The sequence below is a fragment of the Parasteatoda tepidariorum genome, chromosome 4 (assembly GCF_982258835.1).
Source record: "Parasteatoda tepidariorum strain Cologne lab strain chromosome 4, Ptep-v5.0, whole genome shotgun sequence".
Classification (NCBI taxonomy): Eukaryota; Metazoa; Arthropoda; class Arachnida; order Araneae; family Theridiidae; genus Parasteatoda; species Parasteatoda tepidariorum.
This window is the reverse complement of record NC_141758.1, coordinates 36,708,466-36,996,823: the sequence shown is the minus strand read 5'-3', so window position 1 is coordinate 36,996,823 and position 288,358 is coordinate 36,708,466. Positions and strand designations below refer to the sequence as shown.

The 288,358-nt window shown below is 29.4% G+C and overlaps 6 protein-coding genes across 6 annotated transcripts; 3 read left to right on the top strand and 3 right to left on the bottom strand.

Annotated features, from left to right (window-relative positions):
• Window positions 1–3,235: 3,235 nt before the first annotated feature.
• On the top strand, window positions 3,236–28,506 carry eIF3k (eukaryotic translation initiation factor 3 subunit k). The gene is made up of 8 exons (XM_043048176.2): window positions 3,236–3,480; window positions 7,424–7,522; window positions 10,823–10,943; window positions 15,895–15,969; window positions 16,607–16,679; window positions 21,314–21,391; window positions 26,230–26,352; window positions 28,430–28,506. Exons 1-8 carry the CDS (start codon window positions 3,428–3,430, stop codon window positions 28,459–28,461), a joined length of 654 nt encoding a protein of 217 aa, XP_042904110.1. The 5' UTR covers window positions 3,236–3,427; the 3' UTR covers window positions 28,462–28,506.
• A 206-nt stretch (window positions 28,507–28,712) lies between these two features.
• LOC107448325 (acylphosphatase-2) lies at window positions 28,713–36,614 on the bottom strand. Its single transcript, XM_016063475.5, has 4 exons — window positions 36,374–36,614; window positions 31,447–31,463; window positions 30,459–30,568; window positions 28,713–28,879 (listed from the first exon to the last, which is right to left on the bottom strand). The coding sequence occupies exons 1-4, from the start codon at window positions 36,474–36,476 to the stop codon at window positions 28,765–28,767; spliced, it is 345 nt and encodes a 114-aa protein (XP_015918961.1). The 5' UTR covers window positions 36,477–36,614; the 3' UTR covers window positions 28,713–28,764.
• Window positions 36,615–103,929: 67,315 nt separating this feature from the next.
• On the top strand, window positions 103,930–231,798 carry sd (TEA domain transcription factor 1 homolog scalloped). The gene is made up of 13 exons (XM_087162143.1): window positions 103,930–103,937; window positions 104,567–104,618; window positions 154,515–154,605; window positions 194,705–195,001; window positions 214,289–214,422; window positions 218,612–218,842; window positions 220,050–220,090; window positions 221,073–221,253; window positions 221,346–221,408; window positions 223,504–223,670; window positions 226,936–227,017; window positions 229,411–229,563; window positions 231,388–231,798. Exons 1-13 carry the CDS (start codon window positions 103,930–103,932, stop codon window positions 231,502–231,504), a joined length of 1,617 nt encoding a protein of 538 aa, XP_087018269.1. The 3' UTR covers window positions 231,505–231,798.
• LOC122272620 (uncharacterized) lies at window positions 122,883–126,251 on the bottom strand. The gene is made up of 2 exons (XM_043056493.3): window positions 126,001–126,251; window positions 122,883–125,545 (listed from the first exon to the last, which is right to left on the bottom strand). Exons 1-2 carry the CDS (start codon window positions 126,151–126,153, stop codon window positions 124,352–124,354), a joined length of 1,347 nt encoding a protein of 448 aa, XP_042912427.3. The 5' UTR covers window positions 126,154–126,251; the 3' UTR covers window positions 122,883–124,351.
• On the top strand, window positions 189,288–190,874 carry LOC147810894 (THAP domain-containing protein 2-like). Its single transcript, XM_087160926.1, has 2 exons — window positions 189,288–189,491; window positions 190,584–190,874. The coding sequence occupies exons 1-2, from the start codon at window positions 189,421–189,423 to the stop codon at window positions 190,777–190,779; spliced, it is 267 nt and encodes an 88-aa protein (XP_087017052.1). The 5' UTR covers window positions 189,288–189,420; the 3' UTR covers window positions 190,780–190,874.
• Window positions 231,799–265,177: 33,379 nt separating the features above from the next.
• LOC107448346 (beta-1,3-glucosyltransferase) lies at window positions 265,178–286,058 on the bottom strand. Its single transcript, XM_016063507.4, has 13 exons — window positions 285,912–286,058; window positions 285,348–285,413; window positions 282,127–282,224; window positions 281,833–281,912; window positions 279,062–279,167; window positions 277,665–277,798; window positions 275,276–275,327; window positions 272,395–272,505; window positions 271,399–271,468; window positions 268,667–268,877; window positions 267,599–267,721; window positions 266,339–266,480; window positions 265,178–265,577 (listed from the first exon to the last, which is right to left on the bottom strand). The coding sequence occupies exons 1-13, from the start codon at window positions 285,943–285,945 to the stop codon at window positions 265,437–265,439; spliced, it is 1,368 nt and encodes a 455-aa protein (XP_015918993.1). The 5' UTR covers window positions 285,946–286,058; the 3' UTR covers window positions 265,178–265,436.
• Window positions 286,059–288,358: the final 2,300 nt, after the last annotated feature.

The following is a 288,358-nucleotide window of genomic DNA, read 5'->3' as shown; positions in this document are numbered from 1 at the left end:
GAGTTGAACATTGGTAGACGTAAACCCAAAAATTAGGTCGGTTGTTCAACGATGGTTATAAATTGAAAAATAAGAAAAATATTTTTAAAAAATCTACTAGCGCAAAGCCACCTGAAAGGGCAATAAATACAAAACTGAAAATATTTTAGTTTCATTAATTGTGTTGCTATATATCTTTCAGTTTTGTGTATAATTTCCTAATGCTAATCAGTGCTGTGGAGTCACTAGTTAAAATATTTGAATCCCAACTCCGACTCCTAACTTCCCTAAGAATTCAACTTCGATTTATATTAAACTAAAGCTCTCTCCGAATCCCAGGAAATGTTAATTGTACACGGAGAAAACAATTCTGGAATAATAACCGTGCTGCATTGTAATGATAATTCTGGTCACATAAAATGAAAATAAAATTTTAAAAAAACAATATAATTCTGCTTAATAAAACCAAAATATGCGGTAATTAAAACATTTTTTTTTCTCCAATGCCCACGTGTGTTAACATCCATCAAGTCAGGCATATACAGGACGATTTTGTTGGCCTCTCTTTCAGAGGTACCATATTAGGTGGGCCAACGTCGCTCCCACAGTGAGGACAGATAGTACAGAGAAGGAAGGAACATCCATGCCTTGTCCGGGATTCGAACCCAGAACCTTTCTGATGCAAAGACAGTTCCCTGTCCCCTACACAGGCCGGTTGACGTATTAAAAACATTCCTTTAGTAAATTTTCCATCCACATAGTAACGGTTTACAGTAAATTCTGGTTTTGAAAATTATAGCTCTTATTATCCCACATTTAATAAAAAATACAAAAGCGAAAAGCAAAATTTAACCGAGCAAATGGTTTTTATGCCATGATCTTAAGTATCATGATAAAGTTTCAAATTTTCCAACCTTTGCCAAATTATATCACTTATTATAAAATTATATAGTGTTAATTTTAAAAAAATCATTATCAAAGAACTTCGGTTAAAATTATCGAGCTTTTTGGTTTTCCCAAAGAGCCAGAAATGGATGGTGTTTTCTACTCTAGGGAACGCAGCAAGCTCGGTGCCACCTAAATTTCCGGGTTACTGTTTCCGTTGTATTTTAAAGCCATTTTGCATCATTGTGTTTTGAGATTCTTGCAAACTTACTTACTATTATTACTTGTGTTTACAATGCTAACAATACTTGAGTTTACAATGCTAAAAGTATTAACACTAACGTAAGATGGTGCACAGCTTGCAACAAGAAAAAACAGTAATAAACTTATGGAAAGAAGCCAAATCAAAACTGCCAAAAAAGCGAGTTATTCAAAATCTAGCAAACCATGTCACCTTTTTTAACAATATATCTCTAAATAACTAAAACAAATTTTCGCTTTAAACTCACCAAAATTACTTAATAATATTAATATCTTATGAAATACGGCAGATTTGAGTTCAGAAATTATCTAATTTATTTCTTTTATTGAAAACAAAATTATCCGTTTGAAAATATCGCCTCGCAGAATAACATGTAGTAAGCAGCTGCAAACTTTCTAACCGGAACTAGAGCAGGCATACAGCTCGAGATTGTTATTGTTTACATTTTCACTGAAAACACTATCCATATGGTAAATTTTATTATATTCTTGTAATTTTAACGATGCTTTTTTTTCAGTGAATAAATATCATATTTTATGTATCGTAATTAAAATGATTATTTTATTTCCATGCTATTCCAATACTAAAAAATATCTATTCAATTTCAATAAGACAAATTCCATCCTTGATAATCGAAGATAACTTGACAAGTTTCACTTTTTAAAGAAGCTTCTCTATTTATGGGTGAGAGCGTTTCCAAAAATTTTAATGCCTATTCTTTCATACATTATATAATACTTTTTAAAATAGAAACACGGGGGGGGGGCGCCAAAAATTTCCAAAACTTTTCATGTTTTTCCCATGAATGTCGGTTTGTTTCTTAAGAACATCAATCCGTATTGTTTATAAATTTTGTACCGTGCTAATTTAAGGTAACATTAGTCCACATATCGTAAGACACGATTCTCAGTAGATCACCAAAGTAAAGCATCACTGGCAGCTTTCAGTGAGTTAGTGGAAAACCAATTCGATCAGGTTGCGAAAGGACCGAGGTTGTGTGAAATCGGTCTTCGTTAAGACCCATTTTCACTGCATATGATTTACACTCGTCCGATGGCCTCATATAGAAATGAAAAATCTGTTTGGTGAGTTCTCCGCTGAGGAATATATTTCCCCTATCAGGCACTCATTCTCTCTTGACGGTTATGCTAATGCGATTCGCGCATTTGCAAGCAGTTCATCTTGCATGTAGTTACTAAACATTCGCTGGCGCGTTTAGTGCAAACGAAGACTATGCGAATACTTCCTAAAGTTCTCAACTTTGCTCGCATGTCGCCAGGAAGCCATTCCCTCTACAGAAGTCAAAATTGGGATGAAATGTTTTCGGACCAATAATCCATTTTGCAGCCATTGTGAAGGGACATTTACATGATGCCAAAAAATTGCGTATGTGAATTTGAATACCTGTGGACTACAGCCCTGATGGTATAGGAGCCTTACTGTGAACGAATACCTGATTGGAGAGTTATACTTGGGTCAACATATTTCACATTCAATAAAGTTCTCTGCCGCATCACCGAATTCGCAAACGCGAAATTTTTGCATCCAATGCAAAATAAACAATGAACGGTGTTTTCAGTAGAAATGTAAACAATAACAATCTCGAGCTGTATGCCTGCTCTAGTTCCGATTAGAAAGTTTGCATCTGCTTACTGCATGTTATTCTGCGAGGCGATATTTTCAAACGGATAATTTTGTTTTCAATAAAAGAAATAAATTAGATAATTTCTGAGCTCAAATCTGTCGTATTTCATAAGATATTAATGTTATTATGTAATTCTGGTGAGTTTGAAGTGAAAATTTGTTTTAGTTATTTAGAGATATATTGTTAAAAAAAGTGAAATGGTAGCTAGATTTTGAATAACTCGCTTTTTTGACAGTCTTGATATGGCCTCTTACCATAAGTTTATTACTGTTTGTTCTTGTTGCAAGCTGTGCACCATCTTACGTTAGTGTTATAACTTTTAGCATTGTAAACACGAGTAATAAGTAATCAAATAGTAAGTAAGTTTGCAAGAATCTCAAAACACAATGATGCCAAATGGCTTTAAAATACAACGGAAACAGTAGCGCGGAAATTTAGGCGGTACCGAGCTTGCAGCGTTCCCTAGTGTAGAAAACGCCATCTTTGCTGCGATTATATTAGCGTCCTCTACAAATTTTTTTTGCCTCTGTTTTGTCTGTGAAAGCTGTAAGCAAGTCTTTGGCAAAGTTCATCACCCGAATTTCCCACCAGTAAACGTCGGTAATCAATAGAAATTTTTGCTTAATAAAAATTTTTACTCAACAAAACACACCGAAATGGCTGAAGCAATGAAAGCGACAATCTCTTCTATGCTTAAAGGAATAGACAGGTTATATTTCGCTCATTCTTTTTAATATAAATGTCAATTTCAATCAATATTTTTCCTACGTAGGTTTTATAAATGTGTTACAAGGCTCTAATGTGTAACACGTTTCATGTATTCATGGAATTAATTGTTTTACCAAAATTTCACATAATTGTATAATAAATTTAAGAGTTCAAAAATTCATAATAATTGGTTTTGGGGGTAACATCAAGCTTATTTTGAGATAGCCTTTAAACTAGACTATTAAATTCATTTTAATGAATCTTATGATGCATCTGATGTACATTTAATTTATGTACATTAAATATGAAGCATAATTACGTCATTTTGTTGAGATATTTTCTCATAGTAATACATTTACATGATCATATTTTGGTAGTTCTAAATTATTAGGAAAGTGGGGTAGTTCGAGACTTATTTCATTTATGTAAAACATTACAATTAGTAGTCATGGGCTTCTTACCCTTTCTAACTGATATAGAATGTTTTAGTTTTCTTATTGGGTTAAGTACTTTTTAGGAAAATGCTTTGTTTTCTGTGAAATTACAGCTAATGTGGGATATAAACTTGTGTAAAAACTCATCGATATCTTAAAAAATGAGGATAAAATTGCATCATTATATATTTTGTATTAAATGGGAAGCTTGCAATAATACTTTTTTTCCTACGATTTTCCTCTTTCTAATCTACATTTGTGATATGAAATTCAAAGCTAACTTAAGTTTCAGATTTACAACTACTACTAAGATTTATCAGATGGTTTAAAATATTATAACAAATAAAAAAATTAGTATAATGTCATTTATTAATTTTTCTTTATCTAAAGCAACTTTTCCCTTGGTATTAGAGTTTTAAGGCTTTTCGAAAGTTATGGCGTAAATAAGCCAGAGCTCATACTAAGCTGGGTTTGCAGGTTGAGTTACCCCGTTTGCCTTTTGAACCTGATAATACGCCCAAATATACTGGAGGAGAAAAAAAATTCGGTACTTTTACATGATTTTTCAAATTACGATATGTTTTTATCTAATGTTATTACGACGTTTGAAACTGAATTTGAGTTATCGTTACTTGATGCATTTGATTTGTTACAATTTTGTCACAATTTCTCATTGTTTTGTACTAAGTAATAGCATTTATTTAATATTTTATCAGCCCTTTTCGCATGGTCTTTCTTATTCTGATGATTTTAATCATCAGAATATTACATTATTGCAGTTATTACTAGAGCCCGGAAGTTCAGGCAAAATGCCATAAATGCCCTTTTCTGCCTTTTTTAAACGTTTTCTTCTGAAAATGCCTTTTTCTTTCCTTTTGTTCATAAATGCCTATTTCTGTCTAATTAAAAAATTTTCTGCAAAGCTTTTTGTGCTTTTGACCGAACATAAACGCAAAATGAAGAAATTTTGAAGTATAGAAATGGTTGACTGTCATCCGACGTATTGTAATGCATTTATAGAGATTAGGACTTATTCCTTTGGTCTTATTAATATTTCCTCTCCGTCTCTTCGTGGCGTCAGAAAACGTGGCGTCACCTTCGCCCGATGCGCTTTGCGAGGAGAGAGAGAAAGGGAGTGAAAAGATTGGAGTTATTTTTACTCACAGTCAATAGGAGTTATTTTTACTTACAACCAATAGAATTTATTCTTACTTACGGCCCATATAGCCTACACCATCGAATAGCTCGTATGCTCTCTTATCTACAAAACGAATTCACCAAGCTGGGTGAGCACATTGTAGCAGGAGCACGAAAAAGTTTTCTAGTACTAGTTATTTCAAAAATGCCTAAATTAAAAGCCTGCACGAGCAAAAAACTGGACAGTTTTGTGAAAGAGTTTAAGTCGAATGTGTTTTCTAATGATGAGAGCATTCTATTTTGTAAGGCATGTTAGAAGTCAGTAAATTTTGAAAAGAAGCATTTTATATCTCAGCACTTGGAGACATCTAAGCATAAAACAGCAAAAAAGCTGAGAAAACACCGACTCTGATTCCCACCTGTTTTCAATTATCTTCTCGCAAATCGGAATTTGTGATGTATTTATGCAGGTCATTTGTAGATGCCGGCATTCCACTGTGGAAACCTGAAAATAAAAGCATACGAGCTTTTTTGCAAAAATATACGAATCAAAGTGTGCCCTGTGAATCAACTTAAAGGAAAACTTATTTAGATGACTGTTACACCGAAGTTCTTAAAACTATTCAAAATGAAATCGGAACGAAAAACATATGGCTATCTATAGATGAAACGACAGATGTAACTGGACGATATGTTGCGAATGTTATTGTTGGTGTTATGGACTAATTTGAAAAACATAAAGTCTTTTTGTTGACATCTGAACAGTTGCAAAAGACTAACAGTACTACAATTGCACAGTTGTTCACTAATGCACTGGCTTTACTTTGGCCAAATGGTACTGAGCATGAAAGAGTGCTATTATTTCTTACAGATGCAGCCTCCTACATGAAAAAAGCTGGAAATGCCTTAAAAGTTTTATTTCCTAATATGATCCATTTAACGTGTCTTGCTCATGCATTGCACAGGATAGCAGAGGAAGTAAGAGGTCTCTATCCTGAGGTAGACTCGCTTGTTTCTAGTGTGAAAAAAGTATTTGTGAAAGCCCCTTCAAGAGTTAAAGTGCTCAAAGAAATTGCACTAGACATTCAATTACCTCCTAAACCGATCCTTACGAGATGGGGAACATGGATTTCAGCAGTCTCATACTACTCTGCACAAATTTTGAGGAAGTTACTCGAGTCCTTACCAGCTTTTCGGATGAAGAGGCAATATCCATAAGAAAAAGTAAAAATCTGCTTAGCAGTTCTAAAATAAAAAATGAACTGACTTTTATTTCAACTTATTTTGGGAAGCTCCCTGAAGCTATTGAACACATGGAAAAAAGAAATATGTCTTTGTCCGAGTCACTAAAAATTTTCGACAATACTATTGAAGAACTAATGTCTGTGCCTGGACCAGCTGGTGACAGAATAAGGAAGAAATGTGAAAATGTCATCCCTGCAAATACAGACTTTGAATGCATCAGGGACACTGCAAAAGTACTTTCTGGTGATACTACAGCTGAACTTACCATATCTCCTACCATGGCAAGTTGTTTTAGGTACGCACCCATAACCTCTGTCGAAGTAGAAAGATCCTTCTCTTTGTTTAAAACTATATTGACTGACAGGAGACAAATTTTCTCTTTTGAAAATTTGAAAAAGCATCTAGTTGTGATGTGCAACAACAACCAATCATCAGAATAAATCTGCATACAATATTATTGTAAGTACGAGTTTTCAATTTTTATTTCACACCTACGCAGTTGAGGGGTTTTTTTTGTGCAATTATGTCCACTTCTTTTGTACTATTGCTACGACAGTCGAGTGAAATGAATATGTAGGTATACCGGATACTTCTAGCAACTTTTTTTATACCTTGGATACCCATATGGGCTTTTAGGCATTACCAACTACCATTTTGCTCCAATTTTAAGTGCCTATTTCAAGATTTTTAAATGCCTTTTTGCCTGCCTATTTTTGCATTTTTTATTGCCTGAAATTCCGGGCTTTAGTTATTACATTGTTTGATTTGCGATGATTCCACTGTAATTTCACATTGTCTAATAATATTGGGTCATTCGAAAAATTCCGGTTGTTTTTACAATGTGAGATAATGAATGTAACGGTACAAACTTTCTGGATGACCGAATAGTTTTTTTTTCGGTAGTTATTTATCATTTTTTGGCCCTTTGCACATGGTATTTGTATTTTTTTTAATACATATTTTACTCCCTAGAAATTAAAAAGGCAGGGTACTTGCACTCATTTAACACCATAAAAAATTATTAAAATGTGTAATATTATAACGATACTACATTATATGTTAGTGGTGTAAGCTTTGTAATTAGTGCACAGTTTTTCTAAATTTCTGACTGATTTTTTTTTATTTCAGATATAATCCTGAAAATCTTACAGCATTGGAGAAGTATGTTGAAATTCAAGCAAGAGATAATGCATATGATTTGGAAGCAAATTTGGCTGTCTTAAAATTGTAACTATCTTCTTTTTTTAAAAAAAAAAAAACAAAAAACTTGTTTTTTAAAATTTAGTTTAATTTATTAATGCATATTATACCAATCAGGGGTCTGTTTATAAGAAATTGGGGTCCATTAACGGACCCTTCACAAGATAATTTATCTTTTAATCGGACCCTTCACATATTTGTTTATCTTCATTATTGTTTTGTTAATTGAATAAACCCTTCTCGGGGGGGGGGGGAGAAAAAAGACGGTTCGAAACGAACTAAGTTTTCCAAGTTTCCCTAAATTTAAATTCAAAATGTAGGGTTCCAAGAAAATATTTCTACTTTTACAAACATCATGTCCACATTCTTATTGATATTAAATTCTTTCAATTTAATATCAGTAATTCAATTTTTCAAATAAAGTATTATAAATTTAGGAATTGTTTAAGTTTACTTAATGCATAACACATTAAAAGTGATAGATAACTAAGTTGTGTTATTTTAAATATGTCAATTGAAATTATTAAAAATGTGAGTGATTTTGTTTCCATTATTCGTCCGAAATGAACATTCTGCTTTCAGCAGTATAGGCTAAATACCAAATATTTGCATGTTGCATCTCTAATTTAGTAGCAGCAATTGTTGAGCATAATCTTGTATCTATTTACAATTTAAAAACTTCTTGAAAAGTTTTTTAGCAATTTTTGCAATAACAAGACCCTATTTACACAAATTCACAAAAGCGGGACCCTGGTTGAAGGAATGTGACATTACGCTTATTTTATATTCTCAAATTATGAGTAGTTTTTTCACAATTTTACTAAAACAGGACCTTTCATAAAATGTCTGGACAGACCCCTGCCAATGTAATATTATGGCTGTGAACTGTTTGGTTTTAGCTCAAGGAATGTTTTTAGTGTCAAAATGCCTTGTAATTTATTTTTAAATTCCATTAGAATTTGTTCAAAACAACATTAGATAACTGAAAACATATGAAATGCTTTGTTAGTTGCTTTTTGTGCATCGTTCTTAGCATTTCTTCCCGAAGTAACCTATTTTATCCTAGACTTTGTAAAAAACTGTTAATAAATAGGAAAAACTAAAAACAAACCACTTGAATTTGGCAATGAAAAAATCTCATCGAAAAATTGGTGGCAGTATAGTTACAAATCAACTCCAAATTTACATTAAACCAGTTCAACTGTATCAATTTTTATTTTGCTTATTTTATTGTTAGAGCCTGTCTGAATCGGTTTGCATCATTGACTCGTGTATTATTTGGGTTCATGATATTGATCACCAAATGTTCTACAAATGTCGTTAAAATCATACGCATGCAACAAGGCGACAAATTTGTCTCCTTGAAGTATGTTGCAAATTTACTAAATAGTACAAAACAATAGTTTTTCGCATTGAATTCCATGCATTAAAAAAAAGAATTTCTAACTATATTGTTCAGTTTAATTGGTATGGAATTCTGATGTATTCAAAGGAATTTAACTGAATGTGTCTGGTACAAAAAAATTTTATTATATTGTAAAATTTCAAATTTACATGTTGTGTTATGCATTCATGCACTGATAGTATAGTTTTTCATCAATAAAATATTTTGATCTTTTAGAATTGACTTAATTTAAAATTTTATTAATTTTAGATAATTTAATTTTCTAGCAATATATTGTTAGTTCTTACCTTCTTTGTTTTCCTCTTTTATTAATTTATTTGGTCTCATTTCTTTAATCTCTTTGTTGAATCTATGTACAATCTTTAATTTAGCTTTTTTTTTCTGTATTTAATTAAATACTTTCAATAGGAGATAAATCACCTCATTGGTTTTTAAGTGTTATAGATGGCGATGAATAATTTTTGATGTGTAACATAACATGAATTATGTAGTCGTAAAATTCAATTTTCCCCCCCTTTAATTTTATATACCACATTAAGTTTTTCGACCACTAAATGACTACCTAGGTGGTCTTATTGGGCTACTAATTTTTTATTGCTGGTGTGAATTCTATGTTTTATGAATATGATCGTTTTTATAGCGTAATAGACAAATAAACCGGTAAAAATAATTACTACAAATTCAAATGAGATTTTGTTAAAATTGGTTCATTTCTGAAAAAAACATTAGGAATATATTTAAAAATTAAATATAAACACTTGAAAATGATTAATGATATAAAATTTATCAGAAAAACCTTTTATAATTAATAAAGAAAATAATTATCAAAAGTTCAGCTACTCAAGTATTATTTCTCAGTTAAATACTCGAGTATTATTTCTTTGTTAAAGTTTTCATTCATAAAAATCAGTGTGACACAAAATATGGAGTAAAAGTTAGAAAAATAGATGGTAGCAGATTTCAGGAATATTTCTATATTGCTAAGTTAATGATGCATGGAATGACATTTTAGAACCATTTTTCTGTGTTTAACTGCTTCTCAGCAATATGGAAAGTTAAGTAAAATTATAATGCTAAATAATTCTATTACTATCCAAGTCTTCTCTTGGTTATTCCCAAAATTAAAACCGGTATAAGATAGTTACAGAAAATATAACATATATTATTATGCCGTCGAAACTGATGCAAAATGATATTACGGCAAATGCTAAATAATATTTTAAATAGAATCTAACATTATATAATGTAGAGAAAACAATGAACTCCTATATATATCTGATATTTGAAAGTTGTGTAAAATAATGTTATATTTTTCTGATGTTATCTAATGATAAGTGCTTCTAGGTACAGAAATACTTTCAGTTACAAAACAATAATTATACTTTTGAAAAACAATTAGCATTAAAGATTCACAACTTTGTTAAAAACCATATTTCAGAAGTTTATGCGATCACTGTAAGGTCGTTATTATTATGAATAAAATTATAGTTGAACTTGCATAAGTATGGTTAAAGCATAATCTAGAACATTTTGTTTGTGGATATGAACTATTCTCTTTTAATCTAATTTATTGTTAAGTTTTCTTCAGCTTTTCATTGTCCATGTGAGAAAAAAATTTACATGCAGAAATTTGAAAACATGCACTTTTACATTTCCATGCTTATAACAGCTCCCACACTTGATATTTCATTTGTTTGCAAACATAATAAAAGATTGTTTTTTTTTTTTTTGTTTTTTTTTTGCTGTGTGAAACAAATATGTAGATAGATTTGTAAAGTAATAAGTATTCCGTTGCTTAAATTAAAAGGAGAAAAGAAAGGATTCAATGGATTGTTTTAATGTTTTATTTATGTATATAACATATATTTTTTTCAATAAAATGTTTTCTTAAGAACTCATTATATTCATTGAAACATTTTCAGGTATCAATTTAATCCAGCACAATACACACTTGATATTGTTCGGTTGATACTGATGAAAGCTCTTACTAACTTGCCTCACACAGATTTTGTTCTTTGCAAGTGTTTGATTGATCAACAAAATGTATCCTTTGCTATTTTACTTTTTATATTATTTTTACCATTCTTCTACTGAATTTTTCGATATTTATCAATCAACTATACCTCTTTATCAAGAAATTCATTGTGAATGATGAACAGTTTTACTTTTGAAAAATAATTTTAAATTTTGAAAATATGAATTTAATTTTTGATGTTTTTTAATTTAATTTGTTATAAGTTTGCCAAAAGGAAACCTGTTCTTTTAATATTGCATAGCTATCAACTATCAGTGTAAAAAATACCTGCGTTCTTTGTATTTTGAATAAATGTCGCAAATTTATACATTTTAGATTTAATTTTCAAATTTAGTGTAGATTAGGATTTTTCTTAAAAGTCTTACAAAATTGTATATATTTAAGACTCAAGTAGGTTCTAGTTGTTTGAACCTACTTACTTATACTAACATAGGTCAATTTGTTATTTACTAAGATGAAAATCATTCAATTAAAAACATTAATTATTGATGAAATCATTGATTTTTAGTTCTTTTCATTTGAGAGTGGTTTTAACCATAAATTAGCAATTCTGTTTATAATTTCAAGTATTTTCTATAGTCACAATTTGTTGCTATGAAACTAACTACTAAACTATTGAAATTTTGCCAGAAATGTACGTTTTTAATGCTAATATTTATTGGGTTTTGAGAAAATTCTTCTAGAATGTTTATTACACAATACAAACTCTTTTGATATTGTTTTTTCTGTTTATGAAAAATGTGGGGTTCTTTCTCTGTTTTGTATTTAGTTGTGATGTGAAGCTGTGTTCTTTTTCATGCTGTGTACTCATGTTCTAACAATTTAAACAGTTTAGAACTTTATATATCATAATTATTAATTGATATAAGCTCAATGTTTATTTGATTTTCAAGAGCATGAAAAATGCTTGCTAGCTTGGCAGATTCAGTATTTTTGCATGTTAATTTAAACAGAGTAAGTTTTTTCTTCTTTTAAATAAAAAATCCTGGAAGAAATAATTTTCTTTAAGAAAGGGGGGAAACGTAAAAAAGAAAAAAAAATTTTTTAAATACTAGTATGGAACTCTGTGCACATAGTTTTATATTTTAAGTATCACTGTTAAACAGCGCGTCTTTATGTGATAACTAATTTTTTAAAAGTTGGTGCAGTACAGAACCCGTTATCCGAAAATCAGAAAACCAAAAAACCGGAACGAAATTCGATACATTTTCCTGTCATTTTTTTTTTTTTTTTAATGTTTTTTTCCTTATAAGATTTCAAAATTTTTCTTTCTTTTTTGAAAGATGTTTACCCTACCATCATTTTGGAAACAATCATTAGTGTATTACTTCATCGTTTTTTCTTTTTCAGATTATTTCCAAATATATTTTTTTTTAGTTGAGTTTGACAATAAAAAAAACGACTTTTTGTAGCGATTCAGAAACCCGGAAAATTTAGTTATCCGGAATAGCGATGGTCCCAATCGTTCCGGATAATCGGTTCCCTACTGTATTAGTTAATCTCTTTCTTGAATGTTTTAGAAAAAAAGTGTTCTTAAAATTGTTTTGCAAGAAATGCATAAAATTTATGGTATTTAATTTGAATAACATAATAACTCTTTGTTTTGTCAAAAATGAGGTATGAAAATTTTATTAAAGTATTACTTTAAAAAAAAATATTGTCTGTGAGAATTAACTTTGTGTCATTGTTTAAAGCTGAACAGTGTGAAATATGCACAAATAATACTGCACGAACAGTTTTCTCTTTATGTGGTATTATTTTTTTTCTTCACATTGTTTAGTTTTATTGAAAATATTAAATAATTTTAAATTACATCTTTAGGCTTTGTATAAATGTACACATTTCGTTTTATTATGTGATATAACTTGAATGAACTTTTTTGTGTCCTTTCATTTCATCACTTTTTTAAGAGAAATAAGTGCCTTTAAATTGATACCTAACTTAGAACTTCAATTACTTTAATGCAGTGTCTTTCCTGATTATATTTAGATATACAAATTTTTTAAAGCCAATGTACTAAAATCTATAGCCCTTATGATTTTTTAAATTAAAGATATGTATATATTATTCTCAGAACTAGTGCTAAGACAAATCATGGTTATAAGATTGAAAACTATGTTAACCAGGCTGGATTTTTGTTAGGTCCTCTAGATCAGTATTCCCCAACCCCCGGTTCGTGGATCAAATGGTACTGGTCTGCCCATTTCTTTGGAACTAAATTTAAATTCCTAGGTTTATAACCCAAATTAAAAATATCTGTGTTCCATTAAAGTTTTATTTATTTTAAAAAAGGGGCCTCTGAAGGTAGTGACATAAATTTTTTAATGTTTGTAATGTATCATTTACTCCGATAGAACCATCTCATTGCAAAGAAACAAGCTCAGAGTTCTCATTGATTTAACGTTCTAGTAAGTTAAAATGTTAAATTACTTTATATTTATTTTTTGGTGTAACTCTATTTTATTTTGAAGGTATGTTTAAACACAATTAAATTAAAATTAATAAATAAAAATAATCTAAAATGTTAGCAATCAACGTCCCCGAGTAGGCCGCGGTAAAATTATCAAACTGACAGGTCCGCTGTGATAAAAAGGTTGGTGAACACTGCTCTAGATTTTTAAAGTGAGGAAGAAAACAAGCTAAATAAATTATAATAGTTTTTTATATTGTTGTTTACTCACTCAACTACAAATTGAAATTGTTTAAACTATTTCAAATTTGTATTTACAAGTGTAATGTAGATTTTATTTCCGTATATTATTATCCAAGTTTCCTATATGTGGAATATTTGGTACTCTTCCATTAAACGTGACTATTGGTCATGGTTAAATTTTTTTACTTAACTTAATAATCAGTTGATGATAATCGTTTATTATTTTTAATGATATGAGTGTAACTGACAGGTGTAATGATCAAACTGACAGGTCTGCTGTGATAAAAAGGTTGGTGAACACTGCTCTAGATTTTTAAAGTGAGGGAAAAAACAAGTTAAATAAATTATAATAGTTTTTTATATTGTTGTTAACTCACTCAACTACAAATTGAAATTGTTTAAACTATTTCAAATTTGTATTTACAAGTGTAATGTAGACTTTATTTAATTTCCGTATATTATTATCCAAGTTTCCTATATGTGGAATATGTGGTACTCTTCCATTAAACGTGACTATTGGTCATGGTTAAGTTTTTTTACTAAGCTTAATAATCAGTTGATGATAATCGTTGTTTATTATTTTTAATGATATGAGTAATTGATGGATGTGAGTATCATTGTCTGGTATGCAAGTGCCTCTGCCCTGTATACCTTACTCTGATTTATTTATTTTTTTAATTAATTACTAGTGCCCCCTGTAACCGTCTTTGGTTCCAAATTCGAGTCACAGTGGTTTTGATGTATATATTTTTCTTACAGTCTCTTTAATGGAACAGTAATGAATCTCTATATGACTTAAGTTGATTTGTAGTTTTTATATTTTAAAAATTATTTAACATTAAAAAACTGCAAAAATAAGTATGTATCAATGGATATGTACTGTAGGCTCCTTTTTAATTCATGCATAAAGGGAAGAAAGTTTGAATTAATAAAAATTATAAATTTTCCAAACTTAAAAGATAAGCACTTATTTAAAAAAAAATAATAATAAATATTGTAACATAGAATCACGTTAAAAAATCTTACCTTTAAGCAATATTTAACAAAATGATACATTTTCTTTAAAATCTTTTTAAATTTTAGTCATGTCTTACAAGTTGTGCATTTATGATAAATTTTATTATAAATTTGGAATTCTTCAACTCACAATTGAGGTGCACAATCTGGAATATCTTTTAATGGTTTCATTTAAAATATTTTGTTATGAGAGTGAAAAACCTTGAATTCTCGTGAAAATAAAATATAGTAAATTTATATTTTTCCTAGATACTATGTTGTTTTAAATAATATTGATGTGAGTGTATGTATGAAAAACTTTCTCTCGGCATTGAAAATATATTGTGATGCTATTATTGCTCATTTAAATATTTACAGATGAATTAAATTTTAATCTGTTAAATAATTTTCATATTTATTTACTCCATATTTGACTGGTTTTGGGTAGAAATGTATATGTGTTTCACATTTTATTATAACCCATACAGTTGAAAAGCTGAATGAAAGAAATAGTTTAATTTTTTTTATTCTGTTTCACCTATCAAAAGAATACTTGTAGATTCTTTGATTTATTCTTTTGTAACGTGTGAGGATGCGGGCTGTCTTTTTAGATCTTGGAATCATGAAAGCGTGAGTGGTAAAGTAGTTAAAGGTGGAAGGAAAAGCAATTGGCATTCTATTAGCTTCAAAAAACAAGTCATTCTGCTTTTTAAAAAAAATGAGTTTTCAACAAAAGTTAGCTATGTGTAATCGGAAAAAATTAGCATTGAATTTATCATCAGCACTAGAAAAAATCGAGCTAAAGGAGTGCTTGAGTTATCGTACTTTGAGTCACTGGGAATTGATTGTAATTTGTACTTTGTCTTTTCATTTTTAACACAAAGTGATATTGTTTTTATTAAACTAAACAATAATTAAGTTGTTAATTATCATAAGAATTAAATACAGTGTAATATTTGAAACGCAAATTATTTTTCACCTTTATCCTTTCTCCAAAGAAAGTGTACCATTTTATCATAAAGTGTTGAGTTTTACGTTTATTTTCGTCAGTCACTTAGTTGCGTGAAAACTTCTTTTTTTTTCTTCCAGAGTTTCAACATTGTGATTTCATCCAGAGTTTCAACAAATTGTTACAAACTTATAACGTGTTGAAAACATAAGGTGCATCAATTTAAGTTGCCCAATATTTATTTTTTGCTTTTCAACTGGCTAAATGATAAGTCTCTTTTTATTTCAGAATAACAGTGAATTCTTTGCCCTCATTTAATAATTTTTACTCTATTGTTCAGTATTCTTTAACCTTTACCTAGTTAGCAAATGAGAAGATTCACCAAATAGTATACTTACATGATCTCCTTGAAACATGCCAGTTTTCAGCATTTTGGGTGAGTATTTATTATTTTTAATTGCTTGCTTCCTTTACTAAAGGCTTGTTTAGACGATCCAAGTTCTGATTGATATTGATGGAAACTTGTTTTGCTTTGAACTTGGATGGTGTAAACGATCATCCAAGTACTTAGCCCAAGTTTTTTCTCCCTTAACCAATCAGCGTCTTAGGATTTGTGACATCAACAAGCAGGCATCAGATTATGTCATTTTGTTGTCTGTTTTCATATATTTTTGTCCGAATAAATTGATCTGTTACGCTCTACTTTGATGGAACGTATCCTACGCTTTAAGCGGGGTCTTACTGTATGTGATTTCACTAGACTTCTGAATCGACTAGTTTTTAGGATTCATGACTTCCAAATTTCTGGGTTCTTATTTACTCGAAACAGGTCTATATTTTTAAAAATACAAATCTCCCATTTAAATATATTGCACAGTAATAATTTAGCAAGGAATTAAAAATCAAAGTTATGCATTAACTGTCCTTAAACAATCCTTAGTAGATTGCAAGTCATGTGTGAATAATCTATTATAATATTGGCATAAATCTATTTTATGATAGAAACAGTTATTTCTCTCTGCATTCTCTTATTTCAGTGCTGAAATGTGTATCTTTTTCTTTTATAATTGCAGAGCCGATTGAACGATCCAAAGGACCCTCTTCCAGTAGCTCCAATAACAGGATTTGAAGATTCAATTAGGAAGTGTAAGTATAATTATACAAGATCATAAATTTTACATATTATATTTATTGGGGGTACAATTGACATTTGTAATATGAGTTAAAGTTTTCTTAATTTGCTTGATTCTTTACTTATCTTTATAAATTTGCTATAATCAATAATATTAGTCTTGTTTTAATGTTTCAGTTGAATATGATTTTATAAAAAACTTTTATTTAAATTTTAAAAAAATACACTCAATAACATTTTCAAATAATAGTTAAATCATTATATTTTTGAATTAATTTTATTTTTGAATTAAAATTTGTTTGCTTGAGTAAATAAAGTAATTATCAATTTGAAAAATAGAATGAACCACTCAATATTGAATATATTTGAAATTGTATATAAATTGTTTTTATGGTTGCTAGTATAATCAAGAGAAGAACTCTTTGTCAGTAACTACTTATTTTACAATTTGTGAACTGTAAAATTGTAGTGTTTTTGCTTTTAAACTAATCCCTTGTTCTGATCGCCGCAATGGCGCTTACTGTGATTATTGTGCAGAAGTAGTTTTTAGTAGCTTTTTATTTTAAAATACCATTCCAATAGCTGTTACTGATCATTTCACTAAATTGAATCTTAAACAGCTATTATTGTTTTTTAAAAAATGTATTGTAGTATTTAAACACTTGCATCAGAAATATTTGTTTATGATTTAGTTTAATATTTACCTGTGTTTTATAATTTGGAGAAGAATAATTATATATTAATAGGTTATGGTTGTTTTTAAACTATTATACCGTTATTCCTAATTATAAAATAGTAATATTATAAATTTCCCAGGAAAGATATTGTGTATAATTTAGTTTTACTAATTTACATACGGTATTTAAATATATGTCTTAATGTTATTATTTAATAATTACATTTTTGTCTTACTCTCATAATTAGTGCATATAATTTTTTTGCATATAGTGTTCCTAATTTTTGATTCCTAAGGTTGGCAACTATGCATTTACTTTCTTGCAGTTGTAGTTAACTATAACTATTTATTTTTAAAAAATGTTGTGATTTCAAACTACTTTCAAAATGCATTTACTGCTTAAATACTTCAAGAAGACTAATTTTGTTGGAGAATATGTTTTTCACTCTTGTTCAGAATTAAAAGCTAAGTTGATTATTAAAAAGAAAAAAAAAGATTTAGAATTGTAAATGAGTTGCTTTTTCTTTTCTTTTTTTTTTTCTCAATTAAAATTTTTATGCTTTTCTTGGCACTGAATATTTATTTTAAGAAATGCTTAAAGTTATCAAGTATTTGCTATCTTAAGTGCTTAAATTTGTTATGATTTTTTTCCAGTTAAGCTTATTATCTTAAAAAACTGAAGCTTTAAACTCATTAAAACTGAAAAAAAAAAAAAATAAGTACATTGGAGGCTTTTTCATTGAATCGACTGATGAACTCTCGAAAGATTTAAAGAAATGAGGTCTGAAAAATGTTTATAATTGTATCTTATACTGTTACTAAACTTACATTAAAAGTAGTTAATAATTCTAAACTTTTTTTTCTGCTTTTTTCAAAATGTAGCATATAAGTTCCAACTGCTGAGAGCGTGTAAACTGGTGAATTGCTTATTGTGCAGATTTATCGACAGGGTGCATAGCTTTTTTAAAAAGTGCTTAAAGGTACTTATTTTTTATTTACGCTTTTTAAAAGCCCTTAAAGGTGTTTTTTTTTGGGGGGGGGACTTGTAAAATGTACTTAATTTTCTATCCTTTAAAAAGAGATTTTTTCTCTGCGATATTTATCAGAAACTAGTTATTTTATCACAATTATGTAAAGTTTTTGAAAATGTTTTTGCGTTTTATTGATTTTATGTTCATAAATTAAGAACTTTAAACAATAGAAGGAAATAATTTTTATTACTGCACGGATCCTAATTATGATTTATTTTTGGAAAAGGTTAAAAATATTTTTTCAGTGCTTGAAAAGTACTTAAAAGGTGCTTGTTTTTTGTTGAAGAATCTGGCAACGCACCCTGATTGATGTTTGTGCTAATCTTTTTTTTTCATTCTAGTCTATGTAATGAACTTTTTTTTCTTTGTTATCTATGTATCAGGGATGCTACGCCTGCGCCATTTGCGACAAACTGAGACAAAACGGCATAACTGCGCCATTTTGCGACATTCAGCTCAGTTTCTGCCAAAGCTGCGCCATTCTGAGACAAAACGTCCAAAATTTGGCAAACCTGAATTCAGTTTCAAATATTAATCCGCATTGCCGTGAGTCATTGGAGATCATTTTGCCGTTCACGTCTCCAAGGGATGAAAGACTTCCACGAAAAAGCGGAAATCCGCTTTTTTCTCCCAATTTTTAAAATTTTCGACCATGTTCCAAAAACTAAAATTTTTAGGGAGTCCAATTAGAGAAACCCAAGCCGCCGGAACGATAGTCGGATTCCCGCGACTTCCGCTATAGAGTGGAAAGGAGTCTAAGTGTTTCGTTTCGACCACCGATATATGATTTTTTTTTTTTTCTTCGTTTGGCTGATTTTCGGAATTTTAAATATTAGGAATTGCGCTGGAATATGCTAAAATCGCGATTTTTAATCAGACGATTTTAATATCAATCATCGATTTTCGTATTTAACTTATTTAAAACTTATGTGTTGCGACTTTTTTTACGCTGTTTATAAATCGTACTAGCAATTCCTATTCACTCAATTTAAAAATTCAATATCGCGATCTGTATTCCCGCGAGTTTAAAATCCAATGTCGCGATTCGTATTCACGCATTTTTAAATCCAATATTGCGATTCGTTATCACGCAGTTGTAATATCAGATCCCGTTTTTCGTATTTGTACGCTATTTAAAAATTACTCATTGCGATTCGTATTCACGTGGTCTAAAAATTATTCATCGTGATTCTTATTTACGCAATTTAAAAATTCAATATCGCTATTTGTATTTTCGTGTTTTTAAAATCCAACAGCGCTATTCTTATTCACGTGATTTTAAAATTCAAAATCGTGATTCATATTCACGCGATTTTAAAATCCGAAATAGTGATTCATATTGACGCGATTTTAAAATCCAATATCGTGATTTGTGTTTTTTAAATCCAGCTGCGCGATTCATATTCACGTGATTCATATTCACGCGATTTTAAAATCCAATATCGTGATTTGTATTTTCGTGTTTTTAAAATCCAACAGCGTGATTCATATTCACATGATTTTATAATCCAAAATCGCGATTCATATTCACGCGATTTTAAAATCCAACCGCACGATTCATATTCACGTGATTTTAAAATCCGATATCGTGATTCATATTCACTTGATTTTAAAATCAAAAATCGCGATTCATGTTCACTCGATTTTAAAATCCAATATCGTGATTCATATTCACGCGATTTTGAAATCCAATATCGCGATTCATATTCACACGATTTTGTAATTCAATATCGCGATTCATATTCACGCGATTTTAAAACCCAAAATCGCAATTCATATTCACGCAATTTTAAAATCCAGTTTCACGAGTCTAGAAAGAAGTAGAATTAAGTTTTTTCTTGAATTAGTTACTGTAAAGATGTGATATATTTTTCTACAGTTGTTGCATTTAAACAATTACTAAGTGCATTCATAATCACATTTTATGATTGTATATTTAGCTATACAAATTAAAAGAACATAGTCAACTAACTAATCTTGTGAATGCAAGTACAATCTACTAGTACAATCTACTAGTCTTCTACTAGTACAATCTACTAGTAGAAGTACAATCTACTAGTCAATGCCAATAAACTAAAAAGTTTACTTTTATACTCAATAAAGGATGCAAGTCATTTTAGAAAGAAAATTATATTTATATGTGTCTTTTTAAATTGTTTATAATAGTTTTTAAATATTTCTGTTTTGATATAAAAATGTATATATGCTAATTTTTGGCTATTAAGTGCTCCCTAAAATTTTCTTGAAAAATTCCGACCTGAAATATTTCAAAATTTCACTGCACCTCCTGAATTCTATCAAAGAGTGTTTTTTTTTTGTGTTATTTGCATTTTCTTAAACACTCATTATTTAATTGCTGAATTTCTCTTTTAATTATTGAAATCTGTAGACATTTCATTGTAACTGAATAGTTATATATTTTGAGATGAAATTTGAGCTCAAAATGAAATGGGTATTTTCCCTTTTGAATTACTGAAACTAAATAGATATTTCTTTTTAGAAAGTTAACACCATTATATTTTAAAAAATAAGAAAGTTAAAATTTACTTTGTAAAATTCTGGAACAGATACTATTCATTGGCATAAATGATAAATGCAATATATATGAAAACAACAGAGTCCATAAAACAATTTTGTGGACTCTTATAATCAATCATATGCAGGTTTTTTAAAATCCTAGCAATAGTGAATGTATGTATAATTGTAGTACTCCTAGTATGCTATTAATGGTTTTATGGATCCTGAAAATTATCTTTATATTGTTATCAAACTGATTAATAATCATTTTAGCTGAGATAAACTGAGTGAAAAAAATAATTTTAGCTGAGACAAACTGAGCCAAAAAGAGATTTTAACTGAGACGAAATGCAATTTCTGGTGAGACAATTTGATATTTTGCGAGTAGCATCCCTGATGTATCAAACTTTTTTTTTCCTTGTAGTCATTTGTCATGTTGTAAACATCACTTATCAAACTATTGAAAAAGAAACTCTCATGTCATTTTTGGGTGGAGTATCTGGTAAGTCTTTTATTATCCCTTCCTCAGCCATTATAAATATGCTTTATGTAGCTATCCTATTGCGTCATAAATGCTGTGTTTATATTTTATTATTTACATTAAAAACAGTATTGTTAAACAAATTAATTCAGAATTTAGAAGTAAATTCTGTTTTATCAGTTACATCTCTTTATTGAAAAGAAATAGGACAGCACTAGCATATTTTTCACTGTCAAATCAACTCTGCTGTTAAACTTTTATGTAATTTTGGATGTTTAGCTGGGTGCTTAAAGGTGCTAATTTCCGATTTTTGAAAGCCCTAAGGTGCTTTTTTCATCGGCTGTTTTTAAAAGGTGCTTAATTTTCCCTTTTCTAAAGTGAGATTTTTCCTTTACCATGTTGATTTTCTCTACGAATTAGGCAGAAAGACGCTGTTCCTGTTGTTTTATTCAACGTTTTCACAATTAATTCAACCCCATTCTATTTCGGCTTATCGTCAGTCCGTAGCGTACGAAAAAGTCATTCGATTTACATTATTCAAAAATTTTGACAATCGTCCCAAACAGTGCCGAAAGTTGTTTTTTTTTTTTTTTTTTTTTTTACGTGACGGTTAAAACCAGATAAAACAGACAATTGTCAAAAACTTTCCAATCCTACCTAATGGTGTTTTTTAAGTGCTTAAAGGGTGCTTATTTTTTGTTGATTAATTTGGCTACACACCCTGTTTAAGTTCATACATATTGTGAAAAATAAAATAACTGTCCACATCTGTAGTTTTTAGAACTTGTGGATGCACCGTTAATTTTTTAAGCTACTAAGACTTATCATTACTAATTTATTTTTATAATATTATATAAAGTAATAAGAATTGTCTCCTTATTTTCAGTTTTATTACATTTGAAATATTAACTTTATTTTTTTTATCTTATATTCCATTGTGTAATTCTTCAAACATCTTTTCTTTTAAAAAAAATAATAAATTATTATTACAAATTTTGTCCAATCTTTGAGCAATGTCAATTACTGATCTGTCTGTAACATATTGTGATAGAATGTATTTATTTTGTACAAAGTATCTTGTATCTTATACAGCGTTAAAAACTTAATGAATTAAAATCACCTCTTAGTACAGATTTAATAAGATTGCAATTAGAATATTTTGAAATGATATTGTACAAGCAATACTGTTACATTTATTTTTAAAAAAAATTAAGATAACAAAAGTGTTAAGTAAATAAGAACTGTCTGATTTGACACTTTTGCAGGAGTTGCATTCTTGGAAAGATTTGCACATTTCCCTCGGTTACTTAAAAGTTTAGTCCAAGAGAAAAACAACTTTTAAATTTAGGGGAAAATGTGGACAAATATTTAAACTGTAACTCATCACAAAATTAATATAAAACTTTTAAATACTTTTAATTCTAACTAATAGATATATCAGTCTGTTTCTATTTTTGGCAAGAGTGCATGCTATATGAGTGTCAAGCAAACTGCAGTTCAATTTTTTTATAATTTGCATATTCAAGCTATGTTAATGGAGTGACTAAGTTCTCAATTCTTAGTAAATTTTACAGTTCAATGCGTGTTTCCTGTTATGAAGCCTACTATATACAAGAAATATGTCAGGGGTCTGTCCCGGCCAAATTTACTACCGTTAAGCGGTACCTTCACAAATTCAACTTTAGGAAATTTCACAAAATACTTTTTCTTCAAATTTTATTTTTGCATCCCGTAGCAAACAATATAATTTTTAATTTTCATAAAATAGGTACCTCTCAGAAAAACCTAGACAGACCACTGTATCAAATAAGTAACCCAAAATCAAATAAGTAAATAAATCATGAATAAATATTGTAAATATTTATTTAATATTTGTAAATATTTATTTCTTTTCCACCTACTTGAGCAGATTTATTTGAAAGCATATTAACGAATTATGTTCCTATAACTCTAATTTCAATTTTATTTTAAATTTAAATTATGTAAAAAATTATAAACAAAAATATTAGATTTTTAGTAAAATGATTAGAATATTTCATGTATTATTTTTTACTTAAATTCTTGAATGTTTTACAGAAATAAACTTTTGTCTTTTTTTTTTCTTCCTAAAATTTTAATATATGTTTCTCTGGTAAATTATTTTTGTGCCAACTTCAATACCTTTAATATAATTGTTAAAATACTAATTTTTAAACTTATTGGAAATAATTTAAATTATCTCATAATAAATGTTGAAAAAAAAAATTCACAAAAAAAATAAAGAAAGAATCTAGATAATATGGTTGTTACAATAAAAATAAAGTTTTTATACATTTAAAAGGAAAGTTTCAAATTAATAAGTTAACAAAAATATTTGTAACTTAAACTTGTTACCCAGACAAATTCATGAACAAAAAGTTGACAATTAAGTAAATTATTTAATTTTATTGAATGTGGGAAAAGGTCGGTTCTTTTTCTGAAGCTGAGTCGTATAACACATTAATTGGTGGTTAATCAACCGTGTGGGGAAAACTTTACAATCGATTTGCTGTTCATTAATGTTTACTTTAATTGTCAATTTTTTAGGATAAGTTAAATTCTGATATCATTCTGCTGTGTGTCATAGACAATGTCATATCTCCTTTCTAGTATTTTTTTTCTAAATGATCAACCTGTTATAAGTGCCAACTTATATTTCTCCTTTTAAGTAAATTTTTTATTTTTTACAAAATAATAGTTAGCATGCTCTAGCTATTCTTATTTCTCCTTTAAACATGGTGCGTAGCATTTTTAAAAAGTGGTTAAAGGTGCTTATTTTTTATTTTCGTTTTTTAAAAGCCCTTAACGGTACTTTTTTCATGGGGTGTTTTTAAAAAGTGCTTAATTTTCCCTTTTTGGAAATGAGATTTTTTTTTCTTCGTCATGTTGATTTTCGTCGCGTATTGTGCAAAAGCGTGCTTTTCACATTGTTCTATTCTACGTTATTCACAATTCATTCAACTTCATCGTAACGTTGATCCATATCGTATAAAAATGCCAATCATTTTACATATTTGATTAAATACTTGCGAGTCCGCATACTGAGCTGGGTTCAGTTAGATTCTAGCACTCTCGTGTGCAGCTCTGCTGCATTTTCCAAGATATTCTCAATTTTTTACTTCATTTTCCACCTTCTAAAATCAAACCGAAAAATATCTTGGATCTTTTTTATGGTGGCTAATGTAATTAAAAAAAGTTCTTTGTCAGAAACTAGTTATTTTATCATGATCATGTAAAGTCTTTGAAAATTATTTTACATGTTGTTAATGTATATAGTGCTTAAAAGGTGCTTATTTTTGGTTGAAAGATTTGGCTACGCACCCTGTTAAATTTTGCACCTGATAATTTTAATTTTTTAAAACAGTTATTAAAACAGTATAAATAAAACAGTATTTATTAGTTGGCATGTCAAAAGTGTCTATTCATATTTCTCCTTTTGGGGAAATTTTTGATTTAAAGAAAAACAACAAAAAAAAGGAAAGAAAGCAATTTGCCCTTATGGCATGCAATATAATCTTGATTATCCAAACTTGTTTTTATTCTTGCTAAGACTGAAGTTTGTGAAGTTTCTTAAAACACATTCGAGAATTAAATATTAAGATAGAAACCTTTCAAATAATAGGCATGAGGTTTTTCCAACTTTTTAAACTTAATTATTTCATTCCCTTTAATTATGATATGTGTATTAAATTTTAATAGTTTGTTATATTCTCAACATATGCATATAGTAAAAAAAAACTTAAGAGAATAAAAATTAATTGAAATGTTTTCTTTTTGTGGAAAACATTTTCTCAGGATATGAGTTGAAAGGTATTTTAAGACTTTGTTTTTTTTCCCACTCTCATGAATGATATAAGAGTTAGAAACATACTAATTATGTTTTAATCATTTGTTTACATATTGCAAATTTCTGCTAAATTTAAAAAAATTTCTGAAAAAAATAAATTTTGATCTCATAAAGAGGAAGTGACCTCAAATAAGCTAATTAATTAGTGTAGACGATATTTTTATAAAACCAAAGCAGGGGCACAAAATATAAATATACTTTTTTTTTCTTTCTTTCAAGAAGTATTTGTATTTCTAACTCTCAAAATATATAGGGCAGCCACAGTGTAGGAAACAAGCAATTCAAAGTTTGAACCCCCTTATGCTAATTTTGGTTTTTGTGTATTTCCCTATATCTTGTAGCCTTTTTGTACACAATTGTTAAATGTGTTTATCGTAAGATAATTTCATGTAAAAATAATTTTTATAACTTATTTATTATTCTATTTAATGATAGTTGAAAAAATTTTTCAATTGCAAAAATACAAAATTTGAGAAAAATTGGTTGAATAGTTGATTATTAAGCCTTATGTAGAAATTTAATTTTTTAAATATGATTTTTTTTAATAATTTCTCAAAAACTATTTGCCCAACTTTGTCCTTTTAGCCAAACTATTATGACTATATTTCGAGAACCAGAAACTCACAATCTGTCAAAAAAGATGTTTATTTTGAGAATATATATTTTTTTAGTTTGTTTTTGTAACTTTAAACATTGTCTCCCCTAATTAATGAGCATATTTGAGGTCACCTTGTCAAACTATTAAGTTTTGAGCCCTAGTACGTGCAAATCAAATTATTAAATTAAAAGTTATTTAGGTTGTTTTGTGAGTGTTTGGGTACAGTGCAGTTTATTTTTACGTGTAATTTTTTCGCGCTGAAGTCTCCCCTTTTTTTTATTTTGAGGTATTGGCAGATATTGTTATAAATAAAAAAAATTCTGAAATTTAATTGGGAAAGAAAAAGGCTAATTTTCTGTAAAATGTATGTTTGATTTGTTTATTTTTTTGTTTTAGAATATCAGTTGAAAAGTTGGATGCACAAATATGGTTGGCGAGAAGATAATAAATTGGTTTGCATCAGTAATCAAGAAGAGAGCATAAAAACAAAGAACATCACAGAAAAGATTGATTTTGATAGTAAGAGTTTAATATTTTTTATCTTGTAGGAATAAATCTATTTTATTTTTTCAATAACATTGATCTTAAAAGAAAAATGCTTGTGGTACTCACTAAATGCAAGCAACCCAGTGTTATTTAAAGAAAGCATTTTGTAACATGCCTGAACATCTGGTTGCATTAGTTTTTTCATACTTATTGTTCAAAAATATGCTTTAAAAAAAACTTGATTTTTCAGTATTTTGCCTAAATTAAGCAGGTAATTTTAAGTTTCTTTTTCTATTATCTTTGTCAATTTTTATTAATTCGTAAAATATATGTTTCTAAAATTATATAAAAAAGTTCCACGTTTTGTAATTTTGCATTAAACTACACAAATGTAAAAAAGTGGTCAGCCCTTTCCTTTTTTTTTTATTTATTTAATTTTTTTTTTTTTAATATAATCTACGGAAACTCAAATCTACTGTTGTTCGAAAGTACTTTTCGATATTGAGAAAATTTTGCATTTCTGTATCTAAATGTTATTCAAGAAATGTTACAATTTTCAAAATCATAAATTTAGGAATGTAATGATTATTCAATTTTTATTAATTCAAAAATATATTACAGTACAGAACCCGTTATCCGGAAATCAGAAAACCAGAACAAATTCAATAAATTTTCCCGCCATTTTTTAAAAAAAAAATTTTTTTATTTTTTTTCCTCATAAGATTTTTCTTTCTTTCTGGAAATAATCATTAGTGTATTACTTCGTTTTTTCTTCTTTTTAAGATTATTTCCAAATATTATTTTTTTTAGTTTGGTTTAACAATAAAAAAAAGGCTTTTTGTTGCGATTCAGAAAACCGGAAAAATCAGTTATCCGGAATAGCGATGGTCCCGATCGTTCCGGATAATTGTTTCCCTACTGTACTACTATCGAAATTGACTTTAATATATTTTGCAATATTCCATTTAATTTTATTTGTAAAGGAAAATATTTTGGGAATTTAAATGTGTAATTGTTGGTCTAATATTGTTTTTGCATTTTAATTCCTATTTTTAGGCATTAAAAATATGTGCAATACTCTACATACTGTGCAAAACTTGCCTAGAAAGTTGACAGTACAGTGCACACAAAAATTAAACACCCTGAATAACTCGATCTAATAATTAGATCTTCTCATTCTAGGACTCAATCTTAATAGTAGGTAGAGGGGAGGACCGCTAATATGCTAATTAATTAGTGCAGGCGATATTTTAAGTTATGAAATCAGGCACAAAAACGTAATTTCTCCGAATAAACATACCTTTCTTTTCAACCGATTAGAATTTCTGCCCTCTTAAATATGGGGGTAGTCGCAATCTGGAAAATATGGTAGTAATAGTTTGGTCAGGAAGTCTACCCCTCGATCTTAATTTTTTGTATATTTCATTATATTTTGGAAACTTTTTATGCTAATCAAAACCTTTTTGCTTTCGTTTATCTCAAGATAATTCCTTGAAAATTATTTCATTTTATATGACAAAATATAAAATTTCATGTTTCGGAAACTATTCAACTGATTTCATTCAAATTTTGTATTTTGATATTTAAAATGATGTAAAAAATTTTATACCTTCCAGTTCAAAATTTTTTTTGATTAAATATTATTAGAATGGAATTGTCTTTAGATAAACAAATTTTATTATTGTGTGCATAAAAGTATTTGATTAGCTTAGAAGGTTCACCAGATACGGTGAAATATGCAAAAAGTAAAAATACCATTAAGGGATCCAAAAACTGCGAACAACTCTCCTTTCCAAACTATTAGGATCATTGTTCCAAAATTGTCATTACCCCTTATATTTTGGGGGGGTCAGAAATCTGAATCTCTCCTAAAAAGGTATATGTTTCTACCGAGAAAGTGTCTCCCCCCCCCCCCCCATTTTATAACTTAAGATATCCTCTGTGCTAATTAATCAGCATATCTTAAACCATTGAGTCCTGGTGGGTAGGTTTTATCATTGGCTCAAAAATTATTCAGGGTGTTTTTTTTTTTTTTAAGCATAGTATGTTTCATTGTGCTAAAACTAGTTTTTGACATTAATGTCTGATAATCATTCTTTTTTTTTTTTAGGTGTTGCTGCTATTATGTCTCTGGCAAGATAATCAGCTGTATACTTCAATAAATGTAATAAAATATTTCTCCTCTTATATTTCGTTTTGATTATTCTTAAATCCTATGTTGTAAAACAACTCAAGTTCCCGAGTAATAAGGAATTTTTTGACTTTAAAGCAAGAAAAATAGTTTTAATCAATATTACTGAATATAATCCCAGATTATGGTTTTCTTTGAAAATTCAAAACTTATTTAAAGAATTAATCCATTTAAACACTAAAGTCAAGAATTTGTTAACTCCTTTTGAGGTCAAACTTTTTATGCAACGTTTTTTGATTGTACAAATAGGTAAATTATACTCGAGCATTAAAATTTCTGTATTCAAATCCATCTGTCACTTTCCAATTTTGATAGTCCACTGTGTATATTCGACTTCTAGGACAGCCTGTATGCCTCAACCATAGAGCCCTGAAGAAAATCAAAAAACATTTATTAAAAAATATCAATGGAATCTTTTTTTTTTCTTTTCTCTGAGATTGGGGTAAGGTTCTTTTCTGAAATGCAGATTACTTTGAATTTTTTATTATTCCTACAGATTTTGCAAACTATAAGAAAATTGCATTTCCTGGTACTTATTGATTATGGGGAACTTGTGTTATCAACTGCTTTTCCAAATTGTTGCCAACATAAACATTGATTCCTGTAACTGTAAAATACAACTTTTAATAACGATATGTATTGTCAAGATATAACAATTTCTATTTTAATGAAGGTTTGTGCCAGTATGGCGACATGGCAAAACTAGCTAAATGTTCTACAAATTTGTCACCTGGAAATATGCTTGGAATTTTCAGAATATTACCAAAAAAAGTTTTTTTTTTCCAGCATTTTAGTTTCTATGTTGAATCTATTTACTTATTTTAGATTTTTTTAACTTAATTTCAGTAAATACTAATCTTCAATTATTTTATGATTATGAACTTACTTTCTAAGTAGTATAGATGACATCTGATAGTTTTTGACGAGTACCGTAACATGAATTGTAACGGTCGATTTTTTCCCCCTCAAGCTTGTCTTCCATGTTAACTTTTTAAACCACTAAATTTTCATTGGTGTGAACCTTAATAGTATTAACCTACTTATATTTTTACATTGGTCAATATTTTTGTTATACGAATAAAATTTATCAACATTTACAGTAATATTGTATTCAATCAATAATTATATGTAATAAACATATTGTGCATAAAGTGGTTTTTAATCGCTGATAAGATATATGCCTGCGTATGAGGCTAAATTTTTCTGTTTTCTATTCATGTTAAGCTTTTCTCAAAATCTTATGTTTAACTTATTTTCTATCAAAAAGTGGTAAATTTCTGTGAATTACAAAAATGTGGTCTTCGTGGAAAAGATTGGTTGTATGAAGCTAAGTTCACCAACACGTAAGAATTACCTCAAGTTCTGGTTTATGCAAGCAGCTAGCTACTAAAAATGTACATATAGCTGTATCATATACAACTATATTACGATCTTTATTTATAAAAATGAATGTTGAATATGAAAATATCACTCTCATTATTGATAACTATAATTATAGAATGAGATATAGTCCGATGTAAAAGCAATATAAGTTAGCTGAGTTCGAAAAGTATCACAATGTACTGTTTAAAATCGATATTTTTTGACAATGCATCTCAATACTAAAACTTGGCACTATTTGGTTATAGGATCATAGTCTATTGGTTCGGCACTAATGGGTTATATTTGTCTTAGCAGCAACTCAGAAAAATAGTCGCCAACATATGGTCCATCTATCTGTAAAATATCCCAGAAAGTAGAATTTTATTTCAAAATTAAGTGGAAACTCTAAATGATAACTTGTGCTGTCTGGCTTTGTACAAATATTTAAAGCCAATTCAGCCTTCTTATTAAGCATGTATGTTTTGGGAAGTAAAATCTTTTAATAATCAATTCCACTTGACCGATAGGTAACATTTTTGAAATAAACTTTCAAAAGAAAAAAATTAATGAACATTTTATAGCTTACATTTCATCTACGTGTTCCTTCTCTCCTTGTATTTGTCCTATTGCTGAGCCATAAGGTGTCAGTTTAATGAATCCTTTGACACCAAGCCTATCGGCTATGTCCTTGGCATGCTGTACCGTGCAAAATATGTAAAATTACAGTCAGGGAGAAAAATATCATTGAAAATCAAAAATTCAAATAATATTTATTATTTTTGATGAAAATACTTAAGGATGTATGTTTATATATTTTTTTAAATACCATGAAACATTATCTTGAATTTCTGAAAATGAAATTTATAAGCTTAAATATGTGCGAATAGTTTTTAGCTTTTGCTTTTAAATGTTTTTGTACAGTTTAGAAAATTTGTAAACTTTTTAAAAAAAAAAACATTTAGGACAAGAAACACATTTTCAACTGCCATAGAAATCTGCAGCAGCTGCTGCTGTGTTTTTGCTAATGTATATGTTATCTCCCAAACAGTTGACCAAAATATATTGTTACAGTCTCTATAAATGTTTTTAGGATAAGCAACTTAAAGATGTGAACATTTTCCTAGTTCTGAATTAATTGGTTAATACGGAATGTGTTTCACTCAATCCATTTTTTTTCTATCCATCCAAATCCATAGCCATTAAGGGAAAAAATTGAATATGTTATTATGATATTAGTAATCTATAAATTCTTAGTAATAATTAATGTAAAGCAACTAAAAAATAGACTTTATGCATATATAAGAAATCACATATCTATTTTTTTTATTGTTACTTCTGTCCCTATATAATGTAAATATAACAAAATATACTGCACATTAGTAGCTTAGATACAAAACCTGTTAACTGCATTATTAGAAGAACTAAGAGAATACGGTTATAATTGAAAAAGTCAGTCTAGGTGTTTTGTGTCATGCATTTCCTATGTGATCATTTATTTACCAAATTTCATCTAAAAAATAATTAGAAGATTTGACATCTGATTTACAGAAAGTATTGGAAAAAATTTTACATACCGTAACAAAATTCACACCTGAAAGATAAATAATAAAATTAATCATTTAACTCAACAAAACTAAATAAAATATTATCTAAACATCAAATAAAAACTATGTATAAAAGACAAACACGATATTTGACAAAAAAGGAGATTTGTGTAAAATAACAATAAAAAAACTTTTAAAATACAGTAGAGAACCAATTATCCGGGATGCTCGGGACCATCGCTATCCCGGATATCTGAATTTCCCGGTTTTCTGGATCGACCGAAAAGTGTCGTTAATCGATGTTTTATCGAACCCGAAGTACAAGGAAAAAGTGTAATGCATAAAGTAAGAGAAAAAAGAAAGGTACTCCTAACTTTAAAAAGAAAAAAAAAATGGTAGATATATAACATTTAAAAGAATTAAAAAAAAAAATTGCAAGTTTAGACAAGAAAATCAAGTTTAAAAAATACAAAATTCTAATATTTATTTTTTTAAAATAATTACAATTCCTAAATTAAATAATATAAACAAAACCAATGATTAAATAACGCAATATATATCATACCTAATTATACGGGAGGAAACGATAAAAGAAAAGGAAAACTTATTAATCTAAATAAAAACACTTGAAAATTATCGAACCAAAACGATAGTTAAAAAAGGCACTAGCATAAATATTAAAACCCGGAACAAGGCAAAATCAACGGAATTCAAAAAAAAAAAAAAAACCTAATGATAAAATTTATGAATAAAAAGAATTAATTTATTGAGTGCGAAGTTTATCGCGAAAAGAAAAAAAAATCAAACGTAGTGGAATCAGAAAAACAAAACTGCAATCTGCTTCATAAAATAATCCTATGTTTAGATTAATAAACAATTCTCCTTTTATTTTATTTTTTTGTTGATAAAAACAAGATTTTTTATTACAGCAGATGTGATTCCACACCAAGAAAAACTTGCAATTGATACCACACTTCCAAAGAATGAGAATTTATTCAAAAGAAAAAGATTTTATTTTTATTAGTCGATGTCAAATAAATATATTTTTCTTTTTCTGTTCACTGATATGCATGCAATGCATTTCCCCCCCCCCTCGTAAATCAAGCAGAAAACGAAATCAGCATGCCACACCCTTGAGTTTGATTGACGGCCTAAAGGAAAAAATAAAACAATCCTCTCTTCCCTGCCTTCAAGGTCACGGAGGAGATGACGTTTCTCTGGGTAAACGGGGAAAATTTTTTTCCCCTTCCTTACATTTTCCTCTCTTCAACTTCAAGGATGAGTTCAATTTCCGCTTTTTTCATTCTAGTTCAAAATGGCGGAAAAATCGAGCAAAATTTTTCCCGGTTTTCTGGATACCGGATAAATGGTTCTCTACTGTATCAGCAAATTTAGCAAGCAGTATAATATTTCATTTGTGCCATTTTATTAACTCATCATAAAGAAATTTTTAAAGAGAAAACAAACGACAGTTTACAAATTAGAAGAAATACTAAATATGTTGGAATAATTTTTTTACTTTATTTGTTATATATTGTACCAGCTTTGGTGACTTAAGTTTTTCTTTTCGGCACAAAAAAGAAACAAGCAGCAATAATTCTACTGTATTTAATTGACAAATTTATTTAATAGACAAAATGTAATTAATTAAAATTTAAATAAAAAAATTAACAGAAATGGAATATTTATTTTTAAAAAATTAAAGAGAAACTGAAAAATGGAAGTGGAAACTAAATGTCCAGTTCCGATGGTGTCGTCCTGCGTACTGAAGCGTTCATCGGGTGTCTCAAACAGTTTCGGTTTAAGTTACGTTCGTTACTATATATATACACACACCATATGTAAAGTATATGTGTATATAAATACATATACCCTAGTAACAATTTTACATTAGCCCTAGTCGGGCTCAATATGGGTCCTATTTGAACATGTACCAAGGGACCAATATTGAGATGTTTAGATTTTTCAATGGTGGTCCTATATGGGGCTAATATCGGCCTATATATACATTCAATACAGGGCCTATATTGGCTGCATAGTGAATATGAAATATCGGGTCATTGTGAGGACCTCTATACAGGGCCGATATGGGTTGTAAAGTGACTTTATAATATGTATGGGTGAATCAAACAATTCTATATAGGGCCCGTATCAGAAAATAACGACCGTTTGAACCCTATTTTGAGCCAAGATTCGTGAATATTGGTCCAATAAGGGCCCAAGTTATTTTGCTGCCAGGGTACATACAATTGTAATAACTGGCAGATGTTGCTATGCAAGCCATCGAATAGATTCTATTTAACCTATTGATGCTTACGCAACATCGTACCTGATAAAATATTTGTAAAAATCAGAATCGGAGTGATTGGGAAGAGACAAACCTTTTGCGTTTCGCATCTGAAGAGATGAAATTTGCCGAAAAAATGCTAACTTTCCAGCAATCAATTTGTGATAATGTATTTAGTATTATGTGTGTCTTGTACGTACAGTACGCCAAATAAAAAAAGTGAGCACTTTTCGGTCAAGTGATCGATGTCTCATTCCATTCAATCTTAAATGTTCGAAAGGGTTACCATTAATATGCTAATTAATTAGTGCAGATGATATTTTAAGTTTTTTAATCAAACGCAAAAATCTGAATAAACATACATTTTTTTCAACAGATTTCAATACCTAACTCTCAAAATATGATCTTAATAGTTTAGACCTGTGATTCCCAAAGTGGTCTATATCGACCCCCAGGGATCGACGACAACCTGCAAGGGTACATGTCAAGTGAAAAAAAAATTGGGGCTCCATGAAATTAAAACGGGGGTCAATGATAGTGGATCTCATATAAGCAGGTCGTGACTTTTAATTTTGGCATTTCATAAATGGAATAATCAACATACACTGATAGTACCTATTTACTTACATTATACTACCTTATAATATATAGACATATATCTATCTACATTCTACATAATTTATAAAAGTAGCTATGAAGTTAAAATTTTAGTTATTAGGATTATTTTTTGATATACTAAAATGAATTATTATAAACTAGCAGTTGCCTGCATACGTTTTTATTTTCTCTGCGTGTAAGATTTCATTTTGTAACAAAAAAGTATTTTTTCGCTGTAAATTGTAGCCTAGCCTGTGTCAACACTTTAGCTAGCTAGACCTCCAATTTTATCTGCGCTCAAGATCACGGAGATTTGTTGCTTAGTTTTTAAGTGAAAACGTAATAAACAGACCGGCAACACACTACTACGGTTTTGGTTTTGTATACAAACTTATTTTTGCAATTATAATATTAGTTTAAGTTTTTCACACTACAGTTAGAAATCTAAATCTCTCACAGTGAGTAGCCCTATAGCCGCTGTCAAAAATACATTTGAAGTTGATGAATTTACAAAAAATCAATATCGGGTAAGCAGGAACCCAAAACTGGAAACATGGCAAAGGGTCTACAAGATAAAAAAAATTCAAGAACCACTGGTTTAGACAGAAGAACAGGCGAAAATTTAAACTCTTTAATGTTGATTTTTTCTCGTATTTCGTTTATCAAAAAATAATTCTGATAAGTCGAAAGTGAATCATTGCAATGTCTGGTTGATTCGAATTCCACACCCGGCTTGCGCCAACCACAGTGCTGACTTAAAATATCCCCAGTGGTCGACGGATCATGGGTTAGAGTCCTCTTGCTGCCGGGCTTAAAATGGGAGGTTTTCGTGGAATTGAAAATTCAATTAACTCAAAAACTATTTTCCCTAAAAATACATTCTTAAAAATTTGTGTTTCTCACAGCTATAAAATTTTTCATCTATCATTAAAAATAAATAAATAAAAAAAGACGTATATTTTAAATTCGATTTCTCAGAAACTATTCAAACGATTTCGCTCAAATTTTATATTATTACTTTAAAATGATGTAAAAAAAAATTATACGTTACAATTCAAAATTTTTTCAACTATTGATAATAAATATGTACAAAAATTTATTTTTTGCATAGAATTATCTTCGAATAAACAAATTTTATAAGTGAGTGCAATTTTTTTTTAATTCACCTAAAAAGTTCTCGAGATATGACGAAATACGCAAAAAGTAAAATTAACATTAAGGGGTCCAAACTTTGAACCGCTCTCCTGACTAAACTATGGTGACCATATTTCCCAGATTGCGGCTGCCCTCTATATTTTGGGGGTCAGAAATCTTAATCCGTCGGGAAAAAAAGTATGCTTATTCAGACAAATTCATAACTTAAAATATCGTTTGCTCTAATTAATGAGCATACATGAGGCCACCCCTTCGAACCATTAAGAATGAGTCTTAGAACGTGAAGAGCTGATCATTGGATCAAAATTTATTTAGTGTGGTCCGTTTTCTTATGTTTTTTTTTCCGCACTGTTCACTTTAGTTTTCATTTTAATTTCAACCAAGTCTGGTTCAGCGAGTAAATTGCCACCAACCCTAGGTTCTATCTGTAAACAAATTCGACTATTCTAATAAAAAGAAGAAAATTAGTTACCAATATTGAAGTTGCACAAAAGTAGAAAATTCTTACATTAAAAAGAACTCACTATAATTGGCTCAGTTCTTTTCCTTTCCTAAAATTATTTTCTAAGAAAATTAATATTTTATTTTAAAAAAATGTCCTTTTGTTATTTACTTTTCATTATTATTAAAATCACCTTAATTTTTTTAGCAACTTTAATATCAAACTTCAAGCAGTTTTTTTAAAAAAATATTTTAAAGAATGCATGTTAAGTTTATTAAATTTAAAACATTATATCAAGAAATGAATGCCAGTTTACGAAAATGGACATAACTCAATATGGCGTATAGATTTTAATAAAATTCCGGAGCATCAACTTCGTCACAAGGGGTAAAAATAAGCTCCCGACTTCAGGAAAACTGAGGCAGAGGTGTTTTTCAAATATAGATACATTTCAGAAAGTATAATTTGCAACAAACCTTGTAGGTCACCGTACACTTCAAAATCCACTTGCACCAGAACTTTAGGGGCTGTCACATAGCTTCTGGGGTATCTCCAGACGATAATTTCGCGTCCTCTCATCGCAATTTCGAAAAGTTTCGGGATACAGAAAGAGAAAATCTTCTAGTTTCGAAGAATGATGAAGGTCGGAAAAAGGCGTAGGCGGGGAATACGGATTCTCTGATGAAAAACAGCCAAGTGGGCCAACATATCCTCTTCCTAATATTGCGGCAAAAAAAAAGATTCCAAATTCTAGAGAAAACGAATAAACGAGCCAAGCTGCTCTTCACATTGTTCCAGTGCTAAAATTAGGAACTTTTTTCCAAAAGCATTGTTTAATGTTGCACAACGAAATCTTTATGTAAACTTTTGTTGATAATAAAAAATATCGCGAAAATATAAACTAACTATTTAAGACCGCAATGTCATTAATACTATCAACGCGCTTTCATGTTTCTTACGATGGAATTTAGCAATCATTTCAATACTTGATGGAACTCCGTGTCCTATGAGCCTATGACTATGCAAGTTTTAATCGCTTTCTGTCTGATTTAAACTAAATTTATTTCTGTCGCATTTATAATTTATCTTACCTAATGCGGATGAAAAGATTACAAATCTGAAATTAGTTTTATCCCGCAAACGGCAGATTTTTTTTAAATGATATTTTTAGCTCTTTCTTGACTGTACAAGTTTATAAATAACTTATAGGTTTGCATATCTATCTATCTATACACAATGTATACATATATAGGGGACGAACTAAGCATTTGCCACCTCGCCAAATGCGATAAAATCGTAAATTTGGCGAATAAAATTGTGTTTTGGTTAAAGTATTGGCGAGTGATTTTTTCCGCTGGAAAGAAATTAAAAATTACATCGAAATAAATTTTTCTAAACAAATCGGCATTTTTTATATCGCGGGAAATATTTCATCAAAACATCAACTACTTCATCATACAGTGTCAAAAGTGAAAACATTACTTTTTAAGCCTAAAAATCTTTGCAACTTATATACTCTACTGTACTTGCATTCAGTTCAGTGTTTTTCTTCTTTTTTTTTAAGGAAAAAAAAATCTTAATAGTATAATTAACATTGTCAGATGCACGAAAGAGTACAAGTCTAACATTCTATTTTTTTATGCATAAAACCATAATAACTTATAAATTATGTGTCTTATTTCTAATATGATTTTGTTTGATTCAGCATACAAAATTAAAATAATGCCTCATTTGTTTAGATAGAAATAATTAAATTATTTCTTCCTTCTATATTTTTGATGATCAAATTTGTACAATTTTTCTTCACTAACTAAAAGGAGGGTACGTATGAGTTTATCTCTGAGTAAAACCTTTCCTAATTCTGGCATAAACCCTATTTTTATTGCAATAATATATTATCAAAGGGAATTTATCATGAAATAAAAAGTTAAATTTAAGTGAAGATACTCAATTTTAAACTTGAGCTATATGAAAACATAATAGCTACAAACAAAATTTATTACAATATTAGAAATGTATATTTATGAAGAAAAAAAATATTTTCTTTAGCAGTTATATTCTGATATTGCCCTAAGCAACATAATTTAAACATAATCTTTGAATAATATGGCAACTCTGCACTTCTATTAACTATCTTATTTATTGAGGCTTTCACGCTCATGAGTTAGTTACCAAATTTCGGCAGCGAAATTAACAATTGAAGAATTTGTTAATGAGATGATGTATCATTTTTATTGCAACTTTGTGGTTTTTATATTTATTTCTGAGGTGTAAGGAAAAATTAAATTTAACAAATGCAATTGATAAAATATTTAATGCTAGTTTTGATCCTCAATCAAAAAAAAAATTTTTTTTGTCTTAAAAATAATTCCGAATAGTAATCATTCAGGCATGCTTGTTTACACAAATGTAAAAAATCGGTAAATTATCAAATTCAGATAAATTGTCATATCTTTCTGAATTTCACTTTTGCCTACGATGCAGTACATGAGGTATATATAAACTAGCTTATAAAAAAATATTTTTACTATTAGATATACAAGAAATTTCATATAATCAGTAATCATTGCTCTAAATATATCAATTTAAAATCAAGCACCTGCACAAATGTGAAACAAATAAAAAACGTACTTATTAAATTATCTTTTTCAGCCATATTTTGTTGGCTGAAAACGTCTGAGGGTTGAAATTTAAATGAATAATTTTTATCAAATTTTGACGATTTATGGGTGATATTAGGGTAATGTGAGATAAAGTCTAATTACTATGAAACAAATAATCCCTAGATAGTTCAGATACCTAAATGCTATTTTATTTGCCGAATGAAAACTGAAACTGTTTTGATTTCTCGCTAGAAAACTCTTTTTAAATTTATCTAGCAAAGAAACTAATCTTTAATGATGGAGTGTCTTTATATGCTATGTTATAAATGGGGAAGGTCCTTTTTTAATAAAACAACACAGAACTTAAGAACGAATGTGATTTGAATTAGTGAAAGTAAATCTTTTTTATTTTGATGGGTGGTTAAATAAGTACGGCTTCCTACTAAAGCCAATGATCACCATATTTCTACGAGGTCAACGCTAGAAAAGAAAAAATTACCAACTAATCACATTGGATGTCGCTGCAAAGAAATATTTTTTTTTAGAGTTTTAGCAATACTTGACCTTTCCATAGCTGTGATAAAAGTCCATTAAAACATTAAATAAAAAATATTACAATAAATGTAATTTTTCTAATTGTTTGCCTGAATATTTTCTTGATTCGAAACTAGCAAAACTCTACACTAGATGGCGCCACAAATATAAATTCTTGTTCGAAGAAGCATTTAATTAGTATTGTAAATAATATTACAATCAAGAAAATAGTAACTTTTCAACTTGGCAAAAAAAAGTTAATTATCCCAAAGATCAGGAATTTCAGTTATTTATTTCTGACATAAATTTATTTAATATGAATATGTACTAATTTTTCAACAAAAAAAAAATATTTTCTTTTTCATATAACTAATAAATATTATATTTAGTACAAAATTTTATAAAAAAATCTGTAACTAAACTATTTTTATTTTATTTTGTGCACAATAAAATATAAACTTTTCATTCTTCTGTTTAATTATTTATCCTGACACTATTTATAGGTTGCAACACCTACAAATTAAAAATGCAACTTTTTTTGATGAAAAAGTAATTCTTAGAATAAAGAATTCTTTTAGAATAATACAACGAAAAAAAAATTTAGTTTTTAAAATAAAAATATAAGTATTATAAATAATTATTTTAAATATTTTTTTATTTCTCACGCAACTTTTTTTTAATTTATATACTTAATGGTTAAGCTAATTATGATCATATGAATTTCTCCCTTTTTTATTTGCATAAAAAATTTATTTTGGAAAAAAAGTGGAAGGTAAAATTAGTATCTACTAATTACTTTAGATGTCGCTACTAAATCCACTGTCTTCTTTCAACAAACATTTTCTTTTTTTTTAATGCTTTTTCCCTGGTTGTGAAATTTGCTTTAACTTAATTATAGAACTAAACAAAAAATCACAGTTCTTAAAATTTCGAGCAAAAAGTTTGTTTATCGTGGGACAATATCTCTTTTCGAAACGGAAATAATTTTTTCTAACGACTGCAAAACCCAATTCAAATTTTGAGTAATTAATAATTTTGAAATGATTTAGTTAAAATCGATAAAAGTAACCATGTTATTTTCAACCATTACTTTCATCATCATGCTACTTATATTTCAGCTTAAAATGAAATTAGTTTTTAAAAATCAGTTTAATTGTTTCATGGAAAAACGTCATACATTTGGTAATTTAAACAATACATGTAATTAGATATGACATTTGACTATGATTGACTAATGGAAAAGATTTGATTGCACAGAAAATAAATTCGAACATAAACATTAAAAAGTCAATTCCTAATAAATTCCCTTCTCTTTCTAGTATCGTTTGGCGACTGATAATTAAAGATTCAGTTGAGGTTTAAAAATATCGATTTTTAACAAAATATCATGATATTTTTCCAATTAAACGGATTTATATTACTTTCACATGGATCAATACTTCAATTACCCAAATAAAGTTTATAGACACTCACAATAATATAGTATTCAATAATTATTGTTAGGTATATTATTCGCGATATCTTTTTGATAAGTATCGTTATCGATATTATCGTATTTGTTACACTTATGTGTATTATCGGTCATCATTGATCCTAAAGTCCACAATTACTTACATTACATAGATTTAATCCCACATTTGACTCCATGGTGGCTATAACCAATTAGGGCTCTTGACTGACATATAGCAAAAAATATTCTCATGAACAACGAAAGATATTTTAAATTTAAAATATACTTAAAATTTTAAAATTAACTTTATTAGATAATCTTTCGATCAATTTTAGATGACTTTTAATCTGATTAATACGAAAAAATAGCGTTTAAAAAATATATAATGACGTCAACAATCATAAACTACCAAAAAGAGTAACTTTTCTTTTTGAAGATCACTCATTTCTTTAGTTTTATTCGAAGTAAAAATAAAGCATTTCTGCAACAGCCCGTTGTGAGCCAGGAAGGGGATTTTTAAAATAGGGAATAATGGGGATTTTTTCCTATTTTTTACCCAATGGTAAAATGGGTCTTGGTTTAGATTTCATGGCGTCCTCACTTTTCAACTACAATAATCAAGAGTAATAGTAAACAGTGCGCATGCGTTTCTATAGCTACCGCAGCTGTTTGATAATTTTTTAGAATTCTTTTTTTCATTTTTAATTTTGTTACGCATTAAGTTGGTGAGTTTATTTTTGAGATATGGGACCAGAGAGATGCCATAAATACTTCTTGAGACAGAGGCTGAAAAAGACTAAGAACGTAGACGGGAATACCTTAAGCGTTACACACAAACGGAAAAACGAAAGGATTCCGTTCACAAACTCAAGCATGAGTCCCGTCCCTCACAAAAGTACCTAAGTGATTGAGAGAATTGAACCCTACCGAAGTGCGAATGGTGACTCTGCGAATCCATTTCATGCAAATACGAGAACTTGGTGTTCTCCACTTAGAGATAAAAAGATTCATTGTCAATGTACCCAATAACTTGCACAAGACCTTAGACTGTCTTCCACGCAATATAAATGATTCATTCACTATTCATGTAAAGATTTTTTTTAAAAACCTAGCTTTCAAATCATATTTCATATATGAAATTGTGAATTCAAAACGGGTGTATGATGCAGCTTACAATCTCCATCAAACACCATTGTACCAATCCGAAAATGCTAATATTGATCTCGATTGGCTGCTCAATGTCTATTCAGTCATCAAAAGAATTTACACAGAATGTGTCTGAGCTGCATTTAAATATGTTTTCGAAATTGTGTACCGAGCAGTTTAGGATTAACAGTTAAAGATGTCCAAGATGAAAACACAATCAAGTTGTTTTTCCAAAAAAAATTAGACAACAACCATTTTGCCATTGGGTAACCTGTGATCGCCTTGAGGCAATCACAATTTTTATCGATTTTTTTTTTTTTTTAAATTTAGGGAATTTCCTAAAATATACCAAAACCAGAATGTTCGCTAAAACCAAGATACCAAAGGGAACTGGCAAAATCCAGTCACATATAAACCCTACTGTCTAAGACATCCAATTCTTACGTAAAAATTTAAAAGAAGCAACGTTTTTTAATACTATTGAAAATTATACTTTTATTTTAATTTTCCGAATGAGACGGAAAGGACACACCTTGAGCCTCAATTACAGTAAAATTTTTATAGTTTAAAAGTTAATATTAACTGGGTAGAATAAAAATTGAGCAAGAGCACTTAAATGCTTAATTACCCTCCAAAAAAAAACTTTCACGAAAGCCATTAAAAATACTCTAAGTATAAAAGATAATGAAGAAACTACGCGAATAAACAACAAAACAGAAAGAATGGGGGGGAAGAACAATTTTCTGCCTGCTTTGTGAATAAAGCTCTTAAGAGCAATAGATATGAAAGAAATATTTGAATTAAGACCCTCGATTGTTTTTCGAGTTTAAGTTTGTTAATAAGCGATACTATGACCGAACTGTTTAAAGATATGAAAATAAAAATATATGCTTAAAATCCGCATGCAAAAATAATAATAAATATGCAGTAAAATTAAAAATTCCTAAGAAAATAGTAGTTAAAGTGATTTTATTCCTAACAATACACAAAAAGAAATTAATAAACACTCAATAAAATTTTTACTATTGATAAGAAAGGTAAGCGATATGATAAAACGGCATTTGAAAATTACCAAACGCGTGTAAATCAAGACACAAAATTTCCACTTGCTAACTCATCATTGGCGACCAAATATTTAGAGCTGGCGAGTAAGTTTCGTCTTATAAAATACAATGTTTCAATAAAATAAAATCATTCTTGAGAGCCGTGGTTGTTCAGGAGTTAGATCATTCGCCTCCCAATATGGTGAATCAGGTTCAAATCCCAGTAGTGGCTGGTTGATACGAATTCTACTCCCTGGTTTCACTTACCACAGCACTGGCGTAAAATATCCTCAGTGGTTTACGAATCATAGGTTAGACTCCCCTTGCCGACGGAGAGTCTCACCCATGATCCGTTTAGTTTAACCATATGAGTTTCTCGAGGTTTTTCTCCCCATGTAACGCAAATGAGGGTTGATGCCTTTAAAAAGTCCTCCAAGAATGAATAGTTTGTCCCAATGCTCATAATATACACATAATAATGGAAATATATGTGTATATTTCCATTAAAGACATAGGTAATAATATACACACATAATGCAGTAAAAATTTTATTTTACAAATTAATTTAACATATGAATATAATTAGTATTAATTTTCTTGTGTAAAATAAATTAATGTTCCAAGAGTTCCCTTGTCTTCTGTGTTAGAGTCAGACTATGAAGTTAATCATTGATAGTCGTAAACTCAGAATTGGATCAGCTATTCTCCGGTTATAAAGCAAAATAAAATATAAAAAATGGGGAGTAATAATTTCAGACTTTATGATGGAGATTAGTTAAATATGCAAAGATGTGCATCACAGATAGACTGCAGTTTGTGCTAACATCTCTGCATGTTTTTGATACCTCGAGTTGATCTTTCAAAGAAACAATTCGTGAATTTAGCATAGAGGATATAAAAGATAAACTCCCCTAAATCCAAATCTATTAAATAAGTGGTTAGTTAGAGTGGGCGAAAGTTTATGTGTGCTTAGACGTTAGAGAAGTTTAAGAGTGAAGATTGTTCAGTGATATTCCCAAATATGCTCCAACTCCAGATTATAACTTTTTGGTGTTCTATTCTACCAGTGGTCACAGTCTACCTGTGAGAAAAGCTTCAGCTCTCACAATGAACTGAAGACAGCTTGCGGAAACTCTTTGAAAATTAACACACTTGATAATTTGCTCAGAATTTCGATACACTGCCCTACTCCCAACAGAGTTTGATGCTAGGCCTAAATCTGACAAATGGTACTTAAGGCATAGAAAGTCAGCGGTATACAAATTTGAAGAGTTTAAAGACGGGGAACATTTCTGATGTTTCAGTTTTCTGATTAATGATATGTGGATAAATGTGATCTGTGTGGATCTGTGTTTTAATGATATGTGGATAACATTGGAACCATTGAAACTTTTTTTAAAGCTCCTTCAGGATCATGATCGCTGTGTGATTGCGCAATTCTTCCTTCACGGCCCACGATGTCATATATGAAACGAATATATGAAAGCTAAAATGTTGAGAAAATATGGAAAATAATAAAAAATAATGACAAGCGAAGAAAAATATTAAAAATATTTCTTAATATCTAAAAAAAAAAATATTTTTAAATCCTGAAAACTAAATAAAGAAAATAATCTCTTCATCAACTCACTCGATTATATCCGCAAAAAAGGGTGCTTTCTAATATTGTATCAATATAGCCAAAGCAAAATATATCAATACAATAGTGTGAGGAGTACTTAAAAAAATTGAAACGAAAATAGAACACATTAAGTAATAATATAAACGAAATGATAAAAAAATATATATAGCACAATAAAGACGAAAAGGATTAAAGAAGAAAAACGAAGAAAATTTAGAAAATTAGTAAGTTTTATTTGTATACGTATAAGTACGGTACGTATAAGTTCATATAAGTATACGATACGTATAAGTTCATTTGAATTCGCTACTCGCTTTATAGATTTCGTTTTGTGTTCTGTTCTATATTTTCTTAAAATTTCATTTTCTGTTTTTTGCTTGATATGTTTTTTTCGTATATATTTTTTACTTAATGTGTTCTAATTTCGCGTCAATTTTTTTAGTGGTCCTCACACTTTAGTATTGATAAATTTTGCTTTGGCTATATTGATACAATATTAGAGAGCCCTCCTTTATGTGTATATAATCGTGTACATACTCTTATAAACTCGTACTACATTCTTACTCATGCATACTCGTACTAGTTCTACATTGTTTTTATGGTTTTTGTTCATTCTTTAAATGTTTATGTAAAAATTATCTATACTACATTTGTTAACATTTGGAAAATTGTTTGTTATTTTTTGTGAAAATAGAGGACAAAAATTTTAGTCTGGCTAAACTGAAATTTCATGCCCTGTTTTATACGCATAAGTTATAACAATTTCTAATTGTGTTTCATTTTCTTTCCTCTTTTAATTTAAGCAAAATGTAATGTTTTAATCAAAATACTTATTAGAAATATCAAAAACAAGAGGAAAATTTCTCTTCTTCAACAGAAAAATAGTAGTTATTTCTATAATTCAACAATGTATTAACCAATTGTTATTTTTCAGTATTGGTATTCCTTGCATTTTGCATATGTAAAGAAAACTCTAAATTTTACTGAACAATGATGGCAACAATATAAAAAAAATTATCTTCTTTAATAATATTTTAATTGTTTTAGCTGACTGTTTCAGTAAAGATAATTTCGATTCACAAATTAAACTGTTATTTCCAGACCAAGTAAAAATACGCAAATTGAGTTTGATATTTCAAATATGAATAGATCTTTAATGACAGAGTTGAGTGAAGAATCTGATATGAAATCATACTGCGATGATAAAAGAGCAAAGGATGGCTTCGCTTCTGTGTTGCAAGATCGAGGAGATTTTAAACATCATAATGCTATGAAATCTAGTATTGCTGATTTTGAAACACCTGTCAGTGTTACGGATTTCTTTCGCAAGGGTTTTTCTGATTCTAGCCAACTATTTGGCAAAGAATCCACTTTTGTTGATCCAGAGTCATCAAGACATGACTCTTATAAACCACATTTACCATCTGATTGTGGGAATGAGTCTCCTGAACCAGAAGCAGAGCTGAGCTCGTCCGATGAGTTTGGTTCCAACTATGAGGGTTTGTTGAAATTGCATCATGTTATCGCATCAATGGAAGGTGTCTTCAATCAATTTCTATCAAAGTCACATAATAATGGCCTTAGTGATGAAGAAGCATCTCAAGAAGATCTTGATGTAGAGGAAACAAGTATTGCCGGTTGGAAAATATCGAATAGTACCACAGATTCTAGCCGAAAGATTCCATCTGATTGCAGTCAAATGACTGATGAAGAATCCAGTGACAGTGAGGAGGAGTTTCTTTCCATCACCTCCTACACTGATTATTTACGGTCACCTAATTACCAACCGGTAGACTTGGCTAAATTTGTCACGAAATCATCGTGTCCTAGCTCTGATATATCATATTCTGCGTCTGATTTCGAGAAAGAGTTGCTAGATCCTGAAGAAATGCTGAGTGCCGACTATGAGCCACTTTACAACCATGAAGGATTCATAGACTTGTATAATATTCTTCTGGAGAAAGAAAATCAAGTTATGATGGAATCAGGGGCCAGTAGTCTTGGAAAGGATGAAGCAACTGTAGCAGCTCACCAAGAAGTAACTCCCAAAATCAGTGAAGAGAAAAAGCTTGTGGAAGATAGCGTGACGAAATCTACACCAAGCGAACCAATAGAGGGATCTCAGAAACGTCGGTCCTACCATATGAGAATATCATCAATTGGAAGAATTGGACAAGCTGTCCGCAATGCAAGCATCCGCTTTCTCAGAATGTTTGCTTGTTGCGGAGGATATTAGGAGTGATTGTTCTCCAACACCTCAACTTGCATTGCATCGTTCTGAAATTGAGTGTTATATAAGATTTTAAATGTCTTTTACGAAATTATGAAGAAAAAATGAAACTGTTTGGTGATTTTGGAAAGATACCAGATTAGTGATTTTTAAGAAGAGCATTTGTGAGGAAAAAAAGAAGGAATATTGACGGAATTCATGCAGAAATGACAGGATTGCAATGCACATATTGGATATATGAAGGGATGAATATTCATAAAAGTTTGATGAAGTAGATTTAAATTTAAAATAGTAAAAGTAATAAGATAAAGCTTTCAGACAAATTTGGCAAAAGCAGATTTAAAATTTTAAATAGTAAAAGAAATAAAATCTTGCACAGAAGTTGAGTTTGATGGATAAGTTGTACAGAAAATAATGAAATTTGGCAAATAGAATTTTTAAAAGTAATAAATTAATAGAAATTTGGCAAAAAATTCTGAAATTCAAAAAATAGTCATAAGATATTGCACAGGAGTTAACTTACGCGTACAGGATGCATAAAAAATGTTTAACAAAATTGGCAAGACAGATTTGAAATTTAACGTTGTAAAACCAACGAAATAAAATATTGTTTTTAATAAGATCTGGCAATAGCAAAATGTTTCCCAAAATGACTAAAAATATTTTGTAAAATTATTTGAAGGAATAGCATAAGAAATTTCTCTCATCGTTCAAACGATTGCACAATCATTGTATTGTAATAACTTCTGTATCCCATTTAAAATTAATTTAATATTTTAGATATTTCTGAAACTTTTTATTCAGAATGACTAATATTTCTATAGAAATCAAAATATTTAAAAATATTTAGTATGCAAGATAATATGCATAGTTAAAAATAATATCTAAAAGTTTTAATTTTAAAATACATATCCTGTATATGTAGAACAGAATTATAAATATATCCTTACAAAACAAAATAATAAAGTGTAATAAAAATTATCTTTCCAAATCATTTCCCTATAAAAACACATATTTCTTTACAATAATTAAGCTGTCTTTATTTAGAATGTTTTTGCTATTGTGATGATTGTGCTGTTGTTTAGATGTTGAAACTTACTGCCAGTTTTTACTTACCTAGAAACTTACTGCCCTCTAAAATAAGAGTTAAAACCAAGTATCAGATCTGACTCTGCATCATTTTCACCATCTATTACGTAAAAATTGAAAAAAAAGTGCAAAAAATTATGAATATTCATCGGTCTGAGTATTTAGCATGGAATGTTTTTGATTGCTGCGACGTTGGATAAAGCGAAAGATTACTGAATGTCAGATGTTGGGCCTAGAGAAATGTTTCCGAATGTAAGATGTTGTGCCAAGAGAGAGCTTTCTGAACATAAGATGTTGGACCAGAAGAATGTACTTAAAGGATGAGATATTAAAAGTTTGTTTGGTAAAAGACTTTTTCGTGCAAGTTGAGGTTTGGCCGTTGTTATGATAAGATATTTAAAAAAATTCTTTCAATATTGTGAATTATCAAATTTAAATCAAAAATTCATCAATTATTTCGTGATATTTAACTAATATTCGGTCAATAAATTCACACATTATTTGGCTTTTGAGAGTTCTTTATTGTTAAAGTACTTAGAATTATATGATGTTATATATTTCAGTGTTTGAGAGTGAAGTTTACTTTATTTAGACATCTGTCTATCTGGCTGTCTATCTAAATCACATCTGTTCACATTTTGAAAATTGCTTATAGTATTTTTTTGAAAATAGTAGAGAGCAAAACTTTTAGTCTGACTAGTGCTTTAGAATTGAAAATTCATACCCTGGTTCTAAGTACCTACCTAAAAATAATACTGAGGATTTGATACATTATTATTTGATGTAAAAGACATTCATCATCGATATATTGCTCCAAACCCTTCATGTACAAAATGTATAGTGAGCAAACAGAAAAATGTTTGTACCTTAAACAACTGCGATCTAGCGATCTCATTGCTCTATAATTGCATAATTAGATCTCTCTCTCTCTGTCTCTCTATCTCTATCCTCTGTACACTTCAAGATTTTTTGAGAGAAATGGGGGGATTCTGAAGGGGAGAAATATTTTTTTTTATTCACAAAAATAAGGCATATTTTCCGATGTGTATTTTTTTTTTTTTTTTTTTTTTTTTTTTTTGCGCGCGCGCTGTACTGAGTAAGACCAATCTCAATACCGCGATCAGATTAATAATTTAGAAGTTATAAGTGTTTTGTGTGCGAGAAGCACAAAGTTGCACTTTTAACGATCTAATCTTGCTATCTAAAATAAGCGAGAAGTATTTTAAGTATTTTCTCACACTGAGTAGAATAAAATTATACGCAAGTCATAAGTTCAAAAATTACAAGTGTTTTTATTAGACCCGAAAATAAACACTCGCCACGTGGCGAGTCATCAAAAAAAAAAAAAAAAAAAATGGCGACTTAAATTAAATAAACAACCAGTCACTTTTTCCCATCGTTTTTGTTCTTTCAAATCGTTTTTTTATGATAAAAGTACATCAATGCCGAAAGACTCTCGAAAACAGAAATTTTCATTAAAATACTCATCTTCTCCATTCAAAATTTTGATTCTTCAGAATCCATCAATCAAATTGAAGATCCATCAATCAGAATCCATCAATCGATATCCATCAATGGAGAGATTGATGTGAAAGGAGAGTTCTCTAACGTATTTCAAAGTTGTAAAGTATACATTAAATGTATTTTGTCTCCTTAAATACGTATTTTTAAATCAAGTTCCTTAAAGTCAGTATGTTAAACTAAATTTTGTCATATATTTATATTATTTTTATTGTTGTATATACTTTTTAAATCCGTAAATTATTTTTCATATGAATTTATCCAATTATCGAAAAAATATAATTTAATCTAAACAAAACGTTTCAAACAGTGGCGGCTATTAAATGAAAAGGACCTATCAATATCGGTCACAGACTCATTAAGTTTGAGGAAAAATTGGCTACGAATTCATTAGAGTCTACCCGCCACTGATTACTAACTGTAAATTTAAATTTTCTGGTCTAGTTTTTTTGTATAAGAAGTACTACTTTTGACATTTTACATTGTTATTTACACACTTGTATGCACTTTACATTGTAATCTAGGCATTTTCTGAACATTTGAATTATATTTTCCGACACAATTTTTCAGGCTGAACAGAAAAATGTTGAGACCATCGGACTAATAGTATGAAATTTGTAAACGTTTTTATGTAGCAAAAGTGCAATTTTGTACTTATTTACAATTATTACTCACAGTTATGCGAACAATTAAAGTATTCTTTCCTATGTATTTTTTCGCATTTAATCGAATGAGACCCAACTTGAATCAAAAGAGCTAATATTACAAATGTTGAAGTAGGATTTTTTGGATAAAAATTGCATTCAACACATATAAGTTATAAATTACTAGCACAGTCCTCTCGAGATTGATGTCCATTAAATCCAGCGTAAATAATTACATCTTAAAATATATTTACATGTTCAAAAAATTTCTGATTAAATATATATCATTAATAGTACTTAGGCCATGGTGGTTCGGGAGATAGGGCTTTCGCCTTCCTATGAGGTGAATTGGTTCGAATCCCAGCGATGGCGGCGAATCCCAGCGATACAAATTCCGCATCAGGCTCTCACCGACCACACTGCTGACAAAAAATATCCTCAGTGGTAGATGGATCATGGGTTAGAGTCCCTTTGCCGTCAGGCTAATAGTGGGAGGGCTTCGTACTTTTCCTCTCCATGTAACGCTAATGCGGCTTTGGTTCTATCAAAAAGTCCTCCACGAAGGCTAGTTTGTCCCAATGCTTGATCCAGGAATTCCCTTGTTTTCTGGAATGGGTTCAAAATTACAAGGCTACGGAATTGAACATTAGTAGTCGTAAATTCAATATTGGGTCGGCTGTTAAACGACTGTTAAAAATAAAAATAATAATATTTAAAAATTCTTACAACTTTTGAACTATTTGATGTTTTATTGACTTTTGTACAACTTGTTATTTTGTATTTTGTATAATATTGAATTCAGCGTGAAAAATTACATAAAAATAATTTCACATTTGCTTATGTACCAATATCAGAAGCGTAAATAGTAATTTGTAATTTTTTGTATAATGACGCCAGAAAACTTTTTGTCAAAAAATGTCATGGATGTTATTTTTCCAGCGAACCACACTTCTTTTTCCTATAATTACTGAACTATATCACCAAGCAGCACACGGAGACTTTTTTTTCCGTTTTAATTTATTATTTAAAGAAAAAAGAAATAAACTTGAACATGATTTGTTCGTTCGTATCAAAGCAGATTTTAACTAAAACGCATTTCTTAATTGTATCAGTTCATAAAATTTATCAGATATGTACCGGGTCCTAAACTTTTGCCTAGTCCGATTCAAGTTTCAAATGCTAAGCCGGTGCCCGGTGGTTATTTTCCAATCCAACGGCGTTTAACGACCAGTTCACCAGTTTGTCATTTAACAAATTTTTAAAGAATTAAAAGCTTGCATTATAATTGCGACTAACCTCAATCAACAGAATAATCTTCAAAGAAAGCGAGTCCTTTAAGGCAGTTGGTTTGTCAATTTGCTAACCGGTGAAAATTGAATCTTTTACACCTCCAGTTCCGGGTACCGGGCAAAAATGTTTTCTGTTACCTGTTCCGGGTACTCGATAAAATTTGGATCTATTACCCGGGAGGGTATTAAAGCATTTATGCAAAACAATATAAATACCGTTATAGTTTTTTATCGAACAAATATTTTCTATATATAGTTTAAGAAAATTTATAATGCGTCTATATAAGTAAAAACTTATGCTTCTTTTTTTAATTTTTAGATTTTATCAAAAAGTTTTAAAAAAAAGTTTCTAAAAGAAGTTTGGATATGGAATGACTAACGTAAAACCTTGGACTAACTTCTTTTTAGGTATCTGCTGATAGTGGACTTTATAATTAATTCAATTTTCAATAGCATTTCGTTAGATTAACTTCTGTTAAATGTATGTTATTTTAAAAATATTTTAACAAAATGACGGTACATGAAAGGAAATGTTTTAACTTTCGAATAATTAATTCTTAATTATTCGATAACTATAAAAGTAATTTATGTGCTATAAGATTTGCCTTAATAGAATTATCTTAAACTTTTAGATATTCGATGATATATTTTACACTTTTATCAATGTTTATTAAAAGGTTCATTTAAAGAATTTGCTATCTTTCACGATCTCCGTTTCCTAGTAGTTATGAATCCCCATAAGACAAAGCAACATCTAGAATAGATCAATGAACAAAATAGGGGATAAATTTGTTCTTTTGGAAAACTTAATCTATGAAACTAATTGATATATTTGCATTATATGGAGGGGAAAAAAAACTCGAAAACCTCCTATGGTTTGATTCAACAGCTAGAGATTTTTAGTAAAATGGTTGAAAATTTAATTTATTGAGTTATAACTAGTAAGAAACACTCTTTCTAATAAAAATTTAGTTTCAAGTTACTGATGCCACATTTATTTTGACATGTTTCTTTTATATATAAATAGAAAACAACTGGTACTAAAAATGTAATATAATGTTTCTAACAAAGTGTTTTTGCTAAATTATGTAAATTTATATATGTTTTTTTTAAAATTTACCTACAAAAGATTTATTTATCAGTTTTCGTTAAAACAATTGGCTTGTTTTCAACATGTGCTTTCATTTACTAGGACATTTATCTCCTTCAAGAATATCTAAATTAATCACTAATCATAAGACTAATTAATATGTCATTCATATGAAAATATTTACGTTTTGTCTGCAGCTGTTGTCCATTTTTCTTCTATGAAATGCTATGCCTGAAAATTGATATAACAAAAATGTATTACTGTATTTAGTCTTAAAATGTATTACTATACAGTACGCAAAGGAAATAAACTGATCACCCAGAATAACTTTTGAATTGGCGATCAAAACTTTACGTTGTGGGATTACATCTTTATGGTCCGAGAATGTAACCACAAATATGCTAATTGATTAGTTCAGGCGATATTTTATGTTACGAAATCAGACACGAAAATTTACTTTCTCTGAATAAACATACCTTTTTTCGACGAATTCGGATTTCTGACCCCCAAAATATAGGGGGTTGTCGCAATCTGGGAAATGTGATCCAAATAGTTCGGCCAGGAGAATTTGGTCCCCTTTATGTTAATTTTACTTTTTGCGTATTTCTTTATACCTCGAAAAAATTTTAATCGCGTTGAAAAAATTTTCACACCATTATAAAATTCGCTTATCCAAAGATAATTTCATGCAAATAATAATTTTAAGTAAGTATTTACAATATTTTTATTATTATATTTAATATTCGAAAAAATTTGAATTATACGGTATACAATTTTTACATCATTTTTAAAAAATATATATTTACATGGAAAAAATTTGAGCAAAATCGGTCGAACAGTTCTTGAGAACTCGAATTTTGAAAAAGTCGTATTTTCAAATTTGATTTCTCAGAAACTATTCGACCAATTTCACTCAAATTTTGTAATTTGTCATTTAATATTGCGTTCCTTAAAATTATGCAAACATTTTTATATCTTACAATACGAAATATTCTCGACTATTTTTAAATAAAATAATAAAAAATATTAAATACATATTAAAAATTTTATTTTACATGGAATTATCTTTAGATAAACAAATTTTACAATTGTGTGCAAAAAATTTTCATTTCGTTTAAAAAGTTCTCTAGATGTGGTGAAATATGCAAAAATTAAAATTAACATTAAGGCATCCAAACTTCGGAGTGTTCTCCTGACCAAACTATTGGGACCATATTTCCCAGATTGCGACTGCCCCCTATATCTTGGGGGTCAGAAATCCAAATCCGTTGAAAAAAGGGTATGTTTATTCAGAGAAAGTATGTTTTTGTGTCTGATTTCGTAACTTAAAATATCGTTTGCACTAATTAATTGCTTATTTGGGGTCACTCCCTCCAACCTTTATGATAGAGTCCTAGAACGTAAAGATCCCATCATTAGATCAAAAGTTATTCAGGGTGGTACTTTTTAATTTTGCGCACTGCACATTATTTTCTGAAATTAAACGTTTATTAACTTTAAATAAATATCAATGCAATTCCCTATTTCTAATTTTGTATTGATTCAAGTATCATATTAATTTAGTAAAAACAGTATTCTGCGTTTAGTTTCTGAATATGCATGTCCTTATCCTAACCTCTCTTTAACGAACCCCTATTTTCTTATTTCAAAGGAGTCCACTACTCTACCACGATTTCTTTCAATCAAAATTCGGTACTCAAAAAAAAAATATGTTGAGCCTTAAATATGTTGAGCCCTTGTTTCAACTTTATTATTAAAAAATTGATGGAATACGTGGATTTTCAAAATTACTATTGTTTTTGTGAATAGATTTAAGATTGCTATAAATCTGAATATGGTTAGTTAGAACATAAACGAGTGTTAAGTTACCGGCACTACATGCCCGGTAAAACTAATACCAGGCCTTTAGTCTAAAAACCCGTACCAGTAAATAATACAACTAAAACCGTTATAACTTTTAAATAGATATAACGGTTAATGTAACTAGATAATATTTATTAACAATGCGGTATTAGGAGTTTTTTAATTCCTATACAAAAATCTTTCCGGCTAGGTTGTAAAACCCCTGACACATTAAAATAGTGTGTTAAGAATTAAGAATAAAATGTGATCGTTTAGATCATTTGTTTTAAATAAGTACAAAAAATAAAAATCTTAACTACTTAGTAATGAAAGCCTGCTAACCAGTTTAGAGCCGTTTACAGTAATCTGTTATAATTTGACTTTATTACAGATAATAATTGCAAAACAATCTTGACTGCAAAAAATCGTAAGTTGCAGCGATAACTAGTGGCCATAATTATTAGAAATCACAGCAGAAATTATTACAAATAGGCATCACATTAGAAGTAAATATAATAGCCATAGTGGAAACCCGCCAGCACGGCAGGGGGCGCTGCAGATTATCAGAGCAACTGCACACGCACCTCAAATTTAAAGAGAAAAAAATAGCAAAAAAAAATCCTAGCACCAAAAAAAAAAAAAAAAAAATGGAGTAAGCCAAAAAAAACTAAAAAAAAATACGAAAAAGGGATGTTTTTTTTATCTTCATTTGTAAAAAATAAGGGATCATTTTCCTTTTTTTAAAAATTAGATGCCGAAAAACGATACTTAACTTTATGTTCATGTTTCTGATGATGGTATTTTATTCGAAAAAACTTAAATATGGAGAGAAAAAAAACAGAACACCATAAATTGCAATTTTGTTAATCATTTCATCATTTAAAATGAAAAGGTTTTTATCATCTATTATATTATCATCTGCGAGTTCACCCTTTCTATCTGATTTCATTAAGCCTTTGTTTTGTCTCCTTTTAAGCAAAGCTAAAAAACGAATGCATAAAATTCAAATTAAATTTAATCTACATGAAGTTTTTGTGAATAACTTTATTGTGTACATGTTTGCAAATTGTGCTAAATGTGTTAGATTTAGCTTAATTTTTACAATAATTATGTGCTTGACAACGTTGAAGTCAGAAAAAGTTGTATTTTTGGAGATAATGCTACAGCTTGATTCAGTAAATTCTGCTATAGGGATCATAATTTAATTTACAAGTAATCATGATGAGCAACAGTCTTTATCTAACTACTAAGAGTAAATGAAACAAGAAATGAACGAGTTAGTTGATCAAAATGTCAATGAAGAAACGAATCAAATTTCAACAAATATAGGAATCAATGAATCAATAAGTCAATGAAGGAGCGAAACAAGGTTTGAACAAATCTATTAAAAATGTTTTTCCGAAACTATTTTGTTAAGCAAAATAAAGAAGCCACAGTTTAACTGCCTTAGACTCGAGGCAAAACTAAAAATTTAAACTTTCCTAACTCGCTCGCTGCAAAAATTTATCGGACAAATTACTTAGATATTTTAAAAGTTGCTATACTTAAAAATAAATAAATAAATAAAAACGTTAATTTGGAGAGATTTTTTTTCACCGTAATGAAAATTATCAAAATCAATGAATATCAATGAATTCTCAATTTTTTTTCAAATTTTTATAACTGTAATTTTCGGTTCATTAAAGTGTTACTTTCATTTTTACAAAATTGACTTATCTTCAAATTAATGATTTGCTCCATTTTCAGAATTAGCAGAGATGGCGCAGGCTGAAGATAAGCTAACTTGATCTAACAATCATGAATAATTGTTGCAATTTCTCCCATTTATATGGTTGTTGCAGAAAATTATCATTCTACTATGGGGATTATATGTAAAAGAAATAAAACCATTGTTAAAATTGTTTATTCTTTACCAGTAAAACAAACATTTTTAACTAAATACTATACCTAGATACTATCTATATCTATCATAAGAAAGTGACATTAGTAAAATCCATAATGTAAAATTATATTTAAATAATTTATAACAGCATTCAAAGAAGCGAATCGAAAATACAGCGAACTGTAAGTATGTGACGTCATAAAACGTGTTGATGAACCGAGGAAGAAACTAACTCGGGAATAGAGTAAGCTTATATTCTATGAGAAACGATAGGCTGGGATTTTAGTGGCGTCATCTGTCGATCCCTAAACTAACTACACAATTAAGTTTGATTGTATCATTGTGTTGTTTGACAATACCAAATTTTAAATCAAAGTTGTTGTTTTTTTGTTAAAAAATTAATTTTAAATGTTAATTAAGAGTAAAACAATAAAAATTTTAAAATGAATTGTTAAAATGTAAATTATAACTAGAGGAATAAAAAGTAATTTTGAAGATCCTGTGCATCCTGGAAGAAATATTTACAAGAACACCATCATTTTTTTTTTTTTTTTGATGGCGTCAAAGCTAGTAACGGGACAATATTACGTTTTGATGGCGTTTACAAGAACACCATCAAAACGTCATCTCGATGTACAGTGCGCAAAAAAAGGAAGGAAAAAAAAAAAAGGACCACACTTAATAACTTTTGATATAATTATCAGATCTTCACGCTGTAGGTCTCATTCTTAATGGCTCGAAAGGGTGACCTTAAATATGCTAATTAATAAGTGCACACGATATTTTAAGTTACAAAATAAGAAACAAAAACATACTTTCTCTGAATAAGCAACCCTTCCCTCCCCCCAACCGATTCGGATTTCTGAGCTAGAAAATATAATGGATATAACCGCAATCTGGGAAATGTAGTCCGAATATTTTGGCCTGGAGAACTGCTCAAAGTTTGAAACTCTGAATGTTAGTTTATGTTTCGTGTATTTTGCCATATCTCAAAAACTTTTTAAGTAAATTGAAAAAGTTTTGCACTCAATTATAAAATTTATTTATCCAAAGATAATTCCATGCAAAAATAAATTTTAGTAAATTATTTTTTATTATTTATTTATTAATAGTCGAAAAATTTTTCAATTGTAAGGTATACAATATGCTTTACATAATTCTAAAGTATGCATGTAATTTTACATAAATTTTAAAAAAGTCTAATTTGAAAATTAAACTATAATTTTAATTTTACGTCTAATTTGATGTTTAAAATTCGATGTCTCAGGAACTATTCAACCAATTTCACTCAAATTTCGTATTTTAGTATGTAACTTTACTTTAAAATTATGTAACTTTACTTTAATTTAATTTAACTAATTAATAACTTTACTTTACTTTAATTTAAATTACTTTAAAATTATGTAACACATTGTAAACCAAATTCAGAATTTTTTCGACTATAATTTAATAAAGTAGCAAAAAAATAATAAATATTTACTAATATATTTTTTTTGGCGGAATTATTTTTGGATGAACAAATTTTATAATTGCGTACAAAATTTTTTTGGTTCGCTTGAAAAGTTCTCGTGATATGGCGAAACTCACAAAAAATAAAATTAACTTTAAGAGGGCCAACCCTTGAACCGCCCTCCAAACCAAACTATTGGGACCATATTTCCCAGATTGCGGCTACCTCCGATATTTTAAATGTCAGAAATCCGAACACGTTAAAAAAAAAAAAAGGTATCTTAATTCAGAAAAAATACGTTTTTGTGTCTGATTTCGTAACTTAAAATATCGTTTGCACTGATTAATTTGAAGTCATCCCCTCGAACCATTAAGATTGAGACCTAGAACGTGTAAATCCGATCATTAGATCAAAAATTAGTCTAAGCTATCCGTAATTTTTTATTTTATTTATTTGAGACCTAGAACGTGGAAGTCCGATCATTAGATCAAAAATTAGTCTAAGCTATCCGTAATTTTTTATTTTATTTATTTGAGACCTAGAACGTGGAAGTCCGATCATTAGATCAAAAATTAGTCTAAGCTATCCGTAATTTTTTTTTTTATTTATTTGAGACCTAGAACGTGGAAATCCGATCATTAGATCAAAAATTAGTCTAAGCTATCCGTAATTTTTTTTTTTATTTATTTGAGACCTAGAACGTGGAAATCCGATCATTAGATCAAAAATTAGTCTAAGCTATCCGTAATTTTTTATTTTATTTACTTGAGACCTAGAACGTGGAAATCCGATCATTAGATCAAAAGTTAGTCTAAGCTATCCGTAAATTTTTATTTTATTTATTTGAGACCTAGAACGTGGAAATCCGATCATTAGATCAAAAATTAGTCTAAGCTATCCGTAATTTTTTATTTTATTTACTTGAGACCTAGAACGTGGAAATCCGATCATTAGATCAAAAGTTAGTCTAAGCTATCCGTAATTTTTTATTTTATTTATTTGAGACCTAGAACGTGGAAATCCGATCATTAGATCAAAAATTAGTCTAAGCTATCCGTAATTTTTTTTTTTTTTTGCGCACTATACATATATATTAAGACCACGGCCAGATAACAATTCAATTGTAGAAAAAAAAAGAAATCTAAAAAAAAAAAAAAAAATTCCTCTTATTATTTTACCTTTATTTATACAGCTAAAGAATAAAGGTTCTCCATTTTTTTCCCCAGAAAAATTTCAGACTCTCATTCTTTCTTATTTATATTGTAAATACAGTTTGAGAGTAATTAATATTTTTCTTAATTCTCAGGGAAAACACTCCAAAAAATCTTATTTATAAAGAACCTAATTATTCACGATGTTATCATAATGATGTTCACTATAAGATAGGGGGGATATATTCTCATTTATGATAAGCATTTTTGTATATTATTAAAATGGCGACAAATTTTAATAACGTCGCCTTATTGGCGAATAAAACAGTATCAGGGAGGGGAGAAAAAAAGTGCTTATCTCTTCATATAAATCGGATATCAGAGGTCGTTTAAGGGGCGACAGAACTATTATTTTTATATATGGAAGGAAGATTTTTCTCAAGCTGTGGTGGTTGAACTCACGGAGCTTAATTAAATTCCTGCCTGTTTTTAAACCTCTTCATTTGGCCGCCACATTCTTGGCGAACTTTTCCCCGCTCTAATGTATACAGAAAATATATTCTGGGGACATTCACAAATTGCTCTGTCTCTTTTTTTTTTTTCACCTCCCCTCTCTAACACATTTAATCTGGCCAAACCCAGACAGTTGTTCTTAGCTCCCTCCTCCTCCAAAAAATAAAAAAAATAAAATCACAATAATAATTGGATTGCCGTTTACTGTTTTTATTATGAGGAAAGTTCATATTAAATGTGAGGATTAATTATTTCATTAATCCTAACTATTAATTAACTTAGAGTCATAAACAAATCGCCATTTTTCTGAAATTTTTTTCAAAAAATTTTATTTTGAAACTTTAAAAGAGAAGTGGATAAAAGAGAATTTTGTCAAAAAATGATGCGCAAAAACCGATTTTAAAGAACTAGAGCATAAAAAGAAAAACTATGAAAATTAATTATCTACAATCTCATAAAAACAATGCAAAAACAAATACGAGAAGTTTTTGATAAACACAAAGATATTCTGAAATTATATAATTCTGTTAGCAGTATTTGTTCATTTTATTTCATTTTATAACCGTCGTTGTAATTATATAATTCTGTTAGCAGTATTTGTTCATTTTATTTCATTTTATAACCGTCGTTGTACAGCCGATCCAATTTTTTTTTTTGGGGGGGGGGTTTACGAATACTAACGTTCAACTCCGTAACCTTGTAATTTTGAACCAAATCCAGAAGACAAGGGAACTCCTGGATCAAGTATTGAGAAAAACTTTGCCTTCGTGGAGGACGTTTTGATGGAACTAACCCGCATTCGCGTTACATATTGAGGAAGACCACGAGAGCCTCCCACGGTTAGCCTGACTGTGAAGGGACTCTAACCCATGATCAGTCTACCACTGAGGATATTTCACGTAAGCACTGTGGTTGGTGCAAGCCGGGTGAGGATTCGTATCAACCAGTTATCGCTGGGATCGAACCCGGGTCACCTCATTGGAAGGTGAACGCTCTATATCCTGAGCCATCGCGGCTCTCTGCTAGCAGTATATGAAATTTGCGTTCAAACCCAAAATTTTCTCAAGACTATTAAGATTGTCTTTACTGAGGATATTAAATATAACTTTGGACAAGGCCAACAAAGAGATCAAGTTTATCAAATTATCGTTATGTAAATACAGATTGCTCCATTATTACTATCTTTAGTATAGTGTTTCAGAATTCTTGTGAAAAAATGAAATATAGATATCGAAATTAAAATCAAAAATTCATATTTCAGCAAGAAAACGAAGACGCTATCAAAATCTAACGAATCACGACAATGGAAGTCGAAGAAACACCAAAACCAGTTTCTGGTGAAGCTCAGAGGGGGGTTTGCTAATAATCACCCCTCGCCTTGTCCTCTGATAATAAAAACGGTATTCTCAAATTCGCTTTCCTCAAATTTCGATAGTAGATTTTTCTCGTTTGCATTTTTATGAATGACCCCCAATGTGTGGATTTTTTAACCCTTTCACGTAGATGGGACACCGGTGTCCCTTTAAATATTTCTTTCTGGTGCTGTAATTTCAAGTAAAAATACATTTTGGTATTTTTTCTTTATTTTATGAGAAACAATCTAATAGTTACTTAAAAAATCGGCTTGATAATCGGAATTATAATTTTACTAAAATACAAAACCTAAAAAAAAGTAGTTTGAAAATTTTTCTTACCATTCATATTCAAAAATGTATCAACAATTGATTTTGTAAATTAAAGTAATAATTTCAATGATGAATAACTGCATCTATTAAATCTAAATAAATGCAAATTCGAAAAATTATTGTTATGAAGTGAGCCGTGTTTGGAAAATTTCACCTTTAACTCCAATAAAAGACACCGGCGTTTCATGCTGTATGTTATGTATTTCATGCATAACAATAAATTATTAAAATGCTAAGTATAATATTTTTCGCTTATTTTGACCTAAATTAATACAAAATAATAAAAAATTTATAAAAAATATCTTTAAAAAAAATTCTGCGTAAAATTGTTATCTACATTTTGCGTAATAATCTACATTCTGCGTAATAATTTTTGCGTAATAATTCTGCGTAAAATTGTTATCTACATTTTGACAAGAATTTTGTTGTATATTAGGGGCAGTCATTAGGGAACACCCTATATGGTACCTTTATTAAGGTGTTTCGCCTCTAATATATATAAGAAATCTTGTTAAAAATGAAATAAAAAATATGTACCTAATAGTACCTACAATAGAGCAAATACCTAATATTGCCTATACTATATTATTTTGCCTCTGATGCCTGATGATGTAAATCATCAGGCTTTTGATGGCTGATGAAGACGAATTCTGCTTCCGGCTCGCACCACCCACTGTAGTGACGTAAAATATTCTCAGTGATAGACGGATCATAAGTTAGAATCCCCTTATCGTCGGGCTTACAGTCGGATTCCAGATTGCCTTTCTCCATGTTACGCAAATGAGAATTAGTTCCCTCAAAAAGTTTCTCCAGAAAAGACAGTTTGTCTCAATACCTGATTCTGCAGTTTCCTTGTCTTCTGAGTTGAGTTCAAAACTACAAGGCAACGGAGTTGAATATTGGTAGTCTCAAACCAAAGAAATATGTGTCGTCTGTTTTACGCCAGTTATAAAATGGTGCCTACATTGTTCTAATTTGAAAATGACCGTAAAGAGCCTTCAAGCAGGTCGCAGTTTGGCCATCCTCGTTATAAAATAAGTCTGACGAAAAAAAGTGGGAAATATAACGAAGGTACCTCGTGAGTAATAATAAAAATTCCACAAGGAATATTTGTTATGATGAGCAAAGTATTAAGGGTTCCGAAAAAATATAAGGAAAAATGAATGAATAATAAAAATTCCACAAGAAATATTTGTAATAATAAGCAAAGTATTTAGGGTTCAGAAAAAAATATAAGGAAAAATGAATGAATAATAAAAATTCCACAAGGAATATTTGTAATAATAAGCAAAGTATTTAGGGCTCAGAAAAAAATAAAAGGAAAAACATTCCATTTTATATTTCAAGCCTGTATTGAACGGTGCAGAAATCTTTTTAAAAAATATATACTCTCTGCGCAAACAATTGTGTTTAATCGTTTTAAAGTAGTATTTGCAAACGATAATCTTCCATTGAAATGAATTTTAAAAAATAAACTTTTTCTTCTATTATCTCTGATAAAAATTGAAAAGTAAAGAATTAATCCGCCAAAAAAAAGTCTCTAGAAAAAGAATTGAGTGGTAATGAATTAAGTCGCTTACGAGTAGTTTCGCTGCGTTAATTAGTGTTTAAGGATCGCTTTATTTTTAACTTCAAGAAAATACTGAGGAGGGGAAAAAATAAAGGATTTTTATAAACGTCGGCGGAGAACTAAAGCCCAATGTGTATTAAAAGAAACAATGGATTTCTTTGTTCTATGAAAGCGATGGAACAAGCGCCATCTTGTGTCCGGACCTCCGTGTTGCCGTGGTAAAGCCTTAAGCTTAAAAATAGTGTCGCTCTGTGTCAACAAATAGTGCTATTTTGTTCCTTTTCATTAATTGCAAATGAAACGCCTTTAGCTGTATCTGCTAAAGATAGCTTGAGTTTAGTTGTCTCTTGTTTAAGAGAATATAAATCTTACATCTGGCGCAAATAGAGACGAACAAAGTATGTTGCGAAAATTATAAAAGATACCTGCTCACTCTTTCTCCTCCGGTGATTAATCTATGTGAACACTTTTTTCGTTGCTTTGATAGTTGGTTGTATTTTAATTAATTTTTGTTTTCAAATATTAAAGAGGAAAAAATTAGATACTGTAGAATATCGATGGGATCTTAACTAGAAAATAAGAGTAAAAAAAATTAACAAACTAAATGCAAAATAAAAATATTTTTAGATTACTAGTTTAGACTATTCCTAAGAAGCCCGATAAAAAAGAATTGTTAACAGATTGCAAATTCAGACGCTGCAAGAAGTTCAGGGCAGAAAAATATTTTCAGATTAATAGTTCAGAATGTTCCAAGAAGTACTATTTAAAAAAAAAAGTTTTGAAATTACAAATGGAGACGTTACGAGAAAAAGAAATTCCATACCGAGTAAATTTTTTCAAATTAACAAATTTGAAAGTTACAAAAAAAAAAAAAAATCCTTACCGAAAATTATTTTCAGATTGCATTTTCAAACTGTTTCGTGAAAAAATAATTTCATATAGAAAAATATTTCCTTTTCACGTATTCTAATTGTTTCGTAAAAAAAGAATTTCATATAGAAAAAATAGTTTCAGATTGCAAGTTAAGACGGTTTCGAGAAAAAGAAATTTCATGACGAAAAGGTGTTTTCAGATTACAAGTTCAGACTGTTTCGAGAAGAAGAAATTTCATGACGAAAAGGTGATTTCAGATTACAAGTTCAGACTGTTTCGAGAAGAAATTTTATGACGAAAAGGTGTTTCCAGATTACAAGTTCAGACTGTTTCGAGATGAAGAAATTTCATGACGAAAAGGTGTTTTCAGATTACAAGTTCAGACTGTTTCGAGAAGAAGAAATCGCATGACGATAAGGTATTTTCAGATTACAAGTTCAGACTGTTTCTAGAAGAAGAAATCGCATGACGATAAGGTATTTTCAGATTGCAAGTTCAGACTGTTTCGAAAAGAAGAAATCGCATGACGATAAGGTATTTTCAGATTACAAGTTCAGACTGTTTCTAGAAGAAGAAATCGCATGACGATATGGTATTTTCAGATTACAAGTTCAGACTGTTTCGAGAAAAAGAAATCGCATGACGAAAAGGTGTTTTCAAATTACAAGTTCAGATTGTTTCGAGAAGAAATCGCATGACTATAAGGTATTTTCAGATTACAAGTTCAGACTGTTTCGAGAAGAAGAAATCGCATGACGATAAGGTATTTTCAGATTACAAGTTCAGACTATTTCGAGGAGAAAAAATTTCATAGAGAAGAAGTGTTGTCAGATAACAAGTTCAGACTGTTTCGAGAAGAAGAAATCGCATGACGATAAGGTATTTTCAGATTACAAGTTCAGACTATTTCGAGGAGAAAAAATTTCATAGAGAAGAAGTGTTGTCAGATAACAAGTTCAGACTGTTTCGAGAAGAAGAAATCGCATGACGATAAGGTATTTTCAGATTACAAGTTCAGACTATTTCGAGGAGAAAAAATTTCATAGAGAAGAAGTGTTGTCAGATAACAAGTTCAGACTGTTTCGAGAAGAAGAAATCGCATGACGATAAGGTATTTTCAGATTACAAGTTCAGACTATTTCGAGGAGAAAAAATTTCATAGAGAAGAAGTGTTGTCAGATAACAAGTTCAGACTGTTTCGAGAAGAAGAAATCGCATGACGATAAGGTATTTTCAGATTACAAGTTCAGACTATTTCGAGGAGAAAAAATTTCATAGAGAAGAAGTGTTGTCAGATAACAAGTTCAGACTGTTTCGAGAAGAAGAAATCGCATGACGATAAGGTATTTTCAGATTACAAGTTCAGACTATTTCGAGGAGAAAAAATTTCATAGAGAAGAAGTGTTGTCAGATAACAAGTTCAGACTGTTTCGAGAAGAAGAAATCGCATGACGATAAGGTATTTTCAGATTACAAGTTCAGACTATTTCGAGGAGAAAAAATTTCATAGAGAAGAAGTGTTGTCAGATAACAAGTTCAGACTGTTTCGAGAAGAAGAAATCGCATGACGATAAGGTATTTTCAGATTACAAGTTCAGACTATTTCGAGGAGAAAAAATTTCATAGAGAAGAAGTGTTGTCAGATAACAAGTTCAGACTGTTTCGAGAAGAAGAAATCGCATGACGATAAGGTATTTTCAGATTACAAGTTCAGACTATTTCGAGGAGAAAAAATTTCATAGAGAAGAAGTGTTGTCAGATAACAAGTTCAGACTGTTTCGAGAAGAAGAAATCGCATGACGATAAGGTATTTTCAGATTACAAGTTCAGACTATTTCGAGGAGAAAAAATTTCATAGAGAAGAAGTGTTGTCAGATAACAAGTTCAGACTGTTTCGAGAAGAAGAAATCGCATGACGATAAGGTATTTTCAGATTACAAGTTCAGACTATTTCGAGGAGAAAAAATTTCATAGAGAAGAAGTGTTGTCAGATAACAAGTTCAGACTGTTTCGAGAAGAAGAAATGTCATAACGAAGTATTTTCAGATAAGTTTATGGCCAGACTGTTTCGAAAAGAAGAAACTTCAAACAGAAAAAAAAAATTTAAGATTATAAATTCAGATAATTCTGTGAAAACGAAATTATATACGGAAACAAAATTACAGAATACAAGCTCAAACTGTTCCAATTTTTTTTAAGTGAAACTTTTATAGATTACTCCGAGCATGACAAGATTTTGAAGCACCGAAGTCAAATTTGCTGCCAGCTGATGATCTACAGGATTCGGCACAAAAACCCAGACAGATAATTTTATAACTTTATTAAAAAAATAAAGCAGTAGAATATAACAAATAATAATAAGAGTTGACTGTTACTAATAAACTTTTCAAAATGGCCGCCTTTTGCAACGATGCAGAAAAACAAACGCTTATGGAAATTTTCAACAAAAGGCCGCAAGTCTCCCACCTCTAATCTATCCCATTCCTGTCGAAGCGATTGCTTTTATAGCTTCCAAACTTTTATATGACAGGCGCTAGGCTCCAAAATGAACCATATATTGGAACTGAAATCTCGCGAGTAGGGTTTTCAATCATGTCCGAAGAGTGCGCCACTCGTGCCTTTTCGGCCGTGTGAGCTAATGTGGAGTCCTCTTGAAACTTCCATTTTACATTGCAGAAGTGCTTTTTGGCCCACGAAAGTACAACAGCCTGCAGAATGTTCCGCTGGTAGACTTCTTAATTTATTTTAACTTTCTCATCCAAAAAAAAGCCAGAAAGTTTTGCTGCTTGCGCTAATTCCGTCGCAGACCATGACCAACTTTGAATTTTGGCAATGTGCAACAATTGCCGAGAGGCTCAGAGCGTTTACTAATCAAATCCTATCGTTCTGGGAGTTTTGAGCTCGTTGGCCGGTAAAGAACTTCTCATCAGTAAAAAGCAATCTCGCCCATCGTTGACTTGCTCATTACTTCAAATTTCTATACGCGTTTGCGACTCTGCCATCGCTGCAAAAGGCAGCCACTTTGAAACAAATTAAATTTATTTATTAATAAAAATATACTCTTATTATTATTTGTAAATTTCTTTTTACTAAAGTTACATTAAAAATTATTCGTCCAAGTTTTATTCGACGAAGTCATAAAGTCATTTCGTCCAGGTCAATAATATAACGAATTTTTACATTTCTCTTAAATGAATTAAGGCCATTTCTTTATTAATTTTGCTTCATAGTACCATACTTAGGGTATATTTATTTTAATTTAAGTTAGCTCTTTTTACCAAAAGTAATTAAGCAATATTGGCGTCAATAATAGTTCCGACTATTTTTTATTCTTCTTCTAACCATTACCATTACCTAAGTACCATTTTTCCATTAATAGTTTTTTAAACGTAGCTCATTTTTAATTTTAGTAGGTGATAATTACTAAAAATAATTAAGCATCAATAGCGTCAATAATAATAATAATATGGCGGTTTTTTACTTTTATTCCTAAACAATTTACTATCATTTCTCAATTAATTTTTACAGATTTTTATGGCATATTTTTGGCATGCTTGTCATAATTTTGGTATGTATAGTATGGCACTTTTTTTTCCATTTCAATTGCTACTTATTTCCAAATTAATCAAGCATCATTGGCGGCGTCAATAACCATGTATTTTTTATTATTCTCTTAAACGAATTAGTACCATTTCTCCATTAATTTGTTTCTCATTTCACACGCAACTTTTTTTTTTTGTTTCAATTTGTGCATATTACCAAAATAAATTAAGCCTCTTTGAAGTCAATAATAGTATGGCAATTTTTCACGCTTCCCCTTAAACGATAAGTACCTTTTCTCCATCTAATATTGCTTACTAGAACATAGCTATTCTTTTGATTAAATTATTACCTAATGATAAATTTAATCGTGCGTCATTGGCGCGACAATACGTAAATTATTATATGCATGAATTACAATTTTCTTTTCTTAAACTACACTTGATTTTAAATTATTTAGTTTATAGATTCCAGTTTTAAAAAGCATAACTATAGACAAAATTAACTTGTGGTTTCAAATAACTTTAGGAATACTAATTTGGTGACATAATTCGCCATTGATAGCATGTTTATGTTGATCATTGATTTTATCTGACATAACGAATAAAAAGTAATTAAATATTAACGAACGTGCAAGAAAGTTATTTTTTAATGAGAGCTATAAGCTAGTAAATATCACTGATGTAATATTTGAAAGAAAGAAAATGGTCTGCAGCTGTCTCATTTTCATTAATGACGAGTTCTAAGCCAATGGAAAAAAAATTTCATTTTTCATGCGGTTGTAACCGAACGAACTAATTGAAAATTTCGTACAATTTTTAGGATTGGAGACTAAATTTGCCCTTTGCAGTCGTTGTCCTAACTTCAAGATTATAGAACAAACGGTTCTTAATTTATAAGAAACACAGACAGATAGGTAGACAAATTCTTCATTTTATTATTACAGATTATTGAAATTCAGGAGCCAATAAAAGAATATTCAGAAGACATTTCAGTTTAAAAAAAAAAAAAAAAACTTTAAACTTAACGTAAAGGCTCCTTTGTAACTTAAATCACGTTTAGAAATCAATTAAATATTAGTTCTCTATTATAAATCAATTTATTTAGGTAAAAATCATTTAGAATCACATGAATCGCAATAAAAATAAATTCTTCTATTTCCAGAAATTTTTTTTATTTACCAGCCTCAGATACTTTTATTAGTATTAAGACAGGCATATGGAAAAGATACCTACACGTGACGTAGAGTGGGTATCCTAATTGGTTATTAAAACGTGGCATTTGTTTACGTTAGCAACTGTTCTTTCCACTCTATTTCAAGTAAGCCAAGCCCGTCATACATCAATTCTCTTAAGTAACACATTCTATATTCTTACAAAAAGATTCTTACACAAAAAAAAATTTCACAAAGATTTCAATTCCTTCACTGTATATTTCTTAACACAAAGACAGGCATGAATCCATGTAGAATATAAATTAAAATTGCATCGAAGTTGCCAGGTACACAAAACAAAAATTTATCACTATTACAGTGAAATACATGAACAAATAATGAATCTTAGTTAAGTGAAAGTCGCAGACGAGAAAGAATTATTTTACAGCAAATTCGATGTGCGATACGGTGCTGTATTTAATTAACTTCACGTTAATTAACATTCTAACTTATGTGGATAATTTAGCTCAACTTTAAAGCGCCATTTTGTACTTAAGCGATCAGCTGGAGCTCACGTCATAGGTCACATGTGTGAGTATCTGTGATCTTCTTCTTGAAATGCAAGTATCCGATTGTCTGCTCGCCACAAACATATCATTTTATTCCAGCGTTATTAATATAAGCAATGTAAATAACCCTTTCAAGAACAGCGAGTTCAAAACAGCCGCTCTTAATTTTGATAATATAAGCCCCTTAAATTATAACAGTTTTTTTTTTCTTATTAGTACTTCAAATTTCGAAAATGAAAGGATAAAGTCAATTCCTGTTTGTTATCAAGCGCACAATGACCATTATTTATAGCATTTATAAATAATAAAAAAAATAAATAAACATTTTTTTTTTATTTTTATAAAAGGTTTTTGCTTCGCATAGGGTTATGGTAAAATCTACGAAATTTGATATTTTAATTCAAATTTTAAAATTAAGTTATTTTCAATTATAATTTCAAAAACTCATTTCTAAGTGTTAAAATTCCAAGTTTAATTCAAAGAGCATTTCTAAGTATTAAAGTAAGCAATTATTATTTTATTACCGGATTGAAAACTTCATTCGCTTCAAAAGCAAAAAAGTTTAGGTAAAGTCTGGTAAAATCTACGAAATTTAATATTTTAATTCAAATTTTAAAATTAAGTTATTTTCAATTATATTTTCAAAAATTCATTTCTAAAAGTTAAAATTCTAAGTTTAATTCAAGGAGCATTTCTAAGTATTAAAATAAGCAATTATTATTTTATTACCTGATTGAAAACTTCATTCGCTTCAAAAGCAATAAAGTTTAGGTAAAGTCTGGTAAAGTCTACGAAATTTAATATTTTAATTCAAATTTTAAAATTAGGTTATTTTCAATTATATTTTCAAAAATTCATTTCTAAGAGTTAAAATTCTAAGTTTAATTCAAGGAGCATTTCTAAGTATTAAAATAAGCAATTATTATTTTATTACCTGATTGAAAACTTCATTCGCTTCAAAAGCAAAAAAGTTTAGGTAAAGTCTGGTAAAATCTACGAAATTTAATATTTTAATTCAAATTTTAAAATTAAGTTATTTTCAATTATATTTTCAAAAATTCATTTCTAAGTGTTAAAATTCTTAAGTTTAATTCAAGGAGCATTTCTAAGTATTAAAGTAAGCAATTATTATTTTATTACCGGATTGAAAACTTCATTCGCTTCAAGAGCAAAGTTTTCAATTATCTAATATTACGGCCTTCAGTTTCTTGGAATTATTTATTTAAAATTATTATTTTATCTTTCTTTTAAATTTTCCAGCATATATGCAATCAAAAAAAAATTCGCAATATGTGAGCTTTTAGAAAAGTTGCCATTTCTTTTTATTTCCTGAAAAGTAGTGCATTCAACTAAAATATCCACACAGACTTCTTTTCTTGATGACATGCCAAATGTTAAAAATGACGAAATTCGGGATAGGGATCATTTCAAAATGAAGGCATTGTTAGTTAGGAGTTTGCAGACTAAACAAGCATCATCAATTTAAAACTCACTTCGTTTGCACATAGCGTACAATGTCGACAGGCTGCACCTTTAAATATTCAAGTAGGAAAAAAAATGTAATAATAACAAAAAAACTATTTATGCATTGGCTCTGATTGAGGCATCAAACGGATACGGATAGACGAATTATTTTATAATTAGTTACCGTCATTCGGGGGCTACTTTGTGCAGGATTTCGCAGTTTTTGAACTTTGACATGTAAAAAAACTATGTTCATTCAAACTTTACTACAATTTATCGATATTATATTCATAACTGGACTCAGACGAGTGAATTTGATCAATATTGGCATTATTTGTATGTAATATTTACGAATAATAAGTCAAAACATACCTTGCACAAAGTAGCCCCCAAATGGGGCTACTTTGTGCAGCGATAGGAATTCAGTTTAATAATCATGTTTTTAGTAAAATATTGATATAAAATTGTTAAAAAAGTTAATTGTTGACATTTTTAAAGACAAAAACATCAAGATATGTAAAGATATTAGTTTGAAAATAATTTTCAGCGTTAAAAAACCATTTTTTTTTGACGAATTTTTTCTTAAAAAGAATGCTTATTTCAGAACATTTGAGTTTAAACAAAAGGAAACCATCTACTTTTTTTAACATTGAAATGGATGATATTTCAAAAATAATAATTATTACATATTCATTAACATTTACAATATTGATGAATTTGAACATAACATGCTTGAATGAACATGACAGAACTTGCTCTTCAGTTTCTGTCAAAATCACCTGATGTCCTATAAAATATTTTTTTATGAGTTAAATCGTTTGATTAATTCATTAGAAAAATCTTTGTAGAAGAAAAATAATAGTTTACCAAGAAGTTTTACGTGTTTCTTGTGAATTTTATTAGAGATAGCATTTCCGTGGATTTTGTACTTCCGAGAAGCTTCTGCAATCGACATACCACCAGCAACTGCTTGCAAACATTGTTGCAGCTTTTCTAAAGTGTAATCACGGTAGTTTCTCGTTCCAGGTATTTTTTTATAACGTCTGAGCAATTTTCTGTCGAAAAAAAAAACGATTGAAACTTTACACAAAGTAGCCCCAAAGTGCATTTTTTTTCATTTTCCGTTTCTTTGTTATTAATTTTCAAATTTTTTTAACGTTAACATGATATAATTGTTTATTAATATATAAATAAAAAATTTTGCACTTACGACAATTGTTTTATCAACGTCTTTGCATTTCACAGCTAAAGTTTCCACGCACACTTTTCGACATCCGACGTTCTCGGAAAGTTGTTGACATTGGATGAACGAAACACACTCTGAGATTGTTTTAAAATTCGAAAAAATGTTTGTAGTAATAGAAAGAAGAGACTTCTATCTTCAAATTCCACACATTTTTAACGTGAAATAAACATAATACTGAATAGCAGCACTTGAAAAATACCAAATTCGAATTTGCACAAAGTAGCCCCCGAATGACGGTACTTTATTATATGTGGAGATTACGTAAAAGCCAGATTAATATATTTTTTTTATTTCTAAAAAACTTTTTTTTTATTAAGAGGACGCTATATCGTGGGAAAAGTCCTTCATTTTAAATTTTCTTTCACCTATATAAGTAATAAAAAATTTAACACTAAACGTACCATAAACGGTCAAATGACCGTTTAAGAACTTTTGCATCGAAAATGCGCTTATCATCTTATCGTTCTGCACATTTGACTTCATGACTTTTTCTAATAATTAAATGCAGTTAATATTCTATTATTATTATTTTTTTAATATTTTGTTTGTTTCGAATAATACTTGTCGTATACCTATTTCTACCACCCGATCGTTTGACCGGGAGAACAATTTATTGTTTTACAAGGTTATCGGATCAGAAATTAAGATGTAATGCGTGTTCAACGTGTCGCATTCGATTAGTTGCACATTTCTGCAAAGACTGTTGCGTAGTTAGTTCAATCAGATTAACTGTTGATTCAAATTTAAAGAAAGTATACCTAAAATTTTAGATTAGCATTTTTGTGTAAGAAAAAGTAACAAAAATTAAAGGTTTTGGTAAGTAGCTTATATTTTATTTTGATAGCTTTACTTCATTTCTAACTAACTGTTTGCTTTTACCCGGAAAAATGTCGAAACAATCAAGACAGCAAAAGTTCTTAGAGGAAACAATATTAATTATAAGAATTATAATTCTTTTATATTCTTATAATTATAAGAATAATCATAAGAATTATAATTCTTATATATTCTTATAATTATAAGAATAATTATAAGAATTATAATTCTTATATATTCTTATAATTATAAGAATAATTATAAGAATTATAATTCTTATATTTTCCTATAATTATAAGAATAATTGTAAGAATTATAATTCTTATATATTCTTATAATTATAAGAATAATCATAAGAATTATAATTCTTATATATTCTTATAATTATAAGAATAATTATAAGAATTATAATTCTTATATATTCTTATAATTATAAGAATTATAATTCGTATATTTTCCTATAATTATAAGAATAATTGTAAGAATTATAATTCTTATATATTCTTATAATTATAAGAATAATTATAAAAATTATAATTCTTATATATTCTTATAATTATAAGAATAATTATAAGAATTATAATTCTTATATATTCTTATAATTATAAGAATAATTATAAGAATTATAATTCTTATATATTCTTATAATTATAAGAATAATTATAAGAATTATAATTCGTATATTTTCCTATAATTATAAGAATAATTGTAAGAATTATAATTCTTATATATTCTTATAATTATAAGAATAATTATAAGAATTATAATTCTTATATATTCTTATAATTATAAGAATAATCATAAGAATTATAATTCTTATATATTCTTATAATTATATGAATAATTGTAAGAATTATAATTCTTACATATTCATATAATTATAAGAATAGTTATAAGAATTATAATTCTTACATATTCTTATAATTATAAGAATAATTATAAAAATTATAATTCTTATATATTCTTATAATTATAAGAATAATTGTAAGAATTATAATTCTTATATATTCTTATAATTATAAGAATAATTATAAGAATTATAATTCTTATATATTCTTATAATTATAAGAATAATCATAAGAATTATAATTCTTATATATTCTTATAATTATATGAATAATTGTAAGAATTATAATTCTTACATATTCATATAATTATAAGAATAGTTATAAGAATTATAATTCTTACATATTCTTATAATTATAAGAATAATTATAAAAATTATAATTCTTATATATTCTTATAATTATAAGAATAATTGTAAGAATTATAATTCTTATATATTCTTATAATTATAAGAATTATAGAAATAATATTAATTGGAAGAAATATGTTTCGGAAAATGTACACTGGAAACACCCTGTAAAAAATGCGCTAAACAATGAATTAAAAATTCTTATTCTTTGTGTTTGTAATACTTAAAAATTGGCAATATACAATTTTGTTTAATTATAACAAAGTTTTTTCAGTTCATTTCCTTCCTAACATCCATATTTCATACATTCAATCAAGAAACATAAAGTCCGGTAATTTGACCGACTATGGAAGAAATAGGTATACATTAAGTGCAGTTATATTTAGTGTTAATGCATAGAAAAAGGGATTCAACGAAAAACTCAAGAGTAATCTATGAAGTTTCAAATGTTAAAAAAATATTTTCAAAATGTAAACAAATTATTGCAGGATTACGCAATAAGAGAGTATTTCTACCGTAATTTCTTAGCATTTTGATATAACAATGAAGGTGACACAGAAGTTGCCAGAAGAAAAAAAACTTCAACGAAAAAGCGTCCTTTTAAGGGTTTAGCAAGTTCCTAAGTGTACGATTACGGAAATATTTAGGGAAATGCTAAAAATTATTTTAAAAGTAGAATTCAGAATTTATTTTATGGTTTTAAAATTTATCGTTGTTGTTCATTTATGTCACACTAGAGCTGCACAATGGGCTATTGGCGACGGTCTGGGAAACATCGCTGAGGATGATCCGAAGACATGCCATCACAATTTTGATCCTCTGCAGAGGGGATGGCACCCCCGCTTCGGTAGCCCGACGACCTGCACGCGAAGTAGAGCACTTTACGGTAGAACAGTTTAACGAGGACCAATATCGCACACCCTCGGTGCCTACGCAGGCTGATCCAAGTGGTCACACAGCCGCACACTGACCGTAGCCAGTGATGCTTGACTTCGGTGATCTGCTGGGAACCGTGTCTTAACGATCAGTCCACTGCGGGACTTTAAAGCTTATAAGGTATTATTTAATAAGTATGCAGTATAAAAAGTATAATTTATATTTATACCTATTTGCGCTTCTAAAATACCAGTCTAGGCAACTGAGGTTTTATTACCTAAGTATATTTTATACTGAATCTAATGTGACCAAAAATATAATTCTACAGGATTAATGATTTTAATAAGCTATTAAAGTTTTTATGAACAAAACTTTTTAAGCTTTTATGAAGTATATTTTATGGTTTTTATGTACCCAGATTTCTTTTATTTCAGCAAACAAAAGTAAACCAAACTTAAAATGTATTCCTTTTGCTGACTAAATTAAGTTTAACTGTATCAGCATCTCGTTTTTCATCCATGAACGCTGAGTTTGCGTTAACATAACTTCGTCTAAAGACGAAATTTGGCCAAATTTCAAGTCTATAGGATCCCAGAACATTTAGAAGGAAAATACCAAAATGCCAAGCTTCGCGTGAGAATCACACAATTACCGTGGCAAAAACAATGTCTGTAAAATAGATAATGTCAAAAAAAAATTATTCTAAATAGCGTGAGCATTATATTTAACAAAAAACCTTAATTTATGAAAAGAAATCTCTTCTGAGAATAAATTCAGAATTATGCAGTATTTTGTATACGAGGAGCATAATTACAAATCGTACGTTATGCATATTAAATTACCAACATCTTTTAAAGAATGAAATATATTCGAATAAAAGCACAAACCAATATTTTGTAAGCACAGCCTGATTAAATTTTTAAATACTTCATATTTTACGGAACAGTAAAGGTAAAAATAATTTCATAAACCTGTCGATATTAAAGAATATAAATTTATACCTATACCATACCCGTAGCTTAAATATTTAAAAAAAAAATAGCACAGAATGCTTAGAAGCTAAAGAATATTCAGAAGCTATTCTAAGATAAAATATGACTGGAAGGTTACTAAAAACCAAAAAAATTACGAAACTTTCTTGCTACAAAAAACATTCATATTAATATTTTAATCAAAAACTTCAAATATAAAATAAATCAACAAATTAAGTTTTTACAACATTAAAAATTGAGTTTATATCTAACATATTTTAATTCACATATTTAAAACTCTAAAAAAAGCAAATTCTAACTAAATTACCTGGTCCATTTTTATTATTCAACTAAGGAATACAACTAATTACTTATTTATCGATCAATTAATAATAAATATTTCTGTTTGATGGACAAAATTTATTCTAAACTAGGATTAAGAATTAAGTCTGCTTGTAAAGATGAAAATATTCCATTATTTTTGGTTTAGATAAATGTTAGAACAAATATATTTCTAAAACACTTACTTAAATGTAAAACCCAATAAAAAAAATCTTAATTGTGAAAAATTGTGCACAATAAAAAAAATCACGATCACACTTACTCTATTTTACCATAACACCAGCTGATCTTCTAAGATTGTTAGTGGTGACGTCACGATCGTTCAGAGACAGTTGATATACGAAGACGTCTGGGAGACGTCATTTGTTTCGTATGTCAAAACAATAATTGACGTGTCTCAGACGTCTTCAACACAGAGATGCCAACTTGCTCCAGACAGAAAATAAATATTTTAAAGTGGTAGTTTATCATTTGTGATTCTTGACTTTAATCCACCACTACTTTTAAATAATTCGTAGGCTTACATAATTCACCACTTTATAGTAGTTATGTCATGCTATACCTTTTAAAAAGCAAACAAAAGTAGTCAAATATTTGCAAAATTTAGTTTGTAGTTTTTTACCGTTTTTTTTATTATTTTGGCGTGTCCGGAGCAGGGGTTAAGTTGGAAATGTATCTCACAATTAGCACAATTAAGTTCAATATTCATATGTACGGCGGGATAGACTGTTTGGTAGGGCACTGGGCCCATGCCGTTCGTGGGTTCGATCCCTGCCGGCCGAAGACTCCCCGTGTAGTAAATGGTGACTGATGCACGTTAAATCTGTCGAGTCGCTAAGTCCTCCATGTTGCCATAACAGATCAATACCATTGAGGTACTGATTCAGGAATTGAATATTGGTACTGAATCTTGAGGCGCTGAATCTTGAAGCAAATTGACGAAAAAGGTACAGTAAAAAGTCCACTGGTGAGGATTAAAGTAAGAAGAAACGTTTTGGGTCTAGTAAATTCAGCAAGAGCTAATCAGCAATAGAAAGGTTTAATCCTGTTAGCAGCAATCGAGCGAGAGCGGAAGGAATTTAAGTTCGTGTTAGTGTAATTAAAATGAACATATCAAAAAGTGTAATTAGAATAAAAGGGTTTGGTATGGTTAAAATACGTCAAAATGTTTACAAACAGAGATAAAAAAATTGATCAGGTTGAGAAGTTTAGTTCCTAGAAAATTTAAAAAAGGTAGAACAAAATTAATTAAAAGTTCATAAATTAATAAATAAATTAAAATTAATAAGTTAATTGAAATTAACAAAATAATTAAAATTAATAAATTAATTAAAATTAATAAAATAATTAAAATTAATAATTTAATTAAAATTAAAAACTAATAAAATTCTTTTATCATGAAGCGTAATTCTCCCTTTTTTTAGATTATACATTTTCGTATATGTATCGCATTATTATTATTTTTTTTTTTTAAATATCCGTCGTTGAACAGCCGACCCAGTTTTGGGTCTGCTGTTCAACTTCGTAGCCTTGTAATTTTGAACGAATCCAGAAGACAAGGGAACTCCTGGATCAGTACCCCCAGAGGTATTGATTTGTTATGGGAACATGGAGGAGTTTGCAATTCGACAGATTTAGCGTGCATCAGTCACCATTTACTACACGGGGAGTCTTCGGCCGGCGGGAATCGAAACCACAAACTCTTGGACATGGGCTCAGTGCCCTACCAGCCAGGTTATCCCGGCCCTGTATTATTACTATTATTCGCTCAGGGGATAGAGCGTTCGCCTTCCAATGCGACGAACCGAGTTCGAATCCCAGTCGATACGAATTCCGCGTGCTGACGTGAAATATCCTCAGTGGTAGATGGAGCATGGGTAAGAGTCCCCTTGCCATCAGGCTAACCGTGGGAGGTTCTCGTGATCTTCCTCTCCATATAACGCAAATGCTGGTTAGCTCCATTGAAAAGTCCTCAACGAAGACAAATTTCTCCCAATACTTGATCCAGGAGTTCCCTTGTCTTCTGGATTGGGTTCAAAATTACAAGGCTACGGAGTTGAACATTAGTAGTCGTAAACCCATGAAATTGGGTCGGCTGTTCGAAGACGGTTATAAAATTAAAAATAAAATACCTTTTTTTCATACTCGTATATATGTTTCTAGAGTTTAATAAATATATTTATATTACCGCAAAAAAAAACGTTAAAGAGCGCATTACCCAGCTATAATCTATACAGATTACATATTTGCTCCGTTGAAGTGCAAAATCAATAGTTTGTCGCATTTTACGTGCAATTTAACGGCTTCCGTATCGTTAAAGTTAAAAAAATTGTCTATCCAATTTTTATCTATTGATTCTATCAACTAATTGGTGGGTTTTTGTTTGATTATATTGTTGTAAAAAAAAAACGTGATTCTCTTTAGGAAAAGGAATTAATTGACATTATGTTAATTTCTTTAAGTGTATTAATATTTTAAGCCTTTCCATTTTGTGTATTGTAGCTTTTTAATTGATTAATTATTGATTCTATGAACCAAAAGTGTGTTACTGTCATTCTGTCGACTCGTTTGTAGATTGTTTTGACTTGATTCTTTAAGTATGGAAAAGTAAATAAATGACTTTATGTTAATTTCCTTTATTGTAATGATATTTTAAACCGTTTGATTCTTAGTGTTACGGCTTTTAAAATTATTCATGAATGATTCTAGCAACTAATGTGTTGATTGTTATTTTGAGGTAACTAACTTGATTTTTTTTTTTTTTTTTTTTTTTTTTTTTTAAATAGCGAAAAATGATAAATAACAATTTAAGCGTACTGAAACGTTTTCACTTTAACGAGTGATTAAAAGGTAATGTGCAGAATAACTGATTCCTGTACTTCAGTAATTTCACATAGAGAAAACGAATCACATAGAGAAAACGAAAAAATAACCCACAGGAAGAAAAAAAAAACAATTCTAAAAATTTTAAAAAATAAAATTTTTTAAAAATTATGTTAATAAAAATCATTTATTTATATCTGCATATACATTTCTACAGTTAATAAATGAAATAAAAATGTAATTATTCAACAGACAGCTATAAAATATCGTAAGATATAAATAAAAACATTTGAAAAAAGTCGTTCTTCCAATCTGCGAATAATGGGTTCGCTTTAGTGGATTGCACGCCGCCTATTGTTGAGAAAGAGAACTATGGTACACTTTTGAAAGTGCTTTTCACTTTGATGTCATAATTTAATAGCCGATGAAAGGACACGCTCTACTTCGCTTCGCATATCATTTCAACAGAGCGTTTTTGATTTATTTGTTTAGTCGGAACTGTTTGTATACAAATAACCGCTGGGTAATTGCATCACCGATTTAAGCGACACGTCATGGTTAGGATTGTGTTCGAATTGAGATAGTTATATGTACCATTACCAAATATCATTGCTTTCCTTTTTTTTTTCTTTATTTACAAAGATTCCCATTTGTATTTTAGTTATATTTATTTTAAACACATATTTGAATTTTTTTCCAGATGTAGATGGAAACAGAAAGGAAGTTCGAATTATCTTTAAAATGTTTACATGAGATGAAATTTACGATTTAAGCTGTAACGTAGAATATAAAATAAAAGGAGTAAAAAAATTCTGTAGCTTATATACACAAAGCGCAAAAAGAAACGTTATATTTTGAATAATAATTAACTTCAAAAAATAAAAATCGGAATTTTACTTATGAAGATTAAATCTTTGCAATGAGTGCAATCTCCATGAATGTAATGAGCTAATTAAGCAGACGATAATTTCAGTTACAAAATTTAGTGTGTTAGTTTAATCGCAGTTTATACGATAATTTAACTTCTGCCTTTTAATGTATTATCACAGTATTAGTTAGAAATTTAGAGTAATCAGTAAAATGAGTAATAAAGCTAGAGTAATCAATGTGAAGTAATTTAGTTTAATCACGGTAAAGACGATGATTTAAATTGTTAAATTTAGTTGCAGGCGATAATTTTAGTTCAACGAAACCAGTCACAAAAATGTTGCATTTATCTACTCATTATTTTACTAGATACCATTTTTTTCTTATTTATAAAGGTTATTTTGAAACACATACTTCATTTCTTTCAGACCTATATTGAATCAAAAATATCCAGATGGTATACATAAATATCGAAGATGATAATTATCATTCCAACTGTAATGCAGAACATAAACAGAGATGCCAACTGCTCCGGACATGCCAAAATAATTATTAAAAAAAAAAAAAGTAAATAACTACAAAGTAAATTTTGCAAATATTTAACTATTTTTGCTTGCTTTTTAAAAGGTATAGCATGACATAAGTACTAACTAACTAACTAACTAATCAACTTTTTTCAGAGTACCTATCCATGTATGGATATCTGCTCTTTCATCTAAATTGGATAATATGTGGTGGAAGGGAAGGGAGGTGCTGCGTTAACATTAAGTTAAATCTCAGAATGAACAATAATTGATAAAATCAAGTCTGAGTCATACATAAAAATAAGTCGCAAGTTGATACATAATAAAGGGAACAAATTGAAGATAAAGATAAAGAAAGAATATTTACACTATTTACAAATAAAAAATTTCCCTCTTGATCAGGTAAATTAATTAGGGAGTATAGTACTCGTGAAAATTTCGTTGTGAGTATGTCGGGATTCGAACTCACAACTTGTCTGGCATGAGATTGTCCGATTAGTCCTCTCGGCTAATCGGACAATCGACATAAGTACTGTAAAGTGGTGAATTATATAAGCCTACGAACTATTTATAAATAGTGGTGGATAAAAATCTACTAAATTGAATTTATTAAACCAAAAATCACAATTGATAAACTACCACTTTAAAATATGTATTTGCTGTCCGGAGTAAGTTGGCATTTCTGCATAAAATAAATGGGCTAGCTAAATTCTGCGTATTTGAGCGCAAAAGAAGAAGGATAAATATAAACGTTACATTTTGAGTAATAATTAGCTTTAAGATATAAAAATCGGAATTTTACTTACAAAGATGCAATCACTATGGACGTAATAAGCTAATTAATCAGACAATAACTTCATTTATAAAATTTAGCGTTTTATTTGTGTTTCTATGATAATGTAACTTACGAAATTAGTGTTTAATCACAATGTTAATTAGGAATATCGAGAGTTAGTTTAATCACAGTGTAGACGAAAATATAAGTTACGATATTTAGTGTGTTAATCAAAGCATTAAAAAGTTTAGATTGCTAGTTTAAACATCCTGAAGATGAAAATTTAAGTTGGGGGTCATCCACAAATGATGTCATGATGAAGTTCGTAAAATCATGACAAGGGGGATGGAGAGGTAAGAAGTAGTGTGACAGTACGGAAAACAAAAATATTACAAATATTTTATTACTTGTTTTCATGTATTTCTTCCATCAAAATAAGTACATATCTAATAGTTATTATTATGCTCCTAAATGACCTTAAATCACACAGCTAAAGTGTATAAATAAAACTTGAAATATGATCTATAGTGATATATTATAGATCTATAAGATTTCAAGTGATATAATAGATCTATAATATTTCAACTGATATATTATAGATTATATTCCTTCATTATAAAGATTAAGTATGCTATACCCATAGCATTCTTGATCTATGGAAGGAAAGTAATGGCTGCAATTTAGAAAAATAGGTATCAATAGAATAAGCAAAAGAACAAAAAATTAATTGCGCAATTTAAAACATATGGAACCTATGAGTGCAACTTATTTCCAGAAAAAAATATTTTCATGCGAAAATTAATGCTCAATAACCACATTTAAAATGTATTTCATTTAATAGTGATCATACAATTTTTTAATTAAAAGGCAAGCAAATTTTCGTATCTTCTTAAACGGGAAGTTTTAAATTTCAACTAAAACGAGATTTGCAAAATGAGAAAATGCAATATTGGAACAAAATCAGTCAAACAATTTCTGACAACAGTATTACAGTATTTATGAAATCTTAAAGTTTGGTAACTGGGTGATTCTCACGAAATAGGACAATTCACAGTCCCTTGCTCCAAGATTTAATACTATAATACTAAAAGAACTTTTTTTTTTTTTAAATAAATTGCATTGCTGATAGCATTTTAAAATGACTTTGCACTAGCATTGACTGTTTCGTATAGTTAAAAAATTTAATTGAACTTCAAAATGGCCGACCGGTCTGTATAGGGGACAGGGAACTATCCTTGCATCAGAAAGGTTCTGGGTTCGAATCCCGGGCAAGGCATGGATGTTTCTTTCTCTCTGTGCTCTAAGTCCTTTCTCCTTTGTGTGTGATTGTGTGAATGTGACCCGCCCTATAAACGGGTTTGTGGTTGTGTGACGTGGGCGACGCTGGTCCACCGCCGTGGCTTCGCCACAGGTGGTGGAGACGAGGGTAGCAGTTCTGACACTCCTGGTCAATGGGACAATACATCCCAAGTGCCCGCCATTAAAAAAAACAACAACTTCAAAATGTCATTTTCCTGGCATGTCCCAAACAATGTTTTCAATAATAACTAGCTTCAAAACTTCCCATACATTTTTCAATATCTAATTTTGTTTATCTCAACCGGTGTAAGCATTTCTAGAATATACGCAGAGGGTATCATTTACAAAAACTTCGCTTAAAATAATTTTTCTGCCAATATTTTTGGTTGTCCCAAGAAAATCTGTCATTTTCCTGGCTACTTTTATTTATTGGTTTATAACCAGAATGGACAGAGCCAGCAATCAATATCTTGTGTTAATAGATTGATTAGATACCCCCCCCCCTATATGAACATTTCTTGTTGCATGAATAAAGAACCAATTTTCTGGTTCAAAATCTATTTCGAAAAATTTTTCAAGATGAGTAGGTTTTTGTGTTGTCATTTTCCTGGCTTCTTGAAATCATTAATAACATAAACTACATAGATTTATATGAGTTATTTTAAGAAATTCTGTTGTTTTCTGCAGAATGTAAAGGTCTTAGGCCAAAATATTAAATTATATATCCAAGTAAAGTTATATGCTATAAAATGGCGAATTTGTCATTATCCTGGCTGTCATTTTCTTGGCTTATGAATTCCAGGACATTGAAGTGTTACCAGAGTTTTTTTTTAATTGCTAATACTGTAAGGAGGAAAAACAAATATTAATATAACACAAAGTTTATGTATGATTGTAATATGGTTGGATGTAATCAAAGTTATTTATTTACTTAATGATTGATTATTATACATAATTTTATTCTGTACATATCAGCAACAAAAAAAAATTGATTATTTCTACAGTGGATAAAAAGAATTAATTTAAGCAATTTATGGTCCATCTAACCTAAAGGCTTAAGTTGAGTTACTTACTATTAACTTAAAATGACTGTTTCTTAAACTTCTAAGCTAATATGTCATTTTCCAGGCATTCAAGATTTGGTGAATTTCTATTTTATTTTTTTTCTCGAGCAAATGTCAATAAACTACACTGCTGTCTGTAAGATATTAATAAATGCGACTAAAGAAGTTTACAAAAAAAAATTTAGATTAATTTGAAGACTTCAAATTTGAATTTTTTGATCCGAATAGTCATGTTTAAAAAGAATCACCCAACTAGTCACTCAATTTAGCTCAAGTTTCCGATTTTTTTTTTTTTCTTAAGTGACATTGAAGTAGTACAAAAGAGTGTAAAAATTATTATACCTTCCAACCTAAACTTTTATCGCTTATAAAATAATATTTAAGAAATTATGATAAAAATTTTAATTATTAATAAAATATATTTATGTATTTTTGTGTGGAAATATCTTTAAGTAAAATAGTTTTACATACGTAAGTGCAATGATTTTTATAATTTTTGTATTTTTTTTTTCTTCCTTCATTTGATTCATGCGTGTTGAAAGGGATGTGGACAACGCAAATGTAAAAATAACATTAAACAACTCAACACATTCTAATTGTTTCATTACTCAACTGTTTGAAATATCGGTTAACTTTTCATGTCAACAGCCCGCAGAAATACAACTACAGGTTGAAATTTGACTAGCTGAAAGGGACATAGCAAATTTGTTCGCTGTAAAGTTATCGTTAGATATTGTTAACGAATGTGATTATTTATTCTAATTGTGTCACAAATTCAGCAATAAGTTTTTTTAAAAAAATAATAAATTTAAGCTTAGTTTCATATTTTCCAAATCCAGGCACATTTCATTACGATTAATATATGAATAAAATGTTTTCATAAAATTATGATTATTATCAATTTTATTACAAAATGATCTTTTGTTTAAAAAAAAATCTACTTTTATGAATGAGGGAGAAGGAGCCTACGTAATTACTTTTATGAATGAGAAAGAATTACGGAGAATGATGAGTGGAGTGAAGAGTTCTAATTTTCGGCGGAGAGTTCTAGTTTTTAAAAAAAATTAGAAAATTGCTAAAATTAGAATGTTTAAAAGATAAATTTATGCATTTTTTTTCTCTTTAATAAATGATAGTATAATGAACTGTCAATTGAGAACCTTTTTTTCTATAAATCAAAATTTGTGAATGAAAAAAAACAACAAAAAAACAGGGTGCGTAGCCAAATTATTCAACAAAAATAAGCACCTTGTAAGCACTCAAAAAATATTTTTAAGCACTTTAAAAAAGTATCATAATTAGGCAGGGTTGTAAAGTTTTTGACAATTGACGGTTTTATCTTGTTTTAACCGTCATGTCAACAAAAAAAAAACAAAAAAAGAACCTTATGGCATTGTTTTTGACAATTATCAAAAATCATGAAATTTTGAATCATGTAAAACGAATGGCATTTTCATACGCTATGGACTGACAATACGCTGAAATAGATTGGGATTGAATTAATTAAGAAAACGTTGAATAAAACAATGCAAATTGTGTCTTTTTGCATAATTCGTAGCGAAAATCAACATAGTAAAGGAAAAATCTCATTTTCAGAAAGGGAAAACTAAGCACTTTTTAAAAACACCCAATGAAAAAGCACCTTTAAGGGGTTTTAAAAAACGAAAATAAGCACCTTTAAGCACTTTTTAAAAACGTTACGCACCCTGAAAAAACTCTTTATAAAAAAAATTCTTTTTAGCAGGAAAAATGCATTTGATGTCTGTATAGGCAACAGAAGACGTATCTAGTTATTTCTTCAAGATATTACTGCAGACCGAATTTAGAAAAATTCTCATTCATCTTCTATTTCTTATCCACAATACAACAGCAAGATTACTCTTTAATTACCTCTTGCTAATTAAAGGTTTCAATGCGATTTCTTTTTGATCGAATACCTTTTTTTTTTTAAAAAAAAAAAAGGAAAGAAAAAAGAAAGTCGAACTGTTTATAAAAATTAAGATCGTCATTTAATGTAAAAGGCGAGAACATATAATTTTTTTTATTTATTTTTTTTATTTTTTTTTTTTTTATTTATTTTTTATCAGCGCCATTTCTGTATTATTCTGTGTCATGTCTGTGTCATTTCGTTCTTGAAATGTTTCTGGAATCTAAAGAGTTTTTTTTTTTTTTTTCTCCTCTCTCTCTTTACCCTGCTTAAACTTTGTTTAAATCGATTCAGTAGATTTCAATAGCAACAATTTTGTTCGACAGTTCTTTTTCTCTTAAAAAAATGAATAATTAAATAAAAATACTTTTATTCTTCGTTTAAAAATCAAATGACTGTAAACAATCCATAGTTTAATAAGTTTCCTGTAATAGTTCCTTTTTTTTATTGATAGATTTATTTTTAAACTACTTAAGAAAAAATACGAAGAACAATTTTCTCAACACGTTTTGTGTATCATATGAAATCAAATGTAAAACCAACTGAAATGGCGTTTAAAGGGCGGTAATGAAATCTAAGTTAGTTTTTATTTTTTTGCTTGCATTTGACTAATGACGGTGCAAGCATTGCCGGACAATTATGTGTTAAGGTTAACGTGTCATATGAGAGCTAAAAATAAACTTTTAAAGCTTAAGGATAACAAAATATATTTAACTCCAGATTGCATTTTTCTTATCTAATATCCTTATAAAAAATTGATGAAATTCGAATGATAAATTTCAGAGCTATAAATAGGAATAAGATAAAAATTTTGTTGTTATATATATATATATATATTTTTTTTTTGAAAACATTGTTAAATTTGGAAGATATAAGTGTGATTGATAGTATCTTAGTATCTTCAAGAAGTTAGAGTTTTGGAAAATCATTTTAATCCACTATTTGGCTTTAATAAAACGGAAAATTTATTAAAATTCAGAGAAAACATCACTGTTAACTTTTTTGTTTAAACCGGGTTCACGGGAGCGTTTTTTACCAAAAAGAAAAAGAAAACTTTAGCGAGATTGCTCATCTCTTGATAAAGACTGAAATTCAGAAAGAAGAAAGGAGAAAAAAGGAAAAAAAGAAATAATTATCTATTGAAAATCAGGAATTTTACTTATTGAGCCGCCACGTTCATAAAATGACATTGCTTGCAGAAGATAATATACATAGATAACTTAATCGTATGTGAAAGTCTTAGTTGATAATAGTTAAGATTAGATAAGGTTATTTTAGGAATTATATTCTTTTCACTATCTTTCTCTTCGGGGCCTCCTGTACGGTCTGACAGTTAGGGACCTGCTCGTAATGCCCCAAAGGGCAAGGGCCCTTCCATAAAATAAACAAATAATATATATATATATATATATATATATATATATATACACACAGAGAGAGAGAGAGAGAGAGAGAGTTAGATATAGATAGATATCGACCTTTATATGTATGTCTAACCTTAAAATCTGCAGTTTTAAATTTTTAATAAAAATATTTTTCAGAAGAAAAAAAAAGGGTGGTTCAGAAAATCTCAACGTGCAAAATTTATCCAAAATTTACATGAACATAACAAGAAGTAACAGTTATATAAATCCTAATCTATTAAATAGATTAAACTTTTTACAAGTGTCTTAAGATGTGACGGGTGCATAAAAATTGTATAAATGAGTACTGCAATCGTGCCGTCCTATACGTTGAGCGTACGATAGAAATGAGACGGGCTCAGCCCCTAAAAAAAGGTTTTTCGGGCTCATGCCAAATTTTTTTAAAATTACTTTTTAACAAACGTTCATTCAGTTATTAAGTATAAATACCTAACGTATATCTCGGCTCTAAGTAATCTTATGTATCTCGGACTTGGGGCTCGGATTAAATTTATTCGGGTTCAGACCTCCTAAAACAATTTCGAACTCATCTTTTGTATTCGATAAGGCTGAGAGAAAATAGCATAGCCTAAATTATGGAAGGGGTCGACCACAAATAAACTCGTGAAATACTGACAGAGGAGGAGAGGAGTAACAAGAAATGCAGCACAACACATCGTATTTAAAAGAAAATCTATAGATTAAATAAATCACGATAAATTATTTTATTTTTATATTTTTTTCACCTTACGTTCATAAAGTAAAGATTTTACGTAAAAGTACAGTACAACTTTAACTGAAATAACTGATTCCAACTGATTTTTATCACTATTGAATATTATAATTTTTGTTGTAAGCCTTATTTTAATTTCATGTTATGCTCGTAGTCACAACCGCCACGAAATAACATCGTTAAACATTAAAAAAAAAAAAAAGTAAAATGAAATATGATCTGTGCGTAACGTAGGGTTTTTTATAAACTGAGAGCATATGCTTTAGCAATACAGCGTGACTATAGCACGATAGGCAGTATGATGAAGTGGAAGAGTGACAAAGAAAGGAGGGAGAAATTGAAAATATATATATATATATATGATATTAATCAACTTAATAATATAAATAATTATGTAAGTCTTAACCTCATACTTATATTAACTCATGGAGTTATTTGGATTATATGGTCGCAGTGAAAACGTCCGTCCCATCTGGAAACAATCCAGTGTATATTAGGTCTTATAAGGCTCTTATTTTTAATTAATTTATTTTTTAAATGCAGAAAAAAAGATAAAATTTCATTTGGAAAAATTTTAAATAACAGCCAAATTTTAAAAAAAAAATTAAATGATTTTCGAAATTTAATCGAATGTATTAAAAAGTGAATTTTTAATGCTATGTTATTTAAATTTAATGCGACAATTCATGAAACTAGAATACTTCAGTAAAAGAAGGGAAAAAAAATCCGCAGTGGGCTGCGAATCTTTTACGTAAGCACATGAGCGTCGTTAAATAACAGCTAAATTTAGAAAAAGAAAAAAAAATTCTAAGATTTTTGAAATTTAATCGAATGTATTAAAAAGAGATTTTTTTTTTATGCTATATTATTTTATTTGAATTTAAGGCTAAAATTCATGAAACTAGAATACTTCAGTAAAAGCAAAAAAAAAATAAAAAATGACAATGGGGAGCGAATTTTTTACGTAAGCACATGGGCGTCATAAAATAACAGGCAAATTTAGAAGAAAAAATTTAAAGGAATATATAAAAAAGAGAATTTTTTTATGCTATGTTATTTAATTTGAAATTAATGCTGAAATTGGAATACTTAAGTAAAAGCTGTAGGAAAAAAAAAAAAAATGAGCGGATCTCTTACGTAAGCACATGGGCCTAATTTTTGAAGGGGACGAAATTAAATCACACAGTCACAATAGTTTTCTAAATTTACCATTTAAGGAAAAAAAAATCTTTAAAGTTTTAAATATCTGCCAAATTATTATTTTTATCTTTTTCTTGTTTATAACTTTAATGATTTTAAATCAATGTTAATCCTCAAAAATTTTCTTTATTTGTCTGAAATATTTAGGGGGACTTCCAGAGATTTCTAATTATAGAGGTGACATATACCTATAGCCGCCCTCGCTAACAACGCCCATGAGTAAGCATGTTGAGGGGCTTGTGATTTGCTTATTTAGCTAACAAGGATGGAGTCTAAATTTGTCAAAAACATGCTTACATAATATTTGAACAACCTATTCTTTCAATTCTTTAATTATTAATTCGGTCTAACTTTATTACAGATCGCTAACAAAAAATAGCAAAACGTGTATAAGAATATATATTTCCACACGTAGAGACTTTTTATCTTTAGAAAGTGAATTCGCAACAAAACTCCACTGTTCGCAATAATTTCCACGTAAATCGGACAAAGTTTAAATACGTAAATTAGGCACGACAAAAAAATAAAAATAATGAAACTAGTTTCCCGCCAAGGACAGTATTTATTCACAAAACAACGTCCTAAAATAACGGCGGTGCCTTGAATAAACAAATTCGAATAGTTTCTCCGAAATATCAACGTCATTATTCCAAGTTTTTCGCTGTAATCCAAAGTCTAAAGTCGTGGTCAATTGACTTTCACCACTGGCTAAATGAGTAATCCCTGTATTTCAAGTTTTCGGATTAATAAATTAAAATGCTCCGAGTAAAAGACATGCTCAGACCAACAACGAAGAGTGACTGGTTGTGAATTTTAACATTACGTTCGATTGCTATCATGGCGCTCTCTTAACTCTCCACCAATAGGAGAACAATGCCATAAGCCATACACGCTTATAGCCGGATGTGACGTTTTCACCAACTAACCTCCGCCCTTGCGCAGCTGGCGATGCGCAACAAATGGAGTTTTAGGGGTTCCTAGAATGAATGAATTTTCGCCCTTGGTTTCGTCTTTATTCTTGGAAAGAGTTTGTTTACATTCCTCATTTCAATTTAAACGTGATTAAGTATTTTTGATTGCTAGACGCGATTAAATCCAAATCTTTTACATGGAATTTTTTTATTATTCTGTTTTATAGATCAGTAAGTTTTTATGCTTGATTTGAGTTAATAAGGAAGGATTTTTATTGTGTTGACGTTTTTAAAAAGAAAAATATTATGAAATGAGCAATTTAATTTTTTTTAGAATAATTTTTAGAAAATTTTAAGTTTTTCATAACTACGACAATGGCTGTGACAATGGCTTTGACTGTTCTCTAGATATTTTTTTTGATTTTAATAAACATTTACCCGTATGCCCTAAATAAGGGCGGGTCGGGGTAAATTCTTCCATAACTACGACAATACGATATCTTCTTAGCTAAACTTTAACGATCTTCCGATTACAGATAAATTTTATTTGGCAATAATACGACGATGCTGCTTGTTACTTGCCAAAAAAGTTTGAAATTAATGAAATCATCCATCACAAAGTTTAGGTTTGAATTTTAGGGTTCTGACTAATCTGAAAACGTTTGGAATTTTAATTGGCTATAAATTTCATTTAGTGATAATAAAGTGATCAATTCTGCTCGCAGTACTCAGAAAACGTTTGAAATTTACGTTGTTATTTAATTTTGAGCTCCAGAAGAAATATAAATGCTCTAGCTAGTTGGAAAGTGGTCGAAATTTCGATTGCAAAGATTCCCCCATTACACACACGAAAGCGAATTAATAAAAACGCTGTAAAAACTAATGAAATGCCTAAATACTCATTTTTGCTATTTTCTTTGAATATCAAGAATACACGAAATTTACATTTGTTAATTTTTCACAGAAATATATTTCTAAAAACTAATAATACAATGAATTGAGGGGAAAAAGTAATTCTGCTTCATTTATGTTATCATTTGTTAATGTATTCTATGATAATTAATTCTGTTAATGTATGTATTTCTTAATAATGTGCCTTAATCTTAATATATTTTATTATACATGCAAATATTTAAAACTAAAGCAAGAATAAAGGGGGGGGGGGAATTTATTTAATTTCAACGAAGAGTTTATTTCTGAATAATAGAAAATAATTCTGAAAACTATATTAAAAGAAAAAAAATAATGAAAAAAAAATCTAAGACTCGTCCCTTTTATAATTAACTTATGTTACCACTGAAAATTTTTTCTATCTGCTTCGAAGTTGATGCCTTCCCTACGTTTTTCGCTTTAAATATGATAAAATTAGAAGAGCTTTCAATATTTTAGACTGTTTAAAATAAACTAAGTTTTTTTTGTTTTTTTTTTTAAATTTTCTATTTCATTTTATTATAAAATGCATTGTTAAATTAGAATAAGAGAACGGAAATCATCGACAAGCTTTATGTTTTGGATATAAATAAAAATGAGAGTTTAAAAAAAATGGATACAGCACAAAATGCAATTTATCATTGTTAAACACAAATTTTCACAGCTAAGCCAGGATTTTTTTTACAGGACGCTTTTAAAATGCGTATTTAAGAAAATCACAGCTCTAAAAATGAATTTAAAATAACGGGCATCGCCCAAAATGCGTATACAAATAAATGGACATGACTCATAATGCGAGTTTAAGAAAATGGACACACCCACAAAAGACGCCTTTTCAATTTAACTCAAAATTTTAACAACTAAACCAGGAATATCTTTTACTTTTTTAAACCCTAAGTCGGTTGGGTATATTACAGATGCAACTTTTCTAGCACATAGCTTAGTACATGTAGATCTCTAAATAACATAGTGGTATTTTTAAAAAAAGACATTCGTATACTTCGTAAATTTATAACCACTATTTATTACCATTTCGTAAATTTATTTCAAATGTATAAAACCAGTAGAAATTTGTGAAAGAAGAGCTGTTATCTTCTCAAAATAAGCTAAGTTTTGAGAAGAAGGAGAAAAAATGCATTAAAGGAATTATGCAAATGTACGACATTATATTGCAAATTTATTTATATTCATTTGTTAATTTGTTTTAAAAAAAAAAGAACAATATGCAGAGCAGTTTGATAAATTGAATCGAATACTAGGTCCATTTTCTTAAACGCATATTTTGAGCTGAGTCCATTTTCTTAAACGCGCATTTGGAGTTGTATTCATTTATTAAATTCTCACTTTGAGCAGTATTCATTTTTTAAACTCGCATTTCGAGCTATGTCCATTTTTAAACGCATACTTTGAGCTGTGTCCATTTTTAAACGCATATTTTGAGCTGTGTCCATTTTTAAAAGCATACTTTGAGCAGTATCCATTTTTACACGCGCATTTTGGGCTATGTCCATTTTTAAAAGCATTCTTTGAGCTGTGTCCAATTTTAAAGGCATACTTTGAGCAGTATCCATTTTCTTAAACACGCATTTTGAGCTGAGTCCATTTCTTAAATGCACATTTTGAGCATGCCAAAAGTAAAAAGCTTACAGCCGAAATGCACAAACTAATCTAAAAACTCACCATTATATCTGCCGGTATAGAATTACACATTTAAAGTTGTTTCATCTAAGTTCATCTGAGCATCTAAGTTCATTTATAAAGCATCTAAGTTCGGCAACGAACTTAGAACTATAATTTAGTTGATTAAGTGATAAAAGTTGCGTATCCTTTTTTTTTAGGAAAAACGGGACATATTGTGTTCGATTCTCTTATAAAAATATTACACTTTCAGAAGTTATTTTCTCCATCGTTTCCTTTATTTTTTACTAATGATTACCCATCCTTCTTACGAGGTGAAAAACAGGAAATAATCAACAAATCAATACAGAATAACCCATCAAAATGATGCCCTAATTTGAAAGACATACACTAACACAGTAAATAAAACTAAAGTAATTTCAATATTTTTTTTTATTTATTATTATGTTGCCTTTCCGTTATTAGAATCCGCTAAAATTGCTCGTTTTTTCCACTGACTAAATTTCAAGACGCTTGCGCAGACGGTTCCGGAGTTATAAAAGAAACACAAACTCTTCGTCTTATTATTACAGAATTCATCAAAAAATTACACGTGAAAAAATTTCAAATTTGGAATAAAAATTTAACTTGGAGAAACAAAAAATTAGGAAATTTTTTTTTTTTTTTTGATGAGTTTTAGTGGTTAACTTTTTCGACCAGAAAAGAAAACACAAAAGATTCCGGAAGAAAATTCTACTCGAAAGTTTATTAAATAAATGAAAACGTAAAATTGGTTTTATGCAAAGTTACATTTTTTACTTGCACTTAATACAAAAATAGTCTAAGTTAAGGCAAAAACCAAGAGGGGGCGTTGCGATTTTCTTACCTAAGCATCGTATTGGGTTTGCTTATCTTTGCTGGCAAAAAGAGAGAAAATTCCGAAGTTGTCAAAGGTATGCTTAGGTAATATTTGACCAGCGCCTAAGGTGCGAAATTGGACCATATTTTCTATCAAGTTAAGCTATAGCATCGTATAATTAAGTTTAAGAGAAATGATAATAAGGTGTAAAATAAGGGAACGGTTAATTTGAACAAGATTGTGGTTTAACGTGCTAATAAATTTCGTACCGTATGGGAAAAGAAATAGTTTAGACTCAATCTCATAGTTTTGCGTTATCTCTATAGATGAACATTATTTACCTCCTGATAATGGACAGCGGTAGCACATTTTGAAATTTCATGATGAAAACTTGTAGAAATGATGTTAGATTCGGATACCTGCTAGTGACGTCTTCCTATTTAAATCGTGGCATTTCAGAAGCCAATCAGGTTCGATACGCATGTACGACGTCACTTACAGGCATCCAATTAAATCTGATTTAAATCACATGATTTGGCATAACCATTTCTCTTTATCTCTAGTTTCAAATACCCAATTCATACAAAATGTTTCACCACTCTTAGAAATTTTGCTTCGTTTTGAACCACAATTTCGCGCAACTTTACTGTTGCTTTCAAAGGCTAGCAAAGACACTCTTTCCAGAAAATTCACCTTCATAAATACTTTAAAGTATTTCTAAGTATTTCATATGTACTTTAAACAGAAACTTTAAGTACTTCAAAGTTTCTAACTTAAAGTTACTCGGGTAAAACTATAGTAAACTTCGAGAAACCATAATTTTTAGATGGTGATTTTTTTAAAAAAAAAAAAAAATGCTAAAATACAAACAAATTATGGTCGGATTACTCAGGATTACGCAATGAGAAAGTAATCCCGCAAAAATTATTTGCATTTTGAACATTTTTGCAGTATTTTTCAAAATTATTAAAAAAAAATTTCAGCATTTGAAACTACCTGTTCCAGGTCTCATTTTTTCCTATACTTAAAATTTTGAAATATTAATGAAGGGGAAGCAAAATTTGACGTGACGAGTTTCTTCTCGTAGTATAGCGTCCTCTTAATACGGATCTATGTTGAACCTTACTGTTGAGCAAATTGAGAAATCTTAAATAAGATACTATATTTAAAAAGAAAGGAAACATTTTACAGTTTAACTCTTTATTAAGGTTGTAGCTAATTCGAACGTTATTAAGGTTCAGAGTAACGATATTATGCTTCAACGTTGAACCGATTTTTCCGAAAATGTAGAAAACGGAAGTTCGATTTCTATCTAAATAACAGCAATTTTAAAATCTTTTGATTTTGTCCAAAATTAACCATTTACTTACAATTCTTTTTAAATAATAAAATAGGACATTTAAGTCTTCAGAAAATGGGACATATTAGCCTAAAATAATGGTTATTAGGTTTATATAATGCAAGCCGGAACTCAGCTTATTAGGCTTACATAATTTAAATCGAACTCAGTAAATCAAATGTGACTGAAAATATGACTGACTTGTAAGTAAATCAAATGTGACTGAAAGCATGAAAAGAATAATTATCTAAATACTTTGTAAATTGATCACTTTTGCTCAAAGAAAATAATAAATTCAATTTTCTTCCAGTGTAAAAAATAGTGGTTGCAAAAAAAATTTTTTTTTTTTTTGGTGTTAGATAAACAAAAAAATTTTAACAGTGCATGTAGCGAAATTTTTTTATTTACTTTTTCACTGAAATTAATCATTTATTTATTCATTTTTTGTGTTTATTTATTAATAAACCATATTTTCATGCTAATTAAAAGCAATTTAAAAGCTTGCGAAAGTATTTCAGCACAAAAGCGTTTGAAAAACAAGCACATTTTTAGTAATAAATTACTAGTTTTTTCAAACAATCGTTATTTTTTCAATTGTATATAATTTTTTGCGCGATTACTACAGTTCGGTACTTAAAAATGTTTTTGTAATTTAAATAGAAAACTGTTACAAATATATGTATTCTTAAATAGACAAATACATTTTTAAGTGCTGAACTGCAGTCATCTCCCAAAAGCAATATTTAAAATTGATAAAATAACAATTGTTTGACAGATTTAGTGCTAATATATTAGTAAAAATGTGCTTGTTTTTAAATGAAATGTTTATGTAATGAAATTATTAAATTGATTCTAATATGTATGAAAATATGTGTTGGCAATAAACAAACAAACACACTCAAACTGAATAAATAAATAAAAAACTATAATAGTGAAAAAGTAAATAAAAAATATGACTACATGCACTGTAAAAAAGTTATGTTCATCTCAACACCGAAAATAGAGGCAACTACTTTTTTTACAATGTGGAACACTTCTTACTTGGATGCCCTAGTATGTATTGATGTGATGAATCAATGTAAAAAGACAATATGTTACAAAATACTCTAGGACTAATATGTATTTCAAGCTGTGTTCTTTCCTTTTCTTGCTTCCCATTTCACCCATAGCAATTTTCAATTGACTACTTGTAAGCGACGTCACGCGTGGATCAGCTAATCAGATTCGACACACACACGCGTGACGTCGGTTACAGGTATCCATTTAAATCAGATTAGAAAATTGATTCAACGTGATAATAAACTCAAACCTTAAAGCTGTAACATTAACACGCCATGCACAACCACGTGAATAGTTGCAAATACCCAATTGCTATCTAGTTGCCGTCAGCTCTAACAAACGAGTCATGGAATAAAAAATACTCCTTTCAGTTTAGAGTTTTGGAGTAGATTTACAACTATATTTTGTTTGAAGCCTAAGCTCTTAAATAAAAATTCAAGACACAAGTCATTGGATGTAGTTGCGATGGTAAACAAATAAAATGAATAGGTTTAAATTTTTGATACTTATAGGGACAGTGTGTTGGTGATTGCTTTTCCAAGTTGTCACCTACACAAACAATGGTAACAATAATCGATAAGTGCTGTATTTTTAAGTATCGAGCTGTATTGTCAAAAATATCGATATTTAACAATATATTGCAAGATTTTTTCCAGTCCAATTAATTTATATTATTTTTAAATTGCTCAATATTTTCGTTCCCTTAATAAAATTTATCGACATTCACATTATCGTATTCAATAACTGGGATAATCGCGGTGCTTAAGTTTTTGATATGTAAAACTACAAATAATGATGGGGACACAATCGTATCAAATAATTATAGTTATTAAAAACGATCGCGATATTTTCGTATTCAATATGCGTTCATTAATGATCATGATATTGACGTATTTCGGTATCGGACCCATCGGTAGCCGGTTGACTTATGTAAACCAGAATTTGGCTTTATTGAAGAACTTCGCTCCAAGGTTCGATAAGTACCAGATTTTACACCAATAGAATCGAAATCTAAATATGTTTCGAGAATAAAAAAGTATGTGATCCTTAAATTGAATAATTTTTGGTTTATAAATTTATTAATTGTCAAGAAGGTAAAATGATTGCGAAGCAATCTTGAGGGTCAGCGAGCGGCAACGAGCAGGAGGACGAATCCTCCTAATAAATAAATCATTCAAACCTGGAGTGTGACAAAAAAACTATCTATATCTTTAGTAAGATGATCACTTTTAGATCAACTTGTTTCGAATGGAAATTTATTCTGCAGTAAGTTCTAATTACCTCTTTGGAGCCGTGGTGGCTCAGGGGATAGAGCTCTCGATTCGTAATGAGGTGGACCGGATTCGAATTTCGCACCCGTTTCGCACCGATCCCAGTGCTGACGTAAAATATCCTCAGTGGTAGACGGATCATGAGTTATAGTCCCCTTGCCGTCAGGCTAACCGAGGGAGGTTTTCGTAATTTTCCTCTCCATGTAACACAAATGCGGGTTAGTTCAATCAAAAAGTCCTCCACAAAGGCAAAATTTCTTCGTTATTTGATCCAGGAGTTCCCTTGTCTTCTGGATTGGATTCAAAATTACGAGGCTACGGAGTTGAATATTGGTAGTCGTGAATCCGAAAATTAGGTCGGCTGTTCAGGGACTGTTATAAAATAAAATAAACTCTTCGAGTCACGATGAATGAATAACACTCTTTGTAATTCAGAATTTCGGTGTGGAATTACAACTAAAAGTATTTGGTGAGCATGAGCTCTTTAATTCGAGCAATAGTGTTGAGAAGTAGTGGTAAAGTTTGTGATGAAATATTTTTAAAAATTTGATGAAAGTAAAGTGCTAAAGATGTTTCAGACGTCGCTCCCCGTTCACTTGAGTCTTCGGATCATCCTCCGGGATGCTTCCCAGACCGTCGCCAATAGCCCATTGTGCAGCTCTAGTGCGACGTAAATTAACAACAACAACAACCCCGTTCACTTGAAATCTCTTAAGGATCAATCAATATTACAGATTCAACAATAGGAATACACTTATAAGATTACGAATCCTCCAATAGGAATGATGCAAACTGAAATTGATTGAATGATACTGTAACACTGATCTAGTTTAGCCTCTGCCTTGAACATCTCTATAGGAAGGTATTTTTATAGATCTTAAAAATAAACACGTAATTGTATAAGAGATTGCAAAAATCTATAAATTTTCCTCTCCATAAGTAGACTGCTTCAGAGCTGGAGAAATTCTATAAAGAAACTGAGAACTATAAAGAAACTGTGTTCAGGTTTACCTCGAGCAAACCACTAAATTTTCAAATGCCGAAAAAAAATTTTTTTTTTCCTTAAAAATATTAAAAAGCAAACAAATTACGGCAGGATTGCTTAGGATTACGCAGTGGGAAAGTAACCCTGCCATAATTTGTTTGCATTTTAATATTTAGAAAATATTTTTTCAGCATTTGAAACTTCATGATTTATTCTATATCTATTCTTCATGATTTATTCTATATTCATGATTAAAATTTAAACTACAGAGAAACTGAGTTCAGGCTAACCTCGAGCAAACATAAAATTTCAAATGGCGAAAAAAAATTTTTTTTTTCGTTAAAAATATTAAAAAACAAACAAATTATGACAGGATTGCTTAGGATTACGCAGTGGGAAAGTAATCTTGCCATAATTTGTTTGTATTTTAATGTCTAGAAAAATTTTTTTTCAGCATTTGAAATTTCATAGTTTATTCTAAGTTAACCTGAACTCATTCTTTTGATAATTTAAATTTTAAATTATTTATGAAGGTGAATGATATTTTGCCATCAAAAACTTCTTCCACGATATAACATCTTCCTAAACCGATTATTTAAACTATTATTCATAAAGAAATATAAAATTTTCAAATTTTTTGCCCTCTGAATGTGTGGTTTGAAATTACAGTTTTATGAAATTTATTTTAAAAAAATAGATAAATAAATAAAAAACTTGAGATGCGTAGATTTAAATACAAAATAATTAACAATATGGATAAATCACGTAGTTTTCTGTTTTGAATAACAGTTTTAAATTTTCCTTCTACCGCATAAAATTAACTAAAAAATAAGGTGTAGCGTAAGGGGGGAGGCACACGTATTTTGCTCATTTATTTTAGGAAAACTGTTTGGTTGTTTTAAATTTTATTTGTACATATATACAATAAAAAAAATACAAAAAAGTAGTCTAATTTCTCTTGCGCTACATCTAAGCTAGTGATGTTGCAAAAGTGATGCTTTTTTTTAAAAAAAAAACGAAGTGATGCTGCAATTTAATACAGCGATAATTTTCAAAAAAAAGTAAATTTCTGAAATGGCTCTGTAAAGGTTAAAAATAATAATGAAAAAATTAATCGTAATAAAAATAATAATAAATTTTAATAAAAAAAAAAACGTGTTCCTAAGTTTTTTTAAAATTATTAGAAAACAAAAAAAATTTTGAGTTTGATAGACTAAATTTTTTTAGAAACGCATCATTATTTTTAACGCATCTAGTTAAATCCATCTTATATAATCCAAAATCTTTATAGTTTCATCAACTAACACAAATGCTTTTTATCGTTTACTTTTCAAAATTGAAATGAAGCAATTGGATTTTGAATTGCGTTTTGCGAATTCTATCTGTTTTAAAATGAAATTTAAATCACAACGTACGAGCAAACAATCATTGTTTGAATTCTATGAATCATCTAAATTTAAAGGAGCATCAAAGGTTTTCTAAGTTCTCTGAATTACTGTCATACCCGTTTTAGTCTAGAACAGGGGTTTCCAGGTTACATGAAGACGGGGGCTACAATTAAAAACACAAATCAAATGGCAGGCCGTAACTTTATGTAAATTTTTTGCAGGACTCTTTTATGTTTGAAAGAACATTAAATATTACTGTCACAGTTTTACCAAGTCGTACAAAACAAAAGTATTGAATTACAAATTTATATTTTTAAAAATCTACTTCTTATTTAAGAAGTAGATTTTTAAAAATATTTAATTGCATATTAAAAAATTCGGGCTACAATAACTTTAATGTGCACCTATGTATTAAACAATTAATTCGCAACAGATATCCAATTGTTAAGATACAAAACTTTAAAAAGGTTGGTATTAAAACTTACATAGTAGCACGCAAAATGTTCAATGACAAAAGTGAGGTTTGTCTGCTGCAACCACCAGAGAACAGATATTTACATTTTAAATTTAAAATTTACAAATGTGTGTGTAAATATTTTCGTCCAAAATAAGCGGTTTCAAAAAGTCAAATCGGAGAATTTCTTCGAGAAAATTTCTTAATAACGATTAAATTAGGTTTTTATTAACGAAAGAAAAGTATTTTAAACCCATATAGAGATTTTACGAAAATTGTCCTCAAAAAAATAACAACTAATATATTTTAGTTTGCGGGCCGGATGCGGTCCCCGGGCCGCCAGTTGGAAACCACTGCTATAGATTATCTAGATCAGTGATCATTTTTTTTTTTTTGTATTTTGTGAATATAATTTAGGACGTGCGTATCAGAAATTTTCTCGAAGAAATTCTCCGATTTAACTTATCGAAACCACTCATTTTGGACGAAATTATTTACATTTGTAAATTTTGCGGCCAGAACTTTTTAATATGCAATTAAATATTTTTAAAAATCTACTTGGTATTTTAAGTTGTAACTCAATACTTTTGTTTTATACAACTTGATAAAAAATCTGACAGTAATATTTAATGCTCCTTCAAACATAAAAGTGTCCTATATAAAATTTTGATAAAGTTGCGGCTCGCCATTTGACTGGTGTTTTTAATTGCGGCCCCCGGTCTCATGTAAGTTGGAAACTCCTGATCTATAGGAATACTGATTTCTACACTTTAACATCCACATATCCGAATTAAAGGTAGTTACAGTAAAATAATAAAAACAATCACGTTTAAAGTATATTAGTTTCAATTCAATCAACAATTAAAATTATTATTTTTTGTTATCCTCATGCAATTTCTAGTAAAATAACGAAAAGTAGCCTTTTTCGAATAATAAAAATGGATTTAAACTTGTTTTCGATTACTATTCTTTCGAATATGAAACAGTGAACTTTTGTTCGGGTATGTGAGAGGGTAAATCGTGTACTTAATAATGAATTCACAGAAATTGCTAAACTTCATTTTTTTGTTTCATCGAAAAAATTAACTTAAATACTTAGAAATAGATAATCGTCACGTTCCTAAGAAATTGAATACGGAAATAAACGGAAAGATCGAATTTGTTTTAAAAATTGTGATTTATTTTATTTATTTATTCATTTAATAACAAAATTTATTTATTTAATTATTTTTTAAGCCCAATCAGAAGTTTGCCTCTTCTCCCGATGTTAACTTTTTGATGCAAAATTTTTATTAAACATATTTTTTATACTTTTTTTAATAATTATTACGCATAAATTTAGGTCAAAATGTGTGAAAATGTTAAATTTAGCATTTTAATAACTTACGATGGTGAAATACAGTATGAAACACCGGTTTCTTTTTCTGTATTAAAGGTAAAATCTTCGAAACAAGGCTCTCTTCCAAATAATAACTTTTCCAATTTGCAGTTGCAGTTATTTAATTAAGAAAAGCAGCTATTCATCATTGAAATTTCCTTATTTTACAAACTCAGTTATTGAGAAATGTTTGAATATGAATGATTTTTTCTAATATGAATATTTTTTTCACAATTTTTTTTTTGGAATTTGTATCTTAGTTCAAATATAATTCTGATAATCTAACATATTTTTTTTAGTAACTATTAGGCTGTTTTTTATTATTAAAAAACATACCAAAAAATATATTTTTGCTTGTAGTTAGAGCATCAGCAAATTCAAAAATAAATACATGCTAAAAAAATATTATCAAATTCATATTTGAAATAATGAAGGGAAATTTATGGGAAAGAAAAAGTTGGAAAAAAAATTCTTCGAGTAGTTTCGGATGGCATGAGCTTTTGACCACAAGGAATGCACAAAATCTCCCAAAAGAAAATTCGTCTTAAAATTTCAAATGACAAATTAAAAAGAAGCTTTTGTTTTCTACTTAGTTACGTCTCTTGTTTAATCCTAAAATTTGATTAATTTAATTTAAGACAAAGCTAAAATGAAAAACACGGGGGATTGTTGCAACTTTCTTACATAAGCATAAGAGAAGATTTGTGATTTGCCTATTTTTTGATCACAAAAAGGTCTAAATTAGCTTTAAAAAAAAAATTAAAAAAAAAAAAAAAAAACTAGTTTGCATTACACGATGAAATCAAAATTAAGTCGATAGATTGAAGTAAATGCTTAATGTATAAAAAGGTACAATTAAAAAATTATCGTCAAGCGTGTAAATAGGTACAAGTCAAAATTTTTTTTCTTTTTACATTATATTACTTATTATACGACAATTTTCATCAGTTCCTAATTAATTGGCTTTCTTTCAGATAAACCTCATTTTATAAAAAAAAGTTTACTAGCAAATGTGAACACACGAACCAAAGTATGGTGACTAATTATATCTCGAAAGCATTTAATCGAAAGAATAATAAAAAATAAAAAAAATAAATTCATAATTTTAACAATATTTAAATTTGGTTTTATGTCAAGTAGTTGAACCTCTAGATCAGACTTTTTTCTTCTGCATAATAAATAAATTATTGTATAATTAAGGGATTTTTAATTGAATCTAAACTCTCGGATCCCTTATGAGCGTTCAACGGAACTGTAGTGTTCCACAGAACGCTTTTTCAGAATCACTGCCTTAATAACTTCTTAACTATTGGTTTTATAGGCATGGATTTGGCATTATTCGATTTAGCGTACAAAAATGCATCGGAATTAATACCTTACTTGTCTAGATCAGGGGTTTCCAACTAGCTGCCGGGGGGCCACATCCGGCCCGCGAAGCCGTTTTTTGTGGCCCGCGAAGTAAAATATATTAGTTGTCATTTTTTTGCGGACAATTTTCGTAAAAAATCTACATGGGTTTAAAATACTTTTCTCGTTAATAAGAGCCTAATTTCTTCGTTTCTGTGTGCAAAGAAATTTATTTTTCAGGTTTTGCATCCAAGAAAATATTTATTCAAGTACAAAAATAATTGTGCATGTTTGCTCTTTTTAATTTAATTTTTTTTTTTTGTATTTTGCGATTATAATTAGCATGTGCGCATCAGAAAATTTCTCGAAGAAATTCTTCGATTTAACTTTTTGAAACCACTCATTTTTGACGAAAATATTTACACACAAATTTGTAAATTTTAAATTTAAAATGTAAATATCTATTCTCTGGTGGTTGCAGCAGACAAACCTCAATTTTCTCATGGAATATTTTGTGTGCTACCATGTAAGTTTTAATGCCTTAACAATTAGACAATTAGTAGCACATTAATTGTTTAATACACAGGTGCACATTAAAGTTATTGTAGCCCGAATTTTTATTATTTATTTAATATTTTTAAAAATATTATTATTAACAATTAAATATTTTTAAAAATCTACTTCTTATTTTAATTTGTAATTCAATACTTTTGTTCTTTACAACTTGGTAAAACTGTGACAGTAATATTTAATGTTCTTTCAAACATAAAAGAGTCCTACAAAAAATTTTGGTAAAGTTGCGGCTCGCCATTTGATTTGTGTTTTTAATTGTGGCCCCCGGCCTCATGTAAGTTGGAAACCGCTGGTCTAGATAGTGAAGTTTAAGCTTATAAATGCCCTCAGTAAATTTAAGATTGCCCCTAAAGTTCATGCATATTTTGCAGATATTCATATTAGTTCTAATCCAAACCTACTCCTAATTATTTTCGCATTAAAATTTATTTTTCGTTTTGATGCTCGAATAGATCTATAGTGACTGAATTTAAAATCAGTGAGTTAAGCTTCGACTAAAAGCGATATGAAATTTAAATTAAATTATAATTAAAGAGATTAAATGCACTATTAAATTACTTATATTTGCTTTTATACCCGACTTTTTAGTTATATATCAACTCCATTACGTTTATTTTACTATTATCACAAACCCTAATTAATTTGTTCAAATAACTTTTAAAATAATTTATCCATTTAACTCATAACCCACATTCTGATCTATTATGATTTAATTTAATTTAAATAAAATTCCCCTTCCTACAGAATTAAAAAAAAAAATTCTATTTGATAAGCTGAGTTTATTTTTCTTCTTTCTTGTAAGTTACAACTCTTTACGCCCTTTCAATTCCACAACAGCTAAAAGAATGAACGAAATATTCAGAAAGAATGCGAAAAATGCAGCTACCTTGGATATCAAGCAACTTGTTGCTATGCTGGACTCGAAACTAACTCCCTTTGGCGAGAAATATTGGCGGTTTCGTTTTCACCCATTGGCAAGTGACGCAAAGAAGCTTGGCGATACCAGGCACGGCAACCCTATTCGACGTTGTACAGATTCTTTGTCTCATACTTGGCATACCAAGGAGCGACTTTGAGTTGGATTTCTGAGTTTCGTTAAAAACGTGCGCGAATATTTGATCAACAATCTTCATTCTCGGCTTTAGTTTGTTTTATTTATTGGTAAGTACCATTTTGAATTGTTATTGATCTTAATAGTTTTGGTATTTGTTGTGAAATAAAATCGGAATATTTGAAAGACCGGTGGATGATGTCCTGTGAGCATTTCGCATCTTTCGCATAGTTGACGTGCTTTGCTTAACTTCCGCTTGAGACGTCAGAGGGAGGTCTCGATTGGGCTACTCGTGCAAAACTCTCGCCACCAGCTTTCATCTTGCTTAACTTTCTTCTAACGACTGGATGAATTGTTTTCGGTTAGGGGGTTTTTAAAGTAAGCGAAATCATATCGGCCGTGCGAAATGGGTTAGCAGATATTTTTGTTAAATTTACGAATTGCACGGAATTTCAGACGATTGCGTAATCTGCTGTGGAATTATGACTCATGTTCTATCATTTGTTTATTCATGCTCCCCTTGTCTTTGTGTTTTTTATTTTGTTATCGTTTATCACTTATATATTTACTTGATCACGTACTTGATTGATTATAATTCTAAATTAGCTTTTTTTTTTGGAAGGTGTGTAAAAAATAATAGGAAGAAGAAAAAAAAGACTCTTGTGTTCAAAAAATTTAGCGAAGGATTGTTGATTTTTTTCCCGATTAATTCTGTTGATGTTATATTTAACGTTTTAGTATTTATTATAATTTTAAGTTAATATAAAATGCATCTTTAGACATTTTATTGGGGATATGTGCGTGTAATTTTGTTTGCAGTATATTTTTTAAAATCTTTTTAGCTTTTAATTTCTGACATGTATAGGTAAATACTTTCGATTATTTTATTTTTCATTTATTTAATTACTTACCCTTCTAAGCTAGCTTCTGTCGTACTATTTTTTAATTATTTATGGAGATCAATCTTTTGTCTAGTGTCACTTATGTATCCATTAATTTTTCATGGTATCTGTTAAAGATTTTCAAAAAAATTTTCGCGCACAAAGCTCTTGTTTACTTGTGGCAACATTCTTCCGATTTTTTTAAAAATTAAAGTAGCATTGAATTCGTGCTTACTTGGCAATTCGTCTGATTTTTATTTTTAGTTGATTAAACTAAAAATTTTTTTTGCTTGACGATATTTTTCTATTTATTTTTTTTGTTTGTTTCAATTTATGAATCTTACTCAAAATTCTTGTTTAGTTAGCAATATTCTTCCGATTTTTTTTAATCAAGAAAATAAGCACTAAATTCTTGCTTACTTGGCAGTATTCTATTTTTTTCAATGTAAAAAAATAACTCAACTTTCTTGTTTACTTGGCAATATTCTTCTGAGTTTAAATTATGCTTTTATTCCTCGTCACCGATTGGGTTGAATTTAAATTTTTCAGTCGTTGGGAGTAACTTGAGTCCCATACAAGTTCAATATCAAATCGCCCTTTGTTGACTAACAAGACCGACGGATGCACCTGGCGTCAGGCCACCGATTGTGTTTGACCTTTTAGGGGTAGGAACCAGTTTAGACATTTTTTTCCTTGCTATTTTTGATCAAGATATTGATCGATGTTTTCGAAACCCCTGAGGGTATAATATTAATTTGAAGTACTCAAAAGTTATAGAATGCTTTTCTGTTATTAGATGTTTTAGGAAATACCATTATGTAGACGATTTTGTTTACCAATTTTATGAGTGGTTCTTAAACATTAACGCAAGCTTATTGGAATAAATTTGATAAAAATTGTTCTGCATTCCTTTTTTTGTTTGTATGTATAATTTTGCCATTAAGACAAGCATCAAGCCTTCTGATGAAAATGTATTTTTTTTTAAAAATCCAATTTCAATTGCATGTAGTGTTGGACTTCGAGTTTTTTTTAAAGGAAATAGTTAATTTCGTCTTATTTTTTTGTCTGCCTTAATTTACGAGTTTTCGAAGAGTATCTTTCTTTAGTAAATGAAAGATCATAAAGCAGTTAAATTGTTGAAGTAAAGAAATTTTTAAAGGGAATTAATTATTTTCAAAGAATCATTTCTAAGGAATCACTATCATTGATTTGTTAAAAGTTTACCTATACATATAGAATTATGACAACGAAATTGAAATAATTTGTGACTTGAAATAATTTATAATTAATTAGTTAATTAGTGCTAACTATAAATTGATTTTCGAAATGAGGCATCCTTTCTTTGAATAATTCTGCCTTTTATCAACTGATTTAGATTTATGGTAAATATTAACTTCCAATTTTTTCCCCATAAGTTTACTTTTTTTATTTTTACAGACCACTCATATATTGTTACAAATTATGAATACCCTTTTGAGCATAATATTGAAATTATCATAATTTGAGAGATTGACCAGTTCATTGCTGAAGATCTGTGAGTTCACATCAATGGGATTGGGATTTTTTTTTTTTTTTGAAATTCCGTGTTACTATTTTTGTAAGAGTGACGGTATGTTGAACTTATCTGATTATTTTCTTTATCAGATTCAAGGGAATGCGTTGACGTTATATGCGAGTAATATTTGTTTATAAATTGATTGGCAAGGTGTGAAGTTAAGTCAAAGAATTTAGAAAGCGACCGTACCACACAGCGCAATTTCTTATTAAGCAGTAATTTTTTTTTTCGAATCTAAAATTTTTTTTATAAAAATTCTATGTTACTTAATTATGTTTTTTAAAATTTTATATTCCCCTTCTCCCTTGTATGCAAAAAGAGGAAAGTAAGAAAAAAATGCCAGTTACATGGCATGCTTACGTATGAAAGTCGCTATCTCCTATCCCCTTTGATTTTCCCTTTAGTTTTGAATTTTATTGTAGTGGTCTAATTTTAAGGTTAAATTCAAATAAAAGATGTAACTTAGTACGAATCAAAATGTACGTTTTATTTTCATTCATTTTATAAAGTTTTGAGCAGAATATTCTTGAGGGAATCTTTCGTGTTTTCCTTCTATTGTGGTCAAAACTCTTGACCTCTTAAATGGTTAGAAAAATATTTTTCCCATTTTTTCTTTCCCTGATTTTAATTTAAAAATTTTCCGATTGTAATTTTTAATTTCAAGTTTCGAGAACAAGAGGATTTTAATGTCGTACGTATGCGTTGTTGATATCTGTTCTCCCTTTTGTCAGTATAACTTAACAAATCACGAACTCCCATTACCGTTAGATGATTGCGTGTAATATTTGAACGACCCCTATATTGTATTGTTTTTGTACTGACGCTTTGTGTAATATTTTATAATTGACAACCGTAAGTAAAAGCATTTAAAAATTGCAATAAATTTTACTGAATTTCTGTTGTTAACGTATATATATATAATATTCACCAGGGATCTGTCCAGACATTTTGTGAAAGGTCCGTTTTTCGTGAAATTGTGAAAAAATTACTCACATTTTTTCAACCACGGTCCGCTTTTATGAATTTGTGCAAATAGGGTCCGTTATTGCAAAAAAAAGAACTTTTTCAAGGAGTTTTTAAATTGTAAAGACATACAAGATTGTGCTCAACGCTGTAAAATTATAATTAAAAAACTTAAATTTTAAAAAATAAACAACAATTGCTGCTTCTAAATTAGAGATGCAACATACAAATATTTGGTATTTAGCCTATACTGCTGAACGCAGAATATTAATTTCGGACGAATAATGGAAGAATCGTCTGCCGATGACAAAACTTAATTCGTTTACATCCATCTTTCTTGTTTTTTGCCCTGGAAAGGGTTTATTCGATTAACAAAATAATAATGAGGATAAACAAATTTGTGAAGGATCCGATTAAAAGAAAAATCATTTTGTGAAGGGTCCGTTTTTAAGTTAAAATATTTTGTGAAGGGTCAGTTTTTAAGTTAAAATATTTTGTGAAGGGTCCGTTTTTATGAAAAGATATTTTGTGAAGGGTCCGTTAACGGACCCAAATTTCTTCTAAACAGACCCCTGGAAAGGCCCGTTTTTTCGTGAAATTGTGAAAAAATTACTCACATTCTTTCAACCAGTGTCCGCTTTTATGAATTTGTGCAAATAGGTTCCGGTTATTGCAAAACACTTTCTCAAGGAGTTTTTAAATTGTAAATAGATACAAGATTATGCTCGGCACTGTAAAATTATAATAAAAAAATTAAATTTTAAAAAATGAACAGCAATTGCTGCTTCTAAATTAGAGATGCAACATACAAATATTTGGTATTTAGCCTATACTGCTGAATGCAGAATATTCATTTCAGACGAATAATGGAAGAATCGTCTGCTGAAGACAAAACTTATATTCGTTTACATCCATATTTCTTGTTTTCTGCCCTGGGAAGGGTTTTACTAAAGTGCCCACATTAAAAGTTAGCTACGCTCGCCTACCTACGGAACTGTTTTGTGACACTTCTTCGAGTTATTTATTCTAACAGAAACTCGTAAGGTGTATAAAAACTAAAATAAAAGATAAAAAAAAAAAAAAACTGACTATGTTAAAATAGAACAAGTAATAAACCTTAATGAGGTTAAAAAACAAAACTGAGGTATAAGGTATAATCATTGTCAACGTATTGCAAGCCTTTGTCTGTTGCTCTCTTGTGTTAAAATATTAAACTGAAAGCTCTAAATTATATCACCTGCGTAAATAAAGAAAAATCAAAATAATAGTTTTAGAAGGTTTCTATTATGAGCAGCCAATCCTTAATCCTTCATTTTTGCGCAACTTACAACTCACTTTTGCCTTTTCATTGATCTTATCACGATTGATTCACGCATTACATAAGTGTCGTGTATTAAATAATGTTAATAAAGATATAAATTATGTAAATCAAAATGTAAATTATGTGAAAGAACTGAATGATTTTAATCAAATGTTGTATTCGAAAATACAATGAGTTGAATTTTCTAAAAAATTTTATTTAGCTATCGTTTATTTATGTATTTTTTTAAGATAAGACTAACTTATTAAAAGTATTGTTAGTGAATCTTTTTTATTTTAAGTGAACCACAAGTTTTTTGCATAGTGTTAAGAAGTATAAATGAATTAGTAAATTTTATCTTTCATTATTGTTATCAAATGGACTCAGTCAAGTATATCTGAGTTTAACTATACAGGAGATGGGGAAAAAAAGTGCAAGCAATAATTTAAATACAGTAGAACCTCGTTAACTCGAACCTCGATTTCACGAATTTTTTTTTCTAATCCCTCGATAACTTGAATTTTCTCTCTCCATAAATAGTGTAGATTTTTCTTCTGAAAATAAAAAACTATTCCAAAAAAAAAAAAAAAAATTTTTTTTAAGAATAGAAAACCAATTCTCATAATGATAAACTTTTTTTTAAAAAATGGACGTAAAGACGTCAGTGGCATGGAATGATGTGTCTTCCTCTACGATAATGAATGGCTTCAAGAAGGCTGGATTCATTAAAGATCACGAAAGTAGTCAAACAATCAATATCGTTAATTCTGCTGAAAACTACACCGAAAATGATTGGGACAGATTGATCGGACTCATGAAACTCGATGACATGGAATTTCATGACTTTGTAAACGTAGATGATGCAGTAACAGTGAGTGGTCAGTGTGATGACAATGATATCATCGCTCAAACGAAAGCTTCTTGTGAACTATCAGAAGAAGAGGATGAGGAAATCGAAGATTTACCACCCAATGTTACTAACAAACAAGCACTTTCTGCAGTGGACACTGTAAGAAGATTTATTGAGAGGCAGCCAAATATGTCAGAGGAGACACTTAAAGCTATAGTCCACTTAGAAAGTGTTACAGACAAACTTCCTTACACATCTCTAAAGCAAACAACAATTGAATTTTTTTTAAAATGAAAGTGTAAAAAGTTTCTTTAGAATAAATATGGAATAGTAAATATGGTATGTACAGAGCATTTTTCTTTATTCTACCATCGATAACATGCGATTTTTGGTAATTCGAATTTTCGGTATCTCGAATTTTTTCTCCTCTCCCTACAAGTTCGAGATATCGAGGTTGGACTGTATTACAATAAAGCAATGTTTATTAGCTACGTGACGTACTTCACTCAAGTTAGAGATAACTTGTTCTGGTCTTCGTTTTTCTCACATTTATTTTGTCTGAGTTACTTAATGTGACACAATTATAAATAATACAAAATTTATAATTTTTATAGATTTTCCGTTTTTTAAGTTGTGAATATTTTTCTTTAAATTTTAATTTCTTTAAGTTTTTCGTTAAAATTTTGATTATGCGTATTAAAAACTAGTATTAAACGAATTCTTTCAAAATGGACCATTTTGGTAATCGATATGAGTATGAGACGACGGTTTTCAAAAATTCGTTTTTACTTTTAGGGCCTATATAGAATTATTCCCCCTATTTTATAAGTAGTCCTTTTTAAAATCGTGTCTTTTTGAATTTTAAGTTTTATTTATGACATAAATCATTCCCGCTACAACCCATTGTAGCCCAGGAGGTTAAGGCTCCACAATTTCATGATCACCGGTGTATTGTGACAATGTAGTCAGCCTTGCTCACAGGCCACCTCTACTTCCCTGATAAGTTAGTACTTGTCGTACTGAAGAAGCTGGAGTGGGATTCAAGTCGTCACTTCACGTTCAGTATCTTAACCACTAATCCATCGCAGCATTTATGATTCATAGTCATATTAATTGAGTGGTCATATTAAAAAAAAAAAAAAAAAAAAAGTACATAAAAACAGCAAATGCTCAGGGGTCTTTGTGAAACATCTGATGAAAACAGGAAATAGACTTCTATTTTTGTAAACATAAAATAGTGGTCTCTTCAGGTATGTGAAATGCCTTGTTTTCAAAATATTTATTCTAAAATCAAGCTTTTTCGTCCAAGGCTCTGTTTTTCTGAATATGCGAAATAATGTTTGAGTGTGTGTGTGTGTGGGGGGGGGGAATGTGTTTTTCGGGAGCTGTAGTTTTACATTTGTGTGGTCAGTTAAGGTTATATATTCTGTGAAGGGTTTGTTTTTACGATAAAATTTTTGTTTTTTAGGGCGGGGGTACAGTTGTTCATCAAAATAACGTACTATCTTCTATGAAAAATGTTTTTACTACATATTTAGTTATTAAATTCGTAATTTCATAAAAATTTTACGGCTCGACGTTTTTTTTTTTCCTGCCTAATAATAGTATTTTTAAAATAATAGTAGTTGTAAATAATAGTAGTTTTATTTTTAGGATTTAAAGTTGCAAATTTATATTTAATTTTGTAAGCTTGATTTAAATATAAATTGTTTTAAAACTACAAAATTTTTTAAAAGTTGGTCGGAAGAAAACTCAATGTTAAAGGAGACGCCTTAATATTACGTAAGCATATTTTTGGTAATTTTTGTCTACTCCCCTTTGTCAGCAAATGAGGGGCAAATTAAAAAAAAAACACACCCATGCTTACGTAGGATAATATCGACAGCCCCACACGAGTTTTAATTAATAACTTTTTTGTAGTAATCTAATTTTATAATTGAATTCAAATATAAAATTTTGAGTATAATATTCTTAAGGAGTCTCTTATTTTTCTTATGTGCTCAAAACTTTTGATCTCTGAAAATCTTCAAAGAAATGTTCTATAATTTTTTCTTACCCCTAATTCTACTTTTATTCCAATTCAAGTGCATTATTTTTGTTTTGTTTTGCATTTTAATAAAATTTTTAATATAAGGGAATTTTAATTTCGTATTGCTCGCACCCCTCCTTCTTGTCAGGCAAAAAAAAAAAAAAAAATGCACAAAGCCCCTTTTCCTGTAGGCGTTTACATAATAATTAGACGATCAAAAAATAATAGAGAAAACGATTTTTTAAATAGCAAAAATTATTTTAATGCGTTATTACATCACTAAAATCTTTTGCATTATACGTATTTTCTTTTCTGGATTAAATTTTAAACTTTTTATTTGTTTTTTATACTAAATTTTGATGTTTTGAAAAAAGTCCATCAAATTCATTAACATTGCTCTCTATCATTTATTCTGCGTAACGCATTTTAAGTTGAAACTCCAAAGAATTCATCACTTGTGTTCCATTTTTCCTTGGTTAATTATCATCAATCGTTTGCGAGAGAGAGGGCGAAAATCGTTTGCATCGGAGACAAGAATTTATTCTCTTTCATTTTTCATTAGTGTGTGGAATTTTACCCAAAGAAACTTTGAATCACCTTGACTGGAGCAATATGCATATTGGATCAAGGGGGTGGGGGTTCTTTCTAATAAGTTCATTGTGTGATAATAGTTGATAAAAAGAAAATCTGCGGTTAACCACAGATTTTATGACTAATGAAGGATTTTCTGGGAAAAAGGTGTACACAACCCATTAAAGGTGGAGGTTATTTATTAGAATGAGCTGTGAAACACACTGTTCATTGTAGCTCAAAACAATGAAGGAACCGGAATTTCCAGTTTTGGAACTGGTCGTCGCATCTGTCCCTCTCTCACGATACCCCAAGACACCCTTTTTCTTTTTTTACTTTTCTTTTCTTTCTTTCTTCACTTTTTCTTCTTCAGTTGAATACACTAAACAGGATGATTCACCTGTCTTTTTCTTCTTTTTTTCTCATCTCATTTATTTTCGCTCTTTATTATTTATCACGGAATCGGAGCAATTGGATTGGAAGATGGAACTGTTTAATATTCTGTTGTAAATATTGTTTATGCGGTATTCTGGTTTCATTAGTTTGCGGTTGTTTTCTAGATTGTGCAGGACTGTAAATTTTGATTAGCTACTTATTTTCATCCAGTTTGACACCATTTAACTAATGTTTACTACCTTTATTATTTAAGTAGTTTTTATTTTATTTTTTAAAGGCCGCTATACCGAGAGAAAAACTTAACATTGCGAATTCTGTTTCACTTCATTTGGTAATTTTAAATGTAGAAAAAAATGAGTTCAGATAAATACAGGGTAAACTATAAAATTTCAAATGCTGATTATATTGAAAAAAAAAATGCAAAATGGCCGGATATTCGAAACTTCCGTGGTTTGAGGTGTACTTTTAGTTCAATTGATTTCACTTTTTTCTATACTTTAAATTGATAATTTGTTATAACAAAATTTGCTATGGAGAGTTTCCTGTGGGTTAACGTCCGTTAAAGGGATGGAGAGTTTCCTGTGGGTTAACGTCCGTTAATATTCTGCTTTCAGCAGTATAGGCTAAATATCAAATACATATTTGTATGTTGCATCTCTAATTTAGAAGCAGCATTTGTTGTTTATTTTTTAAAATTTAATTTTTTTAATTATAATTTTACAGTGTTGAGCATAATCTTGTATGTCTTTACAATTTAAAAACTCCTTGAAAAAGTTTTTTTTGCAATAACGGACCCTATTTGCACGCATTCATAAAAGCGGACCCTGGTTGAAAGAATGTGAGTAATTTTTTCACAATTTCACGAAAAACGGACCTTTCACAAAATGTCTGGACAGACCCCTGTTTTGTCTAGATTAACCCTAACCATTCGCTGTTTTTTATGTACATTTTCAGGATTTTAATAATATTATTTAATTTAAAATGTGGAGCTTTTTGCATTGTAGATTGTTGTGTTTGTTGTTATTCCTGTTTATTTTCGGTTATTATTGTTTTTTTTTTTGCTTAATTCCTTAAATTGAAATGATTTTTAAATTTAAATCCGTTTTGTTTTTATAAAAACTTATAATTTATTCAAGAAAAGGGCTGTTCAAATATTTCACAAGTTTAACTTCTTGACTGAAATATTGGGACTAGATCTAGTTTGTGGCTACCCTCTTTCCCCCACATTTTGAGAGGTAAAAACATTGGCTTCATAGGGGACCAGTTTTTGAGGAAGACGAGATTCAAGGACACGGTTCTAGGAAAAAAAGGTACCGGAAAAAAAGGTACGGAAAAAAAGGTCCCGGAAGAAAAAGGTACCTGGAAAAAAAGGTCCCGGAAAAAAAGGTCCCGGTAAAAAAGGTACCTGTGTAGGGAAAATATTTGAAATGAGAAGATTCGATTGAAGCGCTTTTTGCTGTTCCGTTTTTTTTGGTTTTTTTTTTCGGGTTTTTGGTTTTCTGCATGGTTTTTTTTTTTTTTTTTTTTTTTCGCGTCGAGCGTTTTTAAAGTGTTTTTTATCCAACTTTTGTTTCTTATTTATGCATTTATTCTTAAAAAGTTAATTAAATATGAAAATGTTCAATAAAATTGTTTATTTATTTTCTAAGATCATGATTGTACCGGGAATCTTGTCTATTGAAAAAATGTTATCAGGCTATATGAAACTTTTGGGGGGGGGGGGAGTAAAATTAATGTGTTTCGCTTATAACGCTTCTAATAGAAATTTTTTGACGGGTATTTGCATGTTATTTCTTTCATTTTTCGCTTTTTTTTATTTGGTTAATAAGTTACAATTGATAACATAGCACAGAACCGTAGAAAATAACACATTTTTCACTTAAAAAATTACAAAAAAGAGTAAAACATTATTGAAAAATTTAAATAGTATCTTCCCGCTTTAAAAAATAATCAAAGAATAATAAATAAATGAAATAAAATTTAAAAAAAAAGCGTAGTACAACCAGCCTATAAGTCCCCCCCCCCCCTTACCCTTCTCCTTACCTCAATGATCTAATCTGAATTATTACAAATAAAAAGAATATTCATTGAAACAGCGAGAAGCATTCATGCTGTCCAGAAAGCGAGAGGGGAAATATCCCTACAGATTTTCCCTATAGAGGTACCTTTTTTACCGGGACCTTTTTTTCCAGGGACCCTTTTTTCCGTACCTTTTTTTTCCAGGGACCTTTTTTACCGGGACCTTTTTTTCCGTACCTTTTTTTCCGTCTACCCAACGACACACGATTGCAGTCTCAATAGCTCTCTATATTGCCTGTAAATATTTTAAATTTTTTTTAAAAATCTTTTTCTCGTTATTAACTTAGATGAATTTATATCTGTGACAATTTATAATTTTCTTAAATATTAAGGGGGACTTTAAGAGATTTCTAATTATTAAGGAAGATTTATATCCCCCGTTTCCCTGGCCAATGGCGTCCATAGTCAAAAAGAAGGTTAGTTTGTTCAGAGAGAATATTTTTGTGTCTGCTTTCGTTACTTAAAATATCGTTTGCTGTAATAAATTAGCATGTTTGATCTATTCGCGATCGCAACGAACTATAGGGGGCGTTGTTGTATGAGACACATACCTGCGATTTCTATATGAACCGTCACTCAGTTACTCTGGAGACGTCGTTAATGTAGCGTGTAGCATTGCAACGTTCCTTTTTTAATGTGGCTTATTAAATTTAAAAAAGAAAAATGCTTGATCTTCTTTCTTGTACAAACGAAAACAAAATGGTATCTCTTTTTATTAGAGAAGGAACATCCAAAACACATCGGAAAAATATTTGTACATTAACAGAAAAAAATATGTATATTCTTATAAGAGTTAAAACCTAATGCCCGAAAAATAGTATTACTAAATTTAATGATATAACATGAAAGGCCCATTTAAACTTTACATTCTATAGTTTTAAGAATCATATTAGTTCAAAAATTAAAATGAACAAAAAGTATACATAAGCCTCATAATTTTATGAAATTTAATTTTGTAAACAACGTTTTTTGACAACAATTTTTATCAAAAAATTTCAAGTTTCAATAAAAATCATTATTTAGAAACTAAGAAACGTAAAATAAAGAATGCTGACGAAACAAAAACAAAAAAAAAAGACAATTCTTTTTTGTCGCCAGTTTTAGTGCTACGAATATTCGTCTTTGGGATTTGCCAAAAACAAAACAAGATGCAATTTTATTTTTTCAGGAGGGAAATATTTTACCGAAAAAACGAAAATGTACCAATTCCCACAACATAAAACTTTATCTTGGTAAACGTACGTTTTGGAAATGTTATTTCATTTGGAATCTTATTCATCAGAGTTCATATGGCGATATGTTTGTTTTGAATCTATGCTAAACTCTATATCGGCTCATTTTCCACCGAAATCCGATTAACTATTTTCATTTTAAATAAAGTGTTTTATTTTATGAATTGTCGCAAAAATTTTAAGTGTAGATTAGCGGCTCTTAAAAACCGCCAAATCTGTAGCGGCGGTGGCGTTAATACGTTAGTACCGAATTTTTATTCCATACTTTTCTGAATCATATTACTTCAAACATTGGAATATACAGGAAGTATACATAAACACATAATGTTATACCATTTAATTTTTCAAAAAAAGTATTTTGAGAACAATTTTTATCAAAAAATTATAAACTAAAAAACGGAAAATAAAGAATTCTTAGGATAAAAAAACGATTTTAAGAATTCTTTACATTGAAATAAAAACTTTCATATTGTTTCTTTTTTTATTATTCTTATAGTTCTTAATCAGACGTAAAAACCCATTCTGTAGTGTAGAGAACCATCATCAAATGAAAAAAAAATATTTACAAGCAAATTTTTTATTGTAAAAATCATTGCACTTACCTGATTTATGATTCCCGGAGAATTCCAAAATGATAAGTTCCTTGTTTGAAAACTTTATTCTCAAATAATAGATACATAGTTTATACCTTCATTACTTTTAGATAACATACAACACAGCAAAATTTTATAATTGATATGAATTTGAATATGTAGCTAAAAACAGAATAGCTGAATTCTAGTTGAACTTATTCTTTCAAAATTAAAAAAAACTTACCAAGAAAACAATTTAAATTAATTAAGAATCAGCAGAAATGGCACTATTTCAAGTAACTTGGATAATTTTTTATTGTTGTTTTCCGAATTATATGGATACAGAAATATATACTATTCTATAACTATTACAATTCTGTATGTTCTGAATTCATATTTATTCACTGGAATGACGAAAGCAATGTTGACTTCACTTTAATTCGTAATGAATTGAAGACAGAAGAAATGCATTTTACCTTAATACACACATCTGTAACAGTATCCGAAATCGGAAGTCATCAGTTGCAAGTTTGTTGATAATAGAAATTAAAAATTATTGAAGAATTTTTCTTCAAATGTTTGGCGTGTTCTGTTCCTGAAAGATTTACTAATATTCTGGAGATTTTTTTCAAGTTCTTCGGCCTTTTCCTTAGGGAAATTTTGTTTCCTATTTGCTGCTAAAAAATGGCGTCTGATTCAGTCAATGACTTTGATTGAAAACGTGATAAATTAATGTCCGATATTTACAGGCTCCCGCTAGACGGCGTACTCGAGCGTTGCGATCGCGAATTAAGTTTTGCACGAGATTCATAAAGATCTAGTCATTTAAAAAAATATATATTCAGAGTGATTTTTATTTATTCATTTATTTATTTGTTTTTTTGCTACACTAAGCCTAATCTTATGAAATGATGTGATTGGAGCAAAAACTGAAGAAATTTGAAATCGTCGTCATTTACTGATTTATAACCAAAATATTTTTCAAACACACATTTAGTCTCATCTTTCGAGTATCAGTAATGCTGTTTAAACAATGAAAGAATATATTCGAAATATGATCGACATTTCCGAAATTTGATCATCTGCGATTTTATTAGAAAAAGAAACAGATTATTCTTTCCGAAATGCGAGATTAATTTTTATATGAACTCAGTTAATGGTTTTACTAAAAATCATAGAATGCACATTTATTGTAATTTTTTGCTTTAAAGATGGATAATACAATCGTTATACAGTTGTGAATTTTATGAAAGTTCTATTGCAGCAGATGTATGGAAAGCTTATTCTATATCGTTTTCAATTGAAAACAAATGTTAAAAATGTCCAATATGACAACTTATTTTATATTTGATGTAGAATAAGACATTTTCTAGCATCTGTGTTATATTCTTTTGACGAAAACTGTCGACAAAGAATAAACTGTTTTTTTTCTTTCTTTTTTTTTTCTTTATTAATTCTGAACACACTTAAAAAGTATTAAGCGTATAAAAGAATTGTTAAATTTCATAACTCGAAATTAAAATTGTTAAATGTCGTACTTTTTCTTACAACTATCCACTCCTGTCAATAAATATTCCAGACTTAATTAGGCATGGCATGTTCTTTCTAATTGCTATATATTATAATACTGGCCCTGACTATTTTTGTTCCAATATTTTCAGAGTCCATTTCAAGTGAAAAATAGGTCTGCTACCGGGTTCTTTGTTGCTATCATAAAAACGGACATTTCACAAAACATTTTATCTTTAAAATAACTTTTCACATTATATTTTGTCATTAAAGGGAAGTGGTTGAACAATGTGTTTGGTGATTTGGTGAAAATACGTGGTTTGGTTAAAAACTCGATTTTCATGTTGTTTATTAGAGTTTCTGGAAACGTGTTTAGTACCTATCTAGAAACAGTATTTGGAAAATGTGATGTAAAGATGATCCAATGTGGCTTACTCCCTATTAATACAAGCACTTTTTATGAAATGTGAAAAAAAAATTTCTTCTTATGAGTATATATTTTCTTAAATATATGTATACACATAATTAAACAGGAAAATTTTGTCTATGTTTAATTAAATGTATGTATTAAAATAGGGGAAAAAAGTTATCTTTTCTCTTATCTGAATACATGGATTCATATAAGAGAGTTGTCTTTTTATACTCCTATAAATTTATCTGATAGACTTCTATACTTCAAATAGTAGAGGAATGGTCTTTATATATCATGATATACTTCTCTAAATATATCTTTCAAACAATGTTCTTTATATATCCTATTATACTTACCTGAATATATATATGGAAATAGGATACGAGTTGTCTTTTATCAATCCCGATACCTTTTCCTGTAATATGTATTCAAATAGTAGAGGAATGGTCTTTATATATCCTGATATACTTCCTTAAATATATCTATTCAAACAATGTTATTTATGTATCCTATTATACTTACATGGATATATGTATGGAAATAGGATACGAGTTGTCTTTTATCAATCCCGATACCTTTTCCTGTAATATATGTTCAAATAGTAGAGGAATGGTCTTTATTTGTCCTGATATATTTTCCTGAATATATGCATTCAAATAGCAAAGGAATGGCCCATATTTATCCCGATTTATTTTCCTGATATATGTATTCAAATAGTTGAACTCTATCTTGATATATTTTTATTTTATAACCGTCGTTGAACAGCCGACCCTATTTTTTTTTGGATTTACGCTACTAATGTTCACTCCGTAGCCTTGTAATTTTGAACCCAATCTCAAACAGACAAGATAACTCCTGGATCAAGTATTGGGAGAAATTTGCCTTCGTGCAGGACTTTTTGATGGAACTAACCCGCATTTGCGTTACATGGAGAGTAAGACCACGAGAACCACCCACGGTTAGCTTGACGGCAAAAAGTCTCTAACCCATGATCCGTCTACCACTGAGGATATTTCACGTCCGTACTGTGCGCAAATATATGTATAAATATTTTATTTTATATGCGTCGTTGAACAGGCCGACCCAATTTTGGGTTTACGACTACTAATGTTCAACCTTGTCTTGTAATTTTGAACCAAGAGAAGGAAACTCCTTAATCAGTGCCCCCAGAGGTATTGATTTGTTATGGGAACATGGAGGACTTTGCGACTCGACAGATTTAACGTGCATCAGTCACCATTTACTACACGGGAAGTCTTCGGCCGGCGGGGATTGAACCCACGAACTCTTGGACACGGGCCCAGCGCCCTACCGACCAGGCTGTCCCGGCCTATATATATATATTTTTTATTTTATAACCGTCGTTGAACAGCCGACCCAATTTCATGGGTTTACGACTACTTACGTTCAACTCCGTAGCCTTGTAATTTTGAACCAATCCAGAAGACAAGGAAACTCCTGGATCAGTACCCCCAGAGGTATTGATTTGTTGTGGGAACATGGAGGACTTTGAGACTCGACAGATTTAACGTGCATCAGTCACCATTTACTACACGGAGAGTCTTCGGCCGGCGAGGATCGAACCCACGACCTCTTGGATATGGGGCCAGCGCCCTACCGACCAGGCTATCCCGGCCCCCCTATATATATATTTTATTTTATAACCGTCGTTGAACAGCCGACCCAATTTCATGGGTTTACGACTACTTACGTTCAACTCCGTAGCCTTGTAATTTTGAACCAATCCAGAAAACAAGGAAACTCCTGGATCAGTACCCCCAGAGGTATTGATTTGTTGTGGGAACATGGAGGACTTTGAGACTCGACAGATTTAACGTGCATCAGTCACCATTTACTACACGGGGAGTCTTCGGCCGGCGAGGATCGAACCCACGACCTCTTGGATATGGGCCCAGCGCCCTACCGACCAGGCTATCCCGGCCCCCTATATATATATTAATATATCTAGAAATATAGTGATAAATACGAGTATACATTGTTTAACTTTCTCTCAGTATCTTAGAGGACTGTAGAATTCGGCTCGCCAGTCCCTGATTTTTGTTCCAGAATAGAAAGACATGTCATTTAGCAGAGTTGGCCGTTGATTACAGTAATCGATTACAACTGTAATTGATTACAGATAATTACAGCTATGTAATCAATTACTTGTAATCAGAATTACAAGTAATCAATTACTTGTAATCGTTATTACAACTTTCAAAAAATTTTGATTACAGCTGTAATCATGATTACAATTTTGATTACAGTAATCAATTACTTGTAATCACGATTACAAGTAATCAATTACTTGTAATCGTGATTACAACTTTCAAAAAATTTTGATTGCAGCTGTAATCATGATTACAATTTTGATTACAGTAATCAATTACTTGTAATCATGATTACAAGTAATTGCGATTACAAGTAATCACAGCAAAAACGATTACAAGTAATTATGATTACAAGTAATCAAAATATATGATTACATGTAATCATGATTACATGTAATCATGATTACATGTAATTTGATTACATGTAATTTGATTACATGTAATTGTGATTACATGTAATTGTGATTACTTGTAATCAAACTATACGATTACAAGTTATTACGATTGTATACTATAGTCATATTTTTTATGTAAGTATTCATGTGTTTACATATTTTTATGTACATAGAATGTACGCACGCATGAACGTACAATTTGCGATTCCTATTCATACAATGTATGCACAAACGTTGTTTGTACGTACAATATTCATAATTATATTGTAATATACTTAATGCAATACGCATATGCTTAGTACATATAATTATGCCTTTATGATACATGTACGCATGTATGTTAGTTTGTACAAAAAGGCAATGTTTTGTATCTTTGTATACATAGACAATGTATGTATGAACGTATATGAAAATAATGTTTATGCGTTTGCATGCTTTTATGTACTTAAGTGCATATATTGTATAAATTTACGATAATAGCACGTATATACAATGTACGTTTGTATATAAAATTGTACGGATTTGCGTACAATATGTAAAAATGTTATTTAAAGGTATAATATATGCACATAGTTGCGTAAATAAAATGCGTACATGTATACATGCATATTTATATGTACATCGATATATGCGCACGCAAAGTATGTACTTATGTACAACTTACGTATGTACTTGTATAACTACATACTTTGTTAATACTTATGCGCATGTAATGCATGAATGTACAAAAAATAGTTATATGCACAATGTATGCATGTGCATACAACGTATACATGTACATAATTACAAATAATGTACAAATACGTGCGTACATTTATGTAATTACAATATACACATACATTGTGCATACATTAAAAAAATTTATATGAGTAAAGTTATTAAAATTTGTTTTAAAATTATTCTAAAATTTGTTTTAAAATTAATCTACTCGACCTCATATTTTTTAGAAAGCAAACGATAATTTTATTTGGAATTTCTAAATATTAATTCCACACATAAAATTTACCGTTTTTCTTACCATTTAAAAAATTTCTATGAATCATGCATTATGTTATAAAAAAAATAAATCTGTATTGTCAAACATTTCATGAAAATACCTGAAAATAATTTTTTATTCAGAGAATTTCAAAATGATATAGAACAATTAAAGCTGAAAACTAAATTTAAATATCGTTTGATTTTGTCATTTAACTTGCTTGAGTCATTAAAAGTTAACTTACATGCATTTTATTTATTGCATTGTACACATATTTAGACATAAATGTAATGTACATATGTATACGTGTAATGTATGTACGCATGTACAATGTATGTACATACATTCATGTATTGTACGTGCATATATAGTACATATGGATATGCATACATGGAACATACGTGTATTGTACATGTGTGGATACATTCATTGTACATATATACATTGCACCATATGCATAGATAGGGATAGCATGCATGTACACATGTAAAATTTGTACGAAAGAATTATGCCCAATATATTTATGCACATACGTACTGTATATGTACACACATATGTACATTATATGAACATTATATGTTCATTTCATCATATGTACATTATATGAATATACATCTGTACGCTATATGTATATACATCTGTACGCTATATGTATATACATCTGTACAATATATGCATCTCAAATGTGTGTACGTACGTTATGCATGTCGAATGCATGTATGAATATATGTGAAATATAAATACGCCCAATGTACGTACAATAATTCACAAATGTATTATGCGTATTTGGATACTTACATTGAGCATGAACATATTATGTGCACGTACATAAATACACTGGACATGCATATCATGTACATGTATACATACATATATTGTACATCCAAAAGATATACCTATATTGTACATGCATACATATATTGTACAGTTCATAAATAAATTGCACATACATGCATGGGACATACATTGTACAGACAATGTATGTATGTTCGTACAAACACAAGTACTTGTATATACATGCGTACATGAACATAGATATACATTTTACATACACAAATATTTGCATAAAATGCATATATTCATTGTGTATAAATGTACATGCCTACATTGTTTGCACATGCATACGTAATTATTATCTATATACATACGTACATATATTTTATACCTACAATATAAGTGTATGTACATGTGTGTGATACTAAAATGTCTGAACATAAGCACTAGATAAAATCATATGTACATACATTTCAGTTACATTCATTTGTACGTATACAAATACGTACAAAATGCAGTACATGTTAATACGTGCAAAATGTATCATTATAAAATACATTCTACTATCTACTGTAAAATATAATCATTTATAAGAATACAATAGTCTTGTAATCGTGTAATTAGATTACATGTAATCATGATTACATGTAATCAAATTACATGTAATCAAATTACATGTAATCATATATTTTGATTACTTGTAATCATAATTACTTGTAATCGTTTTTGTTGTGATTACTTGTAATCGCAATTACTTGGAATCATGATTACAAGTAATTGATTACTGTAATCAAAATTGTAATCATGATTACAGCTGTAATCAAAATTTTTTGAAAATTGTAATCATGATTACAAGTAATTGATTACTGTAATCGACTATGTAATCATGATTACAGCTGTAATCAAACTTTGTAATCACGATTACAAGTAATTGATTACTGTAATCAATATTGTAATCATGATTACAGCTGTAATCAAAATTTTTGAAAATTGTAATCATGATTACAAGTAATTGATTACTGTAATCAAAAAATGTAATCGATTACATTTTTGGCCAACTCTGCCATTTAGAATGTGTGTGTGCAGCCAATACCTCCTAGATGGGAGAAAGCCGAAGGACGTAAAACGATGACTCATACAGTTAGGCCCAGATTCGCTGATCACTTCTGACGATGACGGGTTTTTTTTTCTTCCGTTTCTCGACACTTTTTCGTTACTCGTCTACTAATTTTTACTTGCAACAAATTATTATATATTTTTTTTTGTCTATATTAAATGTTCTTAAATTGTGTAAAAATGCTTAATTTATTTGTTTTCAGAAATGATTAACAATAAAAATAAAGCAACTCTAACAAAAATAACTGATGTGTGAATGAAAAAAATATATTTTTAAGCATTAAATACCAGTTTTATTTTATAAATTGGAAAATTTTATCTAGCTTTTTGTTTTAAAATGTATGGATTAAAAACAAAGAAATATATTTTTCAAGGGATTTTGCACATTTATTATTATTATAGTTTTGACATAAAACTAAGAAGGGATCTAATTTTTATAATACGATACTTAAATTTTTAGTAGATGATTATTTCGGATTTTAATGATTATGTTTTGTATGTTATTAGAACTAGAAATTGTATCTAAACAATGACATAAAATGAGCTTAGGAAAATTTAGAAAATCAAATGCAGTCTTCAAACAAGGTTTAGATAGAGAAAAAAAAACATATCAAAAGCATGATTATAATTTGTATTTTTTTCCTGTGGAAGTGTGATTGTTAGAAGTGATAAATTAAAATAAAGTAAGCAACCTTAGATAACAAATATTTTATTAAGTAGCAAATTCAAAAATCATAAATAAAAATGTAAACACAAATTTTACTGAAATATGTTAAACTTTGAGTAACATTTAAAAAAAGTATAATTTTTACCCATCACACTAATAAATTAAAATAAAGTAAGCAACCTTTGACAAATATTTTATTAAGTAGCAAATTCAAAAAATGATTAATAAAATGTAAACACAAATTTTACTGAAATATGTTAAACTTATAGTAACATTTAAAAAAGTATAATTTTTACCCATCACAACCTTAGATAACAAATATTTTATTAAGTAGCAAATTCAAAATATGATAAATAAAATGTAAACACAAATTTTACTGAAATATGTTAAACTTTGAGTAACATTTAAAAAAGTATAATTTTTACCCATCACAACCTTAGATAACAAATATTTTATTAAGTAGCAAATTCAAAAAATGATTAATAAAATGTAAACACAAATTTTACCGAAATATGTTAAACTTAGAGTAACATTTAAAAAAGAATAATTTTTACCCATCACAACCTTACATAACAAATTAAAAAAAAGATAAATAAAATGTAAACACAAATTTTACTGAAATATGTTAAACTTTGAGTAACATTTAAAAAAGTATAATTTTTACCCATCACACTAATAAATTAAAATAAAGTAAGCAACCTTTGACAAATATTTTATTAAGTAGCAAATTCAAAAAATGATTAATAAAATGTAAACACAAATTTTACTGAAATATGTTAAACTTATAGTAACATTTAAAAAAGTATAATTTTTACCCATCACAACCTTAGATAACAAATATTTTATTAAGTAGCAAATTCAAAAAATGATAAATAAAATGTAAACACAAATTTTACTGAAATATGTATGAAAATGTATGAAAACCTATAGTTTCAAGACCAATTAATGTCTTTTTAATAAACTCATAGAGTGCATCAGCATTCACGGTTTTTACTGGCATTATTGCTACAACATCTTTGAAACTTGATTCCACACTCTGCACCATATAAACATAGGCAGAGTTAGCAGCCTCAATAGAATTATATGATGCTCCTAATATATCGCCACCCTTAAAGTCAAAAAAAGGTTTTAAATGGACTTCATCTATCATAACAGTAACGGTTTTATCTGCATCAGTTAAATAATCAAATTTCTGTTTAATGTAAGATAAGAAGTTTTCCTCAGTGGATTCATTTTTAGGACTAATATCATATGACATAATCAATTTTTTTATAGTTGAATGATGCGGTAGAATAACATAACCACTGCTTCTCAAAAAATTATATGCATGAGGAGATATAGATAAAAACAATGAAGAAAAAATGAGAAAGTCTGTAGAGTATCGGTTTTGATTTTTTTGAGTAAAAAGTAAAGATAGCTGCTCTTTTAGAAAGTTAATACCTAATTTTTGATTATCTGAGCTTAAGTTTTCTAATTCTGTAAGTTGGACAGTTATAGAGTTAATAAGATTTGGAATATTATCAAACTTTAGATCATTAGACTTATTTAAATAACATAAAACATTTGAAATTTGCTGAACATTACTGATGATTAGAGGAAATGTTAAATCATGAAGTTTCTTAATCTTTACATTATCAATAAAAACACTTAAAGATAGATTTTGATCAACTATTACAGTAATATATGTGGGAACCTGATCAACAAATTTGATTTTCACAAAAGAAAAACTATTTTCAATACTTACCGGATTAAAAACACCATTTAAATCCACTAAACTAGATTTTTCTATCAGTTCAATTAGAGTATCTACTTTAAATTTTACATTATGCTGTTCATAAAGTTCTAAACTTTCAGCAAGGACGCTTTCCAACTGGCACATTTCTATTCTTTTTCTCTTTGCCTCTGGCTCTTCTCGAATTGGCTCATTTTTGGTCATATATTCTGGACATCCAGGAAATATAGATGGAATAGCCTCCTTTGTTAACCTTGGTTGTTCATAGGGCACAACTGTTTTCTTTCCAGTTTTTTCACAAACAAATTCCACAGCTTTCCTAATGTCATTTTCCTTGAAATGCATCTCACATACCTATAACAAAATGAATACATTATTTATATGTGCATTTAAAATAAATATTATATACTATATTCATGCATGAAAAATTAATAGATTTTTGTAGAAAAATTAAGAGATTTAAATTTCAAAATCAAATAAAAAAAAATTTGCTTTAAGCAGTTACATTATATTACGGTCAAACAAAAATGTTTTAAAGTTTGAGCAAAAATTTAATAAAATACTAAAATTATTAATATTTTTATAAAATAAAACTCTATAAAAATAACTATATATATATATATAAAAAATAGCTATATAGTTATTTTGTCATTATACACAAAATTTATTACAATAGTTTCGATATGATTGATAAGAACAACTTAATTATTACGATTAATTTATCCACAATTTAAAATAATTTACTCTAAGTAAAAATATAATAAAGAATCATAATTACATTTTTAAAAATAAAAACAAATATTACTCACTTTAGAATTCTTTGTAACTTCAAAATCTCTTGGTATGGCGGCCAGCCATTTCTTACGTAATTCTTCATCTTTGGGAAATCCGAAAACAGATACTTTTGTACCATCAACTTTGTAATTTCCTCTACAGTTTGGTACACAGCATTTAAATACCATTATTCATAACACTAAGAATTAAATTAATGCTGTTTATAACATTTGTAGAATAATATAAGTTTTACGAAGAACGTGTACATCAGAACACAGACGGTTGTTTACAAATTCTAATCAAAAATATTCGCCAATTGGCTGAATGCGTACACAGGTTACAATACTTCAGAATATCGCCAATGGCTCGTTTGATCAGATTCGGATTTTTTCGAAAAAATAGCTACCCTGACTGGTTTTCCTCTGGGCCTAACTCTACTACGTCATCATCGCCTATAGTAACCCGTTGTGAGGCTTTATTCCTCTAGGAGGTATTGGTGCAGCTGAGCTAAAAAAGAGTCATCATTGTCTGGGTCGAAGCTCTGAGCACACTTTATCATTCTTCGAAAGAAATGGAGGGGGGGGGGGTAGAAAAGAAGAAAAAAAGAACAAGTTTGCTACTAGTTATCATCTGTATTGGTTATAAAAAGGCAGGTTCTGGGGATATCTGTGAAGAACAGCAAGAGTAAAGTGAGTGGATTGGCCTTGCTGAAAACTGGATTTCGATTCTCCTTATGTATGTGCGTGATCATATCGTTGACCTCAAAGATGCGACTTCTTCTGCCACCCCCTTTCTTTCATACTCACTCTCTTTCATTTTCGTCCCCCCCCCTTTCCTTCTCTGTCATGGCCAGGTGTCGCTGAGGGAGGGAGAGAGAGTGGTTACCCTAGTAACGCAATGTTTACATCTGTGTAAGAAAGAGAGAATAAGGCATATTTGCAATAGTTGGGAATTTTTCTTCTCTCTTCTGTAGTAGGGAAGTCGGCCATTTTGAACACTTGTTGTTACTGTTCCTCTCCATTGACCGCTCTAATTTGCGGATGCTCTTTATGGAGCTGCGGTTTTCTGTTGATTTGAAAGCTAGATTTTGCCTATTCGAAGGTTGAGTCATGTGTTTATTGCATTTGATTTGTAATAACGAGTGGTAGTGTCTTATATAAATTTTTTTTTTCTTCATGCGCGAATGATGTCATACATTTTGCTGGTACTCATGGCTGAGGTTCTGTCGTCTCGTAAAGAAATGTTTTTTTTTTTTTCTTGAATTTTATTTTATTTTCGTAAAGGTTGCGAGTTTGACCTAAGCCTATCTATAGCCAACGCTTTCAATGCTAATTCTGAAAGCGGAAGACGTAAATGTGTGAAAAAGCGACTGTTTAGAAGAAATTTGGGTCCGTTAACGGACCCTTCACAAAATATATTTTCATAAAAACGGACCCTTCACAAAATATTTTAACTTAAAAACGGACCCTTCACAAAATATTTTAACTTAAAAACGGGCCCTTCACAAAATGATTTTTCTTTTAATCGGACCCTTCACAAATTTGTTTATCTTCATTATTATTTTGTTAATCGAATAAACCCTTTCCAGGGCAGAAAACAAGAAAGATGGTTGCAAACGAATTAAGTTTTGTCTTCGGCAGACGATTCTTCCATTATTCGTCCGAAATTAATATTCTGTGTTCAGCAGTATAGGCTAAATACCAAATATTTGTATGTTGCATCTCTAATTTAGAAGCAGCAATTGCTGTTTATTTTTTAAAATTTAATTTTTTCAATTATAATTTTACAGTGTTGAGCATAATCTTGCATGTCTTTACAATTTAAAAACTCCTTGAAAAAGTTTTTTTTGTGTGCAATAAACGGACCCTATTTGCACAAATTCATAAAAGCGGACCCTGGTTGAAAGAATGTGAGTAATTTTTTCACAATTTCACGAAAAACGGACCTTTCACAAAATGTCTGGACAGACCCCTGGTTTTGTGAAAATGAAAAGGGTTTGCGATCTAATTTTTTTTAACAATTAAAAATTCTCTCTAACGTTGCATTATCTGGGCTCATAATGTGCAAATATTGAGAATTATATATTGATTTGGATAATTTTCCTCTTGGTGGACAATTTGGCGATTTATTTTTTATTTTCGTTGTTGAACAGCCGACCGAATTTTGGGTTTACGACTATTTATGTTCAAATCCGTAGCCTTGTAATTTTGAACCAATTCAGAAGACAAGGAAACTGCTGGATCAGTACCCCCAGAGGTATTGATTTGTTATGGGAACATGGAGGACTTTGCGACTCGACAGATTTAACGTGCATCAGTCACCATTTACTACACGGGGAGTCTTCGGTCGGCGGGAATCGAACTCACGAACTCTTGGACATGGCCCCTACCAACCAGGCTATGCCGGCCCCGGCGATTTCTTTGTCATTTTAAGTGTTGAACTATTTTTTTAAATTTATTTTCCTTGGCGAAAGAGCTTTGAAAAACACGTACCATGACGCCAATTTCGCCAACAGATTTTGGTTTACAAAGATCTGCGGCTACCAATAATCCAAAAAGATGTATCAAATACGACAATATCGTGACCATTCACGATAGCAATGCATATTGAATACGAAAATATCGCGATCATTATTGATGATTGTAATTATAAAATTCGATATCGCAATTATTATCGATAACTTAACATATCAAAAAGCATCGCACATAACGATAGTTATTGAATACAATACTATTAGGAGTTTTGATAAATTTTATCTTGTTAACGCATATATCGACCAATGTAAAAATAATATGAATTAGTTTTAGTGGAAAACTCGTCTATAAATAGTTCCAAAAATAAGACTACGAAAAATATTCGTATCTGATATTTCTTTTTTAAAATCCTATTGCATTTGCTGCAGTGAAGGAATTCCATTGATAGTTAGCTTATCTTTTTACTTTATCACAAAGCTAGTTACGTTAAACTGTTATCTTTACTCATTTCTAAGTCCTAAACTATTTTCTTCCAACTATCAAGTAATATTTTTTTCTGATTTCCCATTGAATTTTAAGGTCAAGCTTTATCAATCCATGTTAATTTTGTGCCAATTCCAAAAATATAAGTGTTCCTTTAATTGTTATTTCTGCTCTTTAAAAAAGAAATCCCGTTACATTTGCTGCAGTGAATATGCTACATTTTCAGGTATACCAACGAGGCTTTGCTTTTCTCTTGCTATTTCACGAAACAAGCTACGTTAAACTACTGTTATCTTGACTCATTTGTAAGTCCTAAACTATTTTCTACCAACTATCAAATGTATTTCCAGATTTTCCATTAATAGTTAAAGTCCCGGTCACCTTTCGTCACTCAATGTTAATTTTAAAAGTACTAATTCCAAAATTGTAACTCTTACTTTAAATATCTGTTATTTCCAGGGTTCGCCAAGTGGGCCCACTTTGAAAAAACCCGCCCGGGTTTTATTGGGTGGGCCCACCTTGAAAAAACCCACTTGGAACGATAAGTGGGTTTTTTCAAAAAAAAAAAAAATATTTTTTTTTTTATAAAACTTATTGTTTCACATTTATTTTTATATAATTTATTGTGCAGCATAAATTTGTCAAATAGAGTTGCATGATTTATATGATTAAGTTTTTAATATTAGTAAAGTAAAAGAAACTCAAATATTCATATAATTTTTTTAGTAGGTGCTATTAAAAACTTCAAGTGGGTTTTTTCAAAAAAGTAATATTTTAATGATATTAAATCAAATAAAAATTTAAATAATATAGTCTGAAAAGATCAATTTTTCAACTATAGTTGCATGCTTTATATATTAATAAACAGGTAATATAATACATACAGGTAATATAATAATATAATATATTAAAAAAAATTTAAAAGAAACAATTTTTTTCTTTTTTTACCAAGTGATACATCAACAAATTTAAACAGTTTTATTTTCTAGCTTAAAAAAAAAAAAAGCTAAACTTTTTATAGGAGAACTTTTTAAAATTATTTATCTAAAAATGAAATCCTTTTCCTAGGGTTAATTATTTGAAAACAAATGGGACAAGTAACTGATACTCTTTATAATTATACGTAGTTTTAATTTCACTTTCTATTAATCTTATTATAGAAACATGTAAGACCATTAAATATTTATTTCAGTTTTTTATTTAACTCAAGTCAGATGAAATTTTAGTTTTTACTGATTATAAATATTTACAGATTATAATTTTATAATGGGTAATATCCATATGTTTAATAAATATAGTAAATAAATGTGTGTGAAAACAAAAAGATTAATAAACTTGTTCCTTTTATAGTACTGCATTTATATTTTATAACTCTTGAGTTAAAAAATTATGAAACGTAATGTACTTAAAAATAAAGAAGATTCAAATATGTATTAGTGATAATGCGTTATCTAAACTTAATATAAAATACATATAACCCAACAAAGTGTTCCCCAAGTGGGCACACTTTGAAAAATCCCACGTGGTGGTTTTTTTCACAATTTTTTTCTTTTTTTTTTTTTAAAATTTGGTTCAAAAAGAAGTATCTCCTAATACTATCATTGGACATATCGTTGAAGTTAACAAATATTTTAGAAATGTGCATCAAGCACATGGATGGGCAAATGAAAAAAACTGCTTGATGACCAAATGATACTAGGTGGAATTCATATTGTGAGTGCGTAAAAGCTTTTGCCAATAATTACCATAAATATGAAGAGATTGTTCTTGAACAATTTTATATGTCAAAAAAATTAAATAATGTTGGGCTTTACCAATAAACTATCAATTGGGAAAAACAGATATCAATTGTTTCTGAAGCTTTAAAAAAGCTTCAACCAGAAAACATTTCAATTTCAGAACCTGTTGAAATATGAATTAACTTACTACCGTGTGATGAATTAGAACCCCACACACATTTTGTAAAAAGATTCAATCAGGCTGTTCAGCCACATCATTTATTAGCATATGCATCCTGGATCCCGAAACAAGGGGACAATTTTTAAATGATGAACAAGACCAATTAGCAGAAAGCTGTCTTTCTAAGCATCATCCAGAATTTCTGCCACGTGTTATGGCATCCAAAATTTCCGATCCTGAATACTTTTCAAAATCAATGATGCTTGACACTGTTATTGAACAGTTTTCATCAAAAAATAGTGGAAAATTATGGCAAAAAAAAAAAAAATAAATAAATAAGTAAATAAATAAAATTCCTAGCTTCCACAAAATTTCTGTCAATTCTTTTTTCTTTGCACTCAGCACCAGCATCCTCTGTCTCTATCGAAAGACACTTTTCAACTTTCGGTTTGGTGCAGAGTAAACTTCGAAATAGATTAGGAATAGATAAAGCTACAAAACTCGTAAAAGTGTATTGCCATCTAAGAGAGAAATGTAGACACTCTGAATCTGTTGTATGATAATAATAATAAAGGAAAAAATTGACCTTTTTTTTAAAGTTAACTCTTAACATCTGCTGACAATTTTTAACTATTTGGAGAAAGTTTATCACAATTAAAAAACAGTTAAAAATTAAAATATTACTTTTAAGATTCTTTAAACATTTTTAAGATTTCATTTGAATACAATTTATTTTGTTTCTTTTAATCGTGTTTAAAAATATTGAAAGCAAACAAAAAAAAATTTATTAAGTGATACATTAAACAACAATAAACAAATTTAAAGTTTTATTATCTGATTTTAAAAAAATGAGCTATAACTTTTTATATATGCTTTTTTATAATTTTAAGATTAATTTGTTTTTTGAAACTATAAAGTTAAAATGCATATATTTATCTAAATATTTGAAAAAGGGACAAGTAACTGATACTCTTTATAATTATACATAATTTTAATTTCACTTTCTATTAATCGTATTATAAAAACATTGAAGACCATTAAATATTTATTCCAGTTTAATTTTATTACAGGTAAAAGTCAGATTGAAATTTTAGTGTTTACTTATACAATACTATTTAATAAATAAAAATATTTTCACAGTAAAATTTATGAGCACTAAATGAAAAAACCCAATTTTCCCCGGGTTTTTTCAAATAAAACCCAATTTTCCCCGGGTTTTTTCAATAAAACCCAGGCGGGTTGGGTTTTTTCAAAAATCCCCGGGTTTTTTCAAACCCTGGTTATTTCTGCTTTTTTTTCTCTCAAAAATCCTAATGCATTTGCTACACAGTAATAAATTTTCTGATCTATTGACTTTTCTTTGTCATTTTAGTGAACACTTAAATCCGCTTAATTCGATTAGATTTTAGATTATTTTTTTTATCGCCGTGACCAAAAGATCGTTCGTAATGTTGTGTTTATTCAGATTGAATTCTTTATTAAAAATTGAAAGTAGTCACCGAGAACGAAAAAAAAATCAATGCAAGAGAAATTTTAATTGACTGTTTTGAAGAGAGGAAAAAAAAAAAAAAAAAAAATCCAATACCCGCTCAAATAAATTATTCTATCTGTTGATGCTCCGAATATCCCCATCATTTTTCTAATTTTTCTCCATCTTTAACGAACGATTGGGTTTTGTGGGAATGCTTGGAATTCTTCTCTTTGTTCGGAGTTTTCATAAGTTAGTATTGACTCGCGACAATTCTTTTTTTACTCGCGTTTACTGAGTTTTTTGTTAACAAGATAAAATTTTTGCCCCACATTTTTTCTTCTTCTTTTTTGTTTAAATCATCACTTCTACAGTTTTTTTTTTTTTTTTGCGCGTAATAAATTTTGTCCAACACCACGATTAGTTATTTTATTGCTATACATAGTTTTTGACTTAAATGTTAATTACTCGATACTGTGATAGATTTAAGTGCTTCAACTGTTTTTTAAAGATTCGGACATTATATGGAGTAACCTAAATAAGGAAACTGACAACCTTAAATAACTTTTGATCTAATGAATGAGTTTTCACGTTCTAGTACTCGATCTTCATGGTTTAAAGGGGTGACTGCAAATATGTGCAGACGATATTCTAAGTTACGATATCAGACGCAAAAACGTACTTCCTCTAAATAAACATAGCCGACCCACGAAAATATAGGGGGTAGTCACAATCTGGGAAATATAGTCCCAATAGTTTGGTCAAGAGAGCGCTCCTATGTTTTAACCCCTTCATTCAGCGTTTCCCAATTTTATGACTTTTGTGTACCCTTTCTAAATTTTTTGTAACGCTGTGTACCACTAATAAAAAAAAATGAATGTATTTTTACTATAAAAAAATTGCACAAAAGTTACAAATCACAACTGGCTGTACAGTATATAATTTTATAATATAATAAGCAATAATCGTATAATAAGTTATAAACAGTTAGAATCGTCAGTTATAATAATGATAAAAAATCTAGTGATTTTCGCCTACTTAAGTAATTTAAAATTTAATATTTTTATGGCTGTTGTGAGTTTGTAACAGTTGCTTATGACTGTAAAGTAAAATTTTGACCATCTTTAATTAGTGCCCCTTATGTTTATCATGAAAATGGTGCAAAAGTGGATTCGAAGTAAAGCCGTAGTTTTGTGAAAATGAAAAGCACATTGATTTAATTTGTAAATATTTACGAAGCATGGGTTTGCGGGGAAAAAAAAGCTTATTTCTTCGAAGAAATTGGTTCTTCCAATATCTAGGTTCGCATTACTTTCAAGACGTTGGAAGAAAGTGGAAAAAACGGACAAAATGGTAGAAACTAAAAATGACCAATGCAATAATTGTTATCAGAAAGCTGAAATTTAAACGATTCAGACTGAATTAACAGTTTTTCCACTAATACTCTTTATTTTTTTGTAAAAACTCTTTTCAATTTATTTATTTTACTGTTAAGCGGAATTTTAAACTTTATGTATAATTTAGATTTGGGTTTTAGTATTCATACTTATAACAGTATTTGGTTATAAAAATTAGTTTGCTATTTTTAATTTTAAATTCAATATGTGATATGCAGCCGTCTATATGTTTAGTTTGTGATTTGTTAATTTAGAATCTTTTACAGGATGTGTAGCCAAATTATTCAACAAAAAATAAGCACCTTTTAAGCACTAAAAAAATATTTTTAAGCACTTTAAGAAGATATCATAATTAGGCAGGGTTGGAAAGTTTTTGACAATCAACGATTTTATCTTGTTTTTGACATTTAACATTTTCGACGGTTTTCGCATTGATTTTGTCAAAAATCATGAAATTTTGAATAATGTAAAACGAATGGCGTTTTTATACGCTACGGACTGATAATACGCCGAAATAGATTTGGGTTGAATTAATTGTGAAAACGTTGAATAGAACAATGTGAGCTGTGTCTTTTTGCATAATTCCTAGCAGAAATCGACATGGCAAAGTAGAAGTCTCATTTTGAAAAGGGGAAAATTAAGCACTTTTTAAAAACACCCAATGAAAAAAGCACCTTTAAGGGCTTTTAAAAAACAAAAATCGAAAATAAGCACCTTTAAGAACTTTTAAAAAAACGCTTACTATTAAGAATGTAATTCCAAATATTCATGAGATTCTGCCATTATATAATTAGTATTAACGTTTGGTATGGTATCAGCTATGTTTAGCAGTTTTTTTCTTTCTTCCAATGAAGACCAATTGTTTTTTTGCCTCCTGTTCACCGTTTCCGGGGGATGATCTTGAACAGTTAGGCAACCGATGGTAGATGATTTTCTTGACTTTTGCCGCAGGGGGTGAAGTAGAAACAGGTTTTGAAAAAAAAAGTAAAAATCCTATAATTATCGTCTAATAAATGCCATCAAAGGGATGAGGGGTACTTCATGAAACTGCTGGATATCCGGTGAGTATATAATTAACTTTAGTTACATGTTGGCTCGTTTGAGTGTGGTTTGAAATGTAGTCTTTTAAATGAAATGATATTTTTGGAAACAATTTACGTAAAAATATATTATAAACGGAATTATATTTTTCGCGTTATTCTTCAATTGTTTTGATTGTATTTTTTTTCCTTAATTAGCTTTTAACTTTTAAACTGTTTAAATTTTGAATTTTCCATATTTTTTTTTTTTTTGCAAGTTTTATTTCTTTGTGTTAAAGTGAATATAATGAAGAGTGAAAATAATGAATACAGACTTTTTTATGGAAGACCCTGTTTGGATTAAATGATACTAAAGCAACTCTTAATTTTGTGAATCGATATTTTTGTGCTGAGTACATAAAAATCCTTTTTCAAAATGATGTATTTTGTGAAGAAACCTTTTTTTGAGATAAAATATTTTGTGTTTTTCTAAGGAAATACTCTGGGAAAAGCCCGTTTTATAATAAAACGGAAGACTCCACTTTTAAGATAAAATATTTTGTAAAGAATCCGTTTTTTAAGGTATATTTTACGAAGTGTCCGTTAACGGACGCAAATTTTTCCTGAAACGAAACCTGTAAACGTATAAAAGAAACATAATTTAATTGCGTTTTAAAAAAAAAGTTATGAACATCTGAATGGACAGTGTTACCATTTATGAAATTGATCAATACATACATTAATTTTCTACTCGTAAGTAAACATAATTTAATTGCGCTTTAAAAAAAAAAAAGAAGTTGTAAACATTATCTGAATGGACGGTGTTGCCATTTATGAAATTGATCAATACATGCTTTCATTTTCTACTCGTAAGTAAAAACTCTCGAAGGAAGAACTACTGTAAATTTAATTTCTGTGTGCTTGACTTAAATGTGTTTCCGCTTACCTCATTAAACAGGTAGCTGAATTTGCATTATCCATATTAGTCAGAATTACCAGTTTTGATTAAATCAAAATGTTCCAGAATTCATCGTTATCAAAATAACATCAAATATTGTCATTATTTTTCAATAATCAGACTGATGAAACTGCTGTCTCTGCTAGATCTTTGGAGTTATTCTGATTTCATTAAATTTTATTCTACTTATTTTTATTTTAGAAAATTAACGAAATTTGGAAGAAATTTTTTTTTTAATCACCTTAGATTTTTTTGATTTCTTGACTTTAATGTAATCACAGAATTATATTAAGTATCTCAAACTTCAAACTATTCGAGCGTATTTAAGGTATCTAAGGTAAGAGAATCTATATTTTTCTAAAAATCTATATCATGTTGATGTTATTTATCTTACATATGATTTTCTGATTATGGAATTTGAATGATTAGGCTACTTATAAATATTTAGGGCGAATCGAATATGAATGATAGAAACACGTTTGCGAAGAAATTTATGCAAACGATCTTAATCGTTCTTGATGCAAATGATTTTTTTTTTCTTAATTTATTCTCAATAATAGAACTTCTTTTCTACAGAATCTTTGCACTTAATCCTAATTTAATTATATATTTTAGAAGGTTAATGAAAATTTAAAAGAATTTTTTTTTCTGTAGTTTTAATTAATTATGATTCGTTAAATTCCGAGTAATATCGATCTCAATGTATTTTCAAAATGATGGAGTTTCTCAAACTATTCAAGAGTATTTCAAGCATCCAGAAAAAGAATAATATTTAACCCTACTGTAAAACCTATATCATTGTTGTTTATGTTGCTATCATTTTTTGACTATTAAATAAATATTAAGGTAAATAAATATTAATACGCGTTTCAAATGAAATTATCGTTTGCATTAATTTTCTTTGAAACTCGTTTGCAAATGAAATTAATGCAAACGATATTTTTCTACACAATTTATTGTCGATTATTATAGAAATTGGAAAATTTGGGATGCCGAGAAGGTCTGAATCATTTTCTCCCTTCACGATTTTTGAGATTTCATTGAGCATGATTTGTAGAAAAGTTAGAAAGGCGTATCATTTCATGCGATTAGTTGGAAAAAATGATTGCGACTGAATCATAAAAATGCCCTGAAGGCCGACGGGAACGTTCGTAAAGTAGAGACAACCTATAGAACCCTTGATGCGTGCGTTATTGCCTTTTGCTTTCTAAGAAACACGTTTGTTTTTTGGCTGGGCTGCTTTGAAATGTTTGCATTGTTTCTTTTATGTCAAAAAAAGAAAAAAACAAAAACTCGTCGTATCGCGATACTGTCTCCGGGGCACAGGTAAGAACGATATATTTTCCTCGCATTAATTTATTTTCAGATATATTCCTTTTTTTTAAAAAATTCTATTGAATGTCATGTAGTGAAAGGGAAATACTCGTTAATCTTCCCCCCCCCCTCTTTATAATTTTTATTGATTGGTTGATTGAAAATTGCGCCTGTGTAAGATGCGTTTCTCATCATTTGTGTTTATGATTTAAGATTCGATTCGATAAATCGTAACATCTAAATAATAAAAATTAGAGAGAACAAAATGTAAAGAAACTTAATTCTCATGAAGCTTTTGAACTTTTTCCTAACCTTTTTTGAATCACCGGCCAAGTATTTTTCACAACTCCCCTACAAAGACAAAACAATAACTAATAGTTAGTCCCATTTTGAATCTTAATATTTTGATTTGTAGGGAAAATATTAGAAGAATAGTAAACTACATAACACGTGAAATATTAATTTAAACTCATTTTGTTAGGTAATCTCCAGTGATAGTTTAAGCAGAGTTTAGTTGAAGTTATACGTTAAGTATTTATTTAGAATAATTTTGTATTTCTATAGAAATAAAAACTTATAGTTACGGAGTAATTAGATTTAGTTTTTTTCTTTCTATAAAATATGGCTGTAGAAATTTTAATCATAAGCGGTGTTATGGTGTTGCATACTATCATACTTGTTTCGAGTAATGGTACATGTATATGATATGATACTTCAAGTTATGGCTCCAGAAGTGTGTGAGAAAGTATTACAGCTCGTAATAGGGACATTGGCATGAGTTCTATATCTTATCTCATGACAGAGATTGGAATAATTTTAATATTTCTGCTGCCTATGCTGGAATTTCATCTTACACCAAACAAAAATTTTTGAATTTTAATTTATACTCGATTTTAATGTATACTGTAATCTACTTATTTCATGTACAGTTTGTAAGCAATCCTCTATAATCCTATTTGCCGTCGCCCCTTAAAAATCTCCACCCCCATTGATCGTGATAGCGTCCGATGCGGGAACCTATGCATGCTGTAGAAAATAATCAACGATTATTTTCTGAAATGTAATGGAAGATGCAATTCTGAAAGAGCCAGATGACAAGAATTATCGAAGTGATACATATTCTTTTAATTAAAAATAATTAATGATTATTTTCTTTTATTATCTAAAACGTAATGGAAAATGAAATTCTGAACGAGTCAGGTGACAAGAATTATAGAAGTGATACATATTCGTATAACAGAAAATAATTAATGATTATTTTCTTTTATTATCTGAAACGTAATGGAAGATGCAATTCTGAACGAGTCAGGTGACAAGAATTATAGAAGTGATACATATTCGTATAACAGAAAATAATTAATGATTATTTTCTTTTATTATCTGAAACGTAATGGAAGATGCAATTCTGAACGAGTCAGGTGACAAGAATTATAGAAGTGATACATATTCGCAAAATAGAAAGTAATTAATGATTATTTTCTTTTATTATCTAAAACGTAATGGAAGATGCAATTCTGAACGAGTCAGAATAACAAGACTTATTGAAGTGATACATATTCGTATTTAAAAACTGGCTTACGAAGGTCCACGGTTGACTTCCCCTAGCAAAGTTCTTTTTTTTTTATCTGTGTCTGGTCCAGAGATTGAGTTGAGAGGTGCAATTATGAGGCAGGCAATTTTCAACAATTGTTTTCCTGTCTTTAGTTTAGGAGGTCTCTTGTCATCTTCTGCGCATCGCTTCATCGAACCACGTGTCTTCTTCGTTTTTAATATTCTCCTCATTCTTCTTATGATCATTTTTGTGTCAAGCTGCCTAAAATGGTTTTCATAAATTGGAGTTTTGTAAAGAATTGACTTATAAGACGATTTACGGTTCAAGAATTATTCTCCTCTTGTTTTATTATAAATTATGTTGTGTGGTTTTATCAGAAATTTTCTTAATTATAGTCAAGTCTTGTCATGCGTTATTATACGTTATATTACGTTTTATTTATATGCATTTATTCATACGTTATTATATTCAGACGTCGTTATATACCAGTGGTGAAAGCGAGTGGGAAACGCGAAATAAGTGGTGATAAAATCATTTTACTTATAGCTAGTTTTCCGAAGGACTAAATCTGTTCATTTTTTTTTAAATAAAATATTCAACAATATCTACTTTTTCTCGAGAAAGAAGCAGTTTTGCATGTATGCTATAATTATAGAAAAAAATCTTGGTAAATACAGATATTTTATTTTTCTCGAAAAAAAGACCTTAACAGAATGCTTTTAGTCCCTGTTTTTCTTTTGTTTTTTTATATAGGCTTTCAGACCTGCATTTTACGCTCCTGCGTATAATGACCAAAGACTTGTCTACGTTCTATGGCTTAGGACTTGCCATAATTTTTACATTAATGTATTTTACTCTTGTCATTCAGTAGTTCCTGTGTTTGTCGGGGAACTTGCTTTTTAGAATGCATTGCTGCATTTACTTCTCACATTGTGACGTTTTACTTGCACATTTTATAGTTTTCGTTGTTCCCATGCATTTTTTTCATACATTATGTAGTAGCAGCTGTTATATCGTGTTTGCTTTATGTATAGATTTATTCATACTCTATATTGTTTAATGCGTTCTGTTCTTCTATTATACTTATAGATACGTTTTATTTATACCGACCGGCTGGCACTACACAGGGCAGTTGTATCAGAAAGTTCTGGGTTCGAATCCCGTTCAAGGCATGGATGTTCTTTCATTCTCTGTACAATCTGTCCTTACTGTGGGAGTAACGTTGGCCCACCTAATATGGTGCCCTTGAAAGAGTGACCAACAAATCTGCCCTGTAAATGTCTTAATTGACGAAATGTTAACGTAGCTGGGCATTAGGAATAAAAAATAAACCTATACATGAGATACTGTAGTTTCTTGTTAAATCTCGTTTGTCGAGAGGCTTGCGTCTTTCTATGATGCTTATTGATGCATTCTACTGATACATACAGTAGTCTTTGGTGATATTTCGCTTGCGTTTTGTATTTATCTACTCATTACGTTGTATAATACATTCTTGTATTTTGTTGTTCTATTACTCTTATAGATACATTTTACTCATGCAATGGTCTCTGTAGAGGACAGTGTAATAGTGTGATGTAAGGGTCCATTTAAAAGTGTAATAAGGGTGTGCAATCATTTTGAAAGGAGTCTGCGAAAAATAATCGTCAAATGACCTTTGTCAAATAAGTGTTTAATCAGTTCTATAAAATTCATGAACTGAAATTAAAGACACATTGCATAATTTTACAATAAAAATTAATTATAAATATCCGGAAGTCTTCTAGATTTTGAGTAGTTTGTTTTAATTTATAAATTATGAAGAAAAAAATTATCGTTGCAGAAATATTAAATGTGGCAGTTTTTTGAATAAAGTTAAGAATTCTTTGTTATACTTAGAGCATTTCAACTGAGTTAGAAATAATAATTAAGAATTATTAATCAGGGGTCTGTCCAGACATTTTGTGAAAGGTCCGTTTTTCGTTAAATTGTGAAAAAATTACTCACATTCTTTCAACCAGGGTCCGCTTTTATGAATTTGTGCAAATAGGGTCCGTTATTGCAAAAAAAAAAAAAAAACTTTTTCAAGGAGTTTTTAAATTGTAAAGACATACAAGATTATGCTCAACACTGTAAAATTATAATTAAAAAAATTAAATTTTAAAAAATAAACAACAATTGCTGCTTCTAAATTAGAGATGCAACATACAAATATTTGGTATTTAGCCTATACTGCTGAACGCAGAATATTAATTTCGGACGAATAATGGAAGAAACGTCTGCCGAAGACAAAACTTAATTCGTTCACATCCATCTTTCTTGTTTTCTGCCCTGGGAAAGGGTTTATTCGATTAATAAAATAATAATGAAGATAAACAAATTTGTGAAGGGTCCGATTAAAAGAAAAATCATTTTGTGAAGGGTCCGTTTTTACGAAAAGATATTTTGTGAAGGGTCCGTTAACGGACCCAAATTTCTTCTAAACAGACCCCTGTTAATGCAAATATTTAACAAGAAGGCGAGGACCGCGTACAAACCGTTCTAAAAATAAATTACCAGTGTTTTTTTTTAATTCAACTTTTTATATATTTAATTAAAATGTGTATCAGAATTCTATTAGAGGAATGGACGTTTTAAAACAATTTCTAAGTACAAAAATTTTATTTAATAACGTAGTTCTAAGTAGCATATCAGCTTTAACCCAACATGAGTATTTTAAATTTAAACATTGTTATATTTTCTCTTATGCATCTTAAAGAACTATAAAAAAACAAAAATTAATCATCACCACTTATTCTTTACACGCTCCTCAAATATCAGTGATAAAATGAAGACGATTGGCGACGATTCTGTTTCATATTTTTCCCGCGCATCGGTTGTCGAAGATGTGAGCTATCCCTGGCATGTCTGAAATCTCATAGCAGGGATAACTTCCCGCCCTTACGTCAATACAGTCGTGACGTCAGTTGAAGTGCTGACGTCACCGGGCAGGTGTTCCCAAAGTGTATTTCGTGGAAATAAACATCTTTATAACGTGTATTTATTCCCCGAACTTACGGGTTCGTTTCTGTTTGTTGATATTTACTGAATGCGGGAATAGGTCCTGTTTAAATAACTTATAATTTATTTTTTTCTGTTCCTTTCTTTTTATTTTATTTTAAAATGTTCTGAATAATGCAGTTCTATGAGTATATTTTTATGTATAAACTCGAGCATACCTAACTTGAATTTAATTAATCGTTAATTAACTCTTTTAATCAAATCTTATCTGCTTATACTTTTAACACGCGTCCATCTGGCGTGTTAAAAGTATAGGCAATTTAAAACAGAGAAAGTTAACGAAATTTTAGCTAGGGGTCGTCTGCGAATGATTGTCACGCTTGGAGGGGAGAGGGGCTCGTAAAATTGTGACAGTTGGTGACAAGGCGGAAGTAGGGATTCATAAGAGGTATTATATGTTTATATTAGGTAGCATTTACTTCATACTTTTGTGAGTTTGTAACAGTTATGCATGACTGTTAGTTTAATTTAAGCCTATTTTAGCAAGCACTGTAGTCTATACTAATTATGAAAATGGTGGTTCAAAATGTCGATATGAGGTAAAATTGAAATTTTATGGAAATACAAATCTTTTGAAATCAATTTTTATTTGTTTTTTTAAATTGATGAAAAGTTATTTTTGCATTATCTGGGCTCACAAACATTTACAAAGAAGGAGAACTATTTTTTAATAAGAATTATTTTTATCTTTGTGAAAAAATCTCGCCAAATTGGCAGTTTCCCCTAAAGTTTATAAATAATTTTTTTCAAATATTTCAGCTATTTGCCCGTTTTAAAGTTAATTATTTGCAACAGAATAAATAGTGTTACATATTTAAGAATTAAAGCTTAGCTTTAAGTTTTTGACACAAAAACTGAGTTTTTAATTTTTTGTTTTATTTTCCTTGACGAATAAACATAAATTTATTTTTTTTTAATTTTTTTTTTTACTAACTGGAATGATCTTTGTTTTAAGTTCTGCTTATTATTTGTTATTGTAATAAAAGGAGGAAAATGAATCTACAAAAGGGCGTCAATTTTATTTGTTGCTGGTCATTTCTCAAATCTATCCTATTTTTTTTTCTTGCATCAGAAGGACACAGAGTACTGATGCTTAAAAAGTAAAACGATAATAGTAAACGTTCTATAAATGTTATGTACTCCTATTGTTTCTGTAAGAAATATCTTTCAATTTAGTTTGCTGTTCGATCATGTATTCTTCAGCTAAATGAATTAAAAAGGAAAATAATAGGGAAGAATTTAAATTCACTGTTGATTAAGATTCCAGAAAGAAAGGAATCTAAGGCATTCTTGCTTAATTCCACTCATTTCCAAACGATCTCCTATTAATAAATGCCTTGTTAAAATTCTGTTTATTTCTTTCAATTCTTAGTTAAAAAAAATTTTTTTTTGACTATTTGTAAGGAAAGGATTTGTGCATAATGAAAATTTCATTGTACTACTCATCGCTAAATTTATATATGGCAAATTATGATGTCTTTTTCTTGATTTTATGATTGTATTACTTATTTTTACGTAATCGATCATTTTTTAACGTAATCGATGGCGACAATGTCGTATTCGATACTTATCGTTATCAATATTGATTGTGTTATCGTATTCGATATAAATTATTATTGTTAAGGTATAGTCGTTCTATGTGTATTATCTGCAAGGGATGACCCGTGTAAGCCAGAATTTCCCGTTGTTCTTATATGTTAGCATACTTAGCTTCTTGATCCCTGTAACTGATAAGTAAACTGTGTCTTGATAAAATTCAGCATTTTTAAAACCTGAATTTTACTTTTAATGGTTATAGTTATCTCAAATACGTCGCCTGGAATGAACCTGTACCACCGTTCCTGAGCTATTGGAATAGGTGCAATTCGTTGCCAACGGGCAATTAGCTGAAATAGTAATTGAATTTCAGCGAGTGAGGTAATTACGTGGTACATTGATGTGCAATTTTCGCGCCATTACCTGCTCATGCAGTTAGTGAGGCAGTGGAGTGCGATTTCATGCTTTGCGTGACTGCATTTCATTCTGGAAACTTCTTTTCCGTTACTCAAGAGAAGAAGTGTCGAAGAGAAGGATGACCTTCCCAGGGTTTCTGTTAGCATAATTATGCTGACTACTTTGCAATCTTGTAAGGAAAATAATCGGAAATGGCGATTTCCGTTTCTCTATCCTAAGTATTTGTTAAAAGAAATTGTCACTTCCTGAGCGTTTTCTCCCTCCTAAATGGCTCAATCATTTTATAATGGGGATCTCGTTTCAGAACAAATCTCAAAGCAGAGATGGCCGCTACAAAATGAACTAAGATTATCTTTATCACATGAATTAAACTAGGAAGCCAAGTCATGTTTGTACAGCGTGTTGAAAAGAGGGATTTTTGCGCTCTCAAATTAGTTATTTTATGACTGTGAAGACGATATTTTTAGTTCCGAAATTATTGAGTGCAGACGATATTTTTAGTTCCGAAATTAATGAGTGCAGACGATATTTTTAGTTCCGAAATTAATGAGTGCAGACGATATTTTTAGTTCCGAAATTAATGAGTGCAGACGATATTTTTAGTAACGAAATTGGATGCCCGCAAGCGACGTCATCGGGGGTATCGATCCTGATTGGCCGTTGAAACGTGCCATTTGTTTATCATAGCAACTGTTTTTTTTTCCATTCTATTTCGAGTAAGCTTAGTCCGTCAAATATAAATTCGATATTCGATCTCTTAATTGATTATTGTTTTCGTAACTAATGAATTTTTGTAAATTAATGAAGTATATGATTAATAAATAAAACACAAAAACAAATGAACTATTAATTTTCTTTAAGCGAAAAGAAACCGACAATAAGACAAGCCTAATCGCTGTAACGTTAACACGCCATCTTGTTTATAAATAATCAACTGGCGCTGAGGTTATAGGTCAGGTAATTGTGTATCAGCTGTCTTCTTCTCCAGTTGAGAGTATCCCATTGATGAAGATGATATTTTCAGTGATGAAATTAGACACAAAAATTCACTTTTTTGAGTATTATTTATCTTATGTGTCTTATGGTACATAGCCGTATCCTATATAATATAGTTTATATGGTTTAGTCAAGAAAACGGTTAAAAGTTTTAAGACCCTTAGTATTAGATAAAATTATGTAATTTCAAATGGCAAAATCCTAAATTCACTTAAAATCTGGCAAAAAGTTTCTAAGGAATACGACAAAAAATAAGCTTTTTCTACATTTTCTCGGGTTTTGTGAGTGCAGTCGGCTATTTGGCCGTTTCTTTTCATATTTCGGTGTTTAAATCATTTGAATTTTATAGTTTTTAAATTAAGTTTACGTACTTTAAAATTCAAAAATGTTTAGATTATTATTAAATAAAAGAAATTGATTAAAAATAATTTTTTGAAAGAAAATTAGCTTTAAATAAAATTTTCATGCAAAATATTTTATATTGGCTTTTAATTCAGACGTCTGAAGAAATACTTAAGGAAGTAAAATCAAACTAACTTTTTTATTACTCAACCAACTATATTATACACTTTCCAATTTGCGGCTAAAGTTTTTGCGGTGAAAATTCAAACGCCGGTGAAAAAAAAGGTTATTTATTCGGGGGGAATTTTTTTTTGTTTTCTTTGTTTAAAATATCGTTCTTCAATTTGGCATACTACACAAGTAAAATAAAATATCGCTTGCGCTTAATTAGCACATTCGAAGAATCGAATCTAAAAGTTGAATACTACATACGATTTTTAGTATTGCGACATATACATTTATAGTTAGTTTCAAAGGTTATTCGGTTTTAAGAAAAATTGGAAGAAAAAAAAACATGCCTATGTTCGTAACCATAACTAATTACAGAAAGTTAGTTTCCATAACCTTTGTTGAAGTTACAACCGCAACGACTTCCGGTTACTAATAAATATTAAGAATTCTCTTTTTTTTGGGCAATTTAGTAAATGTGAATGAGTATTTCCTTTTAGTTCTTTTTAGGATATATATTTTTTGACTTTTTGTAGATTCTATTTTCGAACAAATATTTCAATTCTCTCCTGTTTGTGAATAGAATAAAAATTATAGAGTTTACTTCTATTATATTTTAAAATATATCAAACGATATTTTAAGTTATGTTTAGCCCTGGATTATCATGACTTGGAAATATCTTTTGCTTTGAATATTTATGATGTTTTGAAGATAAAACGGATGTATTAAATGCTATTTCTTGTACCACGGCATTTGTTAATAGTTTCGAAGGTTATTTCTCAAAAAAATAACCCTATTTTCTTAAATACTACGTCATTTAAATGATTAAAACTAAAGAAACTATACTATAGACCAGTGTTTCCCAACCTTTTTTGTACCATGCCCCACCTAAGCCTTTCTAAAATTCGTATCCCCCCTTATGTAACATATACATAATTTTTAATATTAGAAAATCGAACTGTTCACTTAAGAAACTTAGGAAACTGTTAGCGAAACAAAATAAGTAAATTTTCAGAACATATAATGAAAAATTCAAATTCGAAATAATTTTAATAAAGATTTTTCTATAATAATTTAATATTTTAATTTTGTGAGATTCTTGCCCTTGATGCTTGCTGCTCGTAGATTTTATCTTAGGTTCCAATTTGGTTAGCTTCAGTCTCAATTCTCCCCGTTGTGTTATATCCAGACGATTTCTTTTTTTTCCCAATAAAATCATTTACAGCACTAAATCCACATTCAGCTAAATATGAAGATGGAATCGATAACAATAGTTTTCCTGCACATTTGATTGAATTTGGGTATTTGTTTTTTGTTTCCTCACGAAGCCATGACATCACTCCTTTCATATTAAATAAAGTTTTAACTGACTAATCATTTTGAATTTCTGCAAGTTCTTGATATATTTGATATATCAGGCAAATCCACTAACATGGACTGCAACATCCATGTTGGAAAATAAATTTGCTTTAAATCAGAATATCTTTCTTTTAAATCAGCCGATAGAATTTTTAATAACAAGTAAACAATAGACAATAACAAGTAAAGCGGTATCATTTACTTCACATTTTTGGAGCCAATGAAACTTTTCAAAGTTTTTGTTATTAATATATTTCTGACATAACTCAATAAGGGTAATGAAGCCAAATATCTTCGCTTTTGCATCAACAAGAGTTTTATTTGCTCCTTGAAGTTTCTTATTTAATATATTCAGTTTTTCAAAGATATTGGCTAAATAACTCACAAATGCTTTACCATCGACTGTAAACAGATACTTCATTTCAGGTTTGTCGCCTTAAAAATCCCTAAGTCACATAATATTTATTGACCGCAATTATTTAAGAATTTGCTTTTTTCTTTCGATTTTGTCACCGAAATCTCGCATTGCATTTAAATGGCCCAGAGCAAAAGGTTTAAACTCATGTTGAGTCCATTTTTGAATTGCCCCCCTTTGCAATCAAATTGCCCCCCGGTGGGGCGTGGGCCCCACGTTGGGAAACACTGCTATAGACCTATAAATAAGTAACATAAATTAAAACTATAGAATGATCCAAATTTCTAAGTCATTGACTATAAATTCTGTGTCTTATTCAATTTTGTATTTTAAAATTGACGGTGTTAAAAAGTTTTTATTTCTAAAATTTCCTAAACATGAGTAGTTTTTAACCGTTTTTTTTCGGGATTTGTGTTGTTTTTTTCATTAATTTATTTATTTAACACTCTAAAATTCATTTTTGAAACAGATACGTGGAAAAAAAATAAATTCGTCAACCAGTCTGAGAGGCTGTTTGCGGAAAAGAAATAGTCTGACCAGAAATGATTCATTGTACTGCCTACGGGAGACAACAGAGAGGGTTGACTGCTGGACAAAGAGAGCTCTGCCGCCGCACCGGTTTGTTCACTTCCGTTGCTCAAAATCTGGTCCTCCGGTTGCGAGGTCACCGCTGTCAGTCGCGTTTTCTAATTTTTTTTTCATTCTTTTTCTTTAGAATCAGCTGCGCTCTATTGTTTTCCCGCAGAAAGGTAGAAGGTGCTATCAAAATGCGATTAAGATTTATTGTTTACAATAAACATATTTATATTAGACCTGAGAAGTTTATATTTAGGTTTTCTATTTCTTTTTTTCTCTCTTTTCTTTCTTTCATTTTTTTTTTTTTTGTAACTTTATTGGGCTGTAAAGTCTGAGGTCATCCAGTTCGTCGCCTTTTTCAGAAGTGTGATAATAATATGGAAGAGGATGAATTAGACGTTTTTAAAATTAAATAATCGTTGTAATCCGTTAAGTACTAAAGTTTTCCGATTTTGAAATTTAAGTTCCGGTGTCTGTATTTCTTAATATTTATTCGATATGAGATATGCTTTAATTTTGATAAGCTAGGGATTACGTAGGAAAAATTCTTAATAGCTTACGTAATATTTGAGCGACACCTATTGACTGCAGCTTAGAGTTGTTTGAGTATTTATTATTTTTTTTAAATTTTCTCCTCCAAACTTTCACTTAACTTTTTTTAAATTTTCATAATTTTGCTTACGAGCGAGATTTAGAATACGATGTGTTTAATTAAATATTTAATGAAAATTTAGTTTTTAAGTTTACTTATACTTAATTCTCATTAAGGTTTTGAATATCGTGAATCGATACAGCGGTAAATATTTTTTTAAAAATATTTTAATTGTGTATATAAATTTTTTAAGTCTCTTATTTAAAAAAAATGAATGATTTTTTTTTTCTATTTTTTTTTTAATGTAAACTATGAAAGAAACTGAATGAATCAAGAATTCTGGTCCAGAGCTCAATTTTTTTAAAAAATATTTTTAAAAGAAATATTTTAATCGTGTATATTTATTTTTTTAAGTCTCTTATTTAAAAAAAGAAAGAAAATGAACTATTTTTTTCTATGTAAACTATGAAAGGGACTAAATAAATCAAGAATTCTGGTCCAGAAGTTTTATTTATTGATCAGATTTATTCGTGATTTTTAACACTTTCATCTTTACGGTCGGATTATTCCGTCTTTCGTGCACCTTCTATGTATGCTTATGCTTATGTATCATCTATTTTCTTAATGTTGCGTAATAATAAGAACGTTTTATCTTGTTTTTCTACGTAACGATTATTATTTATTTATTTTTGACGAAAATTTTAATCGAGGCGAGATATCTCGTTATCTGTGGCTCATTTCAACGTGAGTTTTAATAGGAGCGAAATATATCGCCATCTACATTAGTTTTTTTGTTTTATGTGAAATTTTTTAGGGTGGTTCAGATCAGGGAATTTTATCATCAATATGGAAGAAAACAGGAAATGTTAAGTTTCCCTGATTTTTGCAGTTTGATAAAATTCTCGATTACTTTAGTTAAGTCAAAATGTCCAAAACATCAGGAAATCGATGAATTAAATTTGACTTAAAGGTTAAAGTCCCAATCCCCCCCCCCCAAAAAAAAAAAAATTTTTTTTTACTACCTGAATCCTGAAAGTTTTTTTATGCTTTATTTTGGTTAAATATTAATTTAAATTTATCAATAAGTTATCTATTAATTTTTTTAAAACTTAATTAAATGCATTTATGTATATATTTTAAGTTTATGAAGTTGTATAAAATTTTATCAATTCAATGAAAAATATATTTTTATGCGATATTTTGGTTCAGTATTTGATTAAGCAGTTATCTTCAAATTTTTTTTAAAACTTTATTAAATGCATATATATATATTTTTTTTGTGAGTTTATTAAGTTGCATAAAATTTTATCAATTAAATGAAATGTTTTCCTCAAAAAAATATTGATTCAATATTTATACTAGACTAGACTAAAAAAAAAACAATTGAAAGTGTTTTGATATATTTTAAATAAGACAGATCTAAGATGTTAATAATAAAATTTATGCTATCAGTTTTAAAATTCCGTGAAATTTGATAAAATCGGATAGAGAAAAATCATGCAAAAAAGTAAGATTTTTTTTGGACATCTTATTTTAATGGGAGCGTTCTCAATTATTAGTTTCTAGTCAAGCTCTTTACCTTATTTTAACGTGAATTTTAACAGACGTATAAGACTATAAACTATAGACTATCTTAGTTTACAACACATTATTACGTCTTTTCCAATTTTAACATTAGAGTGTATTAGATCTTCTACCAAAACAAGATTTTTTATTTTTAAATTTTATAAAGTACGCGTTTCCCTATTTTTTTTTTTTCAAATGTGGAATCCTAAATGATCGACCTTCTTTTGGCGGTACCCCGAAACTTAATGAACAAATTTATTTATCAATTGTGAATATTTAAATTAACGAAATACTTAATTATTTTAAAATTAAGTAATACTTAATTATTTTAAAATTAAGTAATACTTAATTATTTTAAAATTAAGTAATGATCTAAATTTTGAGCCGTGGTGGCTCAGGGGATAGAGAGTTCGCCTCCCACTGAGGTGAATCGAGTTCGAATCAAAGCGATGACTGGTCGATACGACTGCACCCGGCTCGTATCGTAGATCAGTTGTAGATGGATCATGTGTTAGTGTCCCCTTGCCGTCGGGCTAACCGTGGAAGGTTTTCGTGGTTCCTCACCATGCAACGCAAATGCGGTTAGTTCCATTTAAGTCCTCCACGAAAGCAACCCAATACTTGATCCAGGAGTCCTCTTGTCTTCTGGAGTAATTTCAAAATTACAAGGCTATGGAGTTGAACATTAGCAGTCGTAAACTAAAAATTGGGTCTTCTGTTTAATACTGTAATAAATTTTTTTTTTAATTTCATTAATTTAAAAAAAAATATTTAGTCAATGAATGAAGAGTAAAATTTTTTCATCCTATCGTTTTGTCAATATTAGTCTTACGTCAGACAGTTGAATTCGCAGGTCTGGTGCGGCATCTACTCGAGTTTTTAATTTGATTTTAACTCATGCATATTTTGAAAGCGAATGAGCTGAAATGCGTTTTCCATTAAAAATAAAAAAGCGATAAAAAAAAAGCACTGAGAATGGTTATCAGAGAAAGTTACTTCTTCATTGTTAAATTAGGTTATCTTTATTCAATGTGAAATACTAACGGATTTTTTTTTTACATAAATGCATATCTTTTTCATAATTCCATTCATTATTTTGGTATTAAAAAAAACAATTGTTGTGAGATTTCTTTTTTCACAATTAAATAATTTCATAAAAATAACGGAAATATTAAATCAATAATTGATTGTTGATTCGATCTAAATTGAATCACAGGTTTTAGATATAAATAATGACTGGTTAAAAGAAGATTCCTAGCCCTCGGAACACCAGGAACCCTTCCGCGGAACCCTTAGGTTTCGTGGTACACCTTTAGAGAACTAATATTTTTTTCTTCTTTTTCTTTTGTTTTTCCCCCCTTCATCTAAAGCAGGGGTTCCTGAACTTTCTTGTCTCGTAAACCCCTTGCCATGTTTTTTGGTTTTGGGTAGACCCCCTGCTTACCTGATATTGATTTTTTTTGTAAATTCATCAATTTCAAATGTAGTTTTGACTGATGTTATAGTGCTATATTATAGTGCTCACTGTAAAAGATTTAAATTTCTAACTGTAGTGAAGTGTAGTGTGAAAAACTTAAGAAAAAAACACATGCTAATTTTATACATTTGTTAATTTTATACATTTGCTAATTAAAACGAAACAAATTAAAATTTAGTATCTGATATATAAAATAACTAAGCAATAAATAAATGCTTTTAGTGGGAAGGATGAACCTGATGCTTTAATAATAAATTATCAACATTTGACATCAATTTCATATATCTGAAAATAAACCTAATATCTTAAATTTTAATAAAATTTTTACTTCATAGCTACTTTTATAAATTATGTAGAATGTAGATAGATATATGTCTCTATATTATAAGCAGGGGTCTGTCCAGACATTTTGTGAAAGGTCCGTTTTTGGTAAAATTGTGAAAAAATTACTCGTAATTTGTGAATATAAAATAAACGTTAAGTTCAACCAGGGTCCGCTTTTGTGAATTTGTGAAAATAGGGTCCGTTATTGCAAAAAAACTTTTTCAAGGAGTTTTTAAATTGTAAAGACAAACAAGATTATGCTCAACACTGTAAAGTTATAATTAAAAAAATGAAATTTTAAAAAATGAACAGCAAATGCAACTACTAAATTAGCGATTCAACATACAAATATTTGTTATTTAGCCTATACTGCTGAACGCAGAATTTACTGCTGAATGCCGAAGACAAAATTTAGTTCGTTTATATCTGCCTTTATTCCCTCACCCCTACCAGGGAAGGGTTTATTCGATTAACAAAACAATAATGAAGATAAACAAATTTGTGAAGGGTCCGATTAAAAGATAAAATATTTTGTGAAGGGTCCGTTTTTAAGTTAAAATATTTTGTGAAGGGTCCGTTTTAAAGTTAAAATGGTTTGTGAAGGGTCCGTTTTTATGAACAGATATTTTGTGAAGGGTCCGTCAACGGACCCAAATTTCTTCTAAACAGACCCCTGATAAGGTAGTATAATGTAAGTAAATAGGTACTATCAGTGTATGTTGATTATTCCATTCATGAAATGCCAAAATTAAACGTCACGACCTGCTTATATGAGACCCACTATCATTGACCCCCGTTTTAATTTCATGGAGCCCCAATTTTTTTTTTCACTTGACATGTACCCCTTGCAGGTTGTCGTCGATCCCTGGAGGTCGATATAGACCACTTTGGGAATCACTGATCTAAAGGATATGAAAATAGTACAACTTGTGTACACATAGGAAATTCTGATTTCTTTCTACTTGAGAGAACAGTTTTCCGATGTCTCGTACTGGGAATAAAAGATGCATGTGGAGGGGCAAGCGCGTAGAAGGATCGAAGGACTGCTGAGTCAGTAGTAGCTGGCTAGCTGTTAAAAATAAAGTGCCAAGGTGCTTTCGTCTTTTCTCCCAGACTTTTTAAGATATCTCTTAAGTAAATATATCCACTACTTTGTTGAACTTAATTTTTTTCTCTCCTTGTTTTCATTGATCATTCAAACCAGTCTGTTTATGAGGTAAACATTTCAGGAATAATTCTAGACTTTTTGTGAAATTGTGAAAAACATTTATTCATTTTGAGCATTCGCAAAAAATAAGGTCAGTTTTCGTGATATGGGATGTCTGTAAGTGACGTAGTGTGTTTATATCGATCCTGATTGGTTGCTGAAACGTAGCATTTGTTTACATTTGCTACTGTTTATTTCCATTCTGTTTCGGGTAAGCCAAGCCCGTCCAATATCAATTCTCTTAAGTGACACATTCTATATTCTCACACAAAGATTCTTTCATTAAGATTATTTCATTACATATTTCTTATCTCAAAGATAGGCATGAAGTCATGTAGAACATAAACAAACTAATTATGGATCGAAGTTGCCAGGTACATAAAACTTAAATATATCACGGTTACGATAAAATACATAAATAATAAATCTAAGTTAAGTAAACGTAGACGAGAAAGATTTGATGTGCGATACTGTACTGTATTTAATCAACCTCACGTTAATTAATATTCTGACTTATGTGGAGGAAACTTAGCTCAGCTTTCAGACGCCATTTTGCTTCTAAACGATCAGCTGGAGCTGACGTCATTGGTCACGTGTGTGCGGGTATTGTCATCTTCGTCTTGAACTGCAAGTATCCAATTGTGAAATAGGAACATTTATTCATTTTGAGAATTCGCAAAAAATAGGGTCAGTTTTTGTGAAAACTGTTACTCATAGTATAATATAATCATACATATAAATACAATTATAGTAAAAACGGATTTTAGTGTCGAAGCAGAAAAATAAATAAACACGCACACGTGTATTTATACTTATCGGTTACTGGGACCATAAAACCAAATTCGCCAACTCGTCCGTACACGTAGGTACAATTTAGTTAATATACTAGTTCACCTACTACCGATAGATACCGATACATAGGCACATTATCGGTGCGAATATATTGTGACCATTAATGAAAAGAATTCATAATAAAGTGGAAAACATCGGGATTATTAGTAACTATAATTATTGAAAACGATAGTATTGCGATTTTTATCAAAGAGATAATATAGGAATGCTTTTAAAATTCAAAAAAATCATTGTTTTGGCATTTGTACATTAAGAGAGATTTTTGTCCGTAAATTGCCTGACCGAAAATTAATTATTAAACTTATTAATTTGTTAAATAAGTGACCGATGTTAAAATGTGTTCCCGAGCTAGAGTTGCAAAAAAAAAAATTTTTTTTTTAAAGATTGCTTTGAATAAGTATTCAAGGCTGGGTGTGTAGCGTTTCTAAAAAGTGCTTAAAGGTGCTTATTTTCGATTTTCGTTTTTTAAAAGCCCTTAAAGGTGCTTTTTCCATTGGGTGTTTTTAAAAAGTGCTTAATTTTCACTTTTCCAAAATGACATTTTTTCTTTACCATGTTGATTTTTGCTACGAACTATGCAATGCTCTATTCAGCGTTTTCACAATTAATTCAACCACAATCTATTTCGGCGTATTGTCAGTCCGTAGCATATGAATACGCCATTCGTTTTACATTATTCAAAATTGCATGATTTTTGACAATTGTCAAAAGTTTTTTTTTTATACATGACGGTTACAATCAGATAAAACCGTCAATTGTCAAAAACTTTCCAACCCTGCCTAACTATAATATTTTTTTAAAGTGCTTAAAAATATTTTTTTAGTGCTTGAATAGTCCTTTAAAGGTGCTTATTTTTTGTTGAATAATTTGGTTACGCACCCTGCAAGGCTTTAAGAGAACTGAACTCTGGTGTACAAACTGACCCTCAGAATTGAATAAATTTATTTTCTAAAATAGTTATTTTTATCTGTATGCTTATTGTTTCCTCACATATGAATGTTTATTATTTTCAGAATATAATGTTTGAAAAAAAATCATTATTTGTTGTTATTTTGATGAAATTAAAAAGATTCTCTAAAAAGAAAAGACTCTCTAAATATTCTTTCTTTTTAATTTAGATCCGGCTGGGAAGAGTGTACAAAGCTTGCAATCATTTCTACTCACGGATTTCAGCGAAATACTCTACCAACTCTGAATTTTTACAAAAAAGTTAGTTTCTTTTAATATTTTCCATTGTAAAATAGAATCATTCCCTCTTTCAAATGGAATACTTTCCACTGTTAAATATAACATTTAATACTGTTAAGTGAAATGTTATTCTTTTTAAAAGGGCAATATTTTTCACTATAGAATGAAATCAATCATTAGTACCTATCCTATGAAACAGATCTAAAGTTTAGAGATTGTTCATTTCTAATTTTCAGTGCAAATCTACAAATTTTAGCTCCGCCTTCTAAGCACTATACTATTTTAACCCTCTGAACCCTGTAATGATTCGAACTATAACTCTCGTGTTTTTCTCATTGCCACACAGTAAAAAATTTCTGCACAACTTAGCCAAGTGGCTTTAAACCTGGGGTCTGTCCAGACATTTTGTGAAAGGTCCGTTTTTGTTAAATTTTGAAAAAAATTACTCGTAATTTGTTAATATAAAATAAACGTTAAGTCACATTCTTTCAACCAGGGTCCGCTTTTGTGAATTTGTGCAAATAGGGTTCGTTATTGCAAAAATATTTTTTAAGGAGTTTTTAATTTGTGAAGACATACAAGATTATGCTCAACACTGTAAAATTATAATCAAAAAAATTTAATTTTAAAAAATAAACAGCAATTGCAGCTACTAAATTAGCGATGCAACGTACTGATATTTGGTATTTAGCCTATATTGCTGAATGCAGAATATTCATTTCGGACGAATAAAGGAAGAAGCGTTTGCCGAAGACAAAATTTAGTTCGTTTACATGTCTTTCTCCCCCCCCCTTCCTGGGAAGGATTTATTCGATTAACAAAACAATAATGAAGACAAACAAATTTGTGAGGGGTCCGATTGAAAGATAAATTATTTTGTGAAGGGTCCGTTTTTATGAAAAGATATTTTGTGAAGGGTCCGTTAACGGACCCAAATTTCTTCTAAACAGACCCCTGCTTTAAACTGAAATGCAATTATTTCCCATTTTGCTGATGAATGTGTCGTTAACACTAGAAAGACTGAAACTTAGTATATACCTATGTAGCCCAAAAGCAGTCAAAATGACTGGATTGTAAAAGAATAAATAATGTTTAAAGAAACTTGTTTAAAATTAATTTTTAATATTTTTTTAAATATTATTTACAGTTATATAACAAGTTATTAGTAAATATTAACAATTAAAAAAAATTATGTGTTGTACAAAAAGTCACAAAATTCTAAGAATTTGTGTCGTTATATACATCATTGTTTTTTCTAATTGAAATTAAAAAGCAGTCAAAATGACTTCCTTAGGCAATCTAGTATTAAATAGAGAAATAGTGGCAAATTATCGATATTTTGTTATGAATTGAAACGCTGATTGAAATGAACACAATGAAAAATCGAACGCTGATTAAAAAGAATAGAATGAAAAATCTAAATTCGAAAAATCAAGTAGATCACAGCAAGTGAGGTGAGGCTATAATAGATGGATGAATTTATCAACAAGTGAATGGGAAAATTCAACAATTGTCCTATAAATCGGGAAGTGGGGGTGGTTGCACGTGTTCTCCCACAATCTAATCCTTCCCCTGAGGGTGGTAGGGGAGAAATTATTAAGCATATTGAGCAATTAGTCGGGCCATTTCGTTTTTTCCCTTCCACTCTAAAGGGAGATCAGTTCAAACTACGCCTTTTGATTATTTTCTTTTTTATCTATTTTCTCCCTGTGGATGCTTCTTTCTTTCTTTCCTTCCTAGGTTAGTTTTTTTTTCTTTTTTTCCTGCAGACTATTGTATTTTGCTTCTGCAATATAAGTAGAACTCTAATAATGATATTTAAGCTGATATACACATTAAAAATTTCGATTTCTTTTTATTGTTGCAGTCAAACCCCGCTATAGTGAATCTTCAAGAGACCAAAAGTTTAGTTCTCTATAACCGGGAGTTCACTATCCCTACTGCAAACAGTTTTAACTAATTTTACCGAACTGCTCCGTTTTATTACACATTATTTAAATAAATGACCAATGAAAAGAATTAAAAAAAAAACAATATGTAGTTAAAAAAATGTGTTAACTTTTATTTTTTATGCATATTTTCCTTCCGATTTTTGCGTATTGATCAGAAAATATGTGATTGTTTTTAAAACAGTTGCTTTGTAACTCTTGAAATCAGTCAGAAAGTAACTATGATTATATTTGCAATGGTTTTATTTTTCTTGACTCTTGCTTATTGGTCAGAAAATAAATGATTATTTTCGGCTCAGTTGCTTCTTGACTCTTGAAATCAGTCCGAAAGTAACAATGGTTATATTTTCAAGACTTTATCTCTCGCTTATTGGTCAGAAAATAAGTGATTGTCTTCGGCTCAGTTGCTTTTTAACTCTTGAAATCAGTCAGAAATTAACAATGATTAGATTTGAAAGAGTTTTTCCCTCCCCCTCCACTCTTGCTTATTGCCAGAAAATTGTTTTCGGGATTGTTACTTTGTGACTCTTGCTATTTGCCGGAAAATAATGATTGGTACATATGCCACAACATTTTCCCTTGACTCTCGTTTATCCGTGATACATATTACCAAAGTTTTCCCCTGACTCTTGCTTATCCATGATATATATTTCTAACATTTTGCCCAGATTCTTGCTTATTCGTGATATTTCCAACAAATCTCTTTACTTTTTCTTATTCGTGATATTTCCCCCTGACTTTTGCTTAGCCGTGATACATATTTCCAACATTTCCCCCTCATTCTAGCATATTCGAGATATTTCCAACGTTTTCCCCCTGACTCTTGCTTATTCATGATATATATTTTCAACAATTTCCCCACTTTCTTATTCGTGATATTTCCAACATTTCCCCTTGACTATTGTTTTTTGCTCAGAAAATATCAATGATTTTTCAGTGATTTTACGATGATTATATTGCAGCATTGCACGCTTTTGCTATTGGTCAGGAAATAGCGATGATTAAATTTGCTACATTGTTTTTCTGGCAGTTTTCTTTTAACTTTTTCAGACAGAAAATAACGATGGCTATTTTTGCAACAGTTTTTTTTTCCTTCAGGCTCTTGCTTATAGATCAGAAAATAATACAATTAATTTTGCAACTCTTACTTCCTTTTATAATCTTATTACTGAATTAAAAGACTAGATACGACAGTGAACTATCATTGTGTAAAATAAATTATTATTTTTCTTTAGACACAAAAAAAAATAGTAGCGTTATAACGGTAATAACTCAGTTTAAGCTATAAGTTTTATAATCTTTTATATCACACAACCCAAACGACTTAATGTTGATTGTTCAATGATTACTCTGCATTCACGATAATTAAGTGCAGAATCCCCCCCAGAAACCGCTGTTTACTTTTCGTATGGGGCTATTGTTGAATCATCGTGTTTAAAGAAGATCTCTTGCAGAGTATATTTCATCTTTTAATGTCTCCCTCCCACGTTCTAATGTGGGCGTCAGTTGAGAATATGGCATTTAATACTCCCACAGTTAGGGGGAAAAAAGTTGACTTTGAGGTGAAGATGTTCTGGGTGATGGAAGAAAAATTGCCTTCATAAAGAACGAATCGTGTGGGAGAGGGTGGGGTTTGGCGTTGCATTTTGAGGTAAAACGCCCTTAGCAAGTGGGTTTTTTACCTCTTGGCAGGTTCCCTAATGGTTGAGACTGATCTTTTTTTACCTTATCATTAGTTTCTTTAATAATAAAATTTCCTTTGTAAATGGGAGAGGGGGATTAATAGCTACTGCTTAATTTGTCAACAGTTACTGTAAGCAATCAATGCATTAGTCGACCATTTTTTTCATTGTTACGCAGGGTACGTAGCGTTTTTAAAAAAGTGCTTAAAGGTGCTTATTTTCGGTTTTCGTTTTTTAAAAGCCCTTAAAGGTGCTTTTTTTAATAGGGTGTTTTTAAAAAGTGCTTAATTTTCCCTTTTCCAAAATGAGATTTTTCCTTTTCCATGTTGATTTTCGCAACGAATTATGCAGAAAGACACTGTTCACATTGTTCTATTCAACGTTTTCACAATTAATTCAACTCCAATCTATTTCGGCGTATCGTCAGTCCGTAACATATGAAAACGCCATTCGATTTACATGATTTAAAAAATTTTGACGATTTTCAAAAACAATGCCGGAAGGATTTTTTTTTTTTTGACATGACAGTTAAAACAAGATAAAACCGTCAACTGTCAAAAACTTTCCAATCCTACCTAATTGTGATTTTTTTTTTTTTTTTTACAGTGCTTAAAAATATTATTTGAGTGCTTGAAAAGTGCTGATTTCTTGTTGAATATTTTGGCTGCTCACCCTGTTACGGTTAGTTTTTTTATTGCATATTGCGCATAACTTTCGTATATTAATTAGGAGTTAGAAATTGAGAAAATTTAGTCACTAGTCCACAGTACTATTAACTCAACAATATTACTAATCCGTTTACAATGCCTGAGGTGACCAAGTTCGAATGCCAACGATGGCTCATCGTTACGAATTCCTTACCCGGATCGTACATACCACAGTGCTGTCGTTAAATTTGCTCAGTGGTAAACGGATGATGGATTAGAGTATCCTTGTCGTCACGCTAACCGGGAGAAGGTTTCCGTGGTTTTCTCCTCCATGTAACGCAAATACGGGTTAGTTGCATCAAAAATTTTCCACGAAGGTAAATGTCTCCCGATACTTGATGCAGGATTGGGTTCAAAATTATAAAGCTACGGAGTTGAACATTAGTAGTGGTAAACTCAAAATTGGGTCAACGGTGATAAAATAAAATCAACTCTGTTTACATGCATTTGTTAGACTTTTTTTTCGAAACGAAGTTAATAAGGTGAGCTTAAATGAAAAATTGCATTGCGGAGAATATCTAATGTTTATAATTATTATGAACTCTGCTATTTTGGTTCACAGACCAAAAAACGATGCTGATAGTCATAAAATCAAAACAGCATTCATTTACATCGATTGCTACTCACTGATAATTATTTTAGGATGATCCGAGTTAAATTTTAGTGGTCCTAGACCGTTAATTTCTTGCTCTGAATTAATTATTGTTACTTAGTGCAAACCATCAGTGGTATAATCAAGAGAATGGTTGAAAATTCTTGCCCCTCAATCAATGTTAATTTTGCTTTCATATTTCGTCCTACATTTGTATCGATTTAAGCGATTGAAATTGCTAACAATTATAAAATTCGTTTATCCAAAGCATCCAAAAAAATGTTTAATCATTTTTATTAATGAATTTCCCCCCAATCTATGTTAATTTAGCTTTCATATTTCGTCATACATTTGGATCAATTTAAGCGATAGAAATTGCTAACAATTATAAAATTCGTTTATCCAAAGCATCCAAAAAAATTTTAAATCATTTTTATTAATTACTTTCCCCCCAATCAATGTTTGCTTTCATATTTCGTCATACATTTGGATCAATTTAAGCGATAGAAATTGCTAACAATTATATAATTCGTTTATCCAAAGCATCCAAAAAAAATTTAATCATTTTTATTAATGAATTTTCCCCCAATCAATGTTAATTTTGCTTTCATATTTCGTCATACATTTGGATTAATCATTTTTATTAATGAATTTCCCCCCGATCAATGTTAATTTTGCTTTCATATTTCGTCAAACATTTAGATCAATTTAAGCGATGGAAATTGCTAACAATTATAAAATTCTTTTATCTAAAGCATCCAAAAAAAAAATTAACCATTTTTATTAATGAATTTCCCCCCAATCAATGTTAATTTTGCTTTCATATTTCGTCATACATTTGGATCAATTTAAGCGATAGAAATTGCTAACAATTATAAAATTCGTTTATCCAAAGCATCCAAAAAAAAATTTAATCATTTTTATTAATGAATTTCTTAAAAAGAGTTCACGAGAAAGGGATAGTTTTTGTCGAATTTAATTAGATAATAAGCCCCGATTTTTTTTTTTTAGTGGTTATTTGCTATTCTCTGCTCTCTAAATGATTGCGCATGTTATTTTTCATTATGCAGCATTTTAAACGAGTTAGGCTCATGCATGTCGTCGGGCTAACCGTGGCTGATTTTCATATTGCAGTAGTAGTTAAATATCTTGCATTTTCTCCCGCATTGTCCATTTTTCTAAAAATAAACAATTATTGTTTTTATTAATGGTTGGTTTTGTTATGGTTTTTTATAATCGTTCATGGTGTCACTGTTTGTTTGATAAAACTAATGCTTTGTTTACCGTTTTATTTGTTGCAGTCACCGTGGCATTTACCATGATATATATACGGTTAAAAAAAAGAAGAAGAAAAAAAGATAAGCGACACGACGATAACGCAAATTGTGAAAACTTGCGAAATTTCCTTAAGTATGCAAAGAATGCTGTTTCCGTTATTGCGGAAATGCTATTGATTCTCCTTTTTCCTTTCTTAATCACGTTTCTGAGTCATTTTATGAAAGAAGAAAAATGATATCGTTTTTATTATTCGTTTAAAAAAAAAATACTTAGTATTTTTTCTGATGTAAACGCGTTTTTCGCGCGTTTCGTTAGTAATAATTTCTTCCAAAATGTTGGATGCAGTTGTCTGATAATAGAAGTCAACAAAAAATGGAAGTGTTTGCTTTTTTTTTTCTTCTTCCACCACAGACATGGCGTTCTGACGTATGTATTCCTAGAACGTCTTATGACGTGTAATGTCACGTGACTGATGCCACACGAGAGATCAACATCTACACACTTCTCTCCTTGTCCCGAAATAAAACTCTTAAAGAAAGTTCTTTGACAGTTGAGCTTTCTCTGTCTATGGTTGAGCTTGAAACAGAGGTGTCTCGTAATTGCCAAAACTTTTTTTATTTTTTCCCTTCCATTTTTTTTTAACCGATACTAGTTTTTTCATTTGTGTATTATTGCACCGTTATTGGAAAATAACACAGACTAATGATTTATGTAAGGTGCTTTTTCGCCAAAGAAAATAAAAAAGTCAAAGTCATTATTTTTTTTTTAAAAAAAAGAAAGATTCATATGCGGACGTAATTTTGTTTAAAAACTTAAAATGGTTTCTGCTTTCAAAAGGGAAAAAATAGATAAATTTTTTTTTTCCGAAAAAATATCAATTTGACTACATTTTTCCACGATAAAAAAAAAATTCAGTATTAGCAAATAACTTAAATATTTTAAATTTTGAATTCGTGATTTTGTTTAAAAACTGAAAATGGTTTCTGCTTTCAAAAGGGAAAAAATAGATAAAATGTTTTCGAAAAAATACCAATTTGGCTACATTTTTCTACGATAAAAAAAAAAAAAAAAAAAAAAAAAATTCAGTATCAGCAAATAACTTAAATATTTTAAATTTTGAATTCGTGATTTTGTTTAAAAACTGAAAATGGTTTCTGCTTTCAAAAGGGAAAAAATAGATAAAATGTTTTCGAAAAAATACCAATTTGGCTACATTTTTCTACGATAAAAAAAAAAAAAAAAAAAAAAAAAAAAATTCAGTATCAGCAAATAACTTAAATATTTTAAATTTTGAATTCGTGATTTTGTTTAAAAACTGAAAATGGTTTCTGCTTTCAAAAGGGAAATAATAGATAAAATGCTTTCGAAAAAATACCAATTTAGTTACATTTTTCCACGACAAAAAAATTTTCAGTATTATTAAACAACTTAAATATTTTAAAAGTTTTTAAATTTCATAAATATAGCGTTTTATGAAAATTTAATATTTAGTTACATTTTTCCACGACAAAAAAATTTTCAGTATTATCAAACAACTTAAATATTTTAAAAGTTATTAAATTTCATAACTGTAGCGTTTTATGAAAATTTTAATATTTTCAAATCGCTGTAATGTTTTCAAAGTCGTTATTGTTCTTGGTAATTTCGAGATAGCTGACCTATCAAGCAATATTCGCGATCGCAACGCTCGAGTACGCCGTCTAGCGGGAGCCTGTAAATATCGGACATTAATTTATCACGTTTTTCATTTAGTTCCATCAAAGTCATTGACTGAATCAGACGCCATTTTTTAGCAGCAAATAAGAAACAAAATTTCCCTAAGGAAAAGGCCGAAGAACTTGAAAAAAATCTCCAGAATATTAGTAAATCTTTCAGGAACAGAACACGCCAAACATTTGAAGAAAAATTCCTCAATAATTTTTAATTTCTATTATCAACAAACTTGCAACTGATGACTTCCGATTTCGGATACTGCTACAGATGTGTGTATTAAGGTAAAATGCATTTCTTCTGTCTTCAATTCATTACGAATTAAAGTGAAGTCAACATTGCTTTCGTCATTCCAGTGAATAAATATGAATTCAGAACATACAGAATTGTAATAGTTATAGCATATTCTTCTTCGTTATAGAATAGTATATATTTCTGTATCCATATAATTCGGAAAACAACAATAAAAAATTATCCAAGTTACTTGAAATAGTGCCATTTGTGCTGATTCTTAATTAATTTAAATCGTTTTCTTGGTAAGTTTTTTTTAATTTTGAAAGAATAAGTTCAACTAGAATTCAGCTATTCTGTTTTTAGCTACATATTCAAATTCATATCAATTATAAAATTTTGCTGTGTAGTATGTTATCTAAAAGTAATGAAGGTATAAACTATGTATCTATTATTTGAGAATAAAGTTTTCAAACAAGGAACTTATCATTTTGGAATTCTCCGGGAATCATAAATCAGGTAAGTGCAATGATTTTTACAATAAAAAATTTGCTTGTAAATATTTTTTTTTCATTTGATGATGGTTCTCTACAGAATGGTTTTTTACGTCTGATTAAGAACTATAAGAATAATAAAAAAAGAAACAATATGAAAGTTTTTATTTCAATGTTAATAATTCTTAAAATCGTTAATAATTCTTTTTATCCTAAGAATTCTTTATTTTCCGTTTTTTAGTTTATAATTTTTTGATAAAAATTGTTCTCAAAATACTTTTGAAAAATTAAATGGTATAACATTATGTGTTTATGTATACTTCTTGTATATTCCAATGTTTGAAATAATATGATTCAGAAAAGTATGGAATAAAAATTCGGTACTTACGATGTATTAACGCCACCGCCGCTACAGATTTGGCGGTTTTTAAGTGCCGCCAATCTACACTTAAAATTTTTGCGACAGTTCATAAAATAAAACACTTTATTTAAAATCAAAATAGTTAATTGGATTTCGGTGGAAAATGAGCCGATATAGAGTTTAGCATAGATTCAAAACAATCATATCGCCATATGAACTCTGATGAATAAGATTCCAAATGAAATAACATTTCCAAAACGTACGTTTGCCAAGATAAAGTTTTATGTTGTGGGAATTGGTACATTTTCGTTTTTTCGGTCAAATATTTCCCTCCTGAAAAAATAAAATTGCATCTTGTTTTGTTTTTGGCAAATCCCAAAGACGAATATTCGTAGCACTAAAAATGGCGACAAAAAAGAATTGTTTTTTTTTTTGTTTTTGTTTCGTCAGCATTCTTTATTTTACGTTTCTTAGTTTCTAAATAATGATTTTTATTGAAACTTGAAATTTTTTGATAAAAATTGTTGTCAAAAAACGTTGTTTACAAAATTAAATTTCATAAAATTATGAGGCTTATGTATACTTTTTGTTCATTTTAATTTTTGAACTAATATGATTCTTAAAACTATAGAATGTAAAGTTTAAATGGGCCTTTCATGTTATATCATTAAATTTAGTAATACTATTTCTCGGGCATTAGGTTTTAACTCTTATAAGAATATACATATTTTTTTCTGTTAATGTACAAATATTTTTCCGATGTGTTTTGGATATTCCTTCTCTAATAAAAAGAGATACCATTTTGTTTTCGGTTGTACAAGAAAGAAGATCAAGCATTTTTCTTTTTTAAATTTAATAAGCCACATTAAAGAAGGAACGTTGCAATGCTACACGCTACATTAACGACGTCTCCAGAGTAACTGAATGACGGTTCATATGGAAATCGCAGGTAAGCGTCTCATACAACAACGCCCCCTATAGTTCGTTGCGATCGCGAATTGGAGCAAAAAAGTTTGCAAGTTAACGTTATGTTAGTATTGTGCTTATGTTAGCTCTTTGGAGCAAAAATAGATGATGAGTCGGCCTGTCTAATTCAGGGGCTCTACTTGTACCGCTGAACTCTATGACGTCTGCTTTTTTTTGCCGTTTTTATTTTTTATACCATTGTTTATTTTTATAAATAATAATTAATTTAATTGTTACTATTTAGTATCCTCTTACAAAAAATTTAATTTGTCGTGGTAAAAGCTGTAACCCCATAGATCGGTGTATCAGAATATACCACTGTTCAATTTTGTTTGTAAGTGTTAAAAAGTTTCGCCAACACTCTTCCATTATATGCAATTAAAAATTTGATGAAATAATTAAATTTTAAAGATATCTATTTTATATAAATATAGATGCAAAACTACAATTGTACAAAACCATTATACTTTCAGTCCTTGACCTATGTATCTAAAACTTAATCGGCCAAAAAAGAAAAGCATTACCTGCCATTTGTGAAAAAAAAGTTTTTGCGACCTAATTTTGGCGAAGTCAAAGAGGGCATTTTTTGCAGAACAAAGGCTGGGATAGCCTGGTTGGTAGTGCACTGGGCCCATGTCCAAGAGTTCGTGGGTTCGATCCCAGTCTGCCGAAGACTCCCCGTGTAGTAAATGGTGACTGATGCTCGTTAAATCTGTGGAGTCGCAATGTCCTCCATGTTCCCTTAACGAATCAATACCTCTGGGGGTACTGATCCAAGAGTTTCCTTGTCTTCTGGATTGGGTTTAAAATTACAAGGCTACGGAGTTGAACATTAGCAGTCGTAAACCCAAAAATTGGGTCGGCTGTTCAACGATGGATTTATATATAAAAAAAGAACTAAATTCAGAAATTTACAAAATTTATAAGAGCATTGATATAATAAACCATGTAAAATTAAGCAAAATGAGATTTGCAGGGCACATTTGACTAGCTAAATACATAAGAACATCAAGCAAAAGCCAATTGATTGTAGATCTAGAGGATGTCGATAACTTCAATAGCTGGGCTCCATTAACTTACATTTCAAAACAGAGAACTGGAGAGATCTGGCGTCAAAGAGAATGGCATGGAGAAATATATTCCGGAGAAGGCCAAGACCCTCCTCTGGCTGTCGTGACAATAAGGATATCCGTTTTCACGTCTTTGTATCCAATTTGCTTGTTGTTGAATAGCTCTCTGCTTCTTGAATTCAGTAAGCATGGGGGGAGATTTTTGCTATTTACTAAATACGTCTGACTATGATATTTATTTTTTCCACGATGCGACGAGTGTGCGAGAAAGAGAGAAAAACTTGGCATGTTCACTGTTACTATTTTTTTTTTAAATGTGACCTCCCATTTCCCCCTTTTTTTTCCTCCTTAACCTCCGACCGTCGAATCTTGTGGTGCGATAAAAATAAACACTTCAACCGTAGATGAGTTTTAATCCTTACCTTCAAGTTTTTGGCACCTTCTGTTCGTTGTGAAAAAGCGTTTCAATTTACGGTGCAACAAACGGGTGTTAATACTTTGAAGCGCCATTTGAAAAGATATTATTAATCAGGGCTTGTTTTAGAAGAAATTTGGGTCCGTTAACTGTCCTGATTTTCCTGATGAAATATATTTTTTTCTGATTTTTAGTTTTTTGTCAAAAATTAATTTTGCGAAAGAAAAAATATCATCAAAAAGGCGCTTAATCGTAAATCATAAAAACGTTTTTTATTTATTTATTTATTTTTCTTTGTTCTCAATTTTTCCCCGTCTTTTTCTTAAAATATTCCATTTGACCTTAAAATATTCCATTTTCAGTTCTTGATTATTATTTTTTTCTGTCAGGCTTTCAGATTCTGTTTGATATTTTATTCTGTTACTCATATGTTTTCAACAGTTTTGAAAAAATGTTAAATTTTTTTTATAATATATTCAATAATAATTCAATATTAATATTCAATATTATATATTTAATAATATATTCAATATTATATATTTAATAATATATTCAATATTATATATTTAATAATATATTCAATATTATATATTTAAATACATATATATATTCAATATATTCAATATTATATATTTAAATACATATATATATATTCAATATATTCAATATTATATATTTAAATACCAGGGGTCTGTCCAGACATTTTGTGAAAGGTCCGTTTTTCGTGAAATTGTGAAAAAATTACTCACATTCTTTCAACCAGGGTCCGCTTTTATGAATTTGTGCAAATAGGGTCCGTTTTTGCAAAAAAAAAAAACTTTTTCAAGGAGTTTTTAAATTGTAAAGACATACAAGATTATGCTCAACACTGTAAAATTATAATTAAAAAAATTAAATTTTAAAAGATAAACAACAATTGCTGCTTCTAAATTAGAGATGCAACATACAAATATTTGGTATTTAGCCTATACTGCTGAACGCAGAATATTAATTTCGGACGAATAATGGAAGAATCGTCTGCCGAAGACAAAACTTAATTCGTTTGCATCCATCTTTCTTGTTTTCTGCCCTGGAAAGGGTTTATTCGATTAACAAAATAATAATGAAGATAAACAAATTTGTGAAGGATCCGATTAAAAGAAAAATTATTTTGTGAAGGGTCCGTTTTTAAGTTAAAATATTTTGTGAAGGGTCCGTTTTTATGAAAAGATATTTTGTGAAGGGTCCGTTAACGGACCCAAATTTCTTCTAGACAGACCCCTGAATACATATATATATTCAATATTATATATTTTAAAAAAATAAACTTATTGAAAAAAGTAACTAAAAAAATTAATTAAAAATTATTAATTAAAAGATTTAACTTAGAGTTACGGTTAAAAAAAAATATAAAAAAATTTTTGAAATAAAAAGAGAATTGGCAAATTTCATAAATACTGCCATGGAAGGTCACTAACGTTAAGGTTAAAAGTTCTTAAAAAGTTTTATTAACCCCTTCTTAATTTGATAATGCGAACCCTGTTAAAAAATACAAATCAATAAGTAGACTTTTGCGAATAAATAAATTGACTCATTGTTCTTTAAATGTTAAGTGACCAAGAAGTCCTACATTTAGATCCTACAAAACACTTTCCAAATAATTTGTTTCTTTCCCGGTCATTTCATGAATGATTACATTTGAAAACGCTGATTAGGCCTTCTTTTTTATGACTTAATAATGACGCATTACTGTGTGTTATATTCACGATTGATGAGTCTTCCTGTTTTACACTCGTTGGATTTTCGATGAAATCATTAAATGAAAAGTAAAAAAACGTTGTTTATTTTTTGTTCTTTGTTTAATGATACTTAATTTTGACTTCAAAATTTTATTTATTTTAGCCGTCCTTGTAAACGAAAAATTTTGAAGAAATATTTTTGCTCAAATTATTATTTAACTTGCCAAAAAAAAAAAGCAGGACAATGCATTGTATGCTTCATTTATGGTGACGGAACCTTACATCTACATACTGATGCATCAGTTAACATTTTCTCTCGCTCTCTCCTGTTTTTTTTTTTTTTTTTTTTTTTTTGTTAAAATTTTTGTTTTTTCTTTCAAATTAGGTTTTTTTTTTCAAAGGAATACTTTTTATGTTTAGACATTTTTTTTTTTTACTCAAATACTCGCTTATGGCGTTTTTAACTTCTTGAACAACGCCATAGCCAAATTATTTCTTGTAAGCTTAATTTTCGCTTTAAAATGAATTGTTCACTGTTTTAGATCTGTGAATGATTAGTTTCGATTAACAAAAACGCCTTCACTAATGAAAGTTATTGACTCATTTGGACCGCATAATTAATAAATGCACATAAGTGCACAGTTTGATTTTGACGAAGTTGAGAATCGCTGCGACATGGCGACATTGTCGTAGAACGTTACGGAGTTCTCGCAGAAGGAATTTTCCTTTAGAATGTAAAATTTTGGTTTTCTTTTCTGCAAAAATTATTGAAATTTGTTTTCTCTTAAATCTATATATAAAAGATGCCTTTTTCGCAAATCGAAAGGGAAAGAAATGTTCGCAATTTTTTGATTTTTAATTGAGAAGAATGAAAATTAAAGAATATTGAAGGAAAAAAAAATATTGTGCAGAAATGTCTGAAAGATTTTTTCCTTCAAAAATATTCCCTCATTGTTGTTTGGCGCTGTTGTTTAGACTTTACCTCAGCCCAATGTTTTGAATGAAAAAAATGGTCAAAAGCTGACCCATTACAGTTTCTCCAGATGGTCAACTCACAAAAGGGTTTAGATTAGCTTTTTACACTACTTCACCAAACAAGTGAAATTTTAACATACATTGCAAAATGACAGAATATTTTCTGAAATTTTTTTTTCTGGTCAACTTATGAAGGTTTTAGAATAGAATTTCGTAATACTCCTAGACAAAATTGACTTATTTCAGTGGTCAACATACAAGATAGACAGATGGTCAAGTTACAAAGGTTTTGCTTCTTTATATATTACGTAGGAAAAATTCCGTTCTTGATAATTCAGGTCAACTTATGCAGGTGCCAACTTACAAGGGTGGTCAACTTGGCAGGTTTCACTGTATTAGTTATTAAAAGTATCTTGTGCAGAAAGATATTAGTGCTAGGGAGGTTTGTCGCAGAAAACCCCCAAAAATTCTGCTACAGGGATTGCTAATTTGATCTACACGAACGTGTAAGAAGCAAAAAGTAAATCCACTTTTACTTGATCACTAAGAGTTTATTATACAAGAATATTTTCTTAATTTTTAAATCTGGAAATACCTAAAATTCTACTTACTTAAACGGAGATCAGCTGATATAACGGAGATCAGCTGATAGCCCTTGTGCAATTTAATTGAAACAAACTCAATAAGTTCAGAAAAATAAGAGAAAATGCTATTTTATTTAAATTTATACAAACTCAAAAATTTTGAGTACATAATATGATCTCCACGACACTTTATTAACATTTGGACACGATTCGGCATGGATTCCATTAATTTTTTACAGTCATTTATAATATTTGTGTCCTTGTACCACACATAAATTAACGCCGTGATTAGCTTCTCCATAGTTGTACAGTCCATATTTAATAGGCGATTCTTGCATATGGCCCAGAGATTCTCAATTGTTTTGATATCCGGAGAGTTCCCTGGCCATTCCAATGTCTCAATTTGATTCTCAGACGTGAATTTCTTGACAATTTTGGACGTATGGCAAGGAGCTAAATCCTGTTGAAAAATCCCTGTTCCTTCAGGGTATCGTTTCTTCAACTCTGGAACAACTTTTTTACCCAGAATAGTAATGTACTGCTCAGAACGCACCATACCGTCCATAGGCTGCAAAGGTCCAACCCCATTGTAACCGAAACAATCCCAAAACATCTTCTTTAAAAAACACGAAAAAAAAGTTTGTTTCAATTAATTTGCACAAGGGTGTATATACCTGTATATTTTGAAATAATTAATTTTATTTAAAATTAGATGTTCAGATTCAAATCTTTATGTGTGGTGAGTCAATAGTTTTTTTTTTCGGTTTAATTATAATTAATATTAATTTTGCAGGTTTCCAAGAAAATACTTTTTGGATTACATTTTTCTGATATTGTACTCTTCAAGTTGGATTCCGTAAGTACTAGTTATATACATTTAGTGCTAATGAGTGCTGGTGAGTTTTTGACAATTGACGGTTTTAGCTGTCATGTCCGAATTCCCTTTTTGACAGCTGTCAAAAACCTAAAATTTTTGTATATTCGTAAGGATAATTATTTGCGATTAAAAATATGATGTATTTATGTATAAATATAAATATTAAATTGCAGGTGAAAAATCAATTATGTTCTTGAATTATTTTGACATTAAATTCTCTTTTGGTTTTGACTAATTACTGTCAAAAACTGAAATTTTTTTTGTAGAAAATATTAAATAATTTTGAATGAAAATGTGTAAAAATGCAATTTAGCCTATCCATCAACTTGTTTAAATATTGAAAATAATAATACAAAAACAATCATCATTTAAAAAAACGCACAACAAGCATGATTAGCTATCACTGTAAAATCACTTATTCATTTATGTAAAACCAATTTTCATTTACTCCCATTTTAACCCTCCCCTCCTTCCTTAAATCAGACAATTCCTCCTCCCCCCGAAAAAAAAGAAGAAATTATATAAAAAAAAAACGTGAATAAGACCGAAATTCGAAACTATTCCTTTGTTTGATTTTGAGCTGTATAAACTAGAATGTAGACTATTATAACATGATAAAATAACATGTAAATAGGAAATTTATTCTAATAACTGTCCTAAATATTGATAGTAACTTAATTAAACCCTTGAATTAATTGATTGAAAAATTTGTTAACTCATTTAAGCAAACATTTATATTTTTTGTAAATTATAAATAATTTACTTGTCAAGGAATGTATTATAGTCATGATTTATTGTGAAATATTCATGTACAAATAAACTGGAGTGCAGGAAATTCTAAAGAATTCGAACTAATAAAGACACAAATTGGCATATAATATTTTTAACGGAGACAATTTTTGCAAATCGGCACATTTTCTGACAAAAAGTTAAGTAAGAATATTTTTTAGACTAAACATTACCTCATGGTTACCTAACTTTTCCGCATAGCCTCGTTTGCGCCATCAGACATTTTGCTCTCCTGCAATAACAACAAATATTTGGAATGAAACAAAAAATTTTATAAGTTGAGATCAGACAATTATTGGCGGCTTCTAAAAAATCTGCCTAAATTGTGTCATAAAAGAATTAAAAATCAACATTTAGATTGATAAATAATTAACAATATTGTTATTACATGTAATATAAACGGAATAGTTGTTTACTGTTAATTTATATTGATCTTGAAATATTAAAAATGCCATGTTTTTGGAAAAACCATTTAAAAGTTTGAATAATTTTGACTATATTTTTTATTTATGCTGAATAACATAAATTATAATTATAGTAGTATGTATTGCAAGTATTGTGCAGGGTTTAATATCTAATAAAATGTCCTCGATAACGAAAAAGAAATCTTGCCCTAGGACCCCTAGGTTTTTGACGTTCTTCCACAGGTTTTTGGCGTGTCCTGTCAAAAACCAGTTTTTGACATTAAAAACCTAACCCAGGTCCTAATGCTCATTTTATGACTAAAAATTCATTATGTTCGATAATGACACGCTTTTTTTCTTTTTTTGTGTTGTTAGACTTGGTTTCTAATCATTGTTTCATTCTGTTGCCTTTACGTAACTTTTTACCTCGAGTTTTACTCACTTAAACTCTTAGAGCTAACTTTAACAAAAAGTAGAATATCATTTGTCTTACGTCAACTGTAACTTTAACCTTATTTAATACCCCATAGTGATTGTTCAAAATTTTTCACGTGTGTGCTATTTTATTTCATATTATAACCATCGTTGAACAGCAGCAGACCCTATATTTTGGGTTTGCGGTTACTAATGTTCAACTCCGTAGCCTTGTAATTTTGAACCAAATCCAGAAGACAAGGGAACTTCTGGGTCAAGTATTGAGAGAAATTCGCCTTCGTGGAGGACTTTTTGATGGAACTAGCCCGAATTTGCGTTACATGTAGAGGAAAACCTACCACTGAGGATATTTTTACGTTAGCAGTATGCTTGGTGCAAGCTCTATGCTGAATTCGTTTTCGACCAGGAGTTTCGAAATTACTGGGCGCATACAACTTTTTCGGGTGAGCAGCTTTGATTCTAGCAATGAATTTTAACTCCACCACAAAATTTATTGGTCACAAATCGCTTGTGGTTGTCCCCTTTTTACATGGTGGACGCTATAGGATGGGGGCTCAGACTCAGACGTCGTGAGCCTTAGGCTGTTTGCGTTATCGAAAAAGCTGTTTACGCGTAGACAAATTGAACCACTCAAACAAATTGAAAAATGCAGTTCCCTACATTCTATAGTGTGGCTTTCAGGAGAACTGCTCCAGACACCCGTCTCGCTTCGTGGCCGGTACTATGGTTGCGAGAAAAGATCACTTCGAATAGGGGTGTGGGGTGAATAGTTTTGTCTTAATCTTAGCGTAGGTCGTCGTGAGTAAACCAAACGACACTTTCTTTCCTCCATATTACCCCCATCAGAAATGTGCTCTCGCTTGTTACCATAGCAGCAGACAGCTTCCAGTCTGTAGGAGTTCTCATCAAAGCCGTACTATATAGTACTTCATAAGTGTATCAATTTATCTTCCTCTCTGACCCTACTGGTGGTCTTCACATGATCCGAACCCCTATCTTGTAGCATCCGCCAGGTAAAAGGGGGCAACCATAAACAATTTGTAGTTTGCTAATTCTGTGGTGGATTACATTTCATTGATGGAAACAGCAGAACTGAAAGTTAGGAGTTTTGATTCGTAATGAAACCTTATCCACCACAATTTTTTTTAAAAATACAAATCGTTTGTGGTCACCCTCCTTTTTCATAGTGGACGCTACAAGACGGGGAACTGGACCATGTGAAGACCACCCGTGGGGTCAGTTGAGAGGGAGATAAGAATTGGTAGATTTATGAAGAATTAGAATGCTGGAAGCCTTATCTTTTAATTTGTTCTTGTGGAATATAAAATTTCTTTCCATTTGTTTTTGTGGGGTTTATTAAAGTTTTATTGACGAACGCTAAACCTGTGTGCCCAAAAATGGGTCGGCAGCGGCACTCCAGCGCCGTTCATCGAATATAAAATAAAATCATCCGTTCGAAATACAGTCATAACGGATACAAGTTGAAAGCGGAAATCGTAATTTTTTGATTAAATGCCTGGACGTAATGGAAACGAGAGCTGTTTTTGAAGTGATATCACTTTCACCTTGTGTTCGGTAAAAGCGTAGATTTTTATCTGTGAGGGAGGGGATAGCACGGGCCGTTAGAGCTACAAGCCTCGCGGCCAATTACCAACCAAAATTGACCTCTAAGCATTTTCCTATGCTTCCACTCTATATGCATTCACAGCTAAGCGAATTTCTAGGTCAAACGGAAATGAAGCGATACCTGCCTGCCTAGAAGCGTGTCACGGACAACCCCCCCTCCACTTCAGCCTATTCTCTCTCTCCCCCCCCCTACCTTTAACTGTCTCTCTCTCTTTTTTTTTAAATATTTATTTATATATATATAAATTTAGCTATATATTTACCTTTTATTCTATCTTTAAGAGAGAAAAAATATTCAACAGGTCGTCATGATGTCGTGACCATTTTTGTCTTTTTATTTTAGTATCTCGAATTTTGTGTGATGGTCTTGTGTCACGCGAAGAGTAAGACGGGTCTTCCTGTCACGCCAGGGGATGGGATCGGTGTCGCCTTTTTCTTGTCTTCCCAACAAAACGTCTCTCTGTCTCTTCATTGAATGGGGAAAGACGGGGCGTGGACTGGGGAAGGTATTCACGTGACTCTCTCGATGGCGATCTGTTGCTTTTATGTATTTCTGAGCAGACGATAGTTGTAATTTTTGCAGTTCTTGAACTCGTCTTCGCCATCTGTCGTTCCGTTTGTTTTCCCCCCCCCCTTCTCTAGCATTTCGAACTGGTTTAACTCTTTAAAGACCGAAGCAGTGGAAATTTTACCACCGTTAACATCCTCAGTTTTTCAGAAGAGAAAATTCACAAATGAACTCACCCTTTTTGTTGGGGGTTCTCTTTAGTCATTTGCTTCTCAGCAGGTCATTTGCTCCCCCACGTCACTAATAAATCAAAGGCGTGCTCTACTTGTCAGTGAAACTTCATGGCATTCAAACTGACAATCCGCTTGCTTATTTTTTCCCCTTGGAACGTTTTTCTGGTTAAGTATTCAAAAGCAGGAATTAAGTAAATAATGAGATTTTTTTTTCCTTATCTTCCTTTTATTTATACATAAATTTTTTGTTATTTTATTTATTTTTTAAATTTGGGGTTATTTTTTCTTAAAACAGATTATCTTCAAATGCCTATATCATGCAAAAATAGAAGAAAAAAATCCTCTTGAAAATGTGTCGAAAATTCAGTAACAAGAACAATTTTTTTAGTTATTTTTTGTTTCAGTTAATATTAACTAAATTCACGCTTTTTTTTTTTTAACTTTATGAGTCAAATAAAGTTCAAATAATATTGAAGTTTGATCATGGAAATGTTTTTGCATTAATTATTAGAGAAATATTTCCTTGAGCTATTTTTCTGATTTAATTGAATACTTGGAAAAATAACAGATAACTTTCAAATGCTGCTTTCAAAACGTTATTTGGGTGTAACTGCAAGAAGAGAAGCTGGAACTGGTTCTTAAAATACTGTTAAAAACTTGCAAATTGAAGAATTTGAGTTTTAAGAAAAAGTGAATTTTTTTAAGGTAAATTTTGAAGGAAAAAGCAAATGCTTATGGGATATGGTAAAAAATTAATTCATTTCTTTTCAATTTATTGTAAAGAAAATTTTTTAGCATATATACAAATGTGTTTTCTTTAGTAACAACGGAAATTACATCTTATGTCTGACTTATCGGATATCTTTTTTTAATTTTATTTATTTAACTTCATCCATCTGTTTTCTCCAACATCAAGTCGGTTGTCAACATCAAGTTTCTACAATTTATCTGTACCTGTCTTCATTCAGTATTTATTTATTTTCATTTGAACGTACACTTTAGTGGTCTTGTAGGCACACTTTAGCTCTGTAAGTAAAATGGGATCAGTTTGGTTCAGATGGACAAAAAATATTTCATTTGTAAAATCTTTTCTATCAAAAAAAAATGTGGAAAATTATCTTTTTCCCTTTTAACTATGAATTTTTTAAAAGGAAATTATTTTATTATTAAAATTAATAGAGGCTGCAATTGCAGTGATATATTTTTTTTAATTATAACATAATTTCATTAATTAATTTCGTTGGATAAAAAGAAAGCATAATTAAATATTTTTAAATCTTCAAAGTCATAAGTTTAAAAAATTTTTATTTTTATTATTATTATCATTAATTTTTAGTTTTTTTTTTTTTTTTAATTTTTTTTTCTTTCAATTTTTTTTCTCTCACATTTAAAGATGCAGATAAACCATCGTAAAAGTAAAGTATGCATCTTCCAAGCATAATTTTAAACACTTTAAAAATCCTTTCTTTTTAAATTCATACAAGCACATTTTTATTTATTGAAACTTAGCTTAACTAATTTTATTAATGAACAAAAAGTTTCTCTGTTGCAGTGAAACTTTATTTTCATAATTATTTCGGATAATACCTAGTTCAATGTGCAGAAATATCACGTAAAAGGTATTTCTGCACATTGAACTATAAGTAAAAGAGCAATAATGCATCAAAATGACATGGGAAAGAAATTATTTTTAGTTTGAATTACAATTTAACAGTTAAAATAAATTACAATTACATTTCCAAATTGGATATTAGCAACTGAGTGCAAATTAAATTTGTTAACTTTGGATTTGCAGTTAGGTAATAAAAGAATTACAAACAATTTTGCGCAAACAAGATAGTTTTGTTCGATTATTCAATTGGCAATCTCAGTTCAACCTCTCAGTTTAGTCACAAAAGGGAAGGGCATTAGTCCCACTTTTTGACAGGAGATAATCTATGCTCATCTTTGAATGAATACTCCTTTGAAATCTTCAATTTATTGTATTCAGACTCCTTTTCACCTGCCTAATGATTTGAAAGGGTATCACATTCTTAGGTTTCTTTTTATCCTTAATAAAAATTAGCATATTTTTTCTTCAGCCGACTATCAGCTGGTTATCCCCCCCCCCTTTTTTTTCTGCAAACCCCAAAATACCGAAAAAAAAGCAACATGATTACACAATGATTACCCATTTTACTATTTAACAAAAGGCTAACACAAGTTTGAATTAAGAAATCATGCATAATCCTTTTACTGTGTACTAGAATCAGGGAAATAGCGATCCCTATGAAAACCCTTATATAAATGCAAAGAAAAAGAATTTATACATAAACATATAATCAAGGAAAAAGAATTAAAAGGATAAATTGGCTATTTATCGAAGAAAATATTTTTTTTTTCTTTTTTTTAGCTTTTTCTGAAGCAGAACTATTGTAGTTGAGATAAGAAAAGCTTTCTTTCCCCACTACAAGGAAAGGTTAGCTACTTCTTTAACACCTCCCTGTACAAAACAATTTAAAATTCTGGTGTTTTCAAAAGAAGAATGAAAAGTAAAATATCCTTTCTATGCATTGCACCTGTTTAGCTGAAAGCGTTTCTTTGAAAGGGACAAAGGAAGCCTTAGTAACCCACCAACTTAAGTCCTAATTATTGAGTGCTATGCAAAGATAATCTATCCTTGATTATTTAGCAAATGTGTTATATAATGACTTAAATAAATAATTATTAACTAAATTTTCTTCCAGTTTTTAAGAACTATATAAATTCCCGTGAAATTGATTTTGTTTACAAATTTTGATATTTCATAGTAAATAAATTTTTCGAAATCTTCTTGATGCACCTATTTTGTATTATACTATTATATCAATTACTATGCATTTTAGTTAGAGAAATTTGTAGCGCGCATTTTACCTTTTGATTTGTTTTAAAACCGTTTGTTAGGCGCAGCATATCTTTTCTCTGAACTTGTGTCAGTAAACCCTGCATTAAATTCAACTCAAAATCTCCTCGTTTCAACGTGTAATATTCAATTATTTAAATGCAATTATCTTTTAGCACCATAGTGTAAACAAAATTAAGAAAATAGTATAAAATAACTAAGCAAAACTATAAACGAGAAAAAATTTACAAGTTAAGTTAGTCACTAGTTTTAAGTATTTTTTAATGAAACTTTAATATTTACTTCCATAGTTCAATATTTAATAAAGGTAAATAACAAATTTCATTTACAAATAATTTAAAACAAATATTAGCACAAAGACTTTGCATTCAGTACTTTCCCCATAAGTTTTTTAAATTTAATATTTTAACTTGCACATCATGTTATTTTCTTACCGTCGTTGAACAGCCGACCAATTTTGGGTTTCCGACAAGTAATGTTCAGCTCCGTAGCCTTACAATTTTATATCCAATCCAGAAGACAAGGGAACTCCTGGATCAAGTTTGCCTTTGTGGAGAACTATTTGAAGGGAACTGATCCCTATGTGCGTCACATGGTAAGGGAAACCGCGAAAACATCCTAAGGTTAGCCTGATTGCGGGGGACTCTAAGTCATGATCCGTTTACCACTGTGGTTATCAGCACTGTGGTCAATGCGAGCCGGATGCGAAATTCGCGTCGACTAGCCATCGCTATAGAATTCGAACTTGGTATACCTCATTGGAAGGCGAATGATCTGTAACCTGGGCCACAACGACTCTACATCGTATTATTAGAGCTAATGAGATTATGACAGCAATTTTGAATGAGGAATATTGTAACGTTAACCAAATATTGTGTAGTAATTTAAATTTTTATCGATAGTTTGAAATAGTAAGAAATTAACTAAAAAAGATGGATTACTTTTCAAATTAATTTTTTTTATTAATTACAGATTTTTGTGTCATTCTATACAGAGTTAGTACTATTTAAATGAAATATTTTAATTCATTGATCAAGCAAATTAAGCCTGCAGCGGAAACAAATAATATTGTTAGTCAAAAAAATTTACTTAAATAGAAAAATTTCTTTTCACAATTATTTTAATATATGCATTTAATTTAAAAAAGAATGAGTTCCTCCATTTATATTAATTTAGAAGTTTATCCGTTTCGCGTAATGAAAATGGAAGTATGTTAGCTATTTCTCTTTATATCATACTCATCAAAGGGGTAAAAATCTACATATTTTTAAATAATTAAGAAGCCTAGATTTCTCTTAGAAATTAATAGATGGTATCTTTGGTATTATTTAATAGTATGGATAAAATATTTTCTTTGAAATGCATATAAATGAAATATATGAATCTGAACCAGTCTGAATTATTTTGAATGATGTCTAGTTTTATCAATAAATATGCTACACCTTCAAAGCTATATTTTGCTCAACATAAAATGTCTGAAACATATTAAAACAAGAAAAAAAAATAATACTTAAACAGTTCTTTATAGTATGAAATTCATATGTAGCTACAAAACTTCCTTTATAAACTTTTCTTTTATAAACAAATTCCTTTTATAAACAAATAAATATCTATTAATTCAGCAATAATAATACTGTTCTTAGAATTCAATAATAATACTGCTTTCAGAAGAGTATCAAATCAAACTCGAAAATTAACGTTTAAAATAAGGTATGGTTCTTTTTAGCTGGTGGGTTAATTTTTATTTTCTTTAAATAGAGATTAACTTTCAAAATTACTATTAAATTAAATAATTTATTTATGTGAATAAACTATTGATGGGGTTAGATTTAGCATTACAAATGAGCGTATTGTCAATTCTATTTAACCACCTGCACTCATTTACAGACTTTACCTACTAATCATATGAGAGTACTACCAAATGGTACAGCAAATAGTTGCGGCGTTTAGTGAATGGAAATAGATTCCAAGTATTTTTCAAAGAAGATAAGTTGCTATTGTCAATGCCTACCTATTAGCTTCCCTTTTCGGCTTTGTCACAAAAGAACTGGATTTACTATCCTTTCCCCGTACGGTGATCAAGGAAAATCGCTTTCAGCAATTGTACTGACTGATGATTTTTTTTTTTTTTTTTTTGGAAATCTTCAATTTGTAGCATTTAAAATCGTTTTTAGCAACAAATGATTTAAAAGGTTCACTATAAAACTTTTCTCTTATAAATCTATTCATTTTGACATTTTCCCCTGTATATATATATATTATTATTATTATAATTATTAAAATAGTTAATGTAATTTGCTCAATTTTTAAGTCAACTAATGTATCTAGCAAACTGACTTAAGTATTTAAATGAGTGAATAGCAATTAAAATTACACCATTAAAAAAATCCAGATAACAGATACTATTATGTATCGTGACTTGAAGATAAATTTTTAATCGGGATGTTTTTTGCTGCTATCTGATGCAGGACACAAATTTATTTTATACAAATTTATTTATTTATTATAAGACTTACTATAAGATTATTCAATTAAATTAAATTCATATCAGCAATGTCATTTAATAACTTTGCATTAGTCATGTTTTGCTATAAAGGACCAAATTAAAACAATAAACAAAACAATAAACTTAATTTTAAGCTGATTTGGAAATTGTAATTGCAGTGAAAAAGTAAATAATGATTAAAAAGCTCTGGTTTACAATTAGAATATATAACTTGCTGCGTAAAGAAAATGTATTCAAATTTAATAAGCTATTTCATAACAATTACCTAAAAACCTTACAGGTGAAATCAGAAAAACCATTTCATTCAGAAAGATCTGCGACATTGTTTGACTATACCTATTGAATTACTTATATACAAAAACTGCATTATCAAAACTGCTTACATATAAGTGAGATGACATTTATAAAAATCCTTTATGTGTGAAAGCAATTTCCTTTAAACAATAATTTTATATAACTTATAATCCTTAAAGATAATTTATATATTAATTGATAGGAAATTAATACCAAAAAGAACGAAATTACTATACCGAAATTATATAATACAATGTAAAAAAATTTAGAAAAAAAAAGCTGGATTATTTTTTTTTAAATATTTGTATAGTATTTAAAATTATGTATAATCATAAATTTAGATATAATGGAATTTAGTTTTCTTTAATAAATCATTAAATAGAAATTTTAATAAGAATTTTAAGATTTAAAAATTTTTTTGTTAAAGTAAAACAAAGTCTAAAATATCTGCACTAGCTCAAGTTTAAAAGATATATCATTAATTTAATGTATTTGAAATTATTTTATCTATCGTCTAACATTCACTAATGAAAAGCACACTGTAATAAAATTGATTACTGAAAAATACCAAACAGGTTAATGGAGAACAAAATGGAAATAAATAAAATATTTGATAAAAAAATACGTATAAAAAGTTTATTAAATGATAAAAATAGTAACTTTTTTTTATTTTATTCAGGGATCAAAATTTCCATGAACGGGTTTAATGATATTTTAATGATACTATTTTAATGATAACATTATCATTAAAATATCAGTGATTAACAGAAAGCATTATACAATGTTGGCTTTATTCAAATTTTTTTCAGTAATTTCGGTATTTATGATAGTGTATTTGTAATTATACAAAAAATTAACGTTTGGTAGTCAACAGTAAGCACATTACAATTTTATTAAAAAGATATTTGTTTTAATGGACTCTGATATTTCAAAAATAAATTCCCAAAAGAACGCCATTCCCGAATTTTTAATAAATGAATAAAATGGTCCAGTTCAAACAACAAACAAATCTGTTACAAATTAAGAGGATTTTGTGTTTCCCTAAAACCACAGGGGGAAGTGTTTCTGAATAAAGCGTGAAGTTCGCACACCTCTTCCTTTTGACTTTCGATGAGTTCCTATACATCACTGTCAAGCAGCTCATCCCCTCCCAATCACTACTACCCATTCACCCTTCAGAGTTCCCCACTGACCCCAGTCGGTCGTTAAGTAGTCCGGACTTCTTCAGGCCACTTGGTCTTTAAAGAGTTAAGGCCTTTTTTTATTTCAAATATAAAATTAAGACCTGTAGTACTTTGACTGAAAATTAGCAAACCCTTTAAATTCTGTATCGCATAAGTTGTATTCAAAAATTATTTATTTTACCGCCATAGCTTGAGAATCGTTGACATGCAGATTAACTTGAGTAAAGTGTAGAATCATGAGCTTTCCGCAAAAGTAATGTCTGCGCATTGACAGTTCCTGTTTCGTCAAAATTTCAAAAGTTTGTTTCTCAAAAATTAAATTTCTTTAATAATGAAATTTTCTTCATGAGATTTTTGTCGAATTTTTATAAGAATGAGATTTTTATAAAATTCATGCCTTTTTAAGAACATCAAGACAATGTGGTGAAAGACAATACACTTTTTTTAATTTTTTTTTATCTAGGAGCACTTCGTTCCTTAATTTTCTTATGCGTCGTATATGTCACCACTAGAAAGCCGTTAATGTGCACATTCCCTAGATAATCTGCAGATTAACTAATTTACTCCGTTAAAGTGCAGAGTTCCTGATCATTCTTAGTTTTCTTTCAAAAAGTGTGAAAACTATCTAGAAAATTGCTTGAAACTTTTTCAATTTTTAAGGTATTTAAATAAAATGTTTCAAAATTTTTTCCTTGCTCGCGCAATATAAAAGAATTACCTTAAATACTTATCTTGCGCAGTTTTTAACGACTTTTTAAAAAAAATTTAAATAATTAATTTGTAATTATTTTTAGATTGGTCCAAAAATATCGTTTAATTCTATTAAGTATTTATAAAGTTATAGCAAAAAAAGTTTAATTAATTTTTTTTATTTTAAATATAAAAATGTCTATATCTCTATAAATATTTAGTCTAGATTTATGAAAATTCATGCAGATATGAAAAATAACAACTAAAGTAATCTATACAAGTTACAAGCTTATTGCTTGATATTCTGACATAGGGTGCTCAAAAATACTTGTCTTCTCTCTTAAATTTATTGTGGGTGTCTCCCAAAACTCTGAAAGCTTTAAATCTTATTGCTAAATATGAAGAAGCGCATGAAGTAAACATCTCTTAAGTTATAAAATAATCATTTACGCATTTCTTGAAAAATTTAAAAAAATGTCAAAACGACAAAGCGTTTCTTCCATTATTGTAGGATTGTTTATTCTTATATTGGGCAACTTAACTTAACATATAACTTATAACATATAACTTAACATATATAGAAAAAAAGCTGTTTTCCACAGTGTTACGAATACCCTGTTTTTTCTCAAGGTTAGGAAAAATCCCATTGTCAAAAAAAAAAAAATTTTTTTTTGAGGAAAAATATTCAGGGAAAGGTGCAATTATTTACAAAAAATATTGAAAATTAACTTTTTAGTTTTCATTTATTTAAAAATGATATTAATTAACTTGAAAATTTCTACTATTATTTAAACTAGATTGTAATTATAAACTGTTTGAAAAACCTTTTTTATATTTGCTGTTTTTTAATGCAAAGGTTGTCCTCCATTCCTTCCATCAGGTTGGAAGAAACTTATCTCTAAGCTAAACCTATCTCTAAGCCCTAACCTATCTGTAAGTAGTTTTTCTATATATATATATTCACTGTGGAAAAAAGGATGCCATCCTTGTATAAGACACATAGCTGCCAACTCTACTGGATTTGGCCAGTTTCTCCTGATCTACTGGTTTAATAAAAATTCCCGTGGTTTTTATACATTTTTGATAATTCCCTAGAATAGAGTAAGTTTCCTAAAAAAAAAAATCCCTATTGAAATAGATTATTGCTTGTTTGAATATTTAAATAAGTATTACTAATATATAATGAAGCGAGCCTCATTTATAGAAATCAAAACTTTTATTTTTCTAGAATATTCAGTTTATTTTTTATTTAGAGAACTCCCTTTTTAAATTAATAAAAAAAAAACTATCTTAACTATCTTTGTTGAATTAAATGCCTTTTACTATTCAAAATTATTAGTAAACATAATACATAACATTTTAAAGTACATTTAATGTCAGCCATACCTGGAAAATATTGCAGTTTTTTCTATTTTGGTGACTATAAAAATCCCTAAAATTCCCTATGTGTAAAATATTTCGTACATTCTGCAACAATTATCATGAAATTTATAATATTTCGTAAAACCTGCTGGATTTTTTCCTCTCCATATTGGCAGCTATGAAGACAAAAAACTGCCGGCACTGATATAAGTGCAGTCTAGAATTTTTATCGCATTTTTCAGGAAAAGTAGAGAATTTTATTTCTGAAATGAAATTGAAAATAAATTATTTTATTTGCTGGCATTCAGTGAAGACATTAATTATTATTATTCATGGGTATGTTGTGAGGTAGCCGTTGGCCAAATGTCTCTGACATAGCAGCAGGTGGTTGTCGAGAGAGGGGAATGGGGTCGAATTGTTGTGCCACCAAGGAATTGGGGGAAAGTGATGGTTCTTCAACCTCCAACATCTGCCTACCTATATAGCTTTTTACCTTGGGTTTCATCATTCTATATCACTGAATTTTTGGTTGGTTTGATTGAGGGGACGTTCGGTATTCACCCCATCTTCAAGTTCGTGACATTCTTTTTCATGTCGGCTCAAAAAATCTTTTGTGGCTTCGGATCCTAACAAGGCCGATCCTGTCTTAAAGTTCACCTCTTGGAACTTTTTCATGCCGAGTTTTTTTACCTATGTTTTATTAAAAATTTTAACAATTCATACGATTGTTAAAATAAACTTACGTTTACCGTCCTTGTTCTGAGTCGTGTGTATAAAACGCTACAGGAAATTTACAAAGGGAATGCTAAATACAATATTTAAGGTTACTTTTCGTAATTTCTGTCAGTTTACAAGGATTATTTCAAGTTAAGCCTATCTTTACCCAGAACTTCTGTCAGTTTACAAGGATTATTTCAAGTTAAGCCTATCTTTACCTAGAACTTCTGTGAATTTGCAACGGTTATTTCAAGTTAAGCCTATCTTTACCCAGAACTTCTGTCAGTTTACAAGGATTATTTCAAGTTAAGCCTATCTTTACCCAGAACTTCTGTGAATTTGCAACGGTTATTTCAAGTTAAACCTATCTTTACCCAGAGCTTCTGTCAGTTTACAAGGATTATTTCAAGTTAAGCCTATCTTTACCTAGAACTTCTGTGAATTTGCAACGGTTATTTCAAGTTAAGACTATCTTTACCCAGAACTTCTGTGAATTTGTAACAGTTATTTCAAGTTAAGCCTATCTTTACCCAGAACTATTGTGAATTTGCAACGGTTATTCCAAGTTAAGCCTATCTTTACCCAGAACTTTTGTGAGTTTGCAACGGTTATTTCAAGTTAAGCCTTTCTTTAGGTAGAGCATTCTATCCTGATTTAGAATGTGCTTCTAAACGTCAATATGAAGAAAAGACACAGGTATGTGAAAATGAAAATAGTTGGTGGTCTAATTTTTTAATATTTAGAAAGTTATCTGGACCAATGAAAGTTTGCAAAAATTAAGAATTATGTATTATTTCCCTTTGGGCAAGTGCTGTAAAAAGTTCTGTCCAACTTCCAACTTAGCTGAATTTTGCTCACCTTACCTAAACTTTTGGATTTTTTCTCCATTTCACGTTGACAACTTAGGTTTTAACTATTTTTTTTTAAAATAACAGTGCGCAAAAACGCGCAAATGGCGCAGTCACAGCAGTCAAAACGCACACACCATCTCACGAGCAAAAGTGCTCATGCCTTAGTCCGGTGTCATGAAACGCTGTTGTTCTAAACTTTTTCTTCGGTTGCAAATGCATTGAAGTGTAAAAATAAAAATCGAAATCGCAACAATGATTTGACTTATCTCAGAGATGAGTCTACATATAGCGTAGAAAATTATGGTAATGAATAATTTAAACGACTCTCTAGACAATCTTAATTTATTCTTAACTTTCACTTAAAAGAAATTTGCAATAGAATATTTTAATTCTCTTTCTAGACCATAAAAAGTGATCCTGGCATCCTTGTGCCTTTCTATGAAATTCCATCTGCTTTTAAAATTTGCCCTGATTTTCGATAGTAAACATTCCATTTCTATTCATGTTAGATCTACCTTTTTGTTCTTCGCGTGTGGAATGTATTCTTCTTTAGGTCTCATCTTCAGTGTTCGAATGCCCTCGAAACTCCATAATCCGTGTGACTCCGTAGTCCGTGACATCGTAATCCTTTCACTTTCTCCGCACACGCCTTTTTTCGATGACATTCTACATCCAGATTGCTCTCGGACCAAGAAATTATCCCGGATATTTCGATCTCACAATCTATTTCACTCCTGTCGATCGAACTTTTTTGTGGAGGTAAGCTTTATCACTTCATTTTTCGGTGAATGTGTCCCAACACTAGAATAGTTAATGCATTTCCTAATTGATCGTTTATAAAAAATTGTTAATGATTCCAAAATTTGTTTTGTGATAGACATTTCGCCTTATGTGTATGGTTCTTTTTCTTTGGATATTTGGCTGCTTTTTTGGTTTCTTTATAGATCTATTTTTTCCTTCTAGTAGTTACCTTAATATTTTTGGGATTGAGATTGATTTATAAAATGAAATTCATTTAGTTTATTACCTAAATTTTTTTTTATTAATTATTTTGGAGGGATGGGGAGTGGGTTTTTTAACAGGGTGCGTAGCGGTTTTAAAAAGTGCTTTTAAAGATGTTTATTTTTGATTTATGGTATTTAAAAGCCCGTAAAGGTGCTTTTTTTTAATTCGCTGTTTGTAAAAAGTGCTTAATTTTCTATCTTTAAAAAAAAAAAAAAAAGATTTTTTTCTTTGCCGTGTCGATTGCTGTTCTCAATTACAAAAGATGCACGATTTTCGCAATTTTCTCTGCAATGTTTATCAGAAACTATATATTTTATCATAATATGTGAAGTTCTTGAAAATGTTTTTGAATTTTATTGATTTTATGTTTATAAATTAAGAACTTCAAAAGATAGAAGGAAAAAAAAAGAATTTTTATTAGTGCACAGATCCTAATTATTATTATTTTATTTTTTTTGGATAGTGATTAAAAATATTTTTAAAGTGCTTAAAAAGTACTTAAAATGTGCTTATTTTTTGTTGAAATATCTGACTACGCACCCTGTTTAAAATTTTACCTACAATAAGAATTGACCATGAAAACGTGAGATTCTGTGCAAATAACCAATTTTATAATTTATTTGGAAGGGGAAAAAAAAAAAATGATCTTTAAAAATGTATGATTTTTTTTTTTTTTTAGTTTGTAAAAACACTTTATTTTATTGCCTCCAGTTTTTTGTTACTTATGGATGAATTATTACTTTTAAAGCTATGTTTCAATGTATTTTAACTAATTCTTATTCTAAACCTTGAATTAATTACCAAGCATATTTTATTATTTAAAAAAAAGCGAAAACTTAATGATAATAAATAATGTTTCTGCAAAACTTGTGGAAAACTATTTTTCCTTATTTATTGTTGCCAGAATTTAATTATTATGAAGAAAATATAGTTCTTCCACTTTGGAAAAACCATTGTTGCTAGTTAGCGTACCTGAATGATATTTCAATTTATCATTATCTTTGTAATTTTATTTTGTATTTGTAAACAGTATTCGAAGGTGCTATGGTAATAAATGATAAAATTCTCACGATTGACTATACTATATATAATTATTTTGTTTCATTTTATAACCAACGCCGTAACACTAACCCAATTCTGAGTTAACGACAATCAATAGTTAACACAGTAGCTTTGTAATTTTGAACCCAACCCAGAAGACAAAAAAGCAGCGTTTTTTAAAAAGTGCTTAATTTTCCCTTTTTCAAAATGAGATTTTTCCTTTACTATGTTGATTTTCGCTTCAAATTATGCAAAAAGACGCAGTTCACATTGTTCTATTCAACGTTTTCACAATTATTTTAAATTGAAATCTATTATGGCGTATTGTCAGTTCGTAGCGTATAAAAACGCCATTCATTATACATGATTCAAAATTTCATGATTTTTGACGATTGTCAAAAACAATGCCAAAAGGTTTTTTTTTTTTTTTTTTTTTTTTGACATGACAAGATAGAACAAGATAGATAAAACCCTCAGTTGTCAAAAACTTTCCAACCCAGCCTAATTATGATAAGTGCTGAAAAATATTTTTTGAGCGCTTAAAAGGTACTTATTTTCTGTTGAATAATTTGGTAACCTGGTTTTTCAGCATCAGTCCGAAGGCTCCGTTTCATTTGCTGTGCCAATATCGAATAATGACGTAATTTATCTTTCTTTTTTTAAATCAACCTTCATATTTTGATCTTGATTTTTCTTTTATTTTTCCTATTTTTTCTTTAAATGCAACATATGTTATTGTATCGGAAACTTTTGCTTCACATTTTTCTGCTTGATACAGTTTGTTAAGAAAACACGAATAATTTATTGCAATCCGGCTGCCATTTTTAGTTCGATTCCATTCACTGGTTCGACTGTCGAAACGTAATTCTGGACATGAATGAAAAAGAAATCAGCCTTATCCTTTTCTATCTGAGAGACTGGGGGGGGGGAAGGGGGGAAAGACACCAACCTCTTAAGGGGGAAAATTGTTAACGTATACTTTGAGTACTAAAAATGTTCGGAATCGGAAGGCATGTCCTTTAAATGGAATCTTTTTTCCCACATTCTACCTTCAGCATAATATTCCTTTCGGAAGGCAAATCAAGGTCAGCCTCACCCATAGAGGACAGGTGGGAAGCCCAGTTACCGGAAGTGAGAGCCCCCTCTTCCCCATCTTTGTTCCAAAGAGGGTGCAGACGACAAAAGGGTCATTCCATTCCCCGGCGTGGCCTTTGCAACTATGCTGAGGTGCAGGTGATCGCTTCAGACGATTCCGTAAAGAGGCATCCCCCAATGCATATTTCGAAATGCTGAAATGTATGCTATTTAAGAATTTTATTTTATTTTTTGGTGATGTATTGAAGGGCAGTGACTGAAGAGAAGTTCAGTTTCAGTTGACTTTTATTCAGTTGTTTATTAACAACGTAGTGGGGGGGAAAATGCAAACGACTTTGTGTTAGTACTAAATCTTTTTTCATTTGTTGCTGTATTTCGAATATTTTCGTTTAGAGCTTTCTGGAACACAATTTAGATAATTTTTTTTTTTTTAAATCTAAGGAAGCATTCTTTTGTATTCTATGTTATTATGTTATTTAATGTGTGAATCATAAATGCTCATAAATATTTTAATCGTTTCATCGAATGAGTTGGCAACTAATATTCATAAGTATTTCAATCGCCATCGTTTAAAAAATATGCAGCAAATGATCACAAATATTTTAATCGTATCATTTAATGAGTACGCACACAAATGCTCTCAAATATTTTAATCGTATTATCTAATGAGTTAGTATACAACCAATGTTCTCAAATATTCTAATCGTATCATTTAATGAGTACACCACGAATGATCACAAATCTTGTACGATTATGAGTGTACAACAAATGTTCACAAATATCTTTTAATTACATCATTTAATGAGCATATGACAAACGCTTGCAAATCTTTTATGTGCCATTCAAAAAAAATTTTTTTTTGATATTTGTAATTTTTTATGTAGTTGAAAATATTAATTTAAAAAAAAAATTATTTTTAATTTTGTTTTGAATAAATTAATTAAAATTTTCTTTTAAATGTTTTAAAGCATAACAGAATTGCTGATTATTGATATTTTGGGGATACATTTTACCTTAGAAATTACCTTGGTTACATTTTATTCTAGAAATTACCCTGTGTACAATTTATCCTAGAAATTACCCTTGATACATTTTACTCTAGAAACTACCCTGTTTACATTTTATCCTGAAATTACTCTGAGTGTATTTTACTTAGAAATTTGGTGATAACTTATGTGATAGCTTATGGCTACATTTCTGTAATACTGTATTTCTAATTATTCATACCAAGCTACCATCAGTCATATTTCCCTTTAAAAAACTGGATCTCCCGTAGGTGTCACTTTAAATAACCAACCCTATCTTTTAGAATGGAAGAAGAATCGGTAATTAAGCGTTACAACTGACTGCGAGTGTAATTAGGAAAAGCCCTCTGGGCCATAGAGTAAAGAGTATAGGTAGAGTTGACATGAGAAAGTAACAGTGAAGCCATCACTGTAACCGGTCGGCCATATTGGTTTATGCAAAACATTTGAATGCTGCTATCTTCTACACGTTGAACTTGCTGATCAATGTTATTTTTATCGTTTTTTTTTTTATTTCTCTTTAACGATTTTCTTTATTTTACCTTTTAAACATTGAATTTAATTATATTTTGCTTGTAAAAATGACGAACTGCGTTGCATATGGCTGTACGAATGGATGGACAAAGAAAATGCCTGGAATTTCATTTCATAGGTAAGTGTAAATTCAATTCTCTTCATCATTTTCTAATTTAGTATTTTTAAATTCTGTTCTTACAGAATGTCAGAAGACTAAAGATTTTTTTTCTTCTTCTTAACTATTAGCTATTCATTTCAAACCTAACCTTGATTCTTATCAATTTTTATTGAAATGAATCAAAATAGAATTTCTAAGTGGCTTATAGAATATCAAAACTATAAAACTAATTGTAAATAAGATAATGTAATTTTGTTTACTTTTATACTGCTTAATTGACAATTATTATGGCATAATTATAGTATCATGTGTTATTCGAATTAGTGGGAATGGTTAAAAGTATTTATTTTATTTGCTACAATATTTTTTGCTTTTATGAAATTTAATCTATCATGAAGAGTTTCTCAAATAATTTTGTGTGTTTTTCTGTTATTTACTGTTATTGATCATTATTCCGTAATCTAAACATTAAAAATCAGCACTGTTGCTTTTTCAATTGTAATTCCAAACTGTTGCTCTGCTATTAAGTGGAATTTAAAAATATGATCGTAATGTCTAGTTTGTCAACAATTTGATTTTTATTCAACCGCTATTTTATTTATGATCACTCTTGCACTGATGAATGACATGAAATTTTTTGAGAGCTTTTAACACACAAACATAATTTAAAAAATCCACCCAAATTGTTACTTTTTTTCACTTTTATAACCTTGGTGGATACCTTTCCATAAATTTTATAATAGAAAATCCAGTGAATTATAGAAACTGGCAAAAATCTGCCATATTCTCATTTTGCGAACTACTTCAGTTCGTGCATTTTATTAATAATCGATATGCATTTGGGTTAATGAAATAAATTAAAAGTTTCAGTTGTGGGTAATCTGTATTGTAGTCGTGGGTTTTAGTTGAGTATAATAGACTGAAAACAGATTATTTGTGCTACTGCATTTATTTTTTTGAACTTATCGACTGGATTAACTGTAATTATCAAAATTTTAATAAAGTAGTTTCTAATTGCTAATTATAAATCTTTTGAGTCGGTTCTTTAAAAAACTTATATAATTAACGAGTTTTTATGTTCATGCTTTTAAGTTGGAATTTTATTTGCAGTTTTCCTAAAGATGAAAAACGTAAACAGTTATGGATCAAAGCTGTGAGACGAGTTAATTGGAAACCTTCTTTGTGTAGTAAATTGTGTAATGAGCATTTCTCAGAAGATATGATTGATAGAACAATAAATCTGCTTGATGGTCTTACAGATTCATTGATTAAAAAAAATTTAGTGAACAGAAACTCTTATTGTTAACTAATTTAAATATTAATTTACTCTAATAATTATTAAACTATTTATCATTTTCAATATTATTGCAAAAACCATTTACAAGATAGTGACAAATTAAAGTATTAATTCAAATTTTTTAACAAATGTATGAAATGTTTTTTACAACTCTTATTAAACAACTATAATTTATGAAGGGAAAGTTTTTCTTCTAAAATTAATAAATTAATGAAAAAATTGTTAACAATAAAGTTACGTTCTTTTAAATTTTTGTTTTTTGTGTACTTTAAAATGTGTGTATAAATAAGTGTATATTTTTAAATTCTTATCACTTGTAATACATTTAATGCAATATTTTACTGTTGAATAACCAACATATATTATTCATATTTGTGAGTGAAGAATTATTAATCTTGACTAATAAACTCTGATAGTATTTACTTAAAAAAAATATGGAAATTGATTGTATATAATGTAAAAATAAATAAAATGATTTCTTTTTCTTTTATGTCTGTGTATTTTTTAAGAATAAAATAAGAAATCCATTTTCATGAACTGAGAAAAAAGAATTTAAAAGTCAGTGTTATTCTACTAAATGAAAGAAATATATAAGATAAACATAATAATACATGAAGTTTTTAATTCAAATTTTTTAATAAATATTAATTTATTTTTTTTACAACTTTTATTAAAGTATTAGAATTTAATTATTTTCTATGATGATTCAATCAACAAAAAATGACTGCTTCAATTGAGGGATATAATTTATGAAAGGGAAAGTTTGTCTTCTAAAATTAATAAATGCATGAAAAAATAACTAACAAAAACTTAAGTTTTTTTTTAATTTTAAATTTTTCTTTTTTAAGCATTAAATAAAAAAATAATAGTTTAAAATAAAAAGCGTTTTAATTTAAACTATTTTTTTTTTCATTTATGTGTCAAAAAATAAATCTACATACATGAAATTTAAGATTATTTGGCCTAAAAATGATTAAATTTAATCTTTAGTTATGTTATTTTTATAAATATTAAATTGTAATAAATGAGGCGCTTTTTTTTCGTGTAACTAAAAGCAATAAAAAAATTAAGTTTTGTTTGACACTTAAAAACTTCCATTTACTAGCCATGCAACCATAGGTTACAATGAATGCTTTGCATAATCCAAGATGGCCGACAGTTACTTCAGTTTCTACTCATAGGAGGGTGGGAAATGCCATCTCTACTTATACTCTTAACTCTATGCTCTGGGCCATCTCTTGTCGGGAGGGTAACAAAATGAGTTGTTTAATCTTTTATTGCAATTTATTTATTTATTAAAGCTCGTGCGTTTATCATTTTTTTTATTTGCTTATTTCAGTGGGATGCTAAAACTAATTATGGCGTAAGTCTATTTCGTGTTGGTTAGAAGTTTTTAGATGATCAAAATTTCTGATTTTAATTTGATTTGAAATCACGTGACTTGTTCCATGACAATTTTTTTTTTTTTTTTTAATCTAAGATTTTTTTTTTTTTTTTTTTTTTTTTGTAATATTTTCTCATATTAACATTGATAATGATGGGCTCTGTGTTACATCAACTTACAACTAACTACATTTTCAAATCTTCTCTGGGGCTCTATGTCTAATGTCAACGTAAGTTACAATCGTTTGATTGCCTAAAGCAGAATGCATCGCCATTTTATTGCGAAATAGAATTTATTGTCAATCAGAATTACATCAACTTACAACTAACTACATTTTCAAATCTTCTCTGGAGCTCTATGTCTAATGTCGATTTAAGTTACAATCGTTTGATTGCCTAAAGCAGAATGCATCGCCATTTTATTGCAAAATAGAATATACTAGGAGGCTTCGCCCCCTGCTCGCTGGCGCTCGCCAACCCCCGGAACTGCTTTCGCAGTTCATTTCCGAATGCTTCGCAATCCGATGCTCGCTCATTGTATGCGTTCTTAACGTCTAGCTTTTGTATACTTTTTTGAACACTGAAGTTCCGAAAACTTTTCACTGTTGAAAAGGCTAAACCTGTGCATTTCAATATTAATTGCAAACAGTTCACATATTTTTCTTAATCACACTATTCTAAATTTCAGTTGTTGAGAAAAGTAACTGTTGTAAGTTTTGTTTTAAAGTCTTTCCCAGAGGGCTAAAACCATGTGTTGTAAAACAATATGAAATAATACTGAGCGCCGGATGTAAAGCATCGGCTTCGATGAAGATAATTTTGTGAGAATTTTTTTGATAATTCAGTGAGAATTCACCGATTAGACATATGATGCTCACTACGTGCTCTTGCGCGCCGAAGCCTATCAATTAAAACGTATTAGTGTTTTATATAACATGGATTAGCCATATGATGCTCACTACGTGCTCTTGCGCGCCGAATCCAATCAATTAAAAATGAAAACTGTTGCCAGCGCGAGAAAAGAAATATCATCGGTTTTATTGATACATACATACGTACGTATTAGCGTTTTATATAATATAGATTGTCAATCAGAATTACATCAACTTACAACTAACTATAATGGAGCTCAAATGGAGCTCTGTGTCTAATGTCAATGCAAGTTACAATCGTTTGATTGCCTAAAGCAGAATGCATCGCCATTTTATTGCAAAATAGAATATATTGTCAATCAGAATTACATCAACTTACAACTAACTACATTTTCAAATCTTCTCTGGAGCTCTGTGTCTAATGTCAATGCAAGTTACAATCGTTTAATGATTGCCCGAAGCAAAATGCATCGCCATTTTATTGCGAAATAGAATATATTGTCAATCAGAATTACATCAACTTACAACTAACTACATTTTCTGGAGCTGTATGTCTGATGTCAATGCAAGATACTATCATTTAATGATCACATATAGCAGGATTTATCATTTTATTGCTAAATTGAATTTATCGTCCATCTTAAGTTCATTTTTAGACTAATTACTTGAGAATGTTGCTTTGGGCCAATCTAAGCTGGAATTGTTTCGTAAGTGACATCAACGAAATTTATTGCTATTTGAAATTTTAACCCCTTTCTCAAACCAACCAACACTTATTAAACTAAAGAAAAGAAAATAATAAATTAAATCTTTCTAAAAATTCATATTTTAAGGAGATCGAAAATGAAGAAACTATGTTTTTCTCAGACCCAAAGCGTTGAGCTCATCAGTTTTATCATATCAAAACTCCCCAGTGCTATCTAACTCTCGAAAGCTCTGCGGTTTACGTTTTGAGGTGGTAAAGAAACAAAAATTCTCTTTTTTGGTATATTTTAAAAACTTGCTTTTTAATTTTTTTTATATGTTTTCAATTATTTGGTATTATGTTTAAATTTTTATGAATTTAGTTGTCTTAATGTCAAATATATTGTTCTTATGAATTTAAAATCCCCCTCCCTCGCTTACGTAAGAAAATCGCAATCTCTTGTTTTTGTTTTAACTTTGAAATTTACAATAGTAATCGAATTTTAGGATTAAATTCAAATAATGTAGCTTTGTATAAACAAAATCTATATTTCAATTCATTTTATAAAATTTAGACTAGAGCATTTTTTAAGAATCTTGACCTTTGTCTTGAAGAAATTATGAAGAAATTATTTGTAACTTTTTTTCCCCTTCAAACGTAACTTTTATTTCAAATTTAAATTTTTTTTCATGTGTAGCTCTTTTCCTAGTTTTTTGTGATATTTTATATATATATTTAACAGAAGATACATTTATTTACGAAAAATTGAAAATAATGTGATTTTAATGCATTGCCCATAATTTTCGTCCCCCCTTTCCTTATCTGCAAAAATAATAAAACCACAAACTGACTCTCCCTGTGAGATGCTTACGTGATACTGAACGACCCCTAAAGTTTTTACTTTTTTTTGCTAATTTTATTATTTGTATATCCCCCCCCCCATGTAATATACAGTACAATACATTTTTCAGTAATGTATCAATTTCCATTCTAGGTTATTCTGCTCCAAATAAGGCCGCCAAAATTTCTTCTTGGATATCAGCAGTGCCCGCCACGGGCCCACTACCGACAGGGCACGTGGCTCCTCCACCCTTAGCTCCTCCAGACCTCAATGGCTCTGAAGACGATGATTCCAAGGACTCTAGTGGAGGTGGTAAAAATGACCTCTCCTCCTCGGACGCTGAGGGTGTGTGGAGCCCCGATATTGAACAGAGTTTCCAAGAAGCTCTGGCCATTTATCCTCCTTGTGGCCGGAGAAAGATTATCCTCTCAGATGAAGGCAAAATGTATGGTAAGTATGGATTGCAATTTACGAAATTAAAGGCACATTTTCTAAGATCAACTTAACACTCTAGCTTAGTCCATTGTAAAAAGGAAATATAGATTCCAGATTCTTTTTCATCTCAATTACTAATTTAAAATTTTTAAGTGTAGAAAAAGTGAGTTCAGACAAACCTAGAGTAGGACATGAAGTTGCAAATGCTGATTTTTTTTTTCATTGTATCAAAATACAAATAAATTATGTCAAGATTCCTTCCTCACTGCGTAATCGTCCCATAATTTGTTTACATTTTTATATTTTGGGAGAAAAAAATTTCAGCAATTGAAACTTCATTACTTACTTTAAATTTAACAGAATTCTTACTTTTCTAAACATTTTTTTTTTCCAATGCCCGCCTGGGGAATGACCTATGTCATACAGGCATCTGAAGGGCAGATTTGTTGGCCACTTTTCCAGGGGCACCCTATTAGGTGAGCCAACGTTGCTCCCACAGTAAGGACAGATAGTACAGAGAGTGGAAGAACATCCATGCCTTGCCCGGAATTCGAACCCAGAACCTTTCTGATGCAAGGCCAATTACCTGACAGGCCGGTCGGCTCTTTTCTAAACATAAAATCTTAGAGCTTGAGAAGTGAATTTGCCATTCAGGCTTTCTAAAGTCTGTTTTTCGAAGGCCCTTTAGTTGCGTGAAATTTTTTGCGAATAAAAAGCTGCTCTAATAAGTGATGTGAGTTTTCAACAGTTAGTCTTGACCGTTACGTTCAAGTTTAGTTTATCTTTCGACAGCTCCCTCTACATCATTTTGAAAATGGCGCGAAATGTCAATATGGAAAAGCCAGTTTTGAAAAAAAATGAAAAGCGTTTGTGGTCTAATTTTTACATATTTCGAAACTTACTTACTGCATTATCGAGGTTTATTAAAGTTTGCAAAAAAAAAAAAAAAAAAAAAAAATGGAAATAAGGGATTGATTTAATAATTTTCATCTAGACCAAAAATATCGCCAAATTTGCGATTTTTAAAAAAAGTTTAATAACTTTTGAAATATTTTAGTTATTTATCCGTTCTAAATCCCAGATAATTCTTTACAGAAAGATGGCATATACAGTTTAAAATTACAGGTTTGCTTCAAGTGTAAGGCCCTTAAACTGTGACTTTTTTTTAATTTTCTTGGGCGAAAAGGTTCGAATAACCTTGTTAAGACTGCGTCACATCGTTTCAGAATTCCTGCCGGCATTTTACTTTAAGTGATGAAATTGCTTGCGATGCATAATTTAAATCCTGCTTATAGACAGTGACTAGGTTTTGGGTACCACAGTTCCGTGTAAAACATGATCTCTCTGCTCTGAAAGTTAAGTTGAAATCGTATATTTATCTTGCTTTGAAATAGTCTTTTTCGTGCATACAGTTCACAAAATTCAAATTGTTTTACTCTATTATATAGCTTTTTTATTCCAATTAATATTATATTTTTAAAATCCTAAACTTATCTCTTTTTACTCTAAATAAGGTATATTTTTAATATCCTAATCTTAAGCCCTTTTACTCTGATTATGAATAACATCCTAAACTTCATATCTTTTACTCCTAATAGTATTGCATTATGAACATCCTTAACTTAACACTTTTTATTCCAAATAGTGATTTTTTTTCCAACTTATAAACATTAACACCTTATACAGCGAATCGTGATCTTATAGCATCGTATTTTCACCATGACGTTATCTTTCCAAATTGCTATTTTCGAGCGAAACTTTTATTACTGTGCATCAGTGCACCTCAAATTGTATCAAACGAAATCAGTTGTTTGAATATTTCGATGTTCGTATTTAAAAGCACAAATAAAAAAGCAAAACATCTCTCTTTTGTGTCCTGGAAAATATTATTAAAATGAGCACATCTTTGGAGATGGGTTGTTCTGTTTCTCACTGCGAGAGTTTCTGGGAAAAGGAGAGAGAAGAAAAAAAAAATGAAAGATGCTTTCCTGAAAGGAAAAAGGAATAAAAAAAAAACTGGAGAAAAGGGATGTTGACATAGTCGGGAACCGAGTCACGCCTTTGGGAACTCGCATTCGAAGATTGGGGGAAAGGGGGATTGGGGGAAATAACGTTCATTCAGACCTGATGCAGACAAAGTGACGACTTTTGCGAAAAATGGCTCTCCTTGTTTCCCCCCAAACCCCATCCCCGTTTCGGGAATGGAATGCCAGGAATGTGCAATTATAGTTCGGACACACACATGTACACATACGTCCTCCCCTCTCTATCCTGGAATATATATAGAGATGGAAGGACCCTCTCCTCCGCATCATCTCTCTCTCCTCTGCGTGCGGGGGAGGATCCTGAAGTGGGGGATGGGGGGTCTTTGCCGAAGAGAGAGAGGGGGATGCTGGCAGAATGAAAAGGCGATCTAGATTTCGATCGCTTCTGGAATAGGCAGGGGGGCAGGAAATAAAAGAAAAATCTCGCAAAATCTCTGGCCCAGGAAGGAAGGCTTTTCTGTATTTATGAGAAAAGAAATTTTCTGAAGTATGGAAAGTGATGTGGACATTGCTTTGAATTTTAATGAAATCGCAGTCCGGTTGCTGGTCATTTAATCGGTATCAGCTCTAATCATCACTTAGATTTTCCGTAATATTAACTTGACTAATTATTACAAGGATTAAGTCAAAATGTTCTTTGTTCCATAATCATTCAACTCATCATTAATAGTAATTTTTTTGTTCAATTATCTGGGAATAATTCCAAAACTATAATTGTTTCACAATACCCATAATTTATACATTGCAAGTCAAAGAGTTCAAAACTCTTTGTTCAATGATAATATGTGGGAGTAGTCCTATAACTATAAAAGTGCATCTTTTTTATAATTATGAACTATAGTGGATCAAAAAAGTGCAACTTTTTTTTTTTTATCCATAATTATAACGTGATTACTAAGCATTTATAACAGTGATGTAATCACTGATTCAATTCACTTATCTTTTTTAAACCTTTTCACTTTTGCAAAAACAATTGTCTTGGTGTAAATTTATCTGTGTTTAAACTACCCCTTGTCTTCATTGCAGGCTTTCTTCTCAAAATTGATAATCCAAAAAAAAATTTGTTTTCCTTTTAGAAAATTTAGGAATCACTAATTTTCATTGAAATTAGAACTATTGCTACATTTGTACATGTACATGTTGCATAAAAACTACAACAGTTTAATTTCTTGTTTTATCTAGGATAAAGCTCTGTTATTTAGCTAGGACATCGCTCCAAAAAAGTCAAAGCTTTAAAAAAAATTCGTATTTTTAAAATTCTTTTTCTCAGAAATCATTCGACCGATTTAGCTCAATTTTTGTATTTTGATGTGTAAAATGATGGTCACATTCTTGAAAATGATGTAAAAATTGTATACCTTACAATTGAATTTTTTTTTTTTTTTTTGACTTATTACTAAATAAAGTAAAATTGAAAGAAAGAAATATTTACTAAAAGGTATTTTTTGCATGGGATTATTTTTGGATAACCGAATTTTTATAATTGTGTTTAAAAAAAATAATTTCTATTCGCTTAAAAACTTCTCGAGATATGGTGAAATACGAAAAAAAAAAAAAAAGAAAGAAAGCTAACATTTGATTCTTTCTCCTGACCAAACTATTGGGACCATATTTCTCACATTGCGGTCACCCCTTATATTTTGGGGGTCACAAAATCCGAAGTTACTTTTCTTTAGCGGAAATACGTTTTTGTGTCAGATTTTGTAATTTAAAATATCGTTTACGCTAAGTAATTAGCATACTTGAGATCACCCCCTAAACCAGGGATGGGCAAACTTTTTGGGTCGTGGGCCAAAAATCTAGAAAAAAAAGTTTGGTGGGCCGAGTAAAAACTTCTGAAATAAAATAAAGTCAATTCATCATTGAGTGCACGTCACTCTACATCAACTTTGCGTTTTTTAGTTGCCATTGTGGGATAAAAAAATGTTTACAAATAACTCAAAAAGGCAGTAGCCATTTTATGCATTTAATAATTTCACCATTATTTACAATGACATTGTATGTGTGCAACTTTTCCATACGCAGTAAATTATGTTAGAACTCGAGCCGGCAGAAAAATCCGTTCGTTGGAACTTAAAACGCGTAGTCAGCCTCATGTGAAGTACAATTCACCTATATTAGATTCCATATGTCTGCTCCTCGAGAAAGACAAATACTAGTTGGAGCTAATCTACAGCTATTCTATAAAGAACTTTTGCTGTCAACATTTTACCAGTTAAAGCTGTTTGTGCTAACTATTTTAATTAATTTATGTTTTGTAGAACAGAAATAGAGAAAGTGAAAAGGTCATCAGTACTTTGTTAAAAAAGAAATCAACAAAAATAGTTTTAAACAAAGTAGATATATTCGCCACTGATCGGCTAGTTAAAATTCTGTCCGCGGGCCGGATAAAATCTTCCGGCGGGCCACAGTTGGCCCGCGGGCCGTAGTTTCCCCATCCCTGCCCTAAACCATTAAGATTGAGTCCTAGATGGTGAGATTCCGATTATTAGATCAAAAGTTATTCAGGGTGGACCGCTAATTTTGCGCTATGTACAGATTATCTAAGTATTTAGCAGATTATCTAAGTAATTTAAAAAATTAACAAATTTTTGTCTGTTTAAATAACTTGCCCTAATTTATCCGCACATTAGTTTGATTATCTGTAATTATTGTGCATCACTCTTGGACGGTAAACTACAGCGCACTGTAAAAAAGTGGATTTTCAAATTTCACGAAACTTTCTTCATTTTTGACGAAACCGTTTCCTGGTACATGCTCCGAACGAACATTTTGCCAAATTGACGAAATAACAATCGTCACTTCTTCGAGGAAACGAATTTCGTCAAGAGAAAAGGAAAATTTTGTCATTCTAGTTTCTATTCGTCATTCTAATTCATTTTTGGTTACATTCCTATTTTAAACAAACATATTCTATCCGTTGCATTGTGTAATATTATTTCCTTTAAATTAAAAAGTTCAAAATAGTGTCTTTGAATGAACTTAAATTGGGAACTAAATAAACGTTACTTTTAGTAATATAACAAAGTAAAATGTTCAAATTTCAAGTAGTAATAAATGCAAATTTAAAAATCGAATAGAATGTTCTAGCAATAATTAAAATATTGAATTTCAAATAAAATATTCAAATCGAGTCAATTGTTAACTTCTAAATTATATAATAAATTTATGGGACGTTTGATTATTCATGTTTCAGTTTTCAAAGGGCATGCTCTTATTTTTTTTATCACGTCCTTGGAATGTTTTCATAATTTTTCCAAGTTTCCACACTTCTTGGAAATTTTCCATATCAATGTCATCAAACCAATGTCATCTGCCTTAAAACTGTCATTATTTTTATCCAGATTCACATTTAATAATTTAAAGGTAGTCTCTCCATTTCTCCTAATATTAGATAATGAGTCTCACGGTACTTAAATTTTTTAATTAACATTTTTTTGTCGTTCATGCAATTTAATTCTTTATAATTGGACAGTCTTTAAAACGATTAATCGACTTCGAAGTAGTTGAGTTGCCCTCAGGCAGAATTTTTTCGAGCTATCTGCGACAAAACTCTCTGGCACTCATATCATTCTGCAAGATACTTTTAATAATAACAAACATATATGTTACTCATTTAAAATAACAAAATCGTTGTGTTTACAACAAAAAAAAAACTGTATAATATTTTTTTGAAATTGGAACATGCAATAAGTTTTTATTCTAATATGATGGGTGATATTCTCGCATTTTGTTGAAGGGGTGGCGCACAAATTATTTCCTTCTTCGCATTTTGTAAATAGTCATCACAATAAAGAAAATAATTAAAAATCATGAAATCCGTAGTAGCAATTGCCAAAAAAAGATCGACGACCAAATCACGCGACTCCTCAAATGCGTGTTTCGTTTCGAGATTAGGTTGTTGTAATAAATAATATCGCATAAAAAATATCGGACTTAAAAACTATGGAGAAATCAACTGCCAAAAACTGATAGAATTATTGCCTTAAAAAGTAAATACTCAAATGCACGATTCGAATTTTCAATATCATTTGAAATATATCAGGATATTTAAAAAACCACGTGAAAATCAATATCAATAACTGCCGAAAATACAGATTTAAATATGATCTGCAAATTGCGGTAGTGAATAAAAGTAAAATTTTTTGCTTTTGAAAAGAAAAATCTTTCTGCAAGAACTCTGTAACGTTCTGCGACAATGTCGCCGTGTCGCTGCAATTTTGCTACGGGGTGAAAAAATAGAAAGAGAAAAAGTGTATGGCTTGCATGTAAATTGGCCTATAATAATTACCTTTGGTAGGGTAGAATAGTATCCTGTAATACAGTGTTCCCCAACCTTTTTATCACTGCGGACCTGTCAACGTTTGAAAATTTTACCGCGGTCCGTTCTCGATATTGACGTTTTACACCATTTTCAAAATAAGCATAGACAGCGCTGGCTTTAGATAGGCTTAACTTCACATAACAGCCATGAGTAACAGTTGCAAACTCATAGCAGTAATAAAAATAGCATATTATTCGCAAAAAAGCATCATTTCATATTAGCCTTTACAAAACAGCCTTAAAAGCGAAGTTTCCTCGCGACTGAACTTACCCGCCAAAGACGTTATGACTAAAGAGAATTTATATATGCTATTATTGCTATTTTTTAAAAAATTTTCAAATAAACTGATGATTTTACTCTTTTCGGTAGTATATTATCAAACTTAATACGAGGCAATCAGAATTCGATATATATTGATTTGAATTATGGTATTGCAGATTATTTATTACCTGCGAAAATGCCGTTCTGCCGTCAGCATTTTTTTTTTAAAAGTAGTTAACCAGAAAACATTTGTATGTTATTAGATTTTGGCAAGTATCTTTTTTTTCGCGTAATTTGCGTTAAAAAATGTTTGGCATAATGAAATCGGTTTTCATTAGGTTACATTGTATTTGTAATAAAATTAAATTTGAGAAAAAATCTGGAAACAGAATAAAGCTACTTACTGAAAACTACAAACCGCATAATTTTATTGCTTTGCAGTTTTAAAAAGAAAAATAATCTGTTGAAATTTCTCCACCACAATTCTAAATTTTAAGAACATGTCAGCTTTTTAAAATAAAATATTTCAAACAAGGCCGCCCAGAAAAAAAAAATACAGACTGCCCTAAAAAATTTTTGATCTAAGGATAGGATTTTCACGTTCTAGGACTCATTATTAATGGTCCAAGGGGGTGACCCAAATATGCTAATTAATTAGTGCAGACGATATTTTAAGTTACGAAATCAGACACCAAAAACATACTTTTTCTGAATAAACATACCTTTTTTTCTATGGATTCGGGTTTCAGACCCCCCAAAATTTTGCTGCAATTTAGGAAATATGGTCCCCATAGTTTGGCCAAGAGAGCGGTTCATTACTTTTTGCGTATTTCAACAGATTTAGAGAACTTTTTTGTAAATTGAAAATGTTCTGCACACACTTATAAAATTCGTTTATCCAAAGATAATTTCGTGCAGAAAAGAAATTTTAGTAAATATTTATTACTTTTTTATTATTTTATTCACTAATAGTCGAAAAAATTTTGAATTGTAAGGTATAAAATTTTTAACATTTTAAAATTTTTGATTTAAAGTTTTGCATGGCAAAATACAAACTTCGAGCGAAATCGGTTGAATAGTTCCTGAGGAATTAAATTTTGAAGAATTCGCATATTTAAAATTCAATTTCTCAGGAACTATATAACCGATTTCTCTTAAATTTTGCCATGTAAAAATACATTCTGTAAAATTTGTGTACCTTACAATTCAAAATTTTTTCGACTGTTATAAAATAAAAATAGTAATAACTCACTAGAAATGTTTTTGCATGGAATTATCTTTGGCTAACTGAATTTTATGATTGTATGCTTAAATATTTTAATTCGCTTAAGGTATCCGACTACCTTAAAAAAGAGGATTTTCACAAAAAATCACTTTTTTATTTTATTGCTTTATAATAATGCCCAATTTTTCTAGTTTTAAAAACTGTTTTGTTTTTGAATGCACGTCAAGCAGAACTTTAGTTATAGCTATTTTAGTAACAGATGACAGCTGTCCAACTTACCGGAAATTACACAAATGAAGCCGGTAGTAGGTAATAGTTTCGGATCCATTTCTATTTGTGTCTTTATTTTTCTTAGATATTTAATTTTTAAAAGCTCTTAAACTCACGGCTAATAATCTGAATTATATTTTAATTAGATTTTACGTTTCGTGGCTACTGTTTGTGGGTAACATGAAAAGTTAGCATATTTTCTGATAGTTTGTTTACATTTGAAGCGTACTTTCTATATCTTGATTTTGATTTGTTTTGAAGAAATTTATTGATTTCTTTCAAAAATTTTTTTTATTTATTTTGATGAATTTATTGAAATGGGTAAAGGACGTACTTCTCGATCTAAGAAACGTAAATATTACGGTAATCAACATGCCACCAAAAGCAATGATTTGAGTAAAGTTGATTATACCATTTATTCAAAATTGTGTAAAACAGATGAATCTATTACTTCAAGCTCTTCAAAATTATCGATTTCTATGGATGTCAATAAAGAACTGAAGCCTTTGGATAAAAACAATCTGTGTGGCAATCGAATAATTGATATTGAGATCCTAATGGTGATATTAGCTTCATTATGTTGTCCGGTTTGCTATGATAACAAATTGCATTTAGAAGAAAATTCTAGATTTGAGCTATTATAAATATTATAAAAAATATTTTTTACTTCTAATTAATAATAAAAACTATATTTAGACATATATATTAAAGTGTGAAAATACAGTAAGATGGTTGTTTAATAAAAAATTGTTCCTGTGTTAAATGCTTTATAAGTAGTAGACTTTTGATGTTATTCACTAAATACTTTAAAATATCGCTAAATAATACGTTAAAATATCGCTACGTTAAATAAAACTAAGAAAATGTGTGAAGGAATGTGCCCCCTATAAAATATAATAACTTCCTACTGACAAACATTCATAGTTTTTAGAAAAAATGTAATTATAAACTTTAATTGTGTTTTTCTCAAAATGACAATTTTGCTGTTTTTTGTCTACGGAAAACAAGATAACTCAACTAATTATAATAAATTTGTCTTCAAACTTTCAGAGATTGTTTCTTGTATTGGTGGTTATGTAACAGACCTCCAGAATTCACATAACTGTATTATTTTTTGTTTTATGAGATATTTTGCAGTAGATAATGTGAAGAAAATGTGGAAAAAAATGGAAAAATATGCTTAACACTCCATAAATTTTTTTAATTTCATGCTATCATTTAAGTTGAGGTTCATAACACTTCAGAGGGTTATACGAAACGGCTCAAAAAGTTTGATAGCTGCATGTACAATAGTTTTTTGTGTAGAGTGTTTTCCGTTAATGAGTTATTTTCATTAAAATTATCTAAAAAATACTCTTTAAACAAAAAATTTCCTGTATATTAAAATTTTCTCTATTAAATATGTTTATTTAAATTAATATACAATATAAATTGCAATAATGTTGTGAAAAATATTTATTTTTCAAAAATTTTGTCCCGAAGGTAGTCGGATACCTTAAAAAGTTCTGGAAATATGGCGAAATACGCAAAAAGTGAAATTAACTTTGAGGGGTTTATATTGTGTACTGCTTTCCTGACCAAACTATTGGGACCATATTTCGGGGGCTCCGAATCCGAATAAAAAGAAAAAATTATGTTCTTCTGAGAAAGTACGTTTTTGTGTCTGATTTTGTATTAAAAGATTATTATCTCTTAAACCATTAAGATTGAGTCATAGACCTTGAGATTCCGATTATTCAGGGTGGTCCGTTTGTTTTTTTGCCCAGTGTACAGACAGATTGTATAATTATATAAATAAGTTAAATAGAAAAATTATCGCTATATATTGTTAAATATTGATATTTTTGACCATGCATCCCTTAATTCAAACTCGTAATTAACGGTTGCAGAAGCAACAAACGGTTATGGAACAACTTGCAAAAGCAGTCTCTATCATATGACCCGAAAAGAACTGTTTAACGTTTAATTATTTTCGTTTGCATTAAATAATAGAATCATAAAATTTAAAATGTGCCTTAAGAGAATTTACATATCTTAATCTCTTTTAATAAATCATCATAATAATAATCATCATTATAATCTTTTAATTTCTATTCGTATTTTCTGAAAGAAATTTTTCGGAATTAATCAGTCTAGTTTTTAACTCCAAACAAGATAAATAAATAATATCGTATGCTTTGTTATTTTGGGATCGAATCGATTCGAACCAAATTTTCCGCCCTTGCATCTCCCGGGAAAAACTCTCCTTTCATCCGTCTCAAAAGTCGTTCTTTTACCGCTTACAAGGAGTGTTGAATTTCGAAAATTCCTTATCGTTCCATTCAAATTCTCACATTACAACGCTCCTATAGAATTTTTTCGTAATTTGAAATTATATACTTTTTTAAATCTTTGATATAAAATTATTAAGAGAGGATTGATTTTTTATTCTCTATGGGAATGTTCGAATATTACGTAAGCACCCAAGAAGGGAGATAAGGTTTAGGATTCGCTTAATTTTGCTAACCATGGGTAGGAGAGCTATGAACAATGCTTACCTTAAGCTCTGATATTTCCTTATTTTAAAATTAAGAAGAAGAAAAAACACGTTCACGCATAAGAAAATGCAGTGCAGAAAAACTTGGAAATCAGCTCTGGATAAATTTTTAATTAACTACTTCTCGAAATGAATGTTTAAATATAGGAAAATCTGTACATAAAATATAGTTATCTGAAGACAGTTATTAAATTTTGCACAACTTCAAAAAGAGCCATTCTTATACAATGTTTGAAACGATTAAAAAAAACATTTCTAGTGAAAGCAAACATATAAAAGGTGGGAGTTTTAAAATTGTTTTCTGAATTGAAATTTAAAAAAAAAAAAAATTGAATGTGGTCAAAAGATAAAATTCGTAGCAAAATCAATCCATTGTTAAAAATTATCTAGAACCGCTGTTGCTGAATTTATCGAGTGAATCTTCAGCACTATCTTCACAAATTCAAATTTGTCTGCCACTTTAACACAGTCACACCGAGTTATTTATTGTAAATTCAGCTTAATCTAATATACATTAAGCAAAATTTGCAAATATAAGGTCCATAAACACTTTATGTTCTTTAAATTTAAATTGAATTACATACAATGCTGTTTGATAAATTCCATACGTCACTATTAAAGTAAGAGAAAGAATTTTTTTTTATGTGTTCTCAATTCAGAGTTTTAATTTTTACTGGGAACAAGTTGCGAGATGTTTTAAAAAGAGAGTTTCTACATTTTTTCCCCTCGTTTGTTTGTTTGCTGTTTAAAAATAAAAAAATACTAGATGCAAAATAATCTGCAGTTGCTTTAATAATTTGCATTTGCCTTGCAAGAAGATTTCTGCTTCTAGGTCTAGAACCATCACCCTATTAAAAATGTAACTAAATATTTTTATAAATGAATTAATGTTTTAAAGTAGGAGCCTGTTTGGGGCTTAGGCGACAGAGCGTTCGCCAGGTTCGAATCTCAGAGATGGCTGTTCGATGCGAATTCCGCAGCCAGTCTGCACCGACTACAGTGCTGACGTAAAATATCCTCAGTAGTGGACTGATCATATGTTAGAGTCCCGTTGCAGTCAGACTTACCGTGGGAGATTTTCGCGGTTTTCTTCTCCATATGCGGGTTAGTTCTCTCTAAAAGTCCTCTACGAAGGCAAAATTTTTTCCAATACTTGATCCTGGAATTCCCTCGTCTTCTGGATTGGGTTCAAAATTACATGGCTACGGCATTGAACATTTATAACCTTAAACTCAAAATTGAATCGACTGTTCAACGACGGTTATAAAATGTTTTAAACTACATATTTGGGTAATAAACAATAAGGGCTGATATAAAGATGTAATAAATACACTTATACCTAAAGATTCAATACCTAAAGAATTCTCCGTTTTCATGATTCAATAAATACACTAATACCTAAGAGACTGAGTTACATTACGACAAGACCAGAATTGAAGAGTCCGTTTTTATGATGAAATATTTTATGAAGGATCCGTTTTCATGATTCAATAATTTGTGAAGGATCTGTTTTTGTAATAAAATATTTTGGGAATGATCCGTTTTCATGATTCAATAATTTGTGAAGGATCTGTTTTTGTAATGAAAAATTTTATGAAGGATCCGTTTTCATGATTCAATAATTCGTGAAGAATCTGTTTTTGTAATAAAATATTTTGGGAATGATCCGTTTTCATGATTCAATAATTTGTGAAGGATCTGTTTTTGTAATAAAACATTTTATGAAGGATCCGTTTTCATGATTCAATAATTTGTGAAGGATCTGTTTTTGTAATAAAATATTTTGGGAATGATCCGTTTTCACGATTCAATGATTTGTGAAGGATCTGTTTTTGTAATAAAACATTTTGTGAAGGATCCGTTTTCATGATTCAATATTTTGTGAAGGATCTGTTTTTGTAATAAAATATTTTGGGAACGATCCGTGATTGAACATTTTGTATTAGGGTCGGTTAACGGACCTAGATTTCTCCTAAAAATAACCACTCTTAATATCATTTTATTTTGCTACCATTTATATACACAAAGTGGAATGTATGCGAAATAATACCTTTAAAAAAAAAACTCTTTCGTTCCTCTTTAACAAATGGTGAATAATTCTCATTTTACTTTAAAACTCTCCCTTTTAAAAAGCATCTTCAAACCTTTTATCAATTGACTAACAGAGTACGAGTCAATACATTATGGTTGATTCCGGGGCTTTTGTCCTCCCTTAAGACGCTAAGATTAACTTTCTGAAGGCAAATATTTCTCGCGTTCCAGGGCGTAATACGTGCTCCATCCCCCATTCTTGCATGTCTCCGCCCTATTCCTTGAACACCCCCCTTCATCTATCGATCCGAGTACGTATATTTATGTGTGCGTGGGGGGAAGGCTCTCAGATCGAAATAAGTGAAGCGCGTACACCTACCAACCGACTCCCAGCAACGCCATCCCAAAGGAATGTCTGGAATGTCCTCTCTCCTGCATCCCTCTTTTGCGACACGGACCTGCGCTTGCGCATCCCTTTGCGTCCTCCTCTGCCGCTTCAGAAATGATTATTCCTTTTCCCCCTACCCCTCTTGGATAGGGGGGGACAGAAAATGAGCAGCAGCTGTTGGGAACCCCTCCCCATCCTGACCAGGTGAGGGCGGGAGAAGGGACTTGATAGCTTGTCAAAATAAATATTCTTTTCTGGTCCCCCCGCCCCTTTCCTCATGCTGCTTTTGTAGGAATAGAGAGCCGAATAATCGTTGACGTTTACTTTTTAATTGCTTAACCCCGTCTACCTCACCCACCACCTCCTTGAAGTTCACTTTGTGAATATCCTTTTCCACAAAATGAAGTGTCGTTTCTGCTCCGGCAGAGATGACAATTTATGGGTTTTGGTGTTCACTTAAGCAGGCATGATTGTCAACTGTATTATAGTTTTCAAAACGAGTTTTGAGTTCTATTTTGTATTATCGTTTGCCCTTATGAAACCTTGCTTCATCAGAAAAATATTTCTCTTCTTAAGAATTCCATATTTTTTTTATTATTATTATTACCATGAGTCTTATTATTGAGGAACAAAGTGAAAACAAATATGTATTAGGCTGTTTTTTAGTGCTCTTTTCTTTTGTCGTATGATACATTGCTTCTAAGCACTTGATTTATTATTTTGATAACTGTTACGAGTTAGTAATTCCTAAGTAGAAGAATAAGTTTTCAGTTCTATTTCGTATTATCGTTTTGCCTTGTGAAACCTTGCTGCATCAGAAAAATATTTCTCTTAAGAATTCCAGATTATTATTATTATCATGAGTCTTATTATTGAGGAACAAAGTGAAAACAAATATGTATTAGGCTGTTTTTTAGTGCTCTTTTCTTTTGTCGTATGATACATTGCTTCTAAGCACTTGATTTATTATTTTGATAACTGTTACGAGTTAGTAATTCCTAAGTAGAAGAATAAGTTTTCAGTTCTATTTCGTATTATCGTTTTGCCTTGTGAAACCTTGCTGCATCAGAAAAATATTTCTCTTAAGAATTCCAGATTATTATTATTACCATGAGTCTTATTATTGAGGAACAAAGTGAAAACAAATATGTATTAGGCTGTTTTTTAGTGCTCTTTTCTTTTGTCGTATGATACATTGCTTCTAAGCACTTGATTTATTATTTTGATAACTGTTACGAGTTAGTAATTCCTAAGTAGAAGAATAAGTTTTCAGTTCTATTTCGTATTATCGTTTTGCCTTGTGAAACCTTGCTGCATCAGAAAAATATTTCTCTTAAGAATTCCAGATTATTATTATTATCATGAGTCTTATTATTGAGGAACAAAGTGAAAACAAATATGTATTAGGCTGTTTTTTCTTAGTGCTCTTTTCTTTTGTCGTATGATATATTGCTTCTAAGCACATGATTTACTATTTTTATTACTGTTACGAGTTAGTTATTCCTAAGTAGAAGGTTAAGTTTTGAGTTCCATTTTGTATTATCGTTTGGCCTTACGAAACCTTGCTTCATCAGAAAAATATTTCTCTTCTTATGAATTCCAGATTTTTTATTATTATTATTATTATGAGTCTTATTATTGAGGAACAAAGTGAAAACAAATATGAATTAGGATGTTTTTTTTTTTAGTGCTCTTTTTCTTTTGTCGTATGGTATAACGCTTAGCGCATGATATGCAATTTTTATAACTGTTTCGAGTTTGTAATATTCTTAAATAGAAGGTTACGTTTAGCTCATCTCAATCTAACGCCCTCTAACTTGTTATGAAAATGGCGTATCATTTGATTTTGAAAATTAGCGACAACGAGTTATGAGTTCTTTTTTTTTTTTTCTATAAATGAGGAACAAAGGGGAAAAAAATGTATTAAGGTGCTTTTTTATATAACTCTTTTCGTTTGCCGTTCGAAATAACGCTTTTTAGCAAATAATATGCTATATCTAATGACTTAATCAGTTTGTAATATTCATAATCATTAGGTTAAGTTTTGATCATCTCTAGCTAGCGCCCTCTATGCTGATTATGAAGATGACATAATTGATTTTGAAAATTATCGACTAACTCTTTTCTTCTGTCGCATGACTTTTATCGAATAATACGAGTTAGCAATATTCGTAATTATTAGGTTGAGATTTGTTCTTTTCCAGTTAACGCACTTATTATAATAAAATAGTTGGCATCTAGTTCTTTCTTGCTTTTACTTTGGTACTCGTAAAAATATGCCAGAATTGAAAACTGTTTTTAATCTGAAAGACTTTAAAAGTCTGTAGTTTTAAGATAGTTTTTAAAGGATAATGTGCTATTTTTATGTTGATTTTGAAAAATGGCTGAAAATGAAAACAGAAAGAAATCGAAAATTTTTCCATTTTATTGATTTTAATTTTTTTAGTTGGGAAGATAACAGCAAAGTAGTGACATTGTACGAACTATTTCTTTTAAATATTTAATCCTTTTGTTCATTTTCATGCTCAGTCAATTGAATACCTGCAAGTGACGTCATGGTAGGTAAATCGTAGCATGTGTCGTTTCAGAAGCCAATAAGGTACGACACACACGCATATCTTCACTTATAGGTATCCAATTAAATCTGATTTAACTCACATGATTAGGCATAAGCATTCTACTTCTTGTTTTAACTTTATATGGTATAAAATTGAAAACTTTATACGCGGTGTAAAACAACTCAAACTGTGGCTTTTTAATTTTTCGTGTCAATAGATCTTTAAAAAGGATAAGTTAACTTTGTTCTTAATTTATATGAATCTTTTTTATTTATATAGGGTGCGTAGCGTTTTTAAAAAGTGCTTAAAGGTGCTTATTTTTGATTTACATTTTTTAAAAGCCCTTAAAGGTGCTTTTTTTTTTATTTGGTGTTTGTAAAAAGTGCTTAATTTTTTATCTTTTAATACGAGATTTTTTTCTTTGCCGTATCGATTATCGTTCTAAATTTTAAAAAAAATTCACGATTTTCATAATTTTCTCTGCAATATTTATCAAAAACTAGTTATTTTATCATGACTATGTTAAGTTTTTGAAAATGTTTTTGAATTTTATTGATTTTATGTTTATAAATTAAGAAAGATAGAAAAAAAATAATATTTCTTACTGCACAGATCCTAGTTATGATTTTTTTTTTGGGGGGGGGAGTGATTAAAAATATTTTTTGAGTGCTTCAAAAGTACTTAAAATGTGCTTATTTTTTATTGAAAAATTTGGCTAGGCACCCTGTTATATAATTGAATGAAGTAGCATTTAGGTCTTATCACGTATAATCGCCGTTCTTTCTCCCCTCCCCCCCTCTTTGCCATTCCCTGGCAATTTTCTTCGAAATTTAAGCAAGCTTCGACTGTATTTCTGATTAGATATTTAAATGCAAGATCGAAAACTTAATTATCGGGCGATAATATATATTTTTTGAGCCTTAATTTATAACGGCAAACAAGAACATTCCTACATTTATAGGCATGTATTAAGTTATTTCTAAAGTATTAAGAATGGAAAGAATAATTGGTAACTTATTGCTTGTGCTATCGTTGGGGTCTTATAATTTACACACATGTCAGTTTATGTTGTTGAAAATTAAATTTCTTTTTATAGATTACTACTTAGGGGACATTTAAAAAGTTTCTTTTTTAGCCAGTATTCTGCTTAAGCTGTTGTAAAAAAAAAAGTTGTAGTTTGAAGAACCAACCTTTCAGAGTATGTAAAGTTTTTGTAAAGAGCTACAGAATTTCATCAGGCTCTTTAAACTGTTGTTCAGTTCAGGGTAGCTGCTTTTCATCCAAAGCTGAAGAACTCCCCCCCCCTTTTTTTTTGTTAATTTAATGCCTTAAAGAATACAGGCTAAGATAAAAAAGCTGGCTTTTATTAGAGAACTAATATTTATCAAAAACTGTAATAATATAAAAGGGTTATGAAATTCTTAATTGTTGCATTGATGTTATTTTATGTTTAAAAAAAATTAGAGTAGCAAATTTGCACTTTAGAAAGCTTTATTTAAAAAAAAATATTTTAAAATACCTCGAGCTAAAATTAAAAATCAACTTATTTAACACAATATAACAGGGTTTGTTGATTTAAATCAACTGATATTTTAAATATATATATTGATTTAAAAAGTTAAAAAACAGTGTTTTAAATTATTGATACTTTTATTATTTCTTTTCTTAGTTTTAAAATTTATTTTAAATAAATTGCTATATTACTTTTGAAATTTATTATTGCTGCATTAATTAATTTTAGCTAATGAAATTACTTTCTTTCTTGGTGTGTGTTAAATTCCAACACATTTGAAATTACATTTTTAAAAATCTTGAGATTGAAAGTACAGATTAAAGTAAACATTTAAGTATTTTTTTCTCATAATATGTTTGCAGTTTCTTTGACATTATCAGATTTTCTATAAAGAAATTTTGTGGAAAAATTTTTTCAATGAGTACATAAATTTTTGTAAAAATTATTTTTAGATTAACTTATCTATTTTGATATCGAATTAAAAAAGAGTATTTTAATTTAAAAATATATAGATTAAATATTTTTTTTTTTTTGATGAATGACTACATTTATAAACACTATCTGTAACATTTATTTTGTCATTTTAAAAATCAAGAGAGAAAAAAAAGAAATCACAATTTTAAATTAAAATTATGGTTTGGTAATTTTAATTTACCTTTGCTTTAATAGTTAAAGAGTTCTTTAAATTCTCTATTTCATCTAGTCTTTAAATTTCAATCATGCATTTGTTTCAAAATGGTTGCTATGCATTCAAAGCTATGTATTATAATGAAAAACTGTTTTAGGTAGTTAGAGCTTCTGAAATATTCTTATAATATAGTTTTAATATTAATTTAATTTTGATTAAACATTTATAAAGTTTTTTAGTCCTAAGTCAAAGTTCTTACTGTGTACTTGAATTTTAAAAAAAATCCGACTTAAATAAAAAAAAATCTGATTTTTTAAATTTTTCTTTTAAAAGAATCAACAAAAAAAAAAATCACAAACCCTGCTATACTAGTATATTAATAATACAAAATTAACTATAATTATTAATAGTCAACTTTTTAAACAATATATACTAATTATTTTGAACTAATCATATGTACTTATATAGAAAATACTTAATTTATTAGGAATTAGTACATACAATTATAAAAAAGGAATTATTGCAACATAATACTATATCATGATAGAAAAATTTCAGACAAAAATGATCTGATTTTTCTAAAATCTGAATTCTGATTTTTAAGCAGGTATGAAAGCAATTGCATTATTAAAATTAATAAAATTTTTATCTATTTACGGAGTGAATGCCCTTAAAAGAAATTAAAATCATAACATATTTTGTTTTACTAAATAGTCATTTATGAAATTAATTTAAATACATGTATGTTAATTTTAATAAAAACCAGCCAGTTTGGCCTTTTCCAGAAAAGCACGTTCTTTTTAAAACCCTGTTGCTTTTGTATTCTAAAAAAAGTTTTAGTGCAAAGAAAGTTAAGGAACTTGTTAAAAAAAATTAGAATATTTATAAAGAGCTGTGGATTTTACATTTTTATTTGATTTTTAAGTATTAACTTAGAATTTGAGTTATTTTTGGTTGCCATCTTCTTTAATTGAATTTAAGGGCTGGTTCAATGCAGTGATTAGCCACAGTTTTCCTTAGTACAACATTTTCATCAAACTGTTCCTTAGTATTATTTCCGGTTATTTATGTCACAAAATTTTCACTAAATAACAGTACAATGCATGAAACATTTCAATGTCTATACTCAGTTCAGTGAGAACTGATAGTGGAAGCAAACATAAAGGTGTGCTGTTTATCATTAACTTTTCCTATTTCTACCAGTTTCTTAAGAAATTAATAATTCTTATTAATTAAGAAGTTAATTAATAAGAAAAGAATATCTGTTTCACAGATATTCTTTTCTTATTAATCATTAGTCATAATAGCTCTGTTTGTCATATCCTTGGCGTCAATCAGCCAAAGGTTTTGCCAAGTGTCAATGGGTTTGTTTCCTTTTGCTATTAGTATTTGTTGAACAGTGTATAGTTGCAAATTGTGTTGTTGTTTTCAATGATGCTCTTTAATCTAATTTGAATGTGTTTCCTTTGCTATTGAGTTGCTATTTTGTATTATAATGCTAAAAGATAGTTCTTGTGTTTTAGGTCGTAATGAGTTGATAGCCCGCTATATAAAATTACGAACTGGAAAGACGCGTACTAGAAAGCAAGTCTCTTCTCACATTCAAGTACTAGCCAGGCGGAAAGCTCGAGAAATACAAACCAAACTAAAGGTGCATGTAAGAGCATTTTCAATTACTCTCTTTAGCTTTAAGGAAAACAAAAGCGATAAAAACTTGACTATCCAAACATATCCAAATGTTAAGTTTCATAAAGATTTAATGATGAAGTTTATTAAGTTTTATATTATTTTTAAAAAAAAATCTTCATTCAATTTAAATGTCTTTGCAAAGTTCTCTTTCTCTCTCTTTGTAGTAATTTTTTCTTATTGTGAAAAGTAATGTTTTCTTTTTTTCCCGTTGTAATAAGAATCTCTGAAATTGAAATGCTGATAACTTTAATATTTTATAATAAGTTTATGTTTCTATTTTCGCTCCCCATATTTTTACATTGTAAGATATTTTCTTTTCTAGCCTTCGATTTACTTACTTTAATCAATGCTTTGATTTTATTATTTCATATTCTAACTTACTTAACATAAATCTACTTAACATTTTGTACAAATTTTATTTCCAGTAACTAAGAATTGGATAAACAAGTTTTTAGAGCTTTATTATCATTGAATTTTTTTATTGAATATTTTCAAATCAGAATATTTTTTTAGCCTGGGTTAGGCATTTCTAATATGATTGAAATTGTTCAGCCAATTAGTTAAAATATGTTAATTTTCATTTACATACCACAAATACTCATTCCTTAAAACAGCCAAAATAAAAACAAATTTTTATTATTTATTTATTTACAAACTAGTCAACTTTAACGTATAGTACTAAATAAATCTGTAAGGTGAGGTATAAAACAATTTTTCTATTTTAGAAGTTAAACAAATAAATCTGTAAGGTGAGGTATAAAACAATTTTTCCGTATAAAAGTTTTACAAATAAGTCTGTAAGGTGAGGTATAAAACAATTTTTCCATATAAATATTTTACAAATAAATCTGTAAGGTGAGGTATAAAACAATTTTTCTATTTTAGAAGTTTTACAATTAAATCTAAGGTGAATTATGAAACAATTTTTCCATATAAAAGCTTTCTATTTCAAAAGTTTTTTTATTTTATTTAGAAAATAGCCTAAAACTGATAATATTAAACTTTAATTCGTTTGCTGATTCGGCCCTGCTATGAAAGTGGGCATATGAAAAAATTAGCTTGATTTTAGGTTGTTACCTGAAAATCCCCCCCCCCCTTTTTTTTTAAGTACTGTGTATCCTGGTGTATAAGTCAACCTTTTAAATCCCCAAAATGTTACAAAAATCACGGTGTTGGTGACTTATATGCATGCATTGAAGTTGGTCATTCTTTCACTGTGAAATATCAATGCATTATAAAAAAATGAATAATTCTGTATCAATTTGCCCCTTTTAAAAACTATTTTTAATACGTTTATTTGTTCATATTTTTTTCACATATAAAGGTATTTTTTAATGAATTAATACTTAATTAATAAAAAAAAATAAGATCAAGAAAGGTAAAGATAATTCATTCTAGAACATTTAAACAGGGTGCGTAGCGTTTGTAAAAAGTACTTAAAGGTGCTTTTTTGGGGATTTCGTTTTTAAAAGCTTTTAAAGGTGCTTTTTTCAACTGGCGTTTTTAAAAAGTGCTTTTTTTCTGCATAACTTTTTTTCTTTCCTTCAGTGATATCTGGTGGATCCCATGCATTTCACGAAAAATGGGGAGTTTGCTACGTAATCATTAACGCGGACTTCATGTCGTACCCATGTTATGACTTGCGCATGCGCACACTTGAAACCGAAACCCGAGTGCTCCAATTCGGATAGAGAATATCAGATCCTTATGAAATGTTTTTCTTTTTAATTTAATTTATTTTTGTTCTTGTTTATTTTATTTTACTTCTAACACTTTTTTTGACGTAGGGGGTAAGGGTACTTTTATTCTGAGTTCAGGGTCAAGTTGAATTCACTCGGTGATGAGGGAAGGTACTGATTGTTTTGATTTACGCCCGTTTCTTTTTTGTTTGTTTTTTAACGCTAAAACTGTTTATAAAAAGTTTTTGTTTTTCAATAATATCATTGATTGAATATGAATTTTTTGAGTGCTTGAAAATTTTTGTAAAGTGCTTGAAAAGTTTTTAAAAAGTGCTTATTTTTGATTCAAAAATTTGGCTACGCACCCTGTTAAATAATTATAACGCAATGAAAACTTTTAAAACGTACCATAAATCAACAAATTTAAAAATTCCAGAACAATTGAATCATCCGTTTCAGATTGAATAATGCTAGCGGTGCCGTTATTCGAATCCCACTCTGCAACGGATTCTACTTCATCCTTGTCTGCTGGGTCAAGAAAAATTAGTCTTCACCCTCATTCCACATTTTTTTTTTTTAAATTTACCTTATCATGTGAATCCACATTTTGCCACGTGTCTAGTATCATTTGACACATGATGTCGCTAGGAGCACAGCAGATATTTTCTGTTTTTTGTGAGAGTTTTTTTCAGTGGTCAATTTATACACTTGACGTACTAGAAGTTTGTTATCTTGTAATCAAAAGTAGGGCGTTTTATTCAACGGGTCGACGTTGACTTGTAAACCAAGATATACAGTTGTTAAATCCTTTAGTGACATAGTTTTCTTCTTTTTTTTTTTTCCTGTTGAACAAAAAATTTTTGCATTGAGGCACTCAAAATATATTAAAAATGATGCTATAGTGGAACATTTTGATAAATTTTATTGACTTAAAGAAATTGTATTTGTTTTACATCCTTTGTATTCAGCATTACTTAGTTTTTTATTTCCCTATTGAAATTTAAGTATATTATCTTTATCTTAACAATAATAATGCATAGTGTATATTATCTTTATCTTAACAATAATAATGCATAGTGTATATTATCTTTATCTTAACAATAATAATTTAAATAGTAAAAATGCAAAATAAATTTTTATAACAATGTATTATTTAAAGAGCTCTGCCTTAATTTTTTTATGTTATGGAAAGATTAATAATTAAGACATTAATATTTTGTGTATGTATTTCCATAAGTTTGATCGTAAACTGAGTAAAAACTTTATGTGCTTGAAATTTTTACTTACTAACGATTAATTAAAATTTTACAATATTCTGCCTGAAGCATACGACATTCATTTTTATTTGGTAACTAGGAAGGACAATTTTCGTTCTTTTTCTTTTTTTTTTTTTTTTTTTTTTTTACTTCAGACACTTTTACTTAGCTTTTACGCATAGCTTTTATTTTAATACATGACTGACTAATTATTTCAAATAAAATAACAGACTAGTTTTTTAACATTTTTATCAAACGTTTTTAACATGAATGTACACATATTTTGACTTACGCTTATTTGAAATATTAAGTTTTATTTATTATTTTTTTTATAAATTGTAGCTCTTTTTAAAAGTTTCAATTAAAAGATTTTGATGGTTTGAATACTTGCTATATTCATTTTTTATAATTAAATTGAATTTTATTAACCATCATTATTATGTTCGAAAAAATTAAGGTAGGCAGGTTTAATTACTTCATATTTTGGAATAAAAGCCAATTCTATATGAAGACAAGGGTGCAATTTTTTTTTTTAGTAAGAAGTATAAAATTAATTTTTGTATCTTTAATAAACCGTACTTGCAAGTGCCTTGAAATTTAAGAAAAAAAAAATGATAAACCAAAGCACTAAATATTTTTGTCTTATATGTGGAAATATGGACAGCGGCAAGCTTAAAATTTTTGTAGAAATAATGAAAGGGGCTGTTTAAATATTATGTAAGGAGGGCATGCCTATTGCTGACTAGCTGGGAGTATAAACAATGTTTATATAAGACCCTGCAATTTATTTATTTTAATTTTTTGTAAATGACAAAAAAAATAAAATAAAAGAGTGATGAAAAATTATGCTTAGAACAATCTCAAATTTGGACGGAAAAAAAATTGGATAATTAGAGGAATTTCAAAATTTTATAAAATGAATTGAAACATAAATTATGCTTTTTGCAAAGTTGCATTTTTTATTTTTAGTTTAATCTTGAAATTTTTAAAATTTGATTACTATAGTAAAAATTAAAGTTTAAAAAAAAAAAAAAAAACTGGGGGTGAATGTAACTTTCTTGCATAAGCATAGGAGTAGTTTTTTAGTTTGCTAATTTTTTACTGAGGAGAGGGAAGTTAAAAACATGCTTATATAATATTTGAATTGGCCCCAAAGTAGAGATAGCATACAACCGAGGATGGCAAGCACACACCATCAACGGTTGTAATTATCTCATTTCAGCAGGATCAAACTTCAAAAGAAGCTGCTGTGCAGTCGATGTCCTCCATGTCATCTGCTCAGATCGTCTCCTTATTTTACTCACAGGACCAAGCTGCCAAGGAGAAGGCCCTCCAGTCACTAACGTCCCTCTCATCCGCCCAAATTGTCTCCGCCACTGCCATCCACAACAAGGCCGCTGGGCTCGCATCACTCGTACCTCCCGTCAACTATAGTGGAACGCCTGTAAGCAAGGTTAACATTTCTTCCCTTTTTTTCACCAATCTTACATAGATTGTTTGAAATGATTTATTGTTTCTTTTCTAATTACAACAAACATGATAATTTATTTCCCCATAAATGCTGCTATAGTGCGACTTTGAGGAGAACTCCTCCAGACTGAAAGTCTGGGGCTGTCTGCTGCTATGGTAACAAGCGAGAGCACATTTCTAATGGGAGTGAAAAGGAGGAAAGAAGATGTCGATTGGTTACGGCGGCCTACGCTAAAATTAAGACAAAACTATTCACCTTACACCCCTATTAGAAGTGACCTTTCCTCGTAACCGTAGTACCCGCCACGATGCGAGACGGGTGTCTGGGGGAGTTCTCCTGAAAGCCGTACTATAGTTCGGTCTGCATCTTTGAAAAGTAACTTTTTGCAAAAAATTACCTAAAATTAGTGGTAAATAACAACTATAATCAAAACATCTGTCTGTAAGGCTAAGCTCTCTTTTATTTTAAAACCTCTTAATGGTAAAATGTTTAAAACAGACATTTGATTTTTTTGCTGAATTCAGCTAATATGGATGTGTGCATAAATTTTAAATATATATATTAACTTGTGTTGAAACATAAATAGTATAAATTTCCTTTTAATTTGAGTGGAAGACTGTCTGTTAAGAAAACTTAATGTAATAAAAAAACTTTTCATTGCAATTTCTCTTTTACTCATTGCTATTAAGTCTATTGAAAAAACGAGTTCATGTTAACTTACAGTAAGCCATGAAATTTTAAATTGAAAAAAATGTATTTTTAAATATCAAAATGCTATCAAATTATTGCAGCATTACTTTCCCAATTTGTATTCCATTCGTAATTTTCTTGCAATTTGATAGTTTGAAAAAAAGTTTTCAGTATTTTTTTAAAAAAAACTACTCTTAATAAAGCCCATTTTATACTTGCTTAAGAATTTAAACAATTAATACTTCTAAATAATGAAATGAGAATTGAAAAGAAAAATTTAAAAAATGTTTATCTGCAGTTAATTTTTCAAAACTCCTTTGCATTTTTAAACTGTAAGTGAATATAGAGTGTTACGATAAACTTCTCTAAAATGCACCTTTCATTATTTAAAATTATGAAAATTAAAAAGGGAACTGTACTTTAGACATTTAATTTTCATACTGTGCCAAAAATTTTGAACCTTTATTTTATTCATTTGATTTTTTTTTCTCTTTCTCAGTTCTGGCAACCCGGTATTACTCAAGCTGGAACTTCAGAAGAGTAAGTTTGAAATAAAGGCATACAATTGCTTTTATAAATTTTCTGTTCTAACTTCTAAATTCTGTTATAATTGTTATAATATTGAGTCTCCACTGTCAACCAATGCTATTTTGTGTCACTTTTCCCGTGTTTTCCCTTACATATTCGTTAATAAAATTTTTTTATATAAACTTGAAGCATCCAAATTTAATTTTAACTAATTAACAAAGTTAAAGAAAATAAACTGCTAAATTTTAAAAAAAAAATCCCCTTTTTTTTTTCTTTCTACTATTTTTAAATTTTGGTCTAAAATAACCCTGCTTGGAGTTTCTTTGGACCACTCACTTATTTTAATAAGATTTGAATACAATTTGAATGTTAGACCCCTTGCAGAAGAATCTTCTAATAAAATGATATTGCACATCAGCAAAATAAGTAAATAAAAATAAATATTTTTCGTATTTAAAACATAACGAAAAAAAATGGATTTGAAATATATGACAATAACTTGAATCTTGTTTTTATGATTTTTAAATGCTAAAAATTTTATTCCAATTAGTAATCAATCATCTCTGGGGCATAGAAGTATCCTCGTTTATTTAGGTTAGGAAAGCTAATTTCTTTTTTTTTTTTTTTGTTAGTCCACTCGCCAGCAAGAATGTCCTTTACTGTCAGGCTTGATTTTATAGTTTATGTTCATAAATATTTTTAGATGTACTGTCAAAAAACAAAAAAACAAAAGCTTTAAATGCTATTTATCCCATTTAAATCACCCAAAATTATTAAAATTTCCCTATATGATGCAAGCTATATTTTTAGCCAAAAATAAATACCCATATGTTTCGTTTTATTAATTTAGTACAAAAATTAAATTTGTTTTTGTTTTGTTATATGTTTTATCATTACCAAACATGTTCCATTTTTAGCTTTTTCTAGTTTGCTCTTAACTAAATAAAATGTATATTGATATGTTTTAAATGAAAATATTGTTGATTTTTTGCAGCATTAAACCATTTGCTAGTCAGCCTTATGGAATAGGGCACAAACCACCTGTAACCGTTCCCGCCTCTAGTGTTGAGCTCCTTAGTCCGCCATCACCCTGGGAGGGAAGAGCGATTGCCACTCACAAGTTAAGGCTTGTTGAGTTGTCCGCCTTCATGGAGCAGCAGAGGGATCCTGAAAATGTAATTGCCTATAATTATTGTTTTTATTTTTCATTTATTTATTTAGATTTTTCAGCATTTATAAAATTATATATTTATTTTATTTTTTTCAGTATCAAAAACATCTATTTGTACATATAGGAGGCCTGCCAAGTTATAGTGATCCTTTATTAGAAGTAATTATAATTATAATTTTTATTTTTATTTACATACTACGAGCTATGCTATAAGATAAAATTACGGGTCACCACCAGTTGCTGGGCGGCTAATATTACAAAGGCGATTAAAAAATTATCTGCCAATCGCCACTTCTTTGGTCAAAAAAGCATGTCACCTGCATTTTATTATTTTTTTAGCATTGAATTATTATGAATAGGTTATTATATTCTGAGAATAATTTTATTGACCATTTGTTTCTTCAACTTTTTCTTTATTTTATGTATGAACCTTGTAGTTCTTACCATATTTTGATGAATTTATCAAAAGATATGCTTTACAAATGCTTTACATTAATAATATCAACTGTTTTTTTCTTATTGTTTAAAATTATCTATTTTTAATAAAGTTGCTTCATGCTTTTAAAAGTGGCCACTGTTAAAAAGCCTACAAGCCCATTAAAAAATTCTTAATTTTGCCTTATAGTTAATGCCCAATCTTGATTTTTTTCACAGTAATTTTTGTGTAAAAAATAAATTGCGGGCATTAACTATAGGGAAAATTAGGATTTTTTCTTACAAAGGATTTAATTATTCAAGATGCCAAAAGTTATGTAGTGCATAGTTTTTGCTGGAAATATTTTAATTGTTCACAGATGCACACTTAACTATTATCTTCAAAAATTTATTTTCTAATTTTATTGGAGTAAAATGTTAACTTAATCACATTGCTACATTATCACTTTTTTAAAGAAGGTCCACCTATTTTATCTTATAAAAATTAACTTCTCAATTTAATTAGGATACTCTCTCAAGTTATATCACATTGCTTGATTGCACCTTTTTTTCTTCTGAGTTTGCTTTCTGTTTTTATTAAAGTAAGATGAACTAAATCACTTTACTCAGGAACCTGTTTATATATATATATATATATATATATATATATATATATATATATATATATATATATATATATATATATATATATATATATATATATATATATATATATGATAACAGCCGTGGTCGAATGTTCAGGAATGCAGGCAAACAGTTGGATAGAAAATAAAGTTTATTCAAGTCATTTTAAAGAGATAGCAGAGCTTCACATCCTCTATTAAAAACATTTTCAAGCACTGGCGGAGCCCAAATCTTGTTCCGAAATCTGTGTGCTTGAGTTTTTATCATAGGGAAAGTAGCATAAGTTTTTCCCTCTATTGTTTTAGGTCTCAGGGAAAAAGGGAGACATTAATAATTATAATTGGTCTGTTAAAAAATTGAGGGACTTAAGGTCTTTCTCACATTACCATGAAAAGGAGAATTCAAAAGTGTTAGTTAATGCGAAACTTTTAGCCAAAAATAAAATAAAAGACAGTATGTGAACATTAAAGTGTGAGAAAGAGTGTTTAGTTTAGAATAATGACTTTATATATATCAATGCAGTTTCATACACTCATAGTCAAATAAGTTTGTTTATGTAATATAGTAAGTTTTTGATTTGAAATTATGTCTGCTTTAGTTCTTCCATTTTCTCTTATTTTTGACTTATCATTTTGTTCCAGCTAGGATAGATAAAATAGCAAATAGCATTAAAATGGTCAAGGGGTTAAAAATGTAAAATATAGATAAGAGTTGATTATAATATTTGAATTTACCAAGAATACCAATTATTATAGTTTTTCAGTTATTCCTCCAAGCCCTTCACATCTTTTACCAGGATCACAGAAAGCTTTTAAAATTTGAGGACAAGTCAAATCTCAAGAATTTTTTTTTTAATGTCCTTATTTTAATAACTTATAAATGTAGCAGCAGATGAATATAAACGACATAACAAATGATACTATTATTTATGTAAATTCAGCATAAAAACTTTTTTTTCCTTAAGGGGTTTGAATTTACTTCTCTCAAAAATATTTGGATAGGTCTAATTCAGCAGAGATGGCCCCTTTTCCGATGGTACTTAAAAATTTTCTGTTCATTTATTTTTCTTGATCTGTCTTGTGCTCACAAATATTATAATTTTACCCCTTGAGATTTTAAGTTGTTTTTCATATTGTGAGCTATTTTGTATAAGCAATATTTGAAACTAAAGTTGGTTTAATCTATTTTTTCCTAGGCTGTTGCCATTCGGGAAATCTATGATAAATTTCCTGAGAAGAAAGGTGGTCTGAAAGAGCTTTATGACAAAGGTCCACAAAATGCTTTCTTCTTAATTAAATTTTGGGCAGACCTTAATACAAATATTGAAGATGAAGCAGGTGCTTTTTATGGAGTCAGTAGCCAGTAAGTTTTCATTTACCAATTTAATATTGTTTTACTAAAAGTTTTAAAGTTGTAATTTGTGTACATCAAATGTTTTATAGTTGTGTATTCCTTTTAAAAAAATTATGTATTACTTTTCAAATTTTAACTTTTTTTTTCTTTCAAATTTTAAGAAATTTTTGTTCATCAAAATTAAACTATCTTTGGCAATATTTAATTTAGATTTAAGGATTTGTGTGAGAATGGTTTTTGCATAATATTAGTTCTGAATAATAATTAAATATGCATGAAAGTAGCAGTTAGAGTAAAAATAGTTTTTGCATAATATAGTTAAAGTACAATGCTGGAAGCTGTTGTATTGTTTGTCTAAAATAAGAACTCCTCCAGACATTCATCTGGACCTGTGGCGGTGACTATGGTAACGAGGTATGACTATTTCAAGTAGGGGTGCGGGGTCACTGTTTTGGAGTGGTTTCGACTCGGGTCAGCAGGAGAAGGGGAATCTTTTTCTTCGATCTATTGTGTTAGTCCTAGAGTGAAGCTACCCTCTCTAAAATGCACCATTCTTGTTTCCATAGCACCAGGCAGTCGCAGACTTTGTGGCGGGAGGAGTTCTTAGCTTAAACAGACTATAGTACAGAGAACCTCTTATCCGGAAATCAGAAAACCGGAAAAAAAGTTTAATAATTTTTCCCGCCATTTTTTTAAAGAAAAGTTTTTTTCCTCATAAGATTTTAGGATTTTTCTTTCTTTTTTGAAAGATGTTTACCTTACCATCATTTCAGAAATAATCATTAGTGTATTACTTTATCGTTTTTTCTTTTTAAGATTATTTCTAAATATTATTATTTTTTTTTTAGTTGGGTTTGACAATAAAAAAACAGGTTTTTGTAGCGATTCAGAAAACCGGAAAAATCGGTTCCCTACTGTACTATAGAATTCTTGTATGTTTTGTAAACATTATCAAAACTATGTATAAAAATAATCATATATGAGTAATTCAAGCCGGCCAAAAATCAGAATTCTTCAAGGTTGATTCCGGTGTTAGGTAGAGTTGTACACTTTTTCCTACAATCTTCTTGATTGCTGTTGACTGGATTATGAAGAGAGTATCAGAGAATATAAGATGGACCCTTGCTGTTTATCTTTCTGACCTTGATTTTGCAGACAACTTATTCATGCTGACCCACACCCTTCAAGACATGCAGGCAAACATTTTAAATGAAAAAAAAGTGGAGTTTATTCTTAATCAGAATGAAACTACAGTTATAAAAAGGAATCCAAAACAATTAAATGACATATTCTTTAAAAATAACTTAACTGGAAGAAGTAAATAGTTTTACCTATCTTGAAAATATAAGTAACAATAGCGGAGGAACTGATGGAGATGGTACTTAATAGATACAAAGTCCAAAGCAGTTGCATTATTCTCAATAAATTCTAAAAAAGCAAAAAGTGTAACTGATTCAAAAAATTAAAATTTTTCAATACTAATGCTAAATTTGTCCTACTGTATGTGTTAGACATGTGGCGCTGCAATAAAAATAATGTAAAAAACTTATTCATTAACAACAGTTTAAAAAGAATCTTACCAGTTCATAAAAATTTGTAGTGCAGAAATACGTAGAAAGGCAAAACCGAAACCATACTGGAGATTAAAGTCTTAAATGGAAATGGATTGTTCATGCTTTACATAAACCTGAGAAATTTAAAGTAAAACAATGTTTTGATTGGAACCATCAGGGAAATAGGGAAAGAGTTAGATCTAAAAATACTTGGTGAAGGGCGATTATAAAGGAATTGAAAACAGTAGGCAAGACATGGAAAGAGGCAACATATCTAGCCACATATAAAGAGAGAGAGCTAGAAAAGATGCCTTATGCTCTTATTCGGAGTGAAGAATATGTATAATGTAGTTTTGAGTAATACAGTAGGGAACCGATTATCCGGAACGATCAGGACCATCGATGTTCCGGATAACTGATTTTTCCGGTTTTCTGAATCGCTACAAAAAGCCGTTTTTGTATTGTTAAACCCAACAACAACAAAAAAATTTGGAAATAATCTTAAAAAGAAGAAAAAAAGATGAAGTAATACACTAATGATTATTTCCAAAATGATGGTAAGGTAAAAATCTTTCAAAAAAGAAGAAAATACCTAAAATCTTATGAGGAAAAAAAAAAAAATTTTTTTTAAATAGCGGGAAAATTTATCGAATTTCGTTCCGGTTTTTTGGTTTTCCGGTTTTCTGATTTCAGGATAACGGGTTCTGCACTGTAGTTACATTATATAAAAATAGATGAGTAAATCGACCAGTGAATTAAATATCGATCATAGCTTGTTTTCTTACTTTTTTTAAAATCTGTTATTTTGGTGGATGACAGTATCAAGATATTTGTCATAAAATACAAAAGATATAAAAAAGAGGAATTTTTTAAAGTATTGTTTTAAGGTTTTGGAAGCTCTATTAACAAGCAGTAACTGAATTAACAGCTCCTCCCATTGAATAAACAGAAAATTTACCTGTTAATGGACAGGTAATTTGATATTTCGAAAGACGCTGCAACCGGTTGGGAGATGGCCTGAAGGTCAGACGATCGGAAGGTAGCCGGCACGCTCCTCGTGGGTGTCGTCTGTGTCCGACGATGACTCGTGGTGTCGCTAAGCCCTCTAGGGCTTCCCTGCCTCCTCTTTCAGAAGCGGACAAGTCTTTTTAGTGACTTATAAGTTATATAAATACCTGAAAGCAAAATTTCTCCTTTAATTGAGACATATAATGCTTATTATTTTTAAAACTTTTGACTAGGTCAAATTTTACATGTACAGTGCGCCAAAAAAAACTGGACCACCACGAATAGCTTTTGATCTAATGATCGGATCTTCACGTTCTGAACTCAATCTTAATAGATCAAGGAATTGATCTAAGAAATTTGCTAATTAATAAAGGCAGTCGATATTTTAGGTTACAAAAGCAGTCACAAAAAGCGTACTTTATCTGAATAAGCGTACCTTTTTTCGACGGATTTGTAATATAGGGGTAGCCGCAAAGTTTGGACCTCTTAATGTTAATTTTACTTTTTGCATATTTTGTTATATCTCACAAACTTTTTAAGCAAATTCAAAAAATTTTGCACACAATTATAAAATTACTTTATCAAAAGATAATTCCATGCAAAAAACATCTTTTAGTAAATATTTACTATTTTTTTCTAATATCAGATTTTTTAGTTGATAGTAAGATGATTTTATGAAATTGTTTTCTTAAAAACACTAATTCTTCTTCTAGGTATGAAAGTAATGATAACATGACTATCACCTGCAGTACTAAAGTTTGCTCATTTGGGAAAAATGTAGTGGAGAAAGTTGAAGTAATTATTCTTTAAAATAGCATTTCAAGTTTTCTTGTGTTTGTTGCTTGGAGAGTTTGAATTTTTTTTCCATAAGAAACCTAATTCGTCCAGGAAATTGAAAAAGCAACAAAATTGAAGAAACTTAAAATGACCAATATATTATATAACATTAATGATTATAAGAAAAGCTTAAATTTAATATAATACCTGGAAACTAACGGTTTTTAGCATCAAATTTTTAAAAAAATACTATTTTCCAATAGTTTATTTTCGTCTTATGCAGTTTTGTTTTGCTATTTATGCATATTTTAATTTCTTGAGAAATTCACTCAATTTATTTTTCTTTGAAATTGTTGCTTTTTAATTTTCACTGAAAATTAGATATTTAATAAATTAATGTATCATTTTTAATTAATGAAAATTAATTATAACAGGGGTCGCATTCCCCCTAAAATTCATAAAATTCCTAAAAGTATGTGCAAACCCTAAAATTCCTAAAAATCTGATAAAATTTTGTTGGTGTTCCTAAAAAATTAGAGTTATAGGCTAAATATAAATAAAAAAGCAATAATCTAAAATATAAGAATTTAACTACATTAATTAAAACTGTTTTAATTTTGCCACATGGGAATTCTGATCCTGAGAGAGGTTTTTCGATAAATAAAGCAATGCTTAATGTGAGTCACCATGAGAATATTATTATGTCTCTTAGACTAATCAAAGATACCATTCGAAATTATGGAGGAGTGTTGAAGATCACCACAACACTATTGAGGGCAGTAAAAGAATCTCACAAATCATATCAAGAATATTTTGGAAAAATGATCATGATTAATTTGTTTTTCTCTAACTTCTAATATAAATCGCTGATTTGAAATCTAATAATATCACACAATAGTTTTTCTTAATAAAGTAAGGTAAAGGGTAACAATAAAGTTTTGATTAAGAAGGTAAAAATTAAATAAAAATCCAAGTTGGTGTTAATTTATTTTTTCTCTTGATTTATTCTCACTTTTGCCTGTTCGAATTATGCACTTAATTTCTGATAGGTAATATGTAAAGTTGAAATTTCATTTTTACACTTTAGAGATTTCATTCTTGACTTAATAAATTTCAGAGCTTTATTTTATGGCTTGCAATTATTTATGATATGTGTGGATGAATTGTAATAATCTTCTGTTATGTAATAAACTACCGTGTGACCTTTTTTTATCCTAGCAAAATCATATATTACCCTTAAAATTTACCTAAAATTTTTTTAAAAAAGTTCCTAAAATTACCCTAAATTTTTAAAAAACTTTGCTGCTACCCCTGTTATAATTTTAATTAATGTTTGAAAATTAATATTTTAAACTAGATTACTATTGTAAACTGATTAAAACATTTCTTTAATGTTGGATATTTATTTTTGAAAAGGAGTTTCTTCCACTTGGGTTGCTAAGAAACATATTTCTTTTAGTCGGTTTTTTTCCACCATGGAATAAGCTTTGCCATTGCTGGTTGCTTGTAATATTTGTAATTATGAGGTAATAAAAAAGAATTATTACAAACACAAGCATACTGTGGCATAACAAAATACAAACTTTTTGCTGTTCTTTTGCTTCTTTACATAGACATTGATACCTCGCTCATGATACAAAATCAATTTCAAGAAGCTATCTTCATAAAAATAGATCCTTAATTGAGTAAAATATTCGATCAATAATATTGTGTTTATCCTTACTATAACAGGAGATCTATTCGACGCATTTCCTTAAACCCTATTAACTTTGAGGGTGTGTACAATGAATGAAGTTAAAAAACTTCTGTAACTAATAAAGAAACTTTATATTATTTATTATTTTATCTTCTAAGAGGTTACAATTTTAAAATCTAAGCAAACCAAAATTGATAAATTTATTTGTTATTAATTCTAATGCTCTAAAAATTTCAATTTTTTTTTTTTAATATATAGATTATAAATACTTAGGTGCAAGTGTTTGTGTTTTTAAGTTCTTGTATCTAGAAATTATTTAGGAACAAATTAAGATTGATTTGTTTCTGACTAATATTACCATGTTGAGTAGATAAGATATGTGCAATGATTTATACAACAAAAAATTCTGTAAGACACAAAGCCTTGTTTTTATTGTAAAGCCTTGTTTGCATTAAGATATGCTGTATTTTGTTGCTTAACAAATGGATTAAAATACATATCTATTTTTCTGAAAATGAGGGTTTATAACGCATTTTATTTATGTTCTTTATTCTTAAATAACATTCTTGTAGTCGATTATACTATTTTATGTTTGGTGATCACAAAATGTTCTAGGTTTACATTGTTGCTTGAATAGTTTCTAGTTATTTTTAGTTTTTTAACTTTCATTAAAAAGAATATTTTTAAGAGTTAACATCTTTTATTTTTTGTCCAGACGGAGTATGCAAGATTTGAAAATGGAAGGTTTGTGTACAGGATTCATCGATCTCCCATGTGTGAATATATGATAAACTTCATCCACAAGTTAAAACATTTGCCAGAAAAATATATGATGAATAGTGTGTTAGAAAACTTTACAATTTTACAGGTGAGAATATTAATATTTAAATTAGTTTATTTTTTCTACTTTATTGGAATAATGATAAAAAAGTATGAATAAAAACAAAAGTTGCAGTGGAATAAAATACTGTGACTATATACACTTATGGAAATAGTTTTTGATGAATAGCCAAATGAATAAATTTTTTATCTTATTGTTGTTCTTTTTATTACTGATAGCTAGTTTAGGAAGTTCACAAATTTTATTTGTATTGGGAGTACAAATTAGTTCGGTTTGTTTTTAAAATTTTTTTGTGTGGTCAAAAATGCATTTATTTCCCTACAAAATGAATGCACAGATTAATCAAAGTAATGTCCATCGCTGGCTACTACTTTTTCCCACTTCTTAGGCAATTTTCGAATTCCGTCTCGAAAAAATGTCTCTTCTTTTGTGGCGATCCAAATTAGTAGCCAATTTTCATTTTCTGCAAACGAAATGAACTGGTGACCTGCCAAATTGTGCTGCATCCGTCGGATCAACCAGTAATCAGAAGAAGCTATGTCCAGCGAATACGACGGGCCCGGTAAAATATCCCACTCGAGCGTTTCCAAATAATTTTTTGCGATATGAGGCGGAGCATTATCATGCAGAAGAATAACTTTGTCATGTTTTTGCTCATATTCCGGCCGTTTTTCTTGTACTGCACAGCTCAAATGAATCAATTGTAGCCTATAACGACCGTCTGTAATTGAATCGCCAAGTTGTAGCAGCCCATAGTGTACAACACCATTCACCATTCTTGAAACTTCGAAATCATTCCCTACATGATTTATCAGTTGGAGCATTGTCACCATAAACTTCTACAAGTATTTGATGCACTTCAGCTGCACTTTTCTTGCAATTAAAGCAGAAACATAAAACCTCCCGCAAATGGTGCTTCGTTACCACAAAACTTGACATACTCAACAAAGTAAAAAACAGGGTTTTTATATGAAACTCAAACCGATATAAACTGAATATTATTAACAGATGTCTAACCTCTCTAAAACCACCAAAACCAGCTGTCACTATGAAACATTTGTGGCGTAACTACCACTATGAAAATTAAACATCAATTCACTGGTATAAGACATGCTAACTTGATTCAATCACAAGGTACCTTTTGATAGATAAAGGTTGGCATCCGGACGTGATTTGAACATGCAGTAACGTTCACTTCAATCTGGTAACGCCAACTTCGTTGGATGATCCACATTGAACAGTTGACTTGCTACTTGTGACTGCGACATAATCAATCTCCTTACGCTGTTGCTGCTCAGTTTCAATCATACACACCGTACAATGTATACACTCGACTGCTAAAGACAACAGAGAAACGAACACAACCGTGAAGTTAATACACCTCTCACTTTCAGCACTAAAAAAAAGAAAGCGGTGACTCTCTCTTTCGGTCTTTCATAAGTACAGCAACTAGTGAGATCTGTTCATTAATTTCTATCCCTGATAAAATTCTGGTGGGGGAGTATTGTGGCGTAACTACCACTACGAAATTTAAACATCAATTCACTGGTATATAAGACATGCTAACTTGATTCAATCACGAGGTACCTTTTGATAGATGAAGGTTGGCATTGTCGATAACTCCGCCCCCACATTGGTGACCCGGGCGTGATCATAACAGCCAGAGCCATCTTCTGAAAACGGACCGAACTGATTCCCAATAATTAAAATTACAATAGTTGATTTACTTGATTGTTGTTGATTAAGCTAATCCTGAAATGTTTATATATGAAATTACTTTATCAAAATCATATGCTCAGCAGCATTTGTCTTCTATGTAATATTGTAATTTTTGCCATTTCTATTATACAGGTAGTGACAAACAGAGATACTCAAGAGACACTGTTGTGTATAGCATATGTTTTTGAAGTTTCAACGAGTGAGCATGGAGCCCAGCATCATATCTATCGACTCATCAAAGACATTTAATTTCGTCCACAAAAATAATCATTGTCGAACATCACTTCGAGTGCCTCTCTTTGAAACGGTTCATTGCCTTGTAAATAATCATCAATCTCAATGACTTCTGAAAGTGATTATTTAAATCACTTGTTATCAACATAGTGACTTATTTTTACATGTTTAGAAGCAGCATCTATATGTTTTTAATTGTAAAAAAAAATATTAAAAAAAATACAAATTTTTTCATTCCTCATCACAAGCATCGAGCAGCCACGCTTTTAACTGCTCAGAATAAAAGACATTCACATTTTTGGACGAACACCATTGTACATATTTTTGTATTAGATTTTTTTATTATTATTTTTTTTTTCTGTTCAAGTTTTAGCTGTATCTTTCAACTGTTGATTTTATGCTCTAAAAAAAGAATTGTCCACAAAAAGTTTCTTGGCAGCTAAAATAGTACATTTTTAATGTTTTAAAACTGGTCTGGTTAAGGCAAAATTCATTTTATAGAAATTTGATCAAAATGCCAGGATCAAAAAAATTGAGTGAAATTTGTTGTAATATATACCATGCAGTAAATTAATGAAGGGAATTTTAATATAGTGTGATTCGCCTTTAGTATTAAAATTTGTTTCTAGTTGTAAGTTGAATGTATCAGTATTTTTAATTCAAGAGTTTTATTTAGTAAAAATAAAATTCTCATACATTGGATGACTTATAAAACACTTATACTGCCTAATATATTCAACTTTTAACCTCTTTTGTTTAATTTTCTATAAAGCTTTTAGTGATTTTGCTGAAGAATAATGGACCAAAGATTTATTATAAAATATTGAAGCAATATTTGAATTTTATAATTTTAATAATAATTCATTACACTGATGTTCATCTAAAAAATTTAGTCAAATAATTTAAAGTTATTATTTAAAAAAAAAAAAATGAAGTTACTGGAATTTTAAAAATTGAGCCTGTAAAGCAATTATTTTATTTAAAAAAAATTGTTATTGAATTTTTTTTCTTCAATTTTTTATTGTTGCTGTATAGTAAAAATCTGTTATTTATTATATTCAATCCCATTTTTTTCATTTGATGTAAAAAGATCTCAGTTTGTTGTTTCGTTTAAATGTCAGAATGAATGAAAGTCATAAGTAAACAAACTTTAAAATCTTAAGTGTTTTCTCATTTAAAATGATTTCAATGCGAAATAGCAATTACATTATATATAATTTCATACAAATTGTTTAAATGACATTAAAAAATATTTTAGATTTAAAAATTATCTTCTATGCTTTAAGTTTATAAGGCATTAAAAATTTTAAAATTATTATCAATTATTAAAATTTTAGAATATATATTTAAAAATGTAAATATTTTAGAGAATCTAAAACAAGTTTTAATGCTTTTATTTATAATAATTTGCTAGGCATTAAAATTTTTATATTGATTTTCATTTTATATTTTTTATGTGTTGGTAAAAAATTTTAAATATTGTAACTCTAAGAAATATCTTGGATGCTTTTATTTTTAAAACATTTACAAAGGCATTAAAATTCTAATTCATTTATTTTATCTTATAATAAAAAATCTAGAATTTATGATGTTCACATATTTAAAAATGATTTAAAGCATTTAAATTTTTAGAAATTAAATTACTTTAAACAAAAAAAAAAAGTTGTTTTGCTTCTATTAAAACAAAATAGAATTTTAAAGAATCAAAATTTTTGTTAGTAATTCTTTTGGAGATGCTGACTGATCCAGTTTTTTCCTAATTTTCAATCTTTATTTGCCTCATTTAAAAAGAAAAAAAAGTTTTGATTAAATTTTTTTATTATTTTTCTTTTTTTTATATTTATGATGCAAAGCTGTGGAGCGGATAGTTGAAATGATCAACTCCAAACTTTTCTCAGAGTTTGACTGGGACTTGTGCTACTTAAAATACCCAGAAAATAATCTAAATTAGTACTAAGTTAATTTTAAACTATACAAGGTGTCCCATGATTATTGGGATAATTTTTAAGGGGAGGTTGGGTGCATCACAAGGATTCAGAATTGGGACAAGAATCTATCTCAAAGAAATTCTTTTCTTTATTGAGTGATTAGAATTAAAGTATTTGTAATAAAATTATATTCTCACATTTTCGTTACTTTAATTTTATAAATAATTTAATAAATTGATTTAGAGATAATTTATAATACAAATAATTGTCATAATATTCGTTTGAGGAGAATTTTTGTTCATACATTTGCAGGGTGTGTAGCATTTTTAAAAAGTACTTAAAGGTTCTTATTTTTTTACTTACATTTTTTAAAAACCCTTTATAGTGCTTTTTTTATTTGGGGTTTGTAAAAAGTGCTTAATTTTCTATCTTTTCAAAGAGATTTTTTCTTTGCCGTGCCGATTGTTGCCCAATTTTCTCTGCAATATTTCTCAGAAACTAGTTATTTCATCATGATTATGTGAAGTTAGTGAAAATGTTTTTGAATTTTATTGATTTTATGTTCATAAATTAGGAACTTTAAACGACAGAAACAAATAATTTTTATTATTGCACAGATCCTAATTATAATTTTTTTTTTTTTGGAAAGTGATTAAAAATATTTTTTTGGTGCTTAAAAAAGTACTGGGGTGCTTATTTTTTGATGAAAAATCTGGCTACGCACCCTGATTTGTAATTTTATATATATATATATATATTTGTCTAATATTGTCAAAAACTTCTTTTCTTTGTACGGCCTTACCCTTAACTTTTAAATTTATGAGAGTTAACTTAAAATGTTTCTGATTTTAACTTCTGCAAAATTATCTTTTAACTCCACATCCCTGGTATGAGCTAATTGCTTTTTTAATGGAAAGTAAGTTTACTGAATATCAATAAGCTTTAATTGTTTACATAACTACAGTAGTACTTATTTTATTGCTTAGAGAGTTGTAGTGAGTATCAAATATTTCATTGCATTTACAGAATTTCATCTCCACTACAAAAAGAAAAAAGAACTCTTGAAGTGTTTCCGTATTTTTTGGCATCTCTATTTTATCTCAAAATTTAACCTTTTTGTTTATTTTGTATCATTTGACTTTCATATTCTGGTACAATATTATTCCCCTTTGAAAAAGTAATTTGTTTTTAAATATTGTATTCCAAAGACTGTATAAAATTTAATGTATACATAAGTTTCCTTTTAAAGTTAATATAAGATTAGGTGTACAAATTGTGTGGCATATTTTGATGGGCAAACTGTATATTTAAGTGAAGTGCCTTCAAAAATATTTTAATAGTTTTTCAATAGTAAAATTAATTTACTTAATTACTGTATTATGATATTATAATAACTGTTTTTTGCCAAATATATACTTCCTGAATAAAAATGGAGTACAATTCATTTAAACTTTTTATAAATTTGTAATTTATCTGAAATCCAATGTATTTTTTGCTACATATTTTCAAGATTTCAAATTCTGTAATTTATGAAATATTTCTAATAATTTTTTATTGATTGTTAAATTAACTTTCATTTAAAGAAAATGTGTAACATGTCAAAGACATATTATCATTCCGAATTTGGAAAGAATATTTCTTTATTTTGTATTATCAGATTCATTAACTGAGCAAAAGATCTGGGTATAATTTGTTTTTCAGATGTTTTGTGTCCCTGAAAATAACATATTTTGTTTGTTCAAAAATAAATCTTATTGAGTACCTGAAATAACATAGAATATTTTTTTTCTTTTTTGTTCAAACATAGATTTTTTTTTTGTATCCCTAAACATTGTTTAGATATTTGACGATAAATTGTAGAGCAAGTTCATTTAATTTGAGAAAAATTAGTTATCAAGTATGTTGAACCAAGCTATTTACAAAACATGTTTATCTGTTGAAACTCATCTTATTAAAATGCTTGATAGAAAACTTAGCATGTGCTTTAACATAGAAAATTGTGTGTTTCCGAGATATCAAGATTTGTTTAAGTTTTTCCACTAAGCACCAATCAAAATTAAATTTAAAATATATAGTTTTGATTCGTTATTAAATTGCAAGAAATATAAGTTATCAAATTACAAGTTAATTAAATTGAATGAACAGGAAGGAACAGGATGTTTTTCCTTTTGATATTTATTACCTGAGAAAAATACCAGCTCAAACAAAAGATTTTTTCAACCAAAACGAACACAAATTTTGCCAAATTTAAAACTAATTATTCTTCTATAATAATTCAAACAAATCATAAGAATGTCCGAATTTTTTTTTTTTACCAGATAACATAAACTAGCACAAATTAATTCTATTAAATTTAAAATTTAATTCTATCCTATTAAGATAAGATCTTTTTTTTTTAAATAATTTTTTCTGTTAAAATAATGAGTATAATTACATTGGTTTTTCTTACAATAGAACACAATATACTCATCACATGACTAATATTTATTGTTGAATGTGATAATAAATTTGGTTGAAAAATTCTAATGTATTGAATCTGGTAAAAAAGTTTTACAAATATTTACAACTTTAAAATTTGGTAACCGTATTCAATAGAGCGTTTTTCCTAATGAATATTATTAATAGTTATTTAATAATTAAGAAATAGCTTTTATATGATCTTTCATAGCCATGGGTGCCACTCTTAAGTCCTGGAGACTGAAAAATCAGTAGACTAAATTTAATCAATTGATCTCTTTTCCATTAGGTTTTATTTAATTAATCTTTTTTTTTTTTTTTTTGCTATAAGAAAATAAATGTGAAATTTTTTTTTTGATAAAATAATACATTTCTAGTTGATTATGATATAGGAGCCATTATCATGAAAAATTACATTTTGAAGTTGATGAGCTATAAATTTCAAAAAATTCTGGTAAACAATGCTGGACTTTAGGTCTTAAAATTCTTTTAAACTGGCACCCATGTTCATAGCATGGAGGAAGAAAAGTTCTATTATTTGTCCCTGTGTACCATTTGTACTAGATTGCAATTATAAATAATTTAAAAAGTTGTTTTAATATTTAATATAGCACTTTTCATTTTTTTTTGCTATAAAAAATACATTCTTAATAATAATATCTAATAATAAATTCTTTAAATAATTTTTTATCTATAAAAAAGTTTTTGCAAAGAATTGCTCCAAATTGTGCAATAAAATAAAAACAAAAATGTAGAAAAATTCAAAAAAACTTTAAAAAAAATTTTTTTAACATACTAGTTTTCTTGTGTGTAAAAATGAGAAAATTGATTTGCCAAATCTAATTCAAAATATTTTTCACAAATTAGTTAAAATCTGCTGCAACAAAATGTAATTTAATTAGTCTTTGCAAAGACAGGTATCCTCAAATCTACTTTAAAACAGACATTTTCTGTTAAATAGCTCCAAATTTGTTTTTAAAAAAACTTCTTGTTTATTTAATTTTTGAGAAAAATAAAGAAATTGGAATGATAAGTTAGAATTTTGTTTTTGACAAAAATTTAAACTTTACGGAATCAATGGCATTTCATAATTTCTCATGATCAAGTGTCTGAATTTTATATTTTCATAATAATTTTTTATGAAAGAAAAATGAATAAAATATGTGAATAAGCAGTAATAAAATGAATGTGATTGATTAGTAGTGACATTTTAAACTCATCTCTTTAAAATAAATTTTCCAAATTTATTTTTTTAGGAAGTGACAATTATGTTAAGTTTTTTGATGTTTTTTTAGTAAGTATTTGTGTATATTTCTTTTAATATTTTGTTAAGTTAATCATTTTCTGTTAATGTAAAAATTGTATCGGAATGTTTACTTTTAAAATTTGTTTAATATGATTCCCTGTAAAATAAATTTATAAGTGAAATACAAAAATATTTGAAGAAAATCTAAAATATTATTTCTATGTTAGGTAATTTAAAATACACCAATGATTTGGTTTTTTGTGATTTTATGTTCAAGCTTTGACAGCTACTGAATTATTTATTTCGAAATTGGTTATGCTTGTATCTGCTGACTTTAATATGTACAACTTATGAAAAAGTGAACAATTTTGAAAGAGAAGTTTAAAATACCTCCAAATAAATAAACTTGTATTTATGATAGGTGAGTCTTCATTTTGTATTTACTAGTTCTCATAAATAAATATATACAGTAAAAGTCCTTTATAATGACAATTTCCAATAGCAAACGGAATTGATATTTTACTAATCAATAAATCATAGAAACTGTAACACATAAAACAATAAATATGAAAATAATTTCTCAAAAAAAAATTTTATGCCAACCAAAACAATCAATTCACTGAAAATAAAAATTTCTTAAGAAAAAGAAAAATTCAACAATAAATAAGTTTCCGAAATATAAAATTTAACATATCTGTTAAACAATGAAAATAAGATAAATGCAGAAAAAATAATTATTTCAATTGAAACATCAAGTATGAGAAAAAATGTTTTTTTAAAATTATAATCATAATCTATTATTTTTATTTATTTACATGAGTGCTTTTTTTTATTAATCAATAAAATTTAAAAAAATAAATGTTTTATGAGTTTTGCAAAAAAAAAAAAAAAAAAAGAATGCCACAAAGGATACGTGAAGAAAGTTTGAATTAGTCCAAGAAGATATTTTGAAAACCGCAACATCACAGATATGAAAGTTAATAAATAAAAAATTAGCTTCTTCTTTAAGAGGAATCGAATTTCTCCTTGAATGAGGCATGGTGAGAACAAATCATTGACGATACAATTCAGAGCACCACAGGGATAGGCATATCTAAGCTTTCCAAAAGTCACTTGTAAAGGAAAGGTATGGGATTTCAAATCGAAAACTTTTTAATGTCTATCAGGAGTCCGATGCAGTTTTTCGTTTTAAACCAAGGAGGGTATTGAAGCTCTGCTCTCTCGCAGCATTCATCGCCTTCAGAACGTGGACATAACATGCAGCATACACAAATGGAAAGTTGATCGTTAAATGAAGTTCCACGTAGGTACCATTTATATAAACGAAAAGTTTGATGATTGAAGAATTTATTTTTTGTTAAAGATACTGGATGAATTACGAGTTGAAGAAGAATTTGACTGATAAATTTCCAATTGTCCATTTGAATGAGATAATCCATATTTTTGATGAACCTTCTTTCGATTGATTTAATTTCAAATGAGATATTACATATCTTTGATGTACCCCCTTCCCTACCGTTTTATCCTGACGACTTATAAAGTCGTTGCCGAGTGGAAGGATTAAAACAAGTCTTAGGCAGGGAAGGAGGGTACAAAATTTATTTATTAATTATTAGACAGAGAACGTTTATCAAAGTGGTCACGAAATGTGCTCCTCAATAGAAGCTAGGGAAAATCTTGCAAAGTAAATCCATAAAATGTTTCATTTTAGGGAATAAGGGAAAACTTAGTAATTGTAATTGGTTTATTAAATAGGTCGCGCGATTCCCGCAAATGGGAAAATGTCTTACTTTTAATTAATGCATATTTGAGCCAAAAATAGATTTAAGGACAGGATGTTAATTTAAAAGTGTAAGAAAGCGTTTCGTTTTGAATAATGAATTAAGAAAAGGATTTACGGAAAAGGAATAATATAAAAAGATTAATTAAAGTTTTTTATGTTACTTATATATTCTTTTGACCAAAACATGATAAATCTGGTACATAATATAGAGTTATATGAGGTTGAATATTTTGCGAATTTTCTATACTTGTTCATCTCATTTTGTTCAAAAATAAACGACTCATAATCTTTTTGTAGTTGTGGCATCCATTAATAACAGTCAGAGGCGCAGCAAAGTTAGTTATTTTTGAGAGGGGGAGAAGAATTTGACCGAATCATATCAAACAATCATTCTTTTTTATTTAATAAATTTGATTTAAAATGTTCTTGTTCATCATAAATACCTTATTAATTTAAACATAAAAAATTCATCTGATAATCATTGATGTAGTATTCAGGGATGAGATTTTCCCGCTTTTTAGCGGATTTCCGCTTTTTTTCACTTTTGTCTCTCGAATTTCTGCCTTTCTTATCAAAAACTCCGATTCTCTTAAAATTTCGCTTTTTTTAAAAAATAAATATTCCGCTTTTTCTGAAAATTCAGCCACTGAAATATAATAATTATTTTTATTTCCGATTTTCAAAGGTAAACAGAAAATTCAAACTACAAAGCTACCAACCCTTTCCGCATTTTTACTTATTTTAGCTATTTTCTCCGCTTTTACGCACAGATGATAAGATTTTCCGCATTTTTACCCGGCAGACAGACAGCTCGTATTTTCGTAATTCAAAGGACGCTGCTTCAGACAAGTCTTTTAGAAGTCGCAAGCCTGGAATTTGCTAATATCTCGATTCTTATTCACGCGATTTTAATATCAAGCATAGCTTTTCGTATTTACGTGATTTAAAAGTTGCATGTTGCGATTCTTATTTACGAGATTCAAAATCCGATATCGTGATTTGTATTTACGCCTTTTTAAAAACCTATGTAGCGATTCGTATTCTCAAGAGTTTAAAATCCAATGTCGTGATTCGCTCATGCGGTTATAATATCAAACATCGATTTTCGTCTTATACCAGGGGTCTGTTTAGAAGAAATTTGGGTCCGTTAACGGACCCTTCACAAAATATCTTTTCATAAAAACGGACCCTTCACAAAATATTTTAACTTAAAAACGGACCCTTCACAAAATGATTTTTCTTTTAATCGGACCCTTCACAAATTTTTTTATCTTCATTATTGTTTTGTTAATCGAATAAACCCTTCCCAGGAGGGGGGAAAAGAAAGACAGACGTAAATGAACTAAGTTTTGTCTTCGGCAGACGATTCTTCCATTATTCGTTCGAAATTAATATTTTGCGTTCAGCAGTATAGGCTAAATACCAAATATTTGTATGTTACATCTCTAATTTAGAAGGAGCAATTGTTGTTTCTTTTTTAAAATTTAATTTTTTTTAATTACAATTTTACAGTGTTGAGCATATCTTGTATGTCTATACAATTTAAAAACTCCTTGAAAAAAAATTTTTTTTTTTGCAATAACGGACCCTATTTGCACACATTCATAAAAGCGGACCCTGGTTGAAAGAATGTGTGTAATTTTTTCACAATTTCACGAAAAACGGACCTTTCACAAAATGTCTGGACAGACCCCTGTATACGTTCTTTAAAAATAAGGCATTGGGATTTGCATTCAAAATTATGCCTCATAATTCTTATTTATGCAATTTAAAATTTACGCATCATGATTCGTATTTACGCGATCTAAAAATTATGAATCGTGATTTGTATTTACGCGATTAAAAAATTTTATATTGCAGTTTGTATTTTGTCATTTTCAAAATCGTATATCTAGTTTCATACTCACGTGATTTCAAAATCCATAATCGTGATTCATATTCACGCTATTTTAAAACCCAGGATTGCAATTTGCATTCGCGCAATTTTAAGCTCAACTATTGCGATTCTTGTAAGAAGTAAATTTTTTCTTGATTTAGTTACTCTAAAGGTGACTGTTTTTCTATCGACGATTATTAGTATATGTAGGTGTTACAACATCAGCGAAACTGGAATAGAATATATTTAAAACTTTTACTCTGGGCTTGCAAAGAAGAAAAAGTAGGATTTGTTACAAGATGTTTGAAGATGGGCTAACGACTAAATATAGCAAACATAAAATTTATAGCACTTAAAAAAAGATAAATTTTTTTTTTTGGAAAAAGAGTTAATTAACTCAGCATCAAAATTTAAAAAATAATGTTGCTGTTATTTATGCTATAAAATGCAAAGTTCTTATCAAATGAAAAATAATTATCTAAACAGTTGCCGATTATCATGTAATTTTTCAAACTAAAATGGCAATTTTTGTATGTTAAGGAGTTACTATATATTTCTACTTCACAGTTATTGATATGTTTCACAGGGCTCTAGTTAGATCAGATTATAATTTAAACATAGTGATTGTAAAAGTTGATTTTCTTTTCAAAATAATTTTAAAAGTCATGTTACTGATATATTTGCCTTAAATCATGTAACAGTATTTATTAACAGAAATGGAATGTTAATGTATGCTTAATTTGCTAAACCAGACAGTTTCTCAAGTAATAATTGTCTCTTATGTGAACTGAAGAAAAATATATAATTTCTAGCTTTATTTTTTCAATTGGTAATTTTTCTTTTTACTAAATGTTAAGTATTGATGTAATCATTTATATAATAGTAATAAATTAATACACAATTTTATGTCAACACATGGTTATTTATTATCTTAAACTGTCTGGAATTTATTGTTAACCGATTGCGCGTACGTAAAATTTACTTGCTTGGAAATTCAGCTTTTTTGCCTTTTGGCCAATCTCATCCCTGAGTATTAAGTGTTGATGAAATTTAAGAAATTTCTGCTTACAGTTGATGAAATTTTTATTTCACTACCACTAGAAAAAACCTAAAACAGTGTCATTAAAGAAATAATTATCTAATCTAATATCGCAAAACAAGCGATACAAATCTATAATAAAATCAATTTAGCAAACAGCTGAGGAAATGGATTTGTTGGTAACCATTTTTATTACCATTATTTATTTATTTAATTTTTGAATGAAAAGAGTATATATTTGGCTTTTGTTGTGACCAAACGATGTAAAAGAAATTCGCCTTTTTTTGTTAACTTTTCCGGATTGTGTAAAAAACACCGAAATTTTTAAAATTTAATTGCTTTGAAATTCTAAAGAAGATACAGTAGTTTTTTTTTTTTTTTTTTTTGTAATTCTTCAGTCATAAGAATACAAAACGGCGAAACACTATTTATTACTGCGATTATTATTATTACTATTTGAATTTGAAAAATCGTCAGTCCACCATTTTTAACTATTTACTTACATTAAAATTAATTCGAAATTTGCCTTTTTTATTAACTTTTCTGGATTGAATAAACACCAAAATTTTTAAAATTTAATTGCTTCGATATTTTAAAGAAGATACAGCAGTTATTTCTTTTCTTCAGTCAAGAATACAAAACGTCGAAAAAATATTTATTACTGCGATTATTATTATTATTTGAATTAGAAAAATCGTCAGTGAACAATTTAAAATATTTACTTACTTTAAAATTAATTCGAAATTTTAAAAAGTTAGACTAGTTATCTATTTACTGATGTGTACGTGTCTGCGACAAATAATAATAATAAATAAATAAGTTAAATGAAATCAGAATTTTTTGCTAATAGTTTCCACTCAACTGATTTATGAGGCACAAAAAAAAAGTTATCATCGACTAGGACAAAAGTAACCGCACCGGTAACATTTTAATATCAGAATGCTTAAATATGTTTTGATATCAGATTCAGTTCTCCAGAAATGTGAAAAATCTCACATTGTTCACCTAATTGTTTATGAATTACTGTTTATGAACATGCTCGGCGAAAATATTCAGATATAGTGGTGACGGCAACTTTTTTTTTTAAATTAGCAATCAATAAAAAAACATCCATAAGTTTAAATGTGCAACTTTACGTTGTTTAGCTTAAGCAGTCTTTTAATCGGTGTAACTTTAATGTATTTAAAAGTTAAAATAAGTTTTGGCAGTGTTTAGTTACAATTAATAATTTTTTTTCTTCAACTTCGTGCAATATTCACCCTTTTTACTAACCAAACTGTGCTTACCTATTCACTGATACTCTTTTTAAATATTTCTTTTTCATAAAAGAAACAGTGAGGAATTTGAAGATGAGCTAATTGATGTCTTGTCTCTCAATTTTTGATGAAACTGGCTCGTTTGTGTTCGGAAATAGAAACTCCATGACAAATGATTGAAAAATGGGTTTTTTCAATTACAAGAAGGGGATTAGATTTATTGAAGAAAGATATAAGAATGAGAAAAGTATACATGAAATGATACTTTTGTACATTTTTTATCATTGTTATTCGGAAAGGTTAAATAAGGGTGTAATATTGACTAATTTTATTTATGTAGCCTATGAAATTTCGTAAATATGCGGAATGGTTTGGTGAATTTTGCTGATTAGAGAAAATCTTAGGGAGGTCGCAGAGACCTCCCATCTCGGCGCTCCTGATAACAGTTGCTGCGTATCGAGGTAAGCAACGGTATTAACTGCAAATTGACTTCAGGCTTGAAGTCTGCCGCATCACCAAAGGTTTACATATTGAACATTGGTGAAATAAATAAATAAATAAAAAAACTTTTGAAGTTTCTTTATCAGGTAAAGTATGAATTTTTTATATATTAGTTATATTTTGTTTGTTATAAGCCTTCCAAACTCTGGAAGAAATCGGGATACATCACACTCTGTACAGCGAATTTGAGAATTTTCTTTTATAATTTTTAGCGACGAGAGGAACCAGTTCAGAAATGTTTAGAAAGAGAACCATCAGTTTAAACTTTTTAAAGCAGCAGTCTTTGTTCTTTAGAAACATTGTTTAAACCTGCAAAACCTTTTTTTTTTAATATAGAAATTGCAATATTAATGTATTTCATTTCTTTGTACTAGTAAAAATCTTAGAAATGTTTTGTACAGATTTTACTGACTCTTATGCTTGTTAGTAATAGTTGGACAATTAATTGGCTCATTTGGAAAAAAAAAAATTTCTTCTGATTTTTTTTTTCTAAGGATTTAATAAATTTTCTTTTAGATTAGTGCTTCTCAATATTTTAAAATATTACACTTATGATTTATTTATTTATTTGTATTTAATTCAGTTCAGAAACTGACTGATTCGGAACAATTTAAAAGTAGTGTAACTACTCGAGGAATTCAAAATTAAGTTTTCCAATTTATATACACATATATACTTACATATTTATAATAAATGCATACATATTCCACGGCGCTCCTTAAAAAGTGCGTCCACCACTCTCTAAGATATCCTAGTCCATCCCTGGTACAGAGTATACTTAATACTTATATAAGCATTATTAGAGGCTGGTTGCGCCATGCTAAAGAAAGAAGAGTTTATTCTGTAAAAAAATTAAGGAAATAATAGTGTAAATAAAAGTTTCACTTATGTGATTCTAATATTGTTTATTTTTTTCTATTCTCATATTTATTTGCATACACTAAATTTATGCTGCCAAAAAATAGATAAATCCTTAAAACAAGTTATTTTTAATATTTTCAAGATACTGATTTAAGTATGCCTTCAGCTAACAATTCTTCAGCAAAACATGGTAACAGCTGTTTTAGTTTGTATATAAAAACAGATAATTTTCTAATTTTATTTGTTTTTTTAAATTGCATCATTGACACAATAACTAAACAATAATGTCTGTGATCCATAAACATCTATTTTGAGTTTTTGATAAAATAGTCACAACTTCATTTAAACTATTTATAATATAAAATGTTCTTTAGTAAATTTTGCAGAAGAATGTAATGAGAATTATTTTGCCAATTAACTAGTTTCAATTGATCATACGAGAAATTTAAATATTAATGCGAAGTTCTCAGTATTAGAGCAACATTAAAATGAAAATTATTCATTATTTTATTATAAGATATTTAATATATCTACTACATTAAACAATATGAGCAATAATGAAGCAATCATAAATTACAATGTACATAAAAGATTCAATAAGTCTCATAATTTAATTTAATAAGAAATATTCTTTACAGAAAACTAACGCTAATTAGGAGACTTGTAACCTTCCTTGGTGTTCAAAGGGTACATTCAATTAGACTTTTTAATAATGGCCAAGTTTTTATTCCAAGCAATAGAAATGTGAAATCCAATTATCTTGCATATTTTTGTATTAAAATGATACATTATTTTTTTCTTTAGATACGTTTGTTTATTAACTGTTTTACTCCCTTTTCCTTTACTAATTTTCCTAAAAAAAATAGTAGAGGAATAGCCCATTTTTCTGGAAAAATATAGTGGTATACAAATTAAAAACTATCACCTTTTTTTTCATTTAGAAAACATTTTTCTGACCTCTAATTCAGTAAATTTAAAAGAAAAACCTTATTTAAGTTGCTAAAATTAATAAAAATTTCAAAGATGAAATTTATTTCCAAAATAAGACACCCTCCTATTACTATCATACCATTTCCAACATGCATCCCACAAGTTACTTAAATCCTTACTAAACAGGTCTTATTATGTCCTAATGCCATCCTAAAGAGTTCTAAAGGTATCCTGAAACTGTTCTAGTTATGACATCATTAAGATATCTGCAGGTGGGACATTCTAACACGCAGATGACATCCGTAGGACATTTAGCGGTAAATATAGGACTTCCTCTGGAAGTCACAGAATCCTAAAGATGACAACTTTAGGATGTCATAACGAAGTCAATGTGCTGTATGGGTATAGGCAGGGCCGGATTTACGTATAAGCTAAATAAGCTGTAGCTTGGGGCCCCGACATGGCAAGGGCCCCCAGATCCAACTTTTTCCTTCTTTTTTTAAAGTTTTATTCGGAGCTGGAGCCCTCTGAAGACTAAAATAATATTTTTTTTCTTTTTTACATTGGCGAACGCTTTTCAAAATCTAATAGAAGTGTTTACAAATATAAAATAATTGTTACTCTTCACTTTTCTAACTAAAAGAGCAATAAAAAGGCCTTTTGACGGTTGAAAATATCCTGTAGCTTTCGTAGCTACCAGTGATGGGAGTAGTCCATGGATCCTAAAAAGCGGTACTCTAGACTCCATGGAGTAGTCAAATAGCTGCCTCAATTTTACACTGTGGGAAATGTTTTCAGCTTCTTTAAATTGCTGTGGGCTCTTTTGTCCTTCTCCACAGAAACACCCTTTTGTCTGATTTCTGGGCAAAAAATTTCTAGGGCTGTGAGAGAATCTCGTTTAGGGTCACTCTGTTTCGAGATTTCCGTTGTGTCTCATTGTCGTTAAAGAGCTTCTCGTTTAATTTTAACTTTTCTTTTTTGCAAAATATATTTTTCCAATTTATTATGAAAGCTTTTTTTCCTTTTAGTTATCCTAAATGTTTTAACTAGCTTAATTGTTTATTTTACTTAATTATTGTAATTGATTTTAATTTGTTATTTTCCAAATTAATCGTACATGAATCCGTGAACTCCTTTCTTTCTTTATTTTAATGGTGGGCCACTATTCAATTCCCTCTTTTTTGACAGGCCTATCTGCCAAAATTCTTGATTTGGTTTATTTTGGATGAAATTGAGATAACAGATGTGGTTTTACTTTAATTTTACTTACTGCTAATAGACAGAAGCAACATGTGATATTGCTTGATAGAGCATTGAAATCAAGTGATCATCAGCAAACAAATGTATAAATATATATGTAAAAAATATTGTTCAAACTTCCTGTCTGACCAAATTTTCCATGTATCCCCGAAATATGTATTATGTTTAATTTGTAAAGTAGGATATTTGGTACACAAAATTCATTTATTTAGTTAGCTTATGATTTTATTGTTTATTGATCATACTTGTTTCTATTTTTAACTCCCTGATTTTTGTTGTTATTATGTGTTTAAACTTAATAAGGCATCTAAATTTTTTAATTTATAAGGATTTCAAATTTTTAAAGCAAAGTCGAAGTAACTTCTTAAAATTGCAAATTGAAACTATTTATAAAATTTTGGCAGATTTGTTTTTATTTTAAATCTGTGCATTTAATTTAATAAAATAAAACCAAATAAAATAAAAACAAATAAAAAATAAGTTTAAAAAATATAAATAAATGACTAGATAAAATATGAAACTGTGTTGTCAATGAAAAGGAACACATCTTAAACATTTTGAATATTAATAAATTATTTAAAAATAAACAATTTTAAGAGGTAGAAAAGTTTTTTGATTTTTTTAAAAGGCAAATTTTGTCCCGTCATTTGATCAAGAGACTATTTAATATCTGTTTCTAAGAAGCAGTCAGTCGCGTGTGGATGTGTGGATGATGTAAGTAAAAGAGGCATACAAAAAAAGCCAATTTAACTTCAGTTAATGCCCTCAACATTATATTTTTAAACTCCTCCCAAAAATGTAGTAAAAAAGTTATACAAATTAATTGTCGCAAACAAATTAATATTAAGTAAGAACGAATCAAAAATGATATCGAAATATGCTGAATCACTCATCAGACAGGCGGGATGAAAGATATCGAAACCAATTTGATTAAATAGTAAAACTGTTTCAAAAATCCGGACATGTACCAGGCTTCAATTTTTTTTACTGCCACAAATTTATCAGGGACAATTCGTTAGATTTCAATACGGGTTATGTTTTTTCTTTAATTAAATATTAAACATTAACTAATATTTGTCTTTCAAAGCTTTTCATTCTGTAATAACGAATGTCAAGCATTTAAAGTATCCAGTTCAAGAATGTCAAGTATCCAAATGACTTCATTTATTAAATTTAAAATAATAATAATAATAATAAAATATCCGCAAGGCAGGTGTGTATATTTGGGGCTGATGATTATGAAATCTAACACAAAACTGTGAGATTGCGGGTTCTATTCCAGCTGATGACAGTTTTTAATTATTATTTCTTAATACTGAAAAATATATTTCTTATTTTTTTTAAAGTATGCATGTTAAAAACTAATAATTTAACAAGTATTTAAAAAACTAGAAAGCTACAAACCCTGTTCATTTTGCACACTAACCCTCATGGTTGCTTCTGATTAATCATTGCAGATTGAGAGGAAAAACGGTTTATTTCCATGTTTTTATTCTACCAAAATTACGATTGAATTTCTATTTACATTTTGAAGATGACTAAAATTTGGCAAATCAATAAAATTGGTACCTCCTGCAGAGTTATTACCCAGTGAAGATGGACTCAAGGGTACTGAGTTCGAATCCCAGTGTTGACTGGTCGATACGAATTCTACAGTCGGCTTACACCAGCCACTGTACTGAAGTAAAATATCCTCAGTGGTAGACGGATCATAGGTTAGAGTCCCCTAGTTGTCAGACTGACAGTGGAAAGCTTTTGTGGTTTTCCTCATAATCTAACTTAAATGCTGGTCAGTTCCATCAAAACGTCCCCCTTCAAGACAAAAATTTCTGCCAATGCTTGATCCTGGAGTTGTGTTCTGAATTGAGTTTAAAATTAGAAGTCTAATAAGTTGAACATTAGTAGTCGTAAACTCGAAATTGGGTTGACTGTTCAATGACTATTGTAAAATAAACTAATAATTTGGCCGTTATAGTCTGGTTGGTAGGGTGTTGAACTCGTGTTCGTGAGAATGGGATTTCGAATCCAGCAGGCCGAAGAATACCCATGTATAAAATGGTGACTGGTGCATGTTAAATCTGCCGTGGTCACAAAGTCCTCTAAGTTCTCACAGCAAATCAATACCTCTGGGTACTGATTCAGTTCTTTTGTCTTCTGGATTGAGTTCAAAATTATAAGATTATTATTCAATATTATACGGAGTTAAACATTTGTAGTCGTAAACTCAAAATTAAGTCGGTTGTTCAACGGCGGTTACAAAAAAAATAAAACTAATAATCAAACTGTATTTTCTTATGTTCTTTCTAACTCCTTGCTTATTTTTGACACACTTTCATAATTTCATGTTCCTAAGTCATAGAGCAGCAAAGCGAAATGTAACGTTAAAAAAAAAAAAATGAAAGAAAAGGGAAAAAAAAAAAATTCATTTAAAATTCCAAATAACATATATTCAGAATTTCAAGAAAAAAAAAACTCTGTTAAACATATAATGGTTCTTCTAACATGCCAAATCTTTACGCGATGCTTAAAATGTGCTTATGATGTTCTTAAAATGAGTTTCTGTTTTTTTCCTCGTTCAAAAAATATGTGCAATAATAGAAAGGCTCTACATTATAGTCCCATCACAACCAATATATTTAACAATCAAGCAATATTATCAAATTTTTAATAATATAATTCAGCAATAAAAAATACGACAGTTTACTTTAGGTGTATAGAAATAGAATTGAACTTAAAAGGGCCCCATCATTTTCAGTAGCTTAGGGCCCCGCCAAGCTTAAATCCGGCCCTGGGTATAGGTTCTGGATTTAGTCTATTCTGGACAAACGATTTATTGCATGGTATGGTATTAAATTCTTATAAGCAACCGGAAAGGGAATAAAATTAAAATTTATTGACGTTCAGAACAAGAAATAAAATTTGAAATTAAAAATGTTTAAATGTTACATTTGTATTTTATACCCTATTGTAACTCAAAGTCATCAGAAAAGGAAATAAAATTAGGTTAACGTATTTATGTTTAAAATTTTAAATCATGTAGACTCAAATCGAAAAATAATTTTTTGCGAAATATCCCCCAATCGAGAAGATTTTTAAAATATTCATCCCATATGATAAAAAAATATTCTGCTTAATTAACTAAAGATATCCGTTAAGTTATTTTGGCAGCTATAAATTGTAAAAAAATATTCAAAATATTATAAAAAATATCTCTTCAAAATGACTATGGTGACTTGCTCCTCGTGATACATTCTCTTTTGGAATCTACTAAACCACTTTTGGTGAATGCAGTAATAAAGTTCGATACAGTTTCCAAACTTGAAATTTTTTTATCAGTTTTAAAGTCGAAAGTTATCGCTAGTTGAAAGCAACTAGCGGTTTCGGTGAAGTTGAAACGTGTCATATGATGGTTGCCCGGTTGCTTTCAACCTGCTTTCAACTAGCAACTGAAGTTAAAACCTTTCAACTTTAGTGGAGCAACCAGATTAGTTGAAACGTGTCATATAGTAGTTTCCAAATACTTTCAACCTTAACTAGCAACCATTTAGTAAACAAAATACACTTGCTGATTCTGACGCATCCTGAATTTTTATCTTTTAAATTTAAACTTCGTTTAATCTTCTAACTATGACTATTTTAAATAGAATTCTAGTTCTTTTTTTTTTTTTTTTTCTTTTGAAATTTTTCAAAAACATAATAGCTTTTTCTTTGGGACATAAATAGCAAAGATTATGCGAATAAACTAATTCCCTATAAACTAATTTCCTCTGTGGAGATATTAAAAGTTACAAATTATTATTGAATTTTGAAAGTGAATGAAAAAAAAACTAGCATATTATTAATTACAAATGTTTAAATATTTGAAAATTTAAAATTATATAGCTTGAACGCTAAGCTTTTTAAACTCATTTTGACAGATTTTGATAGATATTTCTTTGACAGATATTTCCGAGTACTAATGAAATTTTGAAAGCAAACGAAAGAAATTATTTTGCTTTTCAATCACCTTTTTTCTGTTCTAGTTCTTCTTTCAGAACCTCAGCTATCAGATCAACGCCTACTTCAAGTACATCGTCAATAATCGCTTCTATGATAATTAAAAGAGCTTTTAGCAATAAACTTTATTGAAAAATATAAGTTCTGGTATTAGACTGTTATATACTGTAATAATCCAATACCAGTGCCGTTCTGGTATTGGACTTGGTTGAACAAGCGAGGGTTGTAACGTGTGATCACAAACGAGAAACCAAAAACCGGTTTCTTAACTAGTTGCCTCCACTTGGTTGCCTAGTGTCATCAGCACTTTTTAGTCCTCATTCGCGAGTCTAGTGTTGCCATAGTAAAAGTATTCTGTAAAGCGCCGTCTATAAGTGAATTTGATCCCGAAGCAATATTTGAAAATAAAGCTTAGAGCAGTTTTTATTGCTTAAATAAGCAATCCATTCAAAAAAATTTAATAAATCATGAATATTATAGTCTAAATACTCAGAATTTAAAAAATAGTAAATTAGTGTCAAGTTCCACATAAGCAGCCAAGCGGGGGATTCAGGAATCTACTTCCAAACGTGGAAACGATTTCGACCAATGGGAGGGAGTGTTGATAGCTGTGTTTAAAGGTCTGGCTGCTTTTGTAGTCGTGTAGTGTAATTTCTTTCATCTATTTTCTTTTTCACTACTTGTTTTGTTTTGCAATCAAACTAACAAGCACCCAACTATGTCTGTAAATATGGATGAAAGCAACGACAGTGTTTTACAAGAATACGACGATTATGAACCCTGTATCTGCATCGTTTGCTTTCAAGAATTCGAGCATTATGACGAGCTAGAAGAACACTGTCAAATCCACAACGGTGGCAAACCACCCTGCTGCGAAATTTGTAACCAAAGTTTTCTGAATGAAGCGGATTTAAACGAGCACCAGGTTGTACATTTTCCTGATAAGCTGATCGTCTGCGATATTTGTGGTAAAGGCTTCAAATCTCGCAATAGCTTTCGGGATCATTACATTTCTCATACAGGGGAGCGGCGACACACATGTGATGTTTGCAATAAAAGTTTTACTCACCTTAAAACCTTAAAAAACCACTTAATTACCCACAGTGGGGAGAAGCCTTATGTCTGTAATATATGTAATAGGAGCTTCACGCAAAGAACAAACCTTAAACGTCATTACCTCATCCATGCAGGGGAGAAACCACATATGTGCAATATATGCAATGAATTATTTCCTGACCCTGATTCTTTGAAAGATCATTACATGTCGCATACAGGTGACAAACCAGTATGCGATGTCTGCAATAAACAATTCGCAGATGTCAGCTGTTTGAATAAACATTACAGAGTTCATTCGAGTGAAAAGCCGCATTCTTGTAGTGTTTGCCATAAAGGTTTTGTCTTGAAACAACACTTAAGGCTCCATTACTTAAGCCACACCGGAGAGAAACCTTTTATGTGTAATATATGCTACAAGGGATTTGCTAGCAGTAATGGTCTCAAATCCCATCGCCAGAGCCACGTCGATGAAAAACCCTACGAATGTGATGTCTGCCACAAAAAATTCAGAGATAAGAAATATTTCAGGAAGCATTATAAAATGCACGGCATTGAAAATCCTCCGTGAAAAGATGATATCTATGCAAGGATGAAAAAAGCTATTAATTAATTTTTGTAGGAATTTTGTACGGAAGTGATGCATTTATCAATATTAAAAAAAAAAAGAATGCAATGCTTTATTTGTAGTTGTAGAGGGAGAAAGTTTTGATACAAAGTTTTTTATACATCTGATTTATTGTGTATACTTTTCTTTGTGAAGTTTTCTCTCTGAAATTATCATACAAAGTGCATTAATATTTATTTTTGTGTGTCCAGGAAGCATTATAAATGCTTTTGCGACTGAATCAGAAGCTTCCCTAGTTATCAAGAAACTTGAAATAGTCCAGATAATTTCAATTTTATGGAATGTATGTTTAGTGCTTATAAGTAATAATCAAAATTTTTGTATATTTGTAAGCAAGACGGATACTAAGTGACTGATATGATGAACATAGCTTTTTTTTTATGTTTAGTGTATTAAGATATTTTATTGTTATTTATTTTATGTAATAATTAGGAATGTAATATCTTTTTCTGACGTAGAATGAATTAGTTAAATTTTTTTATAGCCTTTTCGTGCTTGTTATCATTATAAGCTGCATTCTGAAAAGTTATTTTATTTTCTCACGGACTCAATATTGTGAAGTAAATATATCTATAGATTGGGGATTCTTAGCCTCTATCTCATTAAATTTTCATGAGAAATTTTATTGAAGCATAAATATTTAAAGTGTGAAGGAATATTTCTGTATCGATACCTGATCGTGCTCAAGCCGACTACCATCGCCAAAGCGAAAAATGGGGAGTTTAACACTTTCAGTCCTTAAAAAATCTATGGCTTGTTAGATTATATATAAGTATCTTAAATGTAAAATTTTATGATATTCTGCAAATTACTTAACTACAAGGTATCTGGTCACCTGTAAAGTCATGGATTTCCTGATCACCCAATTTCACAATGTTCTGAATTTGTAGCAAAATCTGCACTCATAGTCATATTTTATTAAAATATAAAATGTTTTTATCCTGTTCTTTAAAAATTGTGGTGTTCTTTCAAAAAATGAAAGAAAGAACATTTCGAGAGCGAATTATCTTACTAACTTGTATAACTTCCACGATTTCAGAATTTTTTTTATCTATTTATTATTTTTTATTTTATCAATCTAAAATGCTAGTTTAGGCTTTTTATGTTACACTTTTAAGAAGAAATAAAACAGCTGTAAATAACAACATATAGACTGTATTTAGTTATTTGCTTTTGTATTTTTTTAAGCTATTTTATTGCTTCAACTCTTTCTTCACTCTGTTTTTTAAGTTTAAAATCAATAACTATGAAGATGCAGAGTATAACAGTTTTGGTTATACCTCTCTATCATTTCAATTAATATTATAATGCTTTTTCAAATTTATTGTTGTGTTGTTGTTGGAGAAAATAGTAACTTCATGTAAATTTCAATAGTAAGTCATGAAAAGTCATGGATTTGAAAAAGGGTATGTTACATTTTGAAAATCTAAAATGTAACATACCCTGTAAGTATCTTAAATGTGAAATATTCTGATATTCTGAAAACTACCTAACCAGGGTTGGGTTTTTGCCGTCAAAAACTGGTTTTTGACATGACAGTGGTAAAAACCGTGTTTTTACCGGTAAAAACTGTCAAAAACCTACTGATTTCTTTCATTTGTGGCATATAGCGGACAATATATTATTTTCACATAATTGCCTTCATAAATGAGTGTTGTAAATGATTGCTATAGATTTTGCAACTATATACATGTATTCTTATTGAAGGATGTACATTCATATAGAAATATTGTAATATACTTATTGAAAATAGTGATACTTACTTTTATCATTATAGCTTGATTTGCAAAGGATTCAAAATTTTGCACATCTTAATTGTTAGAAATAAACAGACAAACAAAAAAGCTTGGAACTATTAATAAATTCAAGAACTGAAAAGAAGAATTTAAAATTTGGCATTTCTTAAATGTTAGAAATAAGCTAAACAAAACTTTCAAAACTAACAAACTCTAAGTCAAGAATGACTTGACATTCTTCAGTAATGTAATATGCCAAACAAAATGATGCTTGGAAATGTTGAAAATTTTGTTTAGTATCCTAATATTTTACTTCAAATAGTATGTTCTGATATAACCATGCTGGGAAAATGCAAGAATCTGTTCTTAAATATCTTTTAACAACTTTTTTTCTAATTTTATTGCCCAAAAATGAATTAATTTTAAGCAGTTAAACTCAAATAAAAATACAGTTTCACCAAAACTATGGGTTTTTGACAGAAGGGTTTTTGACATGACGGTATAAACCGGTAAAAACCGTCATGTGTCAAAAACTTGCCAACCCTGTACCTAACTAACAATTCCTTTGTGAGCAAAAACATAAAAATATTTTACATTTTTCACAAACCCTCCATTTGCGTCTTTGTAAGGCCTAACAGCTGGATATAAAGGCAATAAGCTTATGCATATTCCCCCTGAAAAAATAAAATTAACTAAAATTTTCTGGCCCGAGTTGGCGGTGAGTTTTACCATTAGAGTTGGCCTCCTTCTGTGATGTTTTTTTTTAGTTTCTTGCAAACCACTGCCCCGAAGTCAGCAAAACTTGGCCATTATTTTAATGCGGGTACTGATACAGAAATTTTCCTAGTTAGTATAACAAGAAAATTTGAGCAAATTTGATGTGTTTCGCGATAGATGAGATCAAAGATTATTTTGAGTTGTTTAAATAACCAATGAATTTTCAAAAACGAAAATTATTTTAATTTTTTTATTTGTATTGAATTTGCTTATTTTTATGCTGAAAATTTTTATTAGAGCTTATATATCGGTCATATTATGTGTCCTTATATTACAACATACATGTATGTTTTACTCTTCAAATTAAACATGTAATAGTTTGGGTGATTTGACTAATGTATGATGTCTTGTTCCGTGAATCTTTTAAAATATTTTTTAATGTACGTGATATTTCTTAGGAATAATTCGCTGATGTTCTGTTTATTTAATAAAATAAGTAATTTGTTTTCTTTATTGTATTTATATTGAATTAATTTGTTATAACACACATGATTAAGATATTTTTTATTCTTTTCAAAATTGTTTGTTTTTGAGGTGTAATGATTTTTCTAATTTTTAAAAAAACAATGAGGCATTTTTATATGACATGAATAGAAAAATATTTTAAAATATTAGTCTATAGTTTCTGAAATAATACTTTTCCCATGACCAGTGTTTCCCAAAGTGTGGTACGTGTATCCCCAGGGGTACAGGTACAGTTTAGCGGGGGTACGCGTTCTTATGCGAAATATCTTGCAACAAACAAAAATTTTAAATTTTTTTTTATTTAAAAACAAAGCTGGCCATGAAAATTTACGATTACGTATTTTTCTATTGGCTATTTTTTGCAGAGTTGATAGTTTATAATTAGTGGTGTCAACAGCCAGTTGTGATTTTTAACTTTTGTGCAATTTTTTTTTATAGCAAAAAATAAATTTTTTTATTAGTGGTACACAGCGTTACGAAAAATATAGAAAGGGTACACAAAAGTCATAAGTTTGGGAAACACTGCCCTAGACCAATGTTGAAGGTAGAGTTATGTTTCTCACAGTTAGGCAATACAGAACAGAATATTCATATCACTCGATGGAAACCAAATTGTACATCATTTTTACTATTTGATACATTTTTGTAATTTTTCACTTATTTCCAATTTGAATACTTTGTATGCCTCTTAGAAAAAGATTAGGTATTTTATAAAAATTAACAGGTTATTTCTATAATTTTCAAAACTTTGCAATTATGTATCATAATGATTATTTAAATTCATTATTTTTTAACGTTGATATTTTGTTGCTGGTTAAATATTGGTTAAGAATCCCTGTTCTAAAAAAAATAAGGGTGCACAAATTTTTTTTATAGGAAGGTTACTTAGCTAAGCATTAGCAACTGAGCAAAACTGCTATATAATACTCATTATTTTAATAATTACCTGTTTATTGATTCCCTAATAACGGTAATATCAATTTATTTCAAATATTACAAAATTAAGCGTTTGTAATATTTATTAAATGTATACTAGCAAATAAAATAAAAAATGCACAAGATTTTTTAATATTATTTCTTCGTTGAAGTATGGCAATATTTTTTATTCTCTATGGTAGTACAATTAAAGGTCTATAAATCGCAATTCTTCAACACCTGCAGTAACTTTGCAGGTGTAAACATTAAAAATCAGACTGATGACATTTTTGATAATGAACAGAAATATTAACAGTTCGCAGGCCGTAAGAGAAAAAATTATTTGTTAAAAGGTTACTATCTCTTACAGGTAAAAATTTAAAATTTGGTGCCACTCTTATTTTCAGGATTTTTTTATGCTTTTTTGGAAAGTTCGTTTTCGAAATAATAGGAAATTTGAAGATTTTATGTGCAGTAAAAGCTCCAAGATGCACCCAATTTTACTCGGTAACTTAGATACATTTTTTTTTGTTAATAATTCTAATGTTCTTCATAATTTCAGCTTTTCTTTCTTGTAAAGAAGAAATACCTAAGCTAAATGCATGTTTTAGTGCTTTAAAGTAATTTGCATCTAAAAACTATTTTAAAACATTTAAATTTCGATCTGTACCAGATATACATGTTCCAGACAATGTTTAGTAAATACCTCTTATGGTATGATAATTGATAATGTAATTCTTTATAATATAAAGTCTATAATTTCAAGGCAAGCAATATAAAGATCTTATGTATATTTTAACACATTTGGTGTTGAAAATTTTCTTAAAGTTGACATTACAAATTCTGATAGTTTGTGATTTCAATTTTATAGATTCAATGTTTTTTTCTAAAATTTATGTAACAGATATTTTAATTTATTATTCTATATCGGTGAATTAATAAATAGCTCTGGACTTTTTTCTTTTTGTTGATGTCCTCAGATTGTGCACCGTTACTTTAAAGGAATATAGAATCTTTTTTTTTAATCTTGCTTGTGTATTGTAAAATCTCCATTTCTGAAATTGTACATTGATCTTTTTTTAAGTCAATTTATTATGATAATCATGTTTTATTAGGATTAATGTGTTATTAAGGTGTTTGTATGACTGTATTACGTATAGAATGTGACTTAAGGTGTTAAGTTTTTTTCCAATTGAAGTGATTTTCAAAGAATTTTTAAATGCTTTGTAATAAGCGTGAGGATTCGACTAGGGTATAAAAAAGAGTTGAATGAAATTTTTTCTTTGTGAAATTGTTATGATTTTTTTTCTTATTAAATAGTAAGTTATTGTTTTTAAAAGTTCTGCATTATTATCTATCTTCTAATAGAGTTTTGCGGGATCATCGTGCTATCATATCTTTGTCGTTTTTGATCGCTCTTTTCTTTTTTTAAAAATTTTTTATCATGTAAAATATGTTTTGATACAAAAACATTTTATTGCTGTGATCTATCGTCATTTATTTAAATAGTTATTCATTTATTATAAAAATATCTAAAACGTAACTAATTAAGTGAATTTAATAATAATTAACTTAGCTAAAATAATTGTTTGCTGCTAAACATTTATGTATTCCTTGGTTAAATTTTTCTATTTGAAATAGGACTTAAAATTTGGCGATGTTTTGTGCAGTTTTTTAGAGCCTTATAACGCAAAAGAACTGTTTTTACAATTATTTTTTTTAAGAAAATTTAAAACTTTTAAGTATTCAAAAGCAGTGATCAAAGAAGAACGTTTTGTTTTTTAAATTTTTGTATGCATCTTATAATAAAAAAAATTCTTATAGTTAGTTTTTTCAAGCTTTGGTAAATATTTCTTTAATGTATTACCACCCTATATTTAGTAAATAATGAGTACTAATGGAAAAAAAAGGTAGGACTAGGTAAATAAAAGCTATTACCTTGGTCTTCAGTAACAGTATCACTTAGAAGGTGGTTTTGATGATGGTGGTGTAAATGATATGAGTGGAAAAAACGACACAAAATTATTAAAAAAAAAGATATGTTATTTTATCTCAACAAGGCCTTAAAAGAAAGCTTTGACTACATGTTTGTGTCTTTGATGGGTGATTCGCAAAGAATTATGGGAACAGTTTAAATTTGGTATAGTTGGCAGCAGTAAATACTTCAATGGATGGTTGACTGAATGCAAACAATAAACAAGCTTCCTAAAACGGGAAGAAATTTAGCAAACTTACAGTGTATCTTTCCACTTATGCTATGCTTCCGAGCCGATGTGTGAACAGGCTTAGTATTCTAAGAAGTTTTATTATGATTTGTGTTTAAATTTACGTATAATTTTACTATTAAGAGTCTTCTGTAATTTATAAATTCGTGACCTTAAAACAAAATTAATATCACAGCATAAATGAAGTGAAAGGTTAGTCCTGTTTTGAGTGTTATCCCTTATTTGGCTAAGCCAGGGCTGATTGTGCTCCGGCAAAAATCCGGATTTCCGGATTTTTCGCTAACAGTGATATTAATATCACATCATAAATGAAGTGAAAGGTTAGTCCTGTTTTGAGTGTTATCCCTTATTTCGCTAAGCCAGAGCTGATGGTGCTCCGGAAAAAATCCGGATTTCCGGATTTTTCGCTAACAGTGATCAGGAAGTTTCCGGAGATCGAAGGTCCAAACGTTTAAAAAAATCATTTATCGTAGAAGTTTCCGGAAATCTAATTTTCAAAGGTGGAACTTAAAAACACAGTTTGTTTTATTTCTTTGTAAGGGAGAGCCAGATACTTTATTCATGATTAATATACATTTTTTATCAGTAAATAGTTATTATAATCATAAACTCAAGAAAGAAAGACATATTTGTAAATTTTAATTACTTCTCCAGGTCATCATAGGTATGTGTAAAATTTTAAATATATTTTAGGTAAACTAAGAAATATTGAGAAAAAGGAAAAAAACCTTGTTTAAATTTTTTTCTAATTTTTAAATTTAAACTGTTTTTTTTACTCAAGAAATTTTCCGGAATTTTGACTTGGGCTTACAATCACCCCTGCTAAGCCCTACTGCCATTATCTTTACTCAGTCAACAATCCATAAATGGTTCAAAATTTTATAAATGTACCTTGTTTTCTAATAAAATTAAAATTTTTATTTTTTATCTTTGCAGAGATTTAAAAAGAAAAATCTCTCTTTACCTATATTTGAACTTTTCCTATAATGCTTTGTTGTTTGCCAGCTGATGGAATGATTGAATATTACTCACTTTTTTTTTAAACCATGTAGTTGTCTCAATCCTAAAAAGTTATGTATGAATTTTAGGAGCTATTTATATTGTACAATTTGTGTATGTGTTGTTTGAATTTTTATTTATTTTACTTTTTCATAGCTATAAAAAAAAGTTCGAAAAAAAGAAGCAAAAAGAAAAATTTTATTATAATTTTTCAAATTTTATTATTTTGTTTTATGTATTTTTAAATTATGTTTTTAGATTATAGATAAAAATTATTAAAAAAAAAGAATGATGATTTTGCATAATTTAAGAATGCATATTTATTATAAAATGCAATTCACAACTTAATATTTCAAAGCTTTTCATAATCCATAGCTTTATAATTTTTCTGAATCATTTATTGTAACTTTTATCAGAGTTTTAAGGCTATGTTTTAAAATTCTGCTCAAGCAATAGAATTTTCAATATATTCCATTAATGTGAAGTAACTCATTCTGTGTTATTAATCTCATATACATAATTCAAAACTTGTTATAGTTTTATGTAATTTAAGCCTGAAGAAGATGGTTTTGTGAATCATAGTAATTCTTGTAATTTTTTTTTTCATTGTGGGAGTTTTTCTTTATTGTATCCTTTTCGCATAATTCATTATGTTTGTGTGGTAAATCTTATTCTATATTTTATTTGACTTTTCACTGGACTAGTATAAAAATAATTAAAGAACAATAAACAAATATTTTGATAACTTCAATATTCATTTAATTTGTTTGATACAAAATTCCTAACATAATTTTGTGTGTCCTATGTGAATTAAATTTGAAATTTTGAGTGCTAAAATTTTATTTAAAAATTATAATTTTAGAAATATTTATTTTTAAACATATGGCTTTATTTACGTGGTTATGTAGCTTTTTAGATACCACTATAATTAAATAGAATCCCTGCATCATGTTACCAACATTTAACATTAACTCCCAATACCCATTTTTTAAAGGCATCATTCTATACCTCAACAAAACCAAGTAAGGATCTTTAAACTTTTTGAAACTTAATTTTATTATCTTCACTACCACTTCAACAAAACCATTGCTTTCGAGGTTATCTGGACTTGAGGTAATATGGTTAAAGCGGCACACTTTTGCAAATTCTTGTAACTCAGTTCATCTGATAACTTCAATTGTGGTCCATTATTGGACCTTACAGAACTCTGTGTCTGGCAAAAATCACTTTGCAGTGTAAAAGCACTTATCTTGGCATTAACCTATTCAGTTTTTCCACTTCTGGATAATGCAAGTAAATATCTGTTACTGATAAATGCCATTCTGCATAAAGTTTAAATAAGTCTATAGCTACAATTTCTCATGGCCTTTAAGGAAAACTGTTTTCAAAGGTTTATAACTTTTTAACTTCCTGTGAACACGAACTAATTTCTCTATTTGTTTACTGATACCTGGCCAATATAGTGCATAATTCCTGTATTTGTTTACTGATACCTTGTCCTGATCTAGATGTATACCTGACAGAGAAGTAACACTTTTTGTTTATTAAGGTGTGATTCCAGTTTCTTTCAGATGGGTTAAAGTGGATGTTAGATGTTCGTCATACTAATTTTATTTTGAACTCCAGATGAGTATATTGTCCTTATGACATAATACCAGGAAGACCTTCTGAAGCTTGGGATATTCAACGCTGAAGATTTTCTGGAGTTGATGACATTCTGAATGATAGATGTAAGAAAGGAAATATGCCAAAAGGTGTGATGAATGTTGTGAGATATAAAGACGCCAAGAAGTATTTGACAGAATCCAGAATCTAATTTTATAAAGATCTTGACTCCAGCCAAAAGTGATAAATTGCATTCTGCTGTTGGCAATTAGTGTCATTTTCTTCTGATGCTTCTATTGAGGGCTGTCAAGTCAACACATTTCCATCTTTTTTTCTTACTACAACTGGTGGAGAACACCAATTAGTAGATTTTTTTACTGATTAAATAACATTTAACTGTTGTATTCTATGTATCTATAGTGGCTAAGTTTGTATCTTTAGATTCAATGTGGAGAAGTTAGAGCATATGGCTTAAGATTATCATTAAGTTCATCATGGTAATTTCCATTCAGTTTCAGTAAGCTTAGTCCTTGAAATAAAGAAGGAAATTCATGAAAAGAACCGAGACTGGCAATGTTGAGCAGCGACTGAGGTTGGTTATTGGGTCCTAATCAAAAGAATTTCCTAAGCAAGTTTTCCTAATAAACATGTTTAAAGTCCTTTAGTAGCATACGTTTCTAAGCACATTCAATTAGTTTCCTCATTTATTTCAAGGGTGTTTAATCTGGCCAAAAATCACTTAATCAGTATCTTTTAGTTTAGCACGTTTTGCTAACTAAAAGAATCAGCACTGCTTCTGATAACAGTGTGGACTGGACAGCACCACATTCTGTTTTAAATTGAATAAATTTAGAAACAGCTCAATTTTTTCTCTGACAATTAGCTTTTAAATCTTGATATTTACTTTTAGAATCATGAAAATTATTTTTGTCTGGAGGAGTTGTTTTACTATATATTTTCTTTTGACTTAGAGCATTGATAGTAAGGGTGTATAACATTTTTTAGAAAGTACCTTATTTTAGTTTTTTTTAAGAGCCCTTTAAGGTGCTCTTTTATTGAGCGTTTGTAAAAAGTGCTTAATTTTTTTCCTTCCAAAATGAGTTTTTCTTTACCATGTCGATTCAGGCATATTGTTGGACCATAGTGAACGAAAGTGCCAATCATTTTACATGTTGGAAAAATTACTCGCGAGTCCACATGATTTCTTATTCTTGATTTTAGGTTTCATTTTCTGTCCTCTGAAATCGAACCGAAAATCTTGCAATTTTTCTGATCATGGGGACCAACTAAACATTTTATAACTGTCGTTGAACAGCCATCAGTCACCATTTACTACACGGCGAATCTTCGGCTGGGATCAAACCCACGACCTCTTGGACATGGGCCCAGTGCCCTACAAACCAGGCTATCCCGACCTCGCTCTTATTCATATTTTATAACCGTCTTTGAACAGCTGACCCAATTTTACGGGTTTACGACTACTAATGTTCAACTCCATAACCTTGTAATTTTGAACCCAATCTAGAAGACAAGGGAACTCCTGGATCGAGTATTGGGAGAAATTTGCCTTCGTGGACTTTTTGATGAAGCTAACCGGCATTTGCGTTACATGGAGTGGAAGATCATGAGAACCTCCCACGGTTAGCCTGACGGCAAGGAGACTGTAACCCATGATCCTTCTACCACTGAGGATATTTCACGTCGGCACTGGGGTCAGTGCAAGCCGGATGCGGAATTCATATCGACTGGGATTCGAACCCGGTTCGCCTCATTGGAAGGCGAACGCTCTATCCTCTGAACCATTTTATTTTATAACCGTCGTTGAACAGCCGACCCAATTTCATGGGTTTACGACTACTTACGTTCAACTCCGTAGCCTTGTAATTTTGAACCAATCCAGAAGACAAGGAAACTCCTGGATCAGTACCCCCAGAGGTATTGATTTGTTGTGGGAACATGGAGGACTTTGAGACTCGACAGATTTAACGTGCATCAGTCACCATTTACTACCTCTGAACCATTGTGGCTCCGCTCTTATTCATAATGGCAAGTTTAAATATTTGTAGTAATTTTTATTAACATTCAACCACATGGGCAATCTCATTGCGCCCAGTGATGCATAAGCAAATATTTGAACTAACCATATTTGAAAAATTAGTTTCCTTTGAACCTTATTTCTTTGCTAAACTCGTGTTATAAGTAGTTGCCAGGAATGGCAACAAATTATGGTAATTTATAATGCACTGCTCACTACTCTAGTTTTTTATTTTATTTTTAAGTAACACATCTCATGCAAACTAAACTACTAGAGTAGTTTTGCTACCTGTAGTGTACTACTTCCGACCACAGGAACAGTAACGATCAAGTTAGGGTGTCGATAATAAATGTATTTTCGGTTGTTTTTTTATCGTTGTAAGAAACTATTCTTGATTTTTTTGTTCATTTCTTCTTTTACATTTTTCCCTTTTCTATAAAATTTTTTTTATGAACTTTGAATATTTTTCATTTTAAAAGAATGCTACATTTGATTTTTTTCTTTATAAATTCATTAGTATAAATTAGCAAAACCTTTTGCATTAAGTCTTGTTATTTTCAATATCCTCCAATAAAAAACGTTGGTGTTGAACAGTTTTTCAAGATATAAGAAGTTGCTTTTGGATAACAGGTAATCTTTCAAATTTACGAAAATCAAAAACATTTGATAATACAATGCAATTCTAATGTTCTTAAAGTGTTATTAAAAATTAATTTACTCTACCTTTTTCAGGTATTTATTGATATTTTATTTTATTCATAAATTACATATTAATTTTAATTATTACCTTATTTTTTGTTAAAAAAAATTAGTTATATACAGGATGCGACAAAAAACTCAGGCTAAGTTAATGCATTATTGAATAGAATTTCTTTTTGGCTACTACTTTAAATATAAAATATTTATAATATATCTCTTAGTTTATGAATTGCTATTTGGCTTTTTTAGAGCTTATTAAACAAGGAAAACGACAGTTTGAAATTGTTCGTTTGGTCAGTACACAATTGTTGTTTACTAAAGTTTGGATTCCTTGAAGCCTTCGGCAGGTATGGGATAGATTATAGGGTGACTACTTTCGGTCCATTAATAAGAATTTCAATAAGTGTTTGCACCTTTTCATTGCCCCAAAAGGTATTTCAAACCATTTAAATTTATTTATTAGTAAAAGTCTAGTCTTATTATTATACATTATATGTTGTTAATTTATTTAATTTTAATTAAGTTCTATTAAAAATTGTTAGTCCGTTTTTTTTGTGTGTGCCATGTCCTGCAATATGTCTTCAAACATTTTTAAAAGCATTATTTTATTTTTAGGTTATTAATCAAAAAACTCTGGTAATCAATCATAGTTCTGCTTAATGATAATAAATTAACTTTTAAATCACTTTATTGCTTGTACAATTTATTAAGGAAAAATACAATTGTGTAAAATTTAGTGTTGCGGCCCTTTACTTATTAAAAATTACAATTGACCACTTAAACATAATTAAATATTTTTTTAAGAGAAAAGTGTCCTTACATTTTAAAGTATAAATTATGTTATTAACATAACAATTATTACGGAAGAATAAAATGAAATTCATAACTTGCTTTACGATTTGATATAACGAAATAAAATGTAACGTAATTCCGTTACATTTATGTAATTCTTTATGCTCTCTATATGTAATTCATTATGGAATTCTTTTGCTCTCTTTGGCCAGATTTTTTTTTAAGTGGTAGTGAAATAGAAATTAATTGGATTAGAAGATTGATTCAAAGAAAAATTATCTTAATCCATCATTAATATTAACATATGTAACTTTAATAATTGATTGTTACTTAAATAGGTGCAATTAGTGTTAACTTTTTTTTAGAAAATGATTAAACAAATCTATATCAGATTTTGCCAGTCAATGCTTACGCCACAATTTGATAAATAAAAAATAACAAAAGTATTATTATTTTTTATTTATCAAAATGCAATTTTTCTTCATTTTTTAGATCCCCCACTTGTTAAATTTTCTAGTGTAATAGAGTTAAAAACACTAATTAGAACACCATCAATGTATGCAGATGTCAAATATAATTTATCTTAGTACTATTTTTTTTTTCACAAAAAAAAGAACATACTGAAATGAAAGGAAATGTACTGACAACTTGTTTATCAAAGACAAAAACACAGAATGTAACATTTCATAAATGGCACTTGGATTAAATACATATTAAGATATGAATTATATTTACATGCAAATTACACTATTTACAGTATTTAAACAGCAGTTAAATTGAAATATTTATGTATCACACTACTGTGAAGATGTAAGAAACGTATTTCGTTTATATACAATAAAAGACACAGCAACAATCAAGTTTGTGCCCACATTCAAAGATCGATTATAATTCTGAGTGCTCAAAGTGGCTTGCTTCTTTTAACCATGTTTTATAAACATCATAAGGATCCACTAACCAATGTTTGTGAAAAGAGATATGTTTCACACTTTTCAGGAAATTCATTGAGTAGTCGGATGGTCTACCCTATAAAGAGATTTTTTATGAATACATTATTTTTTAGGAGGAGAAAAAAATGTGAACAAAATTCTAAAAGAATAAACAAATTGTTCATTATATATTGCATAATATAAATGATACTCTCAGAATATTATGATTGATGATTTCACATGATGCTCCATGTTAGCTTAACATTGTAATGTGAGATGTCTTATTAAAGCCTCCTAGTGGAGCATTTTATTAGCATCGCTCACATTGCAGGTTGGAGAGCCAGGGGTTGGCCACCAGGACCCTTGATCCTGGTGGCCAACAAAGCAACTGGTGTGTATCTGCAGCAAGGTGCATTGATCCTGCTATAGCTGAAAACCCTCTTGTTGGTTGTGGTGTGGAAGTTTGGAGAAAGGGGTACCAGCTCAGGAGTTGGCCTCGTCATCTGATCTGGGGCATGATTATGTGGCATTCCTACCATAGCCATACAAAGATAGAGCCCTTAAAATGATGCCAACAAAGAATTCTTAATTTTTCTTACATGCGAATAATATTTATTATACTCTAAAACTTCATCTGCTTCAGCGAAATATTTTCTTGCTAGAATATTTAATTTTATTACAAAAATTATAGTAACAGTTTCAGTGTCTTTATTCCTCCATTAGATGTTCAAACTAGCAGGATGGTTGGAGTCATTACCCTCTTCGTCCCCCTATCTGCAAGGCCAGTGCAGGCAAAATAAATTAGAAAAAACATGTTAGCCATTCAAATGAAGTGGAAAATAAAAATAAGAATGATACCTGGTGAAAGAGTGGAGAATGAGTGATTGGAATGTTTAAATTCTTCAAACATAATCCAAGGATCATGTCGTCAGGTGAATTGATGGATGGGCAAAAACAGCTTCTCACCAAGAGTTTCACAGTCGGCATAGAGAAGACCATTCTAGATATGGAGGAAGAGAATTATATATTCTGTTTATATCAAATAAATAAGTTGGTTCCCACCATACAAAAAATGAAAAAAGGTTACTGTCTGAAAAATAAAATAAAAAGTTCCTCACTAAATTGCAAAAAGGTTACAAAAGTAAAGGTTATTAACCCACTGGCGGTTTAGCGAAATTGGGAAAATGTTTCTCCCCAATACATCACTTTTCTATCTAATAACGTGGGAAAACCGGTTTTGCAGTGAGGAGAAGACTGCTGGTTAAAATACGACTTTTTACGTGCAGAACCGTCAGTGGGTTAAAAAAAAATATTACCAAAAAATAAAGTTTTATTTTAAAAAAAAGGAAATTCGTTTTTTTTTAAAAAGTTTTTCTTAATATTTTGATCCAAGACTAATGCAAAGAAGACACAGTTGTCAATCCATAGCACCAAAATAATCAATGCGTTCTAGTTTAAATTTATAATATGTATTAAAGGATGAGAAAGTTAATGCAATTCATAGGATAAAGTTATCTATCCTGGTGTAGAGAGATACGCAGAAGAAAAATTTATCAATACTCTAATATTGATTGTTTAGGAAATTGTTTATGGTGATAGAGTGTTTGCCCCCCAATGACGTTATCCTGGTTTGAATCCCGGTGATGGCTGGTCGATACGAATTCTACTCCTGGCTCACTTCGTCCACAGCGTTGATATCAAATATCCTCTGTGGTAGAGGAATCATGGGTCAGAGTCCACTTGCAGTAGAGCTAACTGTGGAAGGTTTTCCGCTTCATGTAACGCAACTCGGGTTAGGTCCATCAAAAAGTTCTCTAGGAAGGCTAGTTTAGTTTGCCTTAATGCGTTATTCAGAATTTCCATTGCCTTCTGCACTATGTTTAAAATTACAAGGCTCAGGACTTGAACATTGATTGATAGCATTAATTCAAAATTGGGGCAGCTGTTCAGTGTTGGTAATAAAATAAAATTATTCTGATTGAACAAATTATCATGTGTTTTATCATTTAATTTGAGAGGATTAAATAAAGTTCATTAAGAGCATATTTAAATGTTTTCTTTCTCTCAGGGGGTGAAGAGTAGAGTCCCCTTAAAAAACAAACACGAAATATTATTTACCCACTGCCTCCAGTTAAGTAATCATATCCACTTTCATCGATGACACTGTATCCGTATCTCTCACCAATGGCAACAAATTGTTCCGGAATATAGCATGATAACAGTTTTCTTAATCTAGGAAAGCTGAAATTATACACATTTTAAAATAATCATGATTTCAAGAGTGGAGAGCAATAATATAAGCAATGTACATTTCAACCATAAGATTATCTCAACCTCTGTTTTAACCCAGAAACTGAATAATAACAATTAAAAAATTTTTTTAATAAATATAATAATGAAAGAAAGTTTGTATGTCTGTCTTATAATTAATTATAGCAAAACCATACTCGAAGAGGGGGGGGGGTAATTGTTTAAGGGCCTTTCAAGACTCCTTACAATATAAGTAGAATTTTAAAGTATTTTTTCAAAAGGAAATTGCACAGTATTTTCTTATATATCAATAAAAACGTTAATTTTGAATAAAGACTCCTTAAAAATTCCAAAAAATATGAAAACAAAACTTTTTTGCTAAATTTTGTGCTCGGGTCCATAATTAAAACACTAATTTAAATTATTAACATTGTACATTGTAGCATTTAAAATGCAGGCAATATAATGCATGCTGAATTACTTTTGTTGAATGAAAACTGATATCCATGACGGACATTTTGAAATTGAAATGTATCAAAAACTTAATAGAATGGTAATTATATCAGAGGTAGGAATTAAGAAAATTGAGTCTGAAGACCATGAGGCTATTAGATTGTTTAAAAGCAAAGTTAATAAAGTCAATTTAACTGAAAAATTGCAATGCAGTGAATGATGTGACAAAAATACAGATTAAAACATGAACCAAAAGTTAAAAACAAACAAACTTCTCATCGATTGCTGTTGTGGAAGACCACTAATATTTATTTCACAGTGGTCCCAGTAAAATTTCAGTGGTCAATGGAACCATCATTAATTTCATGCTCAGATTATATAAAAAAAAACTTGCATTTCAATATTAGTTTACTCTCCACTGTATAATATTTATTATTTTTCAAAGATGTAAACATGCATAAAAATTCAAAATTATTGTTTTACCTAAGTAAAGTATCGTCATCAGCAATAATAAGCCAGTCTGCTCTGATGTTATTATGGACGTAATATTTCATGATGGCTAAAGTTTTCTCACAATGTCCTGATTGAACATTTTGAACTGGTAATTTGATGGTGGGTATGGTTTCATTTTTAGCATCACTGAAGAAGTTGATATTCTGCACATCAGGGGCCCAAGTGTTCTTCACTACATGTACTAAATAAAATTATCAATTTTAGTTACGGTGTTTTCTCTAAACATTGTCAAGATCGTCTTGTGCGGCACTATTTCTACTAAAGGCTTCATTACAGGGTTGCAAAAAACCCACCTGCCCAATAAAACCCGCCCGGGTTTTACTGGGTATAACCCACTCTGAAAAACCTGGTAAAACCCACCCTAAAGTGGGTTTTTCTAAGATTGATTTCTTTTTTCATCCCCTGTTATATTAAAGAGCTATTCTATTGAAATATATATGTTATCTAGCCTAAAAAAAAAATTAACCTACAGTGAAGAAACTAATTGTGTTGGAGACTGGAGAGTCACCTTGCTGGCTAGATTTGACTGTATGGCCATTGATTTGCTTTCTATGCAAATAAAAAAATTTCCCCTAACATTTTTTAAGATTAAAATATGAATAAAAAGTAATCCTGTGTTAAAATAAGTTTCAAATGTGTGACGTTTGTGAGTACATATAACATTTTGTATCATGATATATGAAGAAACTTTTTTCAGACTTTCACATCAATTTATTTGTATTAATTATCTATATGAAGTCAATTTATAAATTAAACTTAATTATTAATATTAAAATAAGTTTTTTTAAAATAAGGTACTTATCCCTGCCCTCTCTTTTGAAAACCCTCCCATAAAAACATGAAAAACCCAGAAAAGCCCAATAGAACCCAGAAAAACCCAATAAAACCCAGAAAAACCCTGCCGGGTTGGGTTTTTCGACAAAAACCCGGGTTTTTTGCAACCCTGCTTCATTATCTCGAATTTTTAGGTCAAATTTTTGAATTGTGCTTTCATGATGTGTTTTGTACTTAACCCCTAACAATCAGTTAAAATTAACAATCAGTTAATTTTCAAGAAAATGGTCATAAAAGTGCCTTTTTTTCTGACATCCAAACATCTTGCGCTGACATCTAGTTTAAAATAAACTAACTATCTACAATTACCTAAAAAATATCCTGGCACTGCCATCTGGTGTGTAAAATGAGAAATAAAATGTTTTCCGGGCAAAAGAAATTAATTAGTTTTATTCATCGTTTAATAAGAACTTGCAATATAAAGCATGCAGTAATTTAGATTCTCTTAATTTTTTCCAACAAAATTATATTAATACAGTTTTTACAATCAGTAGTTTTAGAAAAGGTAGTATAATAGTATGCATTTGACAGTTTTTAAATTTTTTTTGATAATTATCTTTTTTTTGGGTGCAATTTATGTTATAAGAATTATTCAAATCAGCTTTCATAAGTTTAAAATATAATAAAATTAAATCTAAAAACTGACAATTGTGCAGTTTTAAATTACTGATTTAAAGCCACAAATCACAGATTTTTATTGCTTTAAAGTTTTGAGGAAAATTTGAAAGAAGTTCTAAAAATTCCTCCTCATCTAATAAAGTGACCTCTTTACCCCCCCCCCCTATTTTGAAAGATATTATACTGCAAAATAATGCTATATCATCAAACATTTTTGAAGTACAAAAGAACATCAAGACTATGAAAATCAAAAATTTGACCTAAAATCCAAGATGGCAAAGGTAGAGGCCTTTTAACAAACTTTTGATGATTTAGTGTCTATTGACAGTTCAATTCTTTAAGAAAAAAATTGAAAATTGCTTGTTTATTAGTTAAGAAGAAATAATGTTAAATAAATTTTAAAGCATTATAATTATTTTCAAAAAAGTTTAAAACTATCTGTTTTCAGATTTTTTTTATTAGTTTAAACTGTAAAAAATTTAATTTTTTTATAGTTTAAACTAATCAAAGAATTTTTAAGGTTAAAGAATTTTTTAAACATAATTAGTGAAAAACCAAAAGATTTATCAAAAATTAAAATTATTGAAATTTTTAAAACAAATAGTTGTAACAGATGTTAGATAAACAGATTACTGTTACTGACAATTCTAAAACTGGTCATTTTCCAGGTATGATATAAGAATTTTCCATGTTTTTGTAAAAAATTGCAACTTTCTCTGACTATTCCCTGCTTTTCAGAGTAAATATAAAATTCTCTGACAATTTCAGGTTTTACCTGTTCTCCCTGACTTGTGGGTGTCCTGTTTTAATTTGCATAACAAATACATAAAAAAAAAGCTTAAAGTATAGCATGAGCCACAATGGCTCAATGGTTAAAAGCACTAGATTGTTATTGTAATGAACTGTGGGTCTCTGGTGACGGCTCAAAGCTAACTCAGCTTCAGATCGATAGGTACAAGCTTTTCTGGAAGTAAAGACAGCTGTTAAGCAAGGTTTACCACATTGCCACCATCATGAAATTGAGGTGTCTTAACCTCCATGAACCATAATGAGCTGTTGTGGGAATGCCTTACTTAAAATATAACATCATATGCTTAATACTGAACATAGCAAATAAGGACCCTACAAAATATAAATTATGCTATACATAAGGAATTAAGGATTATACAAATATAATATATACAAGGACTTAAATTATATATAAGGATCTTACATTCGAAGAAGTGAGAAACCTTTAAGCTCTTAATTACCTCTATCTAGGTGAAATTTTTCACAGGTTTTGACAGCAACAAACAATTTATCTGATTTTACTGATTGTCCCTTAAAAAAATACAATCATTACTTAAAACACTGTACTCATATCTCCTGCAAGAAAGTTGTTAAAATTAGCTTTTCTTTTACAACAAAAAATTACAAAAATATGCAAAAAAGCACTTTGAAACTTTTGATCATATTAAATTTACTTATTTAAGTAAAAGTTACAAATAAAATGCAATAAAAAAACCATAAAATGACTTATTTTCAATTAAAACTCCACCTAAGATTTAAAATACAGTTATTTTTATTCAATAACAAAGTAAAAACAATATTTAATTATTCTCAGGGATAAAATAAATTATTTTTAACATAAAACATAACTGAAAGGGCAAGTTGAAAAAAGATAATTAATTAAAAAGAAAAAATAAATTAAACAATTCTAAATGGGGTTTTACAAAAATGAAACAATTGCAAACACCTCAAAAATAAAGAGTTTCCAATAAAAATTAAAATGTTAAAAACTTGACAGCATTTTTTAAAATTATTTTAATTAAAATTATATAAATCACCTGAAAACAAAAGCTTTCATGAATATAAAACTTTTTAATTTTCAAAACTCTTTCGTAAAGAATAATTTATAATTCTTTTCTTACTAGATTAATAGTTTACAATGAGAACTCAGTTATTACATTTATCCCCTCTAAATAAAAACATTCTACAGCATAAACAATATTATATAATATATTTAAATTTCCCCATGTCTGCATGAACTGCATACCGTGCAGCAGCAACATGAAGGAGAAAAATTTAAACAGGATCCGCTGAATCGAGTATTTTTGGGGTAAATTGCAAAGTTCGAAGCAAAATTAAGAACATTTTCATCCCACAAAGTAGCCGAATTGCAATATTTCATGCTGTGCATTACATAACATTACAATATTTTGTAAAAAAAAAGAAAAACAGGCATAAATATTAAGACTGACACTTACACAATTTGATGGCTCTTCAGTCCATGTTGCACAACCTGGTGCCTTCTTTAAACACAGTTGAGACTCATGCATCAGTTTAATGTGAGCTGTATCCCAAATATATTTAGCTAGCTGCAATAAGAATGAAAACAATTTTGAAACTTAAAACTTTCTTTATTGACAACAAGAAATACGTCAAAATTATTATCAATAATGTTAAAAAAAAAAAACCAAACTGAAAAACACTTTAAGTGCTCATAAGCATTGACAACAAAAATAACAATGGAATGAATATTATTCAATTACACGGGTGTCCAAAATTAACGTCACAAACATAAAATCTACGCAAACTAATAAAATGTGTTGTCAGGAAATTTTGAGAGGGGAAACATGACAGTGGGAGAAAGAATATAAAAACATAACACTAAAGAAAAGATTTTAACTGCGAATTAAGTAATGAAGTATATATCAAAAAGTGTTAAATCATGAATCAAAGATAAACTCTTCATGGCAGGAAAAGTCTATTAGCGATTGCGACCTCTATGTACTGCTATACAAGCATCACAACAAGCTCTTATACATTCACAGGGGTGATTGTGAGCCCAAGTCAAAATTCCGTAAAATTTCTTGAGTAAAAAAAAAAAAAAAAAACAGTTTAAATTGAAAAAAATTTAAACAAGGTTTTTTTCCCCTTTTTCTCAATCTTTCTTAGTTTACTTAAAATATATTTAAAATTTTACACATACTTATACCATTTACACATAGCTATGATAACCTGGAGAAGTAATTGAATTTACAAAAAATATGTCTTTTATTCTTGAGTTCATGATTATATTAACTATTTACTGATAAAAAATTAATATTAATCTTGAATATAAAGTATCTGGCTCTCCCTTACAAACAAATAAAATAAACTGTGTTTTTAAGTTTCACCTTTGAAAATTTGATTTCCGGTAACTTTTGTGATCAATGATTTTTTGAAACGTCTGGACTTTCGATCTCCGGAAACTTCCGGATCACGATTAGCGAAAAATCCGGAAATCCGGATTTTTTCCGGAGCCCAATCAGCCCTGCATTCAGGAGAGTGCAAAAAAATTCTTGTGGCAACAAAGACCATTTTTCCAAAAACGTAGAGGGTCCTGGGAGGGAATTCCGCTGTGAAACAGCTCTTTCTAGATCATATCAAATATGTTCAATAGGATCGAGACCTCAAGGGCCAACTCATGGAATGAATAGCTTCTCCTTCAAGAAAATCCTTAACAATGTGAGTTCAGTAAAGACGCATACTACTGCCCATAAAAAAGAAGTCTGAGCCATTAGTATCCCAGAACAACCTCACATGGGCTTTAAGAACCTCATCTCTGTAGCAATGAGTAGTGACAGGACCCACATCAAAATCATGCAGTATTATGCAACTGTTCAACATTTCTATTTTTCAGATAAAGAAATTGTCAATTCACCAAATTGTCAATTTCTTTTTCGTAAGATGGATGCTAGCAAGCTCAATGTTCTCTCCAAATGCAGATTAAACAGGAATCACTCAATGGGGTGATTTTCGATTCACCACTGAAAAGAACACGCCACATTTTTGTTGTATACAAGATAGATGCGTTTTGCTCCAGAACAACCGGGCTTTCCTGTAAGATGTAGTTAAAGGGACACAAATGACTGAATGCCAGGCATAAAGACCCTTTTCTGGGGGCGTAAATGCCCTATGCAAGGTTGTTCCAGACTACTTTTTTATGGAGGATAATGCACAGTCACACAGAGCTCACGTTGTTGATGATTTTCTTGAAGGATATTTGCTGTATGAATGGGCTCTCGAGACCTCTGAATCTTGATCCTATTACGCATGCTTGTGATGGTCTAGAAAAAGCTGATACATAGCGACACCTCCTCCTAATATCCACCAGGGGTTAAAAGTCGCCCTTTTGAAGGTATGAGCTTCGTTGCCACAAGAATTTTTGACTTCTTTATAAACAGTATGAGTACTCGTGGTGAGGCTTGCATAGTAGCACAAGGTATTCCCACTCCACATTAAACAGACTTTCCTCGAGATAAAGGCCTTATCATTGATTCATGATTTAACACTTATTTGATATAGCCTGTTTCTTAATTCACAATTAAAATCTTTCTTTATTATTAACTTCTTATATTCTTCCTCTTATTGTAATACATCAGTGTGACAATGAATAGTTCATTAATTTTTACAGATTTTATGTTTGTGACCTTAATTTTGGACTCAGTGTTTGTTATCTGTGTTTAAAAAAAAAAAACCCAACAGAGAAGCATTTTAAATAAGTGCTTTTATTGCATATAAAATTAAATAAATAAATGCTTTTAAAGAAGCAAAATTATATTGACTGAATGTTATTTTCTTAATACATTTACCGCATGTTTTCAAAAGAGCCAGGCAACAACATTTGGCTATTAAATATTTGATAGAACTCAATACTTGTCTATGATAGTTAAGAAAACTGATGTACCTTCAAAATAAAATTTTAATTTTATGCCTAATGGAAACATTTGAGTTATATTATGAAGTGATAAAACTTTTGTAATAAAAGTAATTAATTTTAGTTCTTTTGTAGAATTCCTTTAAACTAATAAAGCATTTTAAATGTTCATAAATTTAGGCTATAAAGTTATAAACCTCAGGTCGACTTTATTTTTAGTTTAACGTCGCCAATGCAATAGCCCATTGTGCAGCTTTAGTGTGATGCAAATAAAGTACTATGTATTACTTTTAGTTTAAATTTTTGTATTCAACAATATTTTAAATCACTTAGGTAATATGATTCGCGATATTACACTAATATCGATTGAAAATGATAATTAAGAAAAATTTTTAACTTCTGATAAATTTATAAGCAAAATTAAAGGAAATTACATAAATAAATACCTCATACATTGGATCAATGGAAAACGCACAATTTTCACACTTTTTCTTCAGTCTGAAAAAATCATCGAACATCATGCATCATAATACAATTTATATATACATATATATATATATATATATATATATATATATATATATATATATATATATATATATATTATATTATATAAAACGCTAATACGTACGTATGTATGTATCAATAAAACCGATGATATTTCTTTTCTCGCGCTGGCAACAGTTTTCATTTTTAATTGATTGGATTCGGCGCGCAAGAGCACGTAGTGAGCATCATATGGCTAATCCATGTTATATAAAACGCTAATACGTTTTAATTGATAGGCTTCAGCGCGCAAGAGCACGTAGTGAGCAAAATTAAGGTTTAGAATTGTTTCGGAGAAATTTGAATTGTTAACAATGACTTAAACAAAAAGTTTTATTTTAACTGATAAATACTATATTATAATTTTAACTTTTTCTATGACTATACTCATTTTCTTACTCTTTGTTTTTTATACATTTTATATTTTTGTGATAAAATAAAGAACTTATAGTTGTTCTGCTTCTGAACACTGATGAAAACGCAAAATGATGGGCTTCATCAACAATCAAAAATATATACATTTAGTTTACAAATTCCATATTAGGGTGGCGCCATTCAGAGAATTAAAAATACAAAATTATCTTTAGCGAAGCCGATGCTTTACATCCCGCGTTCAGTGGCAGACTACTATTTCATATTGTTTTACAACACATGGCTTTAGCCCTTTTGTGGGAAAGATTTTAAAACAAAACTTACAACAGTTACTTTTCTCAACAACTGAAATTTAGAATAGTGTGATTAAGAAAAATATGTGAACTGTTTGCAATTTCAAATTAATATTGAAATGTACAGGTTTAGAATTTTCTACAGTGAAAAGTTTTCGGAACTTCAGTGTTCAAAAAAGTATACAAAAGCTAGACGTTAAGAACGTATCCAATGAGCGAGTAAAGCGAGCATCGGATTGCGAAGCCATCCGAAATGAACTGCGAAAGCAGTTCCGGGGGTTGGCGAGCACCAGCGAGCAGGGGGCGAAGCCTCCTAGTATATATATATTTCTAAATATAAACTTAAAATTGAATAATTTTTGCAAGTAAGCTAGCGTAAAAAAAAAAAAAAAAAAGGCACACTGTGAGCTACCACTTTTGTTTTTTGTCTTATTATTCATATTTTGTACATAGAGAACTGATAATCTGAGACATTGGGCAGCCAAACACAACAAATAAACGGATTTACTTGTATGTTCTATCATGTCTTTTTCACTGGTTCTAAAAAATTTTTTTTATCACAGCTACAATGACTCAGGGGACAACATAGTGTTTACCTCCCAATGAGGCGCCTAAGATTCAAATCCCAGCGATGAATGGTCAATTTGGATTCTGCTCCCGACTTACATCCCTCACAATGCTGATGCAAAACATTCCCAAGAATAAGTGGATCACGGGGTAAGAATCCCTTTGCCGCCAAGTCAATTGCCAGAAGTTTTTGTGGTTTCTCTCTCTACGTAATGCTAATTAATTAAAAAAAAGACATTTATGAAGGCTAGTTTGTCTCAATGAATGATCAAAGAGTTCCATTATCTTACGGGTTGGGTTAAAAATTACCAGGCTACAAGTTGAACACTGATAGTGAACCTAAATACGTTCAATGTCAGTTATAAAATAAGATAAAGAATATTTATCAATGAAAAAAAGATTTTATAATCTTTTTAAATAAGAAGCAAAATTACTCTTGAACAAAAAGGATAATATATAATATTTAAACATTGTACTTGCTTCAAACTTTATCTCAGGACAAAATCACATATAATCAGGAGTTCCCAGTAACTTCAGAGCAAAAGAGTAAATAACCCTAAATTTAAATTATGGAAAATTTTCCTTAAAAGCAATAGAAATATCAAAATTTTTAAACTATTAAATTATGATACATAAAAGGGGCCGCGGTAGCCTGGTGGTTAGAGAATTGAATTTTGGTTCTCTATTAAGCAACATACATGCTTGTAAAATCTGTGGGGGAAAAAATCCTGTGGTCGGCTGCTGAGAAAAAATATGGGTACAGGGATTTGGAGAAAATTTCCTTCCCATTCAGACCTAAGTCTAAATTGAGGAAGTGGCTTCATGAGTATGTGGTGCTGCCATCTATCTGTGGGGTTCTGTGCTAAGACATACTTTCACCCTTGCCTTGCTCTCTTGTCAAACAAAAGGTGCAACCTCCTCATTTAAGTCACAAAAAGGCCAATTGCTGACGAGCTTGGCTACTATAAGCGTCATTATTGAATGAACAAACATGATACATAAAACTTTTTTGAAAACCAAAAATTGAAATCAATTGTGTGAGAAGAAGTGATCTTACTTGTCGATTAATGTGGAACTGAGAAAGAAACCGGTTGAAAAATGTGGATAAGAGAGGGCAGAATCTTCTACTGCTGCAAAATGATGAATAATAGTAGGGTTTTCATCAACTAAAGCATGTCCAACAAATACATCCTAAAACATAGTAAATGAAAAATGCATTTCGAACTATGGCAAAAAGTTTGTCTGTTGATTTTAATGCTTAGTTTTATTTTAAGTATTTTTCTATAGGCTGCTCATGCATGGTGGACAGAAACACTCAGAAATTTTTTTTTTTTTTAACTTTTCCATGCTGACTTTATTAAATTTTTTTGATTTTTGCAACTGGTTATATAATTTTTTAATTAATCAATTATAAATCTTATTCATAAACATAAAATACTATAATAAAAAGCATTTATATGCGCTATTTGAAATGAAAAATAAAAAAAAAATTGAAAATATTTTAAAAAGAATTGTTACTAGACCAATTTCCATGGGAAAAATATCATTTTTACAATCATTTTTAAATTGTGAGATACAAATATGTGCCAAAAAATATCACATTGAGGGCAAACATTAACATAAAGCTGTAATTATGAAAATTCAGGATGTTATTAGATTCTGCTTGAAAATAATATGACTGACTTATAAATGTACAATAAATTTTCTAAGTGGATGCATATAATAAAAATAAACAAAATAAGTAAATAAAATCTAAGACAAAACAAATCTGAACAAAATATAACCCTAAGAACACGAAGCAAATTACAATGATATATATATATATATATATATATATATATATATATATATATATATATCTATAAACATATGAACAGAAAACTAAAAAGATGATATTAACCACAAAAAGTAATATAATTTATAACTCAAATGTAATTTATAGCTAAAGTAAAGTATTAGAATAATATGATGGTTGTGATTGGAATTTTGAAAGCATATTTTATTTTTGAAAGCATAACTTTTTTACTTAACTTTTATTCATTTAACTTTTTTTTCAATTATTAAAAGAATACATTTTTTTTTAATTAAATTTTTTTAAAAAAATTTTCTTATAATTTATTTGCATAGATTCACAAGAGATTACATTTTGCCACATTGTAAACAAAGTTTGAAAAAAAATTAAAAAGAGAAAAGGTTACAACCCAGTATTTTGAAAAAGCTAAGTTAAACTAGATCAGTGACTGTTGCAGTATATGACAGAAAAAAAACTTCCTGTTTTCCCTTTTTATTTACTATTTAATATATTTTAAATAATATTAAAGGTAATTCAATTATCAAACCAAAAAGCTAGATGGGTTATACATTCCAGACAAAGACTGTAATATACTTTTATTAATCAAAAATAATAAAATTTTAAAATATAATTCAAATACAGTTTTACAAGATGATACATACCTCAGATTTATTATAGTTAGAGAGTAATTTAATCAAATTATCTAGGTGAATATTAGTATTTTCTTCCATGAATATAAACCAAGAATACTCTTGTAAACTTTGCAACCTATAAAAAAATACAAACATGAAAAATTTGGAAAACATAGTAGATAGAAAAAAAATCTACTAATATGAAACAAATTACATAATTTTTTTTAGACACATAAAAACTGAAATATCACAAAATTGAACTGTGAGATGCATGGGAGAATTTTCATCTTTTATGAATACAAACATAATGAAGACCCCAATGAATACAAAAACAACTGCTAGTGCCAGGATACAACTTCGGCAAAACATGTAATTTTTTTATCCTCTTCTACCATTGAGATTCGCTATATTACATATATTTTCTCGTTACCTTTAGGCTTGCACAGTTCTTAATTTTTTTATTTCTAAAAAATGGTGTCAATCTTGTCACTAAGAAGTTATAAGTTCCTTTTTACTAGCTTTTACTTTAACATTAAAATTTGACAGGATACATTTATTTGGAAATGTAAAGTAATGGGGAAAATATTACTAATTTAAAAAAAAAAACATTTGTTTTTTTAATTTTGCTCAGATTTTTAAAGATGTTTAAGGATTGAATAGACCCTGTTTTCTTTTGATGGCAAATTTTGATTGATTTTGTTTAATTTTGATGGCAAAAACAAGCCAACCCCCTCCCCCCTACACCAAATCTCTGAATATTAACTACAGTTAAGCACATCCAAAAAAGTGTAGTTTAGATATTCCCCTCTTCCTTGTAACCATTAGTCTTATTATCTTTGTAACCATTAGTGATATGATTGAAAAGGTTCATTGAAATGAAATGTAAAAAATGTTTTCCATTGGATCTGAAGTCTATAACTGTTAACATGACTCCAGAAGTACAACACATTGCCAATTTTACACATGTGACATACTGACAAAGACATTAGAAATTTTTAGCATACCATTCCGCAGCCTATTAGGGAGAAAGAATAAGGGGGGAAGGAAATAACACACATTAACTCTAGGGAGATTTTATCTTACAATTTTATAACCGCTGTTGAACATCCGACGTAATTCTGAGTTTATGATCGACGGCAAGGGGATTCTAACCCATGATACCATTGGGTATATTTTTTGCCAGCACTGTGGTTGGAGCGAGCCAGGAGCAGAACCTGGTTCAACAAATCGGGAGGGTTGTTGATATCCGGTATCCACTTATACTGTAAACATGCCGGCGTGATGACAGACCTGATGAAAAAAATCACGAAAGGAAATGTACACACCAATCAGCTAACTTATATAGATAACCTTGATGATGATGAATAATAACAAGAAAGACAATCATGATGACTCCGTATAACAATAGCAAAAGTAATAGAAAAGTAACTCCTTAAAAGAAATGTAATTTTCAAGCTATGATATCAAAAAACACATATAATAATTCTCCTTCATGGTGACAGACTACATATTCGCTTAAACAGAACAAAAAAAGAAACCCAAATGCAAATTAATGTTAGAATTTGGTTAGTAATGTCCATAGTTCAGTGCATCGATCAAACATAATTATAAAGTTTATAAATATAAAGGGTTTATAAATTAAAATTCATAGCATAATATCGAACATAATTATAAAGTTTATAAATATAAATGGTTTATAAATTGAAATTCATAGCATAATTATAAAGTTTATAAAATTAAAACATTCAATTAAAATAAAACTCTGGTTACAAAAAGATTCATTAAAATTAAGGAAAATTTTGCTGATTTGATTGAGTTTTTTTTTTTGAGAAAAAACATTAAGTACTAAGTTCAGAACTTATCTTATAAGACTTATTGCAATTTTAGGTAATAAAACATGTAATTTTTATTTCAATAATAATAGTGTTAAAATATTTTAAAAAGATAAATTGAAAAATGAAACTTGAGAAATGAAAGACATAAATAATGAAAAAAAAAAGTTCAGATATTTTTAAGACAGTCATACAATTAGGGTCGAGTGCGCTAAAGTAAGTATAAAATCCAGTTTTTTTATTTTTTTTTATTTTTAAAGCAGGCTCTAAAGTCAAAACTTTAAATTTATATTACCAAAATTTTTTATGCATCTTATATATATTGCATCCATATAGATCAACTATGAAGTATAACTTATCTATTTCATTTGATTATATACTTACAGTAATGCATTCAAAAGAACATGTTTTGATATACCCACTATACCAGTGTATATTTCATTAAAAAATTTATATAAGTATTGTTTTAGAAATAAAAATGCTTTTAAATAAAAGCATTTTTATTATATTTAAGAAACAAATGCCAAAAAATGCTTTTTTATATTATTAAATTAAAGAATTAATGTTAATGGCTAATAAAATTAGGTTTCACTTAGGTTTTCATCATTAGGTTTAGGATGCAGTACATTTTTCTGAAATCAACAAATCTTCATTAAAGAGCAAGAAAAGTGTTATAGTTTTAGGTATATTTGAAATATAAATCAGAGTTTAAAATTAATATCTATAGTGCTATTTTATTGTGTTATAATTGTACTTATAGCAGTCATGTTTTTTTTTTCAATTTAATTATTTTAAGGAAATTGTTTTTTTTTTCCAAGAAAAAATTGCTATATGAAGACAGAAACTTGTGCACCAAACTCCATGTATCCACTTTACCTAACCTGACCCTACACTTAAAAAAAAATTTAAAAATCTGTATTTATGTAAAAAATTATGAAAAAAAATTTAACAATATAAAAAGAAACTTACTTTTTAAATAATGGCAAAATGGTCCAATGCCCTGGAGCATTCAAAAAATCTTGATGAGTTTTAAAGACACGAATTTTTATCTGCAAAACCAATACATAATGTTGAGTTGTAAAGTAAAAATATTTCTCTGAAAAATAGGTCATAAAAATAAATATATTTCTTTGAAAAGTAGGTAATGAATATAAAAATATTTCTTTAAAAATAGGTCATAAAAATAAATATATTTCTTTGAAAAGTAGGTTATGAACATAAAAAATTTCTTTAAAAATCGGTCATAAAACGTAAAATACTAACATCGTTTGGAATTTTTTCAGCTTGCTTGAGAATATATTTCTTTTTAAAATCAGCCAATGCATTGTGGTGAGGATTAGACTGACTTCTTATAATTATTCCTATAAAAAATAAAAAGTTAAAACAAGGCTACTAAAAAGAAACTAACAACTTTGTATTTTGAACTTACTATAATACAATTAAACAGATTAAAAGCTTGATATTATGAATACCGCATATTCTGAAAAGTCCTATTTACAACAAATATGCAAGTCGAGAAGTCTGCTATTATAACAAATTTGCAAGTCACCATCAAAATGCTATTATTAAAGATACAGAAATTTCACGTTTTTAAACAAGTTAAAAATGAATTTACTATAACTACTTTACTAATTACTTACTTTACAATAATTTTTTGTAAAATAATAAAAAGAAGAAAAAAAAATCAATTTTTTTTCTTCGAATAATGTTAAACTTCAGTAGTGAAATGATAAACAGTCATTAACTAGTACAGTGGGTGATCGGTTAACGAACATAATCCGTTCCAAGACTATGTTCGCTATCCGAATTGTTCGTTAACCGATCATCGATTCACCATAGACTTCTATGTGAAATCGATTAATTCGTTCTGGAGACCCTAAAAATTAAATTTAAAAAAATTTATAATTTCTTATTAAGTTTTTAAAAAAATAATACATACATATAGTCTTGCATATTAATCAGTCCTTTTCATTTCCTGCTTATGGAGCATTGAAGAACACGTCCAATGTCGATTGCTTTTCTCTCTTTTTCAGGATTTTCCGGAAGTAATTAATAGCGTTGTCATTGTAAAAATCCCCAACCCTACTGACATCAGCTTAGTTTGGGTGCCATTCTAAGACCATTGCTCTGATATTTTCCCACTTTTTCAAAAGATCTTTAACGGCAGATGTCGGCATTGGTATCCTCTTTCGTCTTCCTTTTGTTCGGAAGGAGACACATTTCGCTGTGTTTCTTGGTGTTCTTTATTCAAAATTTCTTGGAGTTCTTCTGTCGTCAGTTAATCTTCATGTCCCATTATGAGCTCTTCTATGTCATCCTCATTCACCTCCAATTCCAGATCTCCAGCAGTTGTCAAAATTTCAGGGGTGTCTCCCTGATCACCTCTGTCACCTTGAACGAAGGATGGACACAGCTTCCGCCAAGCAGAAATCAACTGTCGCTGTGTGACTTCTGACCACGCCTTTTGAATGATACGAATAGCTTCAAGAATGTCAAATTTTTATTTCCAAAAGTTTTTTGAAGTCACTGTTGAGGAGAATTGGCTTGCTTCAAAACACCGACGAAACAGCGCGCGAGTGTACAATTTCTTGAAAGCCGCAATAATTTCCTGATCCATCGGCTGAATCAGCGAAGTCGTATTCGGAGGTAAAAACTGAACTGTCAGCCACGGAAAGTCTGTCAACAAATTATCTTCAAGATCCTTTGGATGTCCTGGTGCATTGTTCAATAGCAGCAGTGCTTTCAACAGCAAGTCATTGGTATCAAGGTAGTCCTTGATGCTCGGAGCACAAACTTCAAATAGCCATTCTTTGAAAAGATACTGCAAGACCCATGCCCTCTGATTCGATCTCCACATTACTGGCAGTTTGTTCTTAATTATAGAATTTTTTTTAATGCTCTGGGATTCTCAGAGTGGTAAATGAGAAGTGTTTCAAGCTTTATAATAATAATTATTGAATGACCTTTAAATTTAAATTCATTGTTAATTCAAGTTTCATTTAGTAATTATCAATACTAAGCATGCTTTAAACATTTCTCCTTTCAGTGATCTTATTTTGTATTCAAAATGATAACAAACGCTTAATAATACTTTTTTTCAGGCCGAGAAGTGTTCGTTAGAATTCGTTTTGTTCATTATCCGAATATGTGTTCGTTGTCCGAACACAAAAAATCTTTCTTGAAAGTGTTCGTTATCCGAACACAAAAATCTTTCGTGAAAGTGTTCATTAACCGATATGTTCGTTAACCGATCACCGACTGTATTAACAGGGGTCTGTCTAGGTTTTTCTGAGAGGTACCTATTTCGTGAAAATTTCGACATAATTTGTGAAAATTATAAATTATATTAAAAAATCAACACAAAAACATGGTACAAATATGGATTTATCATATCTTATGGGATACAAAAATAAAACTTTAAGAAAAAGTTTTGTGAAACTACCGTTTTTCCCAAAGTTGAATTTGTGAAGGTACCGCTAAACGGTAGTAAATTTGACCTGGACAGACCCCTGATTAAGGACTTTTTTTTTGTTTTTATTTTATTCATTAAAATGGATATTTTGGAACTAGTTCCCAAATTTTCATTCTTAAGGTTTTAAACAAAAAAAAATTTTCAAAGCTACAATAATATTTTTTATTGAGAATGGCAAGACATAAAAAACTTAAAGCATTACAAAAAAATATTAATTCATGAGAAATAATGAATGAATTGGTAGACAAATAATTTTCCATAGGCTAACATGGGAGAAGTAAAATCTAGGCAGAAGTTCCAGGATAACCTTAATACATGCAAAATCATTTTTAAATTGTCACTAGTTTAAATGCTCCTTATAGCACAGCATAATAATAAGCACTATCTATGTTGTTAATAACTTAGTTTTCTCAGCTAAAGTTACTTATAATTAATTGAAAGATGTCTAAACAAATATTATGAACATTTCTAAAAAATTTTAATTTACTTATTCAAAGTTTCTTAAAATTTTAATTCGCTTAATAAACTTATAAAAAAAGCTAAGACAAATAAGACAATTTTATTAAACAAAACTCCTAACTAAAACAACTGAACAAAACTAATCTAACTTGATCTGATCAAACTGAAACAAAACTTTTCCTAAACTAGTTTGTTTAAAAGATTTCATAATTTTATTTTTATTTTGTCATTTAAAACTACATAGTTAAAAATATATAAAAATTTTTATAGTTTACACTTCATAAATTTTTGATCATTATTAAATAAAACAATTATCTAAAATTGTTTTTTCTTTTTACATGTAATTAACTATTTTTAAATAACAAATTTTATAATTTTGTTTTTTTTCCTTTCAAATTTTATTTTCTTACCATAGAATTAGTATTAGTTTATTTATAAAGCAATTAAAATTATTCTAAACTTTTAATATGGAAAAATCAATCCAGTTTATGACTAAAATCATCCCATAAAAATGTTATTACTGGAGGTTTGTGATTATGGAATAGATTATTACCTATTGTCAATTCATTTGCAGGATGATTTTTCGAGCACTCTGTTAGCAAAATCAAATCAGTTAAACCTGAAATATACAACATTCCATTTTAATATTGTTTGGGCAATGACAAATATAAAGACAATTCTGAAGAAATAATTTAAAAGAAACTAAAGAACATTTCAATATTATGCAGCGATTTTATAAATAACAAAATAAATTCTAAGGAAAGCTATCTTTTAAAATCTTCTTGAGTTAACATTTATATAAAGTTATCAATGTTGTCATCTCAGACACAAACGAAAACTTTCAATTGATATTAAAAGTAAAAAAGGCTGCTTCATACTTTATAACCGCAGACTGATTCAGTTATTTTATATTATACTATGTTCAAAGAAAGAAAATATAAATTTAAAGTGATATTTTTTTTTCTTTTGCTTAAAACTATAATTTCTATTTCAATAATTAGTTCATTTATTTTAACATATATTTTTAGATCAGAGTATGTTTACACATTAATTTAATGTTTATGACGGTAAAAATGATTTGTTATAAAATTTTTACAGATAGATAAGAGTAACATACAGAATATTGAAAGGGAAACCACCCAAATTATCATATTGTGGCCGAAGAAACAAACTTTCAAACTTGCTGCAATGTTTACTTTTATTTTGAACTGTTTTGATTCCCCATTGAGTAATTATGTAACGTTTCCGACTATTTGTTTCTGTCAAACCACGGGCATCAAAATTAGAGAAAAAACAACTCCATGGATAGTGTTTTCTACACCAGGGAACGCTGTAATCTCCATACGGCCTATGCTTCCAGGTGACTGTGTTTCCAATGTATTTTAAAGTCAATTGGCTCACAACGTGATCATTGAGTTCTGAGATTCTTGCAAACTTGGTATTTGATTACTTATTACTTGTGTTTACAATACTTGTGCTTACAATGCTAAGGGTGCTAACACTAACGTAAGATGATGCACAGCTTAAAACTAGAACAAACATTAAGAAACAAATGGAAAGAGGCCAAATCAGAACTGCCAAAAAAGCGAGTTATTCAAAATCTAGCAACCATGTCACCCTTTTTAACAATATATATCTATAAATAACTAAAGCAAATTTTCACTTCAAACTCACCAGGATTACTTAATAGCATTAATATCTGATGAAATACAGTAGATTTGAACTCAGAAATTATCTAATTTACTTTTTTTATTGAAAAAAAAAATATCAGTAAAAAAATATCACCTTGCAGAATAAGCTGTAGTAAGTAGTTGCAAACTTTCTAACCGGAACTAGAGCAGGTATTGAGCTCGAGATTGTTCTTATTTACATTTACATTGAAAACACCATCCATTGTAATATTTATGGTCCCGTAGTGGACTGATCGTTAAGACACGGTTCCCAGCAGATCACCGAAGTCAAGCATCACTGGCTGCGGTCAGTGTGCGGGTGGGTGACCACTTGGATCAGTCTGCGTAGGGACCGAGGGTGAGCGGTATTGGTCCTCGTTAAACTGTGCTACCGTAAAGTGCTCGACTTCGCGCGCAGGTCGTCGGGCTACCGAAGCGGGGGTGCCATCCCCTACGCATAGGATCAAAATTGTGATAGCATGTCTTCGGATCATCCTTCGGGGTGTTTCCCAGACCGTCGCCAATAGCCCTTTGTGCAGCTCTAGTGCGACGTAAATTAACAACAACAACAACAACAATATTTATGTTTTTTGTTTTTTCAAGACTTAGGAGCCTCCTCTATTAATTGAATAGACGAATCTCATTAGCTGATTTTATCATAATTTGCATGAGTATCGCTTAATCGTTGTTTTCGATTTACTACATTTAACTTCAGCTTCTTTGTCAATTTGAAATTATTATTTTTATTTCATTCATTTCTGTAGTCTTTTCACTTAACATTTCGAAAAGAAATGTTATTTTTTTAGCTTGGCATAAGATATAACATTAGGCATATAGCTATTATATATGTGTTCCATTTCTGTATTCTGCCGTTGGAAGAAAATTACGTAGCCAAAATTACCATTAATTAGTTACGCAGATGTTACAATTATTTTCTAATTAAAAAATGTTAAAAACAAGTATGGAGATAGTCGATGAACTGGCAAGCGTTAAAAACATATTGATTAAAAGAATTTTGAATTTTTTTTAAACAATCAAAAATTTTTAATTCTGATCTTCAAAAGTTCATTTTTAAATTGTTAAAAATTCTTGAACACCAACAACTTTACAAATGTTAATATTTAAAAAAAAATTTCAATATTAGTTTTTTAAAATTAATACAAACTAATTATTAAATAAATTAAAAATTGACTAAATTCATGCGTGGTATTTTTATTACAAGTTTAAAAATTAATAAATCTCAAACTAATCAACAAATATAAAAAAATTTTTGTCCCATCGAACTTAATGTACATTTTTATTTTTTACACACCTTCAAAATTTCTCTTGAGGGCTATGGTTTTTGCATTGTAACTTACAAATAAATACCCAAAACATCGACGAAAAGTGGCTTAAGATATTTTAAAAAATAGACTTTTTTCAATTAAATTTTAAAAAAAAAACTTTTTTCTAACTATTATTTGCATAAAATATTGAATTATCAAATGGAATTTTAAATTGTTCAAAAGCTTTTAGTTCAAGCTCCCAAAACAAAACTTGACAAAGAAATGCAAACTTAAAAATTTGTACTATGTCGTATTACACGTATGACTCAAAACATAATTTCATAATTAAGAAATTTTGCACCTCCTTTCTTTTGTTTTGATGTTGTGTTTTCTAGACAAAATTAAATATTTAGAAAATTTTCTATAAATATTTATGGGCGTATATAGAAGAATGAAAGTGTGAGAATTAGTGTTATGAATGTGCCAGAATTAGACATATACTAAAATTTAAATAAATCATTGTTTTTTAGGTAAATTACCACAAGTTTTAAAGATATTATAAGAAAAATATTGATTTCTTTTTAACATATTAATATATACTTTCGAAACTGTTTTTTTATCTTTCAATT

Excerpts from the sequence above, each read along its gene's own strand:
- eIF3k (XM_043048176.2), top strand. The coding sequence starts at position 3,428 with ATGGCTGAAGCAATGAAAGCGACAATCTCTTCTATGCTTAAAGGAATA. Across the intron at positions 10,944-15,894 it reads GTTTGATTGATCAACAAAAT|TTAGCAAATGAGAAGATTCA; the intron begins GTATCCTTTGCT and ends ACCTTTACCTAG. Across the intron at positions 21,392-26,229 it reads ATTTTTGGGTGGAGTATCTG|AATATCAGTTGAAAAGTTGG; the intron begins GTAAGTCTTTTA and ends TTTTTGTTTTAG.
- LOC107448325 (XM_016063475.5), bottom strand. The coding sequence starts at position 36,476 with ATGAGAGGACGCGAAATTATCGTCTGGAGATACCCCAGAAGCTATGTG. Across the intron at positions 28,880-30,458 it reads AAGGAACACGTAGATGAAAT|GGCTCTATGGTTGAGGCATA; the intron begins GTAAGCTATAAA and ends GATTTTCTTCAG.
- sd (XM_087162143.1), top strand. Across the intron at positions 195,002-214,288 it reads AGATGAAGGCAAAATGTATG|GTCGTAATGAGTTGATAGCC; the intron begins GTAAGTATGGAT and ends CTTGTGTTTTAG. Across the intron at positions 221,409-223,503 it reads ATAGTGATCCTTTATTAGAA|GCTGTTGCCATTCGGGAAAT; the intron begins GTAATTATAATT and ends ATTTTTTCCTAG.
- LOC122272620 (XM_043056493.3), bottom strand. The coding sequence starts at position 126,153 with ATGGTATTTAAATGCTGTGTACCAAACTGTAGAGGAAATTACAAAGTT. Across the intron at positions 125,546-126,000 it reads AAGTTACAAAGAATTCTAAA|GTATGTGAGATGCATTTCAA; the intron begins GTGAGTAATATT and ends ATTTTGTTATAG.
- LOC147810894 (XM_087160926.1), top strand. The coding sequence starts at position 189,421 with ATGACGAACTGCGTTGCATATGGCTGTACGAATGGATGGACAAAGAAA. Across the intron at positions 189,492-190,583 it reads CCTGGAATTTCATTTCATAG|TTTTCCTAAAGATGAAAAAC; the intron begins GTAAGTGTAAAT and ends TTTTATTTGCAG.
- LOC107448346 (XM_016063507.4), bottom strand. The coding sequence starts at position 285,945 with ATGATAATTTGGGTGGTTTCCCTTTCAATATTCT. Across the intron at positions 277,799-279,061 it reads CTAACTATAATAAATCTGAG|GATGTATTTGTTGGACATGC; the intron begins GTATGTATCATC and ends ACTATGTTTTAG. Across the intron at positions 267,722-268,666 it reads GATGACGATACTTTACTTAG|CTTTCCTAGATTAAGAAAAC; the intron begins GTAAAACAATAA and ends GTATAATTTCAG.